The sequence below is a fragment of the Agelaius phoeniceus genome, chromosome 2 (genome assembly GCF_051311805.1).
Source record: "Agelaius phoeniceus isolate bAgePho1 chromosome 2, bAgePho1.hap1, whole genome shotgun sequence".
Classification (NCBI taxonomy): Eukaryota; Metazoa; Chordata; class Aves; order Passeriformes; family Icteridae; genus Agelaius; species Agelaius phoeniceus.
The window spans coordinates 115,132,439-115,420,796 of NC_135266.1; the positions used below are offsets into that span (position 1 = coordinate 115,132,439).

The window sequence follows — 288,358 nt, forward strand, 5'->3', positions numbered from 1 at the left end:
ATAAATATCTGTGTGGCTTTGGCAATGTTTCCCAAACACAAAAGGTTCAAGTACTACATAGAGATGGCCCAGAAGGGTAGGAGCACATAGTGCTAAGCCAACACCACACCTTTACAGTAGAAAAGAAAATTTTCTTTCCTCCTAGCAGAGGAAAGAAATGGATCTGCAGACCAACCTTCACAGGGTCAGGCATCAGCTCCTCAGATGAAATCAGAATAACTTACATTTTCAGCAAGCTTTTCAGGAATAGCAATCCCTGCACCTGCTGCTCTCCAAGCTAGAACAGTTTGGTTGTTTGACATGAACCAAGTCCCACATATACATCCAGGGGTGTTTTAGGACATTCCCTGCACAGACAAAGTTTAGTTTCTGCTGTCTGAACAAGCTCTGTGTCCAAACTCCCACTTCACCTCCCATCTCCATTCCTCATTCCCAAAGAGAATCTCCATATAAAGTACTAATTAGATTGATAGATTAACACAATATACTGTGGCTGAAGAGTCAGCAAAGGTTCATTTAAGTTCTGAGGATCAGAAGGGTATGAATATTACAGGGAATGAATCAGTGAGGAGATTTTCCTGTCAGCAGAGAGTTCCCCTCCAGTGTTTGAGAGAAATCACCTGGAAGCTGCCACAATTCTGGTGTGAGGCAACAGCAAGGGGAATAAATGGCAATAGCAGTGTATTTAAAAGCAATTTCATTTATCAACAACAAAAAACCTGTGGAGTTTTGGCAGTCTTTGGACACAAGGTCAGAAGCTGCCCTGCCAATGTCCTCCTCCATCCATCCCTCTGCTTGGCTGATGCTTTTTCTCACTGCACATTGAGATCAAAGTGTAGTCAGACTCCCACCCTCTTCACTTGTTTTCCTGTTTGTTAAAGGCACCATCAATAATGAAGGCAGAGCTCTGGGAATTAGGTTTGTTATTCAGCTTGTGACATTTGTTGTAACTGGATCCAAAAAGCGTAAAACATAGTGGAGGTTTCTGTGCAAGTGGATAAACAGTAGCTGCTGCTTTATGGATATTTTGGCTTAGGACTGAAGCAGTTTCTAAAAAGGCAAATTCTTCATTTTTCATATGGCATCTAGGGAATACATCACACCAGATTAGACTGAATTTTAAGGCAGAGACATAACAGGCCAAACTTACAGTGTTGATATAATAGATCTTGCACTTTTACATTGCTCAGCACAGACAGTGCTAACTCTCTTGGAAGTTATTTCTCCCCACATCTTCCTTTTAAAATACAAGCAAAAGATGGCAGAAAGCTTACATTTTCTCCTGATAAAGTTAACTCAATTTATTTGCCCATTTTAAGGAGCAGCCTGCTGTCACGGACCAGGATCTCTCAAGCTATTTGTAATTTGAGGACATCAGGATTGTCTCTTGCCCAGAGCGCTTCTCCTCAAGGCACCTCCCTTCACTCCCCTGTCCTTTTGGCACTGCTGGACCCAAACCTCCAGCAGCTGCTGAGACACCCAGAAGGTCTCTCTCTGTCTGGCTTAAGGCTGTAACTTTTTAGCCTGAGGCTACTGTCTTCCTTTACCTATTTACCCAAGAGGAACAATTAGCAGCTTCCCCCAGCAGAGCTATTTGAATGCCACTTTATGATTGCTATTCCTGCTTGGTGGCTTAGCATGCACTTTTTTAACCTTTATTTCGTTTTCAAACTAACAGTGTTTGAATCCTGATCAGTTTAACCCTGACAATTTCCACAGCATTTTGTGCTATTATCCAAATCTGAACTACTTTACTGACCCTGAATACTTCATGCAAATGATTGATAAGGGAGCTTCAGTCTTTAAAATGGGTCTCATTCTTGATAAAGATGCCACAAAGCAAACACAATTAAATATCGGTCTGAAAACTTTTCTGCTGCTCCTCCTCCAGTTCCAGACAGATTTCTGAGGTCAGTTTGTGAAATTCTGCACCAGATCCCCCCTCCAATACCTTCAAACATTTCTAGGAAGTTCAAGCAGCTACAGAGAAGGTAAAGCCCATAATGGTTTCCAAGGATGAAGCCTGCAGCTGCAGGGCTCACTCTGAGAGAAGAGTCAACTTTTCTTGGGCTGCTGATACAGCTTCAAAGATAAACACAGGCACTAAAATAACCAATCTCTCTCTTATCTATTGTGTGTCAAAGCTGTTTTCTCTCTTTCACAGTACACAGAGGTAAAACTTGGCTGTTTGGTATCTCATGCAGCTGCTTGTCCTCTCTGAGGGGACATAATTCAGTACTGAGAACTTTTCATATTCAGACATGAGTGGGAACAATAACAGATTCCTGCAGAGTTTCAGGAAAAACTGGAAGTGATTTTTAAAAAAAATGGCTGGGCTATGCCAGCTCAGCTGAGAATTTTAATTATATTTCCAAGTATGCTCTCTAAGCCACAGGATAATTCTTTTGGTTGACACTAACCTCCAGCTACTGGGGCTAGGAGTCAATTTTACCTTGTCCCCATTCCTGCTACCAGGTTCCTGATTTGTCCAAGCAAGTCTGAATCCCAAAATGTCCAGGTTATAACCTGTACCCAAAGCACATTTTCCCCATCACTTTACCAATAAGCAGGCCAGTTTAGCTGGCTGAAAAGAACATTTTTCTTTTTCTAGAAAATGTAAACATCTCATCAAGTGTTCCATCCATAAACAGACAAGCAAAGGTTAAAACAGCATTAACATTGATGTCCTGCTCATGAATTGCTCCTCACACACAGGAGGCAAGTGGTTCACAATACTGTGCTAATTCAATAAGGAGAATAGCCAGGAAGTTTGTGTTTTTAAATTAATTGGTGCTGTATCCATCTTAAATGTTAAGTACCGAGTTCCTAAGAGCTATGAACCATCCATGAAAATCACAGAAATGGCAGGTATAATGCATCATATCTTATATACTAATAAAAATACTGCCTGCTAGGCTTTATAAGGTCATGGCTTACTGCTGTCTCTCAACAATAAAAAGCTTAATGCAACACTGGGCTCTGCATGATCTTCATAGCCAGAATTAATGAGGAGGAATCACAATTAATGGTTTTCTACAAACCAATGGATCACAAGTGACAGGAGCTTATTCACAATTTATGAAGACCTGATTTTTTTTCTTTTTTTTCTTGGTGGGTAGAGGGCTGGAAAATTGCAAAGAGATAATGAAAAGCAACTATTACACAGAATATGGTAATGCAGGTTTATAATCAGAAGCCACAGATGTGTCCATGGCAGGAACTGGTGAGCTGCAAGCCTGCAGCTCCTACATGAGCATGAGATTTAAGACACACTGACAGAAAAGTACCTGGGGCAGCATCTGCAAGTAAATCACTGCTCTATAAAGTGACCTACAGAGGGCATCTTTCTGTATGATTTGTGTTTTGAAACATGAATCAGAAAAGACAGAGGAGAAAGGTAAATGATGAGGGAGAGTTTGTGTCCAAAGACTGCCAAAAACCAGGCAGATTTTGCTCACTTACCAATATCACCAGCTCCTGCAACCCTCAGGAGCTAGGTTTCAAAATAAGTAATTTTCTAAATGCCCACAAATTTAACTTGGGGGCCTAAAATGTCATATTTATCTGTGGCTCAAGCAACAGAATTTCAGTTCCCCAGCCTTTTCTGGTTTTATCTTTAGAGTGAAAAATCCTTTAAAGGCTCATGTTTGTACCTTCAGACACATACTGAGATGTCCCAGTCTTTACAGAAGTTGGTTCTTTGCTACTTCTTTATTGAAGAAAACCAAACCAAAACAAAAATGATCACAAAGCCCAGCAAAAACTACCAAACAAAAAACCAGGACACAGATGTTGGATTTTCTTTTCTCATTTAAAAGTGAAACATTTGAATAATCGTCATGGACCAAAACCACTGTATCCTAGGCCAGACCTTCACCTGTTTTCTCCAAACTTTCAACAGTATTGCTCCTCTTTAGACTATAGGGTAATTTTAGACCTCTCTGCAAACCCCAGGAGACATCACAGCCACCCCAGAGCTCCAACCAGGACTCTCAGTGCCCAAGCTTTCCTGTGGCTCAAACCCTCAGCTTCTTTGGCTCCTTAAGATCTTCCTTGGGCCACAAAAGGAAAGCAAGGTGGCATCCTTTATCTTTTGAGGGAAAAACACCAGTAGAAGTATTCTGTCTGGGATCCACAGCCAGAGTGGCATTTGGGCCCGCACTGCAGAAGTTTGAACTGAGGTAGTCAATCAAACATGCTTTGCTTTCTTGCAAAGACAAAAGAAAGGGCTGGAGAACAAGCCCTTCTATATAGCACAGGGCAGTGACAGGAAGAGAAATTGATTATTTGTAGTGGCAGGAAGACAAAAATATTAAATGAGTTTGGGAGGGCTTTGCTTGCATAAAAACAATGTTGTCAAAGTGAGCATCACTGGTTCAAGGCTTCCGCACCCTTCCTCCTCCCCATCTCACCCCAGAAACCCTTTTAGCACCTAAAGCTTAATGTGTTTCCCATCTGAACATTTTGGTTAAGGCAACCAATGGATTGTTTCCCCTGTCACAGCCAGTTACCAGGGAGATACAAAGGAAGGCAGAGTGATGAAACCTGGCACAATAATTCCAGCTATGACATATACTGTGCACTCTTAGATTAATTATTGAATTTGGGGTGATTGCTTACAAGGTGAGCTCCTGTTTTCCTTCTGCAGCAATGGATGCAAATCAGAGCAGGCAGCTGGTGACATCAAAAGGCCTGGGCAGCACATCTGATTTTCCCCTTGCATCTGCATAACTCCACTGACTCAGATTTATATTGGGGTGGAACAGAGAATAATCAAAGCCAGCATGCTCTGTCTGAGCTGGGGCACAAAAATGTCAGCAGCCTTAATCTTTATAAGGAATCCATCAAGCAGGGCTTTAATGCAGCCTGGGTGCTACACCCAAAGCTGCTTCTGCACAGTGATGGATGCAGGGCAGGTACCAGAGCTGGAAAGCAGGGAAGAGATAATTGAAATACACGTGTAAACCATTAGGCTATCACTCCCTGCGGGGCAGGCAGGGGGAGCAGCAGCAGGATGGCTTCCAGGTAGAGCTTCTGGTGCCTGAACTGTCTCCAGCCCAGGAGGGGGCACAGCAAGGGCTCAGGAGGGGACAACACCCCCTGATTATTCATTAAAACCAAAAAAAAGCTGGCGATGCATGCAGCACAATTACAAATAAGAGCTATGACAATCAGAAGGGCAGGTTCTGATTAGGATCCTGCAGCTAACAGAATTCTTTCCCTTAGATGGACTGATATTGGCAGGAGGCAGAGGAAGGTGGAAGGGACTCACAGGAACAGCATCAGCCGTGCCCTGGGCTAACTACACATTGCAAGCTTGCAGCAAAAAAAAAAGCAACTCCAAGGTGAGTATAGTGCAAAAAACCCAGCACTGCACACGTTCCCCACATCCACACCCTCATCCTGCTCTGCAGAACGAGGCACAGCTGAGCCAGACAGGGTGTGCTGGTAACCCTGCTCTGCTGGACAGAGCCTTTCAGAAACAAAACTACCAGCAACATTTATGCAGGCACATAATGTCTAATGCAGGCACAAGTCTAATGGCTTCTCAATACCTGCAAGAGTGGAAAGGCACCTTTAAAATCCTATGTGCATCTTCTATTCTAATATACCTGAGGATTCAGCCCTAATACTCCATTTCTACCCACAGAGTTATTTTTGTCTCTGATATGTGAGGACAAGCACTTCAGAAGTCACCCCATACAAAACTAAGGACATAAGCAGAAAAATGATCCATTTGCAGGGAACTATTTGACACAGATTAGCTCCTGGTCTAACTAGTAGAAGAAAATGGGAGTGCATCCTTTTACACAGACATAAGTGTCTGAGCTGTCCTTAGAAGTGAAAGAATAATTATTGCAAGAAATAAAGCTGAAACATTTCATGTAAACACACAGATGCACAAATGGTGAACTTGTGAAGCTGTGTGCTCATTGCAATGCCACAGAGAGTAGTAGAGCAGATGTAATAAATCTTGGTTGGAAATGCAGAAAAATCCTGCACATTCACCCCCAGCCAAAGCCCATGGTCTGCTTGCAGTGATGGTTTTCCCTCCCGTGCTCCAGGTCACAATGGATTTTGTTCCATCCTTCCTCCATCCCTCAAACACAGATAGGTGGTTGAACTTTTCCAAACAGAAGGAGTTTCCAGTCAATTCCAGTTTGAAGGCAAGTTTTTTTTTCTGGTTTACACTCTGAATGGAAAATAGAGCTGAGTGACACCACAAGTGATGACATCAGCTTTAATAGCGCCTCAAAACTCAGATTATGTATGAAACATTTCTACAACAATTCCCCAAACCCCTGGTATTTTTCCTGGCCTCTAATTGTAGGAGAGGATACACTTCACATGAGTTCTGGAAATAGCTTGGGGCTGTATTCAGCACAAAGCCCCAGCACAATGACCTGAGCTGTCACCTGCTCCTGTCTCCCTGCACAAAACTTTGGTGCTGATCCCCAAAACCCCATTTCCATTCTGCACCTCCACTTTCTCCCACCACCCTGGGTCTCCTGGAGCACTTAACCTGAAGATGTTCTGTATTTGGAGCATCAAAGTATTTTTCTCCAGGACCTGTGCTATTTGATGTGCACGTGGTTCTCATTAGTAAGGAATGGTTTGGGCTTTATGAAGAGATTAACTCTGCTGAACTTGTTCATGGGGTGAAAAACAACTTTCAGATGCAGAACTTCTGTGATCCTTCCTTACCCAGGATGATTTTAGGATATGAAATAAACCAGTTGCAAAAATCAGTCTTGCTCCTTGCAGACTCTGGGAGTGAGCAGCAATAAAGGGCATATTCATCAAAGGTTAGTGCTCAGAGTGAAGGAGTCCATATGGCTTTAGACTGGAGCTGGAGGTGGGGAACAGGCAAAGGAGGGGGAAGAAGGGGGAAAATTTCAGTGAGGCCAAAAACTATGAGAGAAAATGTATATTTGAACAAGACTATTGCATAAGGAGGCCTGAATGATATTTCTAGAGATAAGTCCAACAGACAGCAACTTTGTCAAGGGCTAAAAGAGAGAGAGAGTAGGACTGGTACTGCATTTACTGTGCTCCCTAGAGTGGCTGGAGAAGCCAAGTAAATTAAATAATAAAAAAATGCTTAAAGGCCAAATTGGGAAGATTGTATTTCAAGGTGTTTTAGTCTATTTGCATATTTCACACAGCTATTTTTCAAGAGCTACCAGATTGTATTGTTGCAAGACCCAGGACAATACACCATAAGTGAATTTATTCCGAGCAGAAAGAGATTTATTACTCTGGAAAGTTTCCCTAGATATTCCAAAATAATGTAACCCATACCTTGAATAAGTGTTGAGAGCCTCCCACTACCAAATAGGGAATTAAAAAATTCTAGATGTTAAAGCTGGATACTTGAATTCAACATGAAAAATTTAACTGCATAAAAATGAAGAACACTGGCAAAGTGAAAGAAATTTGTGTTGATTTAACTTAAATATAAAAAAAATAACTGACCCAAGTATTGTGCTGCATTCTCACAGTTTGGCTGGCATTCACACCAGATCTGCCTCTGCCCCATCTATCAGAGAGAGAGGAAAAATTGCTTAAAGCCTCAGTATCAAGAGATTTATAAATGGTGAGGTTTAGTTACAGCAGATTGAATTCATGTCTGCATCTTATCAAACTGGAGCCAAATTGTGCCACAGATCTGAGGCTCAAGGCGAGGCACAGGGAACAGACAAGGCATTCATCTGCACCCAGGGCACAAAAGGGAAGGGCCAGATGTGGGAGAGAAGGTGAAGTATCATTTAACCAGAGATGTTAAATCCAGGTCTTAAAGCGTGCCAGGGGAAAAAAAAGACCCACAAAAAGCCAACCAAGAAGTGAACAAACCCATCTGTTGTTGCTGCTTAACTCGACTGCAGCCCCACCTCAGCACTGAAGGAATTACAGTGTGCTGCACTTCTCACCAGGACTGCATCCCTGCACTTCCCCAAGGGTGAGGGGGATGCTTTCTGCCACCAAAAGCTATGAGATAGCTGAACATCTTCTGTCCCCTGCCAGCACAGGCTGTACCACTGAGGCACAGCTCCACTTGGCAGGACCTGCGCTCAGAAAAGCTGGAAAGGCACCACCAGACTTCCCACAGCTTCTTTACACCCCCTCATGCTGGAGCAGCATGGAACTTATTCTGAAGGCTGAGAAAAATGTCAGTTTAAAATATTCCTGCGTGAATTTGGCACCAGTTATCTTGCTTAGTGTCTTCACTGTAAATTAATTAGCTCTTCTGCAGACACATTTTCTATTTATAACACTTTTCTCTGTGACATTGGTGCTGACTTCTTCCTGCCTAAATATTAGATGCCATCTGTGGGCTCCCTGTTGTTTCACCCACAAGTCAAACAAACAAACCACAACTGAAAGCACAGCTATCAGTGCCTTCAGAAACAAGGCTGAGGGTAAATTTTAAATTTGGCAATATAGAATGGACAACATACATGCACAGAAAAAAAGAATCTAACAAAAAAAAATTGTACAAATAGCTGCCCCATCCTTCTGTGAAAAGAGGATGCTGACCCACATTGCTCCCAACACTGAAGGACTTTTTCAGCTTTGTCACTCCCTCTCTTTCTCTTATGACAACATGCAGGTGTTCTATACTACTTTCAGAGAGAAACCTTAAAATACTGTGAAATGATAATTCTAACATGCACAAGGAAGAAAAACAAATTGTGAGAAGTCACACAACAGGTTATAGCCAAGCCAGGAAACTTCACATACTCAAGACCTAACTCTACTGATTTCTTCACTGTCTTAAGATCTTCAAATTATTAATAAAATGCAGAACAAATATAAGTTATGCAAAAAAACTTAGAAAAAATGCTTTAAATCTTTGTTTTAATCCCTAGAGGTGGAGCTGCCATCTCATAAGAAATTTCTTGTAATTCCCTATAGATAAATGACATTTAAATTTACACACATACAGCAAATAAAAAGGAACTTCAGTTTGGAATAAGTAGCTGGAAATTCCTGCTCCTCCTCCTTCAATTTAGAAATATGTTGAATAAGAGTTTTGTTCCCACTTAAAAAAAAAAAAATCAATCAACTATTGGAAGGTATACACAGCTCATGAGGGGATACAGGGGAGCAGGTGAGGAAGAAAAAGGCCAAGAAGCCTTTGGGGACAGGAAGAAGTGGTGTGAAAGGAATGCACCTGAAGAACAAATATTGCTGTGCAGGCACCTGCAGGCTCCAGAGAGGGGAGAACCCTTCCTGATGCAGCCAAGAGATTGTTGCTCAAGCAACTACAGAGATAAATAAGCATTGTGCACTGAAAAAAGCAGGAGGAATCTATAGAGGAAACACTGTTGTCAGTGTGACAATATTTTTTCTTTCTCTAGATAGAATATGATACAAAAGGAAAACTTATTTCCTTCATGAATTCTTATCAACATTTATGGTGTCTTTAATATATCAGGCATTAATATTTCACACCTCCAAGGTGACTGAAAGTGCCCCTCCTCCCCTCAGAGATTTTTCTCTCTAGTGCACAGCACAGATTTTTGGAGACATCCATTATCATAGACCAAATACTTAGCAACTATTTCCCTATAAAAGCTTTTCCTAAAGCTTCCTACAGGACCCACAAGTCTGTTCCAACTGGTGCTGCATTTAACCAAAACTACAACCCAGTGCCCAGAGTCCCAATGGTCTGAATTCTTTCTATAAACACTGATAAATTTTCTTCTTCACATTCTCATCACCATTTCTGATTCAGCTTCAGACAGGAAAAAAAAAGACAGAGGGAAATCTATGGTTAAATAGATACACACACACACACCTTGCCCAAACATGCTTGTGCACCTTGGAAAACATATGATGTGTTTTATACCTCCCAGTGGCTCCCAACACCAATTTGCAGTTATAATCAGTTTTTCATCTTGGCTATCTCACCACAGAGACCACTAGCCAATTAATGGTTGTATCTCTTTCTCTCCTTATACAACTGGGGAGAAGTTAAGCTTAGCTATAGTGTGGAATAATTCCTCAACCCTGCTTTCAGAGATTACTGCCTCCACACCAGCTAGGAGGAAAGAAATCAAATGTCTTCATCTGCAGCTTTCAGGTTCTTCACTAACATTTTAAATAAAGATTTGGACAAAAATTAAGGCAATTGGTACCCCTGAAAAAAATCTTCATCCACTTAAGGCTTAGAAATTACTTATTAAATGATTATTGAGACTCTAATCAATCACATTCCAGAGATAATATTTTTAAAAAGCAGCAATTACTTAAAGGCTTTAAGGCCTTAGCATTCTTTGTCTCTATCAAGTGCTTAAATTCCACAGCCTTGCCTGGATTTAAACACTTCCTAATACATTTAAGTTCATCAAGCTTCTGCAAGGTCAGCAAAAGATGTTCTGGGGTAAATACCTTCTAACCCATGCACATCCAAGCTCCAATAGGAAAAGAAAAGGAAAGTGAGATACATCACAGGATTTGTTTGCCATTAATGCTACAGATGATCTCTGCTGATGCAAGTTTTAGCAGAGACTAATGCAATGATAAAACAAGACCCTGGTTAAAAGCAGCAAAGACTTCAGAGGGCAGTAAAGGAGGGAGACGGAAATGTGACACAAATCAAAAATCTGGTGCTTGACAAAAGGAAAAAGCAGAGGCATGAAAAAGCAAAAGACACACATACAAGAGGAAACCGAAAAAAATTGAAGGAAACACACACACAAATGAAAAATCATTTTTTTTGTATCACTTGATACAAAAAAATCTTACTGGGCTTTTTTGTGTCTTCTATTTACACAAATAAGAGATGCAGCAGGAACTAGGGTAAAATTAAATGCTGAATTCTTCTCCAGTCAAGCAGAGCAGAATGAATTTTGCATCATGACTCTCAGAATAGAATGGACATACCAGAGTTGTTCACTGATATTAAGTTTGTCTTTTTTGTTTTAAGGTCCCTTTCTAGGGACAAATTTCATCACAAGGACAGGCCCAGTAATTACAGGCAGGTCTCCTTCTCAGTGATGAAGTTCCAGCCATGCCCAGACAACATCAAAAAGGAAGGAGCATCCATCAGGTCTCCTACAAGCCCTTGGTTACAAAATTAGGAAAGAGGCAAGCACGAATAAGAGGGAAATGATGGATCTGAGCAGCTATTCTTTTGACATTTCTGCTAAAGGTTCTTCCAGAAACAGTTTATATCCAGATAACTCATCCTAGCAGTGCCCATAGTTTCCTAATCAAATTAGAAAGATTGAGTCATTAGGGTCAAGTGACCAGCCACAAAATGATTAAAGACCGTGATCAAGAAATCGAAACTAATTAGTACCTAAGCCTATTAAAATGGCTTCAAAATAAATTACTTCTACGTGAATTTATGTCCAGAGGTTCAATTTTGAAAAGTAACAGAAGCTTCAGGTAGAAGTTGCAGCATTCCTGAGAAGAGCAAAGCATTTCGCTGGGATAGCAAAACGCAGAAAAAAGGGCTTGGGTCCAAGTCAGCATTTTCAGGTGAATCAGCAAACTTTGAAGGGTCAGGAGTCACAGTCTGAGCTCATCTGAGCAGTACTGCACAGAATTTATGGTTAACTCTTCTACAACTTCATTTTAAAATACCTAACTTAAGGAAATTTTATTCTTAAATGTGAAAGCAATGAAATGAATTGTTTACAGAAGTTCTGAGAAGCTAAGGGGAGAAAACTAGAAAACAAATCATCTCCATCAATTTGTAGTGGTTGGAAAACTTCAGAGTCCGGGATTTTTGTATGTGTAGAGACCCAGAAGCTGAGGTACCCTCTTGGTTACACAGAGCTGGAAAGGCCAACAAATTTCTAGTTTTGTCTAATGGAAATACTGCAAATGCAACCCTTAATTTAAGGCTTTTCAGCTTTTTTATATTATTCTCCATTAAAACCAAGAAATGGAAATGAGCATAAAAATTAGGAGGTACAGAGAACAGCAAAACCTCATGCAACTATTTTATACATCAAGTTCAATTCTGATGTCACTTAAGAAAATAATTTTGAGCCATTTTTATTAGGAGCATGAATCCCAAAAGATTTGTGCACTCCCCATATAGGCTATCCTTGTGCACAGACAAAGTTCTTTCAGAGACAGCACTTCCAGGAACTGTGAAATTAAGCACATTATTCTTTCCATAGCTGAGGTTTTCTTGCTAGCCTAGTCTCTTCTGCAAGCTGTCAGTACATTTTAGGAAACACATTTTCTTGCATCTCAGCTCTTCAAAGCACACTCCCAGATTTTTCTCATGGCAACATAACGTGCATAACCAGCTAAGAGTAATAACACAGCAAGTATTTTCTAAATTCAGAATTGATGGTGTGATGATTAGAGTCAAAATAAAAACAGAATTACTTTTTTTTTCTTTCTTTCCTTTTTTTTTTTTTTTTGTATCTCTTGACCATAACTTTTTACTCCTGCCCTACACATTTTCAGATGTTTCCTTGGCTGGTGTTATCATCTAGCTTGATAGAAAAAGGAGTTTGCTCCTCTGCCCTTTAGGAAGGTAAGTCACCTATTTTAACTTTTCAGTGAATGAGAAATTATATTTCTTTTCAAACTTTTCTCTTTTCTTACATCAGTTCTTACTACTTTTCATATGTTCCCTCAAATCTTGCCTCAGCTCCTTCACTAGATCTCTGTGCCATTTTTATACCATACAAAATCCCATGGATTCTTTCAGAGCTGTGGCTGCAGCAGATCTCTCTTTATCTCTCTCTCATGGCCCTCCTCCAGTCATTGCCTTGTTCTAGGGCTCAGTACCAAAAAAACCCCATCTGTTACATGTTACATGAGCTTAGATTGAAAATTACTCTTCTTTTCTGTGGCTGGGATGGGCCACTCTGGCTAAAAAGAAAAGGGAAGCTGGGAACACCAGCTCAGAGTTTATTCAAGACCTGCAGAGGATGGCATCTGCACCATGCCTGAGGTGAGCACAGCACAGAGGTCCAGGTTCTCCTCCTGAGAAGAGAGAAGCACCCTGACTTTGGTTGTGGTAAGGATAGGAGCACATTGAGCTGAGGGGCAGGGACAGCTTTGTAGCTGGGATTAAATACTGAGATCTCCCCAAATCTGCCCCAGTAAAATTTCTGCAGGCGCACCCCCAGCCACACAGGCAACTCTGCCTGCTGACACAGAAAGGAGCTAACACTAAAAAATGACATGCACAGCACATTTCTCAGTGTTACACCAGATAAGCAGCATGTCTGGCAGTAATTCAGTTTGAGCCTCTTCTGTTTCCAAGGGTGTGTGCTTCTTGAGGTTTGGCTACCAAATGTTATCCTCTAATTATCATTGCTTCCTGGAGTTCTCCAGGCCCTGAGAGAGATCCTCACTGGATGTATTGTGCTCTCTGCAGTAGTAGCAGCTGCTGGTGTTCACCTGGATGCATTCATCAGGGTAGAGCTCCTTAACACTATTTCAATCATTTTTGCAGGAAAATGAGTGCTAAGCAACCCCAAATCTCTCCTCTACTTCTTGCTTACATTAAGCTTTCAGCCATTCTGAGGGTTACTGTAAAGATGAGAGTCTATTGCTTGTTAGCAATAAAAAAGTTAATTTGGCTCTGCTATAAAATAAACCTAATCCTAAATAAAAAAAAAAATAAAAATCACATTAAAGTAGTTACAGCAAATTTCCTAGGTAATGAAGAAGGTATGGTCCTTCATTTCCACCTCTATCATTAGTTACAGATGTTGAATTTTAAAATATTTTTCCATGATCATGGGCTGTACACCCTGGGAAAACAAATATCTGGGGGAGGGAGAGGAATTTGCTGAGGAACATTTCTCTAACAGTAGTTTTTTTCATCCATTGATTTACAAGCCACTGATTTACAAGCTGTGAATGAATAGTAGCCTTCAACAACAGGAAGCCACGGCATTGAGAAACCCTAGAGCGTCAGGTGGAGCCTGGAGACAAGGCTGTCTGCTAGCAGGGAAATTCACTCCAGGAGCCCCCTGTAATCAGAGCTGTTAGCCAGAAGGAAATGTCTTCAGCACTCTTACATGGCTCTTAATCAGATACTGACAGAGTGCCTTTGATCAGTGCATTTCCACAACGAGGGGAGCTGCAGCTTGCAGGGTGTCTACACGGATTTCACAGCCAGCTCCCAAAGTGTGCAGGCACAGGAATTTCTCTGACTTCACCCTCCTCTCCCCCTTGGCTTTTGCTGCCTCAGAAGACAGTCGTGGACTTAGGAATGAGCAATGTGGAGCACCACAGATGCTTAACAGCTTTGCTGGTGCCCTGCATGCAGCAGGGAGCAAGCCTTCCCTCTGTGCCTCGTGGCATTTCACAGCCTGGGGATGGAGCAGCAGGAGAGAGAACACACTTGGCTCAGCTGCTCCTGACTGGTCCAGGCTCATGGGGAGCCAAGGCTGGAGAATCAGACTAAAACAGCATCCCATAGAATAATTGTGGTCTAAATAAGAGTGTTAAGAGGGCATTACTGAAGATTAAGGCCCTCCATCCTGTCAAGCTCCCTCAGAAAGAATTACATTAACCAACAACTGACATTAGGTGTGTAATAACTTGCAGAAGGTATTGCATGGAAAGCATCAGCTTCACCCAGAGTCTAAAATGCACTTGGTAAGAGGAGAAGTGAGGCAGCTCTGGGCATTCCCTGTCCATGCCATTGCAGGAACATTCTGCAATATGAAAGCTGGCACACACCAGGACCCACTCCTGACTCATAAGAGTAATCTGGGAAACAAAGATAAGCTGAAGACCACAACAAGAGGCTCCACACATTACACAAGTTAAGCAGTGAAAGAAAGAACAGGAGGCTACAGAGGGGGAAGGGGAAAGATGGTTTTGGGTCCCACTCCACTAAAAGAATGTGCTGTAAGCAGAGAGATCATCAAGCAAACAGGAATATATTAATCAGGCAGTCATTCCTCATCCTCTTACATCACCTGGCTGTAGGCTGGTGCAGCAGGGGTCCAGAGCAGTGGGTGACCATACACAGCATCAGCAGTGACCTGTGCAGCACATATGGAATATACATTGCAGAAACAGGAGATAAAAGCTCACCCGCTGTTCTGTGGCTTTCTTAATAGAGTGCCTCTGCACCACTGGGTGAATTAAGAGCAGAGTAGCAGCTTTAACTCTGGATTTCCTCACCTCTGTGTTAGAACACCTCTCTTGTTTAATTTAAGTACTTATTAAGTCATTGAGGAAATGAAAGAAATGAAGAATGTGATGTCAAGACCGAGAGCAATTTGAATGGGGCAAAGGAGCCTTCTCAATTTTATTCAGTCTTATTACATAGTAAAAGATACTACACAAGATAAAACAGATATAGGAGAGCTATTCTATAGCAGATGCACTCTGTAATAATATCATCAATAATTATATGCAATTAAAAAACCAAACAAACACAAATGGCTCACTAAGGTGAAGGAATACTGGCACTGCTGCTCACAAATACATCAAAGAATCAAATGAGGTCAAACCAAACAGTCAAATGCTCTAAAAGGCTTTACACCTTCAGGGGTAAAGAGAAAAAAAATATTAGAACATTCAACACAGAAGTGGTGGCTCATTTAGAGTTTGAGAGGGCACCTGCATGTAATGTATATATATTTCATCAGGCATACAACTGGTTTGGATATCAGCAGGATAAAACACAAATCCTGACAACATTTTATGACAGAAGTCTCACCTTGGTCTTCCTGCTTGCTCCTTTCTCCTCTATGTGTAAGAGATAAAGTATTTCAACCCAGATTCATCCCACATCATTTCTGGTGCCCCCGCAAAGAAAATAGTTGATAAAAAAAATCAACAGTAGTTCCATATCATGGTCTGGATCATATGTGAAATTTGATATTTTGTTACTTCTTATTTTTGGTATTTTCCTGGGCTTTCCCACCACCACCTGCTATACAATGTATATCACATAATCCTGGTTTTCTATTAAATAAATTTTGCATTTGCTCTCACACTCAGAGAGAACTTATCATGGATTCACAAGCTGTTGCTTGCAGCAAGAATGACCTTCTAAGGAATTGTTTCCTTTTCAAGCTTAGTCTGCCATTCCCCTACTCCAAAGCTTAATATAAAAATTCTCAGAACCAGCTTTCTACTGTTCCATGCACAACCATTCCAAGGAAAATTAAGATGAATGCAACACAAAGCAGAATGGATCTCTTTCCTCCCTGTGGCCTTTAGAAGATATCTTGAATTTCAGCAAAACTTTCTCCATCATGAAGGGAAACAACCCAAATGGTGGAGATGGAAATTTTTCTAAGTCTTTAAGAAGCTTGTTAACCAAAGGCAGCTGATGGAAAAGGAACAAAAGAAGGATAATAATGATCCCCAATATGGACTCAGTGAGCTTGGCTGGCCTAGATCATTGTGCCTGTCCTGAGGAGCCAGTAGAGCACCCAAGTAGAAATCCTCCCTTGCTGTTGCATGATGGATGTCAAATATTAGGATGTTGCTGTCCTTGTGGATGTTTAGAGATATACATTTCTAAAGCAAAACATAAACAAGTGGAACCACCGTGCAAGCCTCAAAACAAGAGCAACTTTGTGTGCTAGCCCACAGATTGAAAGCAGATGTAGGGCTTGGTAATTAGGCCTGATTTGAGCTGCATGAAGTGCATAAAAGCAGTTGTTTTGGAAATGAAGGGAAGGACCAAGGTAATGTAAACACAATTTGTCTTTTTGCTGCACATGGCAACAGATTAAAGAAAATGAAAGAGAATTAATCATGGGGCAAAAAAAAAAGGAAAAAAATCTTCAGGGAGGGTACTTACATACTCTCATCCTTCAAAACTGAAATGTTTAAATGCTGCTCTTTCAGGGCTTGTTTTTGCATTATGCTGATGTGTAACCTGATCAAAAAGCTCATTTATTTTATAAAGTTCTATATTTATCAAACACATGTGTCTAAAAATGCACAATTAAGGTGGTTGTGAACTCATCAGGAAGAGATTGCTGATAGCTGACTGATTTGGTCACAGACTCCTGCTTCAATCAATGCAACCCTTGATTTGCAGCATTTGGATCAGACCTTGTACTTGGGAAAGACTGAATGCTGGCATAACCTTTTCCACGTGAGTGGCACCAAAATGATGTCTGGAGGAAGTCACTGTAGATGGATCATAGGATTTCATGATCTTTTCTGTTGGTTTTGGCTTTGCAGAGAATTAAAACACTTCCCACTCTGTTCCCAAAGAACCAAAGTGTGATTGCAGGACACAAAATCCATAGCTTGTTCCAATATCCTTTCAAGGTGCACTGGGGCCTCTGGATGTTGGATTTAATTATCCTGGCTCCTCCAGCATCCCTACCTGAATGTGATGTGGGGATGAGACAATGTGAGATTTCTTTGTTTATCTCACTAAATGCTGTCAGTCACACACAGGACACAAACACATTTTATTAAACTCAGTGAAAATGTTGCATTAAACACTGAAGTCCTGTAGGCTAAAAACCATTGCTTACAGTATTATCACACAGATGAAAACAGTATTTTTTTTTTACTTTGAGAAAGATCTGCTATTTAATAACTGCCTGGAGCTATACTGAAGGCATCAGTGTTGTAAATATATCCACTATTCTTAATCACTGTTTTGTGTTTTTCATCACATAACTCAAAATGTTGCTATTTGGATTCTAGCTCAGCTTTCCCAAAATGCAAAGCACCACAAAAGACTTGCACTCCTCTAAGATTAAACATGCACTAAAACCCTACCTTCTTTTGTAACAGCAGGATTATCACTCTCTCTCTTTTGCCACTCCCCAGTATATAAAAAAGGCAGTTTTAAGTTGCAGTGTGCCTGTTTTAAAGGCATTGCCCTCACAGGCCTTGCAAGAAGTTTTTAAAAATGGAATACAGGTCTTTGAAGTAATTACAAGGACACAAGCTTTTAGCAGGAAATTAAATTAAGGTCCCCTGCCCAGATTCTCAGAGTGTGTGTGTATATATATATTTATATGAAAGTTCACTAATAATTATTTTTACTGATTATGTTTAGGGCAGGGTTTTCTAGGTTTTTTGGGGGAGTTTTATTGGGCTTTGGGGCTTGGTTTTTTTTTCCTGAATATTGTAGGGTTTTAACACTATCAGGCTGAAAGAAGTAAAAGTACTTGCATCACTGCAGAGCAGCCAAAAGAATTTTTCTCCCCTTTGGTTTCTCCATCAAGGATGTGTTAACATCAGATTCTTGCCCTGCAAAGGGTGCCAGGATGTTACATTTCTCATGTCTCAGAAATTCACTTTTTCTCTGAATATGGAATGTATCACAGTAGCAGCAGTGCCATTCCATTAGAATTTTGAAACAGAATAATGAGCTAAATATCTTCTCTTTTTTTTCCCCCCCAGCTAATTAGAGGTTTGAATATTCTTTGAAACATTAGTGAGTGGTGGAGCTTTAGCCTGAATGATCCAGTAGAACCAAGGTCAGCAAAAATAAATCTCACAGAAGGAAGAAGCACTGGGAAAGATTTTTCAGGTGGTTTCCTTGGGGGAAGGTGACATGAGAAAGCAGAATGTGGCTTACAGAGGCTCCTTCCACAATCGTCATCAAACCTCAACTAATTTTGGCTTCGGCACTACCTTATATATTGATTTAAACAAAACTGATGATTACCACTACTCACAAAAGAGGAGAACTCTGCATTAGGATTTTTTGAGGGGGTTTAGGGTGGTTTTTAATGGCTTTTCCTGTTTTATCACAAAGTCTGAGGCAGCAGAAGCAGCTCTAACCCACCACAGTACTCAGGGTTTTGTGTTCCCCACAGTGAGAGAAATTTCTGCAGCCTCAGAGGCAGTGAAGCCAAAAGCACAACAGCTCAAACTGATACAGAAAAAAATCAGAAACTCAAACTCTGAGGTTGGAGAAAACAAAAAGAAAAAAAAAGGGAAGCTGTTTGCTTTGAACATAGTGACATTAAATTCCAATTTAAAGGCAATTCAGGAATCTCTGCAACCATTTCAGATTTGTCAGCCCAGTGGTTTATGAAAACAAAATGAATTCTCTCTCAAAGCAGGGGTCCTCACGGCTCCCCCTCCCTCAAACAAACACACACTTTGGACCATGAAATGCCTATTTTAAAGGAAATTCAGTGCCTTGTGTCACCTTTGAGAGACTGCTCTCAGGTTAGGACTCCTGGGGCCATGGTGGGGAGATCCCTTTCAGGGCAAGGAGGGCCAAGAGACCCTTTTAGTTTTCTTAATTTGTTTCCACATCACTGTGATTTCAGCTAAAAAAACAAAACAAAACAAACCAACCAACCAAAAAACTGACCACAAATTTAAAAAAAAAAATCAACAAAAACAGCCAATCAAATAAAAAGTAAAATCAAAACCAAATAAAAATCAGAGTAGCCTTTGACTGATTTTCATTTTTACTATTTTACAATGCAGAAGCTCTCCTTAACTGAGAGCAGTGCAGCTATGAAATGTCTAAGGTTGTGCTGAACCAGTCTCACAATTATATTAACCTTTCTTCCACAATCAAATACAAATTGGCACTTGTACAATTCCTATTTCTTGCTGTCTGTCTGAAGGAGTGGCTCCAGGCTGGGCAGGCACCAGCACCAGAAAGGCAATATTAACTCCAGAAGATGTCAGAACCCTGCAGAAACCCTCTCAGCAGGCTGGGAGCTCTGGATACCAGCACAGTACAAATGAATCAAAGGAGTTTGGAAATGTGTCTTCCAGCAGTTCAGCTGCCAGGTGTCTGCTGTTAGTGACCACAGCTCCAGCATCTAGATAGGCCTTTTCTCCAATGCATGGTTAATTAATAATTTAATACACAACATTAATTTTTGTCTCTGATGGTATTTACTGAGTTATGAAGTTACCCTCAAGCTCCCCTTTCCCTGTCAGGATGAATGCTGTTCTCCTAATATTTTAACAAGGATAAAATCAGTGGTACAGGATGGCAACAGCCTCCTTCAGAGACACCTTCCTGGCAGGGGGAGATCTAAACATTCATGTTGAGACTTCTGTCTAAATTCCTAAAGACTTTGAGTGTCCTCAGGTATTTCTCCTGCCCCAGGATCAGTTCTCATTGCAACCAGCCAATGGTCAGATTTAAAGAACAGTTGGATCATCTTTCAAACTGAGCAAAGCACACAAGAAACAGTGAAGAATTTTTCTTTACAGAGCAGACCTGCAAGGTCTTGAAGTTGATCGTAGTAGCAGCTCTCAGGCACTCCTTTACTGGTTAGATAAACAAAGTAATTCATATCCATCCCCAGATGATTACTTTAATATGAGTTTCGGAAGGTTTTTTTAGATCATCTTTCTTGTTCTCATAGAATACACTTCAGGAAAAAAAAAATTAAAGCCTTATATCAGGACATTGGGCTGCACAACTATTTCTATCAACTGTATCTTTCTACTTTCCCCAATTCTGCCAACAAGTGTTGCCAGTACCCCTACTTTAAAGGCTTATTTGCTCTTAATAGAAAAGTTATGCATCACTGCACTATCATCTGAATGCCAGATGCATTATTCTTCCCTCAGCTGAGCTTTATGTCTGTCAGTATTACAATACAATGAGGCTTGATAATTTATGAAAATTGTTTACATTGTGAGGTCTCCCAGTCACTGGAAGTGCAAAACTGAGGGAGATCTCCTTGTCCAGGAGCATCAGCTCATGTGTCTGCAAACTGCTTTCTGTCCTCAAATATATAAATATCAAATATTTCCTTATTGTGTCCTCTCAGCTACCAGTGTAATGGGCTCTTCAAAAGTTTCATTGTGGCACTTTAAAATAGGCCATGCCGTGAGACATTTCAAATGCAATTGTTTCTGCTCAATAAAGAATTATTCTGTTGGTTTGTGGTTGTTCAGTGGGAGCCATGAGAGACCAAAGAGATAATATGGAAGAATGGTGAAGGGTAACCCAGCAGGATTTTCATCTTTTTTCCCCTCTCTAGCCCTCATTGAATACAGGTAACCAAGGTCTTGGGCAGACAACCTCCCACCCACAGACTCCATCAGCTGTTACTGTTTAGAATTAAGAATTATTACATAACCTGAAAAATAGAAAAGGTAAGATTAAGGAGTGCTATCAACCTCCTACGGATCTCACTTTAATGAAGCTTTTTATGTCCCTACCAGCACACTAATTTTATTAGTTCAGGTAATCAAAGGTATCACTTCATTTAGAGGCAAAGGATTCAAAGTGGTTTCATGATAACACAAGCAGCTGTAGCAGACACTTCAGGCACCTTCAGCACCACATTTCCACCAGGGAACAATTTCCTGTGTACTCAAGGCACTACTACATTCCCACTTCTACTCCAAAGAAAAACCATAAATCCCCCAAACCCCAAAAAACCAGACCTAAACCTGACACACTGGTTGTTCCCTTTTCCTGGGAGCACTTCAAGGCACACAGCAAAAATGGTTTCACATTTCTCTTTCATTCAGAGTCAATAAAAAGCTGAGCAGTCATGGATGAAGATGTGTTACTGAGACTCACAGAAATGTAAAACATTTTAAAATTGAAACTGCTGGCCTTTAAGTGGCTGTAGGTAATAGCCGAGCTGCAGCCACGCTGCTTTTAATTTAACAGCACTGAGTGACAAATGATAGCATGGAGTGGGGAGAAATGGCCTCCCTGCAGAGTCCTGCTCCTTGCTACATTTTTAGTGTGCTTACTAATCAAATATGAAAATAAGCATACTGTAAGCAGCACCTTTTAGTTTATCGAGGGACTTGAACTAAAACCTCACAGACCTCTTGGGTAGTTGAGCTAGGAAGGTTTTCCATCTGGAAATTATCTCTTGCTGTAAACTTCTCTCTTTCACCTTTATGTTTATCAGAAAACCAAACATAAAAGCCTAAACAGGGGATTTTTGGAAATCTTTAGCAAGCCTTAGCATAGTTAAAGTCAAAAATGCTGTGTAAACTATGAGTGTAAAACCTTCTATGAAGGCATCCCTCTCTATCTCTAGTGCTTATTTCAAAATTTGTCCTTACCCTCCTCTTTCTGGCATTTTATTTACTCACAGTTTATCATCCCAGTCTGGGGACAATAACTGTGCCCTCCTACTTCTGACCCAGCTCCAAGCTTTCATCTCAAGTCTCCCATTATGTACCCCCAACCATCTGAGGATTTTTTTACTTTGAATTAACCTTTCAGACCACCCCATTGCCCTACAATTCAAACCTTGTATGAATTCAATTTCTAAACACAAGCAGTGTCCGACAACCACAACAATGAAACAAAATATTCAACAAGGTTTATGCAATCAAGCAAAGGATGGTTTGCAGGGGACAGCAACTTTTGCCTTGCTCCTCTCAGAAGGCAGCTTTGAAATTGGATTTAAATCAGCTGTGAAACTTCCTGCAAGGAAGCCAGTGGTGTACCTTGCCTTCTGCTTGGTTTGGTGACATGGGACAGTGCTGCTGCTGTGCCAGAAAAAAGGTGCAGGGTCTGAGGTGCAGAAAACCCTTCTCATGTGATACCCCCAAAACATCTCTAGAGGAGATGCCACACTGTTGTGGATTTCTCTGGGTCTGGATTGAAGTCACTTGAGATGCTGTTTCATGTTCAGACTCGGGTGTTTATTATTTCTTATCAGTAAAACAGTCTCACTACTGTGAGTTCAGCAGCTTTTCATTAGAAGGCACAAAATGGCCAACAATCTCTTGTTCCAAGGTTTTTTAAGACTGAACTATCCAATGAAGAACTGACACCTGGATTATTTTCCCTTTTAACCCAATCACTGATCCCACAGATCCTGCAATGGGGATTTTCTGCCCAATTACAAAATGCCACCCAAACCCATGAAGAAGAAGCATGAGGAAGAAACCCAGGACAACACCCTGTGCCTCCATCTTGCTTCCATCCACAACACACTAAAAATCCCAAAACCTCCATTTCTCACCAAGTGACACACCTACACTGCTCTCTATAATCTATTTCACACTTTTGTGGATTCCAGTCTCTCTTGAAGTCTTGGAAACTTTCTCCATGAATGAGAGTCAAAGTCAGGGCTCCCCAGAACAGACAGAGAAATATTCCCTGTGGTGCCCTGGGTTTCCACACCACACCTGCCCCATCACACCCAGAAGGAGAAGGTAAAAACCCACAGAGCAATCCCAATCCATGGGCACAGAGGTGCCCCAGGAGGGGTTTATATCACCCTGCTCAGCTGAGCTTTGCCTTTGGCCACACACAGGATCCTAAGGCGTGACAAATTGCTCTGTCTCCCAGGACGACACGCAGCCCTTTGTCTCTGGGTATTTTTCTGTTATGCAAAGTCAAAGCCCTGATTTATGTGAGGCTACAGCCACTTCTCCCCTCTGTGAGAGGGGTTTTGTTCTGTGTTCAGACTTGGTGTTGGTGTCCTGTGCACAAGCACAAAGGTGGTGAAGTTCAAAGAAGCACAAAGGACTCACATTTGTCTGTCACTCAGTGACAGCAGAGCTTGGGCACTTGGCTTCTGCAGAACTTGAAGTCTCTGTAACTTAATAGCTAGGTAGGCAGGCTGTTTGAAGCCAGTTTAAATGTGTAACAATAACAGAGAAAAGCAAGGGACAGAGTTGGAAAAAATATGTCAGCTCAACTGACAAATTCAAGGAGCTACTGCTATTTTCCACTTTGATTTATTTAGGGAAAATAAAAAGAGCATTTAGATTTAAATAACTGAATTTGCCCAATTCACACCAAAGGAAATGCTGGCTCTTCAACAGCAAAGGCTCAGCAGTGTTTCCCAGAGTCACAGATACACAGAGGTGACACAGACATAGACCAGACCTGGCATGTTCTAGGACGTATCTCTGGCAATATTTTAATTGCTGGAGCCAAGCCCCATCATGCTACCAATGCTGTTGAATAAAAGCTTTCATTTGAAGTAATGTTTTTACATCCTAAAATTGGTCCTGATCGACTTCACCTTCAGGTAATCAACAGACACCCCTAAGGGATTTTGTTTCCACAGCCCATTTTCCTTGCCCCCACTGAAATTCTGGTAATGGAAATTTGACATGCAGAACCCAAGTCATTCAAAGCCACTGATCTTGTTAATTAAGGGCCTCCTGCCTTCAGATTTCTTCCAAAAGTCAGATTTTCCTTTGGCTCCTCCAGACCTCCCTTGTGTTACTGTTTCAGTGGCTTCAACCTCAGCTCTGCTCAGTTCCTTACCAGAACTGCAGGCTATGTCTGTACAGCAAAGCTTAAAAAACACCTTAATCTTTCACACTAAAGCTCACAAGGTTCAATTAGATGAGAAACAGTCAAAACCCTGATCAGCAGAGCCTAATCAGTGTAGATGTGGCCCTCTATCCTTCCCTGGTGTAATTGGCAGTAAAAACATGCAGAAACAAGAGGAAGAAAGGACAGGCTGGATACAGAGGTGATCATCTCAAACAACTGACTGATCACTCATAATCTGGATTCGTGTATTTAGTAAATACAGCCTCTTCCTTTTCACGGGCATGTGTTGACACCTACAGTAATTACTACAGAAAGTTAACTCTCTGAGGCAATATTTCTACCCTGCTTAATTGCACAAGTACCCCCTCTTAGTCCATCAGCACTGATGAGCACTGACATCCTCCTGTCAGCCTTGTAATTCCTTGGCAGAAAATACCACAGACACTTTCTTCTCCACCTTTCAAAGCTCCTCATGCAAACCAGGCAGAGTAATTAGCACTGACCTTTGGGCTAATGCTGGTTGCCAATCAGCAGTGCTTCCCCGCTCAGCAGCTGCATTTATACATCCCAATTTAACAACCAGGAGTACAAAATATGCACAGCAAGCAAGCAGCAGTGCTCACAGCCTGCTCACCAGCCAGGGTTAGGATGTTTCCCCCAGCAGTGCTAGAGACTGCAAGTGTCCAGAAGGAACAAAATTCCCATAACACTCCATACCTCATAGGATTAAGGGCAAATTTTAGACCAAGGACCAAAAAACCCACAAACAGAAAACAAAACTAACAAAAACAACAACAAAAACCCCAAAACCCCTCCACAACACACCACACAAAACACCAAAAAAAAAAAAAGGCAAATTTTTTTTTTTCATTCAGAAATCTTTCAGTGATAAATAAATGCAGGCAACAGGGGAGTTGCAGGAGTGTGGGCAAACTGAAGTCTGGTCTGGGACCTGCTGGTTTAGGAGGGGATTCTGCTTTGTGGAAAAGGTGATTTGAAGCTTCAAAACACTCAGGTTCAGGAGTTCAAGTGACCACATAATGCTGCAGGTTTCCATAGGTGACTTCCCCAAGACAAGGAAGGGCACAGAGGGCTGTCCAGTCTACCCCCCTAAACCTTCAGGGTTTACTCTGAGCTCCCCTGCTCCAGGCAAATTGGTTACAGTCTCATTCACTGTCAAGCAAATCCAATAGAAGATAAATCACCGTGCATTAATCTTTTGCAGTCTGCATCTAATATACTAAAGAGCAGTAACCTGACACTTTAATCGTGGCACTGTTACAAGCTGCTGTTCCCCACCAAGCTGAAAACTTCTTCTGCACTTGGGCCCATTGTCATGAGCCTCATCACAGCTGTCACAGAGTGGAAATGCCATCTCTGCCTGTTTTCAGGAATAGAGATTAATATAGAAGCCAAGGGAAGTTGCTGGTGCCTAGCAGGACAGAGGAGAACACAAATGGTCCTGGAGCACAGGGATCCAAGCGACCCCTCCCAACATGAGGGTTTCAGCTTGCTCTGAAGATGCAGAACTGCTGGCATAGGATCTCCATGGTACAAAGTCAAAGTGGTACACAGTTCTGCCTCTAGTTCACTCTGAAGCCTCAGAAAAATAAAATGTTACCCTAGGAACCTGTTTACCAACAGGATGCCCTCCTACCAGCCACATCCATAGAGTTTGCCACTGCAAAAACTCTCTGCTTTTTTTCCAGTATCACCAGTTTGTCAAGGTAACAGAAGCATTTGTGCAGTGAGATGCAGTGTCTTTCATGGATGGACATAAAGAACTACTTCAGAAAACTATAACTAATCTGCTGGATCACAGGAAAATATACAATTGTCTACCCATGGTTTATACTGTAAAGAAGTCACATTTGCATTTGCAGTAGCAGAAATGAGCTTTTTCTGGGAAGAATGATTTGTATTAAGCTTATTAATTAATCACAAGGTCACATTCCTGAAGAAGAAGAGTCCTGCCCAAAGAATTTCCATTAGAAAATGAGGCAAGATTCACAGGCTATATCTAGAAGTGAAATTGAGATAAATTCCTCTAAGTCACACACTTTTCTCTTTCTGAGTTTCTCCATGGAACAAGTCTTGCCCTTTGGACCAGAAGAAATATTCTTGGACAACTTTTCTTTAGGAGATGCTGAACCAGAAGCTTCCTCTGAAGCCAGGGAAAGCTGCAGTTTCTCCACGCCTTCAAGCACATATAACTTGCAAATAAACACAAATGCATATATCACACATACATAACACACACAGAGCTGCAGGAAGACATTTAAAACAGAGTTCCCTTTTGTATTTATTTTACAATCACCATGGGACACAACAAATTAACTGAACTAATCAACTAATAGAGAACATTAACTCTCTCAAAATCTAGATGTTGTGGTTGCTGGATACAGGAATTGATACCAGACAGCCTTTAGTCACTGACTGTGTTACTGATTATGTCCAATTATGGCAAAGAAAAAGGATTCTGAAACATTTGAGCTGGGGCAGAGAGAGAGAAGCATAATGTGTACCTTATGTTAGGCAGATCTTCCTCCCCTATTACCACATTATTCAATTATTCACCATCTATTTACCACCAAGGAGCCAACGTGGCCATGAGCTCTGCAGCATTTACCCTTTAGCCGAGCTGCCTGATGCTCACACGTCCCATTAACAGGGCACCAAGGGGTGACACCCAGCCAAGCTGCACTGGAGTGCCTCACATCATGCTCAGCTCACAGCCAATTTGTCAAGGTGGGAGGTTGAATTTCAGGCCTGGAATGGAATTCTCATTTCAGCGTCCTGCCAAGAGGCAGCGCCGGTGCCCTGGGCACACGGGGAATGCGATCCTTGGCGCGGTTATCCCGAACAACATCCCCAGGGAATGCCTCCTGTGGCTGAGCACCACAGAGCTGCTCCTTCTGTCTGCCAGCACCATTCACTGGGTGAGCTCCTCACTGATCCCTGTGTCTGGCAGCCACAGCTCTGGCACACACAGGGAGTGCAGCATAAAGCAGATTATGCTCCCCGCTCGCAGCAGTGGTTTGGCTAAAGTGCTGCTTCAGCAGAGCAATGGGCATCACTTCTTTTCTACCTCAATCACCTCCTTTACCCACATCCGAGTAAAAAACCAAAATAAAATAAAAGTAAATCAATCTAGAGGAAAAACTTGTAATTCAGCAAAAGATTTGCAGCTCAAAGGGTTCAAAATAAGCTGAGAGTGTCACTCTCCAAGCTCAGTTTAGTCTCTTAGATGCCTCTAAAATTTTATGCTTAGGGACAGGTTAAGTATTTCCCTCCCCCCATCACATAAATCTTTCATTTAGGAAGCATCTTCATGGTAAATTAGCCCAGTATCCATCTGCCCAGGAAAGGGTGGTAAGAGGAAGCCTGGAATTGAAGGAAAGAAGGCAGCTCTATTTCCACCAGGCAGATACTAAATGTTACAGGGAGCTTTATCACTTTTTTAAAGGCACTCATGACATCATCACACATCACATCTGAAAATCTTACAGTTTATAATGCATTTCATAAAAAGATGAGCCCTTGGGTCTAGCTAACACTAGAGAAGAGCCAAGCATCTATCTTAGGGATGTCTGCCCAGGTGGGCAGGACACACACCAAGGCTACCACCATTCCTGGTTTCAGTCCACCAACTTTCCTTTCTCAAGCCACAAAAAAAAATCAAAATCTTTGCATCACCCCGAGGCAAGGCCAAGGCACAGCAGAGCTCCCAGGCTGCAGCATCCAAGGTCACAAGGCACCCACACCAAGGGGCACTCCATGGAAAGAAATTCTTTCCCTCTCTCAGGGCCTTGCAGGTCACCTGAAGCAGAGTAGTCACACCAGGAACCACCTTTCATCTGCCACAGAAAACTCTTCCAAGCCAGATTTTGACTTTTTGACCTGTACTAATTTACAAACCAACCCAAGACAGCTCTAGGTTTACCTCAAATTTGAGAGCACAAAAACCAACAATATCAAGGGTTATTTTACCTTTTGCCGGCCAGCAGACTGCAGCCCTCAGGAAGTCCTGGCGTGCTTGGTCATCAGCAAGAGCCAGACACACTTGCCCTGAGTTGCTTTAAGCACTGCTTTAAGTATGCACAGCTGTGACAGGGGAACCTCCATTTACACCCCAGCAATGAAGCTCTCTTCAGATTACACAGCATTTTACACAGGTGCTGAGGACTATACATGATAAAAGGCCATAAAAAATAGGTGCACTAAGCCCAGGGGTGGTCTGTTCCTCCCTTATAAATATTTTTAATTGATTCTGCAGGACAGAACACCAGAATAGCTTATTAATCCCAATATAAGTTTTGCCCTGAGTAAAAGGTTGGACTGGATTTACTTTTATCCAAATCTGTCCCTTGTGTAACTCTGTGGAAGACAATCAAGTTACAGCATGGGAAAATACACACTTTTATATCTAAATGCAAGCTGTCTTTATTAACTCACTGCAGATGGATGCAGGTGCAGGTAGTTGCTACTGATCCCATTTAGAAACTCAGGCACACAGTTTCCCCTAAAGATCTGTGCATGCTAAAAGGAAAAAAGCTGAAGCTTCACAGGCCAAATGTTAAGCTCCTACAACAAAAAGAGAGGTTCCTGTGACAGTAGGACATGTTTCTGGGTCTCCAGTGTTTCTCCCTGATGACCACAGAGTCCAGGACAAGAGCACATCCCACACCAGGGAATATCCATCTGCATGGCTGGGAGATGCATTTTGGGCCCCTGAGGCTATGACATATTTCTCTCTTGCATGTCATTACATTAAACCACTTCTTCTGTATCAGATGGTCATTTCCTCAGCAGTTTCTGGAAGGAGGTAAATCCCTTAACTGCCTTGGGATAAATCCCCAAGTCATTCAGTGTCTCCAGGGGACACAGGGCTCCAGCTCTGCCGGGCTGCAAGGCACTGCTCCTTCCAGGCTTGGAATAGCAAGAAAGAGGACAAGCATCTCTCTATTCAAGCCTCAAATAAACAAGATAAAAGCACAATACAATTTGATCATATTTCTTTTTTTTGTGTGTGTGGTTTTTGTTTGGTTGTTTGTTGGTTTTTTTTTTGTGGTTTTTTTTGGTTTTTGTTTGGATGCAGCCCAGTTAGTTTTGATCTGATTTGTTGGCGGTTTTTTTCACTCTCATCAGTTAACAGGAGTTAAACCAAAAGAAAAGCCCTGCATTTTTGATCAACCCACCCAGGCAGTTCTGTAAACACCCAGTGACTCCACATGTGGTATCACTCAGTCAATAAATAGGAGCTCATGCTCTCAGCATCCCCGTGGCTGTGCAGTGCATCAGCCCCTCACAGGTAACAAACAGGATGCTGGTTCTCCCCCAGAAACTGCAGCTGAGGTAGAACTGGGGTGCAGTCCACACCACAGAGATGCAAAATTGGGATTTCACAAAACCTTCAGAGAAACACCTGCAGTGTGAGCACACCACTGATGGTGTTTCTGGTTCAACCTCTGAGGCCACCCTACACCCAAGGGCTACTGTGCTGTAAAGGTTTCATGGCTTCTTTGTCAGAAAACTAATGAGGAGAAAAGGAGTTCAAGGCTACATGAGAAATGTTCTGCCTCGGGATAGGTTTTATAATTTTTGTAGCTCGTGAAATTCCTTGTTTGGACAAAAAGAAAAGGGTCAGGGCACGACATCAAAGCTTGCACAGGTGACATAAAAACCTTCATGCCCTTCTGTCCATTAAGAGGCTTTAACAAGACCAATCTTTTTCTGCACACTGCACCCAGGAGAGAACAAAATCCTCCTTAAGATGCCCACCTAGGAAAATGGATTGGTTTTGTTGGGTTTGTTACCTTATCCATTAAAAATATCAGTTCTCCACTGGCTGCACTGCTCAGGCCTGCTGGCATTGAGAGAACACTTTCTAGGTAGAAAAATGCTCATTTGTGGAAATTCCAGCTATTCTATGAAAAATCTAAAAGTATTTAACCCCAAAGCAACCTGATAAGCAGCTAATAAGTCTACAGATGTGCTGAGCTCAGTTTTTCTGCTGTGAGGACTGTCTCAGAGCAGAAAGCCACGGATTTGAGAGAGCACAGGAAGTCATATAAACTCCAGCTACACATCTGACTTGAGCCTAGAAATTTCCTATTTCTTGGCAGGTGGGCATGGATATCCAGACTCTCCCCTTTTGGGCTTCTGGGAGTCGTGTGTAGGGGCAGCCATCCCAGAAGGTCTTTCCAAATCTTCAGCAGGATTGTAAATCCTGTTTTTTTCTGGCCTCCTCAGGATTTTATGCTCCATAGACCAGAAAACCCCCAAAGCCTTGAGAATCAGGATTGCCCAAAAAAATCCTGCTGTGGAATCCACATCTAGATGTAACCATTCACTGAAGAATGGAAAAAAGACAAGAGGCTGGGATTTCACCTCCCTTTGGCCTCTGCAACACCCTTTGTGGGGTGGTTGTGACTTCCAGCTGTGCAAGGCTCCTCCTTGGCATCTTTTTTCCACCCCCAGCAACAGGACACGTGGCCTTCTTCCAGTTTAATTTATCTGGATGGCAACTTTCAGGTTTTGGAGAAACCACCCCCTCTGATTTTCACATGCTTTGGACAGCTGCTTCACCAGGTTCTCTAAAATGGTGCTTTAGAGTCATATCCTAAGAAGAGGAATATGACTACTGCCAGCAAGAGTATAAATTATTTTATAAGATTGTATCTACTAAAGAGGTCTTGTTTCTAACCATGGCCAAAAAAACCCCCAAAACACCAGAAAACACCCCACATGATTTACTTTTAACTTTTGTGTCACTGTTTTGATCTCTGAATGATATTAAAATCTACTCTGAGTGCCCAAATGCACACGCAGACATTTTTTTTCAGAACACAATAATTAAAATGAAACACTTTCTTTGTTTCTTTGTTTCTTTTTTCTTTTTTTTTTTTTTTAAGTGAGATCTTTTTGAATGCAAATGTCAGAAGTTCTGTGAGGACAGAGGTACTAAGCTAGGCTTGGGGACTAAGCTAAATTCTGTGGGAGCACAGCAAGGTACAGAGCTCAACATGCAGCACTAAGATGAGATTATAATGGGTGTTGTAACTACCTGGTTTTGAAGGATGGGGTCTTTCAGCCCAGGGAAGGGCTGAGAGTAGATGCAAACTGAATATTCTTCCAATTATAGGTCATTGGTTACCTCCCATTGGTCAAAGGAGTAAACACCATGTAGCTTTATATAATTTCTGTAATTTTATTCACCATGCTCCCACTAAAATCAAATTAAAATCCCTTCCTTACATCTTTTTGTTCAAAATCTTATCCCTTTTCCTTTCCTCTCTGTGAATCATTATCTTACAATAAAAATAAGCTCTACTGTGACCACATGGAGTCAGTGATCTGAAGTTTTAATTGCCTTCATCATGTCCCTTAGTTAGTTAATTCAAGAAAAATAAAGGTTACAGAGAGTGGGGAGGTGAAAAGTCTTTTCTCAAGCCACAGGACTCCTTCATGCTTTTGGTCATCATTGATAGACATTGTAGTGACAAAGGTTACATTAAATGGTCTTTAACAGAGTGCTCTTTAAACACAAAATCAGAAAAAAAAAAATCCACTCAGGAAACAATATAAACCCAGTGTTTTGGCATGAAAAAATGAGAGTGAAATTATCAGGGTTGCAAAAATATTTATTTCCACTTACAGAGCAAAATCTCGCCAACAAAATCAAGTTGTTTGATTGAATTTAGTTTTTATTAAGTCCAGGCCTCCTACAGCCATAGTCTCCACGTTAAAATCTACTGCAATTTCATGTATTAAACATTAAAAAAAAACAACCAAAAAACAAAACTGTACAAGCTGATGCCATACTCTTAAATTTCTTGAAGCTCCAATTGACTTGTAACAAAGGCCCCCGGTGCATTACAAAACAGGGCTGTCAAGCCATAACAGCTCTATTGCAGCTCCTGCTGCAGGCTCTGTTAGCCTTTGTGCAGGCTGCCAAAATCCCCACCTACCCAGGGGAGGTCATATCCAACAGCAGAGGGGAGGAAATTGTCCTTGTGTGAGCTGTTTTCCCATCCCACGGAGCAGATTGCACAGGTTGTTCCCTTCTTCCTCAAGTGCTGAGGAGCAGGAGTGGTGCAGAGTTAGGGAAAAGCCAGAGGGGGATGAGCAGCAGGGGAGCTGTGGCAGTTTGGGGTTTTTCCCCCATTTTGTGGCTCTCACAGAGTACCAGGGTTTTGTGACAATGAACAGGCAGGGCAGAGGGACCACTCTGGGTGGGGACCAGCCCTGATGCAGGCAGCAGCAATATAGACAGTGTTGTCATCTCTCTGTGCCCAGCATACCAGGGAGAGGGGGAAATGCAATTTGTCTTTTAGGACAAAGATTTTTCAGGTGTGGGTGATGCCTTGTGAAGGCTGACCTAGAACAGAGGCTGGACAGGGTTAAAGAATAAAGTAGGGTTTTATTAAAAGGCCTCAATGGATCCACCTTGGGCATCACAGGAGCCCATCCAGGGCTGCACCCAAGATGAACCAAAATGGTCACAAAATGGACAACCACTCACGGAGTCTCACACTTTGATCAGTTCTGCTCCATTTGCATCTTGCAGTTCATTGTCCCATTCCAGCCTTAGCCCAGGCAGTCCCATCCTTCTTAATTTTCTCTCTTCAGCCCACGCTGTTTATGCTCTTGGGCTGAGATTTGGATCATTTGTCCTTGGTCCCCAGCTAGAGCAGGAATTGTTTTGTCTCCCTGCTTTGTGCAGAGAGCTCACCATCTCCTAATATGAAGCTCAGACCCACACACTAAAGCAGGACAGAATCTGAAAAATAGAACAGCCAAAACCTGAGGAATCATAAGGATGGGAAGAGCTGTGTGAGTCCACGTGAATCATGAACTCTGAAGCTGAAAAGACTGAGAGGTTTCTCTGCCTCAGGCCATTCCAAATGATTTCTATGAGACACCAGACCAGATTATTTTCTTGAAAGCCTTTGCTGACAAAGGATTCAAACCTGATTTTGCTGCTGATTTTGGGGCATAGGTAGTGTCCAAGTGAAAACTTCTGAATTATTTCACAGCTACACCGCTCATTGTATTTGTTTTCCTCTTTGCTGTGATTTAATAAAATTCCCACTGTTTTGTATAAGGCACTTAAGAAGTCTCAGCAGAAAGGAGAAATTTCCAGTTTTAATGTTACAAAGTAGACCTGAGATTTTTTAAAATGTAATGACAAACCCAACAAGAACCAAAGCCAATGAGGCACTAAACAAAGTCAGGCTTCTACCTTGAATCTCCCCTGTTGCTGAGGACAACAGATACACACAGAGAATGAAATACAATGAGTTTCCAATGATGAGCATTTTCCTTAATTCCACCACTATTTAGGCTTAACAAATCTGGCAGTGCCCCAGCAAGGGCTGGGCAGTGGCTGTGCCAGGTGCTGATATCCACGGGGAAGCCTGGAGCTGAGTTTTGGGGTCTCCAGCCTGAATGAAATCCCCTCCCTTCCTGCCTCACCCATAGCTGCTGCTTCACCCCACTCTGCAGCTGAGAAGCAGTGCTGGAAATCACAGCACCACAGAGAAATTGTGGCCTTCAGGAGATCCCCAGGGACTGTGGCACCATGGGGTGTGATGCCAGGGATGTGGTGGCAAGATCAAAGCAAAGGAAAAAAACCACCCCATACTTAGCAGAACATTTTCATTTTTCTTTCTTTTTTTTTTTCTTTTATTTTCTTTTCTTTTACCTCAGAGGGTTAGATAAAGTGTGCATGGCCTAAAAAGAAAAATATGTGCACATTACTCTAAGCTTCTAATGGTAGCAATAAGTCTCAGGGGTGCTTCTCCGAGTTGCAGTTGGACTTTTACAATATGCAGAACCCCCTTTTAAGGCATCTCATTCTGCTTTCTCACAAATGCAAAGAGCTAGGCAATTACTGAGAGGTTGGAAGTGCCACAACCCTCAAATGACACAAGAGCTGAGGTATTTTTCTTCCAAGAACCTTACACTCTCATGTTCTGCAAAGAGATTTATAATGCACTGCTCCCATTCCACATCCAAGCCCCTGCACAGCATCTCTGGAGAGAGGGGGTAACTTTAGCCCTGTGTCCAAACCCTGCTAAGGCTAAATGAAGGAAACAGGAATGCTTCCCCTGAGTCCTCTGCTCCTGCCTCTGATATTACTGAGCTTGGTATTTCAGGGACTAAACCAGATCTTTTTTTTTTTTTTTCCTCCTCTCACTCTCCCACTGGAAAATTAATCAGCTTTTCACAAACTGTAGGTGAAATTTCTGACAAGCCTTCTGAGCTTTTTCAGATTCCTTTGTACTGGAAGATATAGTTTTTGTCTGCATAGTAATGGCAACCACTCCCTCAAGATACAGGACTAACATTTAGCCTAAAACATCAAGCAGATTTCATATTCCTGGTGATCCAAGCCCATAAAACTTTTAATTGTTAAATATTTTAAAATATTTCAAGAATATTTCAAAAGTTTTATAGCTTCAGTATCACAGTAACTACACACTGCCAGACCTGTCATAGCAAACTCAATGTTTTACAGCATGACAAGAATAGTTACTTGGAGAAAGAAGACCTGTTGATAAAATGATAGAATAGCAGCAGATAAGTTTGATAAGTTTTCCCTTTTGGGAAGCCACTGAGACATTTTTGACCATTGGTTCACTTGCCTCTGTGCATTTTCAGTCAGATACTGCAGACACTGAGGACATGGATGAAAAAAGGGCGTGATCTAAATTTCAGATTGTAAATTCCAAAGGATTAGGAGAAAAATATCCAGGCTGGTTGTTCCACTGGTTTCCCACAAGATGAACAGCTTTTGTTCTCTCTTCTCAAGGAGCCCTATCTACTGTGATCCACAGGATCTTCCTGTTGAGAGCAGCAAATTATTTAATCTGCAATTTTGGCACCCTTCTAGCATGCACTTAGCAACAAAAGGCCATAGCCAAAATCATTGCAAGGACTCCCTGGGAGGCCACTGAACAGCCAGTGATCACCTGTACTAAAGGTAAAGTCTTGGGTTTGGGAAGAAATCCTGTGAAAGGGGTTCCTCTGAAAAGGTACCCAACACATCCCAGTGAAAACATTGAACCAGGCAGAGTAAGGGGAAAGGGTTTTTTTGGTGCTGTGCCTGTCATGGTTAAAAATAGACTAGATACACAAAAATACAGCTCAGACAGAGTGTTTGAAATCCAAACCAGTAGCAGGTGTTGTGGCAGCCAGAGAGAACAGGCCAAAGAGCTGCTTGTGTTCATGATGTTTATAATAATATACATTTCTATAAATTATGCCTCAAAACACATGTTGAGATTATGGAGCCTGGTCTACACACTGTAGAGGGCTGGATCACAATCACCCAACATTATCTTAATCATGGAGGAGCTGCTTAGTGTGTGGGTGCTATTAAATATCTTTTTTTACAGTCTATATGCATAGTTTAGCTGGTTATGGTACTTGTTCAGCAGAGGATATATTGAATGGAAATTACGACAGAAGGGAGAAAGAATGCACTTAGTTTTGGGTGTTAAGAGTAGCAAAGGTTTCTGATTTCTTCAGCCCTATGCTTCAGTGTCTGTCTTCTGTCCTCCTTCTGATGGGATCTCTTACCTTGCAGCAGGAAATTGATAAAGCTGTGTTACAGCTCTGAAGGCTGGCTGGTGCCAGGGACAGAGGTTTACTTCAATTTAATCTTTATTTTATATTTGTTTGAAGGAATAGAATGGCTTAATTACAGTTATTTATATAGTCCATGCTGGGGAGGTGTTCCCTTACAGATTTTTGGTGGTATCTGATACACTTGTTTTATTCACAGAAACCCTCTAGAAGCTTATATGAGGAGGACAGCTTATATATGAGGAAGAGGTAAAGAGGCAGAAAATAAATTTCTCTTTGGGCCAACACCTCTGTCTCCAAAAACCCATGTGCACAATGAGAGAAGTTGGGAATAGAAAGTAAAAAATTGAACCAAGTAATAACTGAATAGTAAAAAAAAAAAAAAACCCCAAATCAAACCAAGCAAAAAACTCTAGAAAATATCTATATCCAAATCTCAGAAATAGATTTTATTTGTTCATATTGTTTCCTATTTTCATTTGACTTGGCAGGTAGCCCAGTGCTCCATCAGTGAGAGGAAAGGAAGTTACAGCATCACATTGTTGTAGGGATTGGATTTTATTGCTTTGCTATTACAATTAGGCAACCATTAACTCAGTTAAATGAGGCACGATTTTTTATAAAGTATATCCAAGTGGGAATTGTGACTTAGTCCTCAACTAAAGCCCCCCAAAAAGCTTTATGAGAGTGAAAGAAAGAGATTAAAAATAGCTAAATAATAAAAGGTGTTGCAACTTTAAAGGGGCACACTGAAAATGGGAATAATTATTGGTAATGAGCTGACAACCAGCCTGAGGAGAAGCTGCAGGTCAAAAACCTGGCAGCAAATATCCAGCCTGGACCTGCAAAAAGCCACCCAGATAATGCAGAAAAGATGGGCACAAAATGTCTACACTGGAGGTGATTTATGGGGGAAAGAATCCCAGGCAAATCAAAATGGGATTCACAGAGTTAAACTTGGATGGCACAGAAAGGGAAAGTGCAGCAAGGCAAGCAGTTAATAGTGCAACGACTGAAACACTGCTTTGACTCTAAAACATCTCCTCAAGTCATGTCCCATCCTTGTTTTGGGGATTTCTGGGAGGTTGGGCTGTAAGACACAGCAGATGGAGAGTTGGCAGCAGAGGGAGGAGGGCTCAGGACGATGCTTGGTGGGGACAGCAGGTACCAGGGAAAGCCTGCAGGAGGAGGGGGCTCTGCCACACAAAACTTCTGTGGTTTGAGCCCAATTTTAGCCTTTTGGCCTGCATGAGCTCTGAAAGTAATGAGAGTGAAAAGAGCCAACTACCCCATGAAAATAAAATCCTTCAAATAAAATGAAAATAAATTTCAAATAAAATGTAAACTATACCTAAGGACAATTTCCTGCTGGGTGGGGAGGGGGAAGAACAGAAAATTGACATCAGAGATGTTTATTTGAATCCTTGGTCAGACTATGGTGCAAAACTACCAGACCTCCATTTTTTTACATCATTTTTTAATTTCATTTAAAGAAATAGGGTTTAGCATTTCTATGGTTTTTTACTGGCTTCATTTCATCTCAGTGCCTTAAAATAAAATGTTTTACTCTACGCTCCCATGAACACATTGAGACTAAACACTCATTTTTGTTGTCCTTACAGGCCCTGAGGCAGGAGAAGAAGCCATAAGCCTGCTTTCCTAAATCCCCAAAAACTAAGAATAAAAAGCTCTGGTTATTTCACACTCTCTTGCAAACATACACTTCTTTAAAGGGCTGGAAGCTAAACTCACTATTAACTACAAATCCATGGTGAGTAGACACTCACTTTACTGAAGAAACTTAAAAACTGAGCTTTCTAAGACTACTGGATAAAAGAGGAGTGGAGATAAAGGATATTTCTCCCCTTACATGGAGAGCAATAAAGTGAATTGAAAGATTTCTAATAAACCTCAACTACCGTCAAAGTGATATATCAGTGATGAACCTTAGTTGCTGAATCTAATTAAAAATAAATAATGAAATTTTCTAACCAAATCTTCCCTTAATGATGACTCTAAGTCGTTGCTTGATGGCAAAAACTCAAAGCAGAACCTGGTCATGCACTAAAATATTTGTCTGGGTGCATTTTATTTCTGTTTCATAATTAGGAATCTTAACAGTCAAAAGTGATTGATGCACTCAGGATTTCAGAGTCTGTGGGATTTGTAGCATTTATTATGTATTTATATTTTATAATTTTATATTTATTATTTATTTATAGCATAGATTATAGCAACAAGGGACTGGTCCAAGTACTGGCTATTCTCTTGGAGAAATCCTGGAGCCCAGGCAACTGGAGAGGAGCTTTAAAGAGAGGAGAAAAGCAGAGCCAGGCAATTCCAGAGCAAGTATGCTAACCTCAAATACCCAGAAAGATTTTACATATATATGTGTGTGTATATATATATATATATATATATATATATATATATATATATATATATATAGCAGCTGGAGGATTCAAGGTCTTAAGAAACCAACTCAGATTTGTCAAGAATAAGCAAATCCTGTCAAACTCATCTAATTATTTCTGTGGCAGGACAATCTAAAAAGTAGTGGATGTGATTTATCTTGTCTTGACTAAGACTTCTGGTGCTGTCCCCCTTGACATTCTCATGAGCTAACTGGGGAAATATGGGCTATTATGAAATCATTTTAATGTGAAAGTAAAGTGAACTGAAAAATCCCATGTACTGAGTACTCTTCATTTACCAGAGGTTCTCTGATCTGAAAAGGATCATGAGGAAGCCAAGGGAAAGCTGCTCTTTGTGTTTTGTGCTGTTTGTACCTTTGCATGAGTAACCTTCATGAACACCATCTGCCTGTTAGTATATGGGAATAAAACAAAGCTGAGGGAAATATCTCTAAAATAAATATTTGTTTTAATTGGGAAAGTAAAATTCATTAAGGAATCCCAAAGGATTGGACCAAGGACTAAAAAAGGAACTGAGTGCACACGCATTAAACAGGGAATTACTGACCAGGAAGTGGTGGTTTGGAAAGGAACTGAGGCATTAGAGCAGCTCAGAAAATGAAAGGAAGTCAATATTGAATATGTCAACTGTTTCATATGAATAAGTCATATGAATTAACAGGGGTGGCACGTGTGAGACAGCAGAAAAAATGCTCTGATTTGATTTGGCACTGCTTGGGCTTTTAATGGTGCAATATCTGATGATATTCCAGGGTTCAAAAAACCCTGGCAGGCATATTGAGTTTATGGAAGTGATTATCAGCAATTTACCTCTCCAGACTCAATGACCCTGATGGGTCCCTTCCAAATCAGCGCATTCTGGGATTCTGGGATTCTGTAGTGGTGGGGGCTGCCAGGCAGTTCCTTGTCCTGCTGTTGTTAAGTGAGTGCATCCTGTGAGTGCCCTTCCAGAGCTGGCTACATTAATTAATGCCATTTTACAGGAAAAGCAATGAAAACACCAATAGCCACCGTGCCCTCTAGGATCTAGAGCAAATATAGAGTACCAGCAATACCACAGGGATAGACACAAGCTGGGGCAACACAACTGCTGAGGTGAAACCTATTCACAGAGAAATTGGTTTGCACCATTATCTGCATGGATTAGATCCCATCAGAGCCCTGGTGCTCAAGCATAGCATCAAACCCCCTGTTTGGAAGGTAAAATGACACCATTTATCCACCACAGCATGAAGCATTCTGGAGGCAGGAAGGACAAGGGGCTTCCAGTCCAGCTGTGGTCATTTAAGGACAAGTCCAGCTCTGGGTGACTTCTTCTGTAATTCCCCTTTCTGTTGAACACACCAAGACAGAATGCCACCCCCACCCCAAAAAAGAAGTATGCTACATCCACATTCATAAATTTTATCAACTTACAGACTCCAGGACAGGTATATCATTCATTGTTTTGCACCAGTAAGCAGAGTAGTATACAAAAGCATGCAAAATCAGTTATGGTACAGAAAGAACCTGCAAAATTCAAGAAACTGGCAAGCATCAAAACCATTCCTATTTTCCTAGGAAGAGGATTCCTGAGTTGTGTATGTTGGCATTTTCAAAGACCCTGTACTTGGGTGAAGCACACAGAAACAACATGGCAGGGACATAACAAAACAGGGGCAAAATATTATCTAATACAGATACTCAGAGGCAAGAAATGATCATGGGGTGAAGTTACAGTATGTGGTGGGCTATTTTATTTTGTTGAAAAGTACATCTTTGACTGGATTCAACATATTAATAAGATGAAAATAGGTCCACTGGTGAGGGAGGAAAGAAAGCAAAAGTTTGGAAATACTTGACACAACTAAAATAAATGACAGTTTTTTTCAACATCCCATAGGCAGGCTGTAGAAGATGATGTTTTCCAGTATCCATGGAGAAAGTAAAGTCTTTGACTGATGTAAGTCAGTTTTGCACAAATGCTGGTCTGTTTAGTTAAAACCTGCACTGCTTGTTTCTTTCAATAGATAATATAGGTAATATCTAGCTTTCACTCCAGACCCATGCTTTAACACTCAGAATTTATCCATATTTAATTACAATTTTATCACACTAATCAAATAAATTTACTTTGTCCTCCAAGCAATCACCTCAGTATTTCAGTATGTAAAAAATACTTTCATTATGTTTATTATAAAAATATAAATGTTTCCACTACAAATCATTTTACATTAGTAAGAGGCCATCTACAATTGCACAATATATAATCTAAATGAGTAAGTAATGCTTTTGAAATACAAGTTAAAGTAAATACATATTGCCAATCAAATCACATCTATACATTGCTTATTGGATGCTAAGTTACAGCACAAAAACTAGATTATGTTAACAGAAATAAATAAAATGGAAACTATATTGAAAGGTACAAACCCAATAATATGGCGTGTCGTTTTATGAGCAGTTTGCATTTTGCTTGATGTCCATAACCTGTACAGGCAGATGGCCACACGACCTCTATTTCTCTACTCCACACTGAAGAATTGTACACTGCTATGTTTACATATGTACAGGGGGACAGGGAGTACAGGATGCTTGCAACAGAGGCCACTTACAGTACAAATCAACTTCTGACAGGGAGAGAAAACCAAACGGGTTTTAAAAACTCTCAACTCCTAACAGCAAAGAAAAGCAAAACCCAGCTGCTTCATTTTGTTTCCCCTCGGTGAGATTGGATCTTTTATGCTGAGCATGCCTGAACTGTGGGCAAGAACACGACAGGAGGAAATTGAGGGAGGTTGGTGCAAAGTTTTCAAGTGTCTAAAACTCCAAGAACTGAGTCTGTGTCTCCAGAAGCATCTCCCAGAGGTCAGCCCCCCACCCCAGTCCCTTGTCTCCACACTCCAGCAGCAGGGTGAAGCTGAGGAGAAATGTCACAAAAAGCTGTCCCCAGACAGACAGTGTTTGCCACTGGGGTTTGGTGGCTTAAATTCACTAACAGTGTCTGATTTAGAGCAATCTGAACCCAAAGTAAAGATTGATTCTGAATGAACTAAGCAACACAAAACAGCTTTTCTGCCCAGCTTGCTGCATTTCATGATAGATTGGGGCAGATAAGGGGAAGTGTTCTTTACTGCTTAAGTGCTTTATTTTACCTTTCTTCCATTTTTATTTTTAATGTTCAATTTTAAAACCCATTCACTTCTCTTTTAGAGAGGATTACTAATTATAATGCTGTGAGTGTGTTTCAAACCCAGTCCTTTACAGCATGCTCACTACCAGCACTCATGAAAAAGCCTCTAACACTTCTTCTATTTAGCAATGTGTGATAAATGTTGTGCCTGGACATTCTTTAAGTCCTGGATTCATGCAGAACAATTTCAGCCCCACAAACCCTAGAAACTGATTCTTTCCTCATTTATATACCAAGGAGCTTCAAAACCCAAGCCAGCAGAAGGAAGCACAAGTGGTCACCTGCTTTTGCATGCACAGAGAAAACACAATGTGCCAATTTTTCATCTGCCTCTCACACAGTCTTGGACTTTTAGGCTTTCATCATCAGAATCAGGTCTACATTCTAGAATGTCAAGTTGGGAAGCAGAATGGTTTCCCCTGATGATCAAGGCCTGCTCTCTGTGTGCCTGACATCACATCTAGAGCATTAAGAAGCACAAGAAATGGGTCACCCAGTGTTTTAAACCACTCATTTTCAGAGCAAAGAGTGGTGTCTGCTCAGAACTGGGACTGATGTGCTCCAGAACAAAAACTTAGGAGTCGGGAAGCTCTTTGGAAGATGCTAAAAATGGTGGAGGGCCCCCAAAATCCACTTTCCAGTCTCCTTTTTCCAGTGGGAGATGTGAATGGTCTCCTAGACTTGGGCTCCCTTCTGCTTTCTTTCAAGGAACAGGTACCCACTGAAGCTGTGCCTAAAATTCAGGTCCCCTACAGGATGGCAGTGCCTCCACAGGGGGGTTTCTAGCTCAGGCATGGGTATACTTCTACTCCAAAGCCTCCCCTCACAGCTCAAGTTATCGCTTTAAACAAGGGTCACTTCTCAGGGAACTCAAAAAGCATCATCAGTTAAAGCAGGATGCAACAAACCCTGGCCCTCTTTTCTATTTTCTTGGCAGAGATCTCTCCCCTGAACACCACCCAGGAACAGGAAATTATTGTGACAGAAAAGCAGCCCTGGGGTAAGAAATGGGATGTGCTGTTTGGGGCAGATCCTGATCTAAAGATCAATGCACACACCACTGCCAAAACCCCAGCCTGGTTGAAAATACCACTCACAGCAAATGGAAGAAATCTCATTGCCAAAAAAAGCCCAGATGCTTTTCATAGTGTCAGTGCTGGGAAAAAGACCACCTTTCTTTCCTTCTGTATTTTATACATGATGCTATGAGTATAAAATTATCTAGCAACTAACCCTCAGACAATTTCTCAGGTTGAACCAATGAAGTTTGGATAACATTTGGCACTTGGCAATAATACAGCCAGGTTAAGGTATTTAAGCATAAATATAAACAATAATGGAAAAAAAACAAACCAAGAAAATAAATAAGCCTTTTAAAAAGTAAGACTTGTTTCTATTTAAATGAACACAGTTAGGGAAGCTAACATAATGGTGAAAATCTTTTGTCAACTAACTCAAAGTCACTACAAACTTTATTTCTGTGTTCCTTCCTGAAGCTGAAATAGCATGTTACAATGACATTATAGTAAATATGGCCAGACAGGTTGTGAGGTATAGTCCTCTATTTTCCTTGCTTTTAAAGAAATAAAATACCTGTTACAGATCTCTTCTGTATAAAAATACTGCAAGTCTTTCTTTCTTCTTGTTTGCTGTATAGATCAAATACACAGCTTTTATGTCCATGGTTTTTTTCTGTTATTCAGTCACTTAATATTCAAATGGCTCTAGGTTTTAGTAACACTGGTTTTTACTTGGAAGGATTTTTCACATGTTTTTTTTTTCTTTTGATATTTACTATCTGCATTAACAGTCAGTCAAGAGCACCCACCCTTTAGGATTAACAGATAGAAAACAAGTTTGCTCCTGTTTTTAAGGCATTTATACTCAGTATTTGAGTGTCTTGTGGGTTTGAAATCTCAACCATTGCGTTTCCCAAGCTGTTGCCAAGATCTCCTTTAAATTCTGCCGTTTGTCAGCATCACTTTTCACCTGCGATGTAACTTTGCTCCTTTTTTTTTGTTTTCCTCTCCTGAGCAACATCATTTTGGTACCTTACACAGGAACAGGGTTGTTCTTTGTATGAGTTTCTAGGGCTTTGATACTGCTGACAATCTTCTTTTGAGGGCCCACCACTGTAACACCAACTTTCTTCATGTCACTGGAAAAAAGAGGAGGTGTGTGAGTGAGGATACTGAATTTCACAGCACTGATCCCAGCAAACAGCAATGAACCTGCCCATCTCACACTGCTGCGCTGCAGGAGCCTCCAGGTACTATATATATATATACCATATATATATACCTCCAGGTACTATATATATATATATACCAGGCAATATCCCTCCAGGGATATTGCTGAAACACAAGCCCTACTGCAAAAAACCACTGACAGCAACTCCCTGGGCTGAAAAAAAAATAGAGTGAAAGCTCATTTAGCTTTGTTGTGGAAGAAAACATGGAAGAAAAGGCAATTAAATCATTCTCCAGTGTTGCAGGCACTGGGGTTTTGGAGCAAGGGGGTCACAACTGGATCAGCTGAGCCTCTCTAACACCTCATCCCCCAGCCAATCTGATGTCTTTCCCTGGGCAGTGCTGACACATCACTGGCCTGTGAATGGTCCTCTGAGCTCTGCTATCAGCACTGAGGTGAAGGAGTCCATGGCCAAGCTTCCAGTGCCTCCCCTGGTTCTCCCCTCCTGTTTGTCCAGGGTCTCCAGCCTCATTGTTCCTTGTGCAACACAGAGGTGCTTTAACACCTGTGAAGGGCTAATTAACCGGGGGTTCACAGGAAATTAGGCATTCCTAGAGGATTTCTACACTGTCCCCAAAGGGTAATTGTTACAAAAAGCAATTAGCACCCTTTTAATAGATGCAGTAATACACTAATTAATGGCATTGATGTGTTTAATTGTCGGTAGCACAGCTGCTGCATACTTCTCCATAACTTGTTGTGCATCCAGCCAGCCAAACTGGGAATTAAGATTTCCTTTGGCATTAAAGTTTTAACTGTACTTGATGCCTTTTTGGGTGCAGAAAGAACATTACCCTACTCTTACTTGTCACTAGAACAAAGATGGATTGCATTTAGAATGTAGTAAACTTGCCATTTGCTCACTTCCAAGCATAGCAGGAGGGAGTTCAGCTCCTGAGTAATTATTAGCATGGGGGAGGAAAACAGCTACAAAGAATTTGCCCCTTCACCTGGTTTGGTGGAATATAGGATGGGCAATAAAGGGAATGATTGGCAATGTGCCAGCTGTAGAGAAACTTCCATGTAAAACACAGAATTTAAAGAATCAACAGAGAAGCTTCAGTGAAAGGAGCTGATGCTAGTGTACCAGATCATACATGGTGCTACTGTATTGGAAGAAATTGGGAATCTCCTTTAGTGACAAAAAGCTGTGGGACCATGGCCTTCACACAGTCACCAGACACAGATTTCCTTCATGGCTATTTCAACGACAACAAATAATTCCCATTTGTCTCTTTAAATGTAAGAAAATTTCAGCTAAGAATTGGGAACGCGATACAAAAGTGCTACCTCTGTGCTTATGTTTGAACTTGTAGCTGTGATGAAAACCCACAGCAGGCTGCAACTTACTCTGTGGAAATCTTGGCTATGGTGTCACAGGAGCTGTACTCCACCCCTGTGAAGATGTCCTTGCACTGCCCTGTCCGGAATCCGTTGAGCCAATCACCCGCGGTGCGGAAGGCTGAAATGTCAACGTTGCTTTGGTCCAGGAGGAGATTTGATGGCCTGAAATGAAAGAATAATGCAATGGAATTTAGGGAACAGGGAGAAACATAGCTTTATTTTGTGTCTAAACTCAGCAGTGGCAGGAGCATCCAGGCTGGATGTGGCTTTGCTGTTTGTCTGTGGGAGTTCTCAGCTGCTGAGGCCACCACGGGACTGGTGCTGACAAATGCTGTGTAATCATCCTGCTGAACAGTACCAGCTTCCCGTGCCTGTGTTTAAATCACTGCAGCATTCACAAACTGCATGGGGACCTCTCAATTTAGTGTTAACAAAGACTAAATTAGGTTATATTTATGTGATTCACCTAGTCATAAACATCACACAGACAATGCACACTCCAGGCTCCAAGCTGAGTGTGTTGGTAGAATTTGGTCATATCAAATGTTCAGAATAGTGGGGCCCACTGAAAAATCCTAAATGTTGCTACTAAGTTAGAAGCTTCAAAAATAAGCAAAGTACCTTATTTTTAGTGTTTTATTTCAGGCTTAAAGCCAAGCACGCGCTTGGCTGTGCTGTGCCTGAGACTGAGCTAGAGAATGTTCAAAGCAGTTATCTCTGCAACTTCACAGTCTATTTTCTTCCCCAGAATTCTTTTTCTCTCTAGCAACCTGCACAGGAGTCTGACTACTGCTGCTGAACCCATTTGAAGTGACTTTTGTCACTGAAAGCAGTGAAAATGAGAGGTGGCTGGACTGACAGCATAATTTAAAGGCAGTGATTACACAGTGTAACAGGTAGGTGACAGCTGCTGGAACTGGAGAACTGATCTGGGCTGTAAAACACTCTCTTCACTCCAAACCCAAGTCATCTCTGTTCATCAATGGAACGAACATAAATAGGAGGAGATTTTAAAGGCACCAAGAGAACCACATATTTAAACATAGTGATTTGAACCTCATAAGAAGCCTAGAAATTCCAAATCCTTCTCAATTCCAGTATGTCTTAAATTTCACCATAATCAGCAGCACTACATCACATCCTTGCAGTACACCTGACTTGCCCTGGAATCAGGGGATACCACCTCAGTTACATAAGTAACAGTAGTTAAATCAAGACTTTTACCTTTCACTTTTGAAGAAAAGAACAATGATTTTTAGTGTTGGCCACATCTTAAACAGCAGCTCCTTTTACTCTGATGTTTTCCTGATTGCTATCAATCAGCTCATTTCTCTCAGGCTCAGAAAGTTAATACAGTATTTTTTTTTCCTTCTGGGAATGCAGGGCATAATTAAAGAGCTACTTGGATGCTTGAAAATCTTGAAAATCCAAACACACACAATCAGTTTTCACCAGGTTCCAGAGGAGCTGAGATGTCCCTGATGGGGACAGTTTTGCCTGGCTACCTTCCCTCCAGAACCTAGACAGGACTGTGAGCACTGACACCAGCTCTGGACTTCACATACTGGGAACAGCCACCCATGGAAAGAAGACACAGAAACCTGCTCTGTGCCCAAAACAGCAGCTCACTTCATGTGCTGGTGCCATGGTCAAACCAAATCTTAGACACCTACATGACACCCAGCTTTAGAGGCTCAGTTTGATAATCAGGCCCAAGATAGTTTTAATCAGTAGCTGTAAGACCTGAATTTTTCTGACTACTGTTTGTCCTGTGAAGAGCCAATGGTTTTTTATTTATGGTTTTCTGGGTACAGTGGCTGGAATCCCAAGATATTAATTAAGAGTATTTATGAAGTGTTCTTAGTGATAAAGCACAGATTTTTTTTTCCCAGCCTAGTACACCTTTTTAACTTAAGTCTAATAAAACAAGGTCTGACTCAAGAATCACTAATGAAAAAAAAAAAGTATAAACAAGTTGAAATAGAACAGGTCTCGAGGATTAGGAATTAGAGTGGCCCAAAAGAGCCTTTATGTTTATTACTTGGATCAAAGTATCATCATGACAAAAAATATGACCTAATTTTAATGCGAGTGACCTCAGAGTAACCAGCACTGTAAAGTATCATTTTTCTTCTTGCAGGATTCCAAACAAAAATTAGTTACTTTCCTCCTCAGAGAGGACATCTGGACTGTTTATCAACGAGCAGGAATTCGCCTCTGCACTGTCTCCTCGTGTGCACCAGGGGAAAGCTGGGCTTGCAGAGCATCTGCACACCCTGGCAGGTTTTTTCCCCCTGCCCCAGCCCCTAGACAGAAGGGCTGACCAGGGAATTTATGGTCTGGGTGATGTGTGCCATGAGCTCACACTTTAGCAGACAAATTAGACGGGCTGCAGTCCGTGCAGCTGTAAACGACGTCCTGCAGGGCTCCACCTGATCCTTTACAGCTTTTCATAAATCAGTACCTACCAGCTTCAGGAGAGGGTCATTAAAAAGGAATCATGGAAATTACATGTTTGCTCAGGGGAAGTGAAATAGAACATTTCTCTCCATCTTCTCTTCTCTCCCCTCCTTTTTTATTTTCTTTTTCCTTTCTTTAACTCTTTTTACCTTGTTGCTCTGACTAACTATGATACACACTCTCACATCATCTTTTGACAGTCATGGCAAGATTTTCTATCCTGTTCACCATGACTGTTGTTGTATCTACCACACCTACAAAGTTGTATTTACTGACATGTGGTGCCCTAAAAAAAACCCAACAAACAGCAAGACTCAGTTTGGAGAGACAAATTGAACAGTGAGATGCCAGTTACAAAACATCCTGTGGCTGGAAGCTTTCTCTGGATGTGTCCATTACTTTAACAGTTGGAATTAACCTCATCTTCACTATAGTGTATTGTCATTAGCACAGCTTTTTGTCACAACACAGGGAAAATTTTGCTGCACTAGCATGAAAAAACACAGAAAACATCATTAGAACCCTTCCCAATACAGCATGAAAATCTCACCTCTGGCTGGGTGCTGTCTGGGGAGAAAAAGAGACAAACTGACTTGTAAAATCCAGGAATTGAGACAAAGAAAATGAAAATGTCCTGCCACTTCTTCTGCAAATACACAGAGCTGTGCACACACAATGCCAGACTTTGTACTGTAGGAGCCTCTCTCTTTCCATCCTTTTCTCCAAACAGCACAACCAACCTTCAGTTTTTTAAATCTGGACTTTCCTTTACACAGTCAATTTCTTTTAAAGAGGAAAGCATTAAAAAAAAATCCCCAAAAACATAAAGTAATTTCCTGTGGCAAATTTTAGGTAATTAAAAGTTGATTTAGTAGAGTGAAATTGCTCCCAATGAGCCTGGTTGGAACTCAGATCCTATGGGCTTTATGATTATGGTGAGCTGAAGCACAGAGTTGGGGTCTAACAAGAATTTTATTTCAAGAGAAAAATAACCCCAAAGCCAACAGGTGGCACAGAAAGCAAATTTCAGTTTTATCTTCTGTAGCAATCAGAGTCATATGCATACATGTGTATCAACAGGAAACTAGTAAATAAATGCCGTGCCAAAGAGAAGTAGAGTTATTCTGTTTACTTGATTATCCCTGGACCTTAAAGATAAAAATCTTTGGAGTTCCATCTCTTCATGCCCATTTTTAACACGCTCTGAGCAGAATTGGTAATTTAGTCCCTAAATTACAATTCACCTCTTAAAGGGGGTACATGTGCTTTTCCCAAGGGCCTTCCTGGGTTGCTTTCATACTCTCATACAAATAATCATGTTGTGGGCTGCTCCTTGGAGTGAAAGGAGAGCTGGAGAAATCAAGAGGGGCAACACAAATAACCAAAGGGAAAAACAATGCAGTTAAGGTTGCAAAAATGGTACACCTCTCTAAATGTCAATATTTTTTGTTTTCTAGCTCCATTGTTGGTGAAAAAAACAACCCAAACACAAAAAAAAACCCCAAAAAACAACCTAACTTACCAGGGCTTCCACTAGGATAATAAGCAAATAAAATTTCAACTGCCCCAAAGGTCAATCCCTCAGTCTTCCCTGCTCCTTTAGCTGCCCCTCAGAACATGATTTTCAATATGCTCTTATTTTTCAGCATCTTGGTGGAATAACAAATCACATGCCTGGATGTATCAATGCTCCTTCATTTACTTTTTCATAGCACCAAACCACTAAAGGCAAAAAAAAAAAAACCCAGCATGTTGCTGAATTTGGTTTTTTTCCCCCTCATAAGCCAGCCTAAGCTGTGCTTTTAAGGAAATACAGGCACATGGCCATTTCCTGGGATGTGTAGCTGGCTGACAGACCCTCAATGCCAACCACTCATTATTGTTAGGACAGTCTATAAGCTCCTCAGAACAGGCAGAGAAAATAGCTTTATAAAGCTCTCAAAATGCTTAAAATCTACCATTTGCTGGGGAGAGCTTCCCTTTATATCTCACTTTTGGCTGCACTGCTGTTGCCTATAATCAAAAGAGAAAAACCCCTTGCATCAGTGTTAGAATAATAATATAAAAAGCAGATCTTTATCTGGAAGCTTCCAGGTGTCCCAGTGGTGATGGGCTCACCCAGAATCAAATTTCTGTGATTTAATAAGGTTAATTAATTTAAGGTTAAATATTTAACAGCTACATCCAATAGGAGATTCAGCTGCCCCAGTAACCCACCCCTGGGTCAGCCCCTTGGAGTTGCCCCACTTCTTATTTTAAGTCCCCGAATTGGAATAAAGATTATTTATTAATCTAAACAATATTTCAGGGATGTGTTCCAAAATCTAGGGGGAAAGGGCAGGAAAAGTACTACAGCCATGCATTAGGAATCCACCAAGCTGCAAATATATGAGAATTATATAAAAAGCTTAGGCACCACTGTGAATTTCTGCTTCTGTCACCTCTACCAGCATTCCCAGTGTGGAATTGCCACCATCACTAACGAGGGCTCCAAAAACTCCTCGGAAACCTCAATAAACAGCAAAACCTCTCCTCTTCCTCAGGCCACCCGCTGGTCCAGCTGCATTCCTATTTAAATTACAGAGCACCCAACCCCAACCCGCAGTAAATTCCTGCCCGAGTTTCACCGAATTAGAGGTGTGAAAGTGCAAATAGATGTTTTACTGTCCCTGTTAACAGCCAGCCCTGCTCACTTCCATCCCTCACTTTGAAGGGACAGTGGCTGAGTGAGTAATAATGACCACTAGGAAAATCAGGTGGAAACGGGGCTTTTCTGTCTGAAAAGCTGAATGAAGTCCCTAAAAACCTCCTCAGTCTATGCCCTCAATCCAAACTGTGCTTAGACACCGAGGAGTAGGACTTACTGCATTCCATTTTGTGATTTGTAGTTCAGTTTCCTTTTTCCCCCTCCTTCCATAAATTCACAATTTTATGTTTAGCAGGCTTCGGAGAGAGAACTGGAGTTTTAACTTTACATTGCTTGAATTCTTTTAGAGCGAACAGTCTGGGTTTAGGACACAGATTAGGTTTTTGCTGGATTTTAAATGAAGCTTAAAGTCCACACAGAATCTTGCCCTACAGAGCATTTGGCCAAACTCAAACCCTGTTGTTAAGACCCTGACAGCATCCAAGGAAAACTGAAATCTCCTCCTCTCTTCCATCCTGTTCCTAACACAGGAAGCAAACAAACAATATTACAGCAGGTCAGCACTATATGTCAAGCATCTGAAGCCTTCTGACCAGAATGGCAAAAAAAAAGAAACTTCTCAACAAAGTGTTCAGCCAATCTAAACAGTAATTTCATTGCAAATATTTTTGTAAAAACAGGGCTTGAATTATCCTGCAAAAAGGAGCAAGTCTGAATTTTTTATTTGCCCTATTCACTGCTCTTTTTTGAGTTTGATTTTCATAAAAATCCTACCAAGCTAGAATGTAGAGTGTTTCCACCAAATTACCAGATTTTAAATGGAAATAAACTTTGTGAGGAGCAAAGTTTAAAATGCAAATTTTAAATTGTAAGTACTGCCCCTGGATGTCTCAGAATGACAGAAGTGAGAGCAGCACAATGAGAGACAGCAAAGCTGAAGGTGTTTAGCAGTGAACCCTTGCAAACAATCACTCACAAATAACAGCCCTTCCAAAGATTGCTCAAGGAAATTACCCAGCCAGTGTTTCAAACTACACATCAAATTTCAGCAAATCAGGGCAGGGTTGCAAACAACTTGCTACCATGAAAAGGAATGTATGAGGAATTAATTATTCATACATGTTTTTTCATCACAAAGAACAACTGACCCTGATCCCCTAAATTTTCTGGGCTATAAGAAAAGAATTTCAGTTATGATTTTTCTGAAATATCCTGAATTTTCAGGTGTTTTTCTCCCCTTCCTTGCAATACAATTATTTCCTCTTCTCCTAAATATGTGCTTGCAGCAAAGAAAAACAACAACAGCAATACCTGACACTGACTTTCACACTACCAAAAGCAAACACAGAAGCAGGTCGGAATTTTTTTGGTGCAGATTCCATGTCAATTTTGCAATCAATCAGAGGCCTGGCAGAAATTCAGAATTTCTAAAGGAATTAAAATAAAATTTCAATTTTCTTTTAAATGAGGGCTGTGCATTAACTCTGTTCCATAGGTTCATGAAGACTAAATGATTTCAGTCCCCCCTACATCACAGATGTGAACACACTCAGCAGATATGGGAAAGCTGCCACAATGTTTGAGCTCCCTGAATCCTGTGTCATAAACCTTATACCTCAAGATCACACTGTACTATGACAGCTTTGGGGCACATAAAGGCTTTAAATATATTAAATTACACACTATGTTTTAAATATATTTTTTTCAAATGGCCATGTAAGAGTAAGATTCATATGCATAAAATGGTAATATACATTGTAAATATATATATACACGTATGTATGTATATATATAAATGCAGAATCATAAATTTAAGTGAGAATAAAAAAACCCCATAAATTTAAAAAATAGACAAATATAAATCAGTGAAAAAAGTTAAATGGATCAAAAAAAATTCAAGAGTCCATTTCAGATTTGTAATGTACACAAAGTACTTCCAGTTGCATGACTCAAGTTACAATTTTGAAATGAAACAACAGCTAAAGAGCCATTTCAGCCTCACCAACTTGCTTGCAGGTGGGTGAAGTGATTCTGACTCCCCAGCCCAGGCTGAGAAAAGTTTCCATCTGCTTTGTATCTGTATGAAATGCTCACAAATGTGAAGTAATACACAGTGGGCTGAAAAAACAATAAGCTCAAGAGGAAAAATAATGAAATTGATCAAAACTGGAAGAACGATGAACTCACTCCCACCCTAAAGATATCCAAACAACCAAAGAACTCTGTTAGAAAAATGAACATCATGTTCAGAAAACAGGAAAGAACAGCAAGACATAAATCAAATAAAAATATCATGAGATTGTGCTTTAGAAAACCACATGGCTTGCACTGAGTTCTGTTCCTACAGCCCCTTACAGAGCTGGTTAACTTCAGGCAGCCTAAGGGACACAAAAACCTCATGTGTCCAGAACCAGTGCAGGTCTTATTAGCAAGAGCTCAGGGTGGCCACCTGATTAAAAAGTGAATTTAGACAGGTAAGAAAGAAATCAGCCATACTCTGTACTTTACAAGGAATAGAAATGGAATTTGTACATGAATCTGAGATGAAACACAACACCAGGAAAGGTATTGTGAAACGTTTGCTGTGCTGAGGCTACAAAAACCTTTTGTCAGTGTGAGGTTCAAAGGCACGTAGAATGGTCTGCAAAACCATGATCAATAAGGATAAAAACGTCCTCTTGGGTATCAAGAAATTATTAGATACCATGGAGTGGCCTGAAGGGATAGAAAACTTTAAAGGAGAGGGGGAATTGAAGGCTTTGACTCCTCTTCTGTGAGGTATTAGTGCAGAACGTGCCTGGGCTGTAGCCTGGAATCAAATGTTCAGCCAAGCACATCCTCCAGTGGAGGTCAGTTAACAGCAACCAGCACCCAGAGGACAGGGATAATCCATGCACCTCCAGAAATATGTTTTTTAAATAGGATACAATGGTGCTGTGACTGTTTTAAACAAACATCAGCCCCAAAATCTGTAAGAAGAGACAGGTTTTGCATCTGCACCAGACGTCATCAGGTTAAACATTTTTTCCCCTGACCGAGTATATTCTGAACACCTACCAGCATATGGTGGGCATGAAGCTTTAGCATTCCTCCAGTAGCACCACAGACACAGCTAGAAGAGAGCTGGGACCTCTATAACTTAGATTAATTGCTTATTATGGGTAGGAGGAGAGGCAGTGTGGGAGTGCTGCAGCTTCAAATAACAACTGAGAGCAGCCGCTCGAGCCAATGGAATCCCCAGAGCCCTCAGGGCTGAGTCCCTGAGTGCTTCCCCCTGCTCTGATGTTTGTCCCTCTCTGGGATCCCACTGTGTCCCCTTCTCCAGGAGCTGCCCTGACCCACAGCCCTTCAGTATCACTTACACATTCCTGCACACAAGGCTATGGCAAGGCCCCAGCCCATTTTAAGCCTCACTTCTCATTTTTCTGTCTCATTTTTCTGTGTCAGCCTGTCAAAAAGCACTGCTGAACCTCCAGGCTCCGTCCCTGGCCACCAGCACCAGAGGCTGTCACCTGCCACCAGTGCCACCATGGGGCTGTGGAGCTGGCTGCAGATTTCCAGCCATGTCTAAGGTTTGAAATTAGTCCAAGGGTTGAGATTAGTCTGCTTTGACAATGATTTCATGGCACAGGGCTGCCCAGCACCCCTCACTGGTGTTTATTTGTGGCTGTGTTTAAGGACAGGCTGGGCTGGTGCAGACACTGACGGAGGAGACGGAGAGATCACAGATCACACATTCCCTGAGCTGCAAGAAGTTCCTCCACAGAGGGAACTCCCATGCTGGGACCCCACAGTGCCCTGTGTGTCACCAGGCAGTGAGGGAGATAGACTACACTGCCTAGGAATGTGCAGGGATGTGGCACTGGAGGGGTAACTGGGAAGAAAAGAAGGAATAAAATCACTTTTGATGCTGCTCTCCTCAGAAATGCACTCAGTATCAAAGCCAAGGAGCAGCAGGAGGAGCATTTCACTGAGAGCTCACCTAAAGCAGCTGTGAGAGGTTCCCTACCATGCAGGCAGCCTCCCTCCTTCCCTCCTTGCCTCCCCATGAGCTGAGAGCATGGCACTGTGCTAGGGATGTGCAGCCTCTGCCACCGTCTGTGCCACAAAGCACAGAATGGAACAGGAGAGACAAAAGGGAACAATAAATATCCCCCTGTGGAGCCCCTGCATAGGACCCAGCAGGTGGAAACAGTGCTCAGACTGAATTTGGTCACCACTAGAGGATATCAGCTTCTACTGGCTATGAACAGGTAACTGGAAATTATGGTTCCACACTGTTTTTATCTCTGTTGCAGTTCAAATCTGCAACTGGACGGACCACAAACAAGACCACACATATTTTACTTCTGTTTGGAATGAAAAACATGCAGCCCTGGTTTCTGCAATCAGGGCTCTAAACCCAAACAGGATAGTTATGATTTCCAGCTCCCCTAGTCATCAGATTGCTGCAGCACATCCCTATAAAATCATTCTTTGCACCAACAGTTTGCCACATAGTGGTGCAATGCCTTTGGAAGAAATGTACTTGACTGAGAAAATGGTGTTAAACAGTTTGCTGTTTTTTCCAAAAATGTGTTGTGGGGGTTTTTTTGTTTGTTGGGTTTTTTCCTGTCATCTCCTAGAAATAATTGCTTCTGTAAGCATGTTGGTTTCCTACGTGTTAAACACTCACCAAGCAAAATTATTCAAACATAATTTTGTGCGAGCCATCTTCTCTCAACATATAAATTTAAAAGCAGAGCCCATTAGTATCACTGCCTTTCCCCTCCCATTTTTTCTTTTTTTTTCTGCCCTCTGGCATGGCAGCAGGAGGTAATTAGAGTGGCCAGTGTTTGGCTGAGGATGCAGCACAAAGCCAGGGCCAGGAAGGAGGAGGCAAGGTCCATGGCAGTCGCACAGCAGGCTGCAGGATCAATGCAGCTCTTCCCACTGCCTTTGCTCCATTTCCCTCAGCCTTCCCATCCAATTGCCACGGTGGGAAGTGTGCTGCCTCACAAGGAGAGGTCTGACAGCAAGGTTTTCTGTGCTCCCTTTTGAAACCTGCCTCGTGTCAGGCTCTGGTCTCTTGCCCAGTGACACACACAGCACTCTCCAGGGCCCAGCTCTGAAGCAGCAGAGGAGCAGGGTGCTTTTCTCTCTGACTCTGCCTGCTTTGCTGACAGAGGATTTGGCACTACCATTCATGCTAAAAATACTTTTACACTCCTTCAGTAAGAATATGACATTTTAGTGCATTGTACAAACCGAGTCTCTATTACACTACTTAACTAAAGCTCTTCTTTTACCACATCTTCATTATGCCCTTAGGTGTCAACACACACTTCAGCTGCTCTCTCTCAATGAGATAATTCTTATCTCATCATAGTGATGATGTTCCAGAGTGTGTTGAAAACCCAGGATTAAAAATGAATGTTTTAAATGCAATTAGGAACATTGCACAGGTTGAAAATTAATTCCTAGTTCATACATTGATCTAAGAGGGAGTGTAAGTGCATTTTTAGGTCTGTGAGCACTACTGAAAGAAAAAAAAAGAGATTACTCAGATGATTAAAGTTAACATGACTTGTCAGAGAAGAGCCTAAGTGTACTTGGACTCAATTCAGAAAGATACTTAGGAACATGGCTGGCTGTAACCTGTGAAACACTAAGCACTTACAACACCACCAAAGGGCAGAAGGAAAAGGAAAACCCCACGATGGCCAAATCTGCCAGCTGTGTTTTTCTCAAAAAAACTGCTCAGTCTTACAGCAGGTTTCATATCCTTAGCATAAAAATCTTTCACAAATTGGATAAATAATAGCAGATAAATAATAAAATAACCCCAGCAATGATAAAAATAAAAATATTAAATCCTTCTCTCAAGAGAGAAGGTGGTAAAGAGTGCAAACAAATTCTAATTACAGGAGATGAAGGAATCAAAGAGGTTCATGAGCAATGCAAGATCTACTATGTCACCTTGCCGCCGCGTTGGTGATTATTTTCAGACTGCTGGGATTACGGATCAGCTTATCCAGGATGCTGACAATCTGCTCAAACTTGGGTCTGTTGTTTCTGTCCTTCTGCCAGCAGTCCAGCATCAGCTGATACAAGGCAGCTGGGCAGTCCATGGGAGGTGGCAAGCGGTACCCTTCATCCACAGCCTTAATCACCTGCACAAGGAGAAAAGTTTGTGCAAACTTAAAGGCACTTCACAGCAACTTGAGTTGTTATCAGCTGTGAGAACGTTAACGTGGACATTGTGTGTTTAAACAAACGTGTTTATTCACTAATTGTCTCTCCTTTATCTGCAAAGTAAACCAGGCAGTCGATTAGGCATGCAGAAAGGGGAGTTAAGATACAGTGTGACTTTGAAGAAGGTGAGTGTGTGGAAAGGATCTCAAAAACTCACACTCACTTGAAATAAATCCATAAACAAAAGCCGCAGTTAGGAAGAGCTTGCTTAAGTATACCAAACTTCAAAAGGTCTTGGATATCTCTCCTCTGATTACCCTTAGAAACACAATCTTTCCACATCCTCCAGTGGACACTGAACTCAAAAATAACAGCAGAAAAAACAACCCTTTCACATCCTCCAGTGGATGCAAAGCTCAAAACACCAACAGGAAAAACAGTCTACCCTGCTGAAAAATCAACCTGCCCTCTCATGGGCCATCCTGAACCAACAGACAAAAGGTCTTGTGGATGATGTCACAGGGCAACAAAATATTTTTAAAACTTACCTCATGGATGACTATACATTTTCTACTAGGCAGTGCAAGCCCAATTCCTTATAATTTGCCTAGGCTGATACAATTTGTCTAGATTTTCTGTAATTTTTCCAGATGGACACCCGCAAAACCAAGATTACTTTAGAATTTATGTTGTCCAGAAGATTTTTAATTCAGCCTTTTCATTAGAATCCAACACCTCTTGATCAGGCCTACAGTATCTATTGCCCCATAAATAAAAAACAACAATGTAGAAAATTCAATGTAGAAAATGATAAAGCCATATTCTGTTAATCTTTCCTTTTCATCTGGATCAATTAATTGCAAAGCAGAAGAAACTATTCTAAATCAGAACAAGGACAAGAGAGCAGTTAATGCTTTAAGCAGCCATGAAGGAGAGGTACATAAATAGTTTAATCCTTCCATTTTAGATTTTAATGGGATATTATTAAAGACATTCCACTAATAGATCAGTCTGCACAACAGGATACATTAATTTCCATAAAAACATTCATTACCAATTAAAAGAAATGTATCATTTTCTGCAGAGACTTGGGTTGCAGAGGTACCCATTTAAAAGGAAGATTTCTTCTCTTTTTCTTTGTTTAACATAAAGTAGTACAGAAAAATGTTTGACTACAACTATGTAATTGACTTATTTGTTTTAACTTAAAACTAGTAACAATATATATCATCTCCTTGGAAAATCTGTTTGTGTGAGTGACTGCACTCCATAAAATTTGGTCCATAAGAAACTCCCGTGGAATAAATCTAAAATTAATAAAACAACAGAAAAAGAACTCAAAATAGACATAATAAAAAATCTTCGGGGAAATGTTATGCTTCTTTAAAAAATACTGGGAGAGCTCCATTAATCATTTGGATTGCAGGCTTGGACAGTTTACTAATGTTACAAAGAAACCTGTATTGGAAGTCTAATCAGATCACCCTCCTTCTCTATTTTATCCATTGATTACTTCCAGAAGCATTTTGGTTTCATTAAACTCTTAACAGAAATGCTTTGCTTCTCTTTTTCCCAAGTGCCAAAAGCAATTTATTCTGTGCATTTGACATTTACAGAAAACTTCTATAGGATATTATACGAGTGGAACCAAAAGGGGATCAACGGAAATTTAGAAGGGTTTTCTAACAACGAGCTAAGGAATGTAAAAGGCAATGACCTCATTGCAGGGGAATTATTTGCATCATCTTACAGAAAACCACCAATGGGATAAAATACTCTACTCTGCTCCTTCAGAGGTCCAAAACACTCTGCTATGAAGATGGTGGGTTTTTAAAGTTCTAATGAACTTTTACTTGACCAGGGTGATCTGGCAGTTTTCATCTCCACACCATCACCAAAGTCACCATCAAAAACTCAGAGCCACCTGCTCTTGGCCTCCTTTCACAGCTTGATCCCTTATCTGAGAGCACAGCTCAGCCAAGAATTTACTCACATCCTGGTTGGACATCTCCCAGTAGGGTCTCTCCCCATAAGACATCACCTCCCAGAGGACAATCCCATAGCTCCAGGCGTCGCTGGCTGACGTGAACTTCCGATAGGCAATAGCTTCTGGAGACGTCCATCGGATGGGAATCTTGCCCCCCTGGGAGCAAAACAAAACCAGAGAGTCCATTTGACTGTCCTGCAACAAGTATGATTTTTTGTGGTTGATTATTTTATCTCTGAGAGTCTCAGTTATTATGATATTGGTGTAAGAAAAACAGTGTAAGCTGGAAAACGCTGCTGCTGTTTGTCATAAGAGCAAAAGAGAGAGTAAAATACATTTCAGTGCAAAATCTACTGATATCTAGTAGATTTACCATAGATTTATCTACCTACAATATAGATTTATTATATTACAGCATACATACTTTATAGACACATATATATATACATATATATATTTTCTATATATTTATGTGTATGTGAGTGTGTAGCATAATTCACACAGATAAAAGTAAATGATAAATCAAGTCTGGTTGATTTTCAGTTATGAAATGTTTTAAAACTGCCACGACAGTCATACATCATTAAAGGTGAAAAAAACACTCCAAGGTCCTTGTTTATAACCCAGGTCCTTTTGCACAGCACAGGAGAGCTGGATTTGGCTAATTTTAAGGCGTTGAAGTGAATTCCCTGCATGGCTTCACCAGGTTTTCTGGGATATTCAAGGAAAATAAGGGGCCATGATGTTGCTTCACTTCACTAAAGCCAAGCCTCCAGCTGACAAAGAAAGTCAGATTCAGATGGAGTCACTTGTGCGGAGGGAAGAGTGAAAAAATGTCAGCTGGGAGAGTGTCTTTGGACATTTTTTACAGTCATAAGAGAAACAAGCCACCATTAAATGCCAAACTTAAAGAGAATTGAAGCTACCAGTACAATTAATATGGTAGGTAGGGGAAACCTCTCTCTCTGGTCATGGCCACCACTTGGTGCTGCAGGTCAAGTTAACAAAATGCACATAAGGAACCTCAGGCTGAGTTTCTAAAATGTGAGAATTAGAGGAAAGAGACATTTTACTGGTGATGCCAACTTTGACAGAGTTTTTTGAGGGTTACACATGAGAAAATGAAGTTCTAAATGATAGCAGTGCAGAACTTGTTCCTGAAGGCAATTCTGGACTGAATGTCTTTTAGTACAGAAAACTGTGAGAGTTTAAAGTTATTTCCAGTTATGCATAACGTGTACAGAATATATTTTGATTTCACACCAAACCAGCTCTTTGCAGTGCTTCTGACACCTCCATTATATTCCAGTCACACACCTCTCCTCACAACCACCTCTGTGGGGAGAGAGTGCTCTGACTTCCACTGAGTAACCAGCAAGAAAAAAAAAAGATTTAAATATTTTACTGCTTTGCCTACACTCCCATAAACTGTACCTGCACTGAGGGTAGCTGTACAATCACCAGCTTTAGACTCACTAGCTTGATTAACAATAGAAATGCAGGCATTAGTGTTAATTAGAAACCTAAATACAGTCTAACTACACTGAAGCATCTTCATTTTCATGGCTAATATTGCATAAATTAAATTAAGTATAAACAACACAGGCAGTCCCGACTCAGACTACGGTTTAGGCCTCCAAAATGTCACTGGATAGGCCTTAGAGGCTTGGCAAAGGTCAGGGAGGGGATTGGCTTGGCATATGGTTTTCACGGATCCCATTTTGTTTAGCAGAGCTCCCTATCAAAAGACAATCCTTCATTTCACACACAACCCTAAAAATCAGGTGAACACCGAATTTCCACATCCCGTGCAGACCAGCGAAGAGGACACAGAAGATAAACTGGAGTGTTTGAAACCACTGTTTTATCACTGAAGCCAGATGAAGAGCCTGATCTCTCTCTCTCTCTCTCAGAAATTTAATCTATTGGATGATGGTCTTTAGTCACAAAGAGTACACTGTATTTCCCATTCTTTATAACTTTATTCACAATCCCCAGTGCTGCTCCAGAACAGTACCAAGAACATAAAAATTACTTTGTTTTTCTCATACTCAATTAATAAGCTCCCTTTACAAGTGTCCAGGGGCCCTCAGCGAGTCCAAGGCCCAGCCAAGAAACAAGGAAAGCTCTCCTGTAGCCTCGTGTTTTCACAAGAAATCCACTTACAGTTTTAGATGCGAGGCTGATAAAGAAATCAATCTCTCTGTTTTCTATGCTAGAAGTGAGCCCTGGTTTTCAATAAAGAACACGAATCCTGAGGGAAAGCCACATCTTAAATTTACATCAACAAAGACCCCACCATGATGAAGAGAATCAGACATGTCTCACTAGACAAGGTAGGATTTTCATATTGGATAGAAGGTCTTTATAATCTTATGTAAAAAGTCATTTATGCAATTGGAGAAACACTTTTACAAAAAAAGAAAAAAAGGACATTAATTTAGTGTCCTCACATTTTGGGACTGCTTTATTGAAGAAAGATTAGAAACTCAATGAAACAATTTCTGGCTTTCCTTTACTGAAAAAAGAAGGTGCATCTACCCCAGATCCTTATTGCAATTTGCAATCAGTGGCTTTCAAATTCTCTTTGCTAACTCTCAGCTGTAATCCTATACAAACCTGTAGATCCACATAGCATTACCATAAATAACTCAAAAATATTAATTAAAATGTAGTTAAAAAAAGAAATCAACTGCCAGTGAACAGAGTCTAAAAGTGTAATTTTGCTCTTCTGCTCCTCAATTTGCCATAAAAATGTCATAATTATTTTTAAAAAGAGATTTTGCTGAGTCTTTTTTTTGGAATAGTTTAAGAACAGCAATATATTTACTGATTATTTTCTGAAGATAAGTACAGTTTTTATATATTTTTGTCATGGTCTGCCTTTAAGGACATGCTCATCATAAAGCCCAGCTCCCCAAATTTGAGTAGAAAGACAGGTTTGGTGTTAGATATTGTAAGAGTTTGTTACTTCAGCTCAAAATCCCAGGCACTCTGGGTCAGAGAACCTCTCTCAGGGTTGGAAATCAGTGAGCCAGGAGTAACCAAAAGTTTTATCTTCTGTAGATGGAGCTGCTATTCCTGCAATATCTGTCTCTCCAACATAATTCATCTAAAGTCAATGAAGTCCTCAATTTATTTCGAGCACGTCTGGCACTCCAGCACAAGGCAGCTGTTTCCAGGGCTTCAGAACCCATTCCAATATTCTGATTTATAATCTGTTACAGGGTGACAGCCACAGGCACCTAAGCCACAGGCCTGGGGAGGAGTGAATCAAGAAAAATGGATTCTAACTGAATTACTAGAAGGAGTTTGCAAAAAGAGCTGAAAGTAAAAGCCTGACATTCATTCATTATACCAGGACTTAGGAGAGGCCAGGAGATATCTTAATGGCACAGAACAAGAGAGATTCATGTGAGTGAGATGAGCCAGTTTTCCCTTTTCACACACCTGACATTATCTGATGCTGCTTGTCAGTCCCTGCGTGTTTTATATTGAGATCATCTCCTCCTTGAGTAGTCAGTGATGACAGAGCACTGCTCCTCTCCTCTGTGCTTTGGAGCAAGAGAATTTATGGGGGTTTTGATCCTTTTTTACCACACCCTTCAATACATTCAGATTTCATCACTGTGATTTTGCATATAGGCAAAACACAACTGATTTCTGTCCAGCACAGGCTGCATTTACATTAAAATGCCATGAATACTGGTGATGTATCTGTGTGCCTAAATAGTCAAAGTTCATCTACAGAACACCCAAATATTGTCTTTGAGAGACATAATTACAGTCCCTCTGCAACTATGATTGCTTAAATTCCCTTCCACTTCATAGTGTGTCATTAGTCCACCCACTTGTCATACAGACATCTGAAAAATAATAAGGATAAACCAGATCCATTCGAAAATGACAATTTTAATACAATCTCAGTGTTTCAATTAAAAGTGAATAGACATGGAGAATGTGGATAATTACAGCACATCCCCTCAGGCACAAAGACTTGGTGAAAAAATTAAAAAATCCAAACAGTCAGCCTGGTTCACATGCTGGCTTCTGCTTCTGTAAGCAGGCAGACCCCAGGCAGCCAAAGGCCTTTTGTGGTATCAAGGCAGTGACAATAATTCAGGAGGTAAAAAATGACCCTCTCAGGTAGGAAAGTTCCTTACAACTCCTGATTCCCTGTAATTCACATGTGCACTTGTGATCTTTGCATTGTCCTTCAGGCTTCTGGTACAATAGCATGAATATCACAGATTGTGCATTGATATATAAAGGAATACATAAATTATTGATGTATAAAAGGATACATCTTCATAGCCTTAATGCAAAGCTTCAGACATAGCTTCTGAGAACAGCACAACATAAAATTTCACCCAGGCAGTGCTGAGTATTGAAAGCCTGGCTGGGCTTCTTGGGGGTAGAACAATCCTGACTTGCAATTATGAATTAAAGCAGTGAAATCATTCTCAGGCTTTGACATTTACAGGTGGAAAATAGGGGTAGATAAGGAGCCTAAATGGATAAAGCATCCATCTTTGCAGCTAACTCTATAAATTTCCTAGCACCACTGATACTAAATGGACAACTGGGAGTAGAAAGAGCTGGAGGACAGGAGGACATCAATATAATACACACTCTGTAATGCTTGAAATTTGAGTTAAAATTTAGATTTTTTTGTTGCTTTTTAAAATATCTTGTTGTCATCCTTTAGTTTTAAAGACATTAAATAGTTTGGGACAATTCCATTATTAGGTATGAAATAGTTTGAGATGATGCCATTATTTTTAAAAAGTGGCACTATTTTGGTCCTATAATTAGTGGTTGCAAAATGTGCTAAGCCTAGAAAATGGTCCTGTGTATTGTGAAATATCCAAGCAGCAGGAACACAAACTGTTCATCTCTCTGCCAGTGGAGTGAAGCTCTGTTTCACATCTGTGATCCCCATTTTTTTCAGCTGGGGATCAAACATCCCACCTGGAAACACTCCCCTGACATCTACATAGGACTCACTTCAAAGCAAAATGTGAACAAAAAAGATGAATATCAAGTAGCCTTGTTCTTCTCTCAGAGCCAACATGTGGCACAGGTATATTCACAGCAACAACTCTTGAAAGAAAAATTCAATTTGTCCTAAGTTGTATTTGAAGGTTTTAATTATCTGAGCATCTTCCTGCAGCAGTTTGCACACACACCATAAATGCCAGATGGAGTTTACTGAACACAGATGATTACACTTCACAAAATAGTTTCTTTCCATCTGATTTCACTATCTAATTGCAAATAAGCAGGTAGACTCAGAAAATAGGTGGCAGGGGTAGAACAAGAGGAAATTCACACAGAACACTGGAGGAAAACACTGACACCCTGTGCACCCTGATTTGTCCAAGCTACCCACAGACATGTCACTGATGTGACAGCTTCATCCAATGCTTCATTTTCAGCTTGATTTTAAGAGAGCAAACAAGTATCTGACACAGCAATACACCTATTTTTATTTTTATTATCAATTAATTAATAATTAATAATATCTTTATAATATTTATTAATTAGTGCTGTAACACTACTGAGAATGAACACTGATTTCTCCTAGTAATGTCTCCTCATATTAACCACTGCAGATCTCTGCAGACAGTTTTCTAAAGTGCTATATAATGCATATTTCTAACTCCATGGCAAAGTTTATCAGAGGGCAAAGAAAACACTGAAAGGTCAAGTAAAGAATAGAGTCTTTATGCCTGCTATGTTATGAAGGTATGATAAATGTATCTATTAATGTATGAGTATATAATGTGTAAGAAATCTGTCATTTCTTCACTCATTTCTCACACGTTATTTTATTTCAATCATGAGGAAGGCAGCATGCAAACTATTAAAATTATTGATTGCTCCTGTCAGTGTTCAGGAATGAAACAAACCTTAGAAAACCCACATTAAGGTTATGCTGATACATTTTAATCTGGTTTGTACAGTGGAGATGAGGTGATTACTGTGAGCAATGCAAATGACACTTGACTAAGATACTGGATGTTAACGTCACTTTTTGTAAAACTAACAAAATCCACTATAAATAGCATTAAAATGAACAACCAGATAGTGCAATACACATAAATATATAATGCTGAAGGCTTCCACAAAAAAATGGAAGTGTAATTCAGGGTGATATTCAGATATGCATTTTTTTGTTTTACTCAGTTAGGGGTACAAGAGCAGGTATAATGACACACCCTTGAAAGAACAGTGATTGCAGTATGCCCCAGTCAGACATATGTCCTATCATGCTAGAAAACACACAAAAATTCACTGGGTAGGATTTTTTTTTTACTGTGTGGGAGCTAAATCAGCAGTGTAACTAAAACTTCTCAAAGCACACATGAAGGCTTAAATTACTGTGTGCCAAAAGAACTCAGACTTTAATTGTAATATTCGCTCCCTTACACATCCAGGAGAAAGAAACGGAGCCAAGAATTTTGCATAGTCTAAGAAAAGTAATCTACTAACACAAGCCATACTTTTTGTATGGGCATTTTCTCTTTTCTCCAGGACATGAATTTTAAAAAATAACTGTGATGAGCTCCTGGTTTATTGAACACCTCTGGGCAGACAGGACTGACTGCCCTCCCACACCCTCAGATTTCAGATTTCCATCAGATTTGAGTCTTTGCCACAACCAACAAGAATTTTAAAAAGGTAAAGGAACACAGGGACTCACCCTTGTGGTGTAAGCAGCTTCTGGGTCATCCTCCAGTACACGAGAGAGACCAAAATCTGAGACTTTGCAGACCAGGTTGCTGTTGATGAGGATGTTACGAGCAGCTAAATCCCGATGGACGTAACCCATATCTGACAGGTACTTCATGCCAGATGCGATCCCTCGAAGCATGCCCACCAGCTGGATGACTGTGAACTGGGCATCATGCTTCTGGAAAACATTGGAAATGTCATCTCAGGGATTGCTCATGTTCCTTCCTGCATAGATTTTTTTCATAAATAGCCTGGAAGCTCCTCAGCTGAAGAGCTCGTGAGTCAGGCGTTATGATTTAAATGCCACATGTTGGTCTCCCAATCAGCTGAGGGAAGGGGACAGATTTGCAATTCAGATAAAAATTCATTTTTCCCCTTCTTGCTGTCATCAGAGTTTTAATTTCCTAGATGGGGGACGTGTGAAAGCAGCACATAAATCTAAGTCGTGTGTGCTCCTGAGACTGGAGTGTCAGAACATTACAGAAACAGATGTCCAACTTCCCTGCAAGGCCACAGGATTTTCTAGTGAAAATCTAAGCCATCCCCAATGGCCTAATGAAAGTTTTCTATTACACAAGAAATTCATTTAACAAAAGAAAATGCTGATCTGAATCAATGGCTTTCAAATTCTGTTAGCTTTAAACTCATTTCAAAAATTCAAAAATTACTGAAACACATTATGACTAAGCCTAGAAAGCATTAGTTGGATATATTTCCAATCATCTACTTCTGGGCACAATTCATATCTCCCAACTATTACTAATCCTGTTTGCTAACATCTACTTTTGATATTGATATATGGATGTATAGACAATAGGACAGCATTTGCTGTAGTGCAGCTCTCAGATGAATTCCCCAGTGCTGTAAATGTAACCTCATGGGCAGCTCTCCAGCTCCTCGTGCTGCTGCTTCTGGAATTTTATTAAATACAAGGGAGCTGGCTCTGTCACATGAGGTGATCTGACATGAATCAGTCTGCCAGACTGATTGCATCCATTTTTCATTTTTGGTTAGTGTACTTGGGGGTAATATTACCACTGGAAACATTAGACAAATATATGACACCGTGGATCCCTAACGAGTCTCTTAGAATTCTCCTTCATGAAGAAATTAATATTTTAAAAGATTCTTAGCAGTTGTCTGTCCCTTTTTTATCAGAGCCAGCACAAGAGAATTTTATATAGACTCTGGAAAAGATTTCGCTAAAAACCAGAAGGTTTCTAGCCATGAACAGAATCAGATGCTCAGAGAGCCTCTCAATGGCAATGAGGAAAGCAAACTAAGTAGTTCCAAAAGGCATTTATAAAAAGGTTATAGGGCCTGAGTTGCCTGTGATATTAATGAGTCACAAGGTTCTTATCTATGTTTCCACATAACAGTAGTAAAAAAAAACCAAAAAAAAAATCACAGTAAAATGAAAGAACAAGCTGAACAACTGTTCTGTGCAGTCAGAAATTATTCTCCCTTCCTCAGGGCTCTCTTCAAGGATTTCAAGTCTAAACAAAATATATATAGTTCAGTACAGAGATATTTCATTCAGCTATATTGACACATTATTTATATGTATTTTACATGCTCCAGTGGACACCATAACATATATAGTACATAGAGAAACTAAGGTTGACAATCTATCCCCTTTTGGGGTTAAATGTCTAGTTCAATGTTATGAATTTGGGGGATAATGTCATTCAACCGTGGCAGAACCAAAGCAGTCTCCCAGCCAAAGCTGAGTTTGCCTTAACAAATTAAAACTAAACCAGTGTTTCCCCTCAGATGGGATTTCACTTCTCCTACACTCCTTGTTTTGCCACAAGTAAATCTTGGTGACGCGGGGAGCGTTTGAATTTTTTTAGGCTCACTACCAACTTTGACAGAAAACAAAGATAAATCAGCCACAGCATTAGTGTGTCTAAGATTGGAAAAAGAAAACAGGCCAGTACATGTTGTTAGCTAAACATTTCTAACATCCTCAGGTATGGGGCTATTCTCTCAACTTTTCATTACTGATAAAATTTCCACAAATCTAGTCATTTTGAAAATCTCTTGCTTAGACATAGAGACTGCCAACCAATAAGCATAACTGCATTACAGTCATAATTCAGCCTCCAGAAAAACAGTTCTCATTTTTTGTGTGCCAGAATGTTGCTTTGTTTTGTTCATTTTTAATAGATATGACACACTAATGCAACCAAAATTGCCTTAATTTTGGAATAATGCTTACTGCAAATGGACCAGCAGATCCCATTTGCTGGGAAAGTGGCTTTCTGAGCACATCATGATACTCACAAACCCAAATGAAAATAAAAAAAATATCAAGCAACAAGAGCTGATGATGAATCAGTGCAGAGTGGCAGTAGACCCCTAACAAGTCCAGAACAAGAGCCACTTCTGCCCCATTTAGTTTCCTGTTGCACTTACTCGTAGGAAGCTGTCCAAGGAACCATTTTCCATATATTCAGTAACAATCATAACTGGTTTACCTGGAAATAGAGCACAGGGGTCAGGCTTTTCAAAGAAACACATTGGAATACCATCAGCAAACCCAAACATTTTAGGATTGTGTCCAAATCTTCCTAACTCCAAGGATAATTTTTACATTATTCCTTTACATTTAGAAAGGAAACAAAAGATATGTGGGCAAACTGAGGCTGGGTGCAGATACAGATGGAAAGGAAAGTGCACAATAAAACACAGGGCACAGGAAAGAGAATCAGAGCTGTAAGATGGGCATTCCCTCCTTCCAGGCACTCCTTTTCTCTGTGCTGGGATCCTTGACAGTGCAAATTTGGACACAGCTGAGACCTGAACATGCTGCACCCACAGGGCACTGGCAAACTCTAAGGAAACAGCCCTTGAAAAGCCTTTTTTTTTTTTTTTTCCCCAAAACTCATCCAGATATATTCAGACCAGTTTTTGAAACCATTCCCTCCACCCTAGGGCATTTTGTGACACAACCAAGATTTTCTATGCAGCTCTGACAAGCTGGAGAGAAAGTAATGCAAAAAACCATGTGATGACAGGGAAGTTTTCAGACCAAGGTCATTGCCCTGCTAATTTTACCATCATATGGATTTGATTATTTCATAATATTTACTAATGCTTTGCTTATTTTCTCTTTGTGGTAGAGAGAAAGCTGGGTAAGACCATGAAGTTATTTAAGGAGATGAATTATTATTGCACATAAAATGCAGGAAGGCATCTGACCATAAAAGTAGGACAAAAGGCCTGCATATTGTAAATGGGCATGGTGAAATTTTAGCTTTTAAAACTGAACAGCATGAGGCTTGAAAAAGGTACCCAGCTTAATTAAGAAGAAGAAAGCCATCAAAAAAGCTGTCAATGGGAACAACTTTTTCTGTTTGCTTTTCAAAAAATACAGCTTCTACCAAATAGAAATCTTAGAAGAAAAATAGTAATTTCAAAGAATGAGTTTAATACAGAGAAGAACATTATGAATTAATGGGCTCAAATATCTTCTTTCTGTGGTACAAATGATGTGTTATACTGTGGGAGTCACACTAATGACTAGTTGATTGACTGTCATCCATTCACCAGTAGGAAATAGCGTACGCAGAATATTAGTCTTGAATGATATGATACAGATAAGAGATCTAACAATGTAAAAGCTCAAACAAAAAAATCTATTTATATTTAGTCTTGCTAGCCAGAAATACTTAGTTAAAGAAAAAGCACTTAACTTGCACTCTGTGTGTAACATGAATTCAAAGGGATTTCTGGTAACACCCAGAATATGCTGCTGGACCTTTCAAGTACAGGGCTATCCAAAATTTTCTATGATAAATTGATTTACTTTGCCCTGCACTTTGAAGCCAGGAGACAGGTGCCTGGTTTCTGTACAAACTCAGGCAATTTTATGAGACTTTATCAGAAGAACTAAATTAGAGTAAGAAATATATCTTCCAAATTATTACAGGAGCATCTTCCTGCCTTGCTCACCCACACTCCAAAAGTCTAAGTGCAGGGTTTCACCCTCATTCAGTTGGAAATGTGCCCATAATAAGAATCACATGCTCTGAAGTTTTAAAAGAACCTTCTGCATCCATTTATCAAAGCTCAGCCGTTTATAAATGATAACAAGTTGTGTCAACAGCATTGCCCAGGTTTACTAGAATAGCAGGCTGCAAATTGCTGTAAATTATTAGTAAACTAAGCAGAACATGTGTGCTGGTTGTTAAGACTGCTGCCTACAGTGTGCCCAGGAGTGCAGGGCAGCAGCTGGGAAATGCAGAAATCCACGAGGAGCAGAGGAACAATTCTGCACTGGAGGCAAGGCTGGAAGCCTGATGTGGTGGTTGATTTGTTAAAAAAAAAGACCAAACAAAAAACCCCTCGAAAATCCCAAGCTTCTTGTCCTTCTATCACCCTGCAGAATGTCCATTAAAACAAATAATTATATTTATTATTATATTTAGTTTGTGCCATATACTTTTGCCCAGTAAAAAGCAGCTCCAGAGTGGATTTCTCAGCTCCCGTTCTGGAGCTATCTGCAGAGGGTGTTGTACCCCTGAGGTTTTATTGGCTTCAGCTGGGAATATTCAGTTTGCTCTCTCACACATTGATGTGATGGGCAGCTGGCACTCCTGACCTCCTCCCCCAGCCCCCCAAAGCAGACAGCAGTGCTGTGAATGCACCTGAGTGGCAAACTCACTAAAAGTCACTCACACAGAGTACAGAGAGAATTAGTATGCACATTTAAGAGCAAGGCACAAATTCCTGCCTGTACAGTAATTAAATTATTGTCTCAAGTGCTCCAGGAATACAAAATGTAACAAAAGATTTTAGCTCAGCTGTGTGCAGGCTGATGCTGGTGTTTCAAGTGATTTTGTGACTGCAAATCTTATTCTGACTGTACAAAATGTGTGTCACTACAAAGCAGGAGATAACCTCAATTTATGCAGGCAGACCTTTCCTAATAGGACTGTGAGACCTAAGATAAACAATAATTTCTTTGTTATTGAAATCAGCAAAATAGAATTTCATGAATCACATATAGAGAAGGCATTATTATTATTATAATTGTGACTCTTCACAACATGTAGTGTTTTACATACCTTTCACTAGTGACTTTTAGACATATTCTGGTGGGGTTTTCATTTCTTATACTTTTCAGCAGTATGCTATGAAATTTTTTCATGCCTATCTTTGTTAAACTTTGAATCACACAATTAAAAACCAAAATTTTCTTCAAACTAATAAAACCATCTACTTAAACCCAAACTGTGTGGTATGTTTCTATCCACCTAAACTAGAAACATCCCCAGCAAATTCCAAGCTGACCACGGAAATGGCAAAGACCTGCTTTGCCAGGAGGGTCCTCTGGGACGAAGAAGAAAATATCCCTCCAATGTTTTTTGCTCCCATGAAAAATCTTGGAGCACTCCTTTTTTTTTTTTTTTAAGATTGCCTCATATAAAATATTATTGATCTCCCACTTAATAACTAATATAGGTAGATAAATTTGATTGCTAAATGTATCTCTTCACTCTGCAGTGGATATATAGAAAATGTGGCTGAAGAGGGTTATTGAAATATATTACTTTTCCAAGAGGGTACCACATGTACATGGAGGTTTCAGTTAAATTTTTTTGATCTCAAAAAGAGAAGGTGATTTGTTATCATAAACAAGAATGAAGAATATGCTTTAACAAAAACAAAACCAAAAAAAACCCAAGCAAAAACATAACTTAAGCACCAAAACACCAAAAAGCAGATTTAGAAAAGGCATTTAAGTAAATATATATATATAAGGACAGAGATAAAATTAATTTTACTACTGATAGATTAAATCCTCAAGACTTCTTTGAGATTTTTACTAAGATGTTTGAATTCTGGAATTCTGGAGCTTTAACATGCCTTGTGCTTGTACGTATTGAATATCCCATGCAGTACTTCCTCTGCATGAAAACCATCTAGGAAAAAGTTTGGCTTTATTTAATGATTCACTAGAACCAGTTGTTGTACTAGCTAGACTGTTCATTAATTAGTGCTAATGAAAAATCTAATGACTTAGCTGAAAGCAGAACACAGTGAAGGTCAGTGCAATTAGGAAGCCTCATCAGTCTCCACGACTCCTTACCAGATCATCACCCAGTGTCTCCTGGCCCTTTTGGAGCAATTTTGGAGCAATTCCTAACTCTGGAGTTTATTAAACCTGCCAATTTATTATTGAGCTTTTTGCAGAGCGTAAACCTGGATGACTTCATTCATAATTCACTTTTTCTCTCCTTTGACTGATCAGCAAATCAGATAATTATTTAGCTGGAATTCCTTACTTTTAGTGACGACTCCCTCCAGCCGGATGATGTTGGGGTGGTCAAACTGGCCCATGATGCTGGCTTCTCCCAGGAAGTCCCTCCTCTGCTTCTCTGTGTAGCCAACTTTCAGGGTTTTGATGGCCACTGAAATTTCCTTTTTAGAAGGCAGCTTCAGGCGTCCACTGCACACTTCTCCAAATTCTCCTAAAAAAAGAGAATGGAAAAGTGATGAAAGCTGAAATGTGGTTTTTCTGTAGGGATTCAAGGAAGAAGAATCAGCACTCAAAAAAGCCCCTCGAATGTGGTGTACACTGGTTTATCCTTTTGCAATATGCAAGAGCAAAGCACAAGGAAAATCATCTTAGCATTCAAAAGAGGAAGTATTAAATATACAGAAAACTGTTGGAACAAGACACCTCACTTGATTTTTTTTTTCTGTTGAATAATTTTTACACAGATCACATAAGGAAGTTTCAATATATTATTATTTGAGCAGCAACTGATTTCAATGCCCCTTTTCAGCTTTTCTTTACTGAATATTTTTATTTTTTAGACAGCCAAGTTAATCAAAAAAGGCCTGAATAAATGTGTGATAGGGCAATGACCTTTCTCTGTTGCTAACCCAGGCTAGATTTGAGTCAACAACATAGAAATTAATGTTACCATATCTTACCACCAGCTGCTTCATCCTCTAGGCATAGAACTGTACTATCAAGGTAATAACCACTCAAAGGAAGATATACTTTTATGTACATACATATTGTAAAAAAGCACTGACATTACATCCTTTGATTCTAACACTGTTTGTATTTCAGGCTGCCAAGAGTGGCAGCAGCTCAGAAAACAAATTTTAAAAGCTGTTACTAGTAACTAAAGGGAGTTGAGTTCTTTTCAGACCTAATTAAAAGCATTCAACTTCTGCAAGCCCAAATGACCATTATACTTTACCAGGAGTTCAAACACCCACCCCAGCTCAATACTGTCAGAGCACCACAAAATAGGAAGACCAAAGCACATCTTGAAAACAGAGGGAAGGCGGAAAAAATGCTTGAAATAAATCTTGTAGCACCCTGCTTCCAAATCCATTTTCTTGATGTTTTAATGGTCACAAAAGCTATAACAAGCTAAGCTCTTAGAACTATTTTACAGTTACTGTCAATGGAGACTTTAGCTATGATTTCAGCCAGCAGCCCAGAAATCAATCCTTCATTTTAAAGCTGGAATCATGTATCTGATATTTGTTTAACTTCTGGGAAGGAAAAGGTTATGGGTAATGTCCATCAACACAGTCCCATTCAGCCATGGCTGAACAACCCAGAGCTTGAGTGATTAATCAGATTCCAAAAGTACCTCAAGGCCAGCAGATGCTGCAAGAGAATAAAAGATGGGCTCTTTCTAGCAATGAAGTTTGCTGTTGTCTATGGATATAAAGCAGGTTCACTTTCTTGGAAAATCATTTCATTGGAAAGAGCTCCCCAGGCAGCCCAACTACATTAACCTATGATTTTTAATCTCCAGGGCAGCATGGATGCTAAATACATTTATCTGGTCAACACCCATAGTGACCCCTGCAGTCACACCACAATTTTTTCTGCAAATTATTATTATTATATGATCCCAGTAAGAAATGGACTGGGTCTCACCAGACACTGCTTAGGAGGAACAAGGGCTTGTGCTTGAGTGGAAAACCTGGCACTGACTGTAAGATATGAGGATGATGGCTTTTCATACATAGCCTTCCTGAGGTGTTTATTTTTACTTACACCCCACACATAAAGATTGAATAACCTGCCCTGCTGACTGGTGTGTCTATTTACATGTGGGAAGCTGATAGGGATTATTTAGGAGGGCTGTTCATGGCACAAAGATCTCTCTTCAGGATATCTTAATTTCTTTTAAAAGAGGTTATTTAGTACATCAGGGGATGGTGTTTGCTGTGCATTTAGACTCAGGGGAACAGTAAATGAAGATTCTGTGAAATCAGCTACTCCCTTCACTTTGCTGCATTTTAAATCTGTGCAAAGAACTCCCTCAGATTTGGAGATGCATCAAAGTTCAACATTTCATAAACCTTGGGAACATTAGCCACATTCACTGGGACACTGCAAACCTTCACAGTAAGTTCAGAGACAGATAGCCCCTGAATTTTGTGAGCAATTTGATTAACAAGATGTTGTGCTACAAATATATTTCTTCTTTGGAAGAAAAGCAAATGCTTGCTTTATTGTTTAGCAAAGCACATCGTTAAATCCACCCCAAATCAATAAAGTACTTTCTTCAGTATTCTCCTACTGCCCAGTTGGATTTAAACTCCTGAAGTGGTTTGTTGAACTGAATCCATAAAAATAAGTGAGTTATTTTAAAAGAAAAAATTACTGTAAAGAAAAGTCTGAAAAAGTGGCTTCTGACCTCAATTTTCTTATGCTTAGCCTCCCACTAAAATCCCTTGTGTTTTTCTTGAGGTTCTTTTGGATAAGAATATTTCCTTATTTCATTTGTGTATGTTTTCAAAGCTATGTAAGCTCTGAAAGCCCTCTCTTTTCAGAGACTTCTGGCTAAAGTTGTGAAAAACTGCTTGGAGCACTTCAGAATGTCGAGACTGCTTGCCTGACTTGAAGGTCTCATTACTTACGTCACACTCCAGGGCAGTTAAATGAATCCCTTCTTCTCAAATCCCTGTCTTTTTTTTTTTATAATTTCATCCACACTTGCCTTGCAAAGGACAAGGGCAGGAAGAGACCAAGTCATTCACTCAAACAAGTCATTGACTCAGTAAGAGGCAGGAAATGCCTTTCTGGTTTTGGGGAGAAGTGTTCCTGCAGAAGTTGCCTCAGAGCACTCTGAATGTGAAAGCTACCCCGTGCTGGGGGTAATAGCAGGGTAAAGTGATGCCACAAACTCATTTTGGGAGCTCCCAGCCCTCTGTGGCCTGATTTTCATCTGTTCTTCCCTTCCTGGCTCTTCCTGATGGCATCTCAAGCAACTGCTAAGAGGAAATGTTAACTATAATGCCTCATGTGCTCCAGACTACATGAACTGAGTTATGGTGCCCAAAAAAAGGTGTTATTACAGCTTGAGTGCAAGTTTTAATGTAAAAAGCCTGCAGGAACCCTCTGCCACTTGGCTCAGTTGGTTTGAGCAGGGTGCTGCTAATGCCAAGGTCCAAGTTCAACCCCTGTGGGGGCCATTCATTTGAAAGTTGGGCTCCACAATCCTTGGGGTTCCCTTCCAACCCAGAATAAACTGTGATTCTCCCTGCAGTGGAGTAGAGAGGCTTTTAAAACACCTGACTCTCAAAATTTTTGTCTCTGTTTCCAGAGGCCATATTCGACAAAATTTGGTTTTCTTAGCATTCTGCTATGCATCTTAACTAAAAACAGGTCAGAGCCAGCAAGCTGTAAAACATTACATGATCCTAGGAACTCCTTTTCTAGATTCATAAATTGCACACAGCCCAAATTTAGAAAGTTTGCATTTGTGGGGCTCCTGAAAGTCCTACAAGGAAACACACTGCTCCTGGACTTAAATTTAGAGTGTTCCTCCTTCTCCGCCTCCACACAAATTCCCTGCTATGTGCAGTAAGCAGAGCTTTGCTGCCTTGACTGAAGATGATGGAGAACAGTGCACTCTTGTGGGGCAAAATTAAAACCAGCAAGGAACATGGATTCCACCTTTCCGTAAAATAATTTCAACCTAACAACAGTTGAGTAGCTTCTCAGTAGGAGAGGATGAAAACTGTTCCTTTGTTTGCTGGGTGATTCAGGAGATGCACTGAGTACAGTACCTTGGGTTCTGCACTTTTTCCAGCTGAAAATCTTTTGCTGTGCACTCAGAGTCTGTCTCTCGCATCTCATGGTTTTAATTCAAGCCATATACTTAGAGAGAAGCCAAAAAAATCAATAATAAAGGAACAAGTATTTTTCAATGGATTAAAAATCAATAGTACTCCTCATAAATGCTTTAATATAGGAGGAAAGGCAACACTCCATGATCTTCTGGCTCAATGAGACAATCTGCCACTTCAAGGAGCAAGCACACATTCCATCAGGAGCTACATGCTCCATTGCAACACTCAGTGTAATGAGAATTTCTGTAATCTGGCTTCTCTGATACAAAATCTGATCATTTCACCAGCTTGTTTCCTGTAAATCCAACAACCTGTGGCATCTTTATGGCTCAGACAACCAGTTATTGGACAGACAACCCTTTCCTCCTAAATCAATAATTCAAATCCAAAGCAGTGACCAAAATCAATCCAATGGCCAAAGGTCACTGCAGCCTGATGGATGCATGGTGACTGCTATGAAATGAGTTTGTGGTTTCACTCAAGGCATAATAGTCAAGAGTCCTTTTATGGGGAAAGAGAAAAAAAAGAAAACATCTTCACAGTTGATAACATTTTCTGTGCTGACAGATTTTAAAGAGAAACATAGAAGTGAGGCAGAATGATCTTTTCCCTTCCAACAGTGGTGCACTCAAGTATGGGCTTGGTGTCCTTAGAAAAGCTGTCTTGCTGTCTCCTTTCTTTGAGAAAAAAAAAAGAAATAGAAAATTGTGTGCCTTAAACTTTGCACTGAAATCAGCTGCAAATGTGACCTGCTAATTTGAAGACTTTCTAGAACATTTTCTTTCCGGTCACAACTATGAACCTAAAGACATAAAACAGTATATACACAGCAAAAATTTATCTTTAGTTCAGTATATCTGGTGATCATTACCTGCTCCAACTACTTTATCAATGGATATATTGGAAGCATCCAGTTCCTTAGCAAATTCATGCACAGCTTGGTTGGGATCCTCATATGTGTGTGGATCTACATAAGTTCTCAGACCTGGGAGCTTTACTGTGTAAAAACAAATTCAGAGAGAAAATGTTACTTAGACTTGAAATAAAGCTCATGAGACAACAGAAACCAAATCAATAGAAGGAAGAGGAAGGAAAGAATTTCCTTTGAAGAAGGATATTCTTCAAACCAAACTGGTTTTTGTGGGTCCTCAGAATCTTTGTACAGAATGAAACCAGACACTAATGTAGTGCAGAGAAGTGTGACAACCCATTTCAAACATCTGCAGTTTAAGGCAACATTTAGATGCTGCCTTAAATTGACCCTTCCAAAGCAACAAAAAAGGGGCAAGAAACAAAATGTGTTGCTACAGTCAACCTGATAAATTCTTAGGAATATATTAAGAAATCAGATTAACTCCAGTTTTTTTTTCCCTAAGTCCATCAACAAGATGCATAATAAGAAACTTATACATTAAAAGAAATGCACCCCTGCCTCAATCTCTCTGCCAGAACACTCAAGGATGGCAGATAATTGTTCTGAATAAAGGCTGGTTCTAAAGCTTTGCTCCCCATACATCCATGTTATTATTTTGGGCACCTCTAGAGTTCCTTGGCTAGGGATTGCTGGAAGAGATTATTGCCAACCTTTGCCTCCAACAAAAATGCTGAAAGCAAAGCACAGCCTCATTCCCCCTGCCCAACTCAAAGCTTTGCTTGTGTTTGCACCCAGTCCTTTCTGTGCCTGCCTCTGTTGTACTCTTTTTACAACAGGAATATGTTTTATTAACAAAAAGTGAAATACTCAGCTTGAAGTTTTCTGCTTCTGACACAAACCCTACATTCCCAGACATGTATTCCAGCTTTCCCTAACTGTACCAGTAGGTCTTGTAAAAGATATTAACTCCTTCAACAAACACTGCTCTGAACCACTCAGTAATATCCTTTCCAGCTTAGCATTATTATAGTGCAGCATTTTTTTCACTGCTAAAAGAGTTAAACCTTTTTTTGTTGGGGTTGCAAAGATAGGGAAAAAAAAAGCTTTGGACCTTGAGAGCACAAAATTGTTTTATCAAACAATGCAAAATGTATGTATAAAAAGGAAAAAACCCCTCAATTTTATGAGGATTTATTGGCCTCAGAATATAATCATACCAGTTATGATAACTGGGTAACACTGCAACAAACAAAAAAATGATAAAACTGAGTTCCCAAGCTAATTGCCTTGAAAACAAAGCAAAGTAAGAGCCAAGCTCCCAACACAAGGTCTGCGTGTGCACAGCCTTAAAAGCCAACTGTGTTTCCTTCAAGAGCCTGATGATTACAGAATTACCTGCAAGTAAAACAAAAAGTAATTGGCTGTATATTGCTGTTGGTTAAAAGTCTTGTAAATGCTCCTTCCCGTCCATGCTGAATGTGCATTACAGGCCCCCTCACATCCCCAATAAAAATAACAATTAAAAGCTTTTGCACTATGGGGTTTTTGGCTTGGGATTTTTAATGCTGACCCCAGAGGTTCCCAAGATCAGGTGATGGTGGTTGCAAGGAGAATAATCCCTTCACACCAATAATTAAGGGCAGCCTGTGCAGTAACTGGGTTCTGTCATGAAATACAGATAATAAACACGTGCACATGTGTTAAGCTGCACTACTTTACAGCTCATTCTGTGCAAACATAATAATTTACATTTTCATTTTAACGGCACAAATTGCCCTAAAGGTAGCAAAAAAATAAAAAGGCCCAGCCAGAGGAGGCAAAGGGAGAGGATCTGAGGAGGTGAAACATTTTTATTCCTTTGAAGTAATATTATAGGATTTGTAATAAGGCTGCAGGGAATAGCTCATGGCTGGAGCCTTTTTAAAAGTAATTCAGAGTAAACTGACTGAAATAAACCAGCTGCTGTGTATAAGATGCTGAAAGTTTACGACAGCCATGGAAGTTACTTTGTCCTTTTTCAATTCATGGGAGCAATTTTCTTACTCTTTGGGAATGACTGTAATTGGGTAGATTAAAAATTTCAACAGCCACACACGTACATACTTACAAATTCCAACAGATAAATATCTGCAAAATCCAGAATAAATAATTTTCAAGAACTTCTAACAGACATACCAGGCCCTTGATTGGCTCTGGTCTTACTGCATAGTGAATCAGCATGGCACTACTCAGAAAACAGTACATAAATATCTAAAGCCAAATTAAAAGCAATTTAATCCACAGGAATTTAACAGCACTGCCATGTTTAAGAATAGTGATTGCAACTTTCCATTGTGTGGGAGTAAGGAGAGCAAATTCTGACCTGTTGTTTGTCTGTGACACTTATTTTACTGGCTGCTTTTATTTTATAACCTCATTAAATTTGGATGATGAAGCATTAATTCTATGGGCCACATGTAACCTTAGAGATTTTTTTGAGAATAGTTGGTTAGCAATTGTTGGGCTGCAGCTTGTGTATTCCCTGACAGTGCTGGGGAAGGAGACAGAAATGGTGGATATTCCTGCTCTTGGTTCTCTGGAGATAAGGAAACTTTAAAGAATAATAATTTGAACAGTCAGAGAACAGTTATTCCATTGTCACGAGGATTGGGAAGCAGCTCTAATTTCCAGATACTGCAGGTAAATCCCTCATTAAAATGTTAATTCACTTATATTTGGGGAGGGGCCACCTGATTATGGTACCAGCAGCTCTTTTCTTGCAAACAGTAGTGCCAACATTGTGTGCAAAAAACCCCACAGATATTAATGGTACAACATGCTGAACAACAGAAATACATGGCTCAACCATGGTTTACAGGGTGTAGCAGGACATTCATCTGAAGCTGAAACAAAGATGAACTACTGCTTCTTATTAAAGAAAAACTCATTAGACATCAACAATTATGTGGGTGAAAAAAAAGATTTTCTTGTCTTGGTGTCTATTAGGGGCCTTATCTTTGCCTGTAAGGATTTAAAAATCCAAAGTACAGTGATTAAATGAAAAACCAACCAAGTAATCCTCCCATCCTTGATCAGGAATTAGGCTATCACCTTATTTTCCCCTCAGCCTCTCCTGCTCCAAAACTATTTTTTTTCCTGTTTTAAAGGGTGTATGGATAGAGTTTTGCCTGTGAACCAACCTTCAGGATCCACAGCTCTGCTATGGAAAGTGTAACAAAATTATGCACATTGCAAAGGGGATCTAGAATCACATTATTACATTTAATTGTAGGTGAACTTTTTCAAGCAAGCAATTTTCACAGCAGCTTTAGTATTCATCAAGGTGGGTTTAGTTTATTTATATTTTGCTTTAAAGAAGGAAAATATATTTTTTATACTTTATATAATGAGGAAGCTGCAGTTGTATTCTGGATTTCAGTCCTGCTCAGCAGGATCAATATCACAATTCCAACCACATGCATTGTTTGAATATAGACAGAGATGTTTTGCTCATTACTAACCTGAACACAGATGAAAGAAGCTGAAACAAAGAATAATTGTTTGGGGAAAATCCCCTTACCCACAAGAGAAGGGATAATTCTCTTCCTAATTTCACCTTGGTTTAAGTGAGGTATGGCTCTTTTTTTTTTTTTTAATTGAAAAATATCAGTTACCTAGGGGAGGAATTCAACAGATCTGGAAGCATTAAAAGGCTTCAGTAACTTACAATGGCCATTCCCAAAATGCAGCCTTTTCTCATCAGTGCCATGTTTAGACTTTTTGTATCCACAGAATCTACAAGCAAAGAGAAAAAAAAATTAATACAGAGAATTTTATGTGTTAACTGCAGGTGGAAACAGAATAGAATGTTTTCCCTGCACAATTAAAAGCCTGTTTGAAAGTTTAATGATATTTACATTCTCTGTGCCCTATAGAGGCATGTGATGTTCTCAGGGAATTTGAGGAAATTGGCTAATGAGAGGATTTGTTGATTTTTGACCCCTACAGTTTAATTTTACAATTGCCTGAGAATGTGTTTATAGCATTTTTTAACAACTGCTGCATGATTTGGGCTGCTAACGTGAGCAGGCTCATTACTGACTGTGAGCAGTGCTTGGAACTCCTGGGCAGCAGACAAAGGATTAAAAAACAACCACACCATGACACCCCACGTGCCACTGTCACCAGGGCCCCCTGGGACGGGGCAACAGGAGAAAATGTGCAAATCAGACCCCAGACTCACCTCCCAATCAAGACATACACCACCACTGTGAGGAGGATGATGGCCACTGCTGCTGAAATGGCAATCAGCACCACCTGGCTGTTCTCACTGGAGATGGAGAAGGCTGCAAAGGCAACACAAAAACATGGTAATAACCTCACACACACACTCACATCTCATTGGTGACATCAGAATTTACATGCACATAGGGGACAGGCATCATTATATAGCATTTGGTCTCCTGGCAGACATTTAATTCAGGGCATAATTTTTTATCAAACAAATAAATACAAGGGAAGAAAACTTAAGACTCCAACCATCTTTGCCAATTTACCAAAGCTGTTTCTGCTACTCTCAATTTTTTACTTTTGCTAATTGTAGCAACTGCTGGCAAACTGATGCTAATATAAAAACATATACATAAATACAAACATACATGTCATGTATGCCATATATACTTTATGTCATGCTCAGTAAGGAACATTTCCTTGGCAAGAAATCCCACAATCACCTTCACTTCCCCTTCTGTATGATGGAAAGTGCTTTCAGGAGCTAAGTTTCCCAGTTAAGCCTGACAACATCCACATGAAGGTTGTGGAAAGCCAGGGCACACAGCCACAGATGTCTACAGGGAAAATAAGGGCTATTTTCTGCCTTATTTTGGGTATCTCCCTGTGGTCCCTGAGCATGGAACTTTACAAAATGAACTCTTACAAAATAACAGGATGGCTTTAGACCTTTGGTGTGAGGACCATTGTCCAGCTACCATTCCTGGCCCACACTGGTTAGAAAGCCTCTGTTTAGGGTCACACCATCCCCATCTGTGCCTGTTACCCACAGCTGCACCAATTTAGGATAACTGGGTAACACAGCAACAAACTCATTCCATTTGTTGGTCATCTGTGTAGTTTGTGCATCTCTTTTTGAGATGTGCACCCCAGTCTCCTTACACATTTCTACTTTTTCAATTTCCTCTTCTTTTGGTAACATTACTTTGCAGAGAAAACACATTAACCTCTAATCTGTTAGGTTTTTTTATCTGTGCAACTGATTGTTTCCTCCTTGCTGTAATTGTCCTAACTTGAGTTCTAGTTTCAACTAGAACACCAAAGCTGCAAGTCACCATAACAGCAATTTGTAACTAAAGGTTTTTAAACATGAAGCTTGTTTGCCTTTCAGAATAAGAGCTAGGGTGGAGAAGGAAGAAGTGGGGATGAAATACATAATATATCACAAATATACATAAAATCAGGGTGAAAGATTTGGCTTGACACTACTCTTTGTTTTTCTATCACACTTCCTCCCTCAGCAAGAGCCACAGTCTAGCAAGGCATCACTTCTGGCTTGAGGTAGAAGTAGGGCAGGGAATGGAAGTAAACACCACCTGTGATAGTTCTGGGATAGAACTTTCTTTACAGCCTGTTTCAAGTTTAATGATAAAACATCAAGTTATCCAGCAGTGCTACCAAGAAAGACACATCATAAATAGTTATGAGACACATTTCCTCAGCTAGAGGAAGAGTGAAAGCAGCCATTGAGATCAGTCAGGAACTGGGCAGGATGTCAGCAAAAACCTTTTGAACAGATACATACAGTCTGGGCTGGTCTCAAACTCAAACTTGCGGCTGCTGGTGCCGTATCCAGCTGCAGTCCTGGCTCGGATTTGGAAGACATAGGTGGTGTCAGGCTTGAGGCCACTGATGGTCACATTGGTGCCCCTGGCTCTCAGAATTGTATAGCTTGTCTCTTGTTCCTGCTTTTGAAAAAAAGACATTATCAGATTAAAACCACACCCTAAAAAAAAAAAAGAGCTAGTTGGTTCTAAATTACTGCAAATGTCCTGGAGACATTGGTGTATTTTTGAATATTTATAGCCTAACAAATACTTGTGCAAACATTCATTTTCAATCATCTTTTAGCAAGATACCTTAAATCATCAGATTTGCTATGGTATTGTGCTGTAAATTAAATATTAGACATGCTGAGTTTATGACATTTTATTAAATGGTTTTTGCATCATTTTGTCTGTGGTCTGTAATACAACAAGAAAATTATTAAAAGATTATTTTAAAAAACATAAATCAGATTTGCCTACTGCACTGAACTGGAAGTTGTAACAGGCCAACTTAGACATTTTAGGGCCCTGCAGAGCTGTTGCAGGATGCAGTTTTTACTGCCTCACATTTTACAAGACAGTGGTTACCCTTTATAACAGTCAGAAGGGAAACCCCACTCAGGTTCCTCAGCTCAGAAAAAAGGCAGATTTAGCTGGTTTTCTATTATGCTATAAAAACTATGAGATAGTTGTGTCCATCCTCATTGTGACAAAACCACACTGAACTCAGTCCTGGACTATGTTCAAAATCCCTCTCTGCTTAAGAGTCACCTATGTCTGACATAACGTTTGCTATATAAAATAAGAGGAGGACTGGTTTGTAATTTGGTAAGTTTGGATACACTTCACACTGTGTAAAAAGCTAATCCTGATAAAAGTATGTCTCTGTCCCACTGTAAGCACATAATCTTAACATCTAAGCATGCATTTGGGGCCTGAGGTACTGCTTATTTTACTAAAGCCATCTTGTACCAAAAGAGCATTTTTGGCTTCCTAAATATGGCAGCTGGAACAATCTCAGGAAAAAAAAAAACCCTCTTGGCCAGCAGCCACACATGTGGGAAACTGTGAGAATCTCAATTGTTTAGGTTCCCCAGCATGAACTTTTTTTTTATTCTGGAGGTGGTGGGGATTTCGTTTGGTGGGGATTTTGCTTTGAGCCCCGTGCAGAACACTGCGGCCATTGAATCCTGCCGGGCTGAAAGCGGCAGCCCAGCGCAGGCACGTCGGATGCAGAGCATCTCACCCAATCCTCATCATGTCTCATGGCATTGCATTAGCTGCTCAGGGGCTGACATTTTCACTCTGACAGCTCTGCAGTGCCAATGCACGAGCTCAGGGGCTGGAAAACACCCAACACACTCATTGCCATTTCACCTCCAGGTGTAAAGTTCAAGTGACTGGAGTTGTTTTAGTGTGTTTGCTCTTCTGTCTGCAGGAATAGAGTCAGGATATTCTAGGTTACTAGGTGAACATCAGAAACTGCTCACTTTGGTGCTAAAGAAGCCTAAGTGCCCTGTTCTTGGCAGTACTTTGATATACAGAAACAGAAACATTTACACCATGTTTAGGAAAATTGCCAGGATCTCCATGTAGTATTCAACATTATGCCCATGAGAAATCACAATGAAAGGAAAAAAGGAAAAAAAATTAAGAAAACAGAAAAAGCAGCTAAGTGCCTAAAAGTTACCATCCAGAATCTAAACCTCAGATAGGGTGAGCTGGACCCAGTCTTCAAAAAATGACTATAAAAATGTTGACCATGGCCCATGTTCTCTGCACAGTAAAAATAAAAAGGAAATCAGCATTGGACCTCCTCAGAGTTTCCCAATACTTCTTTAAAAAGTTCTCTGTTCTAAATTCAGAGGAGCAAATTTACAGGAAGACACTGTAAAGTGCTAACAGACTTGTGTAAAATTATTTATTTTTGAACTAACAAAGGCCTAGTATTATAATTTGCAGGCTTTCCTTATCTCATCATTCAGTTAGATGTTGGCAACTATTTTAATTTCAAAGACGTAATAATCTTGTCTTTAAAACACAACATCTTTTGTGTATGCTATGACTGGACATTCATTTTGATCTTGCTTCAGGCTGCTTTTATGAAATGCAAACATTTCCTTCTGGTGCAGATACATACGTGCAAGGGAAAACACAGTCATGGCCCTGTCTGTTAATAATCCACATTGGAACTTGGAAAATAAACCTTTAAAACAATGGTATGGAGGATGTCATGGTATCTCAGTTTATGGGAAGCTTTTTACACACATATTTTGTAAGTCATTTTTTATGTTAGTAGTAATCAAATCAGTGCAACACCACATAAAAGCCCAAGTTTATCTTTCCTGGGGATAAAGCAAAACTTCAGAGATACAAGACTAGGGCTGCCATAAGCAGAAGGAATACACAAAAAGGAGAGTCCGTCCTTGCCAAGCAGAACTTCAACCAAACACTCGGAGGATAAATTTGAACTTGGATGCACAAAGCAATTTCTTCCTGAATATTTCTGCATAGTTTATCAGACACAACCTTTGCTGGGAAGCAAATCCTACTGCTGTTAGGGTCTCATTTGCAAATGACATTTTATAATTTTACACTTTGTTTTACAAAAATCATATTTTGGAGACATTTTAAATTGATACCAGGAAGGGTGAATGGTTTGCCCTTTTCCAGATAAGCACAGAAAGTGCTTATATTATAGAAGGAAAATATTTTTCCATCAGCTTCATGTGCACTTGAGAGGCCAAAACTTGAGTACACATTTCTAGGAGGAGGCCACACTCCTGATACAGATTTCCTTATTGCCAGAAGTGAGCTCTGCATGGATATGACATTTCCTACAAGTCTTGTGGTGTATTCATGGTCTACCTGCACTTAAAGCCAGAATAATTAGAGTTCAAAAACAACAAAGTGCATTTGAATATAAAGCAGTTTTCAGCCTCAAAGTGCAGAGTTCTGTGCTGGCTGTAACCACTGATCACACAATTCCTATGATGGCAAAAGCAAATCTATTTTAGCAACCTGAGCCTGCAGCTGAATTTCATTCATTGTTCGCAGAAGACTCCATCTTAATAGAGTATGTGATTTAATTGTAAGCCACATCTTTAGTTGCAACAATTAATAGTTTATGAGTGGTGTTTAAGAGATGGCTTTCTTCTGTACCTTCACATGACAAGATACTCCTTCAAGAGAACATGATTATGTGAACAAGGACAAGGAGGAGGCAAGAATAAGGCTTGTGCAAAGGAAAAACACGGCTTTGTTATTTATGCACTTTGATGGATGAGACACTTAAAATTCAGCACAGCATTATATGGATGAACTAAACTGAGGTGTCATTTAGTACTATTAACTTAACATAAAATGTTATGCCTTACCATAAAATAAATGCCTAAAAATTCCATATGGTCTCCCTCTGAAAGAAGATTTTGTGTCTTTTAAATGTTTTGAATAAATATTGACTGGGGCTTCATAATAAAACTCTAAATTGTATTTTTTTGGAAAAATACAATTCTATTCCAAATACTGGTTCTGAAAAACTGCCACTCAGTTCATCATGCTATGAAGTGCTCAAAGCCTGGTTGGATGGGGCTTTGGACAACCTGGATAGTGGAAATTATCCCTGCCTATAGCAGAGGGTCATGGATGATCTTATAAAGTTCCTTTCCAACCCAGGCCATTCTGGTTAATTCCAAACAGTTGAAATAGCTCCCTAAAGCTGTAGCTACTAATTTCTTTAGACACATATAAAACTCTGCTCTTTCAGCTACAAAAAGCCAATAACTGGTGAAAAAACCCCAAATGAGCAGGTCAATTAACTGCCCTTGAGAAACTGAATATATTTCACATATTTTATGACAATAATCCATGAGAAAAAACTACAAGATATTATAATTTATATACATGACCTTGTATTTTTTATTCCAAATATCTGGTAATATCCTAAATACCTTAAGACCAGCTTAGCAAAATAATGCCACGAACAAGATGTATGACAGAATTGGGCTGACCTGCATTGCTCTATTAATGCTCTGTTTTTTAATTTCTAAGAGATGACAAAAGACATATCAAGTGAAAACAGGCAGGATGAAAAAGGATGGCTGAACATAAACCATCTACCAGCAATCAGGTATGACTTGTCAGGAGAAATACCCAGATTTGGTAACTCTGAAGGGTTTATTTTCACTTAACAGCAGTGGATTTTCTGGTGAGCACAACCAAGATGATTTGTGAAGCAGAAAATCAAATGGACCGGACCAGTTTGAAAAGAAACCTCTCCTTTTAAAAGAGGAGGGAAGGTAACAAGCTCAGGAATCCCAGACTGAAAAGCAGCATCTTTCAAAGGTGTTTGGTGGAGGAATGAAGAGTTACAATTCTGCACTCTGGCCCCAGGTAAGTTTATCAGAGAATTAGTTTTGAACCTATAGCTTAAAAATACATAGATTCAAGTCTTCTGACAAGAGATTTGCTTTTTAATTTTTTTTCCCCTCATAAACCCTGAGGAATAGGCTTCTGACTCCCCAAGGGCCTGCAGAACACACATTAAAAACGCTGGTGCCAGAAAGGTTGGCTTTTTAAAAGCCTTTTGCTCTAAATGGTCTGGCTCCCATTGTCAAGCACTTGGCTCCCTGGTTTAAGAAAACTGTCTGGTGCATATGAACTCTTGATCACAGACTTCAAAGGGGAGAAACACATGTGCAAGATCAGCCCCCTAAGACTGGAGGCTTGTCTTATAAAGCTGTCTTCTGACAACCAAGTGCTCCCTGAGAGTGGATACACCCGGTGGGAATAGGAGCTGTGTGCTCTGTCTGTGCATAAAACAGCACTGCATGGCAATTTTCTCGAACAGAAAACCCCAATTTTGGTGCAGAAAGATAATCAAAACATCCCAAACCAACACAAATAAAATTTATTGCTGATTTAATTAAAATTACCTGAATGTGCACAGTGGGGGAAAAAATCTCTCCCTTTGGGGCAAGTAAAACCCAAGAGATCACCTGTGCTGTTTTTGGCTGCAGTAGAATTAATTTTCTTCACAATATCCAGCTGTTGCTTTGGGAATTGCACTGAAAACGGACAGGTTTGATAATACAGAGATATTTTTGCCATTGCTGAGCAGTGGTTGCAGTGTCAAGGCCTCTTACACCTTTCCTAAGAGGAAGCTGGGGGTGAACAAGGATTTGGGAGGTGACTGAGCCAGGACAGCTGATCCCAGCTGAGCACACGGATATCCCATCCCATGTGGCACCATGCTCAGCTTGTAAGGCTGGGATAGAAGAAGAAAGAGGGGATATTTAGAGTGTTGGCATTCATCTTCCAAGTCCCTGTTACTTGTGATGGAGCCCTGCTTTCCTGGGGATGACTGAAATGGATCCTGTCCCAATTGAAATTAAAAAAAAAACAAAAACAAAACAATGTGGAAGTCCACAGATGCTGCTCCATTAAGTGAGACTGAGTTGAAATGTTTTGGATGATTTCTTTTTCCCCCATTATCACCAGCACATGGTATGTTTAGATTTTTTACCAAGGTCTTTGAAGGTTCAAGTGCTCAGCAAAAAAAAATCTTCCCAAAATCAGACTACATAAATTTGGGAAAAATTTTTTCATCATCCAGCCTTCTGATCCATCTTTCTTCATGTTGGCAGCATGAGCTACCAACACGATATTGTCCCACTCCAAAGCTTCATGAAAAAAAAGTTACTAAAGATTAACTGAATACTCATGGAGTATTTTTAACAGCATTTCTTAGAGGATATTATCACTACATCTTCACTGGTATGTATGAAATACAAGCCTGATTATTAGATATGAAGACTGTTAGCAAATGCTCAATTAAACCAGAATTCTGGCATTTTTTTCAAAGTTTGTTAATTCCAGGAGCAATATATCAAATAGAGCTATCAATAGATCTATCAAAAAATGGCTAAGACCACACTCCTCAATCTCTATGGCAATTTATGGTCTTTTCAATTCTACCAGTAAGATCTCCTAAAAACATTCTATTACAAAGACTTTTTTTGTAAATATAGATCTCTATAGGATGTCTAAATAAATAGTTGGAACTAAAAGAAAATTTCAATAAAAAGGAGAAGGTAGATTTTCTTTCATTTGTAGTAATTTGCTTGCAATTTATGAATAATTCAGTTATTTATAAAAACAACTTTCATAGTGCAAACCATCCCAGTAGGCCAGCCAACATTTTCCAAATAATTTTGATGTAAAAGATTCTAATGCTACAGGGAAGTGCCACCAGCATGTGGGTAAATGGATGGACACTGACAGCATGATAGAACACCATAATCAGAAAATTTTAGTTGAGAAAATAAGAAAATAAAGGAATGACATATTGACTGCATTACTTTGTGTTTGTTTGATGTGCTTGGGGATTCCCTATGAGGAACAACTGAGGGAGCTGGGGGTGTTCAGCCTGCAGAAAAGGAGACTCAGGGGTGCCCTCATCACTCTGCACAGCTCCTGAAAGGTGCCTGTGCTCAGCTGGGGCTGGGCTCTTTCTCCAGGCAGCACTGATAGAGCCAGAGCACACAGCCTCAAGCTGCACCAGGGGAAATACAGGCTGGACAGCAGGGAAAAGGTTTTTCACAGAAAGAGTGATAAAGTTCTGGAATGGTCTCCCTGGGGAGGTGATGGAGTCACCAACCCTGGCTGTGTTTAACAAAGCCTGGATGTGGCACTGGGTGCCAGGGTTTAGTTGAGGTGTTGGGGCTGGGTTGGACTTGATGGTCTTGAAGAGATCAAGAGTCAAGGATCAAGAGATCTTGAAGGTCTCTTTTAACCTAGTCATTCTATGAATTCTATGAACTTGGTAGATAACACAATGATTTCACTTTGTATTTCCTGATGTTCTCTTCACCAAAAACCGAGCAGTTCCAACACTCAGTGCTGTTGAGGCAGGTTGAGTACAAACCTGAGTGTTTCTGAACCCTTAACACAGGCAAGATGCAATGATTTCATCCCAGCACTGCTGAGCAAACCCCTCCCCTTTGACCTTCCCACCTTTTCGTAGTATTTGACCTCGTAGTCCAAGATGATCCCGTTGGGATGCTCAGGCTCCTGCCAGGAGAGGGACACGCTGTTCCTGGACGTCCTGTCCTTCCTTATGACTGTGATGGGGGATGGAGCTGCAGAGGGGGCAGGGGGAGAGGGGAGGGAGAGAAGCAAACTGAGTTTATCTCTGTTCCAGCTCTTGGCAAAGAGTGAGGTTTCCATTTAATCCACTCTGCACCGACAGCAGCAGCTGGATTGCAGCCGTGGTACTCCTGCCTTGGAGCACCCTGGCCTCATGGAAAACAAGCTGAGATTTTCTCCTCCACTGGAGGAGGACTGGTGGCAAGGCAGCAGATGGTTTTGATCTGCTACTACAGTGTTAGCAATGAAATATATTCAGTGGGAAATACGGAGCAAAATAGCAGCAGTACCTGTTTGTTATAATGCTGAGGTATTATCATTACCAGACTCTGCAGAACTCTGACTTTAGACTTTCCTAACATTTTGATAAGAAAGTCTAAAAGAGTGCTGGGATGCATTAAAGTACAAGGAGCTCCTGGTACTCATGGCTGGGAATAACCATCAACACAATTCAGCCTCTTTGGCATCATTATTTGGTAAGTTCTCCAGAAGAAAATTGCTCCCATACACACTTCACTTTTCACCACATTTCGTTGAAAATGAAAATGAATAAAAAAGGAAAATCTAAACTGCAAAATAGCATAATTTTTTTATGTGCATTGATCAGGGTTAGGCATGACAACTGAATGCATACCATAGGTTCACACACCACCCACAACGTGGAAATAGTATCAATGTTAAACACACACATAAAAAAATAATAATTACTTAAGATTCTTGAACATTGGTTCAATTTTAGACCACCCAGATCCATAAGTTGTTCCAAGACCCGGTCTGGGTTTCCTGGACTCACTGAAAGCCGTTCAATTTTTAAAAATTATTTTGTTTTGTTTCTTTTGGGTTGACTTCCCACTCCAAATGCTTCTCTTCCATGGCTTTGGCTAAAATTCATCAGATTGTATTTTACAGATCACACACTGGAGGTTGTAACTGTCATTTCAAAAAAATTTTTTTTCTAATAAACAGCCTTTTATCTTAACATGTAAATAAAATCTGTTTATAAGTTCAACATTTGCTGTCCTAATAAAAAGGCTCTAGAGCTGATCTCAACAATTTAGTATCAGCTGAATCCTCTGAAGCTTTTATTGTTCATATAAAACTAGCTGCACTTTACAGGCATTACAATTTGCCTGCTTCAGCCAATGCCCTTTTTAATTGGGTTTTCATTTTTTGCAAAAGAACTTTTAGTAGTCAGGAGAAAAAAAAATTAAAAAGAGAAGAAAATGAAAGAAAAAGAAAGGTTTTAATTAAAATGAATTTCTGGAAATTCATTCTGCTTTTGATTTTGCTGAACTTCCAGCAAAATATATTTTCTAGTCCTGAGTCATAATCTAAGTATTGAAATCCTTCTTTAACGGAGTGGAGGATACACTTTTTCATGTTCATTCCAGGTTGAACACAACCTCTGAACAGCATTTTCACATTTCACATGGTTCACAAAATTTTAAAAATGGCAATTTTTTTTTTCTTTTCTTCCAGCAGGAGGAATTTATCCTGAATTTAAATTCTTAAAATCAATTTTGGAGAAGCACACAGGATTTGTGTGAAACAAACATCCTTCAGCAATTCCACTTGAATGCCACAAACCAGTGTCAGAGCCAAAACACAAAGTGCTTAGCAGGCTGAACTTCCCTGCTGTAGCCAGCTCCATGGGAACTCATATATCCATACTTGCTGCTTTTATGCTCTCCTAAGTCATTTTTATGTCTTCTTTTTAAGTCAAGCTATTTATCCCTCTTTTTTTCTTCTTTCTTTTTTTTTGGTACATGAATAGATTATCAAGCCCAGTACCCAGCTGGTAACACTTCCCATTAAGGTAAAATTAATACTGATTTTATGAATAATTAATATATGATTAACAGAAATGGCTTTTCCCCTAATAAATTATGGTAATTTTGCTCTAAAAGATTCTCAGGGCAAGCTGAAACAATCTTGCATGCTCCAACACAGACAAACTTTTAAAAACAAGCTTTCTCCTAACACAGTATTAATTATTTTGAGCTCATTTGCACACATCTCTGCAGATGCTACCAGTAACTTATCTCACAGCAGTTTATTAGAAAACATCTGGTCTGCAGTTATCAATAACATTATAAAACATTCATATACCTTCCCTAATCCCCAGGGTTCCCAAAGCTGCTCAGAAATGAGACATCCTGAGTGTCTGGAAGAACCAGAATCCCACTGCATGGGCTCATGGAGGGGAGATAAATAATCAAGGGAACATCATGTTTCAGCCACCTTTAATCCCACACCAAGGTGAGACAAAATGGAAAAAATTCCCAGCCCAAAACCTTTCTTTGCTGGTCAATGACAAGCTGACTGTCACAGTTTTAAATTTTAATGCATTCTTTTGCGTTTGTTTCTTTTTTTTGCTATACCTGTTAGATGGGCGAGTTTGAAAAGTGCTAGAAGGCTTGAACCCAATTAAAGAAAATACCTTGTTCAGATAACTTCTAAGTTTATGCTTAAATCTACTACAATCAATGAATTTAAGATACAGTAAGAGTTAAGGTAAACTGAATATGGCCCCAACCCAGGGCTGGGCTATAATTTGGAGAAACAACCTGACATTTGGACCATTTAATTAATTAATTTCTTGTTGTACACATGCCCAGAATACAATGTAAAACTTAATAAGCTCTGTTCTAAATACTGTCTAAACAGAAGTCAGCCTTAATTTCTATTTTGTAACATCAGAGCAGTTCAGTTACTGTATTTCACTATTCAATTGGAAGTGTCTGAAAATGCAGCAAAGAGAAAAATCAAAGTAAAGGCAGTTAACATTATAAACCAATAAACAGTGAAGGCATCACCATGTGCAACAATGCTTAGACTTTAGTCTTCCATATGAGGGAGAGAGAATCAAGAGTTTCCTAAAGAGAATTAAATAACCACAATAGGACGAGATGGAATTCAAAATCAGGAATACAAAAAAGGAAGAGAAATACATGGTATTTAGAATGGCCATTTATCATCAAATTTCCATTATTTTTCTATCTTAAACTGAAAATTAAAAATTAAATTTCTATCTTAAATCTGCAGCTCTCACTGACAAAACAACTGGGTTAGCAAACAATGAGACATTTTCAAGCTTTTTTGGATCAATTGAAATTTTAAAAACTATATGATAGTATCAACAGGAATGCAAAGGTTAAATTGGTTGACCATTTAGAAAACTTGCACCAAAAGGTAAAACTTAAGGAGAGTACTTTTTTAGACTAAGAAGATGTTTCAGTGATTTTTTAATTAATCCCATGTCTTGTATGCCGCTAGGTATTTACATTTTTATTGATATTTTGATTAATGTATTAGCACTCAACTTCTTCACTTGAATAGGAACTGGATTTTTATGACTAACTTTAGGCTTGTGTGGACATATATGAAGAGTTTTAGTCTCAGCAGTCCCATGCAATGCACAGAGAGGCATTTTTACACTTCACATGGTTCGAATTTGTCTGGCACTGCAGCCTAACTGCTTTGAGCACTTAACAGGAACCTTGAAAACTCCCTGGAGCTAAGAGGGGAAATGTACTTTGAGCGCTCGCTGTTGTTAGGTAGCATTTGTGACAACTGGGAATGTGGATGTTGAAAAGGTAACAAACACAATGATTCAGGGAGCTCGGGCTCAAGTGTAAAAACCTCCTCAGTCATGACTATTAAAGGTGCAAGCAAATAACATGAAGGATCTGCAGAGACGACAATAAAACTCTGCTCAAATTGATTTCCCACTGAAACTGACCCCAACAGATGATTTGTTTTCCTCCAGTTTAATAGCAGCTATATATAAATTTCCTTATTGACTTTTTCCTTATTCCTTGGTTATTGTTTTCATATGTGACTGGCTTACAGATGTATAAATGCACTGAAAGAAAATTCCCTGTCCTGTGACAGGGAGAACTCAGTATTAACTCTGCGAAGGCACATGTGTACAACTGCTGAAACATTTAGAGTCCTATTGTTTCTGGCTTAGGTTTCTAGGTCACAAATTAAATGTTAGGAAAGGATTTAATTCTAAAATGACTCACAGCTCACTTCCAGCTTTTGCTTGCAAACAAGAGTAAAATATGCTTTGCCTAGGATATTACAAACTATGCTGGAAAGACGGTGACCAAGCAGAATTGACGGTTCCACTCAATTTTCAACTTCTGCCCTGCTGAAAAAAGGGAAGGTCTGTTCCTTTTTCTTTCTTTAGAAAATTGATGCTTTTATTATCTAATCATAATACTGTAATCTGATATAACCTATAAATTTTCTTTAATGTCTATGATACCCCCAGGAGGCAATGTGGAACAAGAGCAGTAAATAAAGATCATAACCTGAAAATTAAATCTGCATTCTCTGATCCAAATTAGGATCCACTGGGACTCCAAACTAAATCTGCCAGTCTTAGAGGACCAGCATCCAAACCACAAAACTATCATGCAATTTAAAGTAGAAATATCAGTGTTTGAATGAACAAACTGATCTCTCACTTGAAGAGAGTTTCTCTGGGACACTGGAGCCACATCCACAGTCAGGACAGGAGAGAACTCACCATGGTGCTGGCTCTGGCACTGCTCATAATGCTCCACACACACATTTGGATTAGGACTAATGCAAAACCACCCAGCATCTGGGTTTTTTGAGAACCAACATTTTATCTCTAGGTTTATCCTTCAATTCCACTATGCAATTTGTAAGAGTCACAAACACTGACTCACAAATCCGTGTAATGATGTCACACTTCCACGACATGGTCACACTAACACGAAGTCTGTGAACAGCTGTGCTTTTACTTGGAATCTTTAACACCTCCAGCATCTATTCTGTGGATTAGTGTAGAAGGGGTTTATGAGAGAAGCCTGCTCACAGAAAGCAGGACCTGTCCTGTTTTCAACCTCCTCTGGCTGCACTCCTATTCACTTTCTCTGTTAAGCACTGCTACAGGATTGTGCTGAAGCAAGCAAGCCCCATCCCAGGGGCACATTCCAAGAAGGTCCCCAGGTGCCTCCCAGGAGGCAGGAGGAGGAGGAGGAAACAGTCCCACTTTAACAACTCTTTGGAAACCTGCTAAACCCTCCACTCTGCTCCTCCAGATACAACTCCCTACCACTTCAAGGCACGTGCAGGCACAGCCCTTTGCCCTTTAATCTCCAGGACACGTAGTTAAACCAGCACAGTGCCTTTGTTTTTCCTCCTGCACCTTTTCCTTGAGCTGGAGCAGGCTCCATCTGTTTTTAAGACCTGGGCTGTAAAATGTCACCTGATTCTGTAACATCACTGGGTGACCACCAGCCTGAAGGTGACGTTCCTTCCACTCATCCCACATCAGCAAAAAGCCCCTCACACCAGCCCCAGGCTGGATCCTGGTAGGGTTCCATCATAAGGAAGGGGGTGAAAAGGCTCACAGTTTCTGGGAGAAGGACTATCAAGACCACATTTACACACGTCAAAACGTGGAATGAAAGAAACAGGACGAAACTTCAAAGGCAAACTCAAGCAGGCTGCCATTGGATGAAACAAAGCTGGGCACATTTCTCCCAGAAACAGAAAGAAATTAAAAAGTGGTTTGTTCATGGCTGTTCTGATGGATGAGTGCCTGCGTTATGGCAGAAGTGCCCAAATGCATCTGTGAAAGGCTACAGCCTGCGGTTACAGACTCCAGAGTGGCTGCAGGCATTTCACAGGTGCTGAGGAAGAAAGACTGCAGGGAACTGGAAAGGGGGAAACAAGCAGCTTCAGCAGGAATTACACCAAAAGGCAGCTGCTTGATTTCCCTCTCAAGTGCACAGAAAGGCAACCTTCTGGGCAGCAGCTGTCACTGGACAAGTGATTATCAGAGATCATTTCTCACTTTTACAAATAAATTCTAAATTAAAAGAAAACGTCATTAAGCGTAGGGCAATCGTGTTCGTGCTTCTCCCTCTTTTTATTAAAAGAGATAGCAAATGCCTTCCCCAGAGCAAACAAAAGGTTTGATTTGCTCATGTGTTAAACACATGTATAATAAGTCATAGAAATGCCATGTCCATTTGGGAGGGATCAGGCTGCACAAGGCACTCACTTCAGAAACTGGAAATTATGGTGCTGTGGCATTCCCAGCTGTTATTTCAGAGAGGAGACAAATGCTGGATATGCTTTCGTAAGGATCCATCCCAAAGGTACTCACAACACAAATGTTATTCTTTCTGCTCTCTGTTGAGGTGGTGATGGTGGGAGTTTTGCAATAGTTCATATTTTTCACTGAATGTGTTAAGACCCTATCAGTTTAAATAAACAGTTTTTCTTTGCCTTCCCTACCCTTTGTTACATTACCTTAGAGGATTTTAGAGCCTCACATTTCCTGGAGTGAAGTGTTCAGAAAGAAGAATTTATTCACCATGCTCGCAACATCAACATTCAGGTGCTGAGCAGGCTTTCCCTTTCTGTGATCATTTGATTATTTCCTCAACCAGGGAAACCCCATGCACAATGTAAGAATATACTTAAGAATGATCTCTGAAAAAGCCATTATCCAAAACTGGAGAAGACAATTGCCCTCAAATAAGTACATTTATGATACAAAATACTTTCTCTCCTTTTATGTAATCACCAAGAGCTCCTGAACTGGTCTGTCAGTAAGTATTTTCCACCTACTCAGAACAAGAAAAGACTTCTCAAACTTCTTGCCCTGTCATTTGGAGCAGCTGCTTCTGTGGAGGTTCATCAGGAAAAAAGAACCTCAAACAGAAAAGACTTGAAAGGTGCTGACAACTTTCACATACTTTTGGATTTGGAGATGATTTAATATTTTTGTTTCCTTTAAAACATTTATTTAATATACACAGAGATATAGTTTACTAAAAGGAATGCTAAAAAAAGACTCTTTTTGCTGTAGAAGTTGACACGTATTACGTTCATAATTCCCATTGCAGGAACAGTCCCCAAACCTAAAGGAACAATTTTTCCCATCTCTCCCCAGTTTGCAAATTGCCTAGAGGGAATTGCTTCAGAAAGCAAATTGATAGCTGTGTTTACAATCAAGAGGAACACAATTTCCCTCAGTGATTACTGAGAATGCCAGCACAGATAACAGAGAGAGACACAAGTCTAAGGTTTATTATTTAACAGAGGACTAAGCATCCTTCTTACCTGCATTCCTTCATTTTTACTCTTGTATCAAACTAAGATATTAAATAAGGAAGACTAACAGAAGCAAGCAAAGAAAACTATCATCCAGTGACTGCTGAATAAAATCTCACCGCGATCTGTGGAAAAACCAACTAAAAGCTCTGAAAAAGGAAAAACTCTCTGAGCCACAAACTTCACCTGTGAACTTTCTGTCAGGTCAGGAGCGTTCACATGAGGACTGAAGAGCCCAGTGTGTGTCACAGACTTTGAAGCCTTGGCAGAGCTTCCTTGACGTTCAGGGGGAAAAGGGATCAAAGACTTTGCAGGCAGAACATCTCCAGCTAATAACAGCCTATGCATGGAGTGACATTGTTAAAAACACTTCCCTTTTATATCCCTAAAGGAGTTTTATTGAGTTAAAATGATCCTCGAATAGCCTCTGGGCTGAACTGTAAAACACATTTGAAGAGCGTAAAATCTTTATTTATGCCAGGAATGTTTGAAACTCAAAAGATAAATGTCATTCAGGAAAACAAGCATGTCCTAGGTATTCAGAACGTAATGGGGCACAGCTGTAATAACAGTCAGTGAACCAGAGACTCCCTACATCATGTCATTAGCTCACTTTTAATAAGTCTATCTTCTTGTCCTTTTTATAAGGGCCATAGGGAAAGAAAGAAATATATCATCCCCCAAACATCTGTGCCTCACTCAAATTGTCTCTCTTAGAAGACAGATCTACTTAAGGGACTTGCCTTGGGATATAGGTTGTAAAGTGCACACAACCCTCTCTAAATATGGATTTTATTTAAACAGGGAGCATCACACATCATTTGTGAGCTGCTGAAGACAGTGCAGTGCAGGCTGAGCACATAAATAGCATCAAAGTACCTGCAAATAATCAAATACATACACTGAAACAAAGCTTGGGGCTGAACTTATTCCCTTGAAGCCAGAGATTTCAGGCAAATAAAATTCTGGTTCTGAGGAGGTTTTAACAAGCCTTCCAAGGAGCCACAGAAGTCTCTACTTAAAACAGGACTGAAAAATTGACTGGTTCTTTCTCCATTGTAAATGTTTTTCCCTCCAAGCTGAAATTAATACATGGCTTGGAATTTTAAATGGCACAGGAAGATCAAGATAGTGCAAACCCTCCAACACTCCTAATGATCCTAATTTCTCTATCTCTACCTTACTTTTGTTCAAAAGGTTATTTTTAAAACTATTTTCATTCTGGCCTCTTGTAAAAATTTGTAGTGCCTTACTGGTTACCTTCTCCTTAAACAAACTGATTTCCTATGGCTTTTCATGCCTGGGTTCAATGATTAGGCAAGATGATTAAATAAGTTACATGGCTTGCTCTGCCTCCTGGCTTTTAGAAATATAAAAGATAAGAGATTCTAGATAATCAAACTACTGCTTGTCAAGGGAAGCTTGAGGTGATATAAAGTAGATCTGGGGTTTTGTTATTATTTATAATGTACCTTTGCATAGGATGCCTCAGTTTGGATGCAGGGGTGTTTGCTCTCTAAACTTCCTCTAGGAAAAGTCTCTGACAGAGAAAGGAATCAAAATTTTGCAGGTGCACAACTGATCTGTGGAGAGGCCAAACCTCAGGGTTAGGCACTTTTAGTCTTTCAATTGAGAAGCATAATCACTTTCTACAATTAGGAAAAAACTGACATTTCTAGCCGAAATTTAGCCCACAAAAAGCCTTCAATGTTTCCTCTGCAGGGATTTCTCTTTATTCCCCAATCTATTCATTTTTGGCACCTATCTGCATCCTGCCTGAATTGTGTGGAAGAGCTGTGGTGAGCTGAGGACAGAATTTGAAGAAGTCTCTTGTTACAACACATCCCATTTCTTCCTCTGCTGATGCCAGGAGATGTGACAGCACAAAACTCTTTGGAATTGGTTTAGTGCTGACATTGCCTTATTGTAGCTGAATTTAGTTGCTACCAACTTTTGCAGCTGCACTGTTGAGACCTTGGGTTAAAAGGCCTGAAGTCCTTAAGAACTAAGCTCCATTTAAAGCTCTTGCAGTGTGCTTTTGGTGATCAAAAGAAAACAATCTATTTTATCATCAATGAAATAAAGAACTGAGATATTAAGGGGAAAAAAAGGAAAATATTTGGGGATTGGCATGAGTAGATTAGGAAAATACAGAAAATTTATTTTCACAAAAATTTGATGTTAATAATAATTTTGCTGGAAGCATGATCATCACTAAATAATGGAAGGGGTAAGAGTTCAGGAAGACGCACATGCAAAGTTGGTGTTTTGAGACAGAATATTCAGATTGATGTGGAGCAGCTGCCAGGAAAATGCTGTTGCAGAAAGAGGGTCATAGAATTGACCCTCTTGTTCCCATCTACCCTCTACAGGGTTTTCATTTTGTTCCTTCTGCTTGCTCTGCATCATGGCCCCTCTGGTCTAACCTGGATTTGTTACCCCTCACAGCAACCCAGACCCATTTGGATATGGTATGTGGGAATTAAGGATAAAGCTGTAGAAAAGCTCTCTTGGGACAGCATTCTAGACCTTACAGATCTAAAAATGTGCTTCTGATATATCCCTTTTGTGATCTGACCAATGAGGGAACGCAATTATGTTTTTGTAATTATACTTTAAGAGACTGCTTATATACATACTTAAGGTCTAATTTTAACAACTTGCAGAGTTTCTAAGGGAATTCTAATACAGTAAACCAATTGGCATGATCAAGAGATAGCACAATTAAGCCTGTACTAACCCACATCAGCTAAATATACATAAAGAAAAAATGGGCCATGCAAAAAAGCAGAAAATTAACTGCTTAAGCAGCCTGTGGGTTACAATGAAGAGAGCTGCTACTGCCAGAAATGCTTTTGACTTTGCCACATCCCAGGTACTGTGTGTTCCACACCAAAATCAAAATCCACCATGCAGTACAAAGGCAGCAGCTCTGGGCCCTAGGGAAGCACGCTGCAAAGCAAGAGGCCTCTGCAGAGAAAGAACTTCCCTGATCCTGGACAGTTTATTTTTTTGTGGACTGTCGTCAGGTGATTTCTAACTCCTGTGCTGATGAACAGGCTGAAAGGCAACACCTTTGATCAGAGAAACAGGAGAAAAGAGGGCAACTCAACAAGGACACTCCAAGTCACTGATCTGAAAATCCAAAATAATGAACTATAACAGGAACAAATTGAATGGACATAAAATGCAGGTTCCAGGGCTGAATTGGGTGGATTCACCTCTGTCTGCCTACTGCACAGTTAGACAGCCCCCCAAAGCACTGGGAAATGTAGTGACTAGGGTCAGGAAATAGCCTGTTCTCACATTTTTATGCCTCCCACTGCAGCTGATCTGTGATTTAAGGAGAAAACATACACCCTCTGCAGTGAAAAACATTGCAATAACACAGCCTACCAGGAGGATGCCTACTCAGAACAATGTGAACTTGTCTGTGGTTTCAGGAAGACAGAACTGGAAGTATTTTGGGGACATGGTGTGGGATGGGAGGGCGTGGGAGGAAGCTTACTGAACACATGCATGTTTTCTGTACAAAGCCTCCTGATGGAAGCTGCATGGAGCACAGGCACAGAAATTACAGCATCTAGTCTCTCTCTTCACTGGCACACATTGCTCCTAAAAATTTCACACCCAACCAAATGCCAGGGAAGAGTCTAGATTCTTCACAACTTTCAGATAAATGGAGCCATGTCAAATGAGAAGCAAATGGCAGAACAGAGCAGTGATGACAAAGGCTCTGATCCAACAGCCACGGCACACTGCCGCGCTCATGCAGGGCCTCAAAGGCTTTAATAAGTCTCCACAGAAGGAGAGCAGCCCTTTTGTACCCCATCAACTGTGACACCACGATCTAATTCGGTATTCAGCTCCACACCCCCATCATGTTGGCAATAATTCAGAGTTGGTGAGACAACTTGTAAAGGAGTAAAGAAAAAAAAAATAAAAGCTGTGTTTTCAACCTCTCTAATTTAATGTTAGCTTTTTATGCATCTAACATCAAAGCCTTTTTTCACTTCTATTTAATCAAAATTAATCACTAAGATTACTACAGTAATTTACGTTGGAGATTATTGAAATGAGTGTTTTATTAAAATCTGGTTTTATTAATAAAACACAATCTGGCTAAGGAATCATGTGAGCCTGCTATTAGAGACTATTAACTGGGAACTGGGAGTTAATCATAACAGTCATGCTGCCAGGTTCTTTGACAGAAACACACACTGGGTTTGTTTCTACTTTTACTTTTACAGGAATATCCAAGACAATTAGTCACCCTGGCACAGAGCAAATCCTGCAAATCAGGGAGAGGAAACAAAGGTGCATGTGGCATTCACATTCTCTGAAAAATCCCTTCACCCAGGATTTTTCCCCTGGGAAGCTGAGAAGCCTCAGAGAAAAAGGAAAACAATTCTTATCTCATTTGCTTCTCCTGTGTTTTGCTCCATTGGAATGTGTTTGGAGATTGTTTACCCACAGGTGATTGTTTCATTGGATTCTGTGTGAGTTCTTTTCACTCTTTGGCCAATCAGTGCCAAGCTGTGTCAGGACTCTGGAAAGAGTCACGAGTTTGCATTATTATCTTTTTAGCATTCTCTAAGCATCCTTTCTGTATTTTTTAGTATAGTTTAATTTAGTACTCTTTAACATAATATAGTATCATAAATAATAAATTAGCCTTCTGAGAACATGGAGTTATCACTGTCATTTTTTGGAAAAATCCCTTCGCCAGGATTTCTTCTCCTGGGAAGCTGAGAAGCCTCAGAGAAAAAGGAAAACAATATATCTCATTTGCTCCTCTTGTGTTTTGCTACTTTGGAATGTGGTTTGGAGATGGTTTATCCAAAAGGTGGTTGTTTGACTGATTTCATGTGAATTGTTTTCACTTAATGACAAATCACTGTCCAGCTGTGTCGGGACTCTGGAAGGAGTCATGAGTGTTTCATGAGTATTTTGTTAAGCCTCCTGTAAGTATCCTTTCTCTATTCTTTAGTGTAGTTTTAGTATAGCATAATATCATATAATATAGTATAATATAATATAGTATACTATACTATACTATAGTGTAATATGGTATAGTATAATATAAGCCTTCTAAGAACATGGAGCCAGATTCATCTTTCCTCCCCATGACAGGGGACCCTGAAAATACCACATGGAGTCAGATTCATCATTCCTTCCTTCAGCTGGGAACGCCACAAACACAATAGGTGCACAAACCCCAGCAGCTTCAAAGGAAAGACAAGCAGAGGGAGACTCACCAGCCTGGTTGGTGGTGATGCTGACAGCAGCAAACTGCCTGGAGAGGGTGCTCAGGTCGGAGACGCCGTTGAGCGCGTCGATCTCGAAGGTGTAGTTGGTGTGTGCCAGCAGGTCCACCACGGTGACGGTGGTGTTGGTGAGGCCGCTCTGGCGCGGCAGGAAGCGCACGTTGTCGCTGCAGGGCTCGCACAGCCGGCCGCCCCCCGAGCACTTCTTGCAGACGATGTTGAAGGTGACGTCCTTCCTGCCCCCCGTGTCCAGGGGCCAGCTCCAGTCCAGGATGACGGAGGTCTCGTTGATGTTGGAGATGACGTTTCTCGGGGCAGAGGGTGGTCCTGGGAAAGGGAAAGCAGGGAGTGAGATTTTCTCCCTAAGGGTGCTCCAAAATGGGAGTAACGAGGGCACAGAAATATAAAAGTAAAAAAAAAAAAAAATTAATAACCAAACTCTTCTGGTTATTTCCTGTGGAGACTCCTGCAATATTTCACTAGATTACAGACCTAGGCTAACAAGAACCACGTTTTCTTATAAATAGAGACTTCCCTCAGGGTGCAGTTCAGAATTGAGGGCTGAGTACTGGTAGCAATAAAAAAATCCTACTTCTCTTTCTCAAGTCTGACAGGGTACAAGAAGGAGAAAATGAAATAAGAAAAGACACAAACCCAGCCCACCAATTTCCAGCAGCCTGTCCAACACTCAAGAAGACACGAGAGGGAGTGGATGGCTGACTGCAGTGGGACATGAGAGGAAGCAAGCAGGCGAGCTGTTGTGGAGGGACAGATGGAGCAGCAAGAATGACAGCCCCGAGCAGAATGAGCTACTCACTGGTGCAAGCCATGGATGGAGGGTCTTTCTCAGAGCGAAAGTAATTCTTTTCACACCTGCAGTTCAGAGATGCATCTTCGTAGGTGGAGCTGTGAGGGGGGCATTTGGCACACTTCACATTGCCAGCAGAGGCTTTGTAGAACCCAGCTCGACAGGCTGCAAAGTAACAGGGACAGAGTTTTAAATTCCATGGGCATCTTGATTCTAACATGTGATTACTGCCCTGGAACCTACCCATATGTGGATCACAGTTTGCAGACATTTACGGTCTAAAATTACAGATTTTTCTCATAATCAGAGCTGACAGAAATAAAACGTCTTGGTAGAATGGAGTTCATGCATCAGCTTGGATTTGCATTTAATTTTCCCTGGAAAACAAAACTGTGTATTCAACCACTAAGAAGAAACATTTTCTATGCTTCATTTTGAGAACTTCACTCCTTTTCCTTCTCTTCTGCTTAATTTACCAAAACTTTGGCCCTACCCTGCATAAGAAACTAACTTTATCCTCTCTCTGCTGCTAACATTTTCTTACAAGGGCACACTGATTGTAAACTACGTCTCTTCAGTTCATCAGGTCAGGAGCAAGCAAGCCAAAACCAAGAAAATAACCTGAACAGAGAAAGATCTTTTCCATTTTTGAATGATCATGTCAATGAGCTGCTTCTGACACTATCAGGAACTTGCATGACCTGTATAAGAAAGATTTTTTTTGGGTTAGCAGAAGGCAGCCTGAGGAGGGAAAAAGCTCTGAACAGATATCCCAGCAGCTTTTAAAGTGATAGAGGAGGGAGGTTATTTTCTATCACCAAAACCTAAATAAAGACCTGGGCAAGGTAGATTTGTTGGTTAGCTCCTGATGGTGAACACCTGAGTGAAATGCTCTGGTCAATGGTGAGAGAACAACTACCCTGCTCTTCTCTGAAACATCTCAAAAAGAGACAGCCTCCTCCAACAAGGGACAGCAGGAGGAGCACGAAGGGTTTCACAGGGAACTGCCAATCTCAGCCACCCTCCAGCTCTTCCCAACCTTGGCAAATGGAAGTGCTTGGCTGCAGCTGCTCCCTCAAACTTCCAGGCTGCAGCAAAGCAGCTGCCAAAGACAGCTCCTGCTCCAAGTTCTCTCCTGCAAGCCCTGAGGAAACATCCCAGAGTCTGAGCCTCTGAGTCACGGCCCCAGCAGACAATCTGTTACAGCAGAATTGTAAAAATTGTTAATGAATAGCAGAACTGCTAAAAGTGACCTTGTGTGACCAGCACGGACCTGCCCGACCTGGCACAGCTCATCCAGCTTGCACTTCTCCTCAAAGGCTGCCAGGGGGTTTGGGGATTCTCATTTAATTGGAGGAAATAAAGGAAACCTAAGTCCTTCTTACACCCCTTCACTAGGAGGAAATGCAGCAGGAAACAACTGGATTTGGGTTTTTTTTTTGTGTAGCTGTTATTTTTGCAGCCTTTCACGACTCAAATGCCATTCCCTACCATGTGCTGCCCCATGAGGCACCTGGAGCAAGCCCCTCTGGCTGACAGAGGAACCTCCAGTGACTTTACTGCTTCTGTTCCCAGCCCTGGGACAGCAAGCCAGGCAGAAAAGAGGCCAATCCCCTTCTTACCAGCAGTAATAACTAAGCAAACACAATAAGGAATAAATATCACACTTCAGCTCCCTCATTAATACAGATAACTTCCACCAAAACTTCTCATGGAAACTTGCTACCAGATACTAAACTCCAATGGTTTTGCTTAACCAGCTTGAAGGGACACTTTTATATTTACAAGACAATGATGTATTTATGATTTTATACAGTAGAAATTTATAATAAATACATATGCTAGTTTAATGCAATGACAAAAAAGAAAGACCCTACCACTGATATTTTAATAAAAGCAATGAATTTAACATCAGTAAACAAGCTTGTGTTAGAAGTAGACAGATTTAGAGGGGTGAAGAAGAGAAACTGCTCCATTAATCAATGTCTCTTTCTTCCCTCAGGTGAAAACTCATGGACCTCATTTAAGAAATGGTGGTGATGGTCAGTGGGGGGGTGAGCCAGTCAGATTCCTGCTGTCCCAATGTGCCCTAGCAAGGGCATCCCAATCTTATGTCTTCCCCCCAGGCTGTCTTGCACTTTCTGTCTTTATCTATCAGAACAATTTCAGATTACTCACAACTGCAGCCCAAAGGAGAAAAAAAAAAAAAGCATTTACACTTGAAACTGAAGCTCAGAACTGGAGGTGCCAATGAAAAATATTGTCAATGTACTTACTATAATTATTCCTTTCCTAATCACTCTTTTAAAATTCTGATATATGAGAGAAAAAATAAAGTTCCTTCAAAAGGCATTAATTTCTCTGTCAGACAAATTGGATTACATGTACTGATAAAAGAAGCTTTGGCTTTTTGAGGCAACTATCATGGCTTTGGTTTCAATTAGGTTGAACAAAATCATAGGAATTAGCATAGGAATTCTTCACAGAATCTCTAATTTTAGCATGGAAACCAGCTGTGAACAGCAGTTGCTTTTACTCAACAATTTTTTGCAAAAACTAAGAATTTTTTCTTTTCCTCACAATGGGGAACAATGCAGGAGAAAGTAGATGCAATGGGCCAGGAAGAAAAAAACTGTTAGCACACTAAGAGTCAAGGAAATTTTGTGAGCTTCTACATATGTGATATAAACAGAACAGCAAGGCTGGCTGGTTTTGCTTTTTTAGGAAGATCTCCTCAAGCCTGTTGGCTCTGGTGACTCCTGTGATAACTCCCAACTGCAGCATTCTAAAACTGCATTTATTCTGATTTCAGTCTCTTTTGTTTGGGTGTGGTGCCAGGATGACTTTATTGCGGCACCTGTTAAGTCAGAATTTCAGGACTCTGGTTGTCCTTGCTACTGTGTGAAAATGAACTTCCTTGAGCTCTAACTGATGAGTCTGTCTCAGAAACAGAGAGCAGGGAAAGTTAATTCACTGAGAGGAAAACAAATGCATGCAGCAATCTCTGGTAGCTACTGATTAAAGGAATGTGGTTGTCTTTTCTACAGCAAAGTGAATTTTGCCTCAGCCTGACTAATCTGCTTGGGATGAAAACATGCTCCTAATTAAGGGTTAAATTATTAATTTAAACTGGAATTAATTTTAAATTAAAACATAAATCTGTTAGCAAATAGGAACATTTTAGCATTCAGGTCCTGCAGCCCCCTGCACACAGAGCAATCTCAGCAATTCCCAGCTGTAAACACCAAGGAACAAGTGGAGCCTGCACTGGGGATATCCCAGCCCCAGCACTCCAGGCTTGACAGGGCCCATCTCCTGCACAAGGTCAGGGAAACTTCATTTAGAAACTGCCTGGCACTGCCCAGCCCTGCAGGAGATCTGCTTTTTGTGCTTTTTAGGCAGGGCCGGAGTACCACAAGGGGCTGGAAGTGGATTACACATCCATGGCATGGCTGACCAGCACCCACCCATTGATCCTTTCCTCTCTTTGTTCCTCTGCTCCTCATTAAAACGGCCCAGGGGTGAAATGTCACTGAGGCTTTAAGGCACAGCATTTACCAAGAAGGGAATTCAACTACAAACCTGTGCAGCTCACAGGTAACACATCCTCAGAGTGTGCACTAATGAGACAAATTAGAGCAACTCAGGACAAACCTCCTGTGCCAGGACAGGGAAGCATTCCCCATGGAAGTGGCCACTCTTAGAGGGGCTTTGCAAACTATTCCCACTGTCACCTGAGCAGCAGCAGGTGAATTAATTGAACTAATCAGTATTTTATTTCTTATATCAGAACCCATTCTTCACTTCCAGGATTTTGAGAAAATCCTCCAGTCCCTGCAGGGACATGGATTTGCTTGTGTTTTAACAGGTACAAATTCCTGAAGCTGGACTTGGTCATCACAGGATGACCTTTGGCTGGGCAGGTGTGTTGGGAATCAACTATCAATCAATTATGTTGGAAAAGACCTCTGAGACCATCAAGTCCAATTTATCACTTCCCATCACCATGTCAATGAGACCATGGCACTGGGTTGTGTCCAGTCTTTCCTTAAAATGCTACTGTCTCATCCCAATGCCCACACACAGCCTTGAATCTTTGAACTGTTCTCCAGTTCCTTTTGAAAGTGTTAAACAGCTATTCCCTTTTTTTTTCACAATGGCACTCCATTCACCAGCAAATTTTATAAAGTAGATTTCCTTCAAAACCCCTCAGAGCAATGAAACCACCTTCAGCAGCTCTGCTTGTTTATCACTATTTGAAAAGCCATAAATTCTATAGCATTCTTATGTCTGTAGCATCCTCTATCTCTCCTGAGCCTCTCTGTAACTTCTTGAACACCAACTCAGCCCAAAAAGACTTCTAAAAATTAGACTGTATTTTTGATTCATATTTCCACTGAACTTCATGCACACTTTTTGTCATCAGACCTAAATAAAGGGACACCACTTAAGTAAGCAGCTCTCAAACTAAGGGCTATTGCTGTACATGCAGAACAGGCTTTCTCTGTGATGGGCTATTCTGCTGGCACCTGAGGGAAGAGAAAAAAAAGATTGAGAAAGGCTCTAATGAGGGATAAAAGCTCTTCTGGTGATTGGACCCCATTACCACTACTGTAAAATATCCCCAGAAAGAGGTAAGGATATTGACTTTCTCTCCTTGCCTGTAGGATTCCATTCTGTCTGTTGAAGAAATTAAAATTCACAAATGATCTTAGTATTTGTATTCTTGCATCATCCATGAGATATGCATGGAGCAAGTATTCAGTGCAATGTCACACTGAAATATCTCTAGGAAAACACTCCTCAGAATTAGCACTTTTCATTTTTTACACCTGAAAGCTGCTGCTAGCACAAAAAAAAAAAAAAAAATCAGTAGCATTTAATCTTCCTCATGAGTAAATTTCTGCCTTTTTCCTCCCTGCTTCATATTTTATAGTGATCTGTGACCTTAACATATTTTAATCAGATGCTTCTTAAATTGGCTTTACTCCCAGGTCAAGCCATTGAGCAGAAACAATTCCTGTTCCTTTGTTTAATAACTATTACTGGCAGACATATTAATTATATGTACATAAGAGATAGCGCTGTCCTGAGGGAACAACACTGCACCTTTCAACCACAGAAAACCAAAGTCTGTAATAGCTGCACGTTGTGCCTTGCAGGGCTTCTGTGTCTCTTTTTGTGCAGTGCATTTCAGCCAGGATTGCTGCCAGCAGCTTTGTTTACAGTGCGATGTCAAAGATTGCAGACCTAAAACAGACCTAAAACCTCTTTATAGCAAAGAGGTTCTCACTTGTGGGCAAGCAAGCACCTGGTCTCAAAATGTGTCAGGCATTGTGGCTTGTCTGCAGTCAGTTTTGGGGGAAAGAAATCTTAGTGGATCACTTAAACAGGTATTTAAACCTTTTAAACAGGTATCACATAAACAGGTATTCCTTAAACAGGAATTTAATAAACCCATGTTTATAAATTGTCATATAAATTATTTCACCCTCCCACCTACAACTCAAGTACTATTTCAGAAACCTGGAAATATAGGGTTAGAGATATGTGTTAATTTATTTTTTAACAAAGATAGTTATGTTAACCATAATTGTACTGCCCTTCATGTAGACTATCCAGTATTTGGGGTTTTTTTGCAAATTATTGGTCACAATGCATTCTCTTCCAGTTTAGGTAGTTGATGTGAAGTACAAAAATTCATCTTTCCTTCAATTTACCTTCAAATTTGTTACTTTTTTCACCAAATCAATGTCCCCTAGGTTTTTATTACATGACAGGAAAACCAGCTGCTCTTGATGTGTCCTCTCAAAGACATTCTTCATCTTACAAAGATCTATCATGAGCTTATCTTCTCTGTGATGAACAAAGACAAACTTTTCCATCAGCTTTTACAGGAATATCTTCTGATCCTTTGATCATACCCATCTGTTTCTACACTGTCATTTATACAGTAGAAAATGTTCTTATTTTTCCCATGACATGTCTGATGAAACCAATTGATTTATATATTGGACCACAGATTATATCTTGCTCTCAAACACGTTTGGGCCTTTGCTTTGTTTTGGGTTTTGTTTTTTATTTTGAGCAATCCATGGAACATCTCTCCCAATCAATGCACAGATCCCAGATCAAGACAGTAATTCAGACATATAAAAGGTATAAATTTTCTCTCAGGGATGGAGGGAAGATGATGATGCATTTACTGAGGCTGAATATTCTTTTGCAACTTCCCACCTCTGTTAGCACATTCAGGAATCTTTTGCTGTCCCTGGGAGAAAATTAATGCAGAATAGGCTCCAAACCCAGTGTCACCTTCTCATCAAAATGCTGCCTGGTGGCCTGTGTGATGTTTCAGAGAGCTCAGCCCAGCTCCCTGATGACACAGGTCCACTACTGCAATTTGCATGAATTAGTACTTTTGTTAGGAGTCTCAGCAGAGCTGTCAAATTAATTGGAAAAGAAATTTAACAAACGCCTTTTCCCTCAGAGATTTGCTCTCAGGTCAGGGTTGAGGCACATTGCTCGAGCAGTGTGGGGGAAGCTTGTGTTCTTCACACCCTTGCTGAACTTATTTTGTTGGTAAAAAAGAGAGGACTTGGGTTTCTTGAGCTGTTAATTCGTTACCTGTCACAAGCAGCCCACTGACATAAAAAAGACAATCTATTCCTAATGCTGCTTTTGGCTGGGGTAGGATTAATTTTTTTTCATAGTAGCTGCTATGAGGCTGTGTTCTGCATTTGTACTGAAAACACTGTTGATAATTCAAGCAAGTTTTTTTTTACTGCTGACCAGCACTCACACAGTGTCAAGGTCCTTTCTGAGTGGGCTGGGGGTGCACAAGGATTTGGCAGGGGACACATCTGGGACAGCTGACCCAGTTTGGCCAAAGGGATGTTCTGTCCCACCTTTCCTGGGGATGGCTGAACACCTGCCTGCTGATGGAGAGTGGGGAATCAATTCCTTGTTTTGTTTTCCTTGTATGTAGCATTTGTTTTCCCTATTAAACTGTCCTCTCAACTCACAAGTTTCCTCACTTTACTCCTTTGATTCCCTCCCACATCCCATGAGGGGAGAGGGAGTGAGTGGCTTAGTTGTCAGCTGGGCTTAAACATGACAATTTCACAACACTAAATATACTAGATGCTGATAAAATAAAAATAGAATGGCTCAGTTAATGGCCAGTGACTAGAATGTCTGTACATTCATTTCCCACAAATTCTCATACCTCAAAGTTAGTTCTTTTTTCCCAATTTCACCACACTTTTGAATTCAGCCACTGGAGGCAAGACATGGCCAGAGGAACATAAAGTTTAGGAAGCAAACACTGGAGATACTTCACTGTCCTCCCTTCTAAAACACAACCAACCAACCAAAAAAAACCCAAACCAAAACCAAAGTTCACATTTTTAAGCACTCACATGAACAGGAGCTGAAAAGCTAAAATTGAAGCTGAAATTGTGTCTGTGCCTTACTCAGTGCTACTTTCACTGCCAACCACTGACTTATTACTTCTTGAATTCGCTGAGAACTGGTGCTGGGAAAGGGAAGCTCTCAAGAAGAGAAATGCTGCTGCAATGGCAGGCACTTATACCTGTAGGAAAAAATCCCTAAGGTTTAAGCCACTGTCATTAAATCTGGGATATAATTTAGGGTATCAAAAATAGCTGTAATTTGTAGTAATGTACAGGAAACAGCCATTGCTTTGCTAGTGATGCTGTTAATGCCACTTAATGGCTGCATCTATATTTTAGCCACACTTTTAAAGCAAAATCCCATTTCTCCCCCTCTTGTATTATGATTCACAACATAAAGTGTGCCCAGACCACACAATTACATATATTCCAGGTATACTGGAAGAGGCTCTCCCTGCTACAGGAAGTCTGTAGGACCTGATAGAGATTTTCTGAAGTGAAAATTAAATGCTTAAAAATTGTTATGGTATGGGCACAGAATCCTTAATTCCAATTGCTGAATGCTCCTATTTGGCCACACTCCTTGCTAATGTAGACTTAAGCCATGAGCACCAGCCTTCAAACATCTCTGTGCTGTCAGAATCTGGCAAAAGGAGGATGATTTTATCTAAAGCCATTAAACATATAAACAGATATTGTCATGCGCAGAGAGGTTTCTAAAGAAAAGCTTTAAACAGAAGACCCAAAACATTACAGCTTCATCATTGTCAGAACATCCTCCTCTCTTTGTGTTTCTTTTTCATCTACTGTATTTTCATCCTTCCAGCAGAAAGCCTGAAAATTAAACAGTTCCAGCCCCTGGGGACATCTGTGAGCTGACAATCTTCTCACAGCTGAAAAGAAAGGCTTTTGCAAAACTATCTGAACACTCAAGTGCATTTCTGCATTGTGTGCCTTAGCTTTTGCCTCCTCTTCCCTGGTATTTTTCCTTTTAAAAAGAAATTTCTTAATTACCTAACATGCATTTTGTCTGCATGTGTTAAAAAAGTCTGGGTTTGCAGGGTAAGCAATTATCTGCTGAACAAAAATCCAATTTAATGTAAATTCTTTTTAAAATCCCACAGTTCAGCACTTTTATTCACTTGCCTGCTACCTGTGTGAATCCAAGGGGGGCAGAATCTCAGCTGTTTAGAAAACAAAGAATCTGATGTATTGCATTTTACAGGGTATTTGCTACAGAATGAAATCCTTCCTTACAACCAGCAACAGAAACAAGAACTCAATATTCTCCAACAGCATCCACTTCTCAATGCAGGAAATTCATCAGAAGGAGCAGGAAACTAAGTTTGCATTGTTCTGCTCAGTACTTTTTCTAACAACTAATACTGTGTGCTGATATGCAATGCCACATGTTCAATTAAGAGTTTGCAATTCCACTGGACTTTATGGGGAAAAGAATCACAAACCAGAATTACAATGCCTTTCATGACTCTGCATTGTTTTATAAGAAAGGTTTTACTATATAGACACCATGCCATTCTCTGAGAGAAGGAACAATATTGCTAACAACATGGATTTAACTACAATATTGGTTTTATATTAATTTTTTTCCCACTTCTTACCTTAACAGTCAAAAGCAGAAACCAAGGAGGCTGAAAGCACATCCAAAACCCTCAAAAGATGGAAGCATTTAGGGAATCCACCATGAGATTTGACATTCTGTATCTATCAGGACCAACTGATGCAGGATAGGGTGGGGTTTTTTCCCTACTAGGAATATTCTCAACTACTCCCATTAGAATTCTTTGGAGTTTACTAAGAGGTAATGAGGAAGTCAAATTCCATCTGGTTACTTTGCTTAGCAAAGCTCTGATCACAGGTCTGTGTCCAAAATTTCTATTTTATTTTTTCTGAACAAATCTCAAGACAACAAAAAAGGTTTTCTTTTTTTTTGTAGGCTAAGCTTCAAGAACAAGAAAGAATCCAGAAAAAAGAATTCTGTACACATTAAACTGGTACAAATGGTACAAAACAGCACATAAACTCAAATAATTTTAAGCAATCAAGTCAAGAAAATCTGTTCTTGAAAAATAAAGTTATAGCAGAAATAATTACCTACTTATTGATGTAATTTTGACTGGGACAACTGGTTTCCAGCATACATGTCATTGAGACTTTTTTTCACTAAATACTACATTTTAAAAGCCAATACAGAGAGCAGAACAGAAAAAAGGTTTGTCCTTGACTAAGCAGTTACCCATCTCACATTCACTACTAACCAGGTGCATTTCTGAGAGCCCAGGGCTGATGGGTGTATCTCTACACCTGACACAAAAGCTTTGCAGACTGGTGAGATCCCACATAAGCTTTCCAGCCACAACTGGAGCTCCCAGCCTTGTGCTGGGACAACATGAGCACCACAGGCAGGCAAGGATTCAGCTTGGGATAACCTTGGACTAGAAGATAACCCTAGAAGAAGTTCCTTAAACTGTGTTTTTCTGCAAAGCCATGGTTCAGCAGCTCATGAGTTCTCATTTCCCCACCAAACCCACAGAATAAGGGCGTGTGTCAGCTGTGAGCATCCCATGGAAAGCTTTTCTTCTATAAAAGGCTCTGTGCTTCAGACAGGAATCCAGTTAAAGTGTAGTAGTAATAATGTCCATGTAAGTCACTAAAGCATTTCTACTTTTTTTTTTTCCTTCCTCCTCTCCTTGCTGCCTGTCCTGTGTGTCAGATTAGAAATATACAACAAGTGATTATGATAGGCAAATATAACTGTATTTTGAAGATGCTGTCAAAATGCATTAGCAAAATGTCCCATTATAGCCCAAGCAATCTGAAATGATCTCCCACTAACACAAATGCCATCAGTGCTGTGTTCTGCTGCCCTGACACCACAAAGTGAGGCTGTGACAGCTTCCCACAGTTACAAACCTGGCCCTGCAGACCCAGCACTTCACATCCCCATCTGGTGCCAAGGACATGGCACATGCAGCCCTTCCCTTTGTCTTGCTCCCCCCTTATAAATTAATTTATAATTATAAATTAATTATTAATTATAATCTGTGCAGTGGCCCTCCCTCAGCAGTGCTAAATAAATCCTGAATACCCCTGTCTGGGCAAGGCATGGCCAGAGTGCAAGGGCCAGGGAGCTTCCTCCAGCACCATCACCAATTTCTCTGCTGCTCTGTGCCCCTTGGGACAGGAATTCTGAGCTGCTGTGTTCAGGCCCAGCTGTGAATGGGACAATTATTTGCACTTTCTAACTGTTCCCAAACAATGAAAACTTTCCTCCTGCTTTAGGATTTGCTTTTAAAGAACATTTTGCTCTTTTTCCACTTCTTCTCTTGGCTGCAGTGAAGACTGGGTTAAAAGTGTGTGCAGCAAGCATTTATTTGGAAGAGGCAAGCAGCAAGCAAGCTTGTTATTCTTGATGAATAATGTAACTTAAGAGCTGTAATGCTCACAATTGATTTAACAGCTGCCAACAGCCCCAGTTTAGAAAAGAGTGAGGCAGTGCTTGTAAATTTGGCTTGAATCAGATTATTCCTCCCTGTTACCCTGCAAGTGGGAAATATTTCTGCACTGCCTGCTTGGTGGCACCCTCCTCATGCTTTATCTGTTGGGCAATTTTTAATGACAATAAGTAATATTTCTTCCCATACTATATATAACTTGTAAACCTTCCATCAGAACTCTTTGCCTGTAACATAAGCCACATCCAAAAATCCAGTGAAGTCTTCACACAGTGAACATTTTATAGATCATTTCCCCTACTACATTTTGATAACACAAAACAATTGCGTTATCAAACAACTGGCCTTTCAAACAAGCAATTTGGCCTTTCTCTAGTTCTAAGAGTATTTTACTAAGACAAAATGAGAAGTTCAGCAGTTGTTCAAAACTCTAGTTTTAGTGTAAATTTAGCATCTTGCAGTACAGAGGAGAAAGAAGGAAGATTTTCAGGGAGATTGAAAGAACTTAATATGAAAATAACAGAACTTTATTGTTTCAGTCAATCCCTGACATGAACTGAAATGTTTTGTTCTCCAAATCTCTTCTGACTTTATGGCATTTCACTAACATGAAGTTTATCTAATTTCCAAATATTTGTTCTAGTATCACACTGACATTGGAATATTTTAGAAATAACAGTGCAGTTAATAAACATTAATTATTTAAATAAGAGTAAAAAATTATGGATGGCTCATCACTCACCACTATTCCAGCTCTGTCTCAATATCCCATACCTGAGGCAAGAATCCTCAAATATTAGTTACTGATGAGCAACATCTGACAGGTACAGTAAATTCTAAACTCAGTAGATGATTACAGGCATGAAGAAAGAGTAATTCCCAGAGGTACAGAGGGACACGTGGAGCGCTTCCTCTGCACCCTCCAATTCTCTCACTCTGAATGTCTGAATCTGCAGGAGGCAAAATAATTATATAAATTCACCTTCCACATTAAGCTGCTTGGCAGCCCAGAGCAGAAATTCCAGCCTTGTGGCTTTTAGGATGATTTATACCTGTCAGTCTTTGTAGACCTGCAGTATTGCCAGCTCTGAAAAGAAAGTTGGTTTTACAGACATGACTTCTTAAAGAACTGAAACTTCTGTCAGCATTTCCTTCAACCCTCTTGAAAATATCAGGTTTTTATATCACATTATAAAATCGTAGATTGGCATATAACACTGAAAGTCTCTTCCTGCCCCCTGCTCCATGCACTCCCCAAAGCCTCCAGTAAAATATGGATATTTTTTACCTCATTCTTATCACAGTAATTTCTGCATCATTTACATCTGTGGTACAACAAAATCAGAATAGGAGTTAGAGCTCATCCAGTAATAAAGGACAGTGTTCTATTTAAAAAACCCAAACTTCTTTCAATTTAAAAAACCTCCTTTCTTCTAAAACTCCTGGTTTACAAAGGGATCACCTCACAAGGTTTAGGCAATGATCCCAAGCTTCTGCATCTGCATCACAAAACCTCCAAAGTAGCAGAGAAAGGAAAAAATCTCTCAGAAATTAGGAATGCTTATCCATGGTAGATTCCTTGTGTATAGCTAATAATCAACCATTTTAAGGAAGCTGTAAATGGCAGCAATCACCAAATAAACCCAGCCCATTTTCCCCTTGCATCTGAAACATGTGGGAAAGGATACAGTGGAGTTCCTTCTCCATTTTTTTTCCTACCCTTTGACTCTTCAGGTGTTTTTACAGGGAAATTTCTCTGAAAAAAGGTATAAAACAGAAACTCATGGCCCTTCCAAGGGCTACTTTTGATTAGGTAATTTCTGCCCCAGAAAAGTTTTGTAGAACCAAATAATTTGAAAATTAAGCCTGTAAACAAATACCAAATTGAATTAACTACAGGGCGATCAACAGAGGGAAGGAAATATTTAAGGATATAAAGGAAAGAGTAGAAAACAATCACGAAACAACAATAGGAGGAGAGTCTAAAATTTTTTAATTTGCATTTTGTCATCTAATTTATTTTCTTTTCAAATAAGTCTACTACCTCAACATTCATTTGCACTAAGATGCCACAGTCCAAATAAAAAGTAGAAGCTGTATGCAATACCTAAGTGATGTCCCTCCCAATATAGAGGAAAAAATGACTATGTTATTTTCACAGCCAAACATTCCAGCCTACTAAAATAACTCAGTTTCATAAGTGCTCCTGAAACAGTTCCAACTCAGACAGGAGCAGAGTTGGCCTGGATGAGCAGTTCAGAATCCATGTGATTATTCAGTCCTCATTTTTGCTAAATTTAATCTTGGCTCTTTGGGGATGGACTCCCAGAGGTGAGGCAGAAAAGGACCACTTAAACCCTGCCAAGTTCAGTGGGGAAAAACTTGGACTGACAGCCTGGTTATCTAATTGTCAGCAGCAGGCAGCAGCAGTTTTAAGTAGCAAATTAATGTTTGGGGGTTATGCAAAACAAGAATAATTTACAACAAATTGGTATCAGGAGCAGTTCTAATCAGCCACGATCTGAAAATCCTGAATTCCCATTAAAATAAATTGGAATTACATTTGCTTCTACTTAGCCTGCTTTTGACTGCAGGAATTTTGAGTGGTGAAAAGAGATTAGTAGGGGCTTGGCTTTATCTGTAGACTTTATCTATCTAATTATATATTTGAGACTGGTAAAATTAGTATACAGAATAATGGAAAAAGTTATTAAAAAGTTGCTGCACAGGCCATTTTTCTTGCCCACATATGGAAAACAGGATTCAAATCTGACTCCAAGAGATCCTCAGCTACTGAAGCAGTAACTCAGTTCAGGGGTAAAGAGAACAGAAAATATTAAAGAATAAGTGAGGGAAATAAAATCTACTCTGGAACATTTAAAGGGTTGTTTGCAGGGGTGAAAGGGAGCATGATCAGATTATAAATGAGAAAAAAATAACCAGGCAGCATGAGAAAAGTAGTTAAAGTTGATCTTGCCTCTGGGGAGAGAGTGGGAGTCCCCTCCAGATCCCCCACTGCCCACTCCAGTAGCTCTGCAGTAAGGTCCTTCCTTAAGGCCACCTCAAGGGCCAGGAGCTTCTTGGATGGGCCTTTAAAACCCATTAAAAATATTCTGAATTATTAAATAGTCACAAATAGAAAAGCAGACCACAGACAACAAGCACCTGGGATTCTTCACTGTCAGAAAGAGAACACAGGACTAGAAAACCACTTGTCCCCATCCTACCCCTGGCAGGATCCCCCATCTGTAGGAGTCCATTTCACAGAATTACACCAACATAACTAGACAAGGTCTATTTTTATCTTTCAGCAAAAAAATCTCTGTGCACGGATATTTTTCTTAGCTATACCTTCACAATTTAACCTGGAGCTCTGTATTTTTATAGTTGGCAATAAGAAAAAAATCACTTCCCCCCCCTTTGCAGCAGCTCAAAAGATTACTTCAAATGCACACATAAGAAGAAGCTTTTTGAGTTTCTTCTTTGTTTGTTTTTTGGAGGCTTGCACATCTCTAGCTTAGCAGTCATTTCTATCAGCTTATATTAAATAGCTGCTTCATCAATTTCAGTTAAAACCAAATTAGCCTGAAATCAAGCCAGCATCTATACAAGACTAGCAGAAACTTAAATAAATCAATATCAAACAACAACCTCATCTGAAGCTAGACAGCTTTCTGATGTGCTGAACAAGAATATAAGCACTGAATCCAAGCAAGAGTTTCTTAAATCAGAATAATGTCCCCATATGTGTTTGCAATTATCTAATAAAGCTGTTCTCACTGACTGGGATAGCAGCAGAGCTAAGAGAAAAGCTGACACAAGCCAACAGGATTTCCTGATAAACACAGATAAAAATCTGTATTGCAAAATGACTGATTCTGGCATTTCTAACATTTCTGGGGGAAAATCCCAATACACCCTGGAGAGAGGCCAAAACCATACAAACCCTACAGAAGTAGTTTGATTACTTAGCTTCTAAATTTTAGGACAGCACTGTTGAGTCCCATCTTGTCCCATTTTTCCATTCTCATTGTCTTTCCACAAAAGTCCCAGGAGTTCTCTACCTTTTCACTTTGCTTTCTTAGCTGAGCTTTGAGTGCTCTTCTCCCATGACAGTTTTCCCACATTTGGTCTCTCCTAGCTGGGCACCTTAGCAGAATAAACCACACCAAAAAAATCACATTTGTGTTCTCATTATGCTCTTCTTTTCCTTTTACCTGTGCAATTATATTTCCAAAACAAATTTCTGTAATTTCCTAAAGACTTATTAACCATATTTATATATGGTATGTATATATATATATATGTATATATATATGTGTGTGTGTGTATGTATATATATACGTGTATGTATATATGTGTGTGTATATATATGAAGAAATATATAAAAATAATAAATTAATGCACTAATTTAAAATTCTAATTTAAATGTATAAAATTGTATAATTAAAATTTATAAAAACTAATAAATTAATGCATTAATTCTTATTATTTGTGGGAGTTTATTTGGGAGAAAAACACACATATTCCATTATTTGCTGTTTTATAATCTTAAAACAATGAGAAAGTTAACACAATCTTTTCCAGCATTAGTCTGTGGACTTCCTTTAGCTATCTGCTATTTAATTAAGCTAAAGAAGCAATGAAATCCTTTCATTATCTTTACCACTAATTTTCTGCCTCCAAGATTAAGACCCAGCACAGAAGAAAGACACTAACAGCATTCTCTGGTCTATTTTGCTGTTGAACTTTGGGATTCATAATGGATGAGAAAATTTAAAAAAAATAATTTAAAAAAGAGAGGGACAAGAGAGATAAAGATGATCAGTTATAACAAAATTATAAATTGATTCATGAAACAGAAATAGTGAAGCTACAACCAGAACACCTTACATTCCAAACTTAAAAAAAATACCATTGACATAGGGAGAAGATGGTGACATTTCTGGTTTTGAAATGTTTCAGTTGAAGATTAGTTTTATTAGTTTATTAATTGGTTTTTATACATTTCTCCATATATATACACACACATATACATATCTATATATATATAGATATGTATATGGTTAATAAGTCTTTAGGAAATCACAGAAATTGTTGTTAGAAATGTCCAATCTTTCATCCAGTGGGAGAATTTGGTCCACCTACCTGATCGTGAAGTGCATGTGCACAGTGTTTATATTAAAAATGCCACCAACTCTGTCCAGAACAGCCTCCAGAAAATGCCACAAAATGCTGTACCTGTGTAGAAAGTCTCAATTTTTTAAAAGTGGTCTCAACAGCTACCCAGAGGAAAAACACTGCTGAAATTTAGCATTATTTGTAAGACCCTAAGAAGTGTTCATAAAAAAAGTGAGGCAAGTGCAAGAGAAAAATGCCTGTAGTCAAGAAATTAAAGCTAACATCTTAAAAGATGAAAAGGAAACTACTAAAAACAAATAGTGTAATGATTTGGCAAAGGAGATTCTGAGATCATTTCAAGCAGAGGACTCAGGGTTGCCTGTGACAAAGAACCACTGTGGCAAACCAGCAGCACTGTCATGCAATAACACAAACTGAAGTGCAAAATTACTCCAGAAGCTCTTTTTAAGCCTTTAATATCTCTGAATCTCACTTTCAACCCTCGTCACGACGTGAATTTATTACAAACAAAGAAGCACAAAGGCTTTGCTGCCTGTCAGCCATGGGTGTGAGCAGCAAGCAGTGAGCCATGGTGAGGACCCACATCTTGAGCGCATGTGTTCTGGGACCTGGGAGGCTCCTCTGGCAAACTGGGATTTAAATGGCTCAAACAGCTTTGTTCTCACCAGCTAAAACTCAAGTGTCTTGGCAGAGTGGCTGAGAAATGCTGCTGCAGCACTTCCCTACTCTAATCCTGGCAAGAGATGCTGTTGTTGTTGTTAATCTTCTGCTTTCCTAAGGACTAAATTCATTATTATTTTAAATAGACGTGGCAGATGCTGAACTGGTGCTATTCATGCATCCAGACAGAGATAAGGGGCCCTCCTTTTGCCCCAGTAGTGCAACTCCACTGACAGTTAATGTCCTTTAATTATGTCCTTTAATCCTAATATTGTCATAAATAAGATACTTTAGATCCTTGTAAAAAAATAAAATTAATGTGTAGAAAAAAAGAGAGAAATATTTTAAAGGTAGATTTCAGATTGACCAATGCTTTATCTACAATTCACTATTCTTATTTTCAGAGAGGACAGCGAGATGCTTCAGTCTTAACTACCAATATTAAATGAGAGGAAAACAAGCAAAAAAAAAAAAAGTAACAAGAACAAAACAAGTAAATGCTGTGGAAGAGTCAGTGAATTACAGCAGAAGTATTTTATCTGGCTGTGAGCAGTTAGGAGAAATTCTCTCCCTTCCTCTGATTATTTATTTTGTATGTGTTTGGTTATCTTAAAGAAAGCTGTCAAGGTAGCAGCACAGGCAACCCCAAACCCTTTATTTAGAGCTATATCACAGACAATCCAATCTTTACCAGTTAAATACCTTCCTTTTAATTAGCCACTCTCAGCAAAGACAGAGAAAATGAATTTCCTTTTTGATGCAGTAATTACTTATTACATAGCAACTCTACTTTAGAAAGAGGCTGCTATGATGACACTACTAAATTAGATTTGCTTTTAAACCAATAATGTATAAGAACGTTGTGTCTAATTCTTATAAACAGGAGAAGAAACAGTGTCAGAGCAAAGAAAAAAAGATAAAACCTCAACTATTCCCCAAGGAGAGAAGGCAATCTTCAGTGATTAAATAAAAACCAATTATTAGAAAGCAGAAGATGCAATTCCCATTTTAAATATAAAGTGTTAAAAACCCTTTCTCCTATGAAATTATTCACTGTGGGTTTTTTGTGATACTAAAAAATGTTCCAAAAATTTGAGGCATTTTACTTTTTAGGCATGGGAAAAGGAAAATTTTATTGTACCCACACCATAGTTAGACTAAACCTTTAGAATCAGGGAGTCTGGAAGTTGTATTTTGTGCCTCTATAAAGGGAATATTGGGCAAATATTCCACAATGAGAAGGGAGGTTTTTTACATTTATGAAGCGTTAGCAGGGACCTGCTGGCAATTCAGATAAACAGCCATTTTGGCACTCTGATATACTGATACCTTCCAATAATTAATGTTTTTTCTCCTAAGGAGCATCCTCCTGTGACTGTTGTTTCACTCTCTTTATGGCTTTTGGGTTGATGAAGCCCCTATTTGATGAGTATCTGGCCCAAATACTCTTTTGATATTTCTTTTTTCCAGTGTCACCTTTCCCAAACTTTGACCACCATTCTGAGTTCCACCCTCCCACGCTGAGCATTATTTTAATCTAAGATCAAAGGCTTCACAGGCACAGTGCTGGCCTCTGGCTTTCAAAAAGCTGCTTACATGTACCAGGCAAGAGATGTTTTGAAGGGAGACACTCACTTGCATGCAGCAGTAATTGCGTTGCTGCCTATTACTGCCCAGCCTGCACAAAAACTCAGTGTGAGTGACCAGCAAGACAGGAATGCAGCTCAACTTGCTGTGCGTCATTTAACCACCCTTACATCTCAAATATAAGTCATATATCCATTTAAAAAAATTTCCAAAAACAAAAAAAAACTTTTTGAATTGCAAAATTTAGTTTAAAAGTGGAGGTGAGTTGGTGCCTACATGCTCAGTATGCATTGGAGGAACATCTCATGTGAAACCCTGCATTTCCAAAAAGCACATATGCTTAGGTTTTCTTCTTCTTTGCATCAGAGGTTATGATAAATATAAGGGTTAAAACTACACAGGGAAGTAGCTCTTTTTATGGGATTTCTTGTGGCAAAGAAATTAACACTACTTGGAGTGCTGACTGCTGCTATAGGACAACCAGAGTAATTAAAACAGGAAAAAAAAAGGAAAATTTCTCAAGGCTTTCCTTCATATAGCTCATTAACTCAAGCACTGGCAGGTGCCAGTATTAATTCTTCAGTTCCTTCTCCTTTATTTAGTTTCAGAAATAAGCCTGACTAAACACAGTTGAAAAGAAGCAATGGTGCAGGCTGCAAAGGCTTTGTAATTAACACCAGAGAGAGACAAATGAGAAAGTGCTGACTGCATATTCCAGCATCTGAGATCACACCACACCAAAAGAACTGCCCAGCAAGAGAAAACCAGCAAACTTTGTAACAGAAGCATTAGTGCTGAGTGAAAAAGAGACTCTGATTTATTTCTGCATACATCAATTAAAAACCCCCATCTCCTGAGAATAACGGAGCAGAGGGACCTCAAGGGACAGCAACTCTTTACATCCACCAAGGAACAAAAAGAAAACCCAACAAAAACCCCCAAAAACAAAAACAACCCCACTCAAAACAAAATCAATCAAATCATATGTCTGTGGTTCAGCTGGGATGCCAGCACACTTTTTAAGATTTCACTGCCAACCATCACCAATTCGTCTCCACTGACTGGGCACTGAAACTGTGACAGGGCAGGTTGTAAACCTGTTCAAAATACATCAAAGCCCTTGTGAAACAACAAGAAGTTCATCAGGAGAAGAGACCTTTTCATCTACCATGCCAGCTGGGCATCCACGTCACATAAATCAGCCCAAAACTTTGAGCCATACACAAGAAAGTTCCTTTCTCTTTGCTGCCAGTGGGTGACAGAGTTATGAAGTGCAGGAAATGATCCTTGCAGATCATCTCATGCAACATTGCACTTCTAGGTCCTCAGTGGTTTAATAATAGCTCTTCAGCCTAAGTACCTAAATTGCCTAAAAGGTGTCTTCAATGTGCAATCTTGTACTGATCTCATTATTCAAATATTCTGTGAAAAATTCTATTGTTTCCTCCCCTTTCCTCCAGGTTTGGGCTTTTGTTCAGGGCTAAAAGTGCCTTTATTACCATCTCTGAATATGCACCATAAATGTTCTGCATAATGAGCTCTGTGGGTTTAGAAAATCATGATTTTTCTCCAAGCCAGGCATTCCTCGAGGGCCTGAGGGATGCTGAAGGAAAGTTTGTTGTGGAACTGGGATGGTTGCAAATGCTCTCTCCTTGGGGAAAGGTGAGGATTAGAGCTCCCAGAAGTGACAAGTACCAACAGTTGAACATTAGAGATAAACTCCTAAAGATATCTCCTCACAACACAGCACCTAAGGGGTTGGTTTGCTCCCTGCACCAAAAGCATGATAAACTTCATGTGGCCAGAAGTTGAACTTTGAGAGAAGTCATTTATCCTTTTATAAGAATAATTCTATGGAAACCCACTCAATACACATATTCCAAAAATATGCTGATATGTATTTTTAAAAAATTATGGATAAACTGTTGTAAATTATACTCAAGTACAAAAAAACCCCAAAAACCTACCACCCATTCCCCCAAGAAATAACTTGCAAAAATGACAGGACCGGTTCATTCAACTCCTGAATTCAGCTTTGCCTGGGAATAAGGCAGAGCCTTCCTGTATTAAAATACAAACCTTTACCAGCAAACTCAACAAGACTCACAGTTCAGCACAGGCACAACTTTTTATTTTTTCATGTCTTTATAAAAAGAACTGATCAAAACCCTTAAAATTCTTTCTAAGGACCTTCCTAAGATGACAGCTGTGAGCTGTCACTATATTTTTGTAAATGGTTTAAAATAAAAGAGGAGGTTAAAAGCTTTTCCCCAGTTCATAGCCAATGGTAGAAACTCCTGCAGACCTCTTGACACCACATATTTTACATCTGACATAATGACAAGTTTTCTGATGTTTAAGCTGAGGTCTTAATTTTCCACTAAGTATTTACAGCAGAAAGACCCCGTGGCTCTCTGAAGGGTCAGCTAGAGCAAGGCCACGTAAAACACACATTCAAAGGCTTCTGGAACATCACACTTTCATTTCTGAGTCAAGAAATATTCACAGGTTTTTTCTTGGGGTGTGACACCACTCCTGTGTGTGGTTGTGGAGTGTTCTGAGCATCCACAGAAAAACCAGAACAACTCTGCTGCAGAAACATTGCTTTAAAAAAATCACCTATTGCATGGCATGCTGCTTTTTGGAAATTCATTTTCTTCATAAAAATCATCTTCCCAGGAAAAGGTACATGGTGACAACCTCATGGAAAACACATCAATGTTTCCAAGTAATTCTCAGCTATTAAAAAAGAGTTTTCACCCAGTTAGACCACTCTGAGGAAATCATACCAAACTGAAAACCTGGAGACATCCATTCCATATTGATGTAGTCCAGTGAGGAGATAAAATGCCCTGCACTGCTACTCCTGTACCTGTGACAGCAGCAAGGCTGCCAATCCAATAAGTCAAACAGTGGAGTGAGGTTTCAGCCTCTGACACTGAGGGAAAAGAAAAAAGCATTTAATGCTGAAAGGAATGACAAAATATATATTTAAAAAAAAAAAAAAGACCACCCAAAAAGTTTCTTTTTTGTTTTTCTTTTGTCCCCTTAGGCCTCTATTACCACTGCACTGCCACAGGTCTTAAAATTATACCATGCACACACACACTGGCATGTACATACCCTAATCCCAAAACATCATCCTAACTCTCTCAGATTTATAAAAAAATAGCATTTTTCCTCCATTAATGACCAACATGTTTTTCATAGGCAGTCATGGAGTGAGAGGCATCTCATTAATAACATGCTTTTCATTCTAAACCTCTGCCTAAATGGGTGCCAAACACAATTCTGGGTATATTCAGTATTTAACTGATAAAATGCCTTCTGTGACAGCAATGAGGCACTGTGGTGCTGTGCCCTGTTGACATTTACAGCCCTTTCCATGGGCCACCTTCAAAAGCTGTAGAGAAAATATGAAATGCAATGGACAGAGCGGGCAAACACAGTGATCTTTGTATGACAAGCACCATTTTTTTCAGGATTATATTCTTGAATGCTTGCACCAGCAATATTTATTCTGCAAGGAACTGGGAGACAAACAAAACCTTGCACTTGGTGCAGTTGCAGTGGCAAAGACTGGAACAAAGCTCCAGTGTCACAAGTCTGAAATAATGTCCCACACTTTGCTGCTAAATTCTGGTTTTGTTAAGACTTTTGGCATTCATGCAAGCACATGGGCATGCTGCAGTGGTTATCATCATATTTATGGTTAGGAGTGGCTTAGAAAGCTGTTTGATCACTGTAAATTACACAAAGAAAGTCTGGGATCTTTGGCCAGCTCTTGAGTATTGTCTCCTTCCTAAGGATGGGGATCTACAAAACCACATCAATACTGGGGGGTTTGCCCCTTGAAGCCCAGAGATTCTCTGCTGTTTTTTAGCTCAGGGAGTGAAGGGAAGGACCCTGGCATGCCCCAATCTGACTTCTGCTCAAGGTTTGACAAAGATGTGCTCTCCTGGTGTCACAGAGCATGAACTCTGCATGGTTCCAGCTGGATCTGTCCAGCACACCATCCCCAGCAAGCCCTAAACCATGCTCCACACAGGTACCATCCTGTTAAAACTAGGTCCTCACCAAGTTATTTCATCTATGGGGTCATTTTCTCACATGTAATCTGACATCTTCTATTTATAATTATCAGGTCTAGGGAAAAAAACCCTGCTCCTGTCAGAGCCAAAGCATGGAAGCTGTCAATTCAAGATCCTGACATCTTGTAAGGCACACAGAAAACCAAAAATCATCCCTGTTTGAAGCCCAGCTACCACAGGTAGAGCCTTTTAACCTCTATTAACCAGTACCAGGGTCATGCCAAAGTTGCTGTGAAGAATGCAGATGGTGCATCACAAATAGCACAAGCATAGTTTGGAGATCTATAATTCATCTCAGTAGCAAGTGAAAAGAATGATTTCTTGACAGTACAACAAACACTTTCACATTTTGGCTTCTGAAAATGCACTTAGCACCTGCACAAACAGAGCTTTTTCTTGAATCATGGCCATTTGGTGGAGTTATGTAAGGTAACCAGTGCCAGGACAACTGGCACATTTGCATTTCATACAAATTACTTGTGCTAAGAATATGCTCCCACACTAAAAAAATTAAAAAAAACCAAAACTAGGAATAGAGAAAAGAAGCAACTCATCAGTACAGATCACATGAAATGGCATCCAGTCACACCACTATTAATGTCCAAGTCATTGCTATCCAGCCATATAAGAGCTTGGTACCACAGTCAGGGGACTGGGAAAGAGCCAGAGGGATTTAGGTCTCCACAGGATCCCAGGGAGCCAGAAACTCAACCACACAAAGGATTTATGCATGAGACTACTACTCCTCACCTTTTAAAGGAAGAATAAAACAAAAGGAAAAAAAGGAAAAGACCATAAAGTCATTATTAAACAGATAACATAGACACTCATAATAAAAATAAAAATTTTTCCCCCAAAACATCACTTATGGCACATTTCACATTAGAATCTTACACTCCCCACTTCAGAGAAATGAAACACAAAAGATTTTACTCTTTGATGAGTAGAAGATACTCATCTCAACCATATTAAATTACAAAGGATGTTCATCAAGCAGGATGCCAGAACCAAGTATTTAAATTGATCATAAAAATGCCTAGGGAGATGGTAAAAAACTTTCCCACGTATCAAAAAATCCATTGAGAAGTTTACAATTAGACAACAGCAAAAAACTTTCTCTTTTGCTCTCCTGCAGGATAACCTGGGAACTAAATTGAGAAGACTCTGGGATGCATGTTGAAAATAAACTATACTGAGGCTTTCCATACAATTAAAAATTATTATTGTTCAACTCAAGTTATTTGCAATTGCAGTGGTTTAGCTATTACAAAACTAAACCCAGGACTTGGTCAGAAAAATAAACACCATGCTTTATTTTTTTGCAGTATTTTATCAGTGTTATGACTCATTGATAACAGGAAAGTTTCCCAAGAACTAGAGTTCAAAATTTCTCAACTAGTTTAAGATGTTCCTGTTTAAAAATACAGTTGTAACTTTAACCATTTTAATAGCATTTATGTCAATTAAGTTTTCAATTTTGAACCATCACAGCCTGCTGAACATCACTGGATAAGGTAGTGGAAGGAATATCTATAAAGGAGATACACTGGGTAATCAGAAATTCCTGAGGATTTCTGCAGACTGTGGATTATCTCATGACCATAACAATTCTTCTCATGTCCTTGTGAGTCATCTCACAGCTTTTATCTAAAAAACAGAATTTGTAAAATCAAGCCTAATTAGAGATTTAGGAACAAGAGACTTCCCTTTTATTGGTAATCTGGAAAATAGAATACAAAAGTAATACTAAAGTTGGCACACCAAGCTACAAGCCACCCATAAAAAGCAACAATTCTGTTCCCCCTCTCTCTCTTTCTCCTGAATTTTCACAGTCATCAAACTTCCTCTAAGGCAGAACAACTCTGATGCAAGACAACACAAGCCAATGCAACCCTGCTCTTTATAAGAGGCAAAAAACCTCAAAGTCAGACTGACACTCCATCTAGAAACATCTCTCTCAAAATGGTACATTGGATTCAAAATTGGAAACTATCCTCAAATTAAGCTTTGTAAGCCTCTAATTTTAAAATGAAGCGTCAATTACTTGTCAGTCTAATTCGTTCTTCACAAGACAGAAGTGAAAATTTTATTAGGATATTGAAATCCTAATGCATCTTATTGCATAACTAAGAAATAAATTTGGAAAGAGCTTAAAATAAATAACTTATAGGAGTACTGGATTTCATGTATAATATTGGAGTAGATATTTTCTGTTAAAATATTTTTTTTAAGAAGTGTAATAATTTTAGGAGCTTCATTTATTACTAAATTAACCCCAGAGTGGGTCAGGTTGGAGGGGAGCACAGTGGGTCATGGGGTCCAGCCTTCCTGCTCAGGCAGGGCCATGCCAGAGCAAAGGGCACAGGATTCCATCCAGAAGGTTCTGGAATATCCTCAGTGAGGGATACACAGCCTCTCTGGGAAACCTGTTCCAGTGTCACCCACACTTTAAAGAAGCTTTTCATGCTTTTCTCTTTATTTAAGAAAGATTAAACAGTGTATTTCACTGCCTAAATATCACCTTGTCAGCATCTGTGACACGTGGTTATGAATGCCTGCAAGAAAGTGATGTTCAGACCCTTGGGACTGTGGAACACCCAGGAGAGAAGGTTTGAACACCTCCAGCAGCAGCCCTGGGCATCTCCAGCCCCATGGAACCCCCACTGCTCCCTCTGAAGCACTCTGGGTTTGTGCCATGCAGGACATGCTGTAAATGCCAACCACCTGTCCCTCTCAAATCTGTGTCAACAGAGGCATTTTCATCTTCAACATTTGAAAAAACAATAATTCCACTGCCTCCACAGACATCTGAAGGGAAATAAATGTACATGGAGGGCTGAATAGAATTTCTAGAGTTGTCATTACATACCATCAGTGGAGAAGTGATATTTTTTGTTCCTTGTGAGTTGAGAAGAGCAAGCCCTTGATAATCACTACAGCATCCAAGACACTCTGCTCACCAAGGCAGCAGCAAGGCTGCTTGGGTGCTGACAACTCTGGGGCTGGGATGAGGCTTTAAAACCTGCAAAAAAACCGCTTTGCATTTTCTGTCACTCTTTCAGGGACATTTGTGCAAGAGGGCATCACTTTGTTGTGTATCTGTGGTAGCTGAGACACCTCATGGATGAAAAATGCTGTTAAGGTTATGCATTCAGTCAAGGATGGAGCAAAGGATCCAAGAAGTCTCCATTTCCACTTGCCAGCTGCAACTTCTCTTTTCACCACCTCCTCCTTTTTAGCACTTCTACATGGTAGAGCTAAAACTGGGTTTCTGGAGGCACTCTAAGCTGGTTGCACTAACCACTGCCAGCGGCTTAGCTTCAGATGTTTGAATAGCTCACAAAAATCAGCTGGCTGCAAATAGGAAATACCCAAGGAATATTTAATGCCAGACTCCAGGAGAATTTAAGTGCTCGCAGAAAATCAGTAAATGAGTAAATCAAAAAAGGAATGGCTCTTCATTCTGGCTGGAATTGTAACCTTGGAAGGCAGTACAAAAAAAGTCCCAAACAAACAAATAAACAAATAACAAAAACCAAACCAAACAAAAAAAAAAAAAAAACAACCCAACACCAAAAAACAATGACAGCATTGGTGTCTATGTCCTGAAGGCAACATTTGCCCATCAAAATAGTCCTTATTAATGGTAGAGACCACATAACTTATAAGAAGTATACTTTGACAGATTTTTGTACAGTTTTGGCACAGAAGCTTTGTTCAAAAATAAATTTACCATGACAGATGTCCTCACACACTTCAAAATCCAACAGTTCCTACATGCAATTCCAACGATAAGGAGTGAAGAAGAAACAGTGTCAATCAAACCCTCTGTTCCAGCTATTGTAAAACTTGCACAGCATATGAATATCAGTTTCCTAGAGATCAGTTCCCAAACTCTACGCCTCAGGATTCCTGCCTCGTGCTCCTGGGGTCTCAGCTGGATTTCTTGTGCTCTTTGACACGTAGCTATTGGAAACAGTGCAAAATGAATGCAAAGCAGCTTATAAAATATTACCAGTGTCACACCCTTCTCTCTCTCTCCTTCCTGGGGTTTATAATGATATAAAATGCATAGCATGTGAATATCACAGTCCCACCTGGATCTCAATAGGTTCATAATATTTTTCCCCTTTTCCCTTACCCAGCACATTACAACACTTAATACTTTTCTTAGTGAAAACACCAGAAACTGAACATCAACATAGCAGGTAGTAATTCAAACATAAAAAATATTAAGACAGCAGGTAAATATTCAATTATAGACTTCTTTTATTCTGTGAGTTAGAAACTCACAGACGAAACTCAAGGTGAAGGCCTAGCTGCCTTTATTGTGTGCTGAAGATTTCCAACCCTAAAATCTGAATCCCAATAAAAATCAACTGCTTTTGAGTACTGAGAACAGATAACTGTTCCAATAAGTTTTTGATTCATTTTTTGTTTAACCTCCACTTTACTCAAGCTGCTTTGAGTAAAGAGAGCAAAATCATCTGAAGTGATGTTTGGTTAGGTTTGCTATTTCATAGTTGGGGGAAAAAAAAAAGTTATGCCTAAATTCCTGCAACAGCTTATCCCTGGAGGCTGACCTCATGTAGTTCATCCTCCTTCTGGGAGAAGTTCTGGAGGAGGTGTACTCACTTATTTAAGATCTGAAAGAGTCTTTTAAGTGGTGTGGAAGACCATGTTAAGTCAGAAAACCTGTGCTAAAAAAGCAGAGTGTGATGCTTTTTCCAAACTAACACAGCTTCACTGTTTCCCACCTTTAATTTTTGTCCTCAACTTGCATGTGCTGCTTTAAACTCTAAAATTTGGTCCGGCTGGATGCCCATGGCATGAAGAAGAACCAAGGGGTCAGGTTCACCAACACTGCAAATATATGTCTAGTTTCCAATAATTCCCACATAATTTTACTTGGTTCCTCTTTCAGACTGTTGACCAAAAGGATCAAAAACACACCGTGAGCTTTCTGCCGCTTTCTCTCCTGCAAAGTAGGGAAGTGAACTCCAACCATTCCTAACAGCTGCTCTGATGGGACTCAGAATCCATCTGAAACCAAATCAAAGACACCTGACACTCTGGAAAACATCAGTGCCCCCAGGACAGCTCCCTGAGCCGAGATCGATGGGCACAGAAACACCGCTTGTCTCTGCTGAAGTGCTTTGATTTGTGTGAGCTGTACAACAGGCAGCAGAGACAAGATGACAATGTGTCCCTGGTCTGCTTCACCAGACCCTGGCAGCCTTCTTATTGATCTGGAATTAAATCTGAGCAGCTCTCCCTGCACTGCTGTTGTGAGGATGCAGACCTGCCGTCTAATGCAACACTCACTCCTCGACTCAGGTCTCAACTTTCTAGATACATTTTTTGTGAAATATAATGTTCAACAGAAAAAATTCCAAAAGCATTTTCATAGACTGAGTAATAAATAGCATAAGTAATCATATTCATTGATGCATTTAATGCCACTTCATGCATTTACAGATCAGGGGGATCTTTTAGATTTCTCTTAGTTGTACTCATTACTCTTATCTGGTTTTAAAAGGCTCTAACTGTAGCTCAAGCTAAAAATGAATGAGAACAGGCAAAATACACCCCTCAGGTGTGCCGTACAGGAGGTTCTTTTTGCACATAAAACTCTGCACTTCTGCAGGACACTCCTGAAGATGAATGCCCTCATTTAAGAAACGGTGGGATGTGACTTGTGATCAATTAGCAAAAATCCTATGTGTACAACTGGCTGACACACCAGTGTTCAGTTTCACTGAACACTGAGCAAATTGAGCCATTCCTCTGAATTTTCAGCTCCATTTAGCCTAGGCATTTATTAAACTAATCTCTAAGCCCCCTACCAATCATCTACGGAGATCTGCTTAAAAAGAGAGTATAAAATGAATTAATGATGCAAAGCTCACAACGTTTCTTTTCTAAATTAGGCATATCTGGTAATTTATCTCTAAATATTATAGTACAGCAATTGTACCTCATTGACCTTTTCCATCTTGCCCCTGAAAGACAAGCAGAGTGAGGCTGTTGTAGCAGACAGGTCTGCACAACCTTTTAAGGATATTGCTCACTGCTTGGGGAAGAATCTATACCTGACTGATAACAATTTGCTTTTTAGTCAGAAATGGCCACTTTTATCTTAACAGAAAAGGATACATTTCATTAGGAAGAAGGTCACTCCTCCCAGTTACAAACATATAAATAAATAACAACAGAAAGCATCTTGCCCCTCGTCAAAAACCTTTTAGGCTTTGACTTTTAAGAGGCACAAAATGGACTGAAGGCAACTCACTCCTAATGAATATTGATGCCAGATAAACATCTTCAAAGTGCCCTTGAAAGCCTGCATAAATAGTTTCACTTAGTTTGGCTTTAGTTTTAATAAAACTGTTTATTAAAAAAAAAAAGGAAATCTGAAAACTACACAAGACAGCACTTGTGGGAGAAATGACCTCTCAGATCATGTTCTCTGCATCACAAAGGCTGATGCCAGATCCTGCAGCCCTTTCTATCCCTAAGTGACTGCAATCACTGGGGAAAGAAAGATTTGTTTATGAATGAGGGCAGAAAGTAGCAATGATAAAGTGAACAGGTATCACGTTTCGGCTCCTGGCTGACAGAAAGCGAAATTTACCTCTATGTGTCACCTGGGAAGCTCCTTAGCTGTTCAAAATAGCAAACGACAGCAACATCTGGAGTTAGGGCATCCCTTTATCAAATCTTAACCATATTCTGTGTTAAAAGATTACTTGATGGGATTTAACCTTTTGGGTTACAAATATACCATGCTTAAATGTACTGAGCAGAATATTTTAAGGGCAACTGTAATAGTTTGGTTGAGATATTCATGCATGAGATATCCATGTCATTACATGAGATATCTGTGTCATTACATGCTGTTATTCCACATTTTATCCAAACACAAGTTTGCTCATATCCACCATGGCAAAAGACAGCAGATAATACAGATTCTATACATGACACCAACCAGAATCACAAAAAATCTTTCTGGCAGAGGAAATCAATGGGGAATCTGGAATGTCCTCCTGCTGGGCCTACACATGGTAATCCACTCAGTGAATGAAAAACTGGATTGTTTCATTGGAACAAACAGGGAGCAATGGGAACACAGAGCTGCCAAAGTTTTCATTTAATGAACTTGGTACACTAATCACGTTCCCATAACTCAGCCTGACAGGCTGACTTCCCACCTGAAAGAAGGCAGCTTCTTCAACCTGAAACCACCTACAGAGCCCACCACATGCTCACTGCTGCCTTTATTCCAGAGATATGGCATGCCTGGATACTGCTGGGGAACCAGCAGAGCACTGGAATAAAATCAGGCAATAGGTCTTGAATCATGCTCCAGTGTGCTTGGGATTAGAAACACACCTTGAAAAAGAGAAAGGTGGCCAAGAAAAGTAACCACAAATCTGTTTTCAGGGTGATCTTAATTCAGCAGCAAAGCTGACAGAGTCCAGTTTAAAAGGTTTCAGGGGAATTAAAGGGTGCTGTTACAAAGACACACTATAAAAATGACAAACCCAGCATGAAGCTTCTAAAAACAAAAATACCCTTTGTGAATATTTTTGTTGTTGTTTGTACAGTGAAGCATAAACAGCTACCTAGAAAAGTAAAGTGGTGCTACACTTCACATAAAGATTAAAAACTTTGTGAACTGAGCTGAAACTTCCAGAATATCAACATTTGAATATCAATTGTATTTGGCTATCAAAAAAAATAATGATGCTGTGAATTTCTTTCTCCAATTTGTGTTTAGATTTACCAAAAGTTCAGGTTTGTGACCTTCTCCTCAATGCCAAACCATTTTTCACTGACAAGTCACTTTCTTCCCCATTAGAAAAGGACAGACAGAAGTGTCATGCCCTGAAATGAGATCAAAGCTCTGCAAATATGAACTGGGGTGACTGGTTGTTCTTTCTATAACAGATGCTATTCATAGTTCTAAAAAATTCTAAATTCTCCTCTCTTTCTTGCCTGACTTCATTGTCTCCTTGTTTTTCAACCTTTATTTATGTACTCCAGGAGCTCTTGCTCTCTACAGCTCTGATTCAGGACGTGTGTTTAAAATATACTTTAATTTAAGCACGTACCTATATCCTAAGGGGCAAGGCATATATTTAAGTGCTATTCTAGATGAATGCCTTTTTCCCTCCTCTCTGCCATTTTTATCCCCTGGAGGGTCTTTACCAGGTAAAACACAGATCCAATTGTGTTAATCCCACTAATTTAGGGTTTATTCAGACGGGATCAAGACAATTCTAAACCCCCTGCTGCTTAAAAACTTCTGTCTTTTATCATGTTGTTATTGCAAATTAGTATTAAATGTAGATGAACTAAACAGGTATTTAATTTCTGGTCTTACACAGTTGGAAGAAAAAGGAAAGCAGGACTGAACTGTTGCTGTTCAAGAAATAAAATTAAAAATGAAGCCCCTTTTGATCTTAGCTCCTTAGAATCTGGAGAAATAAAGATCCATATTTGAAACATGAAGTGATAAGAAATTGTAAAAAAGCTGACAGCTCCTTACTGCAAAACAGTAAAAAGCTCAGTGTGAAAAGCTACAAGGTATGTGGAAATGCTTCCATAATTAAAAAAGAGTCAGGAGAAGGTGATCATTTTAAATGCAACTATTTGCCAGCAATATTATCACTTTCTGAGATGTAACCACAGTCTTGGAACCCTGACAGGCACATTAATGCAAACACTTGCTTTGAGAAATTGTTGGCTCATATTCTTATTTCGTCATCTAATCATTACCTCACTGCTAAGGAAAATACAAACCCCCAGACAAGTGCTTTGTTCCTCTGATGTGAGTTCAATGCCACTTTAAACAGCTCCTCCTGTCCTTCCTGCTGAAGCAAAAGATGCTCATCTACAAATGATGAGTCTGCATATTTTAAAGATGTTAATTTCTGTGTCTTTCTAAATTAATTAAGTTTTGCTTGTTTGCTCAAAAATAAGCAGCCTGAAACTTTGAAAGGTTTGGGAGTTTTTTGCGTACAAGCATTACTTTCATAGCTGGAATAAAACCACAGTCCAGGTTTGTGGTTCCTGAACTCACCCCTGATTTTCTATCCACTTTCTTAAAAGATTATTTCAATTTTTAGCCTCCCATTCAATGACAAAAATACCTCAGCTAGAAAATTCACAGTGGGACCTTCCCTTTAATACAAGGGGCTGCTTTTCCCAGGCAGGGATGACCCTCAGCTGCCAAGCCTGCTGATATCCTGCTGTACAACAAATTCCAGCCTATAAAATTCCAAAAGAAGAAAGGTCAGTTCATAGGACAATCAGTTAAAAAATGTTACTGCCTTAAAAGCTGCAACTTTAATCCTTCAATGCAATGCTCACTAAATATAAGCAGAGAAAGCACATTATGGAAAAAAAGCTGCTGTTACAGCTTTAACCAAAACATGATCTCCTGGGATCCCTGTAGCAATCCATGCTCACATTTTGCAAATTAAACAGTAACTAAGAAAACAAGCTTGAAATAACGTATCTTAAATCAGAGTTTCCATTTCACTTAAGTGCTTGCACTTTGTTAAATGTCAGGGACAGAGCGTGGCCATTAACTGCAGCAACATCACAAGTGCACCCAGTAAAAACTCAGCTGTAATTGCTTGAGGAAAGAAATAAATTTCAGACTAAATACTTTACTACAGACTAAAAAAAAAAAAGAAAGAAACAAAGACCTGTCAGATGACAACAGAGAAAAACAAAAAGGCTTTTGAAATATTCATAGTGGATGAGAACTGTAACACTTATTTGGGAAACAATATGTGGGGAAGCAACAGGGGGAGCATTTAAAGATTAGAGATTAAAATTAATCTTGATTGACTGTTCAGTTTAAAAGAAATAAAATTATTGCAAAGTATTTGCCAGATATATGTAAATCCATCTTTGGTTATTTTATTTATCTAGCAAGGAGTAAAATTACAGTGGTCTGGATTAGTACCACAGCTGCACTCCCTCAGAGCATCAGTGACTTACAGATATGCCTTTTAATGCAGAATGCTCTTTTTAGTGTTGCAGAAAAAAAATACATGATTTCCTGAATTCTGTGGGAACTTTGGCTGCCTGAGAGCACCATTTAGCTCATTCTCATAAATCTTCCCACCAAACACACAAAGCTCAGGAAAATTCACTCTTACTTAATCAAACTTCTAAAATAAGGCTTTTTTAAAACAACATCCAAGCAGTTCAGCTGGGTGTCTACCCTTCACTGCTGCTTTCAGCTCTTGCTTTTTTTTTTTTTTTTTTAATTTACATGTGAAACTACTGTGTCAAAAATAGAGGAGCACAAGTTACCTTTCCATGCTTTAATCACACGGTATGAAAGACATACAACAGCACTGGCAGGCAACCATTAAAAAAACCCAACTCTTCCATTCATTCCCCTTTTGCCCTCCCTGTAAGCACCAGCTTGGGGCAGGTAGGATGATCGATAATTGATCAATAATGCAGGAGGGGTGGGTGGCACGTGGCACAGCTGAGCCTTGTCCAAGAGCCCTTCCAGCAGCACAGGATGCTCATGGCTGTGGGTCAGCTGGGGTCAGCATTTCCATCACAAAACCCCATTGTTCCTCACTTGTAGCTCGAACAAGTGGCCAGATCTCGACTTTGAATTTGCAGGAGTGAGGCTGGATTAGGAAAGAAATTTATGGCAGCCAGCTGAGAGTGCCGCTCAGCAGTTCAAAAGCACACTGCAGTGCGAGTGGAGAAAACGTGTGAGAGCTTCAGAGAACTCTTTTTCAGAGGGTTCAAACTGATTTTGCTCAAAACAATGACAGAGCCCATGAGCCAATGGCAGCCTCCTGAGCACGGTTCAGTGCTGCAAGAGATGCACAAGAACAAATTTCCAGTGCTACATTTAATCCTCCCTAAATTAGGCACAAAGCAGATTTTGTAGTCTTGCTGTGCTTCTCAAATCCCTTCAATAAAAAGGTAATCTAGAACTCATTATGAACAATACCCAGAACAAAGAGAGGGGGCTGAAAAGAAAGAAAAAGAGATATTTCTTCCCATGTCCAGTGGTTCTCAAGGGAATTTCCATGTGACTACATGTAAGACTATATCCCATTTGCAATAGTGAAAGTATCCTATTAGCCCTTGGGAAGCCCTGTTGGGACTTCAAGCAGCAGATTCTGAAGTTACATGCAAGCATCACTGTGCAAAGACTAAAGCTATCTAGAAGAATTGTCATATTCCACAATTTTCATATTCCCATTTCACTTAGTAATATCAAGGATTGCTCTAGGAAAACTGTGGAGAAAACCAGCAAAGAAAATGCAGTTCATTTGTTTATGCTAAACATTTGTTTATGGTTGTTTTTTTTTTCCTTCTCACCAAAAAAAACCTTTTCCTGAAAACCTTGGACAGAGCCAAAGCTTTCATTGTTCAGTATCAATGACTGCACAAATTTTCCTTTAGAACATCATGTTCCCAAAGAAGGAACCTGATTATTTATTCCACACTTCTCCTCCCCTCACACGCCCCCCCCCCCCAAGACAGATTACAGTGTTTTTAAGAATAGAAAATGTGGCTGTGTGAACAAAGACAATATCAGTAAGTTACTACCCACAGATAGCCACAGCCAAAGCCTTTTCATGAGCTTTGTGGATCCTTTTGAAAAACATAATTTTAACAAAGTATGTCTTCTTCCAGGGGAAGGTTCACTTGTTAAAGTTAAAGGGGTCACCTGCAAAAATATTAAAAATAGGTTTCCTCTCTTGCAATTCAAGGCCCAGGAACATTACACAGCTTTCCTCTGTTATCTCAGTCATTATTATCTTATAGATATGCTTAAAACCTAAATATTTGTACAGGAAAAAGAAAGGGAAAAGGAGCAGCAGACAGACATTCTATGAACCAGGGAGAAAATAGCTGCAAAAGGGACCAGCAGAAGTTATGATGCAAGGCACAGCATCCTCACTAAGGCCTAATAGAGCTCCTTCCTCTTTCTACCCCTATGTGAGCCCATCGTGTTTTTGGGCATCACAACCAGAAACTAAATTGCAACTGCAGTGCTCTCACCACAATGGGGAACATTAGCTCCTTTGTGGGGATGGAATACTCAGGGCCAAAAAAAAGTCACCAAAACCATCTGTAGAATATGGGAAGGGGATTTGGTAGAGCTGCTCAAGCCCTTGACAATAAAGCACTTTTCTTCTGAAACAACAGCAGCTTGGCCATTAGCATTTCAGCACAAGATAAAAATGGGTAATTCTGTGCCATTCTGGGAGTGAAAGAGAGCAGGGCTTGGCAGGGCTTTTTCTGACTCAGCCTAGTTAATACCAGCAGTGGGAAGGGATTCAAGTGTTTGCCTTCCAGTGATTCTGCTGGCAGAAATGTTGGCATTTTTGCCAAGCTCTAGAGGCAGAGAAAGGCAGGAAGACAATTTCCTGCCTTAAAGCTGCCCCATCCCAGCCTCAGGTGCATGAATTACACAGGAGCTCACTGGAAGTAGGAGTAATAAACACTGAGAAAGACAAAACAAATAGGTCTTGCTTCATCTGTACCTTAGACACTTCTAAGTTTGTCATTAGAAATTTTGCTATGGATTTCCCTCCTTTTTTTTTAATTATTAGAATGACTATAAGGGAATTAAAAGTGAAATACTTAGTGCCATAAGCATGCTAGTCTGCTTTTGAATGGACTTCATAGCTTCATTCCATGTAGGAAACCAGTAAAATGTCTAAACAGTCTCTACAGATGCATACAACCAAAATAAAATACTGAGAATGGTTCTTTAAAAAATTCTTTGCAGAGTAAAGTAAATAAATCCGTTTGAAGAACATTCCTCACCTATTTTAATAAAGACAGGCTGATATTTGGAGGGTGTGGATTCAGCCCTGAGTAGCTGTGAGAAACAAGGTGGGATGAAATTCTTCTGTCAAAATGCAAACCACATAACTCTCAAGCCATAAGAGATTTTCTCCAACCTCATTTCTGGTTTTATTCAAGGATTTGGATCAGCCTTGTAAAATATCTTGAAACTGTTGTAATCAATGACTTCATACTAGAATTATGCCCTGCATTCACACCAACGCTCCTGCAAACCACTGAAGAGTAAGAGGAGGTACAGAATCGATGTGTACAAGCAGTGAAACCTGAACACTTTGATTTTTCACATTCCTGACTGATGAGGCTTTGGGCAATCCAGTTTATCTGTAAAAAGAAACCAGCTGGCAGCCAGAAAACCCCTGGGTTTTGCATTTGAGTCCCTCCTTCCTTATCCATAGGCGCCACAGTCCAACAGGTTACCTGGAGGCTGCCTCTGGATGGACAGAATATCTCCTTCTCCCTGCAACCAGGAGGCCCCCAGAGGGATAGAAAAAGGGTTAGGAATGGCTCTGTGTCCCAGAAAAGGGAGGGAGACCAAAGGGAGCCAAGGTTGAGGCAAAAGGGACAGAAAGAACAACAGACACCCCAGCACAGCGTGGTGCCTGCTTTGCTTTCCTCTATTTTAGAGCATTCCCTGCTCAGAAAGGGCTACAGAGCCCACGTCACAGGTCAGATTTAAGAAAATAAAACAGGTACTAAAAAAAGCCTCCTATAAAGCCCCAGGTAACAGCAAGGGAAGTTTCACCAAAGCTGCCTAAAGATGAACCAGAGCCCATAAAAACAGGCAGAGCCAAACAGACCGGGATGTTCTTGCTGGACACAGACATCAGTCCCAAAGCAGATCTTCAGGCTGTGGGGAAATACATCACAAGTGCAGTGTATTTTCCCATTATTTGTCAGAGAAATGTTTGAAAGTGCCCTGTTGATCCCCTTCCTGTGACTGGCACACCAAGGCCTGAGCCCAGCAGCTCCTGACATTTATTTCCTCCCCTATCATTCCTCCTCCATGATTTCCATTGGGAATTGCAGTATGGTTGCTCATGGAGGATTTGCTGACTCCTCCTTTTCTTTAATATACCAAGGCCCCAGTAAGCCTATTTCCTAATTCATAGAAGCTGGAGATGGAAAAGACCTAGGTCATGCAGGCCTTTGCTTCCCCTCCCTCCTTCCTTCCCCATTTGTCCAGTTTGTGATTGTTTCCTCCAATTCTGTAGGAAATGTATTTCTTCCCTTCTGATTGATCCACAGTATGAAATCAGCACAGATAATTAATGACATGTTTTCAATCAATGCACAGCACACTGCCTACCCAGAACTCCAGCTCCCACACCAGCAAACAGCCAACTGAGTTCATTTACAAAGCAAACAGTAATGCTGCTCACCAGCTCCTTAAATTACTTCTGGAGGCCTTGAAACATTTTCTCTAAGTCAGAATTTGGCATTCTGAGGATAAGGTTACTTTTTCCCACTGATCCAGTTTGATTTCTACTAATTTTCTGCTACATGTTTTATTCAGTTCCATTTGCAATTTAGTTACCACAGAAAAAGAGCAGTCTTGGGGTCTGGATTGTATTTTTTCCCCTCTTCTCCTCAGTTTCTCCCAAAAAACCAGGCTGTGTTGTAGTAGCAAGAGAGAATAAACCATGTATAACCAATGAATAATATCTGAGGAAAAGGATCTAGGCAAGAGTTTCACTTAACAAAACTCTAACAAAAATCTGGCATTTTGTTTAAAATATATTTTCAAAGGTCAACTACTCTTGAAGGACTTTAAAGGTTGAGCGGGAAGATCTCAGTATCTGAACAAAATATAATCTCCACAAGGCAGTAAAGCAGTGCAAAAATGTTATGGATGGGGGAGTTTGACAAATTACAAGGTCAGTAATTATCATACTTCACCTCCTTCTTTTCTGCACTTGCTATTTACACTCCAGATCACAAAAAGCACACAAGTTTTCTCATGTTTGTGTTGCTGCTCCACATACAGTCTTCCCCCACCCCATACTTCAGGAATACAAAAGCCACAGTATATTTCTGTCTGCCAAAGGTACCCCCAGCTTTCTTGAAAGAGGCAACTTTTCCTCTCAAAGGTGCAATAGAACAACTGCAAAATGAAACAAATCAGCAACCCCCTACCTGTGCCCTGTGATTTCAGCAGGCCGTGCTCAGTGAAGGCATTGCCTGGTGACCCCAGAAGACCCAAACTTCCTTCAACTCATTCTTCCATGTCCAACCACGTGTGCCCAGGCCCTGCTTTTTAGTGGTTTGGGCAATTTTCATTCCAGCCTTGGGGAAACACTCATTAGGGCTGACCTTGAGCTGTTAATGACTGCAGTTAACAGGGAACCCACAGTTATCGTTCCACTCCTTGTCTCTCTCCCACAATTTCCTCTGACAGCCTTTGCCTCCACACCAGTAAACCTAACTCTCAGGCAGCAGGAAAGCAAATAGGTGAAGTGAAGGAAATGAAAGAGTTTAAAGGTTTAGTACCCACCTCATCTCTCTCCCATTTCACCTTCCATTCATTCTGCAGTTTCATCTTCTGAGGAAATGAAGATGACCTGGGGAAGCTCCTCATGGTCCAGCACCCTGAGGGACTCCACAAGTAACCAGAATGCTCTGGAGAAGGCATCTTTCATTCTCTGCTCAATTTCTTTCATCTATGAACTTCTTAATCCTCATGAGATAAAATTAGTGTGAAACAAATCATAATACAACAGGGGGAAGGCAACAGTAGGGTGGTTGACTGTAGGTTCAGGGACCAGCTGCTATAATGTTGGGAAAAGGCCTCTCCTCAACATTCCTCTTAGGATAATCCTCAAAAGAAGCACCTCCATTTGTTAACTTGTCTGCTTTTGACAAACTGTCCTCTACTGAGCCCTTCACATCTCCAAAGGAGAAACAGCCAACAGTAAATTAGGGTTGGACTCAAAATTTCCCCAAAAAGACTGACAAAAGAACAAATACTGACTGACCTATCTCTTGGTCATATTTCTAAGCAGAAAAAGTGCTGCGTGTATAGTTTTGTATACAGGCCAGTGACAGGTTAAGAAAAAATAAAAATCTTATTTACAATCACATTTACAAACTACTTTGATACCTCAGAGATATCCTGAATGCATCTTAACCACCCTTGCATACACTCAACAAATTTCCTTCATTTGTTAGTGTTTTTTGTTTTGGTTTGGGTTTTTTGTTTGGTTGGGTTTTTTTGGTTGTTTGTTTTTGGGGTTGTTTTTGTTTGTTTTGGTCAATGTAATCTGTGGATGAAAAGTCCCCATGCAGTTCAGATTATCATAAATTCAATTTTCCCACCTGTTAAAACCAATGATACATGCACTGTGTGCAGACACTCTGAGGAAAGTCCTGCCTTGGAAACAACTGAGATCAGTATAGGATGATTGCTTTTTAAGTGCTACAGAAAAAAACACCTGAAATTCAACTATTTCTTACAGCTACCACTATATCCTCATTCCCTGCAAAGGTACACCAAACTTTTCTGAGTTGAATTTTGTGTTTTGGGGTTTTTTTCTTCAAAGAATCTCCCAGCAAAGGCTTTTGAAGCCCCAAATATTTAGAAGTGCAGCCTGTGCTGGGCTAATCAAGGCAAGTGCTTATTTATAACATCCCTGCTTGACTCAGTAATCTCCCCTCTTTTCTTTATATGTGGGACCTGAAACTGTGGGTCTTTAGTTTTTAATACACCATGAAACCAGGACCTGATCTCTGCCCATTATACACGGGGTCATTTCTGACACACATTCTCTTTTTGATGAATACAATCCATGTTACAGCTCTCAAGAGATTAACTGCTGTTACAGCACAATCACACAACTAAGGCTTACTTTGACTCCTGAAAAGTTTTGGGGTTTTTTTTGCCTCTCTTTCTTTGTTTGGGTAGGGTTTTTTCATTCCTTTCTTTGTTAAAAAAGTTGTGGGAGAAAGGAATAAGAAGCACTCAAACTATTAATTGATGGTAATTGTTCTTATTTCATAAGCCTGCAAATCCTCTTTTTTTCCATATAATAAAAAGCCTTTCAGATCCTCTGAGCAAAAAATGTACTGGATTAACTTCTATTATGCAGCTCAGAAATCTCCAGGCCAGAAGAGGTGACATTAGCTTCCACAAGAAAAGCCTCACTGCAATAATTTATCGTTATTCACAAGGGGAAACTTTGCAAAACCTTCCAAAAAATGCAAGCATGGCAGCAGCTCCTGCTGGGATCAGGAGTATCACTTGCAGCACTGCTTTAACCACAATTTCACCTCCACACTTGTCGATGCATAAATCTTTCATTATCGCTGGGAATAACTGAATGACACCTGGGAACAGCATTGGAGATGAAAAAACACCCTAAAGACTCCCACATTTCCTCAAAAGAGATGAATTTGAGAGGTTTATCCAAACCATTATGGTTAAATATACTCATTTTATGTTCAGAGCATTCTTGAAATGGAATAAGAGATAAAATTGTCCCTGCCCTGCAGTTAATCACCATAGTAATGTAATTAATATGGTCTGAATATTTCACTAGTGACCATATACAGAGAAATCATTGCAAAAATCCTGGTTATTTAAATTCCTCTCACTCCTTAGCACATTTTATTTAAAAAATAATATATTTCTGTTTTCAGGAATATATGACAAATATCCAGTAAAAATCAAAGGGTGTCACAATCTAAGTGTCAGCCATCAACCTTTGGAAATAAGGGTCCAAAATGAAAAAAAAATATTATACATTTTATGCATTTTGTTTTCCAACTATAGCTCTTGGACTACTTCTAAGATACTCTGTGAAATTTAAATATTGAATATTTAGTTCAAGTAAAATTTCAAATGCACAGATTTATATTTGCCATGTTTTATTATAGCTGAATCAGTGTTTAGGGTGCAACATGCTAGAAAATACTTCACACTGATATTCTAAAAAATGCTACTTATGGTTTTTATGCAACAGCTCTGGCAAAGGTAAAATATCTTTGTTCACAGCTTTGCTCCAACTAACCTACCTTCCTTCAACAGAAATGAAATTCCTCAACTGTTTTAGAGAAATTTTACAAGTGCATACATATAAATATTTACATATGTGCAGTCACACACACATGCACACAGAAATCATATTTTGGCAACTAAAGAGAATTTTGAAGGGATGCTACATGAGACTACTTCTCTGCTTTTCTCACTCTGGCCAGATTCTTAAATAAATAACCAAATGCAGTGTAGTGTGAGGACAGGAGAGATATTTAATAATGCATCCATTTGTTCTGAGCCTTCAAAGGCTCAGTGACCTTCAAAGCTGATCAGGTGGGGCTGTGGTTGGATTCCCACCAGCCACAGCTCCAATAATGAAAGCCCAGCATCACTCTGAGTGAGAGCTACTCTTCCCACTTCAATTTGGATCACAAATACACTCTGGAACTCTGTGCTGCTAAAATCACTGAGTCACTGCATTATTAAGGTTGAAAAAGGGTTAAAATTAGTCTCACAACAGTAATGCACTGAAGTTATTTCTTCTATCAATTCCTTCTTCTTTCACAGGAAAAACAGAGAAAAGATGTTTAATTTCTCCCATGTTCCCTTTTGAAAGGAGCAGTTAATAGAAAATTAACCCCCTACCATATAAAAATTGATATGAAGGGGACTTCTAATTTTTTTTAGATAATGGATTCAAATTTATGATAAATTCCTCTGCAAATATTTCAGATCCTTGAGCATTTAGGGGTCCTTTGAACTGTTGAATGAGCTGCTTTAAACTATTTTTCCATGAACGAGGTTGTAGCATGCATGGGATATAAGTGAGCACTCCACAGCATCCCAGAGACCAAAATCAGGTACCAAAAATTAACCCAAATAACTCACTGAGATGTCCCTGTCCCACTAATGTGTTTAAAAAGCTGTCGAACTTCCTTCCTTAACCTGCTTCACCAGGAGGAGACCCAGCCCCAAAACCGCTGACCCTCTGCCTATGTTGGGATGTTCCAAATCCTAAAGGCTCAGCTGGCTGGAGAGGGACACCCAGGAGAGACCTATTAGCACCTCCACGGCTCAGGCCACTCTGGTTGATTACACATTCATTGAAATTAATTAATTTTTAATTTCCTACTAACCTCAGCTATTATAAATCAAGTCAACCAGGCCAGGGAAATGTTCACTGAAATATGAAACTGTCTGTGGAAGAGGTGTCTGAGCAGAGGTTCAACTTCAGCAATCTGTCACTTGAGAGACAAGAACAAAGCAAATTACTTTGCACAGAAATTATTAGAAAATAGTGCCTTGATTAAGTATGCTCTTTCAGAAAGGGCACAAAAAGAAAAAGTTGTTATACCAGTACAGAGCTCTGTAAGTCTGGATCTGGTATTCCAGCTAGTTGAATGGTTTAGTCATCTGGAAAATCCATTTCTTATTTAATTTAACCATTTGGGATTTTTTGTTTCTTTAAAAATGAAGGAGTAAAATTCATTTTTACACAATAAAACAATGAAAAATAATGTACAATATTAAAATCTGTATCTATGAAAATGTAGGCTCCTCATAGATTTTTCTCTCACTGTCCTCAGATTTTTCTGCTATAGCTCCAGGGAAAAGCAAATAATCTCACTCTGAGATATTGGCAGGTTTGATAAAGACTCACTTGATATCCTCCTTCCTGCCTCCTGGTGCTTGATTAGCATGAGAGTCATTTATCAAACACATTTATACAGCAGGAGCAGGTTTCAGTTCCACCAAAATCAAGGCTCATGCAAGATACACAACCTTCTCTCATCAAAAAAGATGGGGATAGGAGGAGAACCCTTGATCAGATTTATTATGTTGGAAGTATGAATTCATACCTGGGTTAGACTCCACTGGTGTAAATGGAAGAGTAACTCACATTATAAACCTGAGGTGCTTCGGTATTACCCTATGAATATTCATATATTGGGCACCACCAGTGGCTAGCATAAGAACCATGGCACTGAACACATAAAATACCAGTTAATTTTAGAAACAAACTGGGACTTGACACCTCTGGTGCTACTTTTCTTTCTCTACTCAACACCCATTTTGCATTTACACCTGCTTACTCTCAATGCCACTTTGAAGCAATCTATTTTTCTTCTTTATGGAAAATATTTCATAGCCAATACCTTTACAAGTGTAAGAACTACTACAAGAAGTATTTCATAAAATAAGAGCAGACATCCACAGAGATTCTATTGTTACTTGAGACTATTTTTGTAACTGCCTCTGCCTGAAAAGAGTACAGCAAGAAGACAAATGGGTTTTGATGCTTCCTCAGAATATTTCCCTACACTCCAGGTATTTGTGGTAAAGGGACTTCCTTAGCCAGAGAAGGTGCTTTTGTATTTAATAATCTTTGACAGCATTTTCAGCATCCCCAGTGTCTCAAGGCTGCCAGTACTACAGCTTAAAGTGCAATTAGACAAGAATTACACAGGTTTAAGTAAGGAAATAACTACAAATGTCCTCTAAAAATGTGAGGATAAAACCATTATCTCACACCCTAACATATTGTGGATAATTTACATTAGTAGGAAGTTGAAGGAGTGCATCCTTAATCCTGGTACTCTTAGGATAGAAACAGAAATAGAAATGGGAAGGTGGGAACTTTCCCAGGAGATAAAACTCTTACCTCAAACTTTGTTGGCACTAGTAGTTAATTTAAAAATTGACACCTTTACTAATGGGACCAGTGATGCCAATTTAAAACTATGATACCTTTAGGAACAGGGAAGTCACCCCTGGTTGAATTTGGCTCCCATTCCTTTTTGGACAGAGATGGTTTCAGTAGGAGCATTTAAACAGGACAGGTATTTCTTTTCCAAAACCAGAATGAATTCAAAGCTACTCAGAAATGCAAGATTAGAGCCTGATTGGAAAATCCTTCACCAAACAATTTTTTGTTTAAAAATACGGGTCCATCAAGACTGAAATTCCTCCTCAGAAGTGACAGGATGTATGCATGTGCATAAATATTTGGGTGACTGAGAAAGTCAATGAAACACCTATGCTGGGGCATACACATCCACAAATGTCATCCTAAAAAATCAGGTTATTGGAAGCTTACCATCTGGTATTTCAAAAATGCTAATTTTTTGGAGTGTGTTTAAATTACCAAAAAAACCCCAAGCAACCAACCAACAAATCAAACTAAACCCAAAATCTAGAGATAGGGAATAAAATTTCCCTACATCCTCTTTGAAAGTACTTTATGATACATGACCTAATTTTTTATTTTCAAATGTATTTTATTTTATTCTGTTTCCTCTTGAATAGTTCATTTTACTTTGGAAAAGATCTTTGAGAAATTTGATTTGGAACTTAAATTTCAAAACCAAAGCATAATGAATGTGTCTGCAGAAACACAGAATGTGAGAGCCTTCACTAAACTTCTATGTTAAGGATAATCATAAGAAATAGCACCCATTATATTATAATATCAATATTTGAGCAAATAAAAGCAATGTGTCTTCTGTAAGCCACTGGGCAGATAAGTTATGAAAGTTAAAACTTATTCATTGACCTAAAGGAAAGCCATTTTAGGAACAGCAAAAGTCACTTCACTTCTCTTGCAAGGGGCTTTCTCATATGATCTCATCCATAGTGATGCTACATTTATTCTTTTTCATTCTGAAAGAAAAAACCAAACCAAACTCTCACTTCTGCTTTGTTTCATGCTAGCTCTTTTCCACCCCTGAGAAGGTTTAAACACACATTATGAGCTTGGTCTAGCAATCACTCAAAGCAGAATTCTGACACAAGCCCACAAGAGTTTTGTCTGCACGAGGACCACAGGCTTGGCCTCTTGTGAATACTTTCATTAATACTGAAAGGCCCCTTTGTTTACTGCATGACCAGAACATGCATATGTGCCTATAAATGGGAGGCATTTATCATTCCCAAACAGTGATGAGGTGGCCACGGTTCATGAAGCAAGCAGAGAGATGAGACTCAAGAAATCTGAGTTCTGCTGCTCACAGATTTATGTGACCAAGCAACTGCACCTTTTCCTATTTTAGTACTCTATTTGTAAAATGTAGATGATGTTTTATTGTGCTTCAGAGTGCTTTCAGATTAATGAATTAAATTCCCTGATTGATCATTAAACAAAGAGACTTCTTTGCAAACACAATCATCAGCACGATGAAATATGAATGAGACACTCTCCACTGAGATGCAGGGGGAGCAGGAAATCTCTCATTTAACAAAGCCAAAGTATTTCCATAACACAAAGCTGTGGCTTGGTCCATCATCACTAAAAAGATGGACCAGATTCTGGGGACCTTATATGGCAGGAAAATTTTACAAAATAGAGAAACAAAAGAGAAGACATAGAAATAACTTGAGCCCTTACAGGAGTTTAACCTCTTTAACCCTTTTGGGGTGCACTGTGCCAAGTACCCCAAATCCTTTGAGCTCACAGATGGCTCTGCTTTAGCAGCACCTGCGCAGTGCTAGTGCTGCCTGCCCTGTCCTGTGGTCACACTGCTGTCACCACTGTCCCTAGTCCTGTCCCTGGCATGCCTGGGACTAAGGCAAGCTCAGCTCAGACAGGGCAGGAGGGCAGCACCTCAAAAAAGAGCTCCCAAAACTAGGAAATGGCTTTTCTAGTCTGCACCTATCAGGTCTGAAACTCGGCAGACTGGCTGATTCTGTAACAGTGATCCTTTCAACTCACTTAAATCAGGAATAGGTTGAAGAAGGTCAGGAAGTAATAATCAATACTATTCTTAGAGAGACACCTTCCCACAGAAAAGCCCTTGAGGGGTATTTATCAGAAATTCTAGAAGTGGTGATTGTCCTGAGTGAGGAGGATGAGCTATACCCAGACAGGTCCTGAGCTCAGCTGAATTCAGGTGATAAGAAAATACTGTATCAAGGGGGAAGAAAAAATAGGAGTACAGGTGAGCTGTGCAACCACTGGACACTAAAAAAGAATAAAGAGGGAGGGAGATAGCTACAAACTTAACTGCAGAGGACAACACTGAGCACCTCAGCTCAACAAATTTGCCAGGAACTGGCATCTGATTAAAACAACTCATAATTCAGAATTAAAGAGAGTGAGCAAGAGGCTACCACTTAAAAAGAGAACATTTCAGCTCTCATAAAAAATACATAACACTAATGAACTAAGCTGAGATGACACAAACTATAAAGTATTTTTAAAAACTTACCCATTCAGATCATAATAATTTACTGCATTATTTGAATAATTACTTTTAAGCTATAAATTAATTTTGAGCTTTATTAATGGAAAACCAGCCTAAGAAAAGCTAAAATTTAAGGATTCTAATCACAGTTCAGCTTGAGCCCAGCAAACAAACATGTTTTTTTGGCTACAGACACAAGAGCTTCTAGGGGTTTTACATAATTCTAATACTTTATTTATGCACCAAGCTTTCTCTTCACTGCACATGCCTTGGTAGCTTGTTCTTTAAAACAGAGTTTTAAAACAGACCTCCTACATTTAAAATCAATTATTATTTACACCAACAAATCAATTCATCAATTCAATTAAATTCACTTACATGCCTTTTTTTCTTTAACACTATTTTTTTTAGATTAAATGTGTAACTGTTATTCATTGTTCTTCGTTTCATTGTTTATTGATTACATAACTTGCATTAGGCAAAATTCTTCTATGTTTTGGCAAGTTTTGGCTTTATGGACAGTGGACTGAGAGCCAGATTTCCCTGGTCACTAAGCTGAGCTCCTGCAGGCTGCCAGCCCCGGCGTGGGGTCACCCAGGCTGATGCAGCAGCTTCTGTTCAGGTTGAGGTGGAGCATCCCATGCTGGGCCAAGTGACCTCTTCAGGCTTCACCCCCATGGTTTCCATATGTTTTCAAATAAATCTCCCTGTTCTGTGTTTTGCAAATTGCTCTCTCAAGGCGTGCAAAGAGAACAGACCTCCAGTTCTTCTCTCTCTCTCTCTCTCTCTCTCTCTCTCTGTATATATATATATATATGTATATCTGTACAGAGATATAGGTATGACAGAAAGAAAATATACTTCAAGATCAAAAAACAAGGCAGAAAAAGACAGGTTTTCTCTTAAGGTATTGCATAGACTGATTTGAACCAGAAGCCCAGACCCAAAGCCCTCAGGCATGCTGGAAGTGCAGTCCTGTGAATGCAGTAATTTATGCAAACTCCTAAATTACAGGGAATGAGCAAACCATTTGCAAACCATTTCCATATATTGCTAATTGGAGCATTTTTCATGCATTTAGCTGTAACGAAACTGGGACCACGAAGACTCTGTAAAATACAAACCCAAAAGCAATAAAAACAAAGCCTTCAGGTTATCATAATTCTTCTGTAACAAAACATGTGTGGGCCACTGGTTAATATTTTTTGTAACTGATAAAAAAACGTATTTATTTTTTTTATAAAACCTTGATGTACAAACATTGCATTAAATTTCTCAATGGCAGGACTGTATCCTGAATAATGAGAGCTGTAAAAACACCAGGGTGTACATAGCTTTCTACAGTCTAACCTAAATTTGAGCTGGACAAAATTACATTTGAACACAGAAAGTTATTGCAAATACTTGCTGGTGAAGCTCAGCTGCTGCCTTTTTATTGTTTTGGGAGATACTATTTTTAGATTAAATATGTGTGTTAAAGAATCTCTCTAATTACATATTTGTTTATTTAATTGATCTTTTGAAAGTTGGACTCTAGCTATTAGTAAAGTCACATAGCAAATGCTTTTGTTTTCTAATTGTATAACATTCACCAGAATTAATAGCAAACAAATAGTATATATTTCATTGAAATATTTCAAAGTTCATGTTGATGTTAGTTATAGAGGCTGGAATCTAAAAGAATCCCATTTGATTAATATTATTAGCACACCAACTGTCTTGTACTTTAAATCACAATACAAAGAAGTGATTTTGACTCACTGACAAAGCTAAAAATCTTCACTTGGTAAATTAAGTGAATGATTTATTCATAATTTTGCAAATTCCATGATCTGATTTGTATTTGATTTGGTATTTCACATACAGAAATGTATTCACTAATGTATTGCACTGCATTCCTGACTGTAGAGAGATATGTTATTTAAGAGGAACAGCATTTTATCAAAAAGCCACACATTCTCATCCATCCAAGAGCTAATTGTCTGAAATTCTTTACTTCTTCCCATTAAACCAGTGGGAACTTCACAACTGATTTCAGTGACAGCACAAGCAGCAACCCTGACGTGTGGTTAGAGGTTTCACATCTAAAATGTAAAGACAAAAGAAAATACATCCTCCACCAGGCAGCCATTCCCCAATGTCCCACCTTCACAGGAGGCAAAAATCGAGTTCTGCTGATGAGGAAAGCATTCCTGCTCATTGGGGCCCCTGCCATTTTCAGCTGGCAGCTCTGGTGTGCCATCATCAGTCTCTGTCACTGCTTCCAGTGGCTCCCACTGCGAGCCAGCCACGAGCATCAATCCTGAGCCCGAGGGCTTGCCAGCTCTGAGGTGGGAGAGCTGCCCTCCCCACTACCCACTGCCTCTTAGCAAAACAGGAACTCAGCACACAGGCAGGGAAAGCAGCCTGGGCAGAGCTCTTTGGGTCCGTCACAGCGTGAGATGGTGAGGTGGAAAGTTATGTTAACAGCCGTGAAGGGAGGGATGAATGCTCTGAGCCTATGGATGGGTTCTGATGCAGAGAACCTGCTCCTGCTCCTCAGGGAAAGGGGCTCCCAGAGCCACTGGTCATTTTTACTCATTTCTCTTCCAATGAGGTGCTCCTGCTCCTCAGGGAAAAGCACCCCCAGTGCCACTGGTCATTTTTACTCATTTCTCTTCATTTCATTTCCCCCACAATGAACAAGCCTATTTTTGTAAGGAAACATTTCCCTGCCTCACAGTGAAAGCCTCGCAGGCACGCTTTTGATGACTCTCCAATGGGAATGCTTAATACATCTACCAAGAGTTCTTTTCATAAATATCTTTTTTTTGTTCAAAATTTACACAAAATCGCAGTTGTCACATCTCTTCATGTGTTCAACTTGACATAAAGGGGATTCCTAATGGTACCTGGTGTGAATGATTCTGCTCACATCCAAGAGTCTCCAGTCAAGTACATCTCACTCCAAAAATCTTCACAATTACTGGTGGAAGGAAAAATGATACATTTTCTTTTTTCCCTCAACTAGAAGCCTTCTCAAATTCCTGCAGGACGTGACTGTTATCCAAAACCAGTAAGTGTTTCTAAATTGTTTGCAGAGAGAATATATAACACTGTTTATTCCTCCAGTTGTTTTTAAGTCAACCTTTGGACACAGACAGATTTTCAAGTAATGAAAACAGTCTATAGAAAGTCAACAAACACATCATCAAACACGACAAAACAAAGTGAAATGCCCCAAAGCAGATTTACAATCTGCAAGGAAAGACCAAAAGTCCTAACTGTATCAAAACACATCACCTCTAAGATGCCAAGAGAATTTCTTAAGTCCTAACTTCCAGAAACTTTTTTCAGAGTCTCCCACATGATCCCACAAAATCAGTTGAATCCCACAGCGAGGTTATGAATGCATAACCTTGTGTTCAGATGTGTTTGGGCAGGGGGGCTGGGAATCTGATAGACTTGACCAAACTGACCCAGGATAAAATCCCCTTCCTGCCCCCTTCAAACCTCCAATCTAGCAAAAAGATGAAAGCAGGAGGCAGGGGAACACCATAGAATCCAATGTGCCTAAGAAAAATAACTCAGGGGAGCACAGATTCATGGAATCACTAAGGTTGGAGAAGACCTCCAGCATCATCCAGTCCAACCTTTGCCCAAACACCATCCAGCCCAACCAAACCATGGCACTGAAATGTCCAGGAGTTTCTGGAACACTGCCAGGGATGGGGATTCCACCACCTTCCTGGGCAGTCCAGTCCAATGCCTGCTCACCCTTTCAGGGAAAAACTCTTCCTGAACCTTCCTGGGGCTGTTCCCTCTTGTCCTGCAGTTCCCTGGAGAAGAGGCCACACCTTGCCACAGCCTCCCTTCAGGTGGAGTAAAGGTCTCCCCCGAGCCCTCTTTCCTCCAGACCATACACAACCAAGAAAACACCTGTAGGTTGAATGAATGCAATCTGTGGAAGTCAGACAAGGAAGGTTCCCAGCAGATGGGTTAACTGACAAGCTACAAAATAATCCCTAATTATGAGAGAATTTGGGATAGAAGGCATGCTAGGCTTTAAGGCAGTCATTTAAACACACAGACTCTGGAAAGTAATTATTGCACAGAAAAAAACCAACGCATTCAATTCCAAAGAAGCCTCTAATCCATGTTTAAATAAGCTCTTTACTAAACAGGCTTGTGCCTGAACACCTGCTTTTACCACAGGATTTGGCAGTGCTTTGTGTATTTTTCAATTAAAGACTAGTATTTAACTTTTGGGGGGAAGCAGGGCCTACTTGTTCGGGGAAGAGATTAAAAATTAAAAGGTTAGGTTGTTATCACACTGCAGCTGTGGATCTGAGGCAAAACTCAAAATCCAATTGAGAACTCCTGTGAGCTGTGTTATTGCCATCACATTTCAGATTTGCTGTGGATTAGAATGGATCAGGACCATGACTGCAGTGTGAGGGCAAACAAGGATTAACTTTTACCCAGCCCAAAAAGCTCTGCTACCCTCTTCCTCCAAGCCTCTGAGAGATCCATCACCTGATACCTCCTCTCACCTTCTAGAAGTGGCCAAAGAAAGCAGGAGAGGAGGACTCAGAGCTCTGCTGCACACACGCAGCTCCTTCCCTGGCCACAGCAGCTGCTTGCCCATGAATATGGCATGAAGCAGCAGTTCCCAAAGGATGAGGATGATAAACTGCACCTCTGAGTCATCCCTACAAAGGGAAGCCATGGATGTGACCATGGTTTCTATGTCACATCACTGACAAGTGCTTTATTTCATGTCCCTCTACTAAGGATGCTGAAGAGCAGTGATAAATCCACTGGACAGAGGCTTTTCAAGCTCAAAAAAAAGCCCCCAGTCCACTGAGTTCAGAACAAGGCACAGTCATTTGGCTTTCAAGTTCACAGAACCACAGAATTGTCAGGGTTGGAAGGAACTTCTGGAGATCTTCCAGTCCACTCCCCAAGTAATTTCCATAGTTTCTGAGAAACTGCTAGATACATGCCCAGAGCCCTTGGGAATTCAGTGACACAAAGAAAAATCAGGGAAACATTATTAAAATGCTGGCCAGATAAAATTCATAGAGACAATTCATGCCTTCCTCTGAGAGGAAGGCTCTTGAGAAAACAGCAAACCTTTTCTAGTTCAGCTTCATTTTGACAGGGTTCCCTGAAACATAGATGTGTCACTGCTTAATACACCTCACATCTTTAAATCTCTCAATGTAACACTATCATTATGACAATTTAATATTCTTATTTGCAGACCAATTCCATGTGAGACTGTGACAGAGACCTACCCAAACATGGACTTGAAGCAGTCACCACATTTTCTCCCCAGAAACATGAATATCTTTAGTAACTGGGCACAGACTAAACTTTCATACAGATTTAAATCCTCCTTTAAAGACACCATTGACTCACTCCTGTCTGAATTAAAATCAGTATTCCTTCTTTTCTCAGGAGAGCCTCTTACTTAGTAACTTTTTTGAGAATACTAATTTCAGCATTTAGGTTTCAGTGAAATAAGTATATTTTATTTATTATGCTGATTTTTTTTTCTCTGGTCTCTTTCCGCTCATTCTCTTTCTTAAGCTGACCCTGTTATAAAAATGCTTTTAGCTTTCTTCCACCATCTGCTGTGGTTGGTGTGGGCAGAGAAAAGACACAGAAGCTGATTCCCCTTTTACTACTAATTTCACTGCCAGTTCATCCCCTCACACAGGGTGAGAAACAAGAATGCCATTGCTTGTTAAATGCCATACACACATAAAAATTTCATGTTTTCCTGATTCCATCCTCTGCATTTACAAATATCCCTATGAGCTTGAGGTGAAGGCTCTGGATACTCAAAATAAAAAAAGCCAGAGATATTGTACACTGCATAAAAGTAGCAGCTGAAGGAATGGTTGATTGATTAATGAAGATAAAGGTTCTTTAGCTGTGGTTACCTGAGGTTTCTAACCAGCTACTTCAGCTAAAATGTCCTGCTTCCCACCCAGCCTCCTCCTCCTCCAGCCCAGGATAACTCTACTTTTGCAGCTGCAGCAGTGATCTCATGCTCGTGGTTAATACACCTTGACTCCACTTCAAGTCGCAGTCCCTCAGCCCTGTTTCAGTTTTCCATTTTATCCTTTTGGGAGCAAAACTTGAAAATTCCTAGAACAGATTTGAAGAGTAGCTTCTTAAAATAAACTGCCCAGAGCTGTCATCTCAGTATTAGGATCACATTACCAAAATCAGGAAAAAAAAATCCTGTAAGACCTTCAGAGAGTTCAAGTTGTTCTGGCATCTAAAGAGGCACATTACAGCAGCTGGAGATGCTCCTGTTAAATCTGAATTATATATTATTGAATAACTTGTATTAACTTGTAATAACTTGTATATATTATTGAATTGCTTGTATTTCCTTTTACAATCGTAATAAGGACTACATTATGCCCTTCATTAGGAAAACAAAGGAGGAATTTTTACTTACTGGATTCTACACCATCCTAATATTAATGTGGCATTAAAATTGCTACAGAAGAATTGTTTATTTATAACAATTCTATTTATATAATTGTTTATTTCTAAACAATAAAAACATTGTTTATAAATAAACAATTCTATATGTGCATACCTAAATCTCAGAATTTCCTCTTACAGAGATAAAGGGGCTGGTCAGGTTAGGTGAAATTCTGCCTACGTGACCTCTGTATAGGGTAGCAAAACATCAAAGAACATATTTAATATTTGACTTTAATATGTTTGCCACACTTTAGCTCTTTTCTTAGCTCAGCTGGGTAACAGATGACCATTTCAACATATTTTACTGCTTTACTAGAATCACCTCAGAGATTTTATCTTTTCTTTTTTTTTTTTTTCTAGGAGAAGGAAAGACAATTTTTTTCTTCTTTAAACAACAGGTTTTTGTCCCATCCTCATTATGGGGGAAGACAGGGGAATGGGACACACCAAAAGAAGTTTTATTTCTAGATGGGACTGCACTGCTGGTGGAAGATTTTTGGTCACTTGTTTAGTGACATTTTTTCAAGGTAAGAGCTGGGCACTTTAAGTAATTTATTCTTTTATTCGCCTTGCCTTAAAAATCTCTGCCACATCAAAAAGAGTCGGTGTTTTGGTTTTTTTATGTAGAACTAATTATTGAGACAAATTATTCCCCTCTTCCAAATTGGAGGATAGATGAATTCTCCATAAGATTTTGAACTCCTGATGACCACCCTATTCCTACTGACCACTACTGTTTAGGATGAGCATGGGCAATTATTAATTTAATGAAGTTTCAGGCTATTTCACATGCTCAATTTACTGAAATTTAAGTATGTGAACAAAAGCAGTGTCACTTAAGTGAATTACTCTGCTAAAAGCATCTCTAGTCAAATGTCAGACACAGCCTCTAAAAACATATAGTAATTTACTTGAAAATTTTGAAGCAATCATTCTATAAAACTTTGATATGTTTTAGAGTACAGAGAGTGGTCTGCATATGGCTATGAATAAACAGTGTATTTTTTAAGCCCCTCACCCTCTTCTGTCAATTAACCATCATTGTTAATAAAAAGTATTATATAAAAATAGCTAGAAAAAAGTACTTCTAAAAAGTCTAAAAAGTTAAGTTACAATTCAAAAAAGCACATGGATTGGAAACACCAATGGCAAGTAAAATGCCTTATTTCAAACATATTGTTGAAGAGAACTGTCCTGTATCACTTCTGCAGCTACTCAGGCCTGGCACAGCATCAGCTTTTACCATATGGCTTTTCCTTCCCTTGCTGAAAGTGAATCTTCCTGTCAAAGAGCAGCTGTTCTAAATTATCACATCAAATTTTAACCTTACAGTAGACAGGCACTGAACCCACAGAGCCATGACGGTGGAATAGTTCACCTCCTTGACCTGGGAAGGATTTGTCATCTTTCAGGGCTATCCCTGCCTCAGAACAACACCTACACTAATTGCCAGGGTATCTGATACTTAAAGCTGAAGCCACAAACAAATTCTAGGCAGTGAACTTTCTCTCCCTAAACAAGCTGTGTGAAGTCCAAGTTATTATTTTCCTGTCATGCTGTAAAGAATAACACTGAATTTCAGACAGAATAACAGAATTTAAAATGCCAGGAGGATGAGACACTACAAATGAACTGAATGTTATTGAGTTTGTCATCCAAGAAACAGCAAATGTTGCTACTTCTCCCACAGTCTGAGTGTTTCAATAAAGTCTGCTATCAATTGCTGGTTATTTAGATGTCTGCCAACAGCGTGTTTTGACAACATCTTGAGCTTCACACTGAGGAGCAGCAGACTCAGAGAAGATTCTCCTCATCTTGTACTCATCTTTCAAGATGGTCCTTACTCTGAGAGCGTTTTCAGAGCTGAGTGTTATCAAAACTCAGCTCTTGCTGCAATTGCTCTCTATTTAAAGCCTAGTGCCAGCTGCCAGGGGTAATGCAAACCCCTGTTAGTCTTTGTAAGTCCCGCTCTGGAACTAATAAGGGATTGTCAAATGGTTCTATAAACTCTGCCAGTGGCAGGGAAACCAATGGAAGAAGTTTTCAATAGAAAAAGTTCCCTGAATTCCCACTGACAATGCAACCTTCACGCAACTCCAAAACTAAAAAATCACCCAAGGCACGGTGAGCAAAATGTGCTGAGGATGATACTCAGTATTTAGTCTTTAATCTTTTGAAAACCTCCAAAGAAGGGAACCCATTCCAGTGAAAAGGTTAAGGAAATACCAGCAAGATCCCTTCGGATTCTCAGTGACAGACACCCAGGAGATTTCTGCAGCAAAATCCTGCCCATAAATTCCGTGGTAGTGCTCTTGAACGGGTGAGTGCCAGAGAATTAAGGCAAGTATTTCTGTGTGGATAACAGCAAGTAAATGTTTCAAAAACTTAAATTGGAAAAAGCCTGGGTTCCAGTGGGATGTTTGAGGAGTTTCCTTAGCAGAGTTTGGAGTGAGGTGGTCATTGAAAGCAGGTAAGGGAGACAAGGAAAAAAATGCCAACACACCCACAAAGTGGCAGAACAAACACTTATAAAGTGGAAACATATCTGGGTTAAACAAACATACAACTGTATTAAGTTGCATTTTGTGAGTCATTAGCACGTTTGCAAGTATTTCCATTATTTCTAAATGAACCTTTCGATTTCCCACTGGGTTTCAAATACAAAAATCCAATTTTAAATTATCTAGTCCTGCCATATTTTGACACTGTAGTACTGAACAACTTGCAGAGATGTATTGCTAAGTTTTCTACAAACACTCAACAGTAATGTTACTTCAAGCTCCTAATCACTGAATGTTAAAAACTTTATAGTAATGTTTATAATCATGTTTTTAAATACTTCTAACACAATCTCCAAGAAATTTAGTAAAGGCTCTTTCAAGAAACTAAAAAGGGCTGAAAGAACACTTTTCTTACATGTATGAAAGAATGTGCATAGTATTGTATCAAAAAACCCCTCTTTTCCAATAATTTCAGAAATATTTTTTCTTCAGGATATGTGAAAAAAATCACAACATTGTGCCCAATAAATTTTGCCTTAAAAAGTTGCATTTTATATATCTACTAGGAAAAAATTGGAGAATATTTTCCAAATTTGTAACAGCCAGAAAATATTACATAAAAAGTTGGCTGGGATCTTCAGCAAGTATTGAATACAATGTAATTCTTCACCCTATAAAAATCATCTGGACATCTTCGACATAACTTTTGTAAGAGTTAAATAAATTCTAGGCTGGAAGGTAAATCCTTCACTGTTGTGCTCTGTTTATGTACTTACAGAATATAAAGTGGATCAAAACAATGAATATTTTACAAATAAAGTGATTCATAATTTATAGCTGCTGTCATTTTAGTTTACCAGCTTGAAAGACTAAAAGTCCTTTTAAAAAGCATCTCTCCTTCTTTTTAAAATCAAAACAATACAAATCAAAGGAATAAAAATACACTTCAGACCTCTGCTTAAAAAATTTGAATCCCCAGCTTTTTCAGATTTCATGTAAAAGGAAACTTTTTGATAGCTCCATTATTATATTCTATGATCTCCATATGATCAGTGCCTATATTTTATTAAATATAATTACTCCTGTGCAGAGTCTAAGAGTTAAGGCCACACATTTTTGCAGTACAACACATCCAAGCCACTCAATTAATACAAAGGAAACTTTGCAGTTGCAAAAAACATTTGTACCTTCTTTCTGTTTTCATTTGCACAAAATTGAGTAGTTCCTCACAGTATCTTTTTCTCTTTACATGCAAAGTCATAATTTTTTTCTTACTGATCTAGAAAAGTAAAAATTAGATTTACTTATGCAGAAGCAAAATGGTTATTTAAAGCATAGAGGGAAAAAAGAAGTCTGGAGAAATGCTTTGCTTCCTCGGTATTAATGATGTTTTAAATATTTTTACCTCAAGTGCAGCAGTCATTCCACTCAAAGAATTAAGCAATGGATGTGATGGTTCAGATTTAGCAGCCACAGATGGCATTCCTTTCATATCTCCAGAAACTCAGAGAGAGAAACATGATTTAGGAGATGCTCATTGCACATGAAACACTGAAAAATTTAGTGTTAGGGGAAATTTTCTGAAGTCATTTTTGCAATAACCAGGCACAGTGGGTGAATTATCCTTTCCCTCCTCTACCCCTCACTCGCTTTTTTCCCATTCAGTCCACCTGATTAATAGCTAAAAGTTAAACACATAAGGGAGAACTGTTGGGTTACATTCTTTTTCCTTCTGGCTTTGTTATAGAAAATGTATCAGTCACTCATGATTAAAACTTACAACTTTATTACATAGCATTACATAGGAAATTTACAGTTCACATTTACTCAATTCCAGCAACTAGAATTTAGAACCATACCTTGAAACAACACCATGCAGAAAATGTTATTTGCCAATTTAAATTTTTCATTTGATAACCAGAGCCAGAAAATTTCGTTTTGGTCTAGAGGGTCACCTGTTGGAAGCCTTCAAAAGAGCATTCAAGCTCATGGTCCCACATGGATAAACAATTGCCCACTGCAGGCTTGCTAATTAAATATACTGTAATGAAAAATAACATTTTTCATGTCCAACTGGTCGTCCTGAAGTGCATGAAACCAACAGAATAGACACATTCAGGATGGAAAAGATTTAGTAGTTCAAACCTGCCAGTGCAGGATTTCCTTTATCATCTGGTTCCTGCAATTTTTTTAAAAAACAACTCCTGAAATGAAGCTTCCATTATTTCCCTGAGGAGCCTTCCAGATCATTACAGAACCACAGATAGTTTTTCTGCCATTTATCTTACATTTTCCCATTTATTTTGGTATCCCAACTAACCAAGCTTCAGAGAGTGAGACCTATTTCTTCTATAGTGCTCAAAATAAAACTGAATCAAGCTTTTCCATGTACAGATCCCTCACTGGGCAGGTGATGTGAATACTCCTTTTTTAACTCAATCTCTGGGCTGTTCCAAACTCTAAGTCACTGTCTAATCTCTTGCACTTGAAATTTAAATAGTGCACACAAGACTCATTGCCTTTTTCATAAAAACCACATTGTTTACTTTGAATATGTACAGTGGCAATCAAAAAGGATGAGGTACAGAGCAACCAGTCTGTCCTTTAAAAAAGAAGGCACCAGTAGAGGGGAAAAGCTCAGACAAGAGGTATTGGAGACATCAGACATGAAAAAGGTCTTGAAATTTGTTCATATGGAAGATGAAAAGGGAGCAGTTATTTCCTCACTATACAGGGATATGGGAAACCCTGTCCCAGTGACTCTAAGAGAGAAGGGTTAAACACAGCAAGAAGTTATGGTTTCCACACAAGGCAAGATATGGCATTCATTGCCACAAAAATTAAGTGATTAAAAATATAAATGAGTCAAAATATAGACAAATTACCAAGACACTGGTCACTGACTCTTATTGTACATAGTCTTTCTTGCAAAATGTGTCTTAAATCTTAAAAAGTCAGCAGTAGATTGGCAGAAGCTTCACCCGGGAAAGCACCACTTTTATTTAGTTTCTTATACTTTCCCTTAGTTTCCTTAGAAGGATTCCATTAGTCACTGTCAGAGAAAGAATATTAAGACAGATCTAACCTGATCTATTCTTCCTGTTTGATGGGGAACAAATTGAAAAGATGATTTTTTCCTTGTTGACTGAGGATCAGGATGGAGATTACTAGAAAGCATTAAACTCAGTGTGCAGTTCCAGCTAGTTGGGGGGTTTTCCCCCTAATTAAAACACACTAATTCTAAAAGAGAAGATGCCAGGAAAATGTAGTTTGGTCAAGTGACAGGAAAATATATTTTATAAAAGACGTTGTGAGGAAGAAGGCCCATTCAACCATGAAATATTAAAATAAGATTAAATAGACAGGATCACTGTGATGCTAAAAAAGCTGTAATATCAAACAGCCTACAGTGTATGATATATACCACTTTAATTAACTAATATATATATTAATTAAGGTGAAAAATGGATATGAAAGTGTGGTTTTCCAACTTGCTCCCCAACACATCTTACTTTACTTCAGACAAACTCTAATCCCTCCAAAACATCGAGCAGGTGCACAAACCTTTGCTAGAGGAGGAATTAAATCTTAAGCTGTTAACCTCAAGTGTATCATTTTTGGGAAATCTTTGCTCCACAAACACACAATAAGGAGGAGAAGGATGGTCACAGTGAAATTCTTTAGCTGACTGACAGGTAGGGATGTTGCTGCTGTACAGGAAAAAATCAGTCAACAGGATCCAGAGCAGAACAATATTCCACCCAGCAAAGAACCCATCAGCTGAGCTGGCTTTTCATAGCTTACACATAAATGTGTTATAAAAACATGCAGCAATAACAAAAAATGGTCTGAGTTTATGTTGACTTTTCCTGGTTATGCAGAGAAAATAAAGCAGTTAAGGAAATTGGTGATATTTGTGTTATTTGGGAGGCCATGACTGTTCCTAATTTTCCAACTACAAAGAAAAGCTGTTCTGAATGTAATTGAAATAGGCTCATCTTACACCATTAAGGTCCTTCATTTTAGTTCTCAGTGATAATCTCCTGTTAATGCAAAATGACATTGTTTATGAAACCAGCATTATGGAAACAAACAAAAGCAGAAACAGTCTGAACACAGGATCAAGTAGTAATTTCTTAAGATCTTGAGAAGGTCTTAAATGTTTTCAGCCACTGGGAAGACAATAACCTCAACTACTATTTATTCCTTTAGATTTCAACTAAAACTTATTTTTCCTAAGTTATGTCTTCATTCCAGTCCAGGGTTGTAACACCATTCTGAGGTTACATTGCCACAATCCCGATTCTACTGCCCTTTCAAATGACAAAAAAAAAACAAAACAAAAAATCCCAAACAAACACAAAAATCCTTAAATACCCTAAAAGATGGAGCAAGAGAAGAGAGAAGAAAGAGAAAAGGAAAGATGCAGGAGCAGCCTTGATTCTGAGGTCAAAGCTGAACTGGTTTTCTGAGTTTTCCAAATCTTGCTGCGCCACCGATGCCAACAAATGTTTTTGAGGTTTTGAGTTCCTGGTTTTAAAGAGCCACTTCAATCACAGCACACTGAAAGGATTTGATCAATATGACTTCCAATAAAGGTTAGCAGAACAGTCTATGTCAAAAAAGAATAAACCAGAAGGACCTGTTGCTATTGTTAATGGCTTCCTCATATAAAACCCCCTTGATCAACAGTGAGTGATGAAGGAAAAAAAAACAAACCAGAAAAATATATTCATTCTATGGTCTGATTTTCTCTGCAAAACTCAGTAGGAGCTGCCTTGCCTGCCCCAAGCATTTGAGAACTTGTTTTTAATAAAAGTTTAGTTTAATTTATTTAGCTTTATTTTTGCTCAGTTGTAGTCTCTCTGCGCTCATGTGTGACTGAAACTCTAAACCAACAGCTTCCAACCATTTACAGGAACACAGGCTCTGTAGCAAGCAAGAGTATACAAAGAGGATAAAGGATTCACTCATGTTTTAGCATTTCTAAGTGCAGCTGTAGGAGGCCCTTGATAAAGCATTTCTGAACAATAAAATATCCTCCCCTGAATTCAGCTCTTAACAGAAGAGCTTACTTTGTTTTTTTATAAATAACAGTATCTAACCCCAGAAAAGCATCCTCAGACCTGGCTACTCAATTTAATCAAGGGCAAAAGATTATTTAAAATCTACTTAAAAGAAAAATCAAAGGAAGAACATTCTTACCCCTTCCCCAGATGTCTACCTGTCATTTTCTGAGAAAAAGTCATGGCTATGGTTTGTTGGGTTCTCAGTAACTCCCCAGTTACTGAGAATATATTGTTTGACATAAGCATTGCAGATTAAAAAGGAGTAGGCACTATCTCAACCAGGTTCAGAATACTTTAAATTTCTGTTCTACACATACACACACCACATAGTAAACATCTCTGCTATTCTGCTTCCAACCATGGGATTTCCAGACATTACTATTTAAGTTTTACTTATGTATTTAACTGAAGATCCTTTGCCACAGCCAGTACCCTTCAAGGCATGCTGTGAAAAGACTGAATCAGCACAAAGCTTCAAAATGTAATTTTATAAAAAGCATAAAAATGTTAGTTGCTATCATCTTGTTTAATACTAAAATTAGTAAATCCAACATGCATATCTCTAAGATTTGAAAGAGCATTTCTGTAAAAAATCCAAATCCCCAGTGTACTCTTGTTCTTGGGAGCATTCACATAACCACAGTTTGCAGAAATCAAAAGTTTGGAGAAAATTGAGTTAAAATACATGAGTATTTATGAATAAACTTTAACTATTAGTACTCCAAATGTATCTGCATTTAGTAATTATGCTACAGGAGCAATACCACATGGTTTTTACCAACCAATTCCAATTTATCAACACAGCTCATTAGCAAAAGTCATATATTGAGACACAAAGTATAGAAGACAAGAAGACACTGTAAAAAAATCACTTTTTTCATACAAACATTTAAGAAAACCACTGTAAACTGGAAGAAGGTCCAAGAGTGGTAAGAGAGGCTGCACAATGTGTTACTAAAAATCAGCTGTTGACTTAAATACTTCTAGCAAATTACGTTATTGACCAAACCCCATTTGCATGGCAATTTTCCCACCTAACTGATAGATATTTCTGCAGGGATCTAGAACCTGGAGAAAAGGAGCACAACCCAACACAGGGAGCAGGGGGAGCCCCAGCTCAGAGCAGAGCTATGGGCACGCAGGGCATGGTTACCTTGGCAGGCAAAGCCTCTCTCCTCATAGCCAGCGTTGCACAAGCACTTCCCGATGGGCACCAGCCACTCTCCCTCCGTGCTGCAGTACATCTTGGGGGGCTCCTCCTCCTTGGAGTGGTTGACACAGGAGCCCCTCACCTCCACCAGCGACTGGGAGTCCATGGGCACCGTGTCTGGGAACATGGCCAGGTTCTTGACGGTAAAAGGGCACTTCTTGAAGTAGACCCGCACCGACACTAAGGCAACGCAGGCGCCCACGTCCTGGAAAGCCAGGTAGAAGCCCTTCCTGCTGATGGGCCCCACCTCACGGATCTCCGTGTTCAGCTTGAGGATTCGGTCGCCGAGGTCCATCTGGGTGAAGCTCTCGTCGGCCGCGATGGTGTCGATCTTTGTAAACTGGTGCTCCTTGAACTTGACCGAGTGGTCGTCATCAGACTCCATGTAGTAGAGGTTGAAGGTCTCTTTGCAGGTGCCCAGCACCAGGGGGATGCTGTTGCAGTCCCTTAGGGTGAACTTGAGCTCCACGTAGATCTTCTGAGCCGAGTTGCGCGGGATCCAGTTCGTCCGCAGCCAATTGTTCTGGCTGTGATCCATGACATTGCACACTTGGTAAGTTCTGATTGGAGTGTAATGCTCGTCAACACCGCTGATCTCTTCCCACTGGATTAACAAAATAAAAAAAGAAGAAAAGAAAATGTTTTTAGATTAATTATTATACCAACAAAAATAATATTTAGACCAAAAGCTGTGAAAAAGCAAAAAAGAACTTTGCTTGGGCATCACTATAAAGTAAACAACAAGGTCTGGTTGAACCTCCTCTTACTTTTTTCTAAATAAAAACTAAAAACGTCTTAAATGATCACAGAATTCCCCATTAATAAGTCAGTTTTTACCAAGTTACTTCAAGGTGGATGAAAGAGATGCTATAGCTAGTTTGCATTACTAAAAACCTGTGATTTCCTAAACAATAAGCAGTGCTGTCCTTTCACCCACAATTCCATGCCTTTACAACAGCTACACTCACCTCAAATGGAGGAGATCCTCAAGGACAACACACATTTGCACTGTTAGAACCAGCTTTATTTCTAAGATTAAACAAAAGCCAATGGCTCCAACTGAAATTTCATACAGTCACAATAAAATGTTACATTTTTATATTCATTCAAAGCATGACAATTGATTTTCCTTGGGATAAATGTACTCTGGACAAGCAATAACTCTGGAAACTGAGTTGAGCTGGACTAAGACATACAACCAATTTACCATATCTTTATTAGTTGGTTCTTCAGTGGACTACATAGGCTGTGACACTGGAATGATTTTGGAAGAACACAGGGTCGTGATTTGTTTTTACAGCAGTCCTCAGCTGACAAACTCTCTTGACCCAAAACATGAAGGAAGGGGCTTCCTACTTGTGAATTAGTCACATACCAGTCCTACCTGGTGTCCAAAGTCACAGTTACCAAAGAGGAATATTTACCAATCACAGGAGGGAAAAAAAAAAAAAAAAACACAACAACCCAAAAAAACCAACAAAAACTGGAGAATTGATGTCAGAAGTCACTGCCACTCCCGAGGAAGGGACACAAAGAAGAATTTCTACCAGAAAAACATCTTCCCTCAAAACTCAAGTCATATCAATTTTCTATTTAAGATCTCAGTCTAATAATTATTTGTTTTACATAAGCACCTTTTGTTACAGGACTTTAGTGTAGTGCAGACAGTAGGAGAGGAAAGAACTATTCCCACTATAAAGACAAAAACCATGGTGCAGAAGTGCTTACAGTTTCTTGGGTTTACAATGCGTGTATATCACACACATATACAAAGAAAGGAAAAAGAAACATGGACATATCAGAGTAGCATCTGAGAGTTCTCAGTCTCAAGCCACTAATTTAAGGAAGTTTTGATCTGACTAAGAGCTGGTCTGCACAATGAAATTGTCCACACAGTAATGAAGATGTGATTTTAAGCCATGTCATTAAACCAGCAGATAAAAGCAGTGTAAATACTCTTTCCTTTAATTGAAACAGAGTTTACTGCAATTCACTTTACAGACCTGACTATACACAAGTTTTATCTCTTCCTGACTAGTTCAACAGAGTTTAAAACACAATCTTGGATGTGTCTACAGCAACTGATATGCTGCAGCATGCCATAACAGAATCTACTTCCAAAAAGAGCTAGCAGTGCAGGGACTTTTTAAATCAAAATTACCACACGGGAGCCTATGGCCACTTGAGAGCTTGGCACCAGCCACACATGGATGAGCTGCTGCCTGCAGAAGAGGCAGCTGGACCCTGGCTCCCAGCCTCTGCCAGCTTCCCAAAACCGAGTGAAGGACCCTCCTCTGACAGATGTCCTTGCACAAGCACAGGCCCTGAGCCAACGATCCAACCCTGCCTCAAAGAGCCATAATTGCCTCCAGTGAAGCTGGATGCACTGATTTATCTGCAGCACTTACCTGGACAAATAAATACTGAGTAACAACACCTGGATGAAACTAGATAGGATTAGATAATGAAACCAAATTTCACAGATATTAAAGCAGCTTGCACTGATTCAGAAGTCATTCAGTGGTTATCATTTCCATATAATTTCCAATCAGTTCTATTTTAAATGTCCAGAGGGAGATAGAGCCAAAACCAGGAACTGGCACAGTTTAAAACATCTCCATAGCAAGATGTTAGTTTTCTGAACAAGTCTCATGATAAATTTTTTTGCCAGAAGCTTCTTATCCAACAGACTTTTGAATGTAGATATAGGACTTGCATAACAAAGGCAGTATCATTACTATGTTCTTCATCCAGAAGTTTCAATTAATAATTTAATGCAATTATAATTTCAGCAATTTTCAATGAAGATCAAATTGCCTGGAAGTTTGTGTTAGTCTACTTACATAAACAACAAAATTTTAGATCTATCATTTAATACTACAGAATTGCTGAAGGGAAATGCCACTTTCTCAGTGCTAATTTGATTAAAATACTTTAACAGTTATAAAACTGTGGAGTTTGTACTTATTTCATTTGAAAAAGATTAAATAATTCACCAAAACTACAGGAAGAGCATTCAAATCCCAACATGTACAACATTTGAGTACATTTGGGAATTCAATAATTATCATTATCAAAGTAAAAAACAAGCAGTACTTTTGCATTGCTCATACATTGCAACTCTTCCCAGTAAACCTCTGTATTGCCATTTAAAGGGATCTTAATGGTAAACAGATAATCAAGAACATTGAGGGTTTTTTACTAAGTAAGGTTTCTCAAACACCTGTATTCATATTTGTTTTAATTTTATTTTGGTACTTGCAATCCATGTGTTCAACTTGCTCTGCAAAGTTATAGCAGTTACAAAACTTCTTTTAAAAAATTTTTTAAAAAACAAATAGAGAGAAATTCTCATTCCAGGGATGAAATTAAGCAGGGAATATAATAAAACAGATGAACAGGGGACAGAAAATCCAACAAAAGACTTGTGGGTCAGGATAAGGAGAGGGAGAGATCACTCACCTGTTACTACCATGGACAAAACAAACCCAACCTAGGGACATTGGCCTAATTTATTACCAACCAAATGACACTAAAGTGACAAATAAAAACTAAATCTTAAGCAGCTCTGGTCCATGGAGCATTACACTTCAGAGGTGTCCCAGCTGGAATTTCTTTCTTTCAATACTGTACAAAACAAATGGATATTTATCAGTCTTGGCTATTGTTAGAGAGGAAATTAATAGGCAAGTCCTAAATTCTGTAATGATGAAATGACAGGACTATCCTCCTCCAAGCCCAATAGGAATGATAAATTCAAAATTTTATAGGAAGATGTTTATAAAAAAGTGTCAGGGACTCCAAGACAGAATGAAGTGGGCCACAATTTTTGAATTCATATTATTACACAGTATTTATGTCATATTCCCCTGATGCCTTCAGGCACTTTCAATACTTTTGAAGCATTTCCAGAAGTGCCATAGCACCACTCCCTTCCCAGCATGTAATCTGGCTTTTGGAAAATGTTCTTTTGTTGGCTTTTCACTTTTTTAAATCTTCTTTGGATATTGTTAATGACAGGAAACAAGAGATTGCTTTCAGTGGTGGAGAAAAACCTCCAGATCCCCAGTGAGAGGGTCTAACTCATGTCTCTGAGTGACAAAGTTGGGCCAAAAAGGATTTTCTTTTCCAAGATCTGGCACTGTGCTGGACTTAAGGCTTTAGTTTATTTCTTGCAATTTCTTTACAAAAGGAAATGTACAGAAGTGAATGTAGGACGTTTCTAGGATGTCATGAGAAGCCTCAATGAAAAGCTCCCTCTCAATATAGGAATCTAGGACATGAGTGATCTCAATTCTTTCATCCTGCCTGTGACATCATTTTTTGTGTCTTTTTATTCATCATAATTAAAAAAAAATCTGAATTACAATAAGAAACAGAGGGATATTTTGTGATTTACAATACAACATATATGCAACTGTGTGATTGCAAAACAACCCCCATTTTTCAGTCAGCATCATGTTACTATAAAACTCTTTAACTACAAAGTATAAAACTCCAAATTGAGATGAGCATTAGAATAGTTCAAGTCTAAATAAAAAAAGAACTTCCTCACATGCTGTTTAAAAGCTTAACAAAATAGTAGCTGGATGGAAGAGCTCTGAAAGGTTGCTATTAACAAAAACCCTGTGATGACCATATTATAGGAGAATGCATTCCAGGGCAGCTCATCGGTATGGAAACTTTCCTCATAACATCACCAAAGATGCTGATTCAAGGCCCACAAATACTAACCAACTGAGATCAGAGGACAGAGAATGATCTGATTTGGGATTTTAAGAAACTTTAAAAGTACCATGGAAATTTTTTTTCTGCATTTGACATTCAAAAATCAATGAAATTACCTCAGGCCACTGGCTCTAGCCAGAGGTTTTCAGTTTTTTCTAAGCTGTAAATGGAAGAATAAATTGCATTGCAAGAGTTTTCTGATTAAGTTATACACACAGTGAAATTATCATTTCCATCACATAAACCTTCATAAGACACAGACTGTGGTACACTCATAGCTTCAACCTAAAACTTGGGTTTCTTCATAGCTAAGCAAAAGAGTTTCAGAATTACTACCAAGACAAAATATTAATATCTTGTCTGTTGAGTGCTCAGGTGACATGAGAAACTCATTTAGAGTATCCAGATACTAAACTTCCCCAAGAAAAACTGAGGTCTAGCATTTTACCATACACCTAGCCCCAAATTTATCCCAAATTATCCAAACCAGTCAGATCTGTGTTCCGTGCAGTTATGCTTCTGAGCTTTTAAAGAATTGTGAAATAAAATAAAATAAATATTATAATAAATAACTGTCTTACATAAGCTAAGCACACATAAACAATATTGAGAAAGCAAGAGTGCATACCTTATCATGGGAATACTCAACTAATAATCAAACCAAATTGCAGAAAGATGAGGAAAACCATCTTTTCTCCCCCATCTCTACTTGGCAGAGAGAAGAGTACTTCATCATCAAATTTGTAAGGACAGCTGATTCTCACCCATCAGCGAGCAAAAGCCTCTTAATCACAGTGAGGTAAAAAGGTCACCACAAGGAGGAAAACATCTGACTTCCTAACAGACATCTGAATCCAGCATTCAAACACCCCTTCAGAGCTTGGACAAGAAAAGCATTTACAGCTTCATTATTTTTTTTTCCCTAAGCTATATATCTCCTGGAGAAGGAGGTTTTAATCTTATTTCTCTCACAGGTTAAGCAGATTTTCTGCAAAGTTCTCAGAACAACAGTCCCTATGGCTCAAATCTGTAGTGAACAATAATTTTTTTATAAAAGAACCTTTCTCCACAGGCACTGAATAAACTGGGTAAGATTCAGCCTCTAAGTGTGGCTGTTTCAGAGATGGAAATGTATCCAAGATAGATCTCACACATCTGTGGATGTGGCAGTCTGAAGAAAAAAAGTGTCTTCAAGGAATTATTTCACACAATGTTAGTTAGGACATTTAGCTCATAACAATCAGCTCCTGTAAATTTTCAATACTAACACAAATGAAAACTATCAGGCTGTCCATCACCATCCTCTGCTTCACCTAAAGCACTACTCAGCACCAAAAACTGGATGTAGCCACCCACACAGGCAATGATTACAAAGAAATAATCAGGACACCGTCAATGAAAAGTGGGAAGAATCCACTTCTCCAAACTGTTTGCTGGGTACCTAAACAGGAATATATCCCTCACCCATATTTATGCCTCAGTTTTCTAACAAATAGATGAGGAACAAATTAATAGTGGGGCGATATTTTTGTTACTATTTTAGCTATTTCTAGAACCATAACAATGATGCCTGTATTAAAAAAAATAAAAATCAAATAATAAGCAAATGCTTTCAAAAGCATCAGCAAGCAGGATTTTTTTAAAAATGAAATCATTACTTAAATGGGAAAACAACACCACAACAGAGAAAGTGAAAAACACCTGTGGCACAAGAACACTTAAAAATTCACATTTGAAAAGCCCCTGCAGTTTCTTGTTTTGGATTTGCCAGCAAAACACATAAACAAAAAAAATATTTACATCAAAATGCACAAAACAGGTGCATAATATAGCATTTCCCTGCTAGCCAGTCTTTCAGAACAATGTATTTTTACACAATGCCATTTCCTAGAGAAATCCCAAACCACCCCATGTTCTCCTATTGTCATTAACACAACACTCAATGGAAGTGAAATTCAGTAGTGTTGTGCTGAATGTAACTGTAAAAAGCACCAGCTGGCTATATTAGAAATGGCAACCTTCCAGGTCTCAAATGTCTTATTTATATACAATGGAATCCTTCCAGCTGTTTAATATTTAGGGCTAATAAATATAATTGGCAGTACTACTGCACAAGGGCAAGGAACACAAATCCATATAAAACTACTTCCCAACAGAAAATCTCATTTGTTCTTAGATGATTAAACCAAAGAGGGATACAGAGTTCTGAGCAAATTTTACATAGCATACTTTTTTTTCCCCTTTAATCCAAACAGTATTTTCTTGTTTTCTAAGTGCAAAACTGAACAGAAAAAAAAAACAAAAAAAAGGCAAACCAGGCATCTTTACTCCAGCTGCTCCTGGAGCAACATGTCCTTCAACCAGTGCCTTGCACAGGCCATGAATAAAGATAAATTGGCAATGTAGAAAGACAAGAAACAGCAATGTTGGATCCAGAACACAGTCACACCACACCAGCCAGTCCAGAGGTGAGACTTATTCCCAATTTTGTGCAGGACAATTTTACCCCTCTTGCAGGAGCAGATTAACCCCTTACTGAGCAGGAGGTGAGCACAACACAGCTGAGATTGGAAATGTAAAGTTGTATGCTGTAAAGTTTGTGTGCCTATTTCCAGCTTTGCAGCAGATTTGATGATGGCAAAGCCACCCCAGCGTGGTGTCACCCCAAAGTGACACTGCAAAGGTTCCTGCTGAGTGGAGCAGTCTCCCTCCAGCTCCAGAGGATCTCCAATTCCAAGGAGCTGGGATTTTACACAGCCATCTTACTGGAAAAACTGAGGAGAAGTTCCAGGATCTCTGGCCTCCAACACAACAAAAGCTTTAAGATCTCAACACTGGATGTAATACTGCACATAAAGGCAAGAACTGTGACTCTGCCCCTTTTAAAGACCTTGATTCCACAGAAATCTTCAACTCCCAGGCACAACCCAGATGGGGAGCTAATCTAGAAATGGAAACCTTTAATTTAGGTGAGTGACAGATAGCTAATGCTTCATAGCTTCATGTGAGGCAACAATTTAATCTGAAAACTCAAACAACTTCCATGACAGCTGGAGCCCACAATCAATCCCATAAAAGGCTGCTCAGAGTAATTACCATAATTTAAAGGTATTTGGGTTATTTTGGTTTTAACTTTGCTCAAATGGCAATGTTCTTTTTATATCATTTATAAAGGATATACTATCCTTATACTTTATATATGTTCTCCTTATCTCTATTTGTATCTTTTCAGCTGGGCAATTGTACATTTACATATCTCCATGTTTCCATCTTTAGAATAACTTCTTAATAACTACTTGAGGAGGCTTCCTTTTCATTCATGAGTTTATCCTTTCATTGAAAATTGCATTCTTCAGTAGAGGCATTTAAATTATACTATGATATTCTTCTGAGTTGTCAATAAAATACATTTTTCCTTCTGAAGTTGCCTCTTTATTCTTGTAGAGGGCAACACACCTAAAAGAAAACAGCATCTGAAATCCTGTCTCAGCCATCACACCTCCCCTTTAATGACAGCAAGCCAAAAATAGTTATGAATATAACTGAAAAGCATAATATTTATATTGTTTCCTCCAATCCCTTGCTTGGGAAGTCCTGCAAAAAAGGCAATAAATAAAAATAGCACACATACTACTTTTTAAATATAGCTATCATATAGGGTCTTGAAAATTAAACACATGCTAAAATCAGACAAGTCATTATGTTTAAAAGGCTAAGTTAAAAATACCTCCAAAAAGGTAATTATTCTTTTGTCAACTGCTGAGTCAAAAGAGAGATGGTAATTATTATATTTTTACTGTAACTCTATGGAAATTAATTTCCTCACCATACAATTAGGAAAAGTTAGTTCTGTGCACATATTTCCAGCTATTCTAATTGAAAAATATGTTTAATACAGGAACTCATATTTCATTGGCATTTCATATTTTCTAAAGATAAATTTGTTTCAGTTGAACAAGAAGAAAGTAATTAGACTGGGAATTCTGGAGATAGTCCAGATATCTTCTCAACCTCTGGCTGAGACACTCTTGATTTCTCAAGGCTCCTAAAACATTATTAAACAATTACTTTTCCTGTGTCAGGCTAGGGATGAGAGAAGAACTCATGCCTAATTTAATATGAGATAAATAAACAGAAGTAACTCAAGCAGGATTTTAACCAAAGATTCCTGAGGAGCAATGGCATTAGCTGATGTTCACAGTCCTATAGTGTAGCAGTAAATTGGAGATACATCGTTTTCTAAAATTTCTGTTTGTTACTTGATAAATTGTCCACACTGAGAACTACAAAAAAGCATGCCACAAAAATATGTAGTTTTACCTGTAGAAACAAAACAAAACAAAAAAACCCAAAGTCAACCAACCATAAAAAAACCCCAAAAGTTATTCACACTTTTACAGATTTCAGGTGTGTTCAATTCCAATCTTGGGTAAACAGAAAGAAGCTCATTAGATAAAGCAGGTGACAAATATACAAACAAACACTTCAAAAAAAAATCTGGTCACAGGTCATTGAAAGCCCAAGGAAGAGCCAAATGTGTCTTGGAATAGGACACATCCAATACTAAAAGGTATTGTCATATTTTAGAGAAGGCTCACAAAGAACCTCAAAGTCAAATCTCATTAAATAGGTATATTTGTGTGTGTACTTGCTCTGTGGGAGGTTGAGAGACATCAACAGGAACAGAAACTCCTGAGCTATAATCCTACTCACCAAATTCTTCCATTAGGCCTTGCATGTAAATATGAGGCTTAAATTTTATTTTCTAGCTTACTATGGTACAGTGGAGTACAAAATGCTTCCAGAAATGCACTACAGTAATTATCAGTGGCACCAATACCTTACTGCAGAGATTAAACATGGTTCAGAGAATTACCCTAAAGATGAAGAGTGTTCATTAGCTGTAATGCCAAAAATAGTTCCATATACTACTTTTATTTCCTCAAGCTTCATTTCTTGTCATAAATGTTGGATATGAAAACACTCAATAGTACTGCACTGCAAGTTTGGTATTCAAACACTCAAAATTGCCTCACTTCTAGGTCATGCTGTTAGAAAATAAAGTTAAGTTTTCACTGCTCTCAGTAAGACACTGATTACATGCACGTGAAAAGCTCAAAATGAAAACAACTGCACAGGAGAGAGGTTTGTTATTTTTTAACACAAAACACACTAAATATAAATGGAAGTCTGCTGGGAATGTGCATCAATAAATGTGTGTTTGACTCGGTTCTCTGCATTTGGGAGTGCAGAGAGGAAAAAAAAATCAGACAAAGATTTCAGTGTTTTATTTATTTTGCTGGATTGTGCTCCAGAGGTGAAAGTTTACTCAGAACCAGAATACAATGAGCCCCTGTATTTGCCATCCAGGTAGCCTTGCAGAAGTAACTACATGGCCTTCCACATGTCCTGACAATGACCTCCAGAGGAATGGGTGAATCACAACCCAAAGGAGGACAGACAAACCAACCTTCCCCCTATCTCTGGTCTTTTCCTGCCCCCTGTGTCAAATGATTTATGTTTCTGATAAAGACTCAATTTCAAGGCTCTGAGATAAGGCCTTCACAGTCTTTCTGGGTGAGTTAAGTCTTTGAAGTCCCACAAACCAGAGATAAAAATTACATTTTAATATATTTGGTTAGACAAGCTACCACGTGTATGCAACACTCTTTCGGATCTTCAGCTTCAGTCCCTGGCTTCCCAGGGTCCCACTGAACATGTTGTGAGAGTGCAAAATCAAAGCCCACAAAGAACCTGAGCTGTCAGGAGTCCCTTCCATTGCTGGCATCAGAATTCTCCCCTAGAAGATGGATGGGACCTAGTGAGAAACCCAGGACATGAAAACACTTGGAATGTGCTTCAAGCCACAGGAAACGGGAAAAATCAAGTATCACTGCTGATTTATAATCCATGAAATACAAACAGGAACACAGATTTACTGATAGGCAATGAAGTCCAGAAGTGCATTTCAGAGTTGTTTCATATTCATATTTTATGTCCCAGAGCCAACATCCCAACTGGGAATGTTTTGGAAAAGGAGAACTCCAGCTTGAACTGAACCAACATGCCACTTAGAGCAGCAGAAAAAGAGATGGAGAACATAGGAAGCTGATAACCATAACAAGAGAAGTTCTATTTTTCAAGTGATACTGAATGAAATTATTGCTGATGAATCTCAGAGGTGCTGCATCCAAAAGCAAAGGAGTCAGGCAAACAAATAAACCATCAAATAAACATTATTTTTAACTACACCAAGCCTCATATTCCATATACCAAAATTTCAAGTGTAAAGACTAAGATTTTTGTCACGAAAACAGCAATTTGTGCCCCAAGGATACCAAAAACGGCAATTTGTTCATCCATTTCAATTGTCAGGAAAAAAAAGAAAAACCAAACTATAAACCCACAACATACCTTTAAACTCATAGGAGTATTTTATGCAGGTGATGTTAAACACACACTTTATACCTAGGAGTTTTATAATTTATGCATTAAACATTCTGGAATATTCCAATCTGCTAATTTTAGATGCAATATTATTTTCTACTAAATGAGAAATTGTGTTTACTGTAATTACACTGCACTTATTTCACTCCATAAATAAGAACACTTCCAATAGAAAAATCATTTTGTTGCCATTATTGGTAAGACTATTATTTACTTAAATTGAGTACAAAAAGTCAGTGAAAAAGCTGAAAAATCATTTTTCACATGCCTAAATATAATTTAAATGCATTTAACATTTCATTCACTATATACAGAGATTTTGGAAAGAAAATAATAAAATACTATTTATATGCTTACTGATACCACAGTTTTAGAAGAAATTGCTTAGACTTAGAACTTCTGCTAAACATAATTTATGTGGGCAGAGAGTCCAAGAAGTTAAAAATATAAGAACTCTTTTTTTTAAAAAATAGTAAGGCACAACTTTTTATTATAAAGGCCATACTCTATATATCACATATACTTATTTTGTATTGTAATTTCTGTCTTTAATTAAAGCATTTTTGACCTCTATAAAAAATGATAAATTGTTTGTATTGCTCTGTCTGGGACATTTTGGATACGAGCTTGTATTTCTCAAGATGGTCTAATACAATGTTCTAAAGTATAAATTAAAATTCACTGCCCTTAAGAAATAACCACTGTCTGGGTAAGGCAAAGTAAAACAACACAACAAAATACCTGGCTAAAATGCTCTCTCCATCTGTGTCTTTTTCTTGTGAAGAGTACAGAAAAGTGCATCTGACCTCTAAGCACCACATGGAAAACTGAACTTGCACAGTAAGGGAAGTCATGGCCCTACACAGCTTAACTGCTGATTCTGCTCTATCCTGCTCCTAAAGTGCCCATTCTGGGAGCTGGTAGGAGGAAAAATCTGTCTGCATGTCAACCTAGCAAAAACACACCAAAAACAGAGCACAGGTAATAAACCAACCAAACAAACAGACTTAAATAAAGACACAGAAGTGGCTGCTATGATCAACAATCACGAAGTGTTAATGCCAGTTCCTAGGCTGGGACAGGAAGAGAGGGATGGAGAGTAGAGAAATCCTGAGGAATCAGCCTACATCCCTGTGAAGATAATTGAAAATGCAATCCTGGGAATCACTTCTAAGCATACAAAGGACAAGGAAACCATCAGGAGGAATCAGCACAGTTTCACCACTTTCTCCCATAACAAGCTGACAGAGAATCTGAGAAAACACAGTTGAGCAGACAGGGAGGAAACTGAATAGCCAAGTTCAGGAGGCTGTGATCAGAAAGTCTGGCTGAAGGCACCCCAAGAGTCCAATCCTGTTCAACATCCTCATCAATGGTCTGGGTGATGGGGCTGGGAGCACCCTCAGCAGTTTGCTGGTGACACAAAACTGAGAAGAGTGGCCAAAATGCCAGAGGGTCATGCTGCTACTCAGGGGGACCTTGACAGGCTGGAGAGATGGGCTCAGAGGAGCTGCAACATGTTCAGCAAGGGAAGTGCCAAGTCCTGAAGCATGGGGGGAACAATGTACCCAGAACCTTTCCTCGGCAAAACTGGACTCCTGTGCCACATCATCAGCCCACCATGACCCAAATAGAGTAAAGAGACATCTAGAAACACATAATTGCTTTCTAGACTGTTTCCCCTCTGTCCTGGGGTGACTTTATGATGCTGAACTGTAGCTCCATTCATCTGTTTAGCCCAGAAATAAGTTTTGCACCTTTAAGATTGGTTCTGAGAGTGAAGGTAGCGAGAAGAAGCGCGGAGCTTGTTTTCAGAAACTGCACTCGTTCCTCCCCATTCCTGTGTTGTCTGCAGCATGGACAGACAGCAGGACAGAGCTCTCCTTTGCTTTTAGTTAGTTTTAGATAGCTGAGGCAGAGAAGTTCACTGGACTGTGGTTTTTCTTTTTCTTGGAACTGATCAGAGCTGCTCTGGACTGAAAACCCAGAAAACATTGGGAGCTCACCCCTGTGGCCCAGCAGGCCATGGCATTTCCAGCACCAGAGGGACTGATAACAAACTGAGCCAAACTACAGCTCACAAAGGGGACTTGCTGAGTTTGCCATCCCTTCAGAACAGCGAGAGATTTTCCTGTTTAATATTATTCATTTTTTATGCTTGTGAATGCTTTGCTTGTTAAACAGCTTTTTCCACTTTTCTCCAAGGAAATACTTTCCTGTACCAGTTGGTGAAGAGGCCACTTGAATTTGTGTTCTAGAGGAACTCCTTTAGAGGTTTTCTCCCAAATGTGCCCTAAACCAGGACACCCTCCCAGGATGGTGTCACTCAATACACTGCAGCAAGGATCCAGCACTGCTGCTTTCCTGCATAATTCACAGCCACCTCACAGTGATTCTCAGGAGAGCCCCCTGAGTGTGGCACAAAGCATTTGACCGTGCAGGTGAAATTGTCCATCTCAGCAGCAGCAAAGCACAGCAAGCACAGCACAAACAGCAGTGAAAGTCCAGCCCTGCAGGTGATTTAAGGTTAAATCAGTAACTCAGCAGCTGTGCATGCACACAGGTCACAGAGTTGCTTCTTTAAATGATGATGAGAGGACTCCCATTCCAGCCAAGCATGAGAAAACAGAATGTGCCCTGAATACCTGTGCAAGACCTTTTGTCCCTACATAAAAGCACTTTCCCAGACACCTTTTGTGATTCCTCAGACCCAATGAGAATTTTCTGTTCCTGGAGCCTGTACCCTAAGGGCTCTGTCTCTCCATCAGCAGGGAAGGTATCCTCACTCCACAGCAGGAACACCACCTCTGTCAACTATTTCCAGGCTATACCACACAGCCACTAATTTAAATAATGTTAATTCAATCATGACAGTGATGCCTTGTGAAGGTTGCCCTAGAACACAGGTTAGACAGGGTTAAAGTAGGGATTTATTAAAAGGCCTCAATGGATGCACCTTGGGCAGCACAAGATCCCAGCCAGGGCTGCACCCAGGATGAACCAAAATGGTCCCAAAATGCACAAGCACTCACGGGGTCTCTCACTTTGATCAGTTCTGCTCCATTCGCATCTTGCAGCTTGTTGTCCAGTTCCAGCTTTAGCCCCTGCAGTCCCATCCTGCTTGTTTTTCTCTCTCCAGCCCATGCTGTTTGTGCTCTTGGGCCTGAGATTTGGATCATTTGTCCTTGGTCCCCAGCTAGAGGAGGAATTGTTTTGTCTTCCTACTCTGTGAAGAGAACTCACCATCCCCTAATGTGAAGCTCAAAAGTACACAGTAAAACAGCACAGAATCTGAAAAATGTAAAAGCTAAAAGCTGAGGCATGAACAGCAGTTCTGGGGTGACAGCACATGTGATCTGAGGAGGGAATCAAGCAAACCTATGTCACAGAGACAACCTAAAACCCATGCAAGTGTTTCTGGTTTATGATCACAAAATGCAGCAGTGACTTAAAATTAAAAATTTAGATAGAATTAAAATTATTTAGGATGCATTAAATTACAAATAAACTGAGATTTGCACAATAAAGGCAGATTAGCTGTGGAAAAAGGAAGAGATCTCAGAAATATCTACTCTAAAAAGTAGGTCACCTGAAGAAAAAAAAAAAGTTTAATGTTCCTGAAAGTGAGGTAATGGCACTTTTTTTGTAGCAGACAAGTTCAGGAAAGTATTTTTGCTGCTACTTTTATTACTTGAAAAGTCATAGTACTGAGAAGGACCAATTCCATTGTGAAAGGCATAATAGGAACATGTAAGAGTGACTCATCTCTGCCCATAAGGAGTTTTGTTTGAATGGTAGATGCTATTTTATAGCACAGATTTGAGAGAGAGGGCCCCATGCCTCTCCACAGTGAATTATCACAGCAGAAAGAATAGAACATTTCTCAAAACAAAAGTTCATGTTTCATCAGACTAAACAGTATCTGTAATGTCCTGGTTTAAAATAACTACAAACCAGAAAATTCAAGTGAACTTTTCTGCAACACTCGAATACAAATCTCTGAGCACACAAATGGAGTGAGTCATCTTTTAATGACATTATTTTCTGAAAATAGTGGTCTGAGCTAAGAAAAGGGCAATCAAAACTATACAGAAATTCCAGCCTTTGACTGAAGTAGTGAAGAAAAATTGAAACAAAGAGTCATAAGAACATTTAGTGGAAAGCATTGTTGGCTTTCATTGGCTAAGAAACAAAAAGCCAAAGAAGTCTGTTAGGAAAAAAATTAACTTGATTCTTTGTCTTACACCCAAAAAGGAAAATACTAAATATGGAACAATGTTAAACATCTATACAAAAACCCCTGAGATCCAGGAAGCTATACCAGTTTAAATTACCCTGTGCAATTTTTTTGTTTCACTTAACCAGAAAGTTTCAAACAATCCAAAATCTTACTCTTTTCCTGCAGGAGTCATTTAAAAAAAAATTAAAATGCATTTATCTTCCTGAAAGTTGGTAACTGCTGAACACAACTGTTACATAATGCAGGAAATAGGCAAAGAAATATTCCCTATGCTAATTTTGTGTCAGCCCACTCACACTCTCCCATTTATTTTCCAATGAGGAAGAACTGGTTTCCTTAAAAGTAACTTTTTGTAGTATTCTGTTGGGTTTGTCTTTGCATGTTTTCTGCTTGGTTGCCCTTTTTTTAAGGGGAGGAGTGTGGGACAAGCACAACTCAGCAGCTCCCAGGTGATAGGAACCATTTGCCTGCTCCCTTGGACAGCAAGCCCCTTTAAGTCCATTCTGCACAAACAGACCCCTAACAGCCCTGCAATTATCAGTAATTTCAATCAAGTGACCAAAGGAAAGGTTGACTTGGAGAAAAAGAAAGCATGGCAACCAATTAATGTGTCAAAGTAGCCCTCTGCTCTGTTAATGAAACTTTAGGAAGGACACAAAAGTGATTTTTGTTGTCCAGGCTTGAGGACCAGCACTGAGTTAGATTAAATAATTCCATTTTATTTCCCTGGGTGTCAACGGCACCTGAATACCTCTGCCAGTGTCCCCTCTTGCCCAGCAGGAAACTCAAAATATCTGAAGAAGGAGCTCGTGGCACAGCACTGAACAGGAGGGAGACACGATGAACAACCTGGTTTTTCAGTTTAAGGTCATATAACAAAAAACATTAAAAACCACCAAAAAGCTCAGCCCAAAAGCCCCCCCAAAAAAACAAACAAACCCTCCCAAACCAAAACAAACAAACACAAAACTAAAACCAAACCAAAAAAGAAACCCAACCCAGAAAACAAAAAAGCCAAACCAAACCAAAATCTATTACCTAACCCTATTCACACATCCCACACTGTGCAAATGTTGGAATGCAGAAGAAAATAACCTTTGAGGCAGCTATTCTCATGCTCAGTCAGTCTATGGACAGATTCAGATACTAACAATAAATAAGTTTATTCCCTTCAAAGAACGTGTTGTTTTCCTCAAAAAGGTTATTGCATTCTGCTTCCATCTGGGAAAAAACAGTACATTGTTCAATCCTGTTGCCTCAGAGAAATTATTATTTTCAGTTTGTTTTTTATGGGAAAGGAGTACACTGCAAAAAAATAATAATAACAAAACCAATAACTCCAAATTACATGAAAATCTACCACAAAGATTTTCTCATCACAAAGAAAAATTCACATGAAATACTGTTCAAAGAACATACAAAACCCCCAAACAAACATTCTTCCTCTTCTTATTTGGCATAAGAGCACTTTTTTCCCTCAGAAGACATCATTCACCTTCATTAGTTTATATCACAAAAAAAACCCCACATTAGATATATTGAAGTGATTTGTGAAGAGTAATTTTATAGGTAAAGAGTAAATTACTCTTGTTCCTATGACCACCTAAAATCTAGTTAGTTTTAGGACCACTGAAGTGTCTTTCCAGACTGAATTATTTTCCTAATTAAATCTAGTAAGCTTCCCATTTCATTACATTGAGGTGTGGAAATCCACCTGTGCTCCAGGGTGCACAGACATGGTGATACCACCTAATTCAGTGATTGAACATCTTCTTTCCCACAGGACACTCAAGTTCTAGAAAAATGGGAAATCCTGATGAATGGCAAGATCTGCTCTGGATTCTGATACTTGTGGAGAAAGAGAGTTTGAACACTGTAATCCAGATTCTGGCCACAGGTCAAGGGTCCCCTTGATTTGGTAGAGTGGAATGCAGCATCCTCTTAGCTCTCTCTTAGGACAGCTGTTCTGCAGAGAGAACACCTGGGTCAGCTGCAGGAGCTCAGCAGTCATGGGAAAAGGCAGAATCCAGAATGAAGAAGACAACAAGAGAGGATCTGAGCAGCAATTCAAGAGACTCTGAATTGCTCAGGCTTTCATTCATTTCACCTTTTACTTCTACCATCTTTGGCATCTAAGATAAAAATAACCCCTGCTAGGTAAATATTTTGTCTGAGTGAACAAGGTGCATAGGCAGTGAGGCAGCATTTAATACTTGAATTTACTTTTATTTAAGTTTCTGGACTAAAGGCTCTGAACATAGAGTGATTGCCCATGTTCTCTTTCCCCAGCCTCATCCCACATCAATACCAAGCAGCAAATACAGAGACCATTGAGATGAAAGAACAAACAAAACTCTTCAGTGATTTTAGGTGATTTGGACACATCTCTCAGAGAGGTTTATAAGAAAAGTATCCAATCATGCAAACTTGTTATCACAGCAGAGCTTCTCTTAGGAACAGAGATTTTGCTTGGATAGGCTAAAAACTCCTCTAGACCCATATTCTGCCAAGGCATCCTCAACATAATAGTTCACTGCCCAAAGAGGTGTAAGTTTCTGGTGAAATATTAGGATTGGCATTGGAAAAATCACTAGAAAAATATTAATTACATGTAGAAGCAGAAGGTTAAAGATCAGCTAGAAGTTGGAAAACTTATTATATGCATTCTATTGAAGTTTGCAGAGAGTTTAAGGTCCAATCAAATGCATAAAATGCTTGTCACCAAGAAACCCCTTTAAAACACAACATGTGCAGCAGCAGTTGACAAGCTCAAAAATTCAAATCTTCATTGTAACAATTTTACTTGAAGCACACACAGAAGTGAATAAACAGATCAACTCTCAGGCTGTCAGCTCTCCCCTTAATTTATACCTTGCATTTCAGTCTGAAATATCTTTCTCTAGAGCCACATTTGTCGCAGAGAACTTTACTCACAGTGTTGTAATTTCAAGGTTGTAAGTAGATGCCAAATAATCTCTGGATGGAGAAACTGCTGCTCACAGCTCAGGTATGGAGTCACTGACATGAGCACTACCTTGCAACCTGTTTTAATCAATTCATTAGGAACAAATTCAAAACTACTAAACATTTTTTCACTAGTCCAACAAGATAAAAATGTGTGGAAGTCCAGAAGAGAAGGGAATATTAATTAAAATTAACTTTTTCCCTCTTCATTAAATACATCTAATTTCAAAAAGCCTCACATTCACCTGCACTAAAGCCATATATGGTGAATTACATAGATAGAAATGAGCATTAAAGCCAGAGAAAGAAAACACCTCTGAGGACCTCAGAAGCATTAACTGAGCTACAATGCAGGAATCTGAACCCAATCTTTCTGTTTCTGCTTTAGCTTTGCTCTGATAATGATGCACAGCTGTATTTACGCTGCTGAATATTGACATCAAATGTGCCTGCAACCTGTGTGAGATAAGCAATGCATCTTGCTGGTTTAACATTAACTTTTGGCTCTGCTGACCTGAGTTTTCAAAATGCTCCACCTTAATACCCCCTTCATTTTCCCAGCCCTGAATAGCTGCACACACAGCGTGCAGACCTGTTTCGTGTTCACAGTACTGGAATTCCTCCTGCACTTTGATCATGGCCCAGTGAGTGGTAATTTTCTATGTTGAACATGTCAGTCTAAAAAAAAAAAAAAACAAAAAACCAAAACCAACAAGAACAAATATCTGCTTCTTATCAAGATCCGTGTTTGGCACCAGATGCATTTGATTCATTCATCATTGTCACTGCACTAGCACACTAATTATTTCAAATTGTTTCCTCAGGCAGAGGTCTAGGACAAATGCAAGCAAGCCAAAAATAGCAGTTATGAATAATTATGCATCATTTACCTCAAGGCCTGGGCCAGGCTATCATTAAAACTTCTTCTTGCCACCTGTGATCCCGACTAATTGTGGACTTTAAATTAGTTCAAGATTACTTTTTTTTCCTAATACAATGCCCACAGTTAACCTACCTATTAAAAGTTTTCTGATGCTTTAAAAACTCCCAATAAAATGTCAACAAGGTTCCTTCTTTTTTAACAATGCCTTTGTATTTCACAGCCTGACAACAAGTTTGCTAACAGGAAAAACTGCAGAGACAAGGTCAGCAACCTCACTTTAAGAGACTACTGGAGAAGGTTCTTAGAAAAGCACTATTCCTCAACCTCAAAGTAAATCTTGATGCTCCAAAACTCAAGCTTTTTCAGTCCCTAAAACTTTCCCTATTACAGTTCTGACTCCTTCTTAAGGCAAGGAGAGAACTTTGACAACAGTGACTTTTCTAACAACCAGAAGAAATTGATAAAACACTTGCTCCCCCAAATTCAGAAGTGTCTGTTTAATTTTACAGATAGGAAACTCATTAGTTCCAATGGGATCCAAAATGTAGATGCTTTTGCAGAACCAGAGCCTTGTTCCATTCATTGTAATTAATGTACCTCCCATGCTCTTGTGCTGCTTTAACTATTCATATTGCAGGTTTAAAATAAAAACAGCTGAAAAAAAAGGGAAACCCACCCTAAGATTTCCAATGGAAGAAACATGTATCTCATAAAAAAAAAAAAAGTGTATGTACCACTGATAATCCCTAAGCACTCTCCAGTTTGGGAACACAGCACATGTTGCATTTTGAGACAACACAAAATGTGTAACAGTAGCCAGAGTTATTAATAAAAAATTATTTTTTTTTTAATTTACAATTACATTATTTACAATGAAAAATCATGAAAAACCATCTATAAATTCCTCCATTCAGGCATCCAATCATCAGACCTCTCAGGGACAAAAATACTCCACTGTTTAGCAAACAGTGGAAGACATGAAGAAACCAGACCAGCAATCTCTGAACCCTTTGGAGCTAAGGATATGTTTATGTGATCTTTTGTGACTTTTCTTAAGCAAGACAATAAAAAATATCAGAACAGAGATTAAAAAAAAGGAAAAAAGTTAAGTTAAAATGTAAGATGTTATTAAAAAGAAAACACACAGAGGAAAAGAAGAAGTCAAGCTGTCTTCTGGATAGCTTCTTAAAACATTAGTCTCAAAATAGCTCTGCTATTAAAATCAGATGTTCTTAAAATATTAATGAATTACACACAGTGTGATCAGCTCTAAAGCTGACACACACAATTCTGCACCAGCAGCAGACTTCTGGCAGAAGACAAAGGAAGCCAACACATCCTAAATTGGTGTTTACTAAGTTTCCTAAACAGGAGAAGAAAAAAATAACAGCAATGTCTTAATTCTGTGTCCAACTTCCTTGTGGTTAGTTCACTGTCATGGACCTCCTACCACTGAAGTTTGTTATTTAGCTATCTGCTTGGGTTTGTTCTAAGAAGTAAGGAGATGCTTTGCAATTTGTAGAATAGTTATTTGAGAATAGATATCTCCAGGTTCTCCAAGACTGAATTAATTCTACCATGGAGGACTAAGTTCTGGAATTCAAGTGACCTCTTCAACTTCTATTTTCCACAAGGAGAAAAAGGCATAAACTCATCTTTCAGCTCTTTTCTGTCCATCACACACCCCTTCTATGTGAGGTAAATGCTCCTCAAAGAAGTATTTTTATTATGAACAACTCAAAAGCTTTGTTATGAGCAGTTTTCACAACAACTAAAATGAATAGGTAAACAACATCCAGATATCGCTTAGAAACTAATGACATCTTACCACAAAACAAATTAATATAATGGATTATACTACAAACTGCACTATAATATCACAGGCATCTTAAATAAATATCTCTCAGTAAGTTTCATCAAAATAAACGCACTCATTTTTCCAACTATAATCACAGTGATGCTGTTGCATTATTTTTCTTCCACATGCCTCTACTTTTTTTTCCAGACAATGCTGCACTCAAGCAGCTTTATTTCACATCTCTTCCATGTTACACCCTCAAATTACTTGTCATAAAACATCTGCTTTGAGCAAAACAGCATCTAGGAAAAAAAAAATCCTATTCACTGGAAGGAAGCTTAAACCCACAGGACAATGAAGTATCAGGTATTTATGAGAAAGTGGAACAAATTCAGAGATGCTGTGAGCTGTGGTGTCAATTACACACAGCGAAACACACATAATTCAGGGTGAAAAGAAACAAATAAGCAGACTATCCCCTCACCCCACCCGGCTGTTTTATTTCACAACAACACAGCAGACTGAGATTCCCTTTTCTAGGACTGCATTCCCATTCTGCAGGGCTCTGCTGCCTCCATGAACCACGGCCCAAGGTAGCTCCAGAGTGCCCAGGAGGGTCTGGGGGAGTTGATCCTGTGCAGGAAACACAAGGCCAGGGGAACAGTGGGCAAAGAGACAAAGCCCCACTCAAATGCAAAATTTGTCAGTGTTTGACCTTCAGCTGTTTGGGGTTTTTTATCTGCGAGCTAATTTTCCATTCTCATTTTTCCCTATCCACACGGCAGTTCCTGAGTACAGTAAATCTCTCCTTTTTTGGGATGCATAATCTCTTTTAATATCCTGTGCTCTCTTATCATGCTGCAGTCCTCCCCTGTAATATATTGTCCATAAATTTTTCAAATGATATGAACTTCACCAGCTATAGAAATGATTGAAATACAACAGTAACTATTTTGTTCTGACAGAAATATTCTAGGGAGGCTTATGCTTGTTCTTGACAAAGAAGTAACATCTGGGTCATGCAAATTTAAAAACAGAATAAAATTACTTTAGTCTCAAACTCTAAGTCATAAAAGAAAGACACAACACCAAAGATGATTCTTTGTCTGATTTCTTCTGATTTATGATATACATTGACTTGATCATTAAAGGAGGTGCATAAGCAATTCAAGTCAAATATGTGTAATTAAAATGCTTAAACTCAAAAATGTGATGTGACATTGTTACTGCTGAAAAATATATCAGCCATAAACACATCATGTGGATGGCCTATAGATCCTATGCCACAAGTAAGAATGAAAGTTAAATTAGGTTTTGTTGAGATGTGACATAATAACATTTTAAAAAGCACAGTAATCCTCCATGTTAAAATGCAGTTCTTTCTGAAATGATCCAGCTCATTGACTGAAATGTTTAATTTTTGCTACTTTTTCCAGCTCTTTCGTCAGATAATTCCACCAAACTCAAACAATTGTATTTGTTAAACTGAAACTCCGGTTTGGGTAAATTCCAGCTACACTTCCAGCTGCTAAAGTAGCATGGTGCCTTTTGAAAATTGCAACTTATTTTTCATGTCCCCAGCTTCCACCTGTCCCAGTATTCCACTCTGTGAAAATTCTATGGCACACTCTTATGCAAAGCATGCTAATGATCCAAATTTGTTACAAAAACTTAAAAATGTGGAATTTTTTGTTGCAAGTTACTCTTTTGACAGACCTTTGGAGAGGTCTAATGACATATCTTACACAAAACTCTTCTGCAACTGTAGGTCCAACACCCTCTTAAATTTCCTATGCCTACAAGCACAAAAAGCCAGAGGTAATATCAAAAACTGAGAGTGCCCTCAGTATAAATGTCCAAATGTTTTCTAAGTTCCAAAGTTTGTGCAATAAGCAGCATTTATGTAGTTTGATGACTTTTCAAAGAAACTGTTTGAAACTATTCATAGTTGCGGCATTAAGGCAACAGAGTTTCAAGAAGACATAGGAAAAAAATAAGTGGTAGAAGGTAGAGGAAATTATCACCTAGACTTTAACTCTGCATACCCAGTAAAACCTTTTGTACAAGTAGCCATCCATTAAATCTTATTTTATTACGAAAACTATGAAAGCAAGAGATTTAATGAAGACTTAATTTCTCAAAAGGAGGAAATTGGTCCAGACCAAATCATCCCGTGCCAGTGAAACCAAATGAGTTGCTCAAAACAGAAAGTTGGAATGTTGATTCCTTTATAGTAATAAAAAGGTAGGAAGTAGAGAAATAAAGAATAACCTTTAGGAGCAATAAGAAAGCAGTCAAGTTCTGTAAAGCAGATATCATATTGCACGTTGTCAATACACTGCAGTACAAAATCAATGTCTATCAAATTAATTTCTTATTCACTCTTGTACCATCAATCACAAGGAACTTGATATCAATACAATGATCCGGTCTATAGCCTTCATTTGAATTAAACTGAGTTCTTTTAATACTGGCTGCTTTCTTTGGGAATAGCAAAGCTTCTTTGATTTGTGAGGGGTTGGGATTTCTTTAACTTCCAGTAAAATAAAAATCTGACTTTCACAAGTGTTTACATATATTGCATTTGGCTTCTCTGATTCACCAGCAGCAGAAGTTCTAGTTTAATAAATATAAGTTTATTTTGGATGAGTCTTTTAAAATTATCATGCAAGCACTAAAAAATACCAACTTGTTTGCATAGAGAAAAGACAAGATTTGGACAGCAGGATCGATAAAAAACCTTGAACAGTCAGGACCTAATGCAACTCACAGATAGGCTATGAAATATGCACTGCACTGCATACAGTATTAAATGTATATAAATTTGTAGAGTTTTTTGATTTTCAACTTCTTTATCAGGGAAGAGTGAGTATGTGCATGGCTATAAAGATATTTGCATTCATAGAAAAAAAAGACCACAGAGAACTTGTATTCTCTGTCCCTAAAATTGTAAGCAAAGAACTATTAGAATTTTGCTTTATACTGTAATATCTTTGACCAGGACTCTGTATTTATTTTACCCATTAAGGTATCTGCTGAATCGTGGAAAAAAAAAAGACTTAAAAAGAAAAAAAGAAAAGAAAAAAAGGAAAAATGCCACTATGGAAGGTCACTGCTTCAGGAACACAGCCCTCTGGAGAGAAAGGACCATGCTTCCCTACAGACCCCAGAGCAGGAAGCAAACATGGATTCTCTTCCTAGTTTCATAAAAAAGAGGAAAAAAATAACCTGTAATCCATGCATGTCTCTTTCTCAGTTTGCAGCTTGTTCACACATTATTATGTATTTTAAAGATTGCACCCTTCATTTTTCTTTTTTTCTCCTTCTTCCTGAATTTCCTCTTGGTCTCTCCCTCATTTTCACCTTCTTTTACTCCTTTTTAAAATCTGTTATATTGTGATCTCTGGTCTTCCCCTATATCCCTGTTCATTTCAGTGCACAAAATGTCAAGTGGCACCAAAAAACCTAATTCTAAACTATTCTTTGTCAGTTATCCCAATACCGTCTTTCTTGCCTTATTCTTTGTGTACACATTTCTAGAGATTTGTGGACACTGAAACAATGTTTTTAACCTAATTTTGGTTATATGCAAACTCCACATTAATCAAATTATTCTGGGTTACTTCTAAGATTCTTCACTTTTTCTTCTTTTTATTTTCCCATTCTCTCAGATAATACAATATATCTTTAGTAATTATTTTGACCTTTTGGCATTCTTACTTTATTATCATTTTAATAATGCCATTAGCCATTCCATAACCTTTCCAGTTGCCCAGAATACCATATCCATTGCTCACACCAGCCATCAGTGGTTACTTATTACAATTCTGCATTTATTCTCTCTTCACAACAAAGGCATTTACAGTCACATTGAACCAATGATTCCTCTTCAGACACTCACTCCACCTCTGTCCTTTCCAGCCATGACTTTGTTCCACAAGGTCTAGCAAAAACGTGATGCCAAAATGTAATTTATATTCATTTTGGTTCATGCATTTACAAAACATTACTCACATTTCGAAAACACCCAAACCACAAAACCTTTACATTAACTCATCTCTTTGTTATGTTCCGTGCAGGAGCATTACCCACACAAAGTCATATTTTACTCTTAGCTACAATGGAAATTCAGCACAATTCCAGTTTGAATATGAACAAGGCATAGACAAAGAGAAATAAAACCCTGCCAAAAGTCACTAAATGAACTTGATTCCTAAATACAACACATTGCAAGAGGCCATGACAAAATCTGTTTACTTTTGGTCACAGTACTGCCTTGAACTCAACTAGGGAAGCAGGCTAAACAAACCTACACCACATTTGGCCAGTGTTTGTAAACACCTCTACCATGCACCAGTTAAAAGGCATATGGTTTTAAAAAGTTCACTTCCAAACATTTCAGAGGCAATTACATGCACATTTTATGTTAAATATAAAATAGGGTGGCAGATAGAATCCTGCAAAATTTTTGTACTTCAGCACTACACAAACCCATGAATCTTCAGTTCAGACACTTTCATGCTCCACTGTTGAATCCTCTTTATTTTTCAAAGGACACAATACAAACAATTACACACTAAATGCAAATGATATACTTAATTACAGATTATATTCCTCTTTTTCACCTTCTATATAGGAACCTGCCATTCTTCAGATTAAAACATGACTGAGTTAAGTAAAACTTTTTGTATTTTCTTTGGTCTGTCTTCAAAGTCACCACATTTCAGCCTATATAACACAGATTACAGACCTTCCACTTTGTGTCTCTGTTAATAGTGGTTTACCCCAGTAAATTAGGTCTATGGGTTTAATGCTGCCCTCCACCTTCTAAATCAAGACATTGCAATAGTGCAGTCAGATGCAACAAATGAATTTTCAAAATGTAGCATGCAGTATATGTCAGTTTTCCTAAAAATCTTAACACCAACATTCAACATTTACTATTTTCAAAATATTTCCATTATCTCAGCTTTTGCTTCCATTTTCTCTATCAGTAGTTTGTTACAAAATTCCCAAACTCTTCAGGAAGTCAGTGGGGCAGCCCACAATGCACCCTCTGCTTGCTGCAGCACAAGACAGACTATCCACAACTTTCTCTTGAAACACTACTTAAATTAAAAATGTGACACTGCTGATGTTCAGTAAGGGGCTTGCTCCCAGATCTGCCTATCCCACCACACCCTCTGTGATTTAAAACCAACACCTGCCTTTAGTATTTTTAGATACTCCAGTTAGTTCCAGACTACAGGAGTAACAGTTCAGGACTGCTGTGGTTCTGGCAAATCAACCCCATGGTAAAGGGAAAGTTTCCACCTGGGCTGCACATTTATTTTGTGCATTACCTCACCACCTCTGCCTGTCCTTCATCCACACAGCATTTTTCTACAAGATCTGATTAACATTCACCCTCTGGATGTTTTCATTGTAAGAGGATGTTCTAATCTGAAAACCATTTACTTCTGAATACACAGCGCTGAATTACGGTGCCATCAGCAGAAGTGCAGCTCAGCCTCTCCTCTAAACATTTCTTCAGGCTAAAACACTTCTACAGAAATGCTCTGCAGTTCAAACATTTATTACCAGGTTTCAAAGTGAAATTAAATTACCATCACAGATACATTATGTTTATTAATAAAGTGTCACAGAAATATTAGTGAAAGTTAAACAGGTAACACAAGGATATCAGGGAACATAAACGCTCAAGTTCCAGTAGCAGTGTTTGCTTTGCCAGGTTACACATCCCATAAGTCTGATGGAATGCACTCAACATGATGTATCAAACTGCACAGGCAGGAAGAAAATTAACTTCTAAAGCTCTGGTTGGGATTTTAATTCTTGTGAAAAGTGGAGAAGTGAGAATCCTGTTTGTTTGGACTCTGAGTTTTTACAGAGATGCACAAAGGGAGAGTTTTGAACAGGTGACAGACACAAATGTCACTGAATCCATCTCTGATATATGAAGTCAGAGTCTCAGGAAAATCCAGAGTTAACCCAAGCTCTGTCCCTCTCAAAGAAGCCACAGGGTCCTGTCTTTTCTCTGGAACATGAAGGTTGTTGTGGCATCTTTATTCCCTACTGTCACATGGGAAAGAAGCTCCAAGCCTTGCAGATGGAAGGCAGCAGAAACAGCTCCATAAGCAATTTAAATCCAGGTTGCTTTCTGGAGATCTCACTCCACTCTTGGATTCTTCTCTCACCCTCACACCTGACATCTCTCCATATAGAGCTGAATGTTTAATGTCACTATTCCCAAAGCTCTCACCTTCAGTTACGCTGCCATTATTTCCTCAGCTCTTTTTTTTTTTTTTGTATCCTGTTTACCCACAGAAAACGTTTGGGTTTTTTAAACGAAAAAAAAACCCCACAAACAAAAAATCCAAATAAACAAACCCAACCTAAACAAACAAACAAACCCCCAAAACACTCAATTTCCAAAAAGCACTTCTGTTACTGAATCTTAAACAGTCAAAATCTCCCCTCCGAGCAGAAAATACAATCTTAGGATTTTCTGCTATCATGGAAAGAGCTATTAGGATTGGAAAAGGTCTTGAAAACATTCAGATTTTGGACAAACATGGCTCCTATTGCTCCATGGCTCTCCTATAAGAGCTTTTTGATCACAAGTTAGTTTAAGGCCAGACTTCTTATTTTTAGGAGCTGTGAAGAAATAAGCCACACTATGCTGTTATCTTTCTTTTCAAGAAATTCCTCCAGAACCCATTTAGCTTATGCTTGTTAAATCCCTGGGTTGTAAAAGGAATGTAAACTGAACTGCAGCATTACTGTGAGGTGTTTCTAGACTGAAACACTCATCAGTTACACAGATAAAGTACCTACATCCTTACTTCATCCCATTCTTGGATATCTTTCCACCATCCTCCTAGAGGTGTTCCACATTAACCTCCCCATTAAGGAAGCCAGGATAGCAGTGAGTATGGCATCACACCTAATAGGATTGTTCAATACCAAGATGGAGGACAAATACATTGCAAAGACACAGGGATTGTTCAGTCTTGTAAAAGAAAAAAAAAGCTAAGGAATGATCTCATTACAGACTGCAACTTGAAAGGGAGTTAACACAAACTCTCCTTAGTAACAGCAGATGGTGTAAGAAGAGAAAACAGCCACAAAATGTGTCTTTAGAAATTCAGGTTAGGTATCTGGCAGAGTTCTACCCACTAGAAGCACTGAAACAGGCTGCCTGGAGGGGCTGGTATATCTCCAACCTCAGACTCCACTGTCCAAAACCAGAGCTGCTGACCTGATAGAACCTTAGCAATTACCCTGCACCGAGCAGGAGACTGGGTGGCCTCCTGGCAACTCTCCTAAACAACATTTTAATTTGTCTCTGGTAATCTACATCTCTGAAAATTAGACACATTTCAGTACAACCTTTTAATGGAGATTCCAAGTGAAAAGTAGATTCTGATTTATGCCATTCTGCAGCCTGACTCATAACCAACACTATCACCCTCTGCCATCAGTCATAACTTTTGGGTGAATTAACTTAAACCAACTTAATTGACTTTAATGCTTTTGTTGATATCAGTGAAGTCTGAACAGGCACTAATTAAAGGATTAGTGGTCAAAATCTACCTTTAACATTCCAAGATAAACAATTGATATAGGATACTAATTCCTACCTTTCTACTCAGAAAGTGCAGCATATAAACCTAGATATCCCAATGTAGAAACCAAGTTTCAGCTACCGCAAACAGAAACTTTCCTCTAGATTTAAGAGATTCACTTTGGGGTTAGGCTTTTATTTTGTTTAAAAACACGAACACAGAGCAATTCCATTTTTTTCTCCCCCCCAGAGTCCAACTAAAATCAATTGTCAGGCTCTTGAGGAAGGATGGTGTTGACTGCCCCTCCTTGCCTACTGCAAGAGCACACAAACCACATCGCAGCACAGCTCTCATCCCCCCGTCCTCGTGCTAACAACCAGCAATCAAATCACCCTGTGTGTCTCAGCTGCCCTTTGGGGCCTCTGGAAACCCAACAGCTGGAAATAAAGTTTGAGTAATCGCAGTTAGGCAGGAGAAACCAAGCCACAGATGAAATGGCCAGATGTCACGGAGTGAAACTCTGAGATTTCATCACCTTATTATGTGTAAGATGGTATCTCCACCCGGTGCACAGAGCCCCCAGCAGCACACAGCCTTCACCGCTGATTAAAAGCAGAATATCGGCGCAAAACATGAGTTCCACCGTAACACCTTCTGCTCCAAACACCAAAACAAGAGCACCGAGAACCAAAACAGCGGCTGCTGGCTGAGGTCTGCCACTGGATGCTTTACCAAGGGACACAGAGCAGCTCCCTAAATCCTGGCGAGCCTGTCCGGGTGGGAGGTGCGGGACAGCATCCCCGGTGCCCGCCGAGGGACATCGCCACCTGCCGGGACACAGAGCGGGGACGGGAGGCGGGATGGGGGCTTGGGGAACGGGACGGGGGCTTGGGAGATAGCAGCGGGGACGGGAGGCGGGGATGCTGCGCTCGGAGCGAGCCGGGCTGTGCTGTACGGACTGAGCCCCCGCCGCTCCCCGCTGGTGCGGGACACCAACACCAACATCCCCGCTGGGCACAGCGTTATGGGGACACCGTCCCAGCTCCCCACCAAGCCCGTCACCCTCCTCCAGCGGGAAGGGAACAGCGAGGCGGTGCACGCTCCCACCACACTACTCCTCCTCCATCATCATCATCATCACCGCACACTGCTCTGCCCGAGCCGCAGCCCGTCCCTGTGTGTGCCGCAAGGTCCCCAGGGCTGGCGATGGCCCAGGGCGGGCTGAGGGTGTCCGGAGCAGGGAGAGGAAGGGCAGGCGATGTTTTTGGGGCCGGTGCAGGGAGGGGAAGGGTAGGCGATGTTTTTGGGGCCGGGGAGCGCTGCCCCCCGCTCCTCCTGCCCCGCCCGCAACCAGGCATGCGAGCCTCTCCGGGCAAGGCAAAACGGAGAAATTAGGAAATTAATTACCAAAACCCTCAGGCTATTTTCACAAATAACTATAAAAAGACCGGGGGAAGAGGGAAATGAAGCAACGCGTGTCTCCTGCCTTGAAACATCCTGCGAGTCTCGCTCCTTCACCCTGCAGCCATCAGTGCCCTTCATGCCCACTCCCCAATAACTTTTAAAAGCACTTTATACCTTCTAAAAGCACTCCTGGAACTACAGTCATCTCACACTGAATGCTTACAGATATTTGGGGGAAAAAGAAAAAAAATGCAGAATAAACTACCTAGCCAAAGTATTGACACCATAAATACAACCGCAGCAAAGCTATCAGGAGAAAACATTTATGGGCATTTTTAACTGGAGACGGGAGTGCTTGTCTTGTGGACTTGATGTTATAAAAACAGTCTTAAAACCGACTACAGTGTGCCCCTGTGATAAATAATATTGCATTTCATGACAGTTTCTGCATTTACTTTGTTCTTTTCTGGTTTATGCAAATAAATTCAGCACAAAATAATAAAATTATGAAGTAAGCGTTTCTTCACAAAATGAAAAATATCTCATGGCGACAAGACCATTTGAGAGAAGTTCTCACAACTGGCCTGGACTTATGCTGACAGAAATAAAATTCTGCCCATGAGGAGAATGATGTTATTTCTAAACTTTGAAAGTTAAAAGGAAAAATCGTAAGCTGGAGCATCTCCATTTCCAATTTTAAATATGATCTTTGTTAAACTCTTGGAGCAAAAGACAAAACTTGCTCTTTCTTTTTTTCTTTTTTGTTTGAAACCACAGAAAAGTGATCTCCAACTTTCAACAACCTTATTACCAGTAAATAAAAAGACTGATGAGGCTAATGAAATATGGGGATGGTGTCCATATTTTTCATTATAAAATATGTTATAAGGACATTGCCCTTATTGTACTTTTTCTTCTTGTAGTTATAACTACTGTTTAACAGAAATCTTATAATTTGAAGTAACATAGTAAAAAAGTAGAAAAAAAGAAAAGCCTCCCTCCCTTAATAATAATCACTGAAACAAGCACAGTTTCTACTTTAGATCAATTTAAAAGCTGTTTTAAAAATGTACCAAAACACAGCACCATTATGATCAAATTGAACTTTTCAAATGAATGCAATGCAGACTACAATTATTAAAAAAAAAAAAAAAAATTAAGAATAATCCAGTGCTCCACATTTTAAAAAGGAAGGCATTTGTCTCTGGTAACAATTCATAACAAGACCAGGGATGCATAAAATTCTGAAGTAATACGTTTAATCTCTTTCCTTTCCCCCAAAGCATTTATCTTATTTCGTTAGTCAACTCCACTTAAGTTTTTTGATTTAAACTTCCCTTTTAAATGCATGCTTAGTGCAAGCAGCAGAAGATAGTGCACAGAAGGAACACAAGTCAAAACCAGTTAAAATACACTGTCATTGACTACTTACACACTGCCTCTGAAACTATCAACAAAACTCACATTTATTCAAAATCAGTCAAGAATATAACAATATTCACAGAATTAACATATCTATCTGGCCTATCTCACAGCTTTATGTTGCTACAAGAAAGATCTAGCAGAAAGGGGAAAAAAGTATAATAAAAACAATTTTCCTTTTACTAATTCAGATTTTTTGTTAAAGCAGCATCCACAAACTGAAGAAACCACAATTGCCTTCTGATTCAAGGCTGAGTGTGAATGAAGATACTTTAAAAATTCAGAAATCAAGCAGATTTTTAATTGTTCCTCTCCAAAGAAAAATCGTTCCTTTTACAGCAGAGCATTCAGAGAGTTTTGTTCCAGCAGGAAGAAAACAAGAAGTCTAAAACTGAGAAACAGCACAGGCTTGCTTACAGAAAACTGAGGGTAAAAAAAAACTTTTATGAATGCTCTTACTTTTTAAAGTTTTCACTATTTTGAAAAAAGGAGACTCGAGTGAAACAAATACACTTTCAGTGCATCCCAAAAGCATATAATAAGTGAAAAAAATGAGCATATTAACAAAAAAAATTTCCAATCAGCCGCTCACTGTAAGAAGAAACAAAGTCTATGAATCACAAAACCAAAATCCCAAGTGGTTCATTTGACTTGCAACCGTCAGAACAGTCTGCCTGCATTTCAGACATGATACACAAATTGTGGAAGGCAGGGTAACAGTATGGGGTTGTAAGGAGACCAGAGCTCAGGCAAAACAGATAAATCTTGATTTCACAGAACACATTGTTTTAAGAAGTACTAAGGAAATTCCACTGCTAATGGATAGGAAAAAGAAAGTATACAGCATAACATGATAGTTTTCATTTTTAAAACAAGATATCTTTATAAAGATATCTTTAAGTTTTGGTCTTTTGTCTCAATCCAATTGTTTGATATCACTGGGTTCACTTTGAAACTAATTTTCACAACCACTTAGTGATTTCAGCAACACTGCCTACTTTATATACAGTACTGCTTAGAAGTTGTCAAGTTTGGTGTCAGACAAAAAAATGAACACAGGCTAAGATGTCAATCAGCATCAAAAAAAACTAAAATGAGGTGTTTGATAAATTTTTGCATTTTTGTTGGCCAGTTTTGAGGCTTTTTGGCAGCTCAGCTGCCCTGAGATTCTGCAGTGGTGTGAAAATGGGAGACTTGTGCAAGGAAGAAAAACTTTGCGTGTTTTTTGTGCCCAGCTGAGGGGAAGGCTGAAGGAAAGGCACAAGGAAACCCACTGGCATTAAGGACCTACTGAAAATAAAAACCAAACCCAAACCTTCCACAGAACAGGATGCAATTAACAGCAAGACACAAAGCTGCAGGAAAGCAAACCTCGTGGAAATACTTATTAATCTTCAAAATGTCTTCTGCATTAACAGAGAAACTTTCCAGTCACAGTGAGCTGAGAAACTGATTCTTGAATGACATTTATTTGAGAGCACCTTCATCAGAGCCAGGATGTACCCTGCACAAATTCTCCTCTACCTTCACCTAGTCACAAGGGACATCCAAATGCTTATATGCCAGGCTCTTCTGCAGTCACTCTGTCCATGATATCCCCCAAAAAGAAAAGACCCAAAAGTTTTTATAGTGCTACACATTAGCCAACTATTGAAATCAGAACAAATGAAACCAAGGAAGCTGCCAGCAGCCTGGGTAGGCAGCAATGCAGCCTAACGTGACAAACTACTTTCAGGCTTTTGAAATATAAGAAAGGAGGCATTTTCCTCACTTTTGCTTGGATTATTTTGATTCTAACCCAATTTTTAGTTGATGGAAAAACTCTCATTAATCTCAGTCACGCAAGCTCTAGCCTGCCTGGCACAACACCAGCTATTAGGGAAGCAGGGAATGTTACCCTTCTCTCCTCAAATACTGATGAACCAGTTTCCATTACTGACATGATCAGCCTGATTTGTTCAAATAACCATAAGAGTGACTACTAAAAAAAAGCTAAGTTGTCCACACTCGATTTCAGACTAGGTGCCCAAAAGTTTAAGGTACCTAGTATGGCCAGCTCTCAAAGAAATCTAATGTTTCTGAAGAAACTCAGCAATTTAGAGAGCTGTCAAGATCAGAAATAGAATCATTATTTTTCCAATCAGCCTTTTAAATTTTGTCTGAATTTTACTAACTTTAGCCATGTACAGAACTCATTGAAGTTGGATATTTTTGTTGTTGTTGTTAGAGTTGTTTCTGTTATGGTTTGTTTTTCCTGACATGGTTTTGTTTCTTTTTTAAACAATTATCTTTTACATGACATTAAAAAAAATGCCACAGCATTCCTTTCTCTAGCTACAAACCAAACAAGATAAGAGTGATTTCGCTGTTACTTTTCTCTGACTACATGAAAAAAACATGACCAAAAATTTCAGGTCCATAAATTTGACTAATAAACACGTAAAGATTGAGTCACAAGCTGCATGACTGCAGAACGATGGATTGAGATTATGTCATGAATTATTTTTTTGGTGAAGTTTAGGAAAAAAAAAAACTATGGAGCAGGAGTCAGATACATCTTTCTCCCTAAAAAATGATGCTGAAACCAATAAAATTCCTCCCATGAATATGCAGAGCAGGGTTTAGACTGTACTCCTTTTGTTCTGTATGAATTATCCATCACATTTCTATTGTATATTATTAAAGTGACTTGCTTTATCCTCCCAACCCCCACATCTGTGCTGCTGCAATTTATGTGAATTACGGTTAATGATCATTTGCATTATGCTTAATCAGCATATCAATAATATACTCTGCACAGAGTAAGTAGCTCTTCTTTCTTTCCCTTTTAATGAAACCTATAGAAATGGAGCTGGGGTTTGACTGATTGGCATCACAAAAAGGTTGCCTGGGCAGGTGCTGGGGATGGTGGCACAGGACAGGGGCCTTGTGGCTGCTGCCAATCATGCTCAAGCATCAGCAAAACCTGCTATTATATTTTTTAATTCTTGTGCCTTGCTATCTGGAGGGGCCAATGCTTTGCGCCGACAGGGTTTTAATGAGCTTGACCAGATCAGTGTTCCTGGAGCCAAGGCTGTGGCTGTGTGGGATGGTTCAAGGAGAGATCACATTCTTCCAGGGTGATATTACTCACCAGAGTCTAAACCACTGCCATCACAGCGTGCTCATGTGGGATACACAAACCCCTGAATACCAATGAGCTACAAACCTTAACATGAATATTCAGGAATTTCTGGAAAGCTATTATTACATATGCCTAAGTCAAGAGAACTTATAGAAATACAGAAGAACCAATCAATTCGGGTCATTTTGCCAGAAATCAATCAATATCATGTATCAACAGGATAAAATTATTAACCTAGTAAGAGGTTTGTTAAACACTTCAGTTAAATTATTTTTAAAAACTCTGTAAGTCACCAGCTTTGGTGTCCTGACATTTATGTGAACACTGCTGCACGCTTGAGAGGAACTGGCACGACACCAATATTCTCATTTGTGAGTCACAGCCTCCAGTGCAGCTCTATCAGCTTTACCTTCTAAATCACTGCTCTGCTATTAGCAATCTTTCAATATGATGTGACATCTTTATTATAATGTTTTTCCACTGAAGCTTAAGTTCATATTTTAGCTCAAGAGACAGACACAGCCATATTTACCAGGTTTAATTAATTGACTATAAATAAAGGGCTGTAAGAAGAAGGCGCCTCTCTCACACGATGCTCAAGTTGTCACCATTTCACAGCAAAATGCCAATTGGGATAGGATAAACATTGTTATTTCTACACTTTGCATTTATAATTCAATATGTAATCTTAAAATTTCAAGGTATTTTGAAGACTACAGTCTAGAGGCTCTGTTCTCTTCCAAAAACAGTCACAGCATATGATCTACATTAATTTACTGCCACGCGATTTTTAACGAGGAATTTCATTAACTTGCAAGAACATCAGTGAAATTCTATGATTTACTTTGGCTCCCATATCCGAGGATATGGCAGTAAATAGGAACAGCATGTACAAACACACGCAAACAACAACTTGGGCTGGATTTACCTGACAAAAACTTGCAAAAGCCAATAAAATTGACCTTGACAGATCCAGGGGCCCTTTTTGGTGGGAGAATGTAGCACATCTGTTTTCCTTATAGCCCCCATGATACCCTGCATCATTCCCTACCAACTGTTTCAGGCATCCAAGGCAGGAGAGACACAGCTGCAGGGAGCAGAGCAGCAGATCTGCACAGCTGCAAGGAGCTGAGCAGAGCAGGAGAGCAAAGCAGAGGAGCAGTGGGAGCTGGGAGAGAAAGGCTTCAAAAAAAAAATGCAAGTGAAAAAAAGAAAACCACACTGATGAACTAGAAATTGCTGGAGAGTTCCCTCTTGGACATCCTGTTTAGAGATGTTTCTTGTTGGGAAAAGTCAGCAGAAAAAGCCACTAGGAGGAAACCTGAACCCTCTTCCCACTTCTTTCCCATGAGAATGGAGCAATTTTATCCAGAGACACGGAGAGAACTCGAAAAATGAACCAAACCTTCATCCTTAAATACTGCTAAACACCTGCTTAATGCCTAATATCAAGAAGGCACAACTTAAACATTAGCAAAGGAATCCCATGAGGTAGAGATGCAAAGGCACTGTTAACACTGATTCTGTAAAAGTGATAAAGGCCAATCAACAGCTTGCCCAAAGCTAAAAAAAAAAAAAAAAAAAAGAAGAAGAAAAGAAAGAAAGAACAAAGAACATCGAAAGAAAGCCTCACAGGTGCTTTCTTTCAGCAAAAACTTGATGGCTCAGCCTCCTTCTCTGAGAGCAAGGGTATGGGGGTTCTGGACATGGGGGTTCAACTGCTACTGTTTTTTTGTGTTTGGGGGAAACAGAATGCAGGAATGCAAGAGTCATCCTGCATATCTGCATGATGTAATGCAGAAAGAGAGAGGTGGGATGTTCCTACACACAAACACACATTTCACAGAGACCTGGAGGTGGGGAGTGAACACATAGCATCACTAGACAGATATGCACCATTTAGTCATCAATATGATGTTATTCAAGAAATTTTTTTAAAGAGTCTTGCTGGGAAAAACTATGTAGAAATGATGGAGTTAGCAAATTGGAAAGCGCAGGTGCTTCGAGACTGCACTTCTAAATCTTCCAAAAGAATACCTAGTTTCATTAGATGTGGATACAAGGTAAACAAAACAACCAACAACCACCTCCAGAACATTATGTAGACATTTCTGTAGTAATACTTTAACTCATGACTTGAACAGTTTAGCAACAATTCGGCACAAAAGTTACAAATAAGTACTTACATCAGCCACGTATGTCCACACAGCTTTCACCTCCCACCACTTCCATCTGAGCAAATTAGCAAGTAACGCCATGAAACAGAGCCGTGATCTCTTTTAGAAATACACTTTATGACAGAGAAGGAGCAGTACCTAATGAGAACTTTTTGCTGCTGTTGTTCAGTGCACCTCTTGCTTTCATGTTTCTCCCCAAGGAATGGGTCCTTCCTGGGGTTTACCTGCAGTGGGATGGGTGTTCTAAATAGAAGGCCCCACACCTGTGTAAACCTTATTTTGCAAGCTCAGAGCAGATTATTTCTGCATCTCCAAAGCCCCAGCCTTATTGCACAGTGTCCTCTGAAGAGGAAACAATGGTTAAATGGCACATTGGTCTGCAGCAGCACTTTCCCATTTCACACTCCAGTGAACTCACCCCATGTGACGGGTAGGAGATCCAGCCCAGCTCCCCTTGAATTGTTTTTGAATCCAGCAGATTAACTACAAAAGAAGACACAAGGAAGAGGAGTGAGTTTCCTTTGCCTCTGCCCAGTTAACCTCAGTTACCCACACCCAGAGCTGTGTTTATTTGAGGACCCTGTGAGCAGATGATTTGTTCAGGTGGCCAGGCAGTGAAGCTGTACAGAAGAAAAAAGACAAATGAAAAGGATCATCTCCTTTAGCTTAAAACACTATGAGCAGCAGACAGGGCAACTTCTGAAAACCAGAAAAGTGACAAAAAACAAACAAGGGATCATGGCTAAATTAATTGCAGCAGGGGGTGAGAACAGAACTCTTCTATCAGCTGCACAAACCATAGCGTTTTCCCCTCGGATTCTTGAAATGTGGGTCACTGCATCTAACTGAAATGGTGAGATCTGAATATTTAAATCATTATTTGATTAAAGGCATCCATTTGGCATCTATAATCTTCTCAGAATACAGGAATAAATAATGAAAGCTGATTAAAGTCCTTCCTGCAGTTCTTTCTTGCTTCTGATCTAATTTGTTCTCAAATTGTCTTGCAGTAGAGTAGTGTTTTCTAAATGTCATGTGTAACACATTAGATACAAGAGTAATTATTTACAATGTTACAAGTTCAGACAAACCTGCTTTTAAAGAGGGCCATCAATTGATTGCTAATCTTGCTGGTTTGGTTTTTTTGGGTTGTTTTTTTTTTTTTTGAATCATGCAATAATTTTCAGTGTGAAAAGGAAGATTTTATTTGTAAACAGTTTCACAGGCATTTTCCAGTCAATCAAATCTCAGTGGATTTATACCTTATTTTAAACACAAAAGGTATTTAAAATAAATATGTACATCAAAATTAAAGGATAGTCTTCTTTTAGCATTTATTTGTTTCCTTCAAGCACAAGAGTAAATTCTTTTTCCTCATCTTGGCCATACAGCCTCCACATGCTTGATCACACACTTCCCTAAGTAACCACTTCTTTATCAACATAAAGCAGAACAGGTGAATTTATACAAAATACTGTATAAAAGAAAATAGCCTGTATATAAATATCAACTAATGAAGTATTAATACTTCATAGCAACACTGTAATATTTATTATCTGCAATCTGAGCTTACTTTTGTTGGGTGTGTTCACCACCCCCAACACCCCCTTTATATTTTTTTCCCCTTCAGTACAGAAATAATGATAATGAGAAATGAAATAAATCTCAGCATATGCTAGGGCATTTTAACACCTGACAATGACAGATTTATTAGAGGTAGCCACTGTAGCAGCTTCTTCTTCTATTTGTTAACCTGAAGGGTTGTCACTGCTGCCAGAACCAGATGGCCTGAGCATAGGTGTTCCAAGTAAACAGAAGAACAGCAAACAAAAAATGAAGAACAATGTCTATGAATCAGCTGAGTTAAGCTATTTGTATTATTTCATCATTCTCCTTTTAACTGCTGTTTAATTTTGGACACCACTTTTAAAAAAAAGAGCTCTGAAGGCATTATTTTTACTGTTAATTAGAATGTGCAGAAGGAGACACAGGTGTACAGTATTAAAAATAAGGCTGTGCTATAAAGAACCATAAATAAACATATTTTCTACATTTTTGTGCACACATATTTGTGCTTTGTATGGATATATGTGCACTGCTCTACTGCCAGGACTGAGCTGCTCTGCCATCTATGTGAGAAAAATGTTTCCCCCTGCAGTTATACTCCCCTTTAAAAGAAAACAATAGCACTGTTTTATCTACATCAATAAACACAATATCTTTACTAATCTTACAGAATGAACATAATCCAGTGCTACATATTTCTTAGCCCTGAATCAAGTCCTCAATCACATAGACAAAGAAAAATCAGTCAGTCCTTTATTGAGTGCACAGGGCCCTAGGCAGGCAACTCTGCAGCAAGGTTTGCATCCATAAAAAGGAAACAGCAATAAAAATTCAAAAGGAAAAGTGCACTTCTCATTTTTTGTTAGCAGAAATTCCCACAGATTCTGGATCTCCTGGGATGAGACAGATCTGTTTGCCATGCATCTGCACCGCATGGTGCTGAAGGAAGTGTGACTCCTGAGGAAAATCCCTTGGCAAGAAGTGGCTGAGGCAAATCACCCAGGAGCAAACTTTAGTGATATATTTTATATATAATAAATGATATATATTATTATTATATTAATGATACATTATTTATTCTTTCAGGACAAGGTCCTTGAAAACATGATTGCGGCCACTCTGAAATTGATTAACTCAGTCCAAACTTAATTTCATCTGCAAAACACATCCAGGCAATGGACCCACAGCTTGGTGAAAGTTCCCCCTCTCTAGACCTGCCTGCAGGTCCATCTTGCCCTCACAGGCATCACTACAGGACATGGGTGGTAATTAAATGTTCAGTGTCCCCCACAACAGGTGGGTACCTCAGCCATGGGGCAACCTGATATCATCAGGATCAAATCTATGAAGTTAAGAATAATTTTTCAGTTCTCTCCTTCATTCCACTTTCCTCACCTCCTTCAGACTGGAACCACTACTTTTCCATGCTCAAACCTGTTTCACTACATTTTAGAAGTCCTTGCAAGGGAGGTTTTCACTCTGGCTACAGGAAGCTTCTGGTTCAGATGGGTGTTGCACTGTTCTTTAATAGTATCTAAAATGCAAAAAATTTCCTTTCAAGTAGTAACTTCAAAAAAAAACCACCTTCTTCTTCCTGATAAAAGCTTCTAGGACACTCATTTTCCCCGTGACTTCCAGAGAATTGTACACCTTGATAGAGAGGAAACAATAATGCAGAACTCAGAAGATGCAATCCTGGTCTCTAGACAAAAATGACTGGGAGAAGCAATGGTTCATTTTGTCATTGTATGTCTTAACACCATATATTAATCTGGAAACTGGAGGAGAAAATAGCATTTCCCTACACTAAGACATAAGAAATACATAAAGAATGGATTAGAAATTCATTATCTGATTTACTTTTCTTCATGGATTTGGATGGTTAGGTAAAGAGTAAAAATGGAAAACTTCACGCAATCACTTGATTCCTACATTAACTCATCACAACTTTTAATCCTGATAGATCCTTTAGTGTAACAACAAACAACACTTGGTCAGGTCCATTTTGTGAACCAATTAATGAAGTGTTTCATGAAGATGTACTCAGCTAGGATCTCACTGGCAGGCATTTTTCAGTGTGATCCTCATTTGTTTTCCCATATACTATTAAAGTTAAATGAAAGCCAATACTTAAATAGCCTACAAATGCCTACAGCCATATATTTACTAGATGAAAGAAGTTTATGAGTTTCTCACACAACTCATTTGCTCTCCTTGTACCAACTCCTCCTGCAAAACTATGTTACCATCACTCCACTGGTTCCTACAAAAATCCCTGAAGTTGACCAGCCAGTTACCAGGGGTAACTCTTAAAAGAAAGCTGAACAGTTTCTTTGCTAGTGACAATTCTTTCCAACAGAATGCCTTGGAAAAGATTCCTGGTTGTGCTGAGGAGACACAGAGGAGCTCTCATAAAGCAACTTTAAGTAAATAAATAAAGTGCTGTCTAACTAGCTCGGTGTCCTGCATTGGTTCCCATCATATAATTACCTTGATTTAAAGCTAGTGGTAATTCTAAGGGAGAATTTACTGGCATTAAGATGAGCAGCCATGACTTCTGACTCTGAAAATCAGTGATTTGGTCCTCCTGTACAACAGCCCTGCTCTCCACACTACAATGCAGTATTTCTGCCAATACAGCACACCCCTAAAATGCCACTTAAGAATATTTTCTCTTTCTAGAGACTCTTTGCTGCCTTATTCTCTTGGCCTTCCCCATGCACAGCCACAGGAGAAAGCATTATCAGCTCCCTCCATGTGGATTTCCAGGGGGTAAATCCAACCTCTCTCCAGAACTGGAGTAGGGATGAGGATGTGAAATACAAAGCTCCCTCACTCTCCCTCTCACAGCATTAGCAGAAGATGAATGGAGGCTTGGGTGGAATATGACACTCGTGCTACCAGAAACTGCTTCCAGATTTGGGAGTGATGGTCCAGGGCTCACTAACAGCATGTTTCATCAGGAGGGATGTCAGGGAAGGAAAAGAACCCTAAAACTAAACTGATTCCTGAACACAGTCTGCAAGCTGCAGCATTTCCAGCACATGGGGTAATAACTGCCACAATGAGGTGAATACAGTATAAATACCTCCCACAAGAATAAAAATAAACAAACAAATCTCATGCCAGGTAGAATCACTCGGAAATTCCCCTCACTGCTGAAGAAATGAGGAAAGCCTGCTAGGGGACACTATCCTGCAACTTGCAATATTTAGAGAACCACCTACAAACTTCACCAGTGGAAAGCATTCCCAAATTTTCTTCTTTGCATAGAAAATACAGAGCAATAGCCAATGTCAAGAGATATTGAAATACTTTTTCTTCAGCTAATTAACATTTTCCATTAATATTAAAAAATGCATAAAAAAACCTCACACCACTATGTTGTCTTCTCTTGTCTGGCAACAAACTTTGAGTTTTTACCCTGGCTGGTTATTAAAAAAAAGCCAACAAATGAGAAAAATTAAATTTTCTATGCAACAACAAAAACAAAACCAAAACCAAAAAATGGTGACTGTCTAATTGAAATGTGCCATATAATCCCAAGCAGCAAAAAAAATACTCTGCGGCAGAAAGTCAGCCAGAACTTGGTTTTGGGGTGGGACAGAGTGGAGTCAGCCCAAAGCCTGATGAACATATTTGGAATGGTGAACCCTTCCCAGCAAAGGGGGCTTGCACTTGTATTTTCATCCATGTATTTTTCATCTATGAACACAGATCTGAGCCTTCACAACTCTCCATTGCCCAAGCAGTGGCAGCAGATCACTTTTGTGATTATTCTGGGGCTAGAACCAACACTTATAGACAGGCAGGCAGAACTCAGGGCAAAGTTACACCTTGATGCAATTTTTGATTTCCAGCTAGGATCAGCTATCATGCCAATGTTGCCATGAAAACAGCTAAGGCAGACCAAGAAACCTTTGGGAAGGGACAACAAATAAAAAAGGGTGTCCAGCAGTGAAGCCTGGTTTTAAGTAGCCTGATTTGCTGCTTGCTTAATAATAAAAGTCAAGCCTCCTGTGATTTTATGGTCCTGCATTTCCCCTCAAATATTTTAGTGAAGATGTTAGCACTGCTCAGAAGAAAATAAAATAAAAACGCCAGTAGAACTCTGCAGCCCTTTCCCAACCCACATGCCAACAGTTTGGCCCATTTACTGAAAAACTCTTTGCTAAAGCTGAGATTTCTGCTGAGCCCAAAGCCAGGCTGCAGCCCTGAGAGAGGCACAGCCCTGTGGGGTCTGCACTTCCAACCCTCCTTGCCTGAGCTGTGACACTGCACAACACAAATGTGATTTTGTGCAGAACATTCCAAATTTGGCAACTGTCATGTTCAATCTGTGGTCAAACTGCTGACTGAAGGACTCCACCAGGGTGAGGGCAAGGGATGAACAAGTAAACAAAAACCAAAATGAATTAAAAAACAGTTGCTGCAATACTGAACACAGGAATATTCAGAAAATACTGGAAAGACCAAGCATCGATTATTTTCACATAAGTGTTCAGTAAAAACTTTCCAAAATTAAGAGATTTTGTCACAAATATCAGATGAAAAGACAAAAAACTAGCAAATTACGTCAAATTACCCTAGAGACTATTGCTTCTGCAGAACATAAAAGCTTCCACCATCAATTCAGATGATTTGGCAAATTCTAATTTCATGGCAGCTTCCCGCAGTTTTTGAATAGGAAGAATTTAATTTTCCTCCTCCCAGATTTTACTTTTCTTATCAAACACGCTCCCCAAGAGCATCTGCGGCCAGATTTAGATACCTCAGCTTTTCCTACAGCTGAAAAAGAAGAAGAAGCAGCCAAAGCAGCAACCCCTCACTGCAGGTTTCTCTCAAAAGGCTGCCATGAAGGAGGGAATGCAGGGCAGCAATCAGCAATGCAAGAATGCCTATAAATAAAAACATCACCTGCACTCCATGCTAAGTGGAAGCTCTCCAGTGGTCTTCCTCATTTTGCTAAGTATGGAGCCTGCCTGTGGAAAAGGGACAATAATCCACCCATTCTCAGTGATGAACACAGGCAAAACAGGTTTTTATTTCTTTTTTATTACTTTGAAACATGAGCATTCTCTTGATATTGTTAAAGTGGCACAAAGCTCAATTTCCAAGTATGCAAAAACATATGACTGGTGGTGGGCTGGAATGCACTGTTTATCAAAGGGGCCTAATAAGGTTTCAGTTTTATTAGGCTATTTCCTGTAAGTTGATATGTGCCAGTTCTTTTCTTCAAGACAAGGATATAAAAATTAAAAATGGATTAACCTAATGGGTTCCAAATTACTGTCGCCTTGGCTTCTTTGCATTTTTTTTTAAACAGTTCCAATTGGTCCTGTTCCAGTGCCTCCTACAAAAAGCAAGAGGCAGAAAGCTTCAGGATACCTGTATTAGAGTTTAGCTGAACTGACATTCAGATACAAATCCTACAGATCTCATTCCATTCCACCACTCTGGCATTAAATCTGATACCACTGAGGCACCATGTTAAATATGCAAATGCAAAATGGGGGCTACTGTGTTGAAAGGGAGTTTAAATTCCCTTTAAAACCCAAGTTATTTTCCTCCTCTCAGAGGAAAAAAAAAAACCCAGAAACTATGGATGAGATTGAGTTACCTAAATCCTGCCAATCCCTGCCTTTTATCAGCCCAGAATAGAAGTGGGTCTCTTGTAGGATGTGTCATATTTGTCAGTCCCACTGGATGCCCAAACCCTGAGGCACATAAAATGGCACCACATGTTATGTCTAGCCAAAACTCAAGAGCAAACATTACTCAAATCATTTCAGTAAGTCCTAAAGCACTTCTCAGAAAGGTTTAACCACACTGCACATCTAACTCTTTTTACTTCTACATTCCCTTGGAAACAAAAAGTAATTTCCAGTATTCACTGGTTTTACAGAATTGAGCTCTCCGAAGGTCTGGTAGATTTGGAGCATGACAAAGATCCCCCTTGGGAAGACTTTTAGCAGCTTAAAGGGGAAAATTAATGTTGAGTCAGTGTCCAAGTTCACTTAAGGTAAGCTGAGAAGTCCAAGCCTACTATGACACGCTCAGTTTCTAGAATTCTAGACACCAGAAACTGTCACAGAAAAGACTCTTGGGCACACACAACACCCCCAACTAAAAGTTCCAAGGTTCCCACAAATTTTACTGCAGTTCAAACATATTCAAAGCCCAGAAATCAACAAAATCCCCAGCAAGTGATCAATACCCCTTTGGAGGACAGAAATTTTTGAGACAGGGACCAGAGCAAAAGTCCAGGAAATGGGTATTCATTTGTTAAAAAGGCTGTGATATCCCCCTGGTGAATCAACTGGCAGCATGCCACAACTCAGAAAAAAATTTGGCTTTAAAGGAACTCCTCACATGGGGCACAGAAAAACAAAAATAAATAGAGTTGGGTTGGGCTCGGTTTGAGTTTTGTTTTTCTAAGTTTAAAGCACAGAAGTCAAGAATTGTAAAAGAATTCTGAGAATCCTGAAGCACTACATTTGGAAAGCCACATACTCAAGTGTGCCCTGATAACTTTGTCAAGCTTTTATTCTCTACCTCCATGAATAAAGATCCCCAGCTTGCATGGAATGCTTGGGCCCTTAGATGGCTGCCCCACAGATAAAATAAACCCACAGAGCAAATGACTTAACACCACAGTGCAAATTGCAGGAGTAAAATGCCAATAGCATAAGAAATCTCCTCAAATGTCATGCTGAGAAAATCAAGATGCTGAACCCATTTTTATTTTCCAATACAGTGATGTCACCAACATGATATTTTCATTGTTTGCCAGGTTAACAGAATTTATGGAGGTAATTAATGCAGAACATGTGTGCTGAGCTATCCGTATGAAAAATGGAATTGCCCCGACTTCATTTGCTGCCTTTGCAACCAAAACCCCACTAACATCTTTTTTCACTATTTCCATATGTGAGAAACACAAATATTTATAACAAAGGTAAATGACTGCTCTATTCCCATCTACCCACAAGACACTTTCAGACCCCTGTCTTCTGCTTATTCTTCTGCTTCTACCACCTTACCACAAAGGGATCAAGTTTCCATTTTATTCCATAAACTAAGCATGTTCCTCACACTATTTCTCCAGTGTTTCTGTCCTTGGTTTGCATGGAAAACTTCTGTTTTAATTCCTTGGACACCCTATATCTAGCTCTAGTCCATCTTTCAGGAAAAACAATGTCATTAAACATTTCATTCTTCTCTTTTGTCTTTTCTTCTGGGCATCTACAGGGTCAAAGCATCCCCCCTCTTGTAAAAAGAGGACTGGGCACATAGCCCTCAAAATCAGAAAAACAAACAAAAAAAGATCTTTGCCTTCTACTCTTTCTGGCTGAATGTTGATTTCTGGAAGGGAAGGGACAGAAAAAAACGCACAGGCATGAGAGGAAGGGTGGGCAAGTGAGCTGAGAATAAAGAACCTGATGAGTTTTCCCTACAGCTGGATTTTCTTTGGAGAGTTTGGGTGAGCACAGAACATTCTCCACAGCTGGAGCCACGTACTCCAGGAACGCTGAGCACTCAGGCATTGCCAGGACATTTGTTCTCTGGGGTAAATCATGGGAGAAAAGTTTTTTTAGGGTAAGGCCCTCACCATCTCAGAACCTAAAACCTAAAGGCCTCAAGTCAGTTTTCTCCATGAACATTAAGGCTGGACAGACATAACTTGCCTTGCTTTTCTTTTCTTTTTTTTTTTCTTTTTTAAAGAAAGCACTGTCAGAGCAAGATTAAATAGAATGGTGAAAATGCCTTTACCCTTCCTTAACTGCAGCCTCTGTTGAAATTCACCACTGGTAAATCAGAGTCACGAAGCTTACTAATGTAAACAAAGCTCAGACTTTCAGGGAGGCAAGGAATTTCTTAATTTGTGCTTTGCTCACTCTTTGGATCCCTTTCAGGGCTGAATTCTGGGTCCCTAACTTTGTCAGTAATGAGGGAAAGTTTGGATTTTTTTTAATATTCAGATCTGATTTTCTTCATCTCTGCCTACTTTTTCTCTTCCTTTAATCATTTTCTCCCCTCCTAAAATGGATCTCTCAAAAAGCTTTGCCTCTTAAAAAAAAAAAAAATCAAGGAAAAACCCCCTCTAGCTGCCTTCTAACTTCTCAGCAACTAAATTAAGCAATCCCATGTCACTTCTTATTATTTGTTACTGCACAAAGTTTGTGGGGAAGCCCATCACGGACCGAAATATATTTTCGTGATTTAATTGTAATTTATTTAAAGAGTAACTTGTCACTCTAGATTTTCTACAAACCCCTCCATTCCTAGGCACCAATTTAAAAGTTTCAGATTTTAATTGCTGTCCTCTTATGTGAGACAGCTATACTTTAGCAGGTTTAATTATTGTTAAAAAAAAAATGCCATGCAAATCTTTCTATCCAAATATAGATATAAAAACATTATGAGAAACCAGCTGGAAATAAAAAAAAAGCCCCATTCCCCCACCATATTACACTAAACTGCCCTGACTGAACCTTAACATTCAACCTATTGTTCTCTTAATTGCTAGCAAGTTTCAACCACTGTTCGTTTGCTCTGCTATTCTTCTTTCATCAATACTTTTCCAGTAGATTAATGGGATTTTCCTCCATATTTTGCCTGAAACAGCAGGACACGGTAGTTAAATGAACAAAAAAAAAAAAAAAAAGAAAAAGGAGAGTGGTACAAACCTTTCTGCTTACAATGTGTCTGATTTAATAACATCTCTACAAATTTAAGGCTTTACGTGCTGGTTCCCCCTCACTCTCGCAGACTGGAACTTTTCTGTCACCATCCAAGGTTTCTTTCAGGCAGGATTATCTTTATTTCTACATCTTTATTTCTTTCATTCATTCACTGCAGAAATTTGAAAGGAACTTTCAGTTTAAGGGACTGAATTTTAATCTTGCATCTGTTTCACGCTGCAAAATGAGAACTTGCACTTGGATTTAGCAAGCGCCTAGGAAACTAAAAGACACAAGATTTCTGCTGGGGATACAATCCTGAGCCCACAAATTGCTACCACACTCTGTTTCCAAAATTAAATTCCTGGGAGCTCATATCTAATCTTCTGAATTAACCTATTTTTTGTTTAAAAGTTCTTGTTTAGAACAAGTTTAAATATGGTTTTTTTTAAAAAAAAGCTACTGCTCTAAAGTGTTTACAGAAATAAGAGCTACCCCACTGTGGTGAATTTTTAGGAAAAACAATCATTTTACAGTAGTCAGATGCTTTTGTAAACTAAAAAGTCTTCTATTTCACTCTATCATTTCTTATGACAAGTCTTTTCCTCCTTGCTGAAAATATATTTTCAGCAATGCTTCAACAAATCTAACAATGCAAAAGAAAGGAAATGTTCCATTCCAGAAAAAGCACTCTTTGGATGCTGGAAAGGCAGGGGGTCAGGGAAAACCCTCTGCCCCACCTCTGGAGATTTATCTAACAACTCTGGAAACATCCAGTTTAGCACCTTAGGGTATCAAAATTACCTTCTGGATTTCAATACCAGCTCCACTGAGCAGAGCTTTGAACTTCACCATAAGTAAAGGCATGATTATTGCAGCAGTTACTTATTTATTTTTATTTTCTTTCCCAGAAAAATCAAAGAGCAGCTACAAAGCTACACGAGTTACAGGTATCTTATGGCACTAACTCAGGCTCTGTATAAAACTCCACAAACAGGACCGTGGTATTTGGTAACAGCTCTGTAGTGACCCTCACTGGTGATAAAATCCAGAGCTCTGAGAACGAGAAAATGAACACCTGCATCTGTATTTCTAAACTTTCATCAAGTGGGGATTACAAGAACAAGAGCAATTATAGACATTTTCCTGGAGGAAAACTCCTAAGTTCTCCAACAGAATCAAAAAGTAAGTATACTAATAGCAATTTACCTAACTCCAGCAGAGAATAATTTAAAATAAAAATTAAAACTAATTTGTACATCCTCCCAGCTGGGAATGAAAAATTTAAGTTCAGTTAGAACACACTCTTGATTTGCAAAGCTTTTGTGTAAACAACTGTTAAACTTGGTGTGCCTATTATCTGTTTCATGCCTGCCCATCTGGTGGTGCCTTTTTGCTGAAGCTGAGGGTACAGAAGAGTTCTGACCCATTTCTCTGCCCTGAGTGCTTTGCTGGGCAGCAAGTATGTTGTGTCCAAATTAACTGCAATAAGAATTAATTGCTGTGTCTAATTTGCACATCTCTGTGTTTCAAACACCTGCTTTAAGTTTGCTATAGCCAATAGAGAGATTTTTTTTCATTTTAATACACTATGCTGAAATAGTAGTAAGTCAAGAATAAAGCCCAGTGACAAACAATTAAGAAAATTAGTTATTCCACATGTTACAGTCTACTATCAAAAATGTTGCCAGCAAATTATGCATTTACCCAACTTCTCCTAGCTTTAAAACCATCACACCATGGTGTGAATTTTAAAACATGTTTATTACTTGTCTAATGATACAGTTTAGGATTAAGCACAGAAGCCTTGAATACAACACAGCTGTATGAAAAACAGTCCTCTAGCCCCCCATGACTCTGAGCTTGTTGAAACTAAATTTTAAAAGGCACCACATTCAGACTTCTAAACCTGCTTTTAACTTCTTCTGCAGATAAACAGTCAATTGCAAGCCAGGGGCAGCAGCAGGAATAGTGCCACAAGAAATGAAGACTTACCCTGACCTAATGATACATGACATAGAGCAAAGTAAGATTTAGAAAAAGCATTTCCCCCTTCTGACTCTATTGAAAAGTGCCCAGTATTGTCAGCCTTCCCCAAAATCACATGCAAGACTTGGGCAAAGATTTTGTTCCATGTGCAAGCAGCACATTTTTCAAAACCACACCAAGAGCTGTCACTACTACAAAGGCACAGTAAATTGTCTTTAGCAATTTTAAGTGTTAACAGAGACCAGCTCGGATAAAGATGGTGCATTTAATTGTGTGGTTCTGCAAAGTTCTGAGATGGCAATCAATGCTCAAAAGATGAAACTGCAGCTTCAAATCCAGACTGAAAAGAGAGGCTGATCGGAACCTTCTTACTGTAAACCCAAAACAGGCACTGTTTGAAGCCAAGTACTGTAAGCAGATTTCCCATATTGATCTTTTGGTAGCTGTGCTCACAAGAAATTAATTTTATGCTAGATTGAGAGGTTACAAGAAGTTTCCTGTCTGCACAGTCAAAATATTATTGAAGCAATTCAGGTTGTCAGTAAAAGCTTAAACAAATTTGCTGATAATCCTGTTAATGACCTAGGTCAAGTGTTAACTGTTGTGGGTTATAAAACAGTGAAATTAAGGTGGCTGGTACCCTCAGGCAGGCAATATAGTTACAGAAGAGTCCGAGGAGAAATTATTAAATTAAAGAACGACAGGACTCACTCGATTTCTTGATACCACAGGAATTATTCAGAAAGAGAATTGCATCCTTCTAAGAAAAAAGAAACGCAATCCTCAGCAAGCAGAGAATACCCAGCAGAGTGGAACAGGAGAACCTGTGGTTTCTGTGCACCTACAGGGCTAAGCCTGCAAACTCTAAACTGGAAAATTTGGATGTTAAATCTTCCTGACATTGTCCTGCCCCACAGAAAAGAGCACACACCTTTTACCAGCAAACACAGATAAATCTGAGCTTCAGAGAACCTCCTTGTGTAGGGAAAATTTCTCACGAGCATGGCATAGAGTTTGAAAACAAACTCAGGGGAAAGTTTTACTTTTTATCCAGAAAAAAATCCTAAATAAAATTTCTCTGGGATGAAGCAAATTAAGAAAATCTTAAGCTCTCCAAGAAAAAGACAAAAAAGGAAAGCATTGAGCACCACAAAGTGCAGTAAGACAGCAGTTTGTCTTCAGCCCCACTTTCATCCTTTTCTCGCTTCATCCCATCCACTGCCACTGTAGTATTACCACCAACAGTCACCAGTTTTAATATTAATTACAAATGTTAAGTGAAGCTGGATTTAAAAAAAAAAATTATTTCAAGTCAAATAAATTCAGGAGCTATTTCTCTGCCCACACTCTTGTTACGTGCCCACTGCAACATTTACATCCCCTAGAAGTTAGACTAAGCTACACAAACACACCAAAAATTAGTTCCATCCACTGTTAAAACAATTTATGGGGAGAATTTCAACAGTAGCTTTAATATAAAATGTAAGGGAAAAGGTAGACATTTTTATCTACGTGCCTACATTAACAAATGCTGTCCAAAATATATCTTTTTTTATTCTCAGTGGTGGAAAAAGGAAACTTTTCTAAATACTCCAGAGAAATTTAGAAACATCTATCTCTAGTTTTGGGAGGAAATTTATGAGAACAACACCAGAAATGTAAATGAAGTGGTTAGAAAAAGATTATTTAATAGAGAAAAACATCATCTTCTGACATGATTTAAAGCTGCATGCTAACACTTGTTCATCAGATTAGTGGGTCAGCAATTTATAAGAATTAAGATTTCTAAACTCATACGATCAATCCATATAATGTAAATAAATAAAAGTATTACCGAGCTTTCTTAAATGGGGGTTTAAAAAAAAACTAAAAAGCCCTTAAAAGTTGATCTCTTTTTTAAAAGAAAACTGACAGCATTCCTGTTTTTTAAAAGCATAACAAAACACATACTTAAAAAAAAAAAAAGCCACTCAAAAGCAGGTTACTGTCCTGTAACTGCATTTTTACTGTTGTTTTCACTACCAATTTTGCAAATATTGCTCATCTTGTATGAGCTCTTGAAGCTGAGAAGAGAGAAGAGAGGCAGCATTTGCTGAAAGCTGACTTGGACAAGTGTACTTAACATGCATTCCGTATGATACCCATATTTTCCCTCCTTTCTCAATTCTCAGCGCCAGTGGCTCGAAACAAAGACACAAAAAGTGGGGGTTTTTTGCAAACTGGAACGCTCCAATATCTTTCTGGCATAGTCACTCTCAGTTTGCAGAATGTGTCTCCACTGCCATGGAGGCAGAGCTGCTCCACTGACTGACAGAACCACAACCCTTCCCTAAGAGGAATGGTTATAAGACAACAGTAAACCCTACCCACACTCTTGCTTTCATTCCTGAAAATTATTTTTAAGAGATGACAATATTTACAAAATAGCTTCTATCTGGAGGTTTAAAAATGACTGTTGAAAGCACACTCATTAAAAAAATAAAAAAATCTATAAAGCACTGCATACAAAACAAATTTGCATAAAACATACAAACAGATGACACACTGCTCCTCTTGTATAATGGTACTGTAATTATCTCTTAGCAATGAAACCAACTGAGTAAAGATTACCAGGGACTTGTGAAGTTTGCATCTTTCCTTAGTTATTTTTTACTATACTTCTTTTTCCTTCCAGAAATCATGGAAAGTTGTTATCTCACTGCCTTATCGCATAAGCACACAGAATATCAGTAAGTACATCAGCAGTATTTGTAAGGGAGAAATAAATAATTGCTCTGACAGGTTTCAGAGCTTCTCTACACAACATCCAACTCAAGCAGGTGTGAGTTTTGAGTTTTACATGGTTGTTAGGTACTAAAAGTTCTTCACAACCTTTGCCCTCTAGATTTTACCCCAAAAAATAATTGCACTGGACAACCTGGTCATGCCGATTGCCTTCACTGCAAGCAAGCAAAAGCTCCATTTCTTTTTTTTTTTTTTCCTTAATAGGGAAAGGACAGGAGTCTTTTAGGGGCTTTTATTCAAGTATATTTCAATCAGCTTCACAGTGTCTGGTTGTCACTATTTATTTTTTTCCCTGAACCTAGCATGGGTTTTCAGCAAATGTCATCTTAGGAATTAACACACCAAAAGAAAATAAACCACTCACTCTTTTTTTTTTTTTTTCCGGGAAATAACAAACAGTCACATACACACACAAACACAACTTTAACGCGTTGATACACATTCGATACAAACAACGCGATCTGACACAAACCCGCGAGGGAACCAGGAGGAGGCTTTACAGGGCAACAAGCTTCTTTTGCGGATTAATTAAAAGTTTTGAAAGGCAGGACCACTAGCGCAACCACCACCGCTGCAGACGAGAAAGGGCTCGGAGTTATCACCGGGCTGAGAGCGATCGGGGGCTGGGGCAGAGACGGCTCGCCCCGGGCACCTGCCGGGGCTGCGGGTCCCGGGCCGCTGCCCCTACCCCGCCCGCCGGTACCGCCTCGCCCGGGGCTGCGGCTCCGGCTGCCTATCGCTGCCGGAGGGCCGGGGTGGCACAGGCTGCGCTGCCCTCGCCAACTTCGCTCGGGGGAGCGTAGGGCGGCTGCCCGCGCATGCATCCATGCATCCATCCATCCATGCATCCATCCATCCCCCGCACGGCCGCACTGTGCCAGGGCGAGCACCGCGCTCCCACGGCGAGGAGCCGCTGCCGCGCGGGATCACCTTAACGGGGAACAGCGGGGCGGGGGAGGAATAACGGGGGGGAGGGGGGAAACAACAAAAAAACCCAAAATTAAAAAAATGAGGAAAAATAAATAGAGAAATGGGGGAATAGCGGAAAAAAAAGAACGAGGAATAAACGGGTCACCCGGCCGTGGCGCGGCTCACCTTCGTTGCCGGGGCGGGCGCTCAGACGGCCGGCAGCGCCGAGCGCGGCGCGGAGCAGCAGCAGCAGCGGGAGGAGCAGCAGCAGCGGCGGCGGCGGTGGCGGCAGGCGGCGGCGGCGGTCCATGTCGGCGGGGCAGAGCGCAGGCACAGCCGCATGTCTCCGCGCCGCATGCCACCGCTCCGCGCCCGCTCCGCGCCGCCGCCACCGGCCCCGGCGCCGGGACCATGCCCCGCGCCCGCCTCCGCGCTGCGCCCGGGAGGGGCCGCCCCCGCCCGGCCCCGCCGCCGCCGCCGCCGCCGCCGCGCAGCCCCCGCCCCGCTCCGCGCCCCGCCCAGCGCCCCGCCCCGCCTGCCCACGGCGGAGCCTGCCCACAGCCCGCGGAGATGCCCCGCTAGCCCCGGGAGATAACCCCAAGCCTGCCCCCAGCCCCGGGAGATAACCCCGAGCCCGCCCGAAGCCCGCGGAGATGCCCCGCAGTCCGCCACAAGTCCCGGGAGATAACCCCGAGCCTGCCCTCACGCCCGGGAGGTGCCCCCGAGCCCGCCCTCACGCCCGGGAGGTGCCCCGTCACACGGAGCAGGGCTCGGCAGTAGGGCTCGGTGACACGAGTCACGTAACTCGGGAGCCTCGGGTGGGTGTTGCAGGCAGCTACGAGCCGGTCGTGTCCAATTACCGGGCTCTCCCGGGAGGAATGCAGCGGCAAAGCAGCGGTAAAAGCTCGGGAGTTTCAGCTGCAGCCGTGCAGAGCAAACGCCAATTCCATCGTTCGTCCCTTGGCTGCCCGCGGTGACAGCCCGCACCACGAGGGGCCACAAGTCGGGCCCCAAGAGCAGGCTGGCTCTGCCATCCCTAAAGCAAACTGGAGCAGGGGGCTCCACCCGAGAGCTGCTTCTGTAGGAGTGTGTAGCTCTACTCTAGAAGTTGCCGTGTGAAATGAGTCTTTTTTTCTTCATACTTGCACCTTTCCTTCAGCCCTTGCAGCCCGTCAGAGGCCCCAGAGTACCTGTCAGAGCACAGAGCAGAGAAACAGAGCTGCTATTCTGCTGCTCTCAGGGGGAATCGCTGCAGAGCAGCGCTTCCCAAGCTGCCCCTTCTGCAGATCGTTTTTTTAGAATATGGACAACTTCCTTCCCAAGTGACTCGTCTTAGGTCTCCAGAGCCACCCAGCATGGTTCTGTGGAAAATGGGAAATAATACTGAGGTCAAATAAATATTTCACTCCAAACCAAAGCTATGCATCCTCATAGTACAGAGACTAGCTCAGAATGCATGTGCTGTGTGCACATGCAGCAAGCAACAGGATGGGAGGAGAGGAGCCTCTGGCAACAGATGTGGAACTACGTCTGAGAATCAACATCAAAAACCTCTGATAGCAGAGAAACGGATCCCCAGTGTTTCTCAAACCGGTGTGGCAAACATCTGAACAGCCTCCTTCTTCATTGTCCTGGTGTCCTCAGGGTCACCAGTGCCAGCAGGACAGCTGGGAACTGCTGCCTGCAGCACCTGAGCTCCAGGCTCATCAAACAACACAGAATCACCAGCTTGCTTCAGCAGTGATGCAGCTTCCCTGCAGCAGAAGAGGAGGTGCTGGACTGGTTGCAAGCCAGGACCTGTGCCAAGGTCTCTCCTGCACAGCATTGGCACCCCCCAAGCATCTGGTTTAGCTCTGTGCTGCACTGAAGGGGTTGGATATGTGTGGAAACCAAAGCAGAGCAGAGACAAAGCTGTGAGAAGTCATCTCAGACAGGTTCCTGATTCAGGAGAGCACAGGGGAGGACATGAGCACTGAAAATTAACATGATATTAATCTCCTTTCCTGTTTCCAGGCTTGATTATTCAATCAACTAAATTAAAGAATCATCATATTTAATACAATTTGTTTCATGTCTCCAACCCTTCCTTTCACTCATATTTACCATCTACCCTGTTTCCTCTGTGGTCAACTTCCAAAAGATGGAAAAAATGCCCAGAGCTCTTGAGCAGGAAATTTGCAAGGGCAGAGGGAGGAGCAGGGTGCTCTGGTCATGCAGTTAACCATGTATGGCCCAGAGAAAAACGTCTTCTGTCCTCCTTTATCCTTCTCAAGTCTCATTTGACCACACCTTTCCATTCACTGGACAAAAATGTTTTTCCATAGCAAGAGGACCAGAAATTCACATTTCTCAAAATATAACTTTCCCTATTATTAAAAACATTTTTGCTTTAGTTTGAAGTGGTTTTTTTGCCAACATTTTCCTCAGCTTTTTTTATAACACACAACGTTTTTTCATTGAGTTCTATCATACAACAGAGATACATCCTTAAAACCCTACTAAGTTCTCAGGACTACTAGTTCTGAAGCTGCATCTTTCTTTCATGATTTCAGATCTTTTTTTTTTTTTTTTAAGGTATGAGAAAAAGGTGAAAGAAAAAGGGTAAAGAAGGAACAAATATGAGGGGTGGGGAGTGGGGAAGAATAAAAATTGCAATCAACCCAAAACCCAATAAACTTCTGTTTTCAGTTAGTGGAAAAAAAATATTTCCAAAGAAGGGAATTTTTGAAGTTACTCATAGCAATCACTTTCCAAATTTGTAAATATCTCAGCATCAGTGAACTCATCTCATATAGGAAGAAAAGTATAATTATCAACACAATCCATATAATACAAATTTTAGTATCAAACTTTCCAGAAAGAAAACCTCCCAAGTGAAAAAATGAATAGCAGAAATACTTGGAAAAATTTGAAACAAAGAATACATTTTTAAAAAACCTCACTAAAAAACCCCCACAAACCTGGGAAAATTCTCAGCAGGAAAGAAAGATTAAATTCATTACAAATTTCTCACTCGGCTTTTTTCTCTGTGACGCACGTTGTGTTAGTTTTGTGCAAATTGCATGTTTACTCTATTAAGAGTAATTTTCTGTGAGCTTAAAGGGCACCTTTGAAGAAAGAAAATAGCCTCTAGTGGCATTTCTACATAACCAGAGTGCACATGGTAATATCTTTGCCCTAGCATCCATAAAATCCTTCTGGAGAAACACATAACTATGATTTATGATTTTCTGCCAAGCCTGGGCTTTAATTTCTTTAATATATTGGAGATCAAAATCCTTACTAAACACAAATTTTATCTCTTACATTTTTCTTTTGTAAACAGGGAGGTGACACATTCTGTGATTCTATAATGGAAAAAAGAAATCATAACACATGGGCAGAATGCTCTGGATCCCACGTTTGCATACTAAATAGGAAAACAACTTTCTGCCTAATGAAAAAATGCTACAGATTATTAGGAATAGCCACAGAAGTGATCAATCAATTTCCATCCAATGGACTGGGCCACAGCCTGCTTCCAAGAAGCTTTTTAATGTTTATGGCTCTTGAGTGGCATCGTTTAATTAATTGAATGACATGAAACTTCTAATCTTAGAGATTTAAAGTATTTTGCTTGAAAACAAACAAAAAGAATTAATGACAGGTTCACTACTCACAAAGAAAGGTGGCTGGACAATCCTCCATTTATTCAGGGAGGAGGCAGAACAATGGTCCCCAAGTGATGCCTCGCCTGTGCCTCCATGGGATTGTTGGGAGGCGTGAGAACATTTCCCCCTCAATTTCTGGGATTTATTTATGCAGGTTCTTGTTTGTGATGTGGATGCACCTCCCTTCACACAGACCTGCAGTGACAGAACTTTTCCACTTAAATCATAACAGGGACAGCTTTTTCCAGTAATCAGTTAGGCTTCCAAATAACAGTATATATACATACATATATATATATATATATATATATGTATATGTAAATATGTATGTATATATATTTTTTATATATATGCATCTGTTTTAGTATTAACTATTTAGTGTTCACGTAAAAAATATTATAGATGGAAGCATTGCTGCTTGATGGAAGCAATGCTTGAGTTCATCCTAAATCTGACAATGAGCCACGCTTGGAGATGGTGACCAAGGAAGAAAAACTCTCCCATGAGCCACCAAGTAGATTTCCTTGGTTTAAATATTCTTTGGGAGAGATTTTACAGCATAACTCAAAGGTCTCCTAATGCATGGTGTCGCCCTGAAAATGCAAGCAGATGAGGAAATGCAGGATGTGGAAGAGTAAAAGGCAGGATGCAATAAAAACAAATGATAATGAAGTGTGCAAAGTTACTTTAAATAAGTCATGTAAAGCTAAGCTATAGACCTTTCCAATCAATACTTACATAATAATTATGTGAAAATCCAGACAAATGGATTAACTAGGCAGCATAAAAAACTCAGCTTTGAGCAGCAACAAAGCTGAACTTGTAATTATGAAACAACTGCACACCAATCCCATAATGAAAAAAAGTGTGGAGATGGAAAAGGGTAGAAAAGCAAAATGCAAATGCATTTGAGCTGCAAGTTTTCCCCATAAAGTCTGAATCATCTGTTAAACATGCAATAAAAAGGTGACAGTCCAAGCACTTAGACTGAATTTACCTATCTGTAAACAAAAATCTATAGAAGCCATAAAAGAAAAGCTTCACCAGCGTTACTGCCAGTTTTCAGAGAAAAGCAACATTTATGTGCAGGAGAGAGTATTGCTACCATGAAAGAGCTTGCCAAATTTTAGCTCTAGGATGGAGCACTTACAGTAGAAATACATGAATCCTGTAAAACCAGACTGTATTATGGAGACACTGGCAGACCTCCAATAAGGTGCCTAATGATAAGTTTGATCCGTTTGTTTTTCTTCTTGCAGGTCACAAAGAATGTTCAGAAATTTCTTTTGTGAGGAAAAAAAAAACCCAACCAAGAAATGAAATTATTTATTCTCATGTATTTCAACTCACTGACTTTTTTTTTTTTTTTCCAGAAGAAAGTGCAAGGCAGGGTTGGACAAAAAATAGGCAGACACATTTTAAAATAAATATGACAGTACTTGTAATACCAGGGATCAACATCCAATCTGGGGAATGCACTTGGAGAGCACATGGGCAAAATTCTGTAATCTGACTGAGCTGGATTGGAAGAATTCCCTTGTCTTTGCAGAGCCAGGCTTGCACACTGACAGCAAAATAGGTCGTCTATTTTTGCCAGCTAAAAGACAGAGAGAAACACTCATGGCCAACTGCAATTTTAAACAGCAGAATGCAAACACTCTGAAGAGTCTGTGTTCACAACATGTGAGAACTCCTTAACAGTTTCATTTCCACAGGGAACTTTTTTTTTTTTTTTGCCTCGGTAAAGAATACCTGAGATTCTGCAAATGATTGAGGTACTTCTGTATTTTCTGATTATTTGCTATTTTTTTCTCAAATCACCTCACCTCCTCCCTAGTAGTCAAAGTTTTCTCCTCTTCTATCCCATGGAACTGGCACCATGACTTCTGTCCATATCCAGGGTCTATCCCCATCAGGGGATAGAATAAGATGGGGAAAAGACCATAAAGTGGAATTATCTTAGAACCCTCAGCTTCACATCCAGCATCAAAGCATGGAATCATTTCATACTAATAATGTACATATTTCATTCATAATTATTGCTCATAATAGCAAGGTGGGTATTTGATTGCATGTGGTACATATGGTTACTAATTCCCAACTAAATGCTTCCAGCGAAGAGGAAAATCAGATTTCAAAAGGGGACAACCATGTTCCAAAGACTTGTTCCCAATTCTGCTGCCTGCATGGAGACAGAAAGTTCCTGTTTGTTTCAAAACTGCTTCCTTCAGGACTTTGGGGAGAGCTTGGGAACTGAGGACAGCACCGTATGTAATAATTAGCTATAATTAGCTATTAGCTATGTAATAGCTATATAATTAGCTGTTTGCTATATAAGAATTAGCTATCAGCTATATAGGCTCAGAACTTTTCAGGGTACACAGGTGCTTCAGAACTTCCTCCACAGACAAGTTCCTCATGTGCCCAGCTTGTACCAACATTTCTCAGCACCCAACCACAATACAGCAAAAATACACCAGAAAAGCCAAAGTAGCCCCTAATTAGAGCCCCCCCAAAGCATCCTTCCCCCCAGCTGCAGCCAGCTGGGTGCAGAACATGTTCTCAGCAGTCACACCTGTGCTGCTGGATGAGCTCAGCTTCTGTGAAACGTCCCCATCCTCCTGACCCATCACCCCAGCACACCCTGTGCGTGCTGAGAAGCTCTCAAGTCTTCCAGTGTTTTCTTCTTGATTGTAATGAGTTAATTACTTTGCCAGAAAGCACGAGGTGGCTTTTTTATTCATCTCCTCAGCCACTTGGGCAATGAAGAATTGCAGTTTCTGCAGAAGGCTAAGCTAACATTATCTAAATATTATTCTTTATAATTATTAGACAACACATGCAATAAATAATTATGGCTCATTAGTATTCTCCTAGCCCAACTGACCCATAGCAGGACATTCTGTCAACCTTGGGTCAAGCAGCCCTTATCCATTAAATGGGATATTTTATGACATTTTAGGTTTTTCTCCCCAGTCCTGCAGCCAACTGCAGCTCTGCAGTAAAGGATGGAGCTCCTTAACCTTTCTAACCCACCAAAGAGGGTTGGAAATGCAAACATTTCTTATTCTGAGCTGGAGATGTGCTGTATATGTCAGTAGAATGTATTACAAAGATTTCTTGTCCTCCTGAACATGAAAAAAATCTTTTCCCACTGCAATATCAGATATGGTTTATCTGAACTAAATTTTCAATCTTTAAAACCCCTTTATTCATCAGGGTTATTTTTCATGAGACAGACAGTTCATGACTTAAATGTTGGCTTTAACATTTGCTTAAAGAAATTCTCTCATTTCTTTGAGCTGTCACCAAAACCTGGAAGAATGCGTGTGTTACTTTTTTTATTCCAGAAATGAGCAAAGTCTCTGTAATTTGTGTTACCAAACTAAAGTTTCTGGAAAAGGTTTACCAGCATTGAAATGAGTCATCTCTCTAGAGATTTTAATGAGAGAAATTAGCCAGTGAGTACTCAATCATTTCCTTTGGATGCATCAGCTTAGGAACTGAGAAGTAGCAACAGGATTAAAGTAAAGAAGTAACAAATAATTTGTACAGTATGGTGGGGGAAATTTATTACAAAGAGTTGCAGGATTTTCTTAAATGAATGCAAGGTTCTAGCTCAAAAGGCAGCTGTAGAAAATGCATAGAAAAAAAGAACCATAATAAAATAAAACCAAAAAAGCCCCCAAATTATTGAAAAAGCTGGAGACAATTAGCAGAAAATAGTCCCCATTCAGTTCCTAAAATGAACTTACACTACTGGCAAGGCCAAGATGCAAAACTAAAAACCCAAAACCCACTAGAATCAAAGTGCATTTCTTGAGAAAAGAGGACACTCATCAAAAGTGACATAAAATTAGGCCTTTACATAAAATGAAAAAAAGGAGATGCCTTGCCGTGGATCTGTGAAAGAAACTCAGGAATGTCAGGTGTGTGGAGGGGAAGGTTTTGCTGAAATCTGAGATTTGCAAACCCAGTGTACTCTGCTGGGTTTATGGATGTGCTCCCTTTAATGGGACTTTGTTTTAAATAATACTTTGCTTTAAGATGGCAGCTGAGCAAATTATTACCATTGCCCAGGAGAGAACAAAAACTGCAGCATTTACAGAAGTAAGAACCCTGAGATAAATCACAGGAAGTGGAAGGAGAACAGAACCTCCACCCCTGCTTAAGGATGGAGAACCTTGCAAACATCTCCAGTAAAGTGCAAAAGCCTGAGCTCTGTGACCCAGAGAAGGCAGAAAAAAGTGTCAGATCTTTTATATTATAGGTCCTGATTGTTGAGTTGGTTGGGAGTGTTGTTTGTTTGTTTGCTTGTTTGGATGGGTTTTTTAAATTTTTGTTTCTGTTTTTTTTAAAAAAACAGAATTAAATTAATTAAATTAACAGAAATTTAATTAAAATTAAATTAACAGAATTTAATTAAAATCCAAGTTATCACCTACTTTTAAATAATTAAGTTTTATATAAATTTCAGACCTATACATGCCACCTGCCCTTTCATTTTCCTTAAGAAGACAGCAAAAGATTCTTGTGAGCTCTAGAATAACAGACAGCATTTTCTATTATTTTATACAGTCTCAAATGTTTTGTCTAGGATTAAATAACCAAGCCATGCTGATTTTGCCAAGTTTTTGTTTTTTTGGTTTTTTTTTTTCTTTTTTTTATTAAGCAATCTGCACTGGGTTTGTTAGATAAGCAAATATATTTATATTCCTTCCACATATGTTGTCTGATTTCATGTTAGCCTTTTTGCAAAGGAGGTAAATAGGTTTCTTGGAGACTTTAGGAGTTTAAGCTTATGACCTCCCAGCTTTTACAAGAGAAAACAAAAAATTGCTCACTAAAATGTTAGGAAGGGCACTCCATTTTTAAAGGATGTTATTATTTGAGTTGGAACTGTAATGGAGCTAAGCCACACCTACTTAGAGAACAGGGCCAAACATTGCTCTTGCTTACAGCAGTTTAAATCCTTGGAGGCCTTTATTACTAAGAAAATTGAGTAAGATTTCAGTAAAATCAATTTTTAAAAGCACCAGGAGCTTGCTGTTGACCTCAGCTACAGCAATCTGTGCAGCTTTGCTAAAACCTGCTCTCTCTCTCTTAAATCTGACTGATGCCACTGATGAATTGTGCTGTAAAATTTACTGTTTCAATCCCTTTAACACAGAGAAGCTGCTGCTGCTTGTGTTTCTGGAGTACCCTGTGAGATGGAAGGGAGAGGTTTTCCCAAAGTGACTGCAGGAATACAGAATTCTCTTCTCTCTGGCACCACTTTTCAGCTCCTTTAGCACTTAGATTAACCCACAGCAGCACCAGAGATGGAGGGGACAGCAGCCTGAAAGGCACTGGAGCAAACTGTCCCCACCTCTGTCCCCTCACAAAGTCCTACACAGAGCTGGCAAGCCTGTACCTGTTGTTCCCCTTGCTTCATATGCAGTGATCTGGTACTTCGGAGTTTTATTTCACAATTTTTGTTTATCATCATTATTATTACTGTATAATGGGATCTTTGACAATGACTGCAGCGCCTGGAATACCTCAGGAATTCAAGCAAAAACTATTTCACACCTTCAAACTTTACTTCTTCTGTGCACCCTCAGAAGTTTTCAGACTTTTTACCTGACATGGCCTGAAATAAATCTGGGATTCCTGGTAATATTATCCTGGTAATGAGGTAATATTATTTCCATTTTCAGTTTTGGGTTTTTTCAGCTTTTTCCTCCATGAAGGATTGCCCTTGGTGGCACATCAGTCACCTCACACCACCAGACCAAGCAGCAATACTGAATATGCAATATTTAAATATCTTACCCAATAAACACCTATCAATAATGCATATCCCAACTCCCACAGTAGTTTCATTTTTTAACATGTCTCTGTTTGCCATCAAATCACCATGTGCACTTTGATCTTGCACACTTGACACATTTTAACAGACAGAAGGAACAGAACCATCAGTTCTTTCTGGCACCATCTGGGGTTCTTTTACAGATACTTTCTCCCTGGCTGCCTAAATCTCAATTCAGCTTTGGTTTTTTGCTTTTTTTCTTTGCTTTTTTTCCCCCACACCATCTTCCTGATCTTCTTTGGCTGGCCTCAGGTTTCTTCACAACATCACCTTCCAAGCCCTTACCTTTGTCACATGTTCCTGTGCTGCTGTAAAGCTCAGGAGAGGTTTTTTTTTCCCCCCCTTGCTGTTCTCATTCTACTCGAAGTGCACTGCAATTACAACAGGATATGAACTATCCTGCACTGTTATAGATGTGTTCAATTTTCTCTCTTTTAGTAGAAGTCTTTTCCCATCACTTTGGCCTGACAAACGTGACATTCACACATTGATTGTATATGTCTGCTTTACACAGCATAGCTAATGACTTTCCCTTGCCCTGACTTGAATTCCAGATTAGTTTTCCTACTACTGAGCATCCTATTCTGTCAATAATTGCAGGACAATTATCTCATTTGTGATTTTTTTCCCTCCAAATGCTGAACAAATCCGTGAATCTTAGAGAATATGATGCAATAAATGTAAGGGTTTAACTAATTCTTCATTCTGGTGACTCTCCTCACTGTGTCTATCAGCCTGCAGACACCCCAATGAATTCTGCATATTCTCAGAAGGGAATTCAGTTTGCCTTCTGCATTGCCAAATACTCAGTTTCCTCTGAAAGTTTTTATAGGGTGCTGTGACACAAGTGTTACAAAATTTGAGCCTTAATCTTAAAAGTCAGGACAGAAAATAAGATTTCTATCATAAAGCCTCACCACTGTTTCACCTGATTCCTCCATCACTTGCCTTAATGCAAGAAATACTTTATAAATCATGCTGTTTTCTAGAGGCAGAGGCCAATCATATCACTGAAGATTTTCCTCTTATCTCTGAGGGATCTCAGACATCATCTCCTTTGCAAGGTGTTATTTTGGGCAATGAATCACGGATACCATTTACTACTTTACACAGCTCTTCATTTTGGACTTTCAATCTTGAGTGTAAATATCAAGTCTCACTTGAACTCCCCTGGCCACTTATGTTTTGGTTTTTTAAATTAATTTTTTATAGGCTCTGAAATAAAACAGAAAAGACTGGTATTACTGAACTATTACTTTTGTGGCTATCAGATAGCCACAAAAGATGGGAGGGAAAGATTTCTTTCCTGGTTTTTAATCTCCTCTCCATTCCAGGTGCTGAAAATTATCCTAATTTCTTCCCACTAAAGAATATTGCAAGGCCCTGAAAATAGGAGATGCACAGTTCTCTTTGACCTGTGTCTCATTTCTGGACCTTATCCACCTTAGCCTGAACAGACAATCCAATTTAGCAAAAGAAGATCTTCAAATTATTTTTTAAATATTTTTGATAGCAAATCAGAATAACTGTAACTAAATAATATAGAGTTCAACTCTGTATCAAGAAATATAATATTTGAAGAATTCCCTAAAGTAACATAGGATGTCAAATTCAAGGTAGGTGACGTAAAATTCAATGCCAGGATTATGACTTTGGTGTTTCAGACTCAGGAGGCACAATGGTAGTTCTGGCTGTTGGTTTCTGCATTTCAGAAACCTTGTGGTTTTGCTTAATATATTTTCCAGTACTTCTTTCCAGTCAATTCTTTGTGCATTCAAATCAAAGTACATTAATAATGAGAAAATATAAATCCTCTCCACCCCTCTCCTCCAGCACTCACAGAACCATTAAGGTTGGAAAGTACCTTTAACATCACCAAGTCCAATTATTTAAAAAAATAATAAACCCAGTGAAAGACTGAGGCAACTTCAATTTACCAGGCATTTTCCTACTTTGTGGTTAATAGAAAAATAAGTTTAATGACAACGTGACAGATGGTTTTCTTTGTGTAACAGAAAATAGGGGATAAAGAGATTTGACTGAGAGCAATCAGGACTCTTGTCTCTCATCATGTATTTTAGGAACTCTAGGCTTTTTGGTTTTAGGCAACAATTTAAATATTGAGGACAGAACTCTCAAGCCATTTCATGGGTCAAAAAAATGAACATGACTCCATCAGAAGCAAGGAATTTGTTACAAATCCACTACTGAAGTTAAGAGCACATTGGAAGGAGGAAGGCTTAAAATAGATCTCCCAAGAAATATGAGTGTGTTTCATATTTATCTCCAGTGGAGGTTGCAGAGAGACACAAACATCTCTGTGTTGTTTCTGTGTCTCACTCAGTTTTATTGCAGATCAATCACAGAATACTCTCCGTGCATAAATATATTCCTGCCAGTGCTTGAAATATAGATTTTTCCGTTATAATTTTTCAATTCCTTTTTTTGTGCTACCTTTGCATCGTCCTGGTCCTTTTCACTTCACTCTCAGAATTAAATTGGTGCCTTTAGGAATTCCTGGTTTCACAGGAAGGAATAACTGTCTTTCATAACATTTTTATCATTTCACCACACCTCCCCATCAACACATCCCTACAGGTACAAACATGAATATAAACAGCACATATAATCTTATCCTTTTTTCCTTTTCTTTTTGGTTTTTTATTTTTGCATTATAACAGTGTCTGGAAATACCAGCCAAGAACAATGTCCTTTAAAGCTCTGTGAGAATACAGTCCTGAGCCATAAAGTCCTTGGTATTGAACAAATAAGACATGCAAGGAATTCAAGAGAAGCAAAACCTAATGTACAGATAGAAACTGGATTAGGAAAAAGCCCTTCTCTGCCTCTTTCAGCCCAAAAAATTATTGGGTCTTTCACCCTTACTGAGAACAACCTTAAGCAGATGAAACACTTGCTCATCTCAGAAGCTCAAGGTAGGAACATTTCAATGGAAACAAAAATGCCAACATAGGCAATATGAAAAGGGAAAATAGTGCTTTGATAACACCTCAGAAGAAAGGAATGAGGCCCAAAGCTTTGGTATTTATCTATAGCAGGGTCCCACAAGGTTCCACAGCTGAGCAGGGAGGACATGGGGGGATGGCCTTGCTCACTGTGTGGTGTGAAACACCTGCCAGGTGATGACTGCCAGCCAAAGAAGAACAACTTTGAAATACTGGTTGGAAATGTTACTTTTTTTTGGTAAGATATCAGTATTCTAAGTGGGACAACGAGGGAAAAAAAACCAGCTTGATAAAATCTTATTGCTTACCATGAACTGGTGCTTGGTACTGGCAAACAACATTTGCAGTAATTGGCAGAATTTAAATCTACCTGCAGAAGTAGATTTTCAAGAAAGACTTAATACAGAACTGCTTGTTCCTCTGCTATTATTCAATCCAATCCAATTCTTCTTTTACATATCACTGAATGTTTTCTGGAAATCATGAGCTCTCATCCAATATCTTGTTTAAAGCTCACATTGGGGGGACCTAGTTCTCTGCAAAATCACACCAGTTGCAAGCTGAACACTACAAGAGAATGACTCTTATAATAAGCCAAGCAATACAAAGTTAAAACCATCCAGATTATACATGGGATTTTTATTTTACTGTAAAATTTGAGCTCTTAGGGACTTAGAAAACACTGCTTAGACAAATTTTTCAACACGAGAGAATTGTTCTGAAAAAGAAAAATAAAAGAGATGTCATTGAAAAAAATTAAACTCCAGGAAAAACTTGATCAGAGAAAAGGGAAAGCAAAAATGAGAGAAGAAAAATGGAATAGCAAAGTGAAACAATGTAAAGGATGGGATTGTTTCTGTCAGTGCTCTTCCATCTTCCTTGTTCACTTCCCAGTGGGTCTCTCCAGCTGTCATTTCTCCATGAGAAGCTATAACAGAAATAACCAAATTTATTAAACCCGGAGAAAACTAGTGTTGTACAGAAATAGTTAATCTTGGAAGAATTAGCAGATGTACTTTTAATGGTGAAACATGGGCACTCAGGGAGATTTTCCCAGCCACAGCCAAAAGGACTGGAATTTCAGCCACTCACAAGAATTCAAAGCCATCAGGAAGCAGCCAGCTAACTCTGAGCAGGCAGCTCTGGTTTGTTGACACCCTTTTATTGGAGAAGTGAACACCTTTACCTCCATCTGATTTACACCAGTGAATATTAATCAACTTGCACCAGTGAATTCATCAACACAGCAAGGGTAATAGCCAAAAAATCTGTACTTCATTCCATCCCCTGCCCCTCCAGTCCTACCAACTGGTGTGCAGATGTGCCTGATCCTGTGCTTCTCTGCAGGGCTCTGGGGACACAGCTGAGGGATGTCCCACAGCCCCAAGCACGAGAGATGCTCCTGACAGGAGCAACTCCTCTGGCAGGAGCTTTGAGCCCATCCTGAGCGTGTCAATCCTTAAAAGCAAATCCTGCATCTGCAGTTGTGCAGATTTGGCCATGGAGGGGTCAAATCTGCTTCAGGCTGCTGCTTCAAACTCTCTTTTAATGGGCAGCTTGTGACAGCAAGGACAACTGTGTGCAGACAATCTGAGACTGCACAGCTTTGCTGAATGAATGCCATCCTGAGTCAATACCTCCACTGTTTACCTTGAGAAGATGAAAATCAGATTAAACTCCTGAGGTTTTTTGGCAGGTGGAACAATCTTCCCCACAAGAAATGGGCACGGTGAGTTTGAATCTGTATTCCTGAAATACAACAAAGGTACTCAATTAATTTGGAGGAGTCACTATCAATTTCTAAACTTCCATTGAGATACCATAAATAATGCTTTGCAAGCTTATTAATTTAATAGCTCTGATATTCATTCTGTTTCATCATGTGTTTGCCAGGCTTTTATTCATTTTGATTTGTTTTTTCCTCCTCAAATGTTATTTTAAATAGCTCTCATGAAATAGCTGCATAATAAGTGTACCCTTTTGTTCTTCTTCAAGGAAGCTCAGCAAAAGCATAACAAATAATAAAGCTGATAAAAGGATACATGAAATGCATACCAAAATCCAGGTTTTTTTCTGATGCAAGCACCATTTAACTTCAAGCTAAGACATCTCTCATCTTTGAGAAGCTGTTGGGCAATGGATGGAAGCCAGAGTCAAGCAGTGGAATTCTGGTTTTTCCCTCCTCATTTTACCCTCCTGACTGTAAGTGTGCAATATAATAATGTGCTATTTGGCCACCCAGCTCAGAGATGTAAGAGGGCCCTTTTATGGCTTTCAACTTTGTTGGGTGAGCAAGAATTAAAATGAGTTGTTAACAAGAAAACAGAATACATAATGATCATGGCAGAATCTAAAATAAATTATGACATTTATGCTCACACACTTATATTTTGGAGAGTGAATGTGACTGAACAAGGCAATTATCTCTAATTAGGAGGGGCTAGGGTCATTCCATTAATTATGTCCATCACAGCTAGTTAACAATATTGATTAACAAGATAAGAAGCAGAAAAAGCCATTCATCCCTGAATGGGGTTGTTATAGATTTTCTAGTGAATTCCTACAATGTATTTCAAAAGGAAAATTGCCGAATTGGAGGTGCCATAATTCCAACAAAGCCTGATTTCAAACAGGCTCTTCTGAAAAACATTCCTGAAACAATCTGCTTTTGTTAATATGGAATAATTATGGAGCTAAATAAACATACGAGAGCATTCCATAAGTGTGCCTGACACACACAGGGAAAACACTCTTTGATCCTTGAAGCAGAAAAAATTTCAGGCCCAAACTTTGCAGGGCTAAAGACAAAGACAAATTAAAATCTCATTGACTGCAAGTGATTAAGAAGAATGCATATCTGCCACAAGAAGTCCTGGACTAATTTGGAAGTGGTTGCCTAAGAATGGCTCGGTGCAATCCCTGGTTTAACTCAAAAACTGTCAGTGGAATCAAATTATGAAATATTTTGTCTGTGAGCTGCTATGAAAGAGCAACACAGACATGTATGTTCACACTCACAGACACACTTGCTCCTCCTTCACATTTTGCAATAAAATTCTCAATCTGTAAGATGTCCTACTATTTTCAAAACAAAAATCAGGTTTCTCCTGCTTTTTTTTTCCCTTTTCCTTTCTTTTCTTTTTTTTTTTTTTTGTTTTGTTTTGTTTGTTTTATGTGCATGTGTGCTTTGGGGATTTTTTTTCCTTCTGCATCCTGTCACAACGCAGTGATTGATCCCCAAGTTTGGTGGCAGGCAACCAAGAGGGTATCAAACATCCGTGGTGCTTCTGAAGCGCCGGTGCCAAACTGCAAATTGGAAACGCTCTCCTGGTTGCTCCACCAACAAAAGAGATCCTTGATGTGCAATTCCACTCCTCAACCCTCTCAGGCAGCTGAGAGGAGACAGCAGCAGCAGCAGAGCATGTGCCTGATTGTTGGCATGTCAGACAGACATTATTAAAAACAGTGGGGGCAAGAAGAAAGATGAGAGGGAAGGGCTTTTGATGCTTTGTTCTGATGCCTGAAAGCTTATTTGGAAAGAAAGGAGTTCCTGGATGCACTGACATAGATATAAGGACTTGATGCAATGAAGGCATCCAAACTTTCTCTGTGTATTTTGGATAATGACATTTTCAGATATTTTCATTTTATATTAAAAGAACACATATGCTAAAGTAATCTGATTTAGAAACCTTTGTTCGTTTATCTTAATATCATATTTGTTTTCATCTCTCCAGCCAAGAAACTATCCCAGAATTAACACAAAAGCAAACTTATTCTGACCCTGTGTATAAAATACAAGTTCTTGGTCAGGTCCAAAATCATCTTCTCATATTCACTGCTTCAAAAAAGGAATACAAAGAATAATGCTTTTTAGAACATAAAGCAATCAGTAATTTTTAACAATAATATTTAAATTGCTCTCTGAATGAAAACATTTAAGAAGCATTTACCTACAGTGTTCACAGCAAAATTAAAGGTATGGTTGAGCAGATAATAACTGCTATCCTCATTCAGCAAAGAATTAAACTCTCTCACAACACCTGCTGTAGACCAGAGATAATATAGAGCAAACACTGAGGGGAAAAAAAAAACCTTTCTACTGGAAATACACATTTTTTTTTTCCCCACAACGTTTGTTTTGGTAGACAAATTCTTTAGGAAAGTTTAAGACTAGAAAAATGTGTTTTATGTGTAAATGTAAAACACCAAATCAGGCAGCCAAGAAAGAGAGGCAAAGAATTTTACATGGACTGTCAGAACTTTGATAAAGAATTCAGAACTGACTTTTTTTAAACCTTGACACTGTGGTGTTCCAGGAAATACTGCAAGTCAAAGTCTGACAGTGAGCTCCTCAGCATTCTTATTCCTTATTTATAAATGGAAATTTCTCTCCCTCAAAAAAAAAAAAATCAGTAAAATACAGACTATCATCAACATCTTGAGCAGTTGTCAGCACTTCACTGGTGAAATGGCATTTCTTTAGCATCAGTAGTTTTGGTGATGATGATGCAGATAAAGTTTCCAAATAACCTGAGAAGGTTCCTGAAGAGGTACTCCCTAGACATGCTGCATGATAAAGAAAACTGAACAAATGAAAGCATGACTAAACTGAACTACAAACCTCAGGATGTGGATATTTTGAGAATCAGCTGTACTGGAATAAAATGTTTCGTGTTTCTATATGAAACACAAATTTGCTTTACAATTAAAACATAAAAGGCAGAAACAGGGATGATTTCAAGATTACAAGAATTTAAAAGACACCATCCCAGATCTACTTTAGTGCAAGGATAATGGTATCAAAAGGCTGTAGCTGAGACTTGTTCCTACTAAAACGCAGTTTCACTGTGCAGAAACTGTGATCAGGGAAATTACAACCTATGTGGTGATTCCTTGTGAGCATCAGATGAGAATTGAAGATTCTGGGTGCAGATGACAGAGGGGAAACTTTGCCAGAATGCTGGGAACTTCTGGAATAATTCTAAGAGTTAATGGTAAAACTTGATTAAACTATGCTGTTGTTTATGGATCCTAATGCTTTCAACATTACAAAGCACAAAGCAAAACCTTTTTTTCCTCATTAAGCACAGAATACACAATTTCTAACCACTTTTCTTGAATGCCACAAGATATAAACTACAGTGTAACCACATTGTTCTTAAATTTTCAGTAAATACCCCCTTCTTTGAATTTCCTAGGGCTGAATACTCCAGTGTGTCTTCTGTGGTTAAAATCTGTAATGTGTTCTCCTTTCTATTTACTTATTTCTCCCCCTTTGCAGTCTTTGAATCTCCTCTAAACCTCTGCATTCTTACAGCTACCAAGTCCTTCATGTTTCTGTCAACAGAAATAAGCTTTGAACTAAATCAAGTATAATTACATCAAGCTTTTTTATTGTTATCGCTATATTTATTAAAGAGCAGCTGACTTTGTAAGAGACTTTTTTCTTAAACATTATATTCCAGCTCTACGGCACAAATATTTCTAGTTCAGCTCACATTGCAGCTGTCCTGAAAAAAGTCAGGTTTGCAGAAATGAGTGGAATTTCATCCTTGAGATCTGTTCAACAAGGACCACGAGTAGTGGCTCAGCATCCAAAAAACCAACATTTGTGCCTGCACTTTGATTTGCAGATCTTACAGAGCCCACTAAATGCAAAGTCTGGAAGCTTTGTAGGACCAGTGCACTTAAATCAGTGCATTCCTGTACCAACAGGAAAAGCACAACCCTAAACTCCAAAGGGGAATGAGAAGCAAAACACAAAAGGACACATTAAATAAATTCTGTACCATGTCAGTCCCACTACCTGTCTCATGATACTTCTTCACAGATTAAGTAATAAGCATCAGCTTATCTGCAGTTGCCAGGCTCTTTAGTTTCCAGTTATCAGGTCCTCTGCTTCTTCTGCCTCCCCTTCATGCTCCTGCAGTGTCCCTCCCATGCTTCTTTGCAGCTGTGACATTTCCCAGACAGCACAGGCAGGTATCAAACCCCCAACTGCACTTATTCTTCTGATCTGCTTCTCAGTACAACAGCAATTCTGAGCAGTTCAAACCTCCATGCAATCAGGCAGAGTTGTCGTATTTATCCTGACTTGCTGACAAACTGCTTGGCCATTTAATTCCCTGTCCCATTTAATTGCAATAAAAAATCTTTGTTAGGTGAAGGAGTTGCCTGTCTTAAGCAATGACAGAGCTTGGCCATCCCAATTCACTGTTACTGCAATGCCCACCTCCTTAGCAGGGTGTGGGGTGAAAATGTGCATACATGGAGAAAGAACCAGCACAGTGAGGTGACAAAGCTGCACAGATGCCACATTTTCTCAGGAAGCCCAGCTGCACAAAGCCATCAGGACTCCTAGTTTCTCCCAAGCTCCAGAAAAAGCAGAAGTTGCTTGCCAAGCTTTGCAGAGGCTGCCACAGCTTTAAAGGATGTGACAGTGAGCAGCCAGGTGATGGAGGCTGATTCACACTTTTAAATATGGGGTGCTGTGCCAGACCTGTTCCAAGGCAGCATTGATTTGGGGTCTCCTCTTTTCTCTACATCTCTCCCATGGGAAAAAAAGAATTCTCATGTTCTGAAACATGGCCATAAAGTTGGGCATCTTCTGTCTGGATGCAGTGATAACCAGGGATATGTTACTTTGTGTTCAGTGAAGTCAGGACTCGCTGTTGCAATAGGAGCCTTGGACCCACAAGTGTCTTTAGTGCATGTGAGGCAATTACCACCAGTTGCAGCTCAAGTTATCACAATTTTATACTGGGATACAAACATTGTGTGTGAGACACAACAGGCAGGTGTACAAGAAGATCCATATGGCTTATCCCCTAAGCCTTTTCAAGGAGGTGAAATCTCAGATGCACCAAGAGTCCCTGAGGGAGCTGAAGTTTGTTTTGTCCCTGCTCATCAGCAACATAACAGAATGTCACGTTCCATCATGGGGAACTGTAAGGACTTTTTAAAAATGGATGGGTCAGGAAGGAAATTAAGCCAGACAAAAAGCATAAGCACCAAAAGCCCCCAGAAGGCAAAAGACCAAAATGCCCCCAAGGCTTGTGTCTTGTCCCTTGCCAAGCACCTGCCAGCAGAACTGAAGAGCCCTGAGTGACAATGACCCTCGGCTGCCCTTATGCACCTCGGGATAGATCAGACAGGGCAGCCAAATAAAGTCCTGATCCAACCGGGGCATTAAGTCACTCAAATGCACATTTTCCCTGACCCCAAGGTGATTATACTCGTTCCACCATGGCTCAAAATTACATTAGCAGCTGCCAAGAGAGAAATTAGAAAGCACATATGCTTAGGAGATCTATAGATAATTATGTCCCACATTTTACATGTGACACCTAGAGTCTGCCAGAGAGCCACCACATTTGTTATTAGCTCTGACTTCTTCACACTATGCAGAGCAGGAAGAGAGTAGCCAAGGAACTTTCTTGTCCTAAAACATTCTTAACCCAAATAATACCAACAAGGAGCACTGTGAAGGATCAAAATGTCACTTTGTTCTGAGACAGAAATCAAACACTTTTTATGTGGTACAACTCCACTTTTTTTTTTAAGCCAATCTGCAAAATTTCTTGTTTGCTTTGTGCAAGTGCAAGGTTTGTTCCTCAATGAACCACACTGACACCTTCCAAAAGTTCTACATTTTCCTTAGCTAATTTTCAAAATTTATAAATAAAAGTGGAAGCTTGCTACACCTCTCTCTGGGTTTTTTCACATCTGGAAATACAAACATGAGTTTCCAGACTTTTTCTCAGCAGTAATTTTTTTAAATATAAATGTACTTCAAGAATTTAAACCTGAAAAAATACAAAAAAAACCCCTTGGAATTCTTGAGGAAAATATGATAAACAGTGAATTTTGATAATCTGTGTGATTCAGTCAGAAAAGCACCAGCCATGTGAGGTGCAAACACTGTCTGCAGTGGTGCTATTTGCTCTGTGAATCCAAATGAGCCCATTTGCAAAGGTTATCGCAATGTTATTTAATTACTATTTCTGATACCACAGAAACCCTATCACACACAAGTCATATAGCTTAGAATAATGATGATCTAACAACTCTGGTGGAGGGTTCACAGGGCACCAAGTTTAAGTTACCCAGAGCTGGTCAATAACTGATTTCAGATTTACAATTTGTGCCCATGTGACACTTTGGTCAGAAGAACAGATGAGCTGCACATTCCCACAGTGACAATGCTTTCTATTCTGCGATAATCAATTTAAAAGTAACTTTTAATTACACAATAAGGTCTTGGGCGAAGGTCTGCAAAGCCTCAGGCAGATCCAGGTAACTGTAAGCCCTGCCACAGGTGGTAGGGATTTGGCAGGTGTGATTTAAAATAAACTTGTATAACAATATAACTATTGTTAACATAAAGGAACTCTTCCTAGAACAGTGAAGTCCAAGAGACACTTGCTCAGAGAACCAGAGAAGGAAAAAATGGGGAAAGAGCCGTTAAATAATGGGCACGGGAAGATGAGTGATACTGGGACTAATACAGGGAATAATTTATCAAGGAATACTACACCTGAAATGATTCTCAGAAAAAGATTTCAAAACTTCTTACTGAGCAGACAGTACCATCAATACCCCTAAATTATAAGTTTGAATCTCTGCCTGTCTTTTCTCTTTTGTAACTCCTGTTGCCTGCAGTGAGTCAGGTGTGGACAGTTCCTGCTGCCCTGAGTGGAATTACTCCTTGATGAGATTTCTTATCCACAGACTGAATTAAGGAACATGAGCTTGCATTTACAAATAAATCCAAGAACAGGCATGTAATTCCTCATGGGACATTACAGAGTGTGATTTTTTTCAAACCACTGGGTATAACCAAATCCACTCTAAGAGGGGAGGGAAAAAAAAGGGCAGCAGTGTTCCTATTGCTTCATTATTCCTGCAAGAAATAATCTTTCCCAGCACTGATTCCATCTCCTGTGCCAGATTTAACAGGGAAGGCAGAACACAGTAAGTTTGTTTTAGAGCTGCTTTAAGCAGCCAAAAATCAGCTACATAAACAAACCAAACATGTAAAGTAGGTAAGAGAATGAAAATCATCCTAATTCTTATTGCAGAGATAAAATCTTTTTGTTTGTGTGTGAGAGAACAAAACTTTTTTTGCCATTTGTTTTTCATTAGTACTAAAAGAACATGAAATTTTAAATCACAATTACACACAATCACAGCCAAACTGGGACTTTTCGTCTGGATGATGCCTTAACTTCAGAAATAAGAAATAATTAGGTTTTGCAAAGAGGAAGGCTCCACACATACTGAAAGCAACGTCTTTGTTGGTAAATTCATATTTCTCCCCATCTGCTTTTGTGAAAAACTAATAATTTTATGGTCTAAGCATGATAGACATTGTGATAGAATTTTCTCCTGTCTGAAAAACTTGAAGTCTTGGCAAATATTGATACTCATCACCATCTTGCATGTTTTTACTGGAAAGAAGGACAGTAAACAGTTGATGTGACTATGATGGGGGGAAAAAATCAATTCTAAAACTGGATACAATCTGAACTTGAAAACAAAAAGATGTGACAGGGAAACAGCTCTATACAATTAGGAAACATCCCTTCATTTCTGATAATGAATAATATGTTTTGTTGTTTGGGGTTTTTTTCTTCTTTCTAAAGGAATCAAAGGGAAACTTATTCTAGGGAGCTTAACTTTAACCGAGTTTCAGAAGTTCGGCCTTCTTGTGTGTTTACTCCACCAAGGAAATGTTTTCCACTTAAGCAGCACACTCATCTAATTAAATTAAATTAATCCATTCTATATCATTAAGGTAGAAAGCAGCCACATTTTCATTTATTTATGAGTTATTTTCCCTAGATTCTGAAACTAGTGGCAAAAAAAAAAATAAATTGTAGTGGAATTAATTTTGAAGATGCATCTGATTTATATTACTCCTTGCAGCAAAACTATTCCCTTTCCATGGTTAAAGCCCTGATACCTCCCATCTGCAAGGGAAAGTGACTACAATTTTTTCCTCTTTGAGGGAAAATGTTTCCAGAAATCTCTCACTTTCACATAATAGGATTATATAAAAGAAGAATTGGAACTGTCATGAATATTTCCATTTTGAGGACTCTCACCAAGTTCTGGACATGTTTCCCTGCCTAAAAGTTCATAATGTGCTATAACTAAATTAATACTGGTGAGGATTTTCTGTTTCTTCAAGAAAAGAGACAAAGTATGTGCTGAGTTACACTCTTAAACTGAGTTAACATTGTGCCAATTATAATTGCTACTGCTCTGATGTGGACAAATGTATTAGGATGTCTTGCTGCTTTTCCTCATATCATTTAGATAATGTTCCCATCTCCTCAGTTTCCTCTCTTGTCACACATTGCCTGTAGAAAAGTGTGAAGCCAATCTAGATGTCAGATTACCCTCAGATCATAACAAAAACAAAACAAAAATCAAAATACAGTGTTAAAAGTGTAGAGCTGCTCTTTTTAAGATTTCTAGCCAAGATCACTGTTTGAACAAAAAGGAGAAAACCTCTCTTTGTGCATTGCTATTTGTGAGTCTCTAAAAAAGTGCTACCACCCTTAGGTTTCAACTAATTCAAAATTAGCTGTGTAAAATAACAGGGCTTGAATTCTCTGCTACTTCAATCCCACCTTTAAATTCAAGTATAATTGATTTGATCCTCCTAAAATCATCACCATTTTTGATGTTACAATTTATTACCCTTGGGCTGAAGCCATACAATTGAAACCTTTGTTGGAAAGGATTTTTTGCACGGCCCTTGGTCAGGGTACAACAGATCAGTGAAACCTGAATTGGAGCAATGGTTCTGGGCATGGATTGGAAATTCAAGGACTGTCAGGATTTATGTTAAATTTTTGCAGAATGAAGAAAAACTTGCCATTAACTCACAAGTGTTTTCACTTTGGGTATATCATGTATCTTCCTTCTCAGCTATAAACAACGAGGTTGCAGCCACATTATAATTCATGCGCAAAATATTTGCATTTTTCCATAAATGCGTTTCAAATTTCATCCCGTGCACTTCAGTCTGGAGGGTATCTGTATTCTCTAGATCTCATTATAAATTGAAAATATGCACATTTTCATTTTTATCCAGCCAAGCTGTTTGTCCACACCAATATTCATGCTCAGATCTGCTGGAGTGATTTGTCAATTTGCATCAAACCTAATATTTGTAGCTCATTTGTTTTTTAAGAAATAGGATTGGGGTTTTGCCAAATGCTTCTTGAAAGATATTTTTTGTAAATTGCCAATATTATTTTTCAAGCCCCTAAATGGTTCCACAGTAGTCCTTATCTGATGAACGAGTGAAAATATTTCTTACATGTAATTAAATATTATATACTTCCAGGACTTTCCATGGAAAAAAACCCAACTTTTTCTGAAAATACAGCAGTTCAGTCACATCCTTACTTCCAGCCAACTTTCCTCTCAACATGAACACTGATCACAGTTCACTTCAAACACTCTGAAACAGGAACCAACAGCAAAAATATACCTTCAGATCCCACTGGAGCTAACAACAATTAACAGCACTGTGAAAGTTAAGGAAACCTTCAGTCTGAAACAAAGAATGCTTGATTTTTCTGACATTTCAAAATGTGGCTTTTGATGTAAATGATTTGGTTACTGACAGTGATGCTTTTGCATCTGTAAGTTAAAGAAATAGGCCTTGCTTTTAGAGAAATACCAGGGAAAGCCAATATCATTATGTTTGCTGAATTTGTCTTGTGTAGTTATTAGTCACTGCTAAAAAGCAGTCATTCCACTGTAAACTGACAGTAACAACACAGAAATGGAATTGAGTTTTTGTCCAGTGGGTCCTGTATAATTTTATGAAATTTTTGAAAAATTGTTTTTTCTCTAATGCAGACAAATAGAATCTATCCCATCATTTCCTGATTCACAGTTGCACCTCACAGACATTATCTTGTGTCACTGCTGAGCTGAGAGACCATGGGCAAAAACTTTCTCTTATCAACTCCCTTGTTCAGGTGCCAAAGATAGAAGCAAATGAAATTCCTTTAATTTCACTGGAGCATAACTCCAGTGCCTGCTGGAAAGAGCCACAGCAGCAGTTTAAGAGGTGTGAACATGAAACAAAGATGCCAAATCCATTTTGTTCTGTTGACAAGGAATAAATTAGAAATGAGAGTCCAGAGGTGTGAACTGGTACAATTTGTACTTCAGTAGCATTTTTTTCTGTTAGATGCTCTATGTTAATAGTAAATATTTTACAGTTTTCATCAAAATCTCTCTACAAATCCCCTCAGCTATAAAAACCAGAGGAATGGGAATGTATACAGTAAAAAACCAAAGTTTTTTAAGGTGGGTCCAGCCATTTTTACTCAGTTTACTCAGCCATAAAAAACCCGAGGATCAGGTGATTGTTCATTCACATGAATTTGCAGGGTCAGGACTTTTTTGATAAGGAAAGCTCTTTCCTAGATACATTTGCAACGTCAAAATTACACTACAAGAGTAAAAGAGGATCCTGATTTGCTTTATTGATTTTAAAAAGTGGCTATAAGTGAATGTGGATATCCTTAAGTCATGCCATAAGTGCTTTCATTTACTTTGTGTGCTTTTTTACTCTCAGAAAACAAATGCATTTTACCTGATTAAAGTAAAAAAGGACATCCAAACTATTCAGTGGTAAGCAGATTCCCTCCTTCACTAAACTACACAAAAGGCCAAGACAGGAAATTTGTTTTTCTTCCCTTCACTTTGATTTTATGCTTACAAGTCTATCTCTGAAGACAGAAGTTTAGTTAAATAAAAGCTGAGACTTTTACACTTGACAAGTAGACTCAGAAATGTGGCTTTAAATGGGTGTGTGGGGTGTGAATTCCCACTAAATGTGTATCCCAGGAGCGGCAGCAGGTGTAATTCTTGTGTCTTTCTAAATGTCTTTGAAGGCAGGATAGCAGAAATGGCTGAATTTCAGCATTTCTAGAAAGCTGCCTTCACCCTACACAGATAAATTTCTTTCCAGAAGCACCACAAGCTTCAGCACCTTTCAGTGATGAAGTTTCATCACCTCCTGCTGTAGAATATTTCCAAAACAGAGGAAGGAGAAAGCAAAGAGCATATCAGTTTAGGTTCTTAATCCCAAATCTAGACTAGGGAAGGCTTTCATACTCATTGATGGGGTTTAGCAAAGAATAATTTCAGTTTACAGACTCCTTCCAGTGGTTCATGATCATGTTTATGAGCAGTTGACTTCGAGTGCTGTCCAGGATGATACCCAGCTCAACCACAGGGGGATGTGGCTGGTGATGGTGCTCACTGCTCACCACCACAGACCATCCCACCCTGATGCAAGAACAGATCCACTGCCACAAGCACTTCTGTGCTGTGTTTCTTCTCCTGGAGCAGTTTCCAATATAATATTGCTCTTTACAGAAGAAAAGAGTTTGAAGACAATACCCAAACACCACTCCCCTGGTATTCAAAGGATTCTTTACATTGTGTAAAGCAACCTTGAAATGACCCAAATTCATAGTTACACCATTTCAAGAGTGCTGTACATTGCCAGAGCTCACCAGTAGAAAAGGGGGGTGTAGTGAAGCCCCAGAATTCTTCAGTATTATGGCTTTAAATTTCTTGTTCCTTCCATTTTTGAAATACAGCACATGTTATTATAGCTAGTTATATCTGCATATTACAAGCAATTACTGGGCAAAGTGCTTTTCTTTGTCAAAGTCACTGGCAAAACTTACATTATCTTCAGAGCAAACAAGCCGAGATCAGATCTCTGTGTGCACTGTGAAAGTGAAGCGTGCTGCAAAAACAGGGAGATGGAAACTGCATTAATTTAAAACACGTGCTCCTAAAAAAGAGAAGCACAGCTCAAAGGCTCGTCCTAATATAATAAAACCTGACTTCCCTTCAAAGAACATATAGAAAACTTTTCATTTCATATAATATTATTAAATATCATTTTCATATAATATTATTCAATAATATTCAAGAAATATTTGGTAAAAAACTCAACTGAGGGCTTATTGTCATGTTTCTGAAACATGCACTTTTTCACTCTCTATGGTTTATGTATTTAAGGTATAAATTATAACTTTCAGGGGTATATTTGAATGATAAAGAGCAAAGATGACTTTATAGCTATTTCATTGGTTTGAAAACAGTGCTTCACTCAGGTTTATAGCCCATTAAGACAGTGTGTTTTTACTTGTATGATCCCCACCTGTGCAGTACTAATTTAATTTCAACACTATGGTTTGAACACCACACATACAATTAGGTTCTACCAGGAATGAAGGCTCTTTCACTCAAGGTCAAATTATAAAAGGTCTACCTAGCAGGATGAACTGATCATTTCAGATCAAGTGAAATGAGTCAAAGCTCTATTTTCGGATGTATTTTTTCTTAATTCACTTGAGTCAATCTAAAAATTTTATAATTTAAAAAAAAAAACAATTTTTCTTACTGTTTAAATATTAGTCTCCAACATATACTGAAATTCATTTTTAGCCAAATAACAGCAACTAGATAGCTGCTGTTATAGATAATTAGAAAATACAATGAAGCACTGGTTTAAAACATCACCAATGAGCGCTCAGCTCAGGAAAATTAAATAGTAGTGATATAACCAGTGTAACATAAAGCACTCTAAGAGATTATTGAAGGGGTTTGGGAGTTTTTTTAAATGTCCACAGAGCAAAAGTTCAGGCCAGCCCACAATTGTGGTGACAGGGAACCTCTCTGGTTTGTTCCATTTGTCACTCAATTAGAGGAGGGAAGACAGCTTTCCATGAAATATTATCACTTCTTTATTTAGAAATCATAGACATCATAAATCACCCCTGTGGCTCAAGAAAACAGTAATTTGTGTTTACATCACCCTACAGTGTTTAAATCTTCCTCAGTGAACTCTGTGTCATCTCTGGCTTCAATATTTTTCATATACCACAGCTTACCTATGGCTTGGAAGATGCAAGGCAGGATCACTCTGTCTTCCTCCTGATACTTGCAATTAAGTCTTAAAGATGTCTCTTTAACCTTGATGCTATCTTCCTGAAGGAGGAGTACATGAATAGGACACAAATTCTGCTGGATAAATCCACTGCCTCAACAGATTTGAAGATAGAAGTCAAATCTGTATAAAGGCAACAGGTGCAGTTCAGAAAATCAGGCAGGTTTGTTCTAGTCTTTAATAAACACAGCAGAGGTAAATGTGAGTCCAAAGAGACAAAACAAAGCTGAGACAGACACAAGCTGGGACTTCACTGAGTAAAGTTATTTAGTACCTGTGAAGTAGAGGACATTTTAAGAGCGTACAAAGGAGAAGGAAAGAAGAGCAAGGGGAAAAAACCCAGTCAGGACCAGTTGTATCAAATACTTGCCTCTGCAGAAGTCACTTAGAAAGGCACCCACATAGCCCTAGATGTGTTTCTGCTTTAAAGGAAAGCTATGTGAGAAAAGTAAAAGTCTCTCCAAAGCCAGGAAATAAGGGATGTCATCCAACACCCATCCTTAGAAAACATGCTCCTCCTGAGGGTAAAGGAGAGAGCACGTTGTGCTGAATAAAACAGGTTTGAATCATTTCCAGTTAAGGTGGATAGCAGAGAAGAGAGCATTTTTCAGTTCACTCTTCAAGTTCCCAGCAGCTTTGGCTGAAGGAGACCCAGCTGGGAACTACTGGAGGACATCTGAAAAAAAAAGATGGTGCATGAATATAACTGAGCTCACTGAGACAGAGGCTTTCCTGCACCCCTGGTTATATTTTAGACCATACAGTAATTCTGATTGTTATTTAACTCAGAATATTATTTTTTACATCAAGCAGTACCTTTGACACAGAGAAAAAATATGAAGACTTTCATTTCTGTAACAGCAAAGTCAGCTGGTCCATGCCTTGTTATCCATATTTTGAAAACCATATCAGTTCCCTAAATAAACAAGATAAAGCTGATGTACTACATCTCCAAGCAATTAAGGCCCTGATTAGATGTGTTTTAAAGACACTTGCCATAATTGGAACTGAAGATCTATTTTGGCGTAAATTTTTAGTTCTTCAGCCAAATAAATGTTATGTTCAAATTTAAACATGCAAATAAAAGCAGCCTGGGATTAGGCAGCATGGAATGCAGACACTTGTCAGTGAATCACTAAGTGATGAAAATGCTTAGCACCTCTGGGTATAAAAATTCAATTTTTGTCCCAATTACTCATTTGATGGTGCTCTTTCTTATGCCACCTCACATCAGAGGTGTAGAGCTGTGGTTTCCTGGATTTGGGAGAAAGACTGATGAACTTTAAGCCAGCAGAAGAATCCCCTCCTGCTTGTTCTTTCCTGCTGGGCTGACAGTTACCTCCTCAGCAAACTGAATCAGCAAATGCATCTGCTCTTTTGCAATATTTTATCTATTTTTGTTTTCTTTTTAAAAGGAGGAAGGGAAAGCAAATGGAGAAAAGCAAAAGTAAATGCTAGCAATAAAAAATTGCTCCCAGAAAAAGGTGTTTATCTTCATTTCAGAGTGGGAATTTCCAGTTTTATAAATTAGTATTTAAATTCTGATAGTTTCTTTTTTCAAGAATCCTTTTCATTTACTGTTTCCAAGCTATTGCTAATTTGACTCCTAGTTTTTTTGGTTTTTTTTTTTTGGTAAGGAAAAATCACCAGCAACTTCTAGGTATAGAAGGATTTGGAAAAACACTAAATGAGACATTCAATACCAGCTATGTTCCAATATTATTTTCACTTCTTATTTCATCTTTGGTTTCTTCCAGCAGCCACAAACGAATGCATGACCACAGGATAACCTATAGAATTATAGAATCTGATGAGTTTTGAAGTTTAGTTTAGTTTTAGCAGCTACAAGAGATAAAATTCAGCAGTGATTATATGCAAGTTAAATATAATTGAGGTACATTGGATCTGCAACAAGATAACACCTCCCAGGCTTCCCCATTGGTCCACGCACTGAAAAATAAATATTAAAAATTCTTGCTCCTCTGTGATACAGACCATACATAAATCACATGAGGCCATTAGAGTGATCAGTAAAATCCCAAACTGTGCTATATTTTGGTGGCATCAGCTGGTTACCATTTTACATTTTAAAGATACAGTATTTAAGTCCTCTATACCTTTCCAACATGACATTTCCTTCCAACATTAAAAAGGCAGTGGATGAGTTTTATTTCACCTTAAATTGTGAAGGAAATGTAGCATACACATTACCCACTGGAATACACATCTACAAGAGCAAAATGTAACTTTCCATGAAGTGCAAAGTTGCAGGTCCCATTCTCCTCTTAGTTAATGCACACTGTTATGACCCTTTTCTATCAAATTTGAATATAGCTAATGAAAATGTGTTTTGATAAATATACTTCAGATGTATGTGGGTTTTTTGTACATTTGCTTCCTTTAACACATGGCTGGGTTCAGCTCCCTGAAAGCTGTTGTGAATTTACCCAGCCAGTCAACAAAAATGATAAAATGTGACTTATCTGATTAACCACAAGCACACACAGCGGTTTGAATTGAGAATATTCATGATCAATCAACCCAGTCAATTGTATCTGGCAAAAGTTGTTAATAAAAGATATTTGAAGAGATGAACTCCAGGAAATTGTGATCTGTTTGTGGTTATTCCAGAAGCAGAAAAGAGGGACTGAAATCACTCAATATACAACTCTCAGCAGATTATTCTCTCTGCTCCACTGAACACCCGTAAGCACAGCCAGCTATTAAATTAGCACTGCTAAGCTCTGCTATTTGTGTTGGCTATTTTTATACACAGCAGGCAATAATCATTACTTAATGAGAGCCTAGGCTTTAACACCAGGTGTGATTTTGTCATCAGGGGATCTATTTTTCTACTTTTCAGAGTTTGCATCCACATCAGTTTCCAGCACCTCTTTCTCTCCTGAGGGTCGTGTGGTGAATGCTGATTCCAGGCTCAGCGTGGTGCATGGTGCTTGATTTGCACTGATTGTCAGAAATTGTCACACACAGACTTCTGCAAGGGTGTGCAGTGAAAATGTCATCTTTGTTACGTCCCTTGCATCAGAGACCACCTCTAATTTTCTGTTATACTTCATCCATATCCTTTGCAAAGAAAGGCAAATCTCTGTTTGAAGTGTTGGTTTCACAAAAGTCTACCTGGAGTAATGAAAGAAATGTATTCACTGTATTTACTGTCAAAACACCACTCAACAGGAGCAAAAATTTTTCCCCTATACTAATGAAAAATGCTCAGCATATAAAAAGCTTGATTACATGCTATAAAGGGCTGAATTTCTGCTTTGCTATTCAGCTATTCAAACAGAGAGAACGCTGCAAAATCTGAAGAACTAAAACTAAGAAAGAAAAAACCACAACTTCTGCACACTTTTGTAGAGAAATTCCAGTTTGGAGACAGTTGCAGATAAATTAAAACTCGTGCTACAGGCATTTTTGGGAAAGACAAATAAACAAACAAAGCTACTCATGACTCTCTTTGACAGATTTCATTTTCAGCTTAATGAACTTAAGTGCAACCAGATGAAGCAAAAACATGCATTCTTTTTTCCCAAAAAAGCATGAGAAGATCCAGTTCCTTTCATGTGAAACTTTCAGTCCAACCTGAAGCAAACAGAGGGCTGGGCTCGAAGAATTCACTTCTAGAAAATCCTATTAACAAAGACAAATATGAAGCAACTTGGGAATATCACTCCAGTGATAGATTACCACTATCAAACTGGTCTAGAGTAGCAATTCTGTAAAAATGACACCAGCTTTAACTGCATAAAGTACATTTTTAAAAAATTCTTCAGTCAGTAAGCAGTTGGGGATGTGAGTATTCCCTTGCATTTACATAATTTCCCTTCTTTTTGCAAGCACCAAGGGATAACTTCGACTGTAAACAGGCAAATCCAGAAATACTAAAAATGGAATTCCAAAATACACTTATGACTTGAATGTTTGCTATAAAAAAAACCCAAATATCGTTCAAAATTGCAGCTTCTCTACTTTTTCCATCTCTGGGATGAGGATGCCTTGACTATCACAAGGTAGAGCCTCATTTTTATGTGTCCTGTGATACTCCCAAACATTACAGAAATGCTAAAAAAAGGAGAATTAGTATTTTTTAATCCTCCATGGATATGGAGGGGTTTTTTTAAATTGTTGTTTATTTTGGGGTTTGTAACTGTTCATAGCAGCAATAACTCAGTAATTCTCCTGGCCTCTTACAATTGTCTTGAGAGTATTGACAAACTTAGAAATATGAGAAAACTTAAAAATAGCTTTATGGTGAATATTTTATCCAGCTTTCAGCAAGACTGGTACTAAATAATACTGTGGCTCACTTAGTAGTGTTTGCAAGACGTGATGGCACAGAAGCCCCAAGTAAGGAATTTGAATTTTTTAGTGATAATTTGGTCTCCTTCTGCTTTGTGTACCATCCTAATCCTATGGAAATTAGGTGGTTTCTGTTCTAGTGAACATCAGAATCCACACGTGTATAAGAATTTTTCCAAGTTAACAAAAGTAAAGCAAAGTTCACACAACAGGAAACTTCAGCTTTATCAATTTGATTCAACAACTCTGCTTTACTCTCATGAAAACACTTTGCTTCACCTTTTTACTGCACACATCTCACAGGAATGAGGTGAAATCAGCATCCATGTAGCTCTTTAAACCTGCAGTCAACTATTTAGAAATATTAACCACCATTTAAATGAACTCTCTTGTTCTGCAACAAAACTCCACAACATTCAGAAACAGCAAATAGAAATATGTACGTGCTTGTTTGTGCAAGTGCTTGACTTGTGCAAGCCAAGAGAGAAAAGCAACCATATCATTGGAAAATATCTGCTTTATGACATTATAGCTTCCACACTCCTATTCTATCCCTCACACTCCAATTTTTGAAGCCCTCAAGAAATTTCTGTGGAGGCATTCATGCTGCATCTATTTTGCACCAGGTGTGGAGAAAACTGACACATTTTGCTTTTTCCCAGCAGCATCAATCACTAAAACCTTAGTGCTGCACTCTCAGCATGTGTTCACCCACCCAGATAACTGAGAAAGAGGGAAGTGATCCAGCAGCGCTGCAATATGGAACATACCCTGCTGTACTCAGCTCCTTCAGGTCTGCTGTCCAGATGAAAGGTACAAGGAAAAATCTCATTTGTTAAGGAAATGGGCATATTTCTCTTCTATATATTGACATCTACTCTGTGCAGCTGTGTATGAAAATAATCCTTCCTGAAAAATAGCAGTTTAGTGCATAAAGGATTACTCTCTACCAAAATTTCTCCTACTCATCCAAATTGTACCTGTGGTTTATTGACAGTGCCTTTTCCTGCTGTGGATAAATCACCAAGTGAAGAGGTGGGGTTGTGCTGAAATAATGCAGCTCTTCAGCAACATAATATGGATCTGCATACCTGTGAAAATTAAACAGAATTAAAAAATTATCAGTTCTAACTGTCCATGTTCTTTCACAAAGAAATGGCTGATGAGGAGCAGCTCATAACCTGGCTTCAGCTTGATTTATGGGCAAACTTTTTTCTTAATTTTTCTGTCCAGAAACATGTTGGAACCACCTCAGATGTTTTTGAGGCTCAGCTAGACAAAGCCACAGCTGAGCTAATCTGCCCATTGGTGACAGCCCTGCACTGAGCATATGGTTGGACCTCCACAGGTCCCTTCTAGCCAAAGTTTCTGTGATTTTCCATTATGGAACCAGTCTCATATGAGAACTGGAAGCTAACATCACATCTCTCCTGCTCTCTTTTCTGGAACAGCATGACCTTCCTTTCTAAATACCCTTGCCCATACTAAAATTTCTCCAAGATAACAATCACATCACTTATTTCTGAAGAAAAGTTACTTATTGAGTTGCCATAAGTGGCAGCATTACAAAATGAAAATAATTTAAATTTAAGGAATTTTCTCCTTTTTTAAGACAACCCCATCAGGGAGGACTGTAGCAAAAGTGAAGGCAGAAAACCCAGACTGATCCCACCTTTAGAATCTCAGAGTGGTTAAGGTGTTGCAGTTGCATTGATTTCCTGTGTTTCCCATACTGTATTTCCCCTTCACTGGCAAACAGGACACTGGGCTGACTCAGGAGAGCCTCCATTTGCATGTTAAATTTATTGGCTTTGTCTGCCTCAGCTTCTGTCAGTAATGTTCAACAAGAATATTACCACAATGTGTTCTCCATGTCAAAGAGAAAATACAGCAATTATACATACCTAAACAACTCCCTGCTCCGCATTTACTCCATTCTAATTTTAATGCTTCAACTATGGAAACTGGGGAAACCACTGCCCAAAATATTAAGGAAAATATATTGATTCATAGCTGATAACTGCTGACTTGGCCATGCTGTTACACCTCCTTCTGTCAGTATTTCTCTTCCTTGCAGGGAAGAACCAGTTCTGATTATCTTCTTCTTTGGGTTTCCTTGTGATTAACTGCACTTCCTTCTTTAAAGACCACAGCTCTGCTAGATCTTTTTCACTTATGGCATTTTAATAACTTTTACTAATTTTCAGGGCTAGTTTTCTTCACCAGCATCCTCATTTTCCTGCCTATTTGAAACTAAATGTCTGTGTGTCTTACCTGCCCAGTGCAGAGTATCATTTTTACAGCATTAAAAATTATATTTGAAAACAGTGAAGCATGAGTTTTTCTCAATGTGTCTGAATTTAATTTCTTGACCTACTCCTTGTATTAACGTTCCCAGCAATTTAAACCACCTAACTTGGTATCCTTTCTGCCATTGGAAATATCTAAGACTTACAAAGAGCTACTAAAAATTAAGAAATTTTATATAGCAAACAAAGTGAAAGCAACTGAGTTAAATAATTAAATGCTCTACTTCATTAAGTTCCTCATAGAATTAATTTTACAACTTGAAAATTTATTCTTTCCATGAGATACAAATGGAAAGCAATAGAAATTATAAGTATGTTATGCATAGGATTACCACAATGGTGCACAGCTGCCTAATTATATGAATTTAATGCTGTTTTAGATCCTCCCAAGGTGTTCAACAGAGCTCCACACTTCCAGAGCAGCACCTGAATGCTGCTAAAGAAATGTCAGATCAGTGTGGTTTGACAGCTGAATCACTCCCTAAAATCTACTTGTTTTTTGAAGTGTGTGCATACATATATAATCAATAATGCTACAAATTGGAAACCAATACAATATTCTACAAATATAGTAGACTCAAAAATTTCTACATTTTAGCCTAGCTTATGACAGAAAGCATTCTCAATATTTCTTCATGGAACTGAAATCCAAATTTGGCTCTCCCTGTCACTATATTTATATTATTTTACTGCCTAAGATTAATGGAGCATAGACTGGAGGCTGAGATTCCCATCTCTGTCAACTCTTTTTAAATCACTCTCCTTCCAAAATGCTTAAAATTTTTGTGCTGGAACCTTCACTCATTTGACATCATAATACATAAAGATTTATGTTAATGAAAAACTCCATTACATATTCATGGAGCTGTAGTGTGAGAGCTGCAAAGAAACTTTAGAGGCTTTTAGAAGAGTACACAAATTTCTGTGATTTCTGTGTCCACAGCATGTGACTTCCCTTACTGGCAACATTAGGATTTTTTTAAGAAACTATGGTAAGCTGTCATTACTTACTGACATTTGTGGGTTTATTCAACCATCTTAATGCAGTCTGACTGCTAAAAAAGTTGCAGACAGGAATTAATTTTAAACTTGGCTTTAAAGCTGGATGCAGACCCATAACATAACAGCATTAATACAACTCCTGCAGTCATGGTGGCTCCTAATGGAATTTAATTAATTGGATATAAAGATTAAAAATATTGAAATATTACAGATCCCCAAAGAGTGCCCAACTAGTGCTAATTATTTAAACTTTAGGTCTTTGGTTTCCCATTGAGCCAAGTCATGACTTTGGATGGCATAAAAACCAAAGCAGGAGCTCTGGAGTCACTTAAGGATAAAAAAGTAGGAGACCAGAATCAGATCATTTATCTAGGAATGTTAGAAAGAAATTTCCAGCTCAAGAATTTCAGTTTGAGAAGTCTTCCAACTGCTCCCATTAACAAACAATTCATTACTAGAGCCAGCAATAGGGCAAAAGCTCTGAATCTATTCACATTTTACAGAGGAACAACTTACTACAAGCATTGCATAAAAATGACACCCTGCCTCTATAAATCAAAATTTTACTCAAGCTCATGCAAAACTCATATGAAGGACAGAGGTATTGAAGAACTAGTTTTTATTTTAGATAAATTTGCTGTTGTTTTTAGGATCAATTCCAGTAGGTGTGCAATAAGTAATAGTTACTTACTGCAGGAAATATTTTACATATAAATTTTCTTCATTAACTCTTTCCAAGATATAAAAAAGATGATTCTAGTTTGTGTGCTCACTAACATGATAAATTGTATTATAAGTGAAAAATTTCAATGCTATTTTTGATTCTTCATGTTTTAGATTAATGGGGATTCAAAGGTTGTTAAATCTTCTTGGTTTGGAAAGACAGGAGTCTGCTAAGGAAGGCAGGAGCCTCCCCTGAAACAGAGAATGCAAACCCTCCCCACCCCTCTGAATTGCTATAAATTTTAAATTAAGGGGCTCTCAGGCAAAAATATGGGAGCAGGAAATAACAGTTTTTTAAAAGGGAAAAGAAAAAAACAAAAATTAAAATAAACAATGCAGTACACTAGAACAACACTGACAGAGTCAGAACCCAACCTGACACCCTGTGGGGTGTTGGTAGCAGCCCAATTGGAAATGTGGCTGCAGTCCTCCTGAAGTATCAGGTGTGTTCTGTTGGAGAGAGTGGGATCTGTAGAGAAGGACGTTTCTTCCTCTGAAGATCCCGTGGAAGAAGAAGACAGCTGCCGTTTATCTGGGGAATCCTATGGAGAAAACTGTGCCAGTGTCTCAAAATCTTCTGGATTATATCTGGGTAGCAAAGCTTGGCTCCTCCCTCTGGATGGATTATCTCACAACGGGATGTTATAGTTCTTATCAGCCATGCAGTGACATTCCATAGTCTGTTATCAGCAATGTCCCCTCCCCAGGGAGGTGTGAATGTGGTCACTCAGAGAGATATAGCAAACTGCCCACTTGACAAAGGTAATCTGCCATACAGATGGGTAATGGAAAACAACTTGCATTGCAATCTTCAACACTTCTGCATTCATTAGGTTTCCTCTAAGTGGAAAATTCTCACTGGCATTGCACTAATGAAGTACCCTTAAAGTCAGCTGGTATAAATTGTGAATGTGGCACATAATGACTTGACTCAAATACATCAAGAGGTTTAAATTCAGGGAAAAATTCCATAAGAGCCCTTTCTGTGTTTTTAATCAATTTAGTCCAAACCATTCTTTTCCCCCTTCAATTGCCAAGTTGCAGTTTAATTAAAAAGGATCAAATTTTGAAAATTTTTCCACAAATAGGGATTTCACACAAACAAGACAAGTCTTGTGATCCTCCTTTTTTCTTAGTAAAACTTATATTCACATTTATTTCCATCAAATAAAATTGGCAAAACACCAGCTCTGTTTCTTACTTTTTGAGCACGTGAGTTCACAAACAGTAGCTTTCTTTACCAGCCACCCCCACTATTTATACCCCAAAAAAAAAATCTGTGCAGATTGACTTGCTTCTAAAGCAAGGACCAATTAATAAAACTGGAAAAAAGTAAAGATAGAGATCAGTAAATAATGTCATTCATAGAAAAATGCTGCAGTTGTGGAAAAAAAAAAACCTGCTCAGAAATGTGATGTGTACTTGTAGTATAATGTGATGTTTGTCAGCACACATTTTTTACAGAGATGTTTATGACTAAATGCTGACATGTTGCCTAAGAGCAGCATCAAAATGATGAAGATAATGAAGAAAAGTGGATGCAGCCATTAGTTTTTATCGTATTTATGCCAGGAAAACTTGCATTTTCCTATGTAAAATGAGACCCAGGCTATGTCTACACCAGAGTCAGCAGCATGACTGCAGCAAAGGTGCCCTTACATGGAAAAATTGAAGATATTGAGCTCAGGTATTGGCAAGAGAAAAGGAAATAAAACAAACCACCACCACATAAATACACAGATAATTATCCTGAGTTCTGGCTGGAACCTCCTTGCTGATATCTGGACTGATTGGATTGATGCAGGACTTCACTGTTTGCCATGTCCCATCAAAACCAGCAGGGCTACTTTAAATTAGAAGCCTGGCCTGAACTAGAAATAGCTTTTCATTGCTAAATATTAAAATATTCTGACCAGGTGGCTTGGATTTAAATGCTGCAGCTCACTGCAAGAAAGTCAACTCAGCTGGAGGGCAGAGTCCAAGCTCTGGACTAGGTTATCAGAACCAAAGCTGCTAAAAAAGGATATTCTGGGCTCATCCCACATGTAATTCCTTCTTCCTAGAACTGCAGAGGACAGAAAAACCCCACTGGAGCTGCACAGATGTCCCAGCAAAGAGATGAGAAGGAGATACAAGAGTCCTTACACAAGCTCTCAATTAAATATTCTTGTGTGAAGGTCAGGCCTCCTCACAATAAATGGTCTTCTGATGTTTTCAAACCTGAATTTAAATATTTTACCCAATAGGGGAAAAAAAAAACCGCAGCACAGCTTTACAGCAGAAGTCTGTTTATCAGCTTATAGACAGGCTCCATTTTCACTCACTCAAGTGAATTTCATCCACAGTTTTCTATCATACATATAAATCACTTAAGCCTGAAATGTTTTATAGGCCTGTACTTCTCCTCTAAGCAGATGATCCTGGAATGCAAATACAATGATTTGGGAATCCCTATATAAGGCTGGTGATGAAAAATGATCTATCTCCTCACTTATTTGATTTTCCTGGGAATACTTCACTTCAAGGGAAAACTTAGCTATTCTCCTTTCTCCAAAATTCCTCCCAAATAAAAAAAAAAAATCAAAAGGAGTCTTTTTGAGAAGGGTGATAACCTCTCCTGGCCTCTTTAAGATTAATGTTTCCACCTGGAATGGAAGTAATATTCTTCCTGAAGAAAGACTTACCTGACATTCAGAATGAGAGCTTTCAAGTGGCCAGGAACTAAAATCCCACCATAAAATGACTGGGATACATGGCTGGAAAGAATAAGTGCCCCTGTTTACATAAACAGACTTGAACTACCAGCAGGTTTTTTCAATTAATACTGTCACTTTGCCAAACACTCATGAAATTTGGCAGAAAACATTGATTCACCAATCCCATGTGAAATCTGTCCCTGGAAAACACAATGCATAATAACAGTTGTGGCAGAAAAAATGCTGAAGCACACATGGGTCTACAGGAATTTTCAGCACTGATCAAAGATAGCCAGAAGAAAAGAACGCAGAGGGAGTACAAACTGTTAAGAATATTAAGCTCAAAATGAGATTAATTTGTAGACCTGGTAAATTTAAAGTACCCTAAAGCAGAAAGAGCATGCAGAGACACTCCGCACTGAACTGGTATTTCTACTTTATCCAACAGAAAAAACATCCTGCTTGTCCATCTCAGGAGTCTTCAGTTTTAAAGTTAGTGGGCAATTACCAATAACCCCAAACACCCACCCCAAAAAAGCAATTACCAAATGAAATGTTTAGCAAATGACTGCCTTCAACCAACATTTTGACAAGGAAAAGCAGTGCCAGAAGGATAAAAGGCCCAGACAAGTGTAGGATGACTGCAGTACACAAAACACCTCTATTATGTTCTGATAGCCAGAGCATTTTGCTCAAATAATGTTGAGAAAACAGAATTTAGCAAGTGACATCCAGCAAATACATAATCAGAGAATGCTTAAGCGGCTTGGGATTTGGAAGGCAGTTCCTTCAGGAATAAGTTAACTGTTTATGCAGTAGAGTTAAAAATATGTTAAGAAGAGGGTGTAGAATGACTTGCTAGATGTCTTCAATAATATTTCAGCAGGTACCACACAAATAGTTTTGTTAGTATTGGCAAAACTAAATAAACCCTGAGGAGAAGTATGATTGGAAAAAGCAAACCTTGTGGTGTAAAATAAACATGCATGTCAAAATCAAGTACCAAGCTCACTCAGATTCCTGACAGAAGTCTAGAGCAATGAATTGGCAGCCTCACTGTTTATACTGCTCTAACTCCTCTGTGACTTTAAAGGAAATTTCTTTTTTAGCTAATGCTGAGACCTTGAGGCAGGAAATCCTCCATCTTACTGACGTTCAGCTGTGGAAATGTGGCAGCTCATCCATTGTTTATCTCACCCCATCCTATATTCCAGCATCAAGGTGATAAAGGATAATTCACCAAAGCAAGATATTGTGGTTGATTTGGAATATTAAAGCACAAATAGGGGAAAAGACTTGGATCACAGAGATCAGAATACTAATTTAAAATTATCCTAGAGATATTAAAAAAATAACTCCCAATGAAGTGAAGCCGTGGGTTTATATGGCAGCCTGCAGAAACTAATCCACACCAAACCAGGAGAGACAACTGTGGAGAGGAGAAAACAACACATTCTTCCTATCAGCCTTAACAAAAGCTTACAATATTTGAGACTTGGCCTGATCCAGGTTTTCAAAAATCTCCTTCTGATGTCTGCTTCATGTTATTCAGATACTAATTACAGGCTTTGAAGGCTTTTGAGATGCTAGAGGGTTTCCTTTAAAAATGAGTTCAAATTCTAGGGATTTTACAATATCTTCTGAGAGTCCTGAATGAAGAGACGTCTTAGATACAGAAATAAAATAGAAAATTGTGAAAGGTGAAGACTGTGTGAAGAGTAGAGTGTTTCCACTGCCTTCAGTAGAACTAGATTTAGAGAAATCAGAGAAAGGAAGGGGAAAAAATCCCAAAATCAGGCAAGCTGCCTTCCCATCTCCTGTTGTGCAGGCAGGCAAAGCCCAGTGTGACAAATAGCATCCTTCCTAACACAGTTATTATGTTGGGTAGGTGACTCTCCCTTCTAAATCATACCAGTAATGACAGTAGGAATTATTGACTATACCACATTTGCTGAGACTTACTTGGATGTCAATAGTATTGAAAGGAAATGAAAGAAAGATCCTTTTGTAGCCCTTCATGGTTGTGAGGGATTTTTCTGATTTAAAATTACATATGGCTGTGGTAGGGTTTGCATCCAGGATGTGGTTTAGAAGTGTCTGGAAATCTAAATTAAAAAGGCAGCCTAAGAGCACCCAGCAAAAATTGGGCACATTAAAAGTACTACAAGTTCGACAGAATGAATTTCTCCTCGTTAGTGTTATTGACTTCTCCTACCAATAAAATCTGCCTGCCTTGCATGAATATGATTTACATTCAGAAAGTTCTGATTAGATGTGTATCTCATGTTCTCCACTAAGTTACAATTTCTCTAACACATTTCATGGCTGCTGTGAAGAGATTCATCGTGGATATTGGACAACAGTGGAAATTGCTGCGTGAAGATTACATTAATCGTGAAATCATCAGGCATTAATTCCATCAGCTGCTCAAGAGGCCAATATTTCTCCTTTGTGATTAGGGAAGGACAGTGAAGGTTGCCAGGCTTATCAGAAAGTCAAAAAACAAACTGGGGCTAGAATTTGAGGACTATGTCAGTTGGAAACTTCCACAGGATTCGATAATGACAGTTATATAAAAATCTGCATTTCCCAGAGTCCTGACAAAAAACCAGAGCAGTAAACACTCCATCTGCCCTCGTATCATCTACATAAGGACTGATGAAGTTTCTCAGTGATGCCTGCTCTTTAACTGGGCTTCTCTGAATTTTTTTCCCCTACATTGAAATACTAGAGAAATCCAGCAGAAATTAATGTATCCTTTAAATGTATCAACACAGGAAAGCTTTCCCAGCAAATGCAGAAGGCTCATTTCTTAAAGGAGCAATTTACTGGTTACCATTATGCCTCTCCATTGTTGCCTGGCTTTTTTATATATTAAAAACATTTTGAGATAGGAGAAGACTGCCTTAAACTACAAACATACCTTCTTTCTTGTCTTCTTGGTGTCTTGAAATGAAGTCCTAACATGAGCTCAGTAGAAGTTCCAGTATTGAGTGAAATAAATGCAGTTTATATGCATCATAATGCCAAAGGCTCATCTGGAAGACAGAACAATTTTTTTTCACTCAAAACCATCTTTTTGATCCACATGGGTAATGCTCCAAGTGTTATGTTAAGCAACCATTATTCTAAGAGAGCTAGCATTAAGAATCCTGAGCTTAAACTGTCACTTCTTGAGGCAGATTTATGGCTTATGACAGTAATTGCTCACACCAAAGGAGCGAGCTGGTGCTCCATCCAAGCACAAAGAGATATTGCCATTAGATGAGGGTAGGGATCTGATAACGCCTGGGGTTTACAACTAGAAAATTACCTCTTATTTAAATTTTTAAAAATCCCCAGCACACTGTTCACAAACAGGCACTTGTTCATGTAAATAAACATAAACGTTTGCATTTTTGTTCAGCTTTGGTTTTTCTAAAGTGACTTGAATCACAGCATGGCACACTTGTTCCTCTGTATTTGACTTTGTGTTGCTTTAAATGAACTGCTAAAATCTTTGGGTATTTCAGGTAGTTTGTGCTCATTTTAAGGGCTAAAAAGGAAAAGTGAATGTAAAAGCAAGGCAAAGTAAAACATCTGTGAGAAGGAGGGTAAATCTTGTGCCCATAAATTGCTGCTATGGGATCTTTGGAAAAAGCAAGGACAAACTCTGTGCACCCAGAAAGTCAAGCTTGAAATTTTAATATGGACTTCTAAAAAAAAAAAAATAGAAAGGCTTCCTGATTATGAAACTACACATTAAAAAATATAAAACTCCCATCTCCATCTCTCAATTTTAAAGATCTTTTCTTAATATTGCAATATGTACTCCCTCAGAAAACTGAATCAGCAAAAAATAAAACAGCTTTATAAAGTCTACTGTCTGCTATGTTTTTCCAGGTTCTGCTCTGCCAGTAAATCCAAGCATGATCTGAATGGTAAGAGCAAGTTTATGGACAGTGAATAATAGCATGACATAGCTAATTAATGCTATTTCAGTCCAGACTCTTTAAACAATCAGGCCTAATTGTGCTAAACAATGTGATGGGTTTTTATGGACAGCAGTGAATGAGCAAACCCAATGAATATTTAAAGCAAAATCCAGAGTAATTTATGCTTTATGGGTATAACAAACTCAGCCCAGTACCTTCATTACTTATATCTCCTGTTGGTTGTGCTTTCTTTCCTAAAAATACCCCACAAAACCAACAACACCTTCACTCTAAAAGAAACAAGCTCAAAAAAAACCCCACAAACTCTCCCACCAAGCATACTTATTATGCCTTGTTTGGACAGATTTTCTGTCACTGAGTTAAAAACAAAGAAAATAAATGCATGCCATTGATAGTTTAGAACAGCTCAGCTGCTGAAGGTGCAGGGATGCTTCCTGGATATTTATGCCTCTGTTAGGCATAAAAATGGATCTGGGTAGGTTCTTCCTTATCATGTTGTGGCTAATTTGATATGGTGGACAAAATAAATCTCTGTGTTCTGATGAGCCTCCGACATGATCAGACTCCTGGGGGTGTTTTAAATAAAGAGAAATCAAAATAATCAAAACTGATCATCTGCAAGAAGTCCTGTTTAATTTTGTTTACATCAAGGCAAAGAGCCAATCCTTCTGTACTCCAAAGATTCCTTGGGACTGGGGAAAGGTGTGAAGAGAGAGAAAGAGCAAGGACACAGCTGAAAGGTACAGAGCAACCAAAAGCTGTTTTGTTGAACTCATACCCCCTGTGAATTCCTCATTTTTCCTCCTGCCAAACCATCCAAGCTCCACCACTACAGCAGCAGATCATGAGTGTTCATCTTCCAAAACCAACATTTAATTTCTTCCCATTTGGCTTTGAAATCACTTAAAGATGTGTGATGGTGCCAGCCCAACCCTCTGCACAGGCACAAGACATTGTGACTCTCACCTGGTATTGGCTCATGCTCACCAGGCAGAGCCCACCTTCTCCTTCCCAAAGTCAAGGGAAGTGTTGGACAACCAAAAATATGGAACAGAATTAATAAATAACTTTATATTAGGAAAGGAGCTATTGCTGAGTAGTGCTAAATATCAGATTTGAAATAGACATATCCATGTCATTTTCTACCACATGTCAATCTGAAGCTATGAACAGATAAACCATTAAAGGACGCAAAAGTCCTACAAAACTATTTTATTGCCCTAAGAGATTTATCCAATATTTAAAGAGACTTATTACCTTTCTCTGCTTTACTTTCTTTTTAGTCAGTCAGTTTAAGCACAAATCTAGTTAAATGCACATTTCATCTTCATTATATCAAGATAAAGCTGGTAGTAATTGTCCTTCCAATCAAACCACATAACAGAGCACTGCAGGATTGCTCTTCTGCAATATTCAGGTTGGCCAGTAATTTATGTCACTTTTGGTACTTGGGTTCTTCTCCATAATGAGGTTTTTAAGTGTCCTACCTGACGTTTACATTCCTAACGAGATTTCCACACCTCTGCTGGCGTCCACAAAGACCAACATTAATAGCTCAAGCTGTTTTACTGGATTAAAAAAAGTTAGAATTTACTTTTACATTATGGCCAAGCATAATAGCCCTTTCAAGTTCAAATACACTAAACACACATAAATATTAAAGTGCTTCACAATTAAATACATTTAACTTGCCCACAGTAGAAAACCACTGTTTTTCCCTACAAGAAATAAAAAAAAAAAATCTTCTCACCTCAGGTATTCCTGGCCTTTCTTTTCCTCCCACTTGGTTTTCTCTCTTTTATTTGTTCTCCTAAGCTCCAGAGGTGGAAGAAGGGAGAGTTACTCCTGCTGGTACTTAGGAAACCAGGATGGGTTATATTTTTGGGAAGCAGGGAAGGCAAACCAAGGCTGGCTGTTAAATCTGGAGGAGGAGAGTTCAGAGATATCCACACTGCTGTGTGCAGGGGTGAGGTTAGAGGTGCATCAAAACTATTCGGAAGGGAAAAAGGTGAACCAGCCCTAAGGTGTGTCTGCCTCCTCTCCTGCCTTTTCACACACCAGAAACTCCCCTTCTGTTTCAAGGTGTCTGTGAAGAAGATGCTGCTGAGTGCTCAGCCAGAAATGGGAAATGCTCTGTGCTGTTTCTGCCTGAGAGAGTTTTGTTTGCCTGTTTTGAAGAGACTGGAAAGGTGTGATGACTGTTCTGGTTTGTTGTCATATATAGTGCAAGAGTTCTATTATCTTTAAATTGCAAGGGTTCCATATTGCTAGAGCTTCATACCTCTTTGATGTTTCTTGCAGGCAGCTCCTCCAGGCACTGACTCTTCCTTGTCCTCACAGCAGCCAACTAAGTCCACTTCCCCCCAATCCACTCTTTTATAACACTCTTCTTATTGGCTACAGGTGTGGCCTGCTAACATCAGGCCTGTTCCCAATCTCTAATAATTAACCCAGCTGCAACTCTTTAGGGGGTAAGATTGCTTTCCATACTACCTCTATTTACTTATATTCTATTCCCCTACACTGGTTACCCGAGTGCTGAATGAGCAAATGCCCAGGGAGGGGTCCTGCATTCTCTGCAGTGTTTGGTCACTTAATAGCATGGAGGGGCTTAAATTTTTTTATTTGATTACACTTCAGTCAGTAACAAGTGGTTTTAAAGCACAGGAGTTCAGACTCCCCTAATTAACTGATTTTTCAATCATCATGCTGGAAGTATATTTTAACACCCTACCCCTTAACTATAATTTAAATATTTTTAAGTTACCTTGTGTTTACTACAGGATAAAATACTTAATACTGAGTGTAACACTAGAGTAGAGAAATCACTGAAATCTTACCAAGGCCACAATTCATGTCCACAGGTTGTATAAATGAGGAAATTTTTCTTATAGTAGCCTCCAAAATCAGCTTAAACAGGGAGATGCACTGTCTGGTTTAGCAGCCTTGGATTTGAGGTACACAAAATATTTTTACCTGATGATATCACTTATAGGCACGTTCTGACATGTCTAATAAATAAATACACATTAGCAGAGTAATCATCGCCCTGTGTTATAATTTCTCACCTCTAAGAAATTAATGTGCATAATTTCTTTCTGTTTACATGCAATATTGGAATGGCACAACAGCTGAAGCAAATGTAACATATTTTCTGAGTGCCAGCCAGGGGCTGGGTGCTTTCTGCAATATTAAGTATCAATCCTTCACCAGGATAAAAAGCAACAAATATTTTTTTTCCTCATGGTAGAATTGATTTTTGCAAATGGAGCCTGGTTCAAGTGGTGTAATCATCTTTCCTCCTTTTTGCAGTTGCTCAATGCACAACCTCATCCATTCAGTCACAGTCAATTGGGTGATAAAGTATTTCCCTCATCAGTGAAAAAGGAGAGTTTGTACCTTGTGTACTCAATATCAGTCATTTGTTTAATTGGCTAATAAGAGATTATTCCTCCTACAAAACCAATCTGCAGTAACTCCTTCACCTTTAAAAAGTATGGCAGGTCTGCTCCAGGCCATTATATATTGTATATTATTATATTCTTATATATTTACACTATTTCTATAGTATAAAATTTCTGAATGCTTAGCCCTTAAATTTAATTGTACAACTCTATATCAAAATGATGTCTTTGTACAGGACCTTGCTGAGAAAATTGAAGAGCGCACAAGAAAAACTTTCATAACGCAGGTAGAAAATATTCATTTCTGTAGCTAAAAGGAAGACTAAAAAATTAGGAATTCCCCAGCCTAATTTAAGAAGAGTCCATTTTTATGGAATAATTTTTTTCTATCTCTCTAAATTATGGCAAATATCTTGTTTATGCAGAGATTTTGAAGAAAGCATTTCTCATCCATAGGATGATGGGATGGTTTGTTTTGGAGTTTTTTCAGCAGGTTTTGTAAACAATTATTTATTATTTGAGGCTGAAATGTTCAACAATGTTGTCATAGAGAGTTTCATTGAGGTTATGGATAGATCTAACTTGCAATTTTTAAGCATTTGCTATTTCTTTGCAAATTGTGTCTCGTGTTGTTGCTTCATTTCCCCCTTTCTCATTTCTTGAGAGGTTTCAAGATTGTTTTAGAGCTTGGGGTATGACAAATGGTACTGGTGAGAATGAGCTTCCTGCCAAAACTCATGGAACATCACTCACACAAACTCCTAATTACTAAAACTTTAAAAATTATTTATCAATTTATTTTTGGGAGGACGCTGTGCAGCAGGTGATCTGTTTGCATGGCTGAAGCAGGTATGGAAGCAGCTAATCTTGGCTAAAAATAGCTGTTATTGTCCTCTAGGTGCTGACTCCTCCGTGCACACTAAACACAAATCTGAATTGGAGCTGCTTTGATGACAATGCAGATGCACAGTCAGCTACGTCTCATTGATTTTTGGGGAGGTGGGTGGAATGCACATCACATTTCCTTCAGCCATCCCCAAAACAATTGATCCAGGCTCCATTTTTCACCAGATCACTGAGTGTTAATTCAATTTGATGGGCACAGCAGGCAATAATACATCCTACAAGGAACATACTTTCAGTGGTGTACAAAGTACACCCTTTTCATCCAGACAGGGTTTTGATGCAGATCAAAAGAATTTTTACATCAAACTATTTCTGGCTGTCTCTCACTAAATCAGCATGGTTTTTCTTTTGCTTTTTTTGTAGTTTTTTTCAGGAGAATCTAGAAAATAGAACAACACAAACTACCAGCACCACAGGCAGGCCTCTTTTTACACATACTACAAATTTCTGTACTGAAAAAGCTCTGGATAAATTCATTGTAGATAAAAGTCAAATAATATATTATCAAAGCAGAAGATTAAAAAAATATATACTAAAAAAGCATTGTTTTCTACAGCACTGAAAATGCAGTACAGGAGATGCTCCAAGAGGGAATAAACTGGATTTGTGTCCAGTAAAAGGGGAAAAACAGAAATTGATTAAATATTAGATAGCAATTAAATATGGAGGTAACAGTTGGCCATGCAAATTGATAGAAATTTTTCTCTGGGTATTATTAAATTGCCAATTTTTAAAAATGGAGCCTTTGGAACAAAGCTAAGCAGGCAGAAAGCTGTTGTTTTAAGCAGTGGTTTCTATTGACATGAACTTCGAGGAACTACCATCATCTCCATAGGCAGATAAACCAGATACAAGTAATAAGGTGTTATTCTTTCTTAGTAAAAAAAGATATAAAATAAAATTTTCATAACTTGAATATGAAGATCCAAAGAAGAAAAACAAAAAACATGAATCTTTGCCAGCTATTATCTTATTTCTGTTTTCAGAAGAAAAATAAAAACTTTTGGGGAACAAAAGGAATAAATAGGAAATGGAACAAAATGTCATCTTTGGGAGCCCATGTGCTAGATTAAGTGAAGTTACCTTGACTAAATGGAAAAATCAACTTCATATTGGTCTAGGGATATGACCTTTGGACTCCTAATGAGAACTAGTGAAATAATGAAGTATTTCCAGATAAATTCTTGCTGCTATAATCTGAGAAAAAGGAAGGTAAAAAGAGTACAGGGGGATTTTGCAAGTGATCAAGTGCACATACAATTAGTAGCTCATCAGGGGTTGTTAAGGACATGATTAAAGGACAGCCAATTTACTAAAGACTTAAGAGGTTAATGGTGAAGAAAAAATAAAGTGACAATATCCTCCCTTCCTCCCCTCTCTCCTTTGATTGTGATAAATGTATGCTTTCCACACATCCATGAGCACAAGATTGCAGATTTTCCCTGGGAATTTAAATAAGCACTCTTCCTTAGAGGACATGCAGAAATTTAGTTGGGGAAAAAACAATAAGGTGGGGATGGTGGTGGTATAATACAGTGGATAAAGGAGACGTTTAAAATTTTTAGAAACCCAAAGCATTTTTAAAAAGTAAATTAATAATCTCTACACACATTGTGATGTTGAAGGTGGATAAACTAAAAGTGAGAGTAAAAATTCACTTTGCCCAAATGTGGGAAAGGTTAGCCATGCTTTGTCTATGCTATTTCCTATTCCATACAATAGAGAAAATGTGAGTTAGGGTGCATTTTAAGAGGATTTTTACTCAATAGATGAATTTTAGTGCCTTTTAGGCCATCCTGAGATTGATGACCTTTTCCAAAGGGCAAAAAATGGAAGCAGAGCCTTTCTGATAGTGAATTCTCCTTCTTGCATATTTGAAATAATGCAGAAAGTCTTCAGTCTATCTCCAGACCACCCAGATTTGCCTGAGCAGTCTCAGGACACTGTCTGTAGTCCCAACTGTGTTATTTATTTTAAACATGAACCTTACTTCAGCTCATACTCTGAATAGTGAGGGAAGGAATAAGGAGGAGAAATGCAATTTATTGCAAATAGGATGAGATCTTTGCAAATATTGAGGTTTAGGAGATTTTATTCCACACAACACAAATCCCTAGAGGAGGACAGACTGAAGAGTCGGAGTTTTATTTAAGGAAGGCTCAGAATGGCCCTGGAGTTGTTTCTTCATCCCCTTCTCCTTTTCCCTCTCCAGCAATGCAAGGAAGATTTTGGACCACAGGGCTGGTATGGATTTGAGACATCTCCCTTGAAAAGATGATGCTTTTAGGAACTTTTAGGAGATTTGAGCACTCCAAAGTAAACGACACAGACTGAATTACATGGCTGTCTAATCTAGAACTAGCTATAGGAAAAAACCCATGGTTTGCTTCTGTTTTTCAAGCTGAAAGCCAAGGCAAAGCAAAGTTTTAACGCAAAAAATACTTGTAAATCCTTTAATTGGCTTTGTAAAGCCACACCAAAATCTGTTGTCACAGCAGTGAGGTAAATTTGTAGCATACATCTCTGCTGAACACTGCTAATCTCAGTAACCTCAGGATAGAGGCAGAGATCAAGCAAACCTGCTCAGATGCATCAGGGAGCAGCATTTCAGTCAGCTGTGAGAAAACTTGAATATTCTTCCATTTACAAAGCTACAAAGGCAAATTTGGTACACACAATGAAGCGAAGATTGAGATTTCATAGTGAAATTTCTCACTCCTCAGCCAATGAAGGAGGGAGGAGTGAAGAAGTTTATAAGATTTTGTTTTTCATTACCCTACTCTGCCTTGATTGGTAAAAAATTAACTCATTTCCCCAAATCAAGGCTGTTTTGCCCATGATGATGAGTGATCTCTCATGGTCCTTATACATGATCCACAAGCATTTTGTGATATTTTCTCTCCCTGTCCATCTGAGGAGGGAAGTGGCAGCTTGGCTTTGGTGGGCACTTGGTGCCCAGACAGGGCCAACACTCCACAAATAGCTAATTATTAGATTTAACCTGGATAAAACTCAAATAAATCATAGTCCTGGGAAGAACTGGGTTCATCTTGGGGGAGCATTCAGCTTTTGGAGGTGGTTACAGTGATGACAAAGAGCTTTCTGAGAACAGCTGCAGCCTCTCTCTGAAGCATGCCCGAGTGTTACTCCCATCACTTCCCTGACACTTAAGGGAAAATATTACCAATAGTGAGGTGACCTAAGGTCTAATCCTGCATGATTCTGACTCCATAATGTCCCTGTGATGATTACTGGGGAGTTAATTCTCTGCTGTCCTATTAAAACCCCATAAGCCACCTAAGAGGGTCAGAGAGCATCTGGGGTGCTCCTTTAACTGCTATCATAAAATCAGAGGCTGAGTTTACAGAGGATGGTCACCATGAAAAGAGGCTCTCTGGATACAATTTCACACATTTTGTCCATGCCCTGAGGGTAGCCCCACCACAAGGAGATAAAGAAGCAATTGGGTTTTGGATGAAGGTCAGCAATACCCAGAGAAGAGCCAAAGAAATTAATCTAATGATAACTACATTAAAACATAAAACAGTTTATTTCCACACTACAATAAACTCAGCTCAGGTGATCCTAAGCCTGTATTTCTTGAGTTTATTTCTCTCAAAAAATGAGGCAACTCAGTCTTCAAAGAATTTTTTCCTTAAAATACAAGCATGTGATTTTTTTACAAATTTTTTTACCTCGAAGCACTTTGAATATTCATTTCAATGTACTAATAGCCAAGATCTGTGGTAAACAGAGCTTTTGTTATTTTTCTGTGCAAACGAAGATTCCATCTGCATTTAGTGAATGAAATATTCCCTTCTGTTGTGTCCTGTGGATAGTTATTTAGCAGACATTGCTTTCCCAAGCAGAGCATGTTAATTTATACATTATAGCTTTTCCCTTTGATTGTGTCGAGTGATGACCTTGCCATAAAATACTATATTAGAACAATTTTATTTAAAAATAAAAATTAGAGGAGAAAAGTATATTGAAGATGGTCTATTGTTAATAACAATGCCAATCCAGTAATTTTGATTAATTTGGATTATTTTAATTGAGAGAAACTCTTTTACTGAAGTGTCATTCCAACATTTATTCATGGCATTCAGAGAAGTTTGAGGGCTGTTGCATGATAAAACTCATGTATCCTCCATATAAAAGTACACAATATTTTCATAGACCTTAACCAACCTTTCAATTAACACAAAAAAAAAGAAAAAAACAACAAAAAAAAACCACAAACAAACAACCCCACACCAGACAGACAAAAAATCCCATCTCAAAAGCCAGAGTTATTAATTGTATCTGTCAGAAACAATGCATCTTCTTTAGAAGAATAAATTTGCAGTCTCTCACTCATAACTATGTGGGCTTATAATAGAGCAGCTGCACCAAAGCAATACATGGCAGAATGACAATGAGGTCTCACACAGACACAGCTCTTTTTAGCAGCATTCTACTGGGAGAAAACAAATAAAAGACCCAATCTTGCATTCTCTACTTGGTGTAGTCACCAAGTCTAAGGAATTTCAAGCAAAGTTGTTCCAAAAAGGTAAGGAATACTTCATTTAGGGAAAGCTCAGGACCTGAAATTCAAATTATAAAGCATGAAAATCTCTATAGATTAATACAAAACCAGCATAGTGAGGCAAAAAAATTATTTAAATCTACCTACAGAGTTGCTTTACATCACTGACATTTCATTTTCCCATGCACAAAGTCTCTTTCTGCCAGAACACTTTGATTTTCAGTTCAGGTCTTTCCCATCTGAGCAACAGAAGCTTACCTGACATATTGTCTCATCTGAAAGATTTCTTAGGGAAGTTTATTTAATTTATGATTGCAAAAACAATCATCACTGTACAATATTTGGTTCTGTTATCATTATTATTATTTCCTTTATTGTAGAAGACATTTTCTACAGCATGGACACTAAACTCATAAGATTAAGATTTCTTTCATGGAAAAAAAATACTGAGAGACCAACCACCACCACAGGTCACTATTGGACTAGAAAATTATTTTTGACATAATTTTTAGTGCTCAGCTTATGATAGTATTTCCACCAAATATTTAATATATTCAAAGGAATTTCTTCAAAAAAAGTAAACTACAGGATACTTGATTTTTTTTTCATTCCTATCAATCACAGGTAAAATAACTGTACAGCTTCTTCCAGAGTATAACATTTATATTTGCATGATGCTGGTTATCATCCACTCCAATCTCTGCTATGGAAATATCAGGGTACAATTATGAGAGTTATCTTTATGCTATAACCCAGACATGCACTTAAGCAGATGTTCAATTTCATGCTTATTAGTAGTCTCATTGAAGCAATGATCCTGAATTCTATTATCTGTCTACTTTGCTCTTTTACTCCCTTCTGTATTTGAGCATCCAGGGCAAAATGAGCACATTTCCTACATATGTTTTCCAAGAGATGCCTTCAGCTATCCATGTTGTAAATTTAAGCCCTGCTTTCTTCAATAGGCTGTAACTTATTATATTTAGTATAAATATAATGCATTCTCCTCCATATTCTGTGCAAACTGATACAACACCAGGCTAAAATCCACATTTTAATGCATTATTTTGACTGCTGAGTGCCTGCTCCACCAAGGGTTATATCCCAAAATCCACGTGTATCATCCTGCTCTTGCATAGGTGGACCCAACCACCCCTCCAGGTGTGAACAGAATTTATTTCCCATGTCAGAAGTTAATTCCCCATCCATACAGGAATGGATTCCTGCTTTTTTCAGCTCATCTCTCAGAGAAGAAATGCTGCATTGTTCCAAGGCAGCAGCACCCACGGATACCCTCCAAATGGCTCCACAGAGAGCCTGAGCTTCCTGCAGGAGCATCTGGATTGCTGCTGAAAGGCCATCTGTGTTTCACCAGGAACAGGATTATAAAACTATTTGCCAGATAGAACCTTAGGAGATTTTTTTTTCCTCCTGCCCCCAAAAGAAAGCTCTGACTCTTAAGAGTAGTATCTGGAAAATGGGCCAGTAATAATGACACCTGGAATCCAGGCATTTCTCACTGTTTAAAAAAAGTGCTCATGAACAAACTTTAGTGCATTTGTTGTTCAAATTCTTAATTTTGTTGTCCATTCCTTCCTTCTCTCCCCTCTCTTTCCTATGGAAGTCACATCTTAACCTGCAGGCTTTTTCAGTGCCCCTTTCATCATTACTTAAAAGAAGCATAGATCAGTCTCTAATTATTTGGATCCACTAAACAGTTTTTGAGAGGAAAGAGGCCTTTCCAGTTCTGTTTAAATAACTGGAGTGTGCCAGCACATCCCACTGCAGGAGATGTTCCTCTCAGCAGATTTGGTATTTAAATATGTGATTGGGATTGTTATAACAGGAAGAATGACAGAGACTTAAGTTAAGAGCCAGGACAAAATATGAGCTGACATCTGGAATAAACAGAGTCTCTTAGAAGATGGGCTGATCATACAGGATCAGATTATAATGGGCTACACATCCACCTAAAAACAGAATACAAAGAAGCATTTTCTTTCTTCAGAGTCCAGACTTGAGGGCTGAGGGAAGAAAGGAAGAGAGGGGTAGAGAAAGAAATTGTAACTCCTGTTTTCACAATAGCTTGTTTTGGCAACAGCAAATATTGTATGGAATTAAAAACAGAAAAAATAAAAAGCAAATCAAACCAATTTTTTTTTCCTGAAAATGATGCAGTGATCTAGAAGAGACAAATATCACCTGCAATTCAGAACACTGCTGAAAAACACAGTTATGTAAAATAGTATTATAAAAGTTAAAATGAAGTCCAGAAAAAATAATAATACAAAAAAATTAAAGCTCATTCTTGTTTAAGCTTGAGTTTCCTACAAGTTTATTCATTTGTAATAAAATTAATAAAATAATCTATTTAGATTAAGATTTCATAATGGTGCTGTCATTTTGGTAGACCTGGAACAAATTGTGCCAAAGCCAGGTTTGAATATGGACAGGTTGTAGGAGAAAGGAACAGCACCAAGATCTGCCTCCCAGAAGGAAATTTTCAGCTTCCCCAGATGCATGCCCACAAAAGCAGAGCTCAGCTGGGAAATATTCTGCCAAAAAGAAGTGTGAAGAGATGACATCTTGTCTTGATAAGTAGCTGAGCACTTCCTCTAAGGGTTTATAGAATAACCCTGAATGAAGCTCTTGCAAATTAGTTCATCCTAAATAGAAAAATGATCAGATTAGGCTTTTTTTGGTCTGGTCCTGAAAAGACTAAAAATTAATCAAGCTCTGAATTCAGCTGAATCCAGGCTAGAGTGGTCGAGGCGCATGAATCTCCAGGAGGATTTGGTTCTTTTTAGGGAAAGATGCTACAATTATGAAGAATTTGTAAAGTGAGGGAGGACTGGGGAAAGATGGGAAAGATTCCAAATCTCAAGAAGAAAACTGGGAGCAAACTGAGACCCTACACAGAATGGAAGAAAAGAGTTCCCCAGGCAGACAAAGCTGCCTTGGACATCAAGACACGTAATAACAAAGCAAGAAGAGCCAGTATCATGCCAGACTGCCTAAAGTAGAATATCAAGAGGAAACAGAGATACAAACTGGTAACAGCATTGCTTGATGTGAGCCAGAGGGACTGGAAAATATCTAGTCTAGAAGATTGCAACAAGCTGCACATGAAGTTGTATGTACAGTAGCAAGGATGTTAAAGTAATCTATTACAATGCATGGAGTTGCCTGTAATTAGAAATCTGCAGATGCAGTAACTTTGGAAAGGAAATGCTTTGATGACTGAAGTTTTAATAACACATAAAACTCTGGCTCAGGCCCTAAAGGAGAAAGGGTAGAGTACAGCCAAATTTAAAAGAAAGAGTTTGATCCTAACTGACCTTGTATATTTTCTTTCATAGCATACCTGGCTTCCTAGAAGGAACAGAGAACAAAGGGATCCTCTATTGGGATTTAGCAAAGCATCTTGACTTATTGGCACATCAAAGTCACTGCCTAGGCTGGAATTTAAGAGAACAAGAGGTGGATTGTGCCCCCCATAACGTTAAAGGGAAGAGCTACTGACTGGAGGGAGCTGAGTGCTCAAGCTCCTCACGGAGCAATCTGGGGACAAATTTTGCTGGGATCATTAATTACATGTTAACCAAGCATCTCCACATTTGGAAATGCTATCTACCAGGGACCTGCAGGAAGCACTGCATGGTCTTAAGGAAGAGAATAAAAGAAACTGCATAAAATAAAGTGAAGGGCTGTGCCTTTGGGGACCAACAAATTTGGCCATCAGCACAAAACAATGAAGACAAGGCTGTGCATGCTCCTCAATCACATGGCATTATGAACCAGGAGCGTGACATGTCTGAGGAGGAATTGAAAGCAATCCTAGGACCCAGTGAGAGATAAATCACAGCCAGCCATGCACAGGGAGGGCAAAAGCTGCAGGGAAAGGCTGCACTGATTTTTATGTGAAGAGGTGAAACGAGCTGGGTTGTTCAGCTCTGTGAAAAGCTGACAGGGAATGGGACTTCTTTCTCTACATATAATAAGAGCAGAGTAAGGAGTATAATAAGGCCAGGGTGTAAAAGGACAAAGCCAACAGAAGAACAAAGGATGTCATGAGCATATTCAAAACAGAAATTAAAAGAAGGTATATAAGCACTAGGTAATGAGGTTTGAACAGCTTTCCAAGGAAGCAAATTAGATCTGTTTCTAAGGCATCCTTTCTGAATGCAATTAAAAAATAAATTGATGTTTACTAGATTTTAATCTGCTTCCTCAGGCCTTTTTTTTTTCCTGGTGAGGCAAAAATAGGATACGGACTGTAATTGATTTAATTTCTGCTGTTTCCTTGTTTGCTTAGGAAAGTTCTGATTATTTCAACATTGGAAAAGCTTTGAGTATTTTGGGAGTTTATCTTAACATCAGGCACATATATTTTGGATGAAATGTTTTTATTGTCTCTTCATCAGAAATCGAGCATAGATAGTAAAAGTTGCATTTGCACAGCTTGAAGCATTTCTAACAGGTGCCATGGAGAGGCTACAGGAAATTCTAGCACTCCAGAATGATGCAAAAATAAACACAGAATGATAAAAAAGTAAAATCTTACCATCTTACTGCATCCATGTTTCATTCCTTCAGATCCCAAGACCTGAGTCCTCCCAACTCCTGTCTGCTAAAATTTGAATGCCAATTTGCCAGATCTGCTATTTCTGTCCTTGTTTAAAAACCATTTGAAATATTTTCTTGTCTTTCAATAGAGCCAACACTGGTAGAGCACTAGTAATCATCTAGCACCAAAATGAGAAATGCTGACTTTCATGTGCATATTTTGAAATTGCTTTTTAAAACAACAGATTTTTGACCATCAGTCATGTGGGACATATTTCTACAGAGTGTGAAGGAAATAACATAATGGGTTATTGGTCACTTTGCAATCTGTGTCCTGCCTAATTTCTTTTGCCATTCCTGCTCAATATCAATTTCATCTTGGAGACACAGAATCCAGAGCAACATTTTAACAATGCAGACCAATGCTGATGCTGTCTGGAGACCACAATAGGCAGCCTCAGGTCAGCTCAGGGATCTGAATTAATTGTTTTCTGCAGATTGTTAGGCCTAATCCGTTTCATCCAGTGCATTCAGCATGCAGAGACCACGTATGAAGTTTTCAGGAAGCCTTTCATATTCAAATCAGGTAAACATCAAGCCATATACATTCATGAATAGAGAAGTAATTACCATGCTCTGAGGACACGTTGAAATGACATTATCACTTGTCAGCAGGATACCACTGGCTGCTGTCATTGACAATTCACATTTAGCATCAATGTTAAATAGTCTGCTTATTAGTTTGTTAATGACCCGAAAAAAATCAATGATTTAAAGCACTTTAGGATATAGGATGGTACCTTATAGGTTTGGCAGACAGCCTGAAAGCAGTGTGTAGACAATAAAATATTAATTCAAAATAACGGGTCACTTAATGGGAATAGATTGCACCCACAAGAGGAAAATAAGATAATGGTGATGATAATAAAAACAGAAAAACAATGATATAACACTTGTTAATCCAACAATATTATAAGGGAAGATCAGCACAGTCAAGCTATTCCTTTACATTTGTAAGATTTCCATTACACATGTAAATATCTTGGAGTACCCTAACTAGTTATTATTTTATTATCCAAAACATGTCAGAGGTGGCTGGCCTGCCTCTTTCTGTGGTAGAAAAAGCTGGAAAAACAGTACTGATAACGAAAAGAGTTTTATTAAGCAAATCTTATGCAGCATTCTGACAGGTGATGGCTGTTTGGGGTCTTTTCCCCATTTAATGATATATAATATTGGTTTGCTCTTCTCCAGTGCAATAAAGACCTAGGAGTCTTTGAAACCACTGACTTTAAATGTCTTCTATTTTTAGGAAATATTACCGGATATGAGAGCAGCATTTCCAATGTGTCCTGATTACTTTGCAGACTCAGTTTTGACTCAGAGAAATGCAGTAGTTTATCTCACATGTATTTTGCCCTGAACTCCATCTGCCTTAATAAATACACACTAAATATGGTCTAATAGGGTGAACCAAAGACTATAATTATTGTTCTTTTCAAGTTCACCCCTTTTCAAGAATTTCCCCTAACTATTGTTTTTTTTTTTTTCCTTACAGGACTTTGGATAGCACAGAGCACTTCATCTCAAAGAGAGATAATTGCTGATTTTTGAGTCCTGGAACAGACAAGTTCTATCTTAGCTGCTAAAGGAATATCAAGGGGAAAATAAAGATATTTGCAGAAATTCCTCTTCACTTTTCAGAGCAGTGTGATACTGTAAATTTGAGAAAAAATCAACACAAAATCATTTATTTTCTCACTCATGCAACATAGAGACCTTTCAGATATGGGTAGAATTGAGAACATCCATAGCGGGCCTAGGAAAAAAATGAGATTTTCAATTAACATTACTCTAGCTATATGCTGTGGAAAAAAAGGACACTACAACTCCTAGTGTCAATAACCTGCCTGTGGGAGGGGGAATTGGTCTTGTACAGAATTTGATGTGGCTACCACGGGGACAGATCTGACTTCATCAGTGGGTGTAACTATTTATGACTAGTGGTAGTCCCTTCAGTGAGTAAATTCTAAGTGGTTGTCACTCAAAACTAATGTATGTATTTTTGTATGCATGGCCTGTTCCTTTGGAAGTGTCTGCTCTGTGCATATTAAGCAAGAGAGATGGGAAAAAAAAAAAGAAAACAAATACTATGGATGTCAGATTCCCTCCATGTGTTTAATTTGGTTGACCTTCAGTTTTTCCAAAGAGAACGACCTGGAAACATCAGTAATATTTTGCAATGCTTTGACCAAGGTAGCGTTTAAACTTAGATCTACAATAAAAATCAGAATTTGTGTATCAAGTCAGTTTCTTCCTGTTTGCTGCTACCTCCAGAACAAAAAGAAAGTATGCAGGAGGTAAAAACTATGAATTCTTCAAGCTTTATCTTTATAATGGTTTTTATTAGCCACCTCAGATGTGGGAGGAGAGTGGCAGGTGCAGTTAAAACCACATGAAGCAAATGTTATTTTTTTTTTAATAAGGAAATTACACAGAAGCACCACAAAATCATGTAGGTAGGTGTCATTTCAAATTCAAAGAAACCAAATCTCAGAAAAAAAGGTAGCTTGAAAGGCTCAGCTTATCTGCTATTAATAAAATGCCATCTGCCATTTTATGGTGCACATATAAACAGCAACACAGAGATGCCAAGGTAATTTTGAATTTCTAACTGCAGCTAGGCCAGACCTAATTTCATTCAAGGGATAAATGAGGAAGTCTCCCTTTGCCAACTGACAAATGTAATGATTCATGATTAATGAAATCTTTTCTACTCCACAGGCCTTTCCTTTCACATGCTTCATTGTTATCAATGGAGTGAGGGAAACTGTACTTGCAGAACTGAGTACAGCAGAGAAAACAATACACCCCTGCATGACTTGGATCAAATTATCCCTGAACATCAGAGCAAGTTCTGATTACAGAACCAGTAGCTGTCTCTGCAGACTTCTACCACCATGTACTCAATCCAAATATAACTATTAAAGTTAAATCTGATTGGAGGAAATTGAAATTTATATTTTAAAAAATGTTTCTGTGGTAGAAACTTTATTTCCATGGAAAATTTTTTCCAAAAATATTTATACTTGATGGTGAGCTTCAAGGGAATAAAAGTGATATTTGTGAAAGACTTATTACCATTTAAAATTAACATTTAAAAGAAAAGCACAGCACTTCCTTGACTTTGCAATGAAGCTACACAAGCAGATAAAACTTAATCTTGACCACTGAGTCTATTGTTCCCTCAAAACAAGACTTTCTTCCCTTCAGAATCCCTGCACATAAGGAGGGAGTTAGACTCAGTTGCTCGTATTTCTTACACTGAAAAGAGATTTTGCCTTCCATACATCATAATCTCTAACAAAATGAGTAAATATATGTGGTCACATCAGTAGATGATGTTTAAATAAAGGAAAAGAAGATGTTGATGAGCTGGAGCCATAAACTGATTAGAAATATTAGTATTTATAAAAATCTGAATGATTAGAGATTGATATGGCGTGTACAAGCACCCGAGTATTGAAAGATTATGTTTTAAATAAAATTTTGGAGTATTCTCCTAAGTTGCACTGTTTCACAAGAACAGCAGCTGGAGGTAAGTTTAAACTAAAGCCTGAAATATGAGAAGTGGTTATCAGACCCTCCAGAAAGCTGTGAGGGGAAGGAAAACTGAGTCCCTTTGCAGTCTTGTTCCTATTGAAAATTTAACATTGCACAGAATCCCATATAGTTTAGGCTGGTGAGTTGGTGGCCAAGATTTGAACTTGCAGAGATAGTTCAGAGTTTGCTGCCAAAACACCAAAGCTTTTGAATAAGCAGTGTGGATGCTGAACTCAAACAGCAGAAATTAGTCATAATAGATGGAACATAACAAGGGAGACTCAGATATTTTCTTCATAAGGTCAGATACATCAAAAGGCATATCAATGACAGAGAAATCACTCCAAGTTTACTTATAAATGTTTATTTCTTGCAATTACTTCATGATTAAAAACAGAGTTGTACAGTGCTCCAAATGTACAATTGCTAATGACACGATTGTGTTTCTTTTCCCTGAGCAACATAAAGCTTAAAAGTGAAAAGATTATAAACAGATATGCCCAATAAACATTAGAGACACTTGCATGTCAAGTTAATTTTCCATGTGTCTGTGATCATCTCTTCCAAACCTTACAGCCAGAACAGCAAGAGAAACCAGGTCAGCAAGTGCACATCCCCTGGAAGGATGTCTCAGGCTTTTCTGAAATGAAAATTTTTACAATCATCTTTAGACAGGAGTAAATTTGCATCGTTCTTCTACTAGGAAGAATTCTCATAAAAGTCTAGTTGTTAATTTGGAACACTCAAAGCTTGAGCATGTGCATTGGAAAAGGCATTGAGTAGCTCTTTTCTTATTACTACTTTGTATGACCACTTCATGACAGCCATTTCTATAATGTAAGAGGTCTGTAACTTCATAATCTAATTTTAAGGGCTTCTTTGGATCAAATATAAACTCAGAAGAGAGAAAAATTAAAACCAACAGAATAGATGAAAAATAATTAGGAGAGAGGGTGCTAATTTTAATCTGTAAGATCATATCCAAATCCAGTAATACTTACAGGACAACTATTTTCATTGAGGTCAAATTAAATTCTCTATCACATAAAAATATAAAAGCAATGCAAAGAATTCCTTCATTTCTCTCTTTTTTACCCATTTTTGAGAGTTTGGATGTTTAAGGATAAACCTGTACACCTTGTGAATCATCTTCTGCACCAAACATTAAATGTGTAAGACCAACTGAAATAAATGAAGAATTAACAAGGACAGTGATACTTGTGGCTCTATAAACCTCTTTTTGGAAAAAAAAACCATGGCAGTATCTGTGTAATTAATACTGAAGTGGTCTGGTTTTGTAAAGTTGTCATCAATTGCCAGGAAAGAGAAATAAATTGAGTGTCTCATCAGATCTATCCATCTGCAAAGATTCAGTGTTATCACCTACTTCTTCTGAGCCACTCTGTATTTAATTGGGATGGTGACCCACGTGAAAATACAACACAATGAAAGGAGTATGAGGAAACCTGTTAATTCATTAATAATCATAGCTGAAAATACCATCTGAATGGCAGGTATTTACTTCAAATTAAAGCATGGAACTTCCATGCCACTAAATTATAGTCTTGTGCCATATTCCAAATAAAACCATTTCAATATCAAGGCATAGGAGCTACTCTGAAGAGCTTAATTGGTGGAATGGTTCCAACACAGCTGTTCATTCCAAGGAGACTTGAAACTATTAACATTTATCTAAACAGGAAAACACCATGAAATAAAACTTTATTTACAGACTCACACTGCTGCAAAACTGAACCTTCCTTAAACTTTCAGATTTTGGCACAATTTCTCTAGAATATTTGGCAGAGCTCATTACAGCAACGTGCGGTCCTGCAGTTGTTGTTTCTCCCCATTTCAGCAAAAAGAGCCCAGAACTTCAAAGGGAAATGATTGCAAACAGTCTGCAAACTTCTGCCTACAGGAGACCTAAAGGGAATAATTCTCCTACCCAAGTCTCTGTCATCTCAGTTGAAAGTACATTTGGGGAAATCCTGACAAGGATTCCAGCAGGACCAAGGCCACAAAAAATAAAGGTATCATCTTGAAACACTCTGAAATGAGTTGGGATGTGGATATTTATTTAGCCCTGTGCAGGTTTCTGGCCAGCCTCAGCACAAGTCTGCCAGGAATATGGCTGGGATTGGAGCAATTCAAAAGATGGGGTGGGCAGCACCCAAGAGGCCCAGGAAATTAGAGCAGATTTGTCTTCTCATTTACACTGGGGTAATTTGGGAAATCAGATCCAAGAGGTGGCTTCAATAGCCATGCAACCTCCCTTCCCTGAGATTTTAATTTCTGAAGGCAGAGGACAAATATGTCATCCTTCTTTCTGTCTATTCTATTCTCATGCAAATGGCATGGAATGCTTTCCTCTTAATTACCCACCTTCTTGCCAAAGCTGTCAAAAACAAAGAAAAGCTAACTTTTTGGATTTATTTTATTAAACTTTTAATATTCAAATTTATGGGAGTCTTCAAGCCTAAATCCTCATTAGAGCTTATCAAATAATTAATGCTCCAGAAATTAACTCACTGAAACAACATGCACAACCCTCATCCAATTAAGCAGATGGATAATCCAGAGTGAAAAAAAAAAAACAAAAACAAACCCAAACCCTCAACCAGAAAACAGCTAGAACCCCTTTGCTGCATCCATGAAGGAAAAACATTAGTATATACTACATAAAGCACATTTTAAATTGAAATACTAAGCCCATGAAAGTCAGCTGTCCACTAAAGCACCCTGCAGATGAAGGAATGTAGGTGACAGTCCCAACTTCAGTGAAAATGTCCCTTGCAGATTACAAAGTTATCTCTTAAGGAAGCAGTTAAAAATATTCATATTCTATTTTTTTTTCCTATTTTATTGTTTTAGAAATATGTGGCTTGCCAGTTCCAAACAAAATATTGAAACATATCCAATAACTTAAAATCCCATTTGGGAATCATGATATGCCTAACTAATAAACCTCATCCACTTTCCACACTGAATCAAAATTCTGAATTTTTCAGATGAAATTTACCCTCAAGATGGTGAATATGAATAATCAGTAAACCTTGAAAGCTCTGAAAAGTCCCTCCTGCCCATCTGGAAATTCCCACACTGTGGAGGCCCTGACAAATGGTAGAAATTCAGAAAGACTCAGGGAATTTTTGTTCTGGAAGAGGGTACTGGAAGTTCAGACTTAGAAAACTCAGGCTATTTAACTACTCATAAGGCAGGCTCTCTGAAGTTAAATTGGCTGGAGCAGGAGATTATTACATGTGGCATTTCTCTACAACACAATTTAGACAAAAACATGCGTTAAAGACAATCCTGACAGTGCCACCAGTGGCTCTCTCTTATCTGAGGCCTCCCTTTTGTCCATATAAAGAGCTGATGAAGAGATCACAATCTACCCTAAGCCCAGGAGAAAGACCAAACAGAATGTGGGTTTTGGCTGTCTTCCACTCAGCCAGTGACAAGAAAAGACCTGAAGCAGAAAATCTTACTGTTCTGGCAAGAAGCCTCTTTTTTACCATTAAGCATTTCTGGCTGATTTTCCAAGGTAAAAAAAAAAAAAAAAAAAAAAAGAATCCTAAAAAAATGGAACAAGAAGTGCATATAAAATCAGATTACCTGGAGACAGCTTTAATTTCTCTAAAACCCTAAGAAGTTTTTATGTGACTGTTTAATCTTTTAACAGCTGCTTCTTTAAGTACTCATTTGCACTAAATATATCACATGTCACCATACTTATGATCTTCCTGAAACAAAAGAACATCTTCCAAAATGACTATAGCTGGCAATATTAAAGCAGCACCTACTGGCATCATTATATTTAAGTATCTGAAATAGACATTACTGTCAGCAGAAATTTTTTAAACCTTTCTCCCTTCTTTTCCTTACAAGAGGTTATTAGAGTTACTTCAGTGTCCTATGTCCTGTGATAAAATGCTGGAAATGAACTCTTAAAATTGGCAATAAATACCTATAGCCCATGAATCTGAGTTTCTCAGATCATTTATGTACCTTAAAAAATTGTGTTCAAAGCACATTCTACTGACTACCTTGAAATTCTTAGCAGACTGCTGACACTGTTGTTCAAGTTTCCTGGAAATAAAATTAAAAAAAAAGCCAAGGGAGAGATTCACCCAGAACACAGCTTGATCTCTTTACCCACGTTGACTGGGAATTTCTTCTGCATGGGCTTTTGTTCTTAAATATATTAACTGATGTGGAACAAGCAGTCAGCTCTAATTTCACCAGCTCCTGTCCACAATTTTTGGTGATGGGGCAGTGCCTAAATGTTGGCATTATTTATGAACAGCAAAATCAATTTAGGCACAGAATTAAGGAATAAAATCCTAGGTTGTTTGGGAAAGATGCTGTTTCAGGAGCACTGACAAGCAGGTCAAAGTGAAGTTCCTGCTTTCCTTTTGCAACTTTCTCAGCATCCTGAGGCTATCAAGTCCCTCGGGAGAGGATACACCTATTAAATTCCTTTTTTTCCCCAAACTGAACTGCTATTTTCCTCCATAGAAAGATTAGTCCCTTTATTTAAATGACTTAAAGAGCCACTATTGCTCAAGGTGCTAATAAGAGGCAACAGAGCTGAGCCAAAAAGTAATTTTTGTGCATTTGCCTCAACCCTCTGACACTTATGTTTCTGTTTGCATGCCCAGCCTTACATCTAAAAAGTTGTTTGTGTTGCTCAGAACATTCTTGGTTTGATCATAATCCTACTGTCATGTAGGATTATGTGAGCTCACCCCAAAAATATGAGTATAGAGCCTCTTTTAAAAGGAGAGGGAAAAGTTTCTGCCCACAGTTATTTCTACTTCCCCTGTATTGCACTCCAGAGGCCACAAGTATGTGAGATAAATTGGTTGCTCTGAAAAGGTGGAGGCCTTTGTTTTGTGGCTTGAGTTTAACAGCACAGGATGCTCTATTTCAGAAGCCAGGTGATGTGAAGGAGTGAAGCCTGAGTGACTTGTTGAGCATCCCTGTGCTGGGAGAATGGGCACTGCTATAAAATACTGTATTAGTCTGTCTCTGTTTACACATTAAGTACATAAAATGTTTTAAAATATCTCAATATCTCAAAATATGAAAATATAGAGGGCTACACTGTGTATTTTGAAAGTCCTGGAAATACAGCAGCCTTAGAAGGGTTTAGAAAATCAGAACAGCTTTGAAGCCCAGAGACATCCTTCTTGCACAGACACCAGCTAAAATACTGCATTATCTATGTAATACAAAAATAATAGGATAGTCATATTCCCTCTACCTGAAAAATCCAAAATTAATCAAGTGCTTTTCTAAGCTGCTCCAAAACCGCCCGTAACTCTCCTAACCTGCAGCTCCATGTGTGAGATAGATTAAGCTTCTCCTTCCCATTCAGTTCTCAGGCTCAACAATGCTCAGCAGGCAGCAGCAGTATATTTAGCAAGAGATCTTATCCATCACTGCTGAAAAACTACTGGGTATTGCCTGCTGAATGGAAGATAAATCACAAGAGCTCTGTCCATTCAGGCAGGGCTGAGTGGCACTGACAGAAGCCTGCATGAAAGCTCATTTTGTGCGTGCCTGTACAATGTGTGGTTTCTGGAGAGCATTGTTCTCCCATGATATCAGTCCCTGCTCGGTGTGAAGCCCTGTCTCTTTATTCCCTTCAACAAAGGTGTCCACTTCATAAAACAGAAAATCCTCAAAGTGAAGAAATGTTATGATGACCTAAAATTCAAGTTCAGATGTAGACTGCCTTTCTTGTTTGCCACAGACTAAACCAAGTGCAGCCATTTCTCATTTCTGACAAGATGAACTAAAAAGGGCAAAGGGACAAGAGCTGGAGGAAGAGGAATCCAGGAGGTGGGCTAAGAGCATTTCATGGAGTAGTAACCTGTCAGCTACTCAATATTACCTATCCCAAGAATATATTCCTTGAACTGATCAAACCCCAGCAGCCCTTACTGATAATGATATCCCCAAGTATCTCTAGAGATGAGCACAAAGGGAAATGTTCTTTTTTCTGTCTGCATTATCTGTTCTGATTCCATCTAACAAGACAACTCTTTTTGGTAGCCAGGACAAGCCCATTTTGGTTATGAACCCTGAATCAAAACTTCTATTCCTAAGCAGTTATTAGCCAGAAAACCACTTTAAAAATTGTATAGCTTGCCCCTGCTTCAGTTTTAACAACAGGTACGTAGGGTTAGCAAGTAATAAGTGAGCCTTTAGCTCTCTTTGTGTATCTTTGCAAAGTTTGACATTGTTTAGGGAAAGAAAATTGTAGATTGCAGGGTCGTTGCTTACATAAAAAGGCAAATTATGCTCTTTTTGATGATTTCAGCAAAATTACTGATGTCTAAATAATTAGCATGCAGAATAAATAGAATATTTATATTTATACGGCATTTGGGTAGGTTTCTAAATCTTACAGTACATATAGCAACATTAACTGTTATTTTGTAGAATGTTTTCTTTTAAGGATGAGATTTGCAGATCTGCTCTTTTCCTTTGTGTTTGGGGAAGCTGTTATATCTACAAGATAGAATCTCATTACTGTGTATAATTGTAATTATGTAAATCAGGTTATTTCTGCCTGTCTTATGTTTAAAAAGCCATAGGAAATTGTTGATGATCTAGTTAGTGTGATACATTCAAAGTGATTGTGAATACAGCTGCTGAACTTTTCCATAACATTTCTAAAAAACCTCTCTTTTCTAAAAGTGTGACTAAAGCTCATCCTGACCAGCTGCTATTTCTGAATTTATTCACCTCAAACTTTAGGAGAAGAGAAATCGTTTTTTTCATCTAATTAAATTTAGATTTAAAGTCCGTAAATTTAGTCTGTAAATTTAGTTGCTTCCGTGAGGAAATTTCATTCCAGCTGAGTTATGTCACCTGGGTACAGACATTAAATTAGTTTCCAATAATGCCTTGATCTCCCAGTACCTCTTGAAGTGGAGTTGGCATTGTTGTTTGCTTATGCAGATGAGGAGCCAGATGCACAGAGAGGGGAACTCACTTCTCAAGGTCATTTGAATGAAGCTGTCGTTGGGTTTGGGTATAAACTCTTATCTTCTAAATCTTAGCTCAATATCTATCTCTCCATATTACTCCATTCATATTGCTATTTTATTTGTGTCCCTGCCTAAGTTAACAAGGTTCCTGTATTTTCTCCTGTGGCCCTATACTCACTGTCTTCCTTGGAATTTTACATGGAAAAGAAAAAAATCAAGTTTACTTGAACTACAGCAAATCAAGGTTACTTGAACTAACATTTTCCCTGGTGCTAATTGAAGGGAGAAGTAATAGGGCTGCAGCTTCTTTTTGGTACAGCAGTAGATTAAGTTATCCTTGCTGATGTCTCGAGCCCAGGGAATGCCTGTGTGTTCACTGGGGGCTGGTGCAGCATACTGAGGTGGACTTTGATGCTTGTTTTCATGCTCTGAGCAAACCCTGGGACAAATCACACATTTTTAACAAAAACTCTTTCTTTTGTGTCCAAACAGATAAGCAGCCACTTGCTATGGGACACATATCAAAAGATTTACTGGGGTCTACCTAGACAACATCCAAGGCTAGTCCCTTGTAGGAGAACAGATTTTGGAAGATTAGGAACAGGGCTATGTCTGAGCCTTATCCCTAATGGGGTGCAGCTGTGCAAAGCAGGTGAGCAGCATTGAAAGAGAAGAAGTGTGGAATGCTGATGTGCATTGACCAATCACAGAAGAGTAAAAGGGCACACAGGTGTTTTGCATGGCAGAGAAAAGGTTTAAAGAGTTGGGAAGAGAGAGGTGGAGTTGTTGAAGTTGGTGGGTCCTGCTGTGAGAGGAAGGAGTCAGTGGTGTGTGGTGCTGCCTGTGGGATTACAACAGATAAAAGGTAAGAAAGCTTTAATAAACTCCTGGTGCTTGCTGCCATTTTCAGCATCAGCTTTTTGAGCCCCCTGGTAATCAGGGGAAAGCTATGAGAGATTTTAGGTAAGGGACTGATGCTTATGTCAGTTGTGACTCTGTTATCAATTCAGTTGGTATCTTGTGTGAGGAGTGAGGGATGATGTTCCCTCTTTTGTTTTCTCCATGCAAAAGCTAATTAAGCTCCTTTCCACCCACATACCCTAATGTGCAGATTTACAATAGCTGGTCACTTGCTGAATACATGAATTTTCATTTTTTAATGAGGCATTTAGAGTTGTCCAGGACAACATAAATTTGAATGGCCTAGAATCAGTGTAGAGCTGCCTGGCAACAGCAATTAGTATTTAATTCTGCAGGGGAGGTAGTTACTTAACCTTCATTCTAACACAGAGATATTTCTGCCATAGATAAACATTTTATTCAGGTGCCCCTTAAATTAATTCAGTGAAGCCTCGTGTATCCTTACATGAGGAACAACTTAAGGGTGAAAGAATTGTCTCTTGGAACTCTCCCCACATGATCACCTCGGAGAAAAAATTGGACTCAGATGTTATTGCAGCTAATGGGTTTGGTTTTATTTTTCATTAAAGGTGTTAAGATCTGGAGTTGGATTAACTTGTTGGGTGAACACTGAAGTCTGAGATGGGGGATTTTCTGAGAAATCTGAACTTCTGGTAATGTAAGTGTCTTTTTTCATCCTCACCTTTGCAGTGCTTTTACTCTTCAGTGTGTTAGCTGTGTTTGGATTGTCTTGTCTGCTTTTTTATAATCATGGTATGAACACCAACTGGTGACGGCTCCTAGAGGTACAGCTGAAAGTTTTGTTCTTATAAATGGGATCAAATATGTGATGATTTACTTAAACCATTCCTGTCTGTGAAGATTGCTAATCTTTTTAGTGAAAAAAGGCAACATAAAAGGTGTGTACTGTAGGTTTGGGGGGGGGCAGTGTTCATAAACTTTTTTATGGAGCTGGTTTGCACCAAATAACCTAATAATACGTCAGTGAAGTTACCTGCGAAGGTAGTCTTCAGCAGCACTATAGTTTTGGTGAGAGGAAATGAAAATGAATATTTTAATGGAGTATTATTAGTATTTAATGTATAATGTGACTAATGTGTACTGTGCCTAACTGGTACCTATGAATTATAGATCTATAAGTGAGCTATATGATTGGGGGACTTAAAGCAAAAGGAAAGAAAGTATCTTCTGGAGGAGACATCTCTCACATCTGTTTTTTCCTTTTGGCTTTATTAAGTTGCTGTGAAAGATTGCAAACACCAAACTAGTGAAACTGTGCTTTGGCTCTGGGTGTTGTGGTTGATGGCCCACAGTGAAAAGGAGCCCTGTGAAATGGCTGAATTAAGAATAACCCTGTGGTCTTTCTCTTCAAATTGGAGAATAGTGAAATGACTGAGCTCAAACAGCTCCTGTGTTTCTGAATTTGACTCAGTTCTTGAGCTTGCAGTCTCTCTGCAGATCCTGACTTGACAGCACAGTTGATGCTAATTATCTTAGCTCAGACATACACAGAAGTGCTGCATGCAGTCACTGGAACCCTGGTGAGGAAAGAGCTTCATCAGAAAAGGCATGTTTGGATTTAGGTTAGTTGTGTGTAAAAATTATTTTGACAGGAATATGAATACAGCAGGTAAAGCTATTTTTGAGATGTTTTTTGCCTAACTGGCAATTCTGTGATGTTCATTGAGTATTGCCAGTTGCAAAGGGGGTTCTCTCCTCTGGCATCTGTGGCACAATGCTAAAAATCACCCTGAGCCCACATTTCTTCTGCCTTGTTCCCCAGTTTGGTTCTGTGTCAGCAAAGCAGCTATCAGCTGAGGAGAGCTGTGGGGACACAAGGGATTCCACTTCTCAGCCAGTATCTGTGGCAGCATCCTGGAACCCAATGTGTAATCCTGCTTTAGCAGCCTTGGGCTCTTTTGCATTCATAGGAGCAAGCAATAAAACCCGCTAAGCAGACTTCTAGAGCTTTTTTCTAGTCTTGAATTCATCCAAGGTGCTTCACAAGTTCATAAAGACTCTGTGCATGTGGACTGAAAGTTTCCATATGGCTTTGCAGCAAAAGAAAACAATTCCTGAAGGTTCAGCTTACTCACTTTGATTCAGAAAGAGTCTATATGTACAACCCTATGATGCCAGAGTGTCAAAGTTCCTGAAATTTAAGCCTACAAATGACAGATTACTAACAAACACACTCATCCTTAAATCAGTCAGTATTTTTTGTGGCAACAAGGTATTTTATTCAGTGGTTACTGCAAACTGAAGGTTGTTTTCAGCAAGTTTTAGTTGTGAATTTTCATATTATAAATTCACAGTTATTGTTTTGTTCCACCCAAAGATGTAATGGGTATTTAAAGATGTTACTCCCTGATCAGAGATAGTCACAACAGGAGAGAAGATGGGACTAATAAGCAAATTACAAAGATAAACCTCATGGGTGTACAGGGTTAGCTGGAGGACTCCTAGCTCCACCTCCTGCTCAGGCAGAACCAAATTCAAAGTTAAGTCAGGAAGCCCAGTGTAACCAAGCTATTGACTTCTGCAATGAAGCCTATTTGAGCTTATTTCAGGACTTCACCTTGCTCATAGTGAAGAAATATTTTCTCTTTTTTTTTTTTTTTTTCAGCTGGAGTTTCCCTTGTGGCCACCTGTAACTGTTGTTCCTTGTAGTCTTGCCTTGCACCTCATACATCGGCCTCCTTTATTACTGTATTTGTTTTTAAGCTGCTGCTGAAATTGACTGAACCTCACTCTGTGTAAGCACCACAGTAGAAGAGGATCTCTAGAAAAAAACCAGAAATAATGCAGATGAACTGAGGCACAAGATGTGTGTACCTGGATCACAGGGAAAAATACTTAGAGCCCAACAACAGCCACTGTTGTTAAGAAATGAGGGATACTGCAGTTAAGTAGGAATTAAGTCCTATTTCTAGATGGTCTTCTTTAAATACATAGCCAGCCTGGAAACATTTCCCTTGAATTTGGGAAAATTATTTTAAATACTCTAGATAAATTGTAGAGGGTATTTGTGTGGTTATAATTGTTTTTTTAAATTTTTGAAACAGAAATTATTTTATGTAAACAAAGCAATGCACTAGAAGTGAACAGGGAGATCCACATTTGGAACCTATGCCCAGGAAGGTTTGAAGAGAGTTTCAATTGACTCAAAGTATTTTTTTGAAGAGTAAAGACAGTAAAAACGTTGTGTTTTCATAAAACTTAGAACAATAAAATTACCATAGCAGTATTAAAAAACAGATGCTAACTTATATCCAGAAGAAGATGGAGTAAGTAAAGCCAAGTTTGGTTTAAACAGGAGCATGTGAATGACACAAAATATTTTTCTATTTAAAATCACTTCAGATTAGAGCATCTGGCACTACATACACTAGAAAGGACCTAAAATATTACAACTCTATTTTCGGTTTTAATGGATAATTGGTAACACTAGATTACAGGATTTGCAGGTTCCAAGTGCTGTATTTTCATAGGGAAGAGCCTCCTTTCTTTCAGGCTTAATAAGCTTGGCCTATATCAGCTTTTCTCACATCAGTCCAAGTGTCACATTTGGGTTGGGGGAAGCTTGTTAGCAGTAATTACCAGCAGTAGGTTCTATTATTTGCCAGAGTAATTTTCCCTGCTAAGTACCACCAAAACTGCCTCAAGCCTTTAATTTTTTTGCCTTCCTCGGCTCCCTTTTAAGCGGGTGCATTTTCCCATGATACTGCCCTGCCCGCGGCCGGCCGGGGCAGCGCCCGGGCCCGGGTATCAATGTGATCTTGAGAGATGGGGTCAGCCCCAGCGAAAGCCCTTCACAAACAGACCCTGAACCCTATTAGAGATGCAAATCCACTCTCTGAGTGAGGATTGTTTGGCGGGATAATGGAGCCTGAGGAATTCCTGGGCAGCCTGCTTTTCAGCGCCCGGGCTTTTGTCCTCGCCTTAGCAAATTTCTGCAGCCTGTTTAAACCCCAGCCATTGTCCCCATGGCTTCATTGATTTCTCTCCCTGCCACCAGCTCACAATGGGCCGATATGAACATCTTTGTTACTGCTTTTGTACTGTATATCAGAGTAATGTTTCAGCAGATTGAGGCCTAGCAGGAAGAATTAAACCTGTACTACACAGAGCATGATGAATTGCCGGATTTACATATCATTTCAGAGGGTATTTCTGGTGGTTCTTGCTGAATGGTGTTGTGTCTCGAAGGATGTAGTCAAGGGATGAAGTGACAGGAAGGGAAGTGATTTAGATATTCACTGACAGCTTAATACAAGATGGGGACAAATTGTGCTGATTCTCCCACTGCATCCTTCCATGGCATTAAAGAGATAGGCGGAGGTGGATGCACCCAGACCCTGTGGAGCTGCCATGTCAGGCTGTGCTCTGTAGCCAGGAGAAAGAAGGGCACAGGAGATTTAGCTTATTCAATAGCAGCTTGCTTTGAAACATCCTTAAAGGTGCCAGGGTGCACTACCCCAATGTGTTGATCCTACTGTTCTTGGCCAAAAGATAAACTGCTGATTGAGTCAGGTCCTGACATTACACAGGCAGCATATTTCCAGGTCCTGACATGCTGTGCAGCACACTTCTAAGGAAATGGCTGGGCTCAATGTGAAACTGCATGACTCAAATCGGTCTAATTCCACTCAACATCTTCTGCAGATTTAAAGCCTCCTTATAGGCTTAAGTGTTGTTCTTTTTCAAAACTTGCTTCATATCCCAAAGCCAAAAAACTGAGTTCCTATTTCTGTACCTTCTATTAGTTGCACTTTGAAATAATCTTTAAGATTTATTTTTTTACTTTGTCTGCAAAAATCACTATCATTCTGCATTTGTGTTGTTTATAATGGACTTAAGAATACTTCTTAGTAGAAGTAAACTCTGCTGTTTAAACTCATAGGTCTTGACAGTGTTTACATAGTTTACAAATGTGAACCACGATCCACATATGGATCATATTTTGTGTAATTGGCACTAAAACGATGCAATAAGAAGAGATAAGTAAATAAGTCTGTAAAATGGTGGAGGCAACAGTAGAAATAATAAGCAGTGATTTCAAAGTTTTCAAATCAGAAGAAAATTTAGAAAGACATTAAATCAAAACAAAAAATATACATGGGATGCAATTCTTTTCCAGACTGGGTAGGGCTAAACCTTACCCTCCAAAATCAGACATATAAGTTTTCCCTTCCTATCATGCAAAGTAGCCCAAATTGAAACACAGTGAATAGATTTGGGGGGGGAAAAAATCAATGGCAAAGGCCAAACCAATCAGATTTTAAAGCAGCTTTTATACTATTTCCTAATCATGGGAATTTCTTCATGTTAGAAATTAGTATTTTCAAAGAGCAGAACTTTTGTTCATTTCTGCCATCAACATCTGGCAATAACCAGGTAGATTAAACAGAACAATCATCTGAAACAGAGTAATCATCTGTTGGGATGAGTCCAGAGGAGAGTCACTAAGTTGATCACAGGAATGAAACACCTCTCCTATGAAGACAGGCTGATAGTTGTTTGGTCCAAGAAGAAAAGACTCTGGAGAAACCTTATAGCAGGTC

General features: G+C 39.2%; 1 protein-coding gene across 2 annotated transcripts; it reads right to left on the minus strand.

The window, feature by feature from the left end:
• Positions 1-39,544: 39,544 nt before the first annotated feature.
• On the minus strand, positions 39,545-215,883 carry EPHA3 (EPH receptor A3). 2 transcript variants are annotated; one of them, XM_077174600.1, is made up of 17 exons: positions 215,596-215,883; positions 199,896-199,960; positions 162,666-163,326; positions 102,073-102,228; positions 101,247-101,582; positions 88,753-88,877; positions 81,717-81,876; positions 80,145-80,247; positions 79,629-79,696; positions 75,920-76,045; positions 71,220-71,405; positions 67,345-67,406; positions 64,895-65,104; positions 58,195-58,344; positions 55,986-56,179; positions 44,927-45,082; positions 39,545-43,484 (listed from the first exon to the last, which is right to left on the minus strand). In XM_077174600.1, the coding sequence occupies exons 1-17, from the start codon at positions 215,717-215,719 to the stop codon at positions 43,379-43,381; spliced, it is 2,988 nt and encodes a 995-aa protein (XP_077030715.1). In that variant the 5' UTR covers positions 215,720-215,883; the 3' UTR covers positions 39,545-43,378. The 2 variants fall into 2 exon arrangements, with proteins under 2 accessions (XP_077030715.1, XP_054510855.2); XM_054654880.2 differs by having other exon boundaries at positions 81,717-81,879; positions 215,596-215,866.
• Between the last annotated feature and the right edge of the window lie 72,475 nt (positions 215,884-288,358).

Bases quoted from the DNA above. Each gene is read 5' to 3' on its own strand.
- EPHA3 (XM_054654880.2), bottom strand. From the start codon at position 215,719: ATGGACCGCCGCCGCCGCCTGCCGCCACCGCCGCCGCCGCTGCTGCTG. The intron at 65,105-67,344 runs GTAAGTGCAACA...AATGTTTTCCAG, and splicing joins CCTTGGACAGCTTCCTACGA to AAGCATGATGCCCAGTTCAC. The intron at 56,180-58,194 runs GTGAGTAAATTC...CTCCTTGTGCAG, and splicing joins GGGAGATGTCCAACCAGGAT to GTGATTAAGGCTGTGGATGA.